We start from the raw sequence: 278,057 nt of genomic DNA, 5'->3' as shown, positions 1-278,057 counted from the left end.
GTTTCAAACTTCTAACTGGGTACTATAAATAATATAGAATAAGAAACCAAAAATTTAAACTCTTAAATTATGAGTACCCTGTGTTCTTTCAAAGCAGACTAGTAGAGTCACAGTCTGCTGTCATTTACTCCAGAAACTCTACTGGAGTCAGTTGGGTAAGTGAGGTCAGAATTTGGCTTGTAGCGTGTAGCAAGCTAAATGATATACTCATTTCTTTTCTGTAGGTACAGTTTATCTTTCAGCTTGGAGCAGAACAATATAACTCACTGTCCTTAGAGACTTCTCTTGAATAAGTATTGCTTGTGCCATATGCACTAAACTTGAGCTTTCCTGCCCCTGCCCTGTATTTGTCTTGTATACAGAATACTAATTCACAGTGATTCCAGTTGAAATAAAGGTCCAGTATAAGACAGATGAGATTGGAAGTGGCTAGGATCTGCTCTCAGAGGAAGTTACCAGACAGAGATCTTCTTATCTTGCCAAGGTCCAGAGCTGAGACCTAAAAACAAGGGACAAAAGATTAATCCATCTAAACAACTAAATGTGATCTCTATTTTTTTTCTAAAGCCACACATGGACTCATTAAAAAATCTCAGCACCTTACTTTTATGGTAAAGATCTCCATTTTGGCTTGCTATCTATTTAGTATATTTTTATTGCCAAATATTGATAAAATAATAATATTTTATGCATGATCGTTTATAAACACTTTATAAGTGTCTATGTGGACCCATCACAAAGAGCTGTATATTAATCCTGTATTGCTTTCCTCTCTGTTTTGAAAAGTAGTGTAGCTGGTACAATACATACTTTATCGCACAGCACCATCTACTGTGGGAACTGAGAAGTGCAACAGTGTTTTATCACGAAAGCTTATGCTCAAATAAATTGGTTAGTCTCTAAGGTGCCACAAGTACTCCTTTTCTTTTTACGAATACAGACTAACATGGCTGTTACTCTGAAACTTATCAAAGACTGAATCACACTGTTGTGCTTAGATATACTCATCTGTTCGGTAGGGGTGTATGTGGGGTGTATTGTTAATCACAGTAACTTAATTTGCAATGTCTAAGTTTCTCCTTGTCTGGTATAACCTTTATGTTCCTTTTCAAAGTTAATTTCGTTCATGTACACTTTATACAAGTTTTTTTCTCGACTCAATTTTGAGAATAGTGTAGTTTTGAGGCTCACCTCTCTGGGAAATATTCTTCACAAGCAGGTAACTTGTTGAATCAGTTGTTGTGAATGTAGAAGAGGACTGAGAAATCATTCCCTGGATCTGTTATAGTGATCTGAGAATCAACTGTTGTCTTTTTGCTAGCGGATTAATTTTTTAACATGTTCAGTTTTCCTTACAAATACCTATCACTTGTTATGGACTCACACAGGCTTGACACACCATACAATCCATTGTCTACAGCCAAGCTCTACGATACAACCACATTTGCTCCAACCCCTCAGACAGAGACAAACACCTACAAGATCTCTATCAAGCATTCTTACAACTACAATACCCACCTGCTGAAGTGAAGAAACAGATTGACAGAGCCAGAAGAGTAACCAGAAGTTACCTACTACAGGACAGGCCCAACAAAGAAAATAACAGAACGCCCCTAGCCATCACCTTCAGCCCCCAACTAAAAACTCCGCAACGCATCATCAAGGATCTACAACCTATCCTGAAGGAAGACCCATCACTTTCACAGATCTTGGGAGACAGGCCAGTCCTTGCTTACAGACAGCCCCTCAACCTGAAGCAAATACTCACCAGCAACCACACACCACACAACAAAGCCACTAACCCAGGAACCTATCCTTGCAACAAAGCCCGTTGCCAACTGTGTCCACATATCTATTCAGGGGACACCATCATAGGACCTAATCACATCAGCCACACTATCAGAGGCTCATTCACCTGCACATCCACCAATGTGATATATGCCATCATGTGCCAGCAGTGCCCCTCTGCCATGTACATTGGCCAAACTGGACAGTCTCCATGTAAAAGAATAAACGGACACAAATCACATGTCAAGAATTATAACATTCAAAAACCAGTCGGAGAACACTTTAATCTCTTTGGTCACTCGATAACAGACCAAAAAGTGGCAATTCTTCAACAAAAAAACTTCAAAAACAGATTCCAACGAGAGACTGCTGAATTGGAATTAGTTTGCAAACTGGATACAATCAACTTAGGCTTGAATAAAGACTGGGAGTGGATGTGTCATTTACACAAAGTAAAACTCGTTCCCCATGTTTATTTTCCCCCACTACTGTTCCTCACACGTTCTTGTCAACTGCAAAAGGTTTCCACCACCACTACCACCACCCTACTCTCCTGCTGGTAATAGCTCACCTTACCTGATCACTCTTGTTACAGTGTGTATGGTAACACTCATTGTTTCATGTTCTCTGTGTATATAAATCTCCCCACTGTATTTTCCACTGCATGCATCCGATGAAGTGAGCTGTAGCTCACGAAAGCTTATGCTCAAATAAATTGGTTAGTCTCTAAGGTGCCACAAGTACTCCTTTTCTTATTGTAAAGAAAGTGTTTTAGAAAAGACCTGGATATGTAGAAGAATGTGAGGATGTTCCCTTTTTCAGTGCATTCCTCTTTGGAATGTACTGAATGTTATCTACCAAGCCATAAAGTGAAACTTCACCCAACCCACTGCTCACCCCATAAAGAAAAGGCTCTAGAAAAACACAGAATCAGAAATGTAGGATTGGAAAGTACCTCAATAGCACAGAAGTAGGACTAAGTATTATCTAGATCATCCCTGACAGGTGTTTGTGTAACCTGTTCTTAAAAACCTCCAATTACAGAGATTCCATAACCTCCCTAGGTAATTTGTTCCAGTGCTTAACTACCCTTACAGTTAGGAAGTTTTTCCTAAATTTTTACCCTAAATCTCCCTTGCTTGAATTTAAGCCCATTACTTCTTGTCCTGTCTGATAAGTAGGACAATGTATAACCTTCCTCTTCATAACAGTTTGTATGTACTTGAAGACTGTTATTATGTCCCCCGCTCCATCTTCTCTTCTCCACGATTCTGTGTCATGATGTGTAGTTGGAAGTATAGGAAACCTTTTTTTTATTTCTTAAATGTTGAAACGGCAAACCCCTTTGTGAAATGCATACTGGCAAATCTTTAGCTAAATGAAAAATATTCAGTGTAATTTTCTAATAACGTTGCTATGTAAAATGCTAAATGCTTTATGTACCAATCTGAAATCTCATGACTAATTACTAAATTACTGTTGGATAAGAATCCATTTAAACATGGAATGTTTAGATTAATGGGGAATTAAATATATAAGCAACTCCCTCATCCAACTCAGAAAAACGAGAATCTTCTCTCCAAAAATTGTTATGAAGAATCAACAACTTCTTGAACAACAATTTAAACTAGAGACTCTCTGAAAATCATTTAATTTTACAAAAAGACTTGAGAGCTAAAATCTTGTATATAAAGAACACAAAGGTTTGGATTTTCTGAAAATAGAATGGTTTCAGAGTAGCAGCCGTGTTAGTCTGTATTCACAAAAAGAAAAGGAGTACTTGTGGCACCTTAGAGATTAACCAATTTATTTGAGCATAAGCTTTCATGAGCTACAGCTGAAGTGGTTAGTCTCTAAGGTGCCACAAGTACTCCTTTTTTTTTTTTTTTTTTTAAAATAGAATTTCATTTTCTCTTGAATGCTAATCAGATTGAAGGGTTTCAGAGTAGCAGCCATGTTAGTCCGTATCCACAGAAAGAAAAAGGAGGACTTGTGGCACCTTAGAGACTAAATAACTTTAAAATTATCTGAGGCTGTCCCACCACAAGAGAACAAAAGTGTGTTGCATATTCATTACGTAGACTTCATATTCAGGAGTGTGTCACCAAAATAAACCCCTGAAGGCACAAAGCCAATGAAAGAATGACAGCAGCCAACTTTTGAATCTGAACAGGCTAAAATCTGTTTTCCCTATAAATTCATGAAAATAAGAAGATGATATAAAGCTCTGAAGTGAGCACTCCTCTCTCTCTCTCTCTCTCTCTCCCTTCTCTTTCTGTGCTACACTGCTCCAACACAGCATTCATCAACATGTCCTGTCCGACAACATAAGCAACCTGCCACAGACAGCTGAGAAGCCAATCCAAAAACAACTTTCACAAGCCTTTCATCACTGAAATCCAGCTAAGATAGAGGCAATGCTCACGGAGAGAACAATTCCAATAATTTTTTGCAAATACAGACTAACACGGCTGCTACTCTGAAACAATTCCAATAATGTGTTAGGTGATTCCTTTTGCCTGTTATTAAATGGCTGTGTTTAACTGGTGTCAAGAAAGTTTGCAATCTGGGTGTCAAATCTCTGCTCAGAAATCTCAGGTGACATCAGTGGTCAGATACATCTTCTTGCCTCTGTGCTTAAACTTTCCATGTTTAAAGTTCAGCAGACTAGAAATGCAGGATCAGGCCCGAGGTTTCACTTTTATAGCTGAAGCAGGCTGTCAAGTGTTTGAGCACAGCATGTGACTGAGGATTCTTCTTTGTTAAGCACACACTGACCCACCACTTTGAAGGTAACATTCAATTTCCTATGCCTGCACAGGTAATCTAGTTACACTATAAGGCAACAATTGGTCATTCATTATAACAGGGTTAGATAAACTGAAGATAATATTATTAGTTTCCTGCAGTATCTCACATCTTGATCTTAAGGTTAACTGAACACAGTTGCATACATAATTAAAGCAATTAAGACATGGAAAGGACTTAGCATCTAAAAGCTAATTTGGTTATATTGGTAAACTTCTAACAGGTTATAGGTACACAGACAAACACATTTAGCGTCTGTCTTTGATTTCTATTACTACAAATTAATGGGTTAGTGATTGCTGGTCTAGTACATCTCTTTGATAGTCACATACAAGTGAATTGTCCTAATACAATTGAAATGCCTCTTGTAAAGTTAAGGAGTACTTGTGGCACCTTAGAGGCTGTCATAAATATAAAGGGAAGAGTAAACCCCTTTAAAATCCCTCCTGGCCAGAGGAAAAAACTCCTCTCACCTGTAAAGGGTTAAGAAGCTAAAAGTAACCTCGCTGGCACCTGACCAAAATGACCAATGAGGAGACAAGATACTTTCAAAAGCTGGGAGGAGGGAGGAAAAACAAAGGGTCTCAGTGTGTCTATATGCTGTTTCTGCTGGGGATATACCAGGAATGGAGCCTTAGAACTTTTAGTAAGTAATCTAGCTAGGTACGTGTTAGATTATGATTTCTTTAAATGGCTGTGTCATAAATATAAAGGGAAGGGTAAACCCCTTTGAAATCCCTCCTGGCCAGGGGAAAGCTCCTCTCACCTGTAAAGGGTTAAGAAGCTAAAGGTAACCTCGCTGGCACCTGACCAAAATGACCAATGAGGAGACAAGATACTTTCAAAAGCTGGGAGGAGGGAGAGAAACAAAGGGTCTGTGTCTGTCTGTATGCTGGTCTTTGCCAGGGATAGACCAGGAATGGAGTCTTAGAACTTTTAGTAAGTAATCTAGCTAGGTATGTGTTAGATCATGATTTCTTTAAATGGCTGAGAAAAGAATTGTGCTGAATAGAATAACTATTTCTGTCTGTGTATCTTTTTTGTAACTTAAGGTTTTGCCTAGAGTGGTTCTCTATGTTTTTTAATCTAATTACCCTGTAAGATATCTACCATCCTGATTTTACAGGGGGGATTTCTTTATTTCTATTTACTTCTATTTTCTATTAAAAGTCTTCTTGTAAAAAACTGAATGCTTTTTCATTGTTCTCAGATCCAAGGGTTTGGGTCTGTGGTCACCTATGCAAATTGGTGAGGCTTTTTATCCAACATTTCCCAGGAAAGGGGGGGTGCAAGTGTTGGGAGGATTGTTCATTGTCTTAAGATCCAAGGGTCTGGGTCTGTAGTCACCTAGGCAAATTGGTGAGGCTTTTTACCAAACCTTGTCCGGGAAGTGGGGTGCAGGGTTTTGGGAAGTATTTTGGGGGGAAAGACGCGTCCAAACAGCTCTTCCCCAGTAACCAGTATTAGTTTGGTGGTGGTAGCGGCCAGTCCAAGGACGACGGGGGGGAATATTTTGTACCTTGGGGAAGTTTTTGACCTAAGCTGGTAAAGAGAAGCTTAGGAGGTTTTTCATGCAGGTCCCCACATCTGTACCCTAGCGTTCAGAGTGGTGAAGGAACCTTGACAGAGGCTAACATATTTATTTGAGCATAAGCTTTTGTGAGCTACAGCTCACTTCATCGGATGTATTCAGTGAGCTGTAGCTCACGAAAGCTTATGCTCAAATAAATGTGTTAGTCTTTAAGGTGCCACAAGTACTCCTTTTCTTTTTGTGAATATAGACTAACACGGCTGCTACTCTGAATCTTGTAAAGTTGTTAGAGGTCATACACAGGTTAGCAGGTTTGCCAGTATCACAGCTGCTGCTAAACAACTAGGTAACCACATTCTGCCCTAGCTGACCCTTCTAAGCAGTAGTCAAGGGTTGACCCATGCACAGCTTCTAAGACAAGTGTTATTTTCCTTGTAATATTTAATGCAATGTAGCTAATTCATATATTTGCAAATAATTTGCACTTAACCATAAACATCCATTTTAAAGCCATTGTGTGGCTTTGTTGCTGACTAAACTGATTCAATAAACACAAAACTTCTCTTGCAGGGAACCGCTGACCAGTAGGATCAGGGATAAGCAAGAACCTAATTCCTTGCCTTCCTTTTAGAAGGGTTGGGGAAGCACTTGAGGGAAGCTAGAGATAACTAGAAGGTTTTGAGAGGGTACCATTGCTGGGTTAAGGGAAACATGGGGCATTGATACAGGGTGGCACTAGCCCCATATCCTGTTCCCCCAATCCACTCCTAAATTATCCCTTGCTCCTCCCAGCAACACCTGCCCTTCCCTTAGCCTCTTGCCCTGGCTCCCCCAACCCATTGAACTCTATACCCTTTCTCAAGTAATAGTTGTCCCTGGTCTCTCCTATCTTCCCTCAGTATCTCACAATCTCCCATACCTATGGGTTCCTGAGGCTACCAACACCATCCCTTCCCTTTCTGTTGCTCCACATGACTGACAGTAATAGGTGAAATAGAGAGCAACCAGAGAGGGCGATAGAGACGCTGACTGCTTGGAAAATGCCCCAGCAGCTTCTAATGGCAACTATTCTAAACTGCATCCCAAACCCTTCTGCTTGCTCACAGCGCAGCTGAGAGACGTGACATTCAGTCTGGTCTGGGGGGAAGCGTGAGGGGCAGCTTGCATGTGTGAATGAATGCATGAGAGGAGAGACCTTTGGGAGGTCCCATGCTGCATGCATTTCAATAATTTATGGCATAGATTATGGTGATAAGATCTGCAGGAGGAAAAAATGGTCAGCCATTAGCTACAAACAGATGTCAGATGCATCATCTTACCACTGATGTCACCTGAGACTCCTGAGCTATCAGAGATTTGACCGCCATACTGCAAACCGCCTTGACACTGGTTAAGCATAGCTTTTCAATAACAAGCCAAGGTACCACTTACCGCCATCTTGAAATCATAATCCCTATCACCTTTGCCTCCGTTTTGCCTGGATTGCGCCTTAACTAGCCTGGCCCATTCACATCCAAGTCCCAGTTGTCCACTATGCAATTGGAAATCAAAAGGATCAATTTGGTTTGACAACAATGAAGCATACAGTTATGTGTAGCTGCCTACTGGTGGCATCATAGTCCAAAATATCTCACAATTTCCCTTAGTGAAATTATGCAGCATAAAAATTCTTGCTACCTGTGATAATCAGCCATGTGGGTACTCACTATATCTTTCAAACTCTGACTTTTGAGCATTCATCAGTATAACCCTGAATACTACTGTAGATTTTAGCATTGTAATGTATATATTATGGTTCACTTTAAGTTTTTTCTTCATTCAACAAAGTCTTTTTAAACCCTTTTGAGATATAACCCTTTATTTATTTATATATGAGGAAAGATTAAAAAGATTGGAACTGTTCATCCTAGAAAAGAGATGACTAAGGAGATATGATAGAGGTCTATAAAATCATGAATGGAGTGGAGAAATTGAATAGGGAAGTGTTATTTACCCTTTCACATAATATAAGAACCAGATGTCACCCAATTAAATGAATAAGTGTCAGGTTTAAAACAAACATAAGACAGTTAGTTCTTCACACAACACACAGTCAACCAGTGGAATTCATTGCCAAGGGATGTTATGGTGGCCAAAAGTATAAGGGGGTTCAAAAAAGAAGATAAGTTCATGGAGAATAGATCCATCTATGGCTATTAGCCAGGATTGTCAACAACGCAACTCCATGCTCTGGATTTCCCTAAACCTGACTGCCAGAAGCTGGGACTGTATGACAGGAGATGGATCACTTGATAATTGCCCTGTACTTTTCATTCCCTCTGAAGCGTCTGGCACTGGCCACAGTCAGAATTGTCTTTGTTCTAAAAAGTTAGGAAGACCTACACAGGATTCAATTTCCTGTGTTCGTCTGAGGTACAGGAGCCATGTTAATTCTCTGTTTCTTGAGTGTGGGCTCGAGCTCTGTTGGTGGATAATATGAAAATTTTGGTAAACCCAAATTCCTTTGTTTAGGACAGATGTGTCTTCTTAAACATGTTTTAGTAACATTATACAGAGGGAACTCATAACTTCATGCATAAGATTAACACATGCATTTTACAATGATATTAATGCCCAGTGTGCTATTAGTTTTCAAATGACAACTTACAAGCCATATTTTACACACATCATTGCAGTAGTGTGATTGCAGCAGGAGTGTGAATATAGGGATACTTAGGGTCACCCAGGGGCTAGTGCCTCTTTGGACTCCATAGCTCTCTCTCATCACCTAACTCCCACACAGCAAGCAGAGATTAGAGGGGTACTTCAGACTCACCAACAGGTGTTTTCCACCTAGATCAACCTTCCTCCTTTTTCTGTACACTGGGTGGAGCTGGGACCCTAGGCTCTGATTAAAAATTCACCCTTCAGGGTTAACAGGAAAACAGCCCAGACCCCGCAGAGAGAAATTGCTGACATGCTGGTGTTAGGGGTGATCCATGGTCAAATAGTCCACATGCATCTCCCATTGCACTGGTTCCTAAGGGGGATGGGTTAATCAGATTTTGTGTGGATTACAGAAAGCTCAACACCTGCACAACATGACACACTCCCATGCCTCAAACAGAAAATTTGGGGAAAGGTCCAATTCCTGACAATAACTGACCTTTCTAAAGGTTATTGGCAGTGTCTTTGGACCCAGATGCCAGGCTCAAATTGACATTTACCACCCCCAAAGGGCACTTTAAGTTTCTTTTCCTATCTTTTGGCCTCAAGACAGTCCTGGCATAAATAGATAGATAGCCTTCCAGAGGCTGGTAATTAGCTGGGATAGGGGAGTTTGCCCTGGCATATATAGATGATATCTGTATCTTCAGCCAGGCTTGGGAAGACACATGACTCAGGTAAGGAGGGTGCTTCACAGCATTCTAACAATAGGCATAAATGTAAAAGTGGAAAAATGAAAGAGTCAACCACATGTACTGGACACTGCAGGGATATGGCAGTGAAGTTCAGATGGACTTTTTAACTTGACATCACTTAACCTATATCCTTTTGTTAATTTGCTTGTTTTATTTTTAATCTAAACCAGACCAGTGCTGTGTTTCAATGGAAGTGATTAACTTCTGTTGATGTGGCAAGCTGCTGGTTATTGTCTCTCTAAAGGAGAAAACAAACCAGATTATTTCTTTGAGAGGTCCAGGAGAGAGCTGGACACTTCAGGGCAGATGGTTTGGAGAAAATTTGAGACTGGGAGTGGGTTGGGGTCACGTGGCTAGCAGCAAGCAAGGCTGGTGGAGACCAGAATGTGGTTGTGGTGTAACAAGCAGGCTGCTGAAGTCAGAGTTGCTGAACCAGGGCTGCTTAAGGCATGGGCACAGTGCATGCTTGTATGCTGACTAGAAAGGTCCAGATAGGAGCCTACAGCAGCAAAGCATTTTGAGACTCATAGGGTTACAGGATGAGCAGGGACACAACTCCTTAACTGGTCTGGATTGCACCGCAAAACATGCCACCTTATTTCTTCTAGAAAATTTCTGCTAGACACCAGATCTTCCCACCCCCGTCAGCCTCCCAGTGACGACACATAGCTAGGGCCAGAGTCTCTCAGTCATAAATGGTTTCATCATGTTCACGTATATTTGGTGTTGAGGTGAGCAATTAGATATCTCAACCATATAGTTTACCTTATTGAGCTGTTTTATTATTTTAAATGGCCCTTCCCAAGGATCCTGGAGTTTATTCCACCATACAAGAATGAGCATCATATCTTGGTCCCCTGTATCATATAACAGTGCGCACACAGTGCAATCATACCAGACTTTCTGTCTCTCCTGAGCTTTAGGTAGATTCTACCAGGAGGAACTCATGGCCTCTCCCTTAGGAGAGGCTGTACCTTCCCATTCCACCTTCATTTGGGCAGGGACCCCCTACCATCCTCCACAGAGTGCTTCTAAAGAGAAGAGTCCTGTGGATTCCTGGGGAATTTCCTGATAGGCAAGCAGCAGGTGAGGTAGACATTTATCTCGGTCAGCAGGGTGTTAGTCCACAAAAGTTTTCAACATCATTTTAAGGGTTCCATGAAGACTCTCAACCAGCCACTATTCTGGGGGTGATAGGGAGATAACCAAAGATGTTGAAGCACACATTTTCCCCATAGTCCTTCACATAGGGCAAATTTTCCCCCAATCAGTCAAAATCTCATGGAAAAACCTTAGACATCTGAATATGTCTAGTAAACCTTCAGCCACCTTTTCTGCCTCTATAGAGGACAAGACTACTGCTTCTTGGTCATGGGTAGTGTAATCTACTACTACCAGAATATACTTTTTCCCCCATCTGGGCAATTTTGCTAAGGGACTGATGTGATGTTTTGCAGTTTACCTATGTTACTAAGGGGTTCAGTCAATGTTTGCCTTAACCCTGGGTGTCTTGTGGCTGTTCAGCTTTGGTTCGGAGCTGTGAACCCAACATCTGCCACCAGCACACAAGCCCCACCCTGGCTTTGCCAGACTTGGGTACTCCTTGCAGGCTGACCTTCATATCCTTCCAGTCCTGAGCTTATCCCCCCAGATTGTCCTATTTGAAGAACCAGTCCCTCTCACTGGACCCTCACAAAAAAGTGTTTGGTTCTCTGTCTCTGGAAAAAAAGTAAAAACATTCCAGCCTGACATGTTACTAGAAGCACACACTTTATTGAACTTATCCAGCACTGATGATTTATAGTGAAAGCAAAACAAGTTTAACAAAAGAACATGGCTTGAGTGCCACCAAGCAAAAGAAATGAAGGTAAAGGTGGTTACAAGCGAATAAGTTTTAGATGTGTGTTTCACTTTTAATTTAGCAAGATACAAGATGGTTGTTCAAGATGGTTTCTCTCTTGTGAATAGTTCTCTGAAAACATCCACTCAATGTACTGTGGCAGTCAAAAAGGCAAACAGATTGCTGGGAATAATTAAGAACGGGACAGTTAACAGGACAAAAATATCATGTTGCCTCTATATAAATCCATGGTACGCCTACATCTTGAATACTGTGTGCAAATGTGGTCACCCCATCTCAAAAAAGAGATATTGGGATTGGAAAAGGTTCAGAAAAGAGCAACAAAAATTATTAGGGGTATGGAACAGCTTCTGTATGAGGAGAGACTTAATAAGACTGGGACTTTTCATCTTGGAAAAGAGACAGCTAAGGCAAGATATGATTGAGGTTTATAAAATCATGACTGGTGTACAGAAAGTAGATAAGGAAGTGTTGTTTACTACTTCTCATAACACAAGAATTAGGAGTCACCAAATGAAATGAATAGGCAGCAGGTTTAAAATAAATAAAAGGAAGTATTTATTCACAAAACGCACAGTCAACCTGTGGAACTCCTTGCCAGAGGCTATTGTGAAGGCCAAGACAATAACAGGGTTCAAAAAAGAACTTGTTAAATTCATGGAGGATAGATCCATCAATGGCTATTAGCCAGGGTGGCTAGGAATGGTGTCCCTAGCCTCTGTTTGCCAGAAACTGGGAATGAGCAACGGGATGGATCACTTGCTGATTACCTGTTCTGTTCATTCCCTCTGGGGCACCTGGCATTGGCCACTGTCAGAAGACAGGATACTGGGCTAGATGGACCTTTGGTCTGACCCAGTAGGGCCATTCTTATGTTCTCCCACAAGTTCCTTTCCAGCTTTTCACTGGCCAGCCTGGCCAGGACCCATCCCAGAGAGAAAATTGCTCTGTTTCTTTGTTTCCTTAAGGTGAAGGATTATTTAGGGATTTTCTCTCCCTCTCTTTATAGTTCAGTGAACCTCTGAAATGTATTCTTCTGATAAAATGTCTTAGTTCATGCTGAGTAAAGAAGCCATGAGGTCTGGCAGCTAAGTTTCCATGCTGCTTCCTCCCCCCGCTGCTATGCAAATTATCTCTGCCTGCTACAACAGCAGATACAAATAAATAGCCCATTGAATTTGGTCACACCTGTCTTGAGGTGTTGGCCTCTTTTTTGTGTCTAGAGAAAACCTGTTTATCAATTCCCCCTGATATGCCTGGTTAAACATCCTTTAGTCACAGACTTTAAAGCATAATATTAGTGAGTATTCATAATTTTACATACAGCATTGTTACACATATTTTACAACGATATTGTGAAAGTAAACAGAGGCATAAAGGGGATTTGGATGCAGACATCTTAGTTTTCTTAGGAATAGAGTAAGAGTCAGGCTAACTCTAACTCTAATAACTCGAGACTTTAAGGCAGGGCCTGGGCGAGTGGGAAGCGAGTGGAAAACTGTAAGAGATGGTGTTTTGACCTTGTGTTAAATAAGAATGGAAGGCAGACTGTAGCAGGAACTGCTGAGAAAAAGTAAGATATCAGGAAGGAATATGTACAAACAAGATGCAGCATTTGATCACTATTGTGCATAACAAAAGGTATAAATGCTTGCCCTAACTGTTTGTTGTGCGGAGAGCTACCTAGGAAGGGGGAATCCCTATCCGTGCGCACTATCCCCCTTGCAATGGCTTAAGAATAAACCTGTCTCTAACTTGTTGCAAACAACCTAAGAATGAAGATTGCATTTTTCTTCCACAATATTATTGACCTGTGTATTATTAGTTTTCAAGTGATATCTCACAAGGCATATATTGTTCAAAAAAAATCATCGGTGCTCAGTAAGTTCAGTAAAATGTGTGAATACAGGGATGCCTCTGGTCACAGACCCACCATGTCCATAGTGACCCTCTGAAAGGGTTCCTCTACAATGGGAAGGGGATCAAGGCAGTCTTATCCTTGCCGTAGCCCTTCCACATTTTTTGGCATGGGTCACAGTACTTACAGTGTTTTTGCACTGCATCAAAACCCCTAGGCCAATAGAAATTCTGAAGTCAGCACTGTTTGTGTTGTATTGCCATGAGCCCCAAGAAGGATATACCATGGGCTAAGCTAAATAGCCTAAGTCAGTACTTTTGTGTTACCACCAACTGTGGGCATATTCTCCATGGCGCAATAGTCGTAGATGACATCCAGTCTCTCTACAGTAGCCCCGGATCCCAGAGAAACTTTTCCAGCTGTCCTTCTGTCAGGGATCTGTCTGGGGCTGGTTTTGTTCAACATCTTTATCAATGATCTGGATGATGGGATAGATTGCACCCTCAACTAATGCGCAGATGACACCAAGTTGTGGGGAGAGGTAGATCTGATGGAGGGTAGGGATAGGGTCCAGATAATTGGGCCAAAAGAAATCTGATGAGTTTCAACAAGGACAAGTGCAGAGTTCTGCACTTAGGAAGGAAGAATCCCATGCACTGCTACAGGCTGGGGACCGACTGGCTAAGCAGAAGTTCTGCAGAAAAGAACCTGGGGATTACAGTGGATGAGAAACTGGATATGTGTTGCCAAGAAGGCCAATGGTATATTAGGCTGTATTAATAGGAGCATTATGAGCAGATTGGTGGAAGTGATTATTCCCCTTTATTCGGCACTGGTGAGGCCACACCTGGAGTATTGCGTCCAGTTTTGGTCCCCACACCACAGAAGGGGTGTGGACAAATTGGAGACAAGTCCAGCAGAGGGCAACAAAAATGATTAGGGGACTGGGGCACATAACTTACGAGGAGCGGCTGAGGGAACTGGGGTTATTTAGTCTGCAGAAGAGAAGAGTGAGGGGGGGATTTGATAGCAGCCTTCAATTACCTGAAGTGGGGTTCCAAAGAGGATGGAGCTAGGCTGTTTTCAGTGGTGGCAGATGACAGAACAAGAAGCAATGGTCTCAAGTTGCAGTGGGGGAGGTCTAGTTTGGATATTAGGAAACACTATTTCACTAGGAGGGTGGTGAAATACTGGAATAGGTTACCTAGGGAGGTGGTAGAATCTCTATCTGTAGAGGTTTTTAAGGCCCGGCTTGACAAAGCTTTGGCTGGGATGATTTAGTTGGTGTTGGTCCTGCTTTGAGCAGGGGATTGGACTAGATGACCTCCTGATACCCCTTCCAACCCTGATAGTCTATGATTCTATTCCTATGAGCTTCAGGGATCAGTTTAAACTTCTGCAACAATACTTGTATGACTCCAGGAGCCCCTCAATGCCAACTAGCAGAGGGTTCCCCCCATACTGTAACTGGCAGGGGGCCCCCATATTGTGACACAGTCTTTGCCCCCAACACACTGTTTTCATAATATAGATCCCAAAGGTATCATGTAAGGGATCATATGTAAACTGGTGACACATTGGTCCCACAAATCCATTGCTTGACGTATATGCAGGTTGTGAACAAAAAGTTATACATGTGTGCTGGAGATATGTTCTTAAAATGTGTTTGGGAGGCAGAGCATAAAACCAGCCTGCTCCAGACAAAGGAATGTGTATTTATCAGTCTGCCTGGCTTGGCTACAGGCAGCGAACAATGAAAATACAATATACGATTTTTAAAAAGCCATCAAACTAAATGAACGTGGAAAAGACCATTCAACAATTACACCAGGGGACAGAATCAGCTCCCCCCAGCCATTGCCCTGGGACCCTTTCTGGCTCTTGAGGTAAAGACAATGGCCTCTGAGCAATATAAGGGGAGCAAACAAGACATTTGCATTATCCATCACTTAGGGGACAGCACCCTTTGAGCCTATGAAAGCTGGTTCCTCTTCTCCTGAAAGGCAAGAGCTGCTGCAAACTTGATGTAAGTGAGAACCTGCCAAAGATTGTAACTTGCCAAAATTAAGTTTTAGTCACTAGAAAGTGTGTTTTGTTTATTTGTAACCCTACCTGTCTCATTGATTCTTGCTTAGTATCACTTAAATATCTGTTTTTTATTAATAAACTCATTCGTGTTTTATTACAAAACCATCTCAGTGCTGGGTATTGAGGTTGAGTCCTCAGTTAACCTAACAGGTTGGTGCGTGCGCTCTGTCTCTTCATTGTCAGTGAACTTAATCATTTCTGAGTATCCAGTGAGCGGGACTGGACGCAGCAGGGAGACATCCCCAGGGAATTGGGGTTCACTGATTGTTACCAGCAAGGCAAGGCTTGGACTAACAGAGTCCTGAAGAGTTAACTGGCAAGGCAGACAGGCTGGTGTGTCAAGAAGCTGACAGTTTAGCAGCAGCAAAGCTCACTCTTGCTGAGTCAGAGGAGTAACACGGTGGCTCACAGTTCTGTGTTTCCTGAGCAACGTTGCAGCTTGTTCTCATTGCTCATAATCTGTTTAATCTGCTCAGTCATCTGGGTGAAAATGTCTAAAGCCTTTGTCCCTGACAGTAATGGAACCAGATACTGTACCACGTCCTTCTGTTCTGTCCACCTCTATTCATATACCATTTCAAAAGATTTTAGAAACACATCCATCTCCTCCCCATCACTAAAGTGAGGAAATAATTTGGAGCCTCTGCTGCCCATCAGGACACTTACATGGTGTCTGGTTGCACCTACTGGTTTAGGATTTTGCTGGAGCAGTCTGTCCATCTTGAGCTGATGCTGACAATCTTTGTCCTTCTCTCTCCTTGTGCTAGTATTCCTTCTGTTAGTCTGCGCGCGCGCTCTCTCTCTCTCTCTCTCCAGGTCTACAAGGAGCTGGGCTTCTAGATGCAGCCTGTCCTTCTTGAGATGCAGCTTTTGTTGATGGATCTAGCCAGGGCCTGATTATGACATTCTGAGGCTCTAAGATATGGCAAGTGTAAGAAGCCATAAAAAAAATGTAGTATTTTCACAGAAAGAACATTGAATATAGAAACACGAAAGCAACTGAAGTTTAGTTAGCTTATGCCTAATCCAGCTCTGATCTAGCCCATAAGTGCCTATTCACTTTGAAAGAGGTTTAGATTGTCAAAACCCCTGCTTAGTTGCCACCTAATCCTGTAGGCACCTACATTTCTGTTGGTGGGCATGTGTAAAGCCATCTAAGTGCTGGCAGGATTCTTAAACTAGGGCTTTCCCATGTATCTTGCTTGCAGGACTTGCTCTGGTAGGCACTCTCAGACACCACCAAGGAGCATGCCTATTAAGTCCCACACAAAACACCGTCAAATAGGTGGTACCCTCCTTATGCTCCACCGGCATTTGGTTTACACAGCCTCAAGTCCCCCCTCTGCCTGGTTTGGAACACGGGCTTGAGCCCAGGTCTCCTAGCTAATAGGTGAGTGCCCTAAACCCTGGGCTATAGGATTTCTGGGGTGGACTGCTCTCAATCATTCCCATTAAAGATATACCACTTTGTATGAACTACTTAAATTGTCATTGGAGCAGGAATTGGAACCCCGGAGAGTGAACTAACCACTACGCTAGTGGCTAACCTAGACTATTTTGAATATCTGAATTTTTAGACACCTAAATACCTTAAAAAATTGGTCATAAGTACTGTTAAAAGTGGGACACAGGAGCCTAAGTCATACAATCATAGGGCTGGAAGGGACCTGCAGAGATTATCTAGTCCAGTGTTTCTCAACCTTTTTTATACCAGGGACTAGCTTGCTGCCTTTCTAGACTGTGTCAGGGAGATCTCAGGGTCCAGTGCCAGTCCTCGGACCAGTCATTGAGAAACACTCATCTAGTCCATCCCGCAGTGCTGAGGCAGGATCAAGTGTAGCTAAACAATCCCTGACAGGTGTTTGTGTAACCTGTTCTTAAAAACCTCCAGTGATAAGTGTGACAGATGCGAGACCTGGGGAGTGTAAAAAGTTCAAACAACTATATTGAATGTGCCCGATAGACATGGATCTGGGGATAATATTAAGGTAGTTTTCTGGGGAATCCCTGGGGTGCGGTTAATCTAAATTCAACAACTACAGTTATGCAAAAACCTAGCATTTTGAAGCTATGGCTTGAGGAGAAGGTTATTGACTAGTGATTACTTGTACCAGATGACTGGAAGGTCCAAGCAGTATAAAGAAACAGCTGAACAGGGACTCAGCCTTCTAAGTCACTGGCGCCCAGATTTTCAAAGGTATTGAGGTTCCTAGCTCCCAAATCAACAAGAATTAAGCACCTATCTACCTTTGAGGACCTGGGCACTAGGCCTTGCAATGCAGAGATGAGCAAGACCTCCATACCATTAAAAATCGGAGGCTTAAACAAAAATTGGTATAGGTGGCAACTACTAGTGTGTTCCGCATTTAGGAATAATGTGTAAGGTTAACAAAGATACAGGCACTGTACTTAGCCAAAAATCTGAATCTGTCTCCATCCTCCTTGGCCCTTTATTGTTTGCAAGGAAAACTCAACTTCTGTTTAAATATTTTTGAGTTTATTTCACCAACATTTGAGAGAAAACTAAAGTTTCTGTGAATAATCCTTGAAACTAGCTGATATACTTTTCCTAGCCACAGAGTGGCGGTGTTACTATACCTTATGATATTTTGTTTGGAAAATGATTGTAGATTCACTTTTATTTCCTGAAGGAAATGCCATGTCACTCACTGCAGATCACTTGAAAAATAAAATGTAATCTCATGTTTATCTTGTGAAATGGATAAAATGGCATATCCAGCTATATTGTCTGGTATTTCCAGTAGCTGTTTGAACAGAACGATAGTTAATGTTATGAAAAGAAAAGGAGGACTTGTGGCACCTTAGAGACTAACCAATTTATTTGAGCATAAGCTTTCGTGAGCTACAGCTCACTTCATCGGATGCATCCGATGTAGCTCACGAAAGCTCATGCTCAAATAAATTGGTTAGTCTCTAAGGTGCCACAAGTCCTCCTTTTCTTTTTGCGAATACAGACTAACACGGCTGCTACTCTGAAACCAGCTAATGTTATAGTAATTTTAACCTAAAAATTCAGAAGACTGAACTAAAATGGAATCAATTACTCCATGTGCATATACAGTTCGGGGTATTTTTGTAATAAGCTTGAGAACCAAAGTTCCTGTAGTGACATGCTGAGCTGCTCGTCTACAAGATACTGACCAATCTCTGAAGTACATGGCAGGTTGAGGTGCCCATAACATTTAGGAATGGATACTAGATGCTAGAGGAACTGGATGGCTCAGGGGATTGGTAAGGGAACCCAGAACTTCTCTCATTTCCATAACTGATTTTAAATTCAGCTTGCTTCAGTAAATACTAGAAGGTGTGTCCATCTGACACTGTTTGGCTCCCTGAGTGAAACAAGGGGGTGATTTCTGCCTGGGGCCTAGTAGACAGACGCCCATGTTACGAAAGCTACTAACACTGGCACTCTTCTTGGTGGCTGATCAGAGAGGCCAGGGAAGGAATGAGCATGGAGACTGAAGCACCCTTCCAAACTACTCACAAACCTGTTGGCACATCAGTTGGACAGCATGGGTGAAGCTGTGGATTCCTTTTGCCAGTAGTCAAGAGGGTGCCATTCAGTACTACATTCCCTTAAAAGTATTTTTAAAAAGGGAGACAACTGAATGCCTTTGAGCAGCAGTACCAATGTCTAGTCAATGTTGTTGTTGTTGAACTGCTCAACATAATATTCATTTAACCTTTTGAAACATCTCCTCTGTTTGGAAGTGAGCTTTCTACATTTGAGAGTAGAGGCCTTTTTTCCTCTGACCTGCTCTTGTGTTTTATTGGACTGTGTTGCCTTTGGCTTTTTATATGATTCTGCATGGTTTGTTTAGTTACTTTCCGCCACCAAGCAATCATTAGGTCAATGAGGTACCTTGGAAATGTATTATTTATCATCCATATTATAGTATTTCATATATATGTGCAGTGGTTCTCCACCAGGGGTATGTGTACCCCTGTGGGTACACAGAGGTCTCCCTGGGGGTACATCAACTCATCTAGATATTTGCCTAGTTTTACAAGAGGCTACATAAAAAACTCTAGCAAAGTCAGTACAAACTAAAATTCCATAAAGACAATAACTTGTTTATACTCATACAATATTTATATTCCAATTGATTAATTATATGGTCAAAATGAGAAAGTAAGCAATTTTTCAGTACAGTATGCTGTGACACTTTTGTATTTTTGTCTCATTTTGTAAGCAAGTAGTTTTTAAGTGTAACTTGGGGTTACATAAGACAAATCAGACTCCTGAAAGGGTACAGTAATCTGGAAAGGTTGAGAGCCACTGTTATATAGCACTTTTTATCCGTAGATCTCAAAATGTAGTGTTATCAAATGTGTTATTAGTTTTACCATAACTTGACTGGAGGGAAAGAAAAAATATTTTCTAGGCACAAACATACTGAACTGATAAAATCAGATGATCTTTCTTTCTCTAAATCAGTGATTTTATACCCAATATCACCACCTGGAAGACAGTATCATTCTTGTGCATTTATTACCCCAATGCACATATAAAGGCACTAGACCTGTTGAAATCTGTTAAAAACCACAAACTTTTAACCACATTTGATTGCATGGAAGTGTCAAATTTAAATTTTAAATTTTTAAACTGTGAATTGCATGCACATACATGAAGGAAGAATTTGGACCTCAGTGGTTTCTTGAGGCAGCCTGGTGATCTGGGAACATTACTGAAATGTCTGCAGTCATGTGAGAGAACCACATTTAAAAGCCAACTCAGATAAATTCCTCTTCTATGGGCTGTGAAGGCTAGAGAGTATATCTGGCAGCTAATTTCTGGGATAGCACTGGCTACCTCAGAAGTTACCTGCTTTGACACAGCTTCAGATAGTAGCATGTAAACGTCTGACTAGTTCCAATGGCTAAAGGTGGGTTCTTCTAACTCCAAGGATCTGCCAATATGGGGGCATCCTTTGTAAAGAGGATCCCTTACATAAAAAAACCTAACTATCCCACCCTCTTTGGTATTTGTCTGGGATCAGGCTTAAGACCATTTATATGAGACAATAGTACTTAGCACTTACACTGTGCTTTTCATCTTCAAAGTACTTTACAACCATTAAGTAATTAATCCTTACAGCCACCATGTGAGGTAAGTATGATTTTCTTACAGAAGAGAAACTATGAGAGAGGTTTCTTTTGTCAGGGAGGGGTGTCTTTGATTTTGAAGGAATGAAGAACACTCCTGATAAAAAGTCTTCTAGAGGGACCAGGAGGAAATGAATTAACCATCTCAGCAGCAGCTACTCAAGATTCCTCAAGCTTCTACAATCAACACAGAAAAATGCAGGCTAACTCTGAGGATTGCAGATGGTTTTCTGGCTAGTAAGTGAGGACATAGGACAATTGTAGTGAATAGTACATACTCAAATATGAAAACACTGCACTCCCCTTATTGTATGTTCCTCCTGTGGGAGTCAAATGTCATTAGAGCTGTGCAAAATGATTGCAACAAAACCTGACACCCAGAACTACGTGAGATTGTTACAAATTCAGAACTCACAGCAGCTTTATCTAGACTCCCTAAATTTCCTGAGCCTGTCCAAGCACCCCGGGACAGTTTATGGTTGTATGTTGAAATTATGCCTAACTCCCAGTTTTGACATGACATCAAATGAAACTCTGTTGTTTCAATGGTAAGCTCTATTCAAAAGAAAAATTAAGGCCCACATTCTCACCCAGTGTAGATCAGCCTCACTCTATTTCCTTCAATAGAGCTATGCTGATTTACAGCAACTAAATATCTGATCCTGTGAGAGTAAAGCCATGTGAATCGAAACAAAGAAAATGCTCAAACGAACAAGGCCATCTGTGCAGTATGGACAGACTATATAGATGCAGACTGGCACCTTGTTAATCCTCCCCATTAACATGGTCCCTATGCTTCATTTAGGGGAGTTTGAAGCCAGTCCAAATCTCATGGGTAATTCCAGTCCTTAAACAAGCAGAAGTACAGAGGCTAAGAGCTAGGAGAGAAGGGTAAGGAAAAGGGAGTGAGAGTAGAATCATGGCATCACAGAGGAGCTGGACAGAGAGCACACTGGGGAGTGGTGACTAATAGGCAGGAATGGTGTCCCAACCTCTGTTTGCCAGAAGCTGGGAATAGGTGACTGGGGATTCATAGATACTAAGGTCAGAGGGACCATTATGATCATCTAGTCCAACCTCCTGCACAATGCAGGCCACAGAATCTCACCCACCCACTTGATAATTACCTGTTCTGTTCAATCCCTCTGGGGCACCTGGCATTGGTCAGCAGACAGGATACTGGGCTAGATGGACCATTGGTCTGACCCAGTATGGCTGCTTTTATGTTCTTATGTGCTGATTTAATGGGATGGGAGAGGCCAGAAAGCATAGCAAGAGAAGGAAAAGAATGATCAAGAGACAGCGTGGAAGGCAGCACAAGCAAGGATGGGAGTTAGTGAAAATGAAAAATGATAATGGAGGACAAAGAAAGTGCATGGTAGAGATGGAGCTGAGGGTGGTAATAGCAGTGAGGGCTAGAAGGGACTGATTAGATGAGGGAAGGGGAAAATATAAAAGAAACTGGGGATGAGGGAATAGAGGGAAGGGAGGGCTAATATGGAAAATAAGCAGTAAGGAGAGACTAAAGAGGAAAGTGATTTAAAGATTATGGATAGAGAACACATGACAGAAAAAGAAGCAGTGAAAGAAAGGAGTGATATGGAAGGAAAAACTATTACTCATTAGAGGCAGAGCTGCAAATGTCACTGATTGTTTAGGTTGCCCAACCCACTTCCCATTATAAGACCCTGTTTTCAGCTGTTTGTAACTTTGCCAAACTTTATCTGTTTTGGCTAAAATTTTCCATGCTGGTGTCTGCCTCAGGCTATTTTTTTTTTTTTTTTTTTTTTTTTTAAGTTTCAGCCAAATCAGGTCAGCTGTTTCTGAGAATGAGATCAGGGAAAATGTTGTTTTGCACATGTTAAAAAAATCCTTACAAGTCTTTTGTTGAAAATCTCTAGTGCATCCATGCTTTGGAACAGGAACTTCAAATTTGGCAAAGGAGTCATCCTTGTAAGAGGGATGTGCTCTTTGCTGATGCTGGGAAAAAACACCCAGTTTTGCATTTGGAAATATGTTTGCTCACTGGAGACCTGTTAGGGTTTGGAGGCTCAAGTATCCAAAGATTCTGTCTGCATGAGCAATGCTCTATCCCAGGCATGCAGAGATTGAGCAGGACTTTCCTTGCAGTTACTGCTCAGATCAGAGTGGGCTGGGCACTGAACTGAGAGCAAGGAGATTGTCTTCCCTGGGCTCTCACGGAATCTTCTGCTGGTGCCTGGGTAGAAAATATGTGATGAAAGCCACCTTACTGAAGTACAGCGGAGACAAGAGCTGCTGTGAGTTCTGGTATCAAACAGCTGTAAAACCCACTGATACTATGTGTCTCATCCCCCAATAGTGGATGGCCCATACAGATTTTGATTTGACGTTATTGGATTTACTCCACATAAACACCAATATAAATTTGGCCCCTTTATTTCCTACTCCTTCTGTGCAGTTATTCTGTGTAAAGAAATTCTGCTTGAATTGCTTTTCAGTCTGACTTTCCTTAGTTTATTGTTATATTTGACAGTAGCTGAGAGAGCTTTGTAACATCTATATCATCCTCCAGCCTTTGCCGAATGTAGGATTTTTGGTGAAGTCCCATCCTAATCTCATGCTATAAAGGTAGCATTTGGACCCCATAGTAAGCTACATAAGGATTTTCCTCCTTTCAGATAGTGGAATTCATCAGAGTCCATAGTCTTTATCCAAGAACAATGAATAAAGGTCATCCTAGGAAGTTTTAATAGGCTTGTGGATGGCATGTACCGGATTTATTGCTGAACTGTAAATTCTCACGAGCATTTGATATGCATTGTCTTTAATCAGCAGCAATGAAACAGTTCACAGTGCAGTATAAATACAGCGCGGTCCTTTTGTCTGTGATAGTGGGCAGGAGGGGAAGCGTCCGGAAGGGCTTGTGAGAAACATGAATGAGCAGATTTTGCTGACTCTTCTAGCCACAGGGCTTGACAAAGTGCCTATAAGCACATTTCCCATGCATTTAGCAGGAGTGCGCTAACTTTGTTGTATAAGTGAGTATTTTGGAGCTTGTCAAACTCAGACAAGTGGGAGGAAGGAGTAATTAACACTGAAGAATTAAAACTATGATTAATCAAGACCTTTTTTTTATCTCACAATTAATTGCGATTAATCATTTGTCAGCCCTATTTATAATGTTTAATATTAATGTCATAGACCTAGATCAAGGAAGAGAACTGGTAGTGACTATGGATATTAAACTACCTTCACACTGTTTTGAAGCAATAAAATAAGGCAAACTAAGTCCCAGGACATGTCTATTGAGATATAGAGTATAAACTTCAAGAAATTTTTCTGGCCCTGATGAGGCCTCATTTAGAAGAATGTGAAACTCTTCAAATAAGACAACACATGGTTTGCAAAGGTTCAATGGTTTATCAGAGGCAACTCAGAAGTGACTCATGAGCAATGAATCTTGAGAAAAGATTGGTTAGATTTGCCTTTTAGTGATGCTTAGAAGGGAAAAAGGAGACTCACTCATTCCCACAATTTGATCCTTCACTATTAGGCACAACTCTGATGACAGAAAGAACTTGCTCTATCACTTTCAAAAACAACCTTCCAGCAGCTTTCCCTGAGCTATTCTTTTTATCTTAGATTTTTACACAGAGAGAGAGTAATATAAACTTTAAGGTGGATCATGCACATTCACAGATCCAAGTCAAAAAAATACTTAGCAATGTAACTATATTTTGATTTGTGTATACATTCTGGGCTCGGTCCAAAATGGGATTTAGGTGCCCAACTGCTCTTTAGCTGCATAAGCCCAAAATTTATAGCCTCAAAGCCTCCAGTTATCTGCTACCTAACCTTGTAGATGCCTAAGGTTTGGTCTACACTAGGAACTTATGTTGGATTTTCCATGCCCCTGAGTGACATAGTTATATTGACCTAACTCCCGGTGTAAACAGCGCTATATAGATGGGGGGGCTTCTCCTGTTGACATAGCTACCACCTCTTGGGGAGGTGGAGTACCTATACCAATGGGAGAAGCTCTCTGTTGGCATACGCAGTGGCTTCACTAAGCGTAGTAAATGTAGGCCAGATCTTAGTTTCCATCAAAAAGGTCCCCTAAAAATCTACTAGTTAGCATGCCTCAGTCTAGGCACCCAAACCTAATGGTTATTTAATTATTTATACAAAGTGTAACAGCTTCAACAGGAGAGATTGGGCACCCCACCTGAAAATATCCTGTAGCCTTGTGGTGAGGGCAGTCTCTAGAGCAGCAGGAGATGTGAATTCAAGTTCCAAATCTGGCTGAGGGAGGATTTGAACATGAGTTTCTTATAGGCTAGGTGAGTGCTCTAACCCCTGGGCTAAAGGTTATGGGAGGGGACAGGGAGAGAGGTTGTGGGGCTTTCTCCTTGACGCTTTTAGAGAAAGGCATTAGGTGCCTAACTCCAGGAGAAGGTTCATGGCCATGAATCCCAAACTGAGGGAGGCACTTCCCCCTGACCTGGCCTTGGATGCCTAAGTCTTTTTGAGGGGTGGTGCTTAGGCTACACCACTCTCCCCAGCATTTCCCAACTCAGCTTACTGGCTTTTGTGAATCCAATTCATAGGTGCTTAACCTTCTCCACAGAAGTTCCATTCGGCCAGTGGTTCTCAACACTTTTTTAACCTGGGACCCTTAAAGCTCCAATAGACAAACTTGCAGACCCCCAGCCAGAGGTGATGCAGGGGGGCTTGCAGGGTCACATGCCCCGCTCCCCAGATTTCTGCCTTCCATTTGGCCCTGCTCCCTGAAGTGATGATGTATCAGGACCGAGCAGTGGTGTGACTTTGAGGCCACCCTGTCTGATACCATGATACCATGCAGTGATGCTGCAATTTTTGGCTGTGCCCCCTCGCCAACTCAGACAGGCTGGGTGGCCCACTGAGGTGAGTTGGGAGGGAGGTGGTGCTCCCTCCCCAAGTCCTGCCACCTGGGGCTGAAGCCCAGTCCCTGGCATACTCCCTGAAACTGGGGAGTTGCAGACACCCAGTTGAGAATCCATGCATTAGGCAGCAGGTCACCTAAAGTTAGGCATTGCAACACTAAGCCTAAGTGCATCTAGCCCTGTGTATCTTAAACTAAGGTTTGTCTATTAATTACATGCAATAGCTATAAATGATCAGCTTCAGGTTAAGCTACGGCATGAGGTAAGACGCCATTCAAATGTAAGTTTTTTTTGCTTCTGGTATGGTTTTATGTTCTACTTAGATTGGTACTGTCTCATTTGAGGAACCAGACTGCAGGGGGAACTAAATATGTGTTTTGACTTTTAATTTTGAACTGATCTGCTTGAAAGTGTCAAGGTCCACAAATGTTTCAATCCCAATAGTTAAAGGTATTAAATTACTTTTTATTGGTACAATTTATAGCCACAGAATACATAATGGTATCCACATTTAAAGTTGTGATGTGGAATGCACATGGGATAAATTAGCCAGTAAAGGCATGTGTATCCTGCTAGTCCTTAACAGAACAAGGGCACAAGTAGTTCTCCTACAAGAGATAAATTTATTTTTTTCACTTGCTATCAAGCTCATAAAATCAGGGCTTGTACTCAGCTTCCTTCTGTTCTTTATGTAATTCCTGTAGAATCAGCTAAATCCTTCCCTTCAAAGTAGCCAAAAATTTACTGTTACCCAAATGGTCGTTTATATAATTCCCCTGGACCAGCTGCACTAAAGTCAATGGAGTTAAGCCAGCAGCAAATTTTAAATATTTGTTCTTAGATGGAAGAGCAGCATAATCTAGTCTTCATATGCCCCTGCTTACAGTTTTACAAGAAATTAGAAACATGTCCCTAATACACAGGAAATAAAGGCAATTGTGTTGCTAACTTGGATTTCTCCAAGGCATTTGACTTAGTACCATATGACGTTTTGATTTAAAATCTTGCATTATATGGAGCTAGCAGGGCACATGTCACATGGATTAAAAAAAACTGGTTTACAGATAGCTCTCAAAATGTAGTTGTTAATGGGTAAATATCAATGAGCAGGGCCTTTTCAGTTCAGGGGTCCTCCAGCAACAGGTTCTTGGGCCAACACTAGTAAATACCTTTATCAACAATCTAGATGATACAAATATTGGTGATAAAGTTTGTAGATTACTACCCATCAATATTTGTATTAACAGTGAGGACAGGTTACTGTTAGTGATCTGAAATGCCTGGTTAAATGGCCAGTGGGACAAATATGGCAATATCCTGGACAAATGTTATTGAATTAAGTTTACGTATTTTAGGAATTCTTTGTATTAAAATACAAGCGTTTATATATTATTGTGGAATTGTATGCAGCTTCTCTAGGGACCAGACTAATATAAACTCTGGAAAGTTTTATGAGCTTCAAAAGGACTATTTGAAACATTGTGCACTTTTAAATTTAAGTGGCTTTCCCAGGCAGTTGGAGGGGGTGTGGGGAGGTATGTGTGCAAATGTGAACTCCTCTAGGTATGCCAAAACTCAATCTTTGAAGCTTCATTGTGAGGAGGGGACTTTTGCCTCCTGATCACCTATTGCATGAGAACAGATAAAAAAACCAAGACTGTATAAAGAAGTGACTAGGTAGATAAACTTCTATTGGTGAGTGAGACAGGCTGTCAAGCTTACATAGAGTTCTTCTGCAAGTCTGTGAAATATACTCAGTGTCACAGCTAAAAGAAAGCAGAACAGATTGTTTAGCATATGTAGTTAACATATATTTCAAGGGACCAGTTAAGGTGAAGTGGCGTGTTAACACCCCTCCAGTCATAGGGGAGAAATGAAAGGGGGGGTATAAGGCAGCTGGGGGGCGTGTTGTTAGTGGGTTATAGATTGTTGTGTTTAGCTGTGACACTCTGAGGACAGACCTGAAGCAGAATTCTGTGTAAACTCAAAAGCTTGTCTCTCTCACCAACAGAAGTTGGTCCAATAAAACATATTACCTCACCCACCCTGTCTCTCTCCTATCCTGGGGCCAACACCTGTACAACAACACTTCATAAAGATTTGACTCACTGATTCATCTAGGCATATCTCACCTACTCTGTTCCCTACTATGTCAGGGGCCACAGGGACTGATGGCACCTCAGTGTCTCCTGTTCTCTGCCTGTGACACCTAACAGTTTTGTCTCCTGTGGACTAAAATGCTTTAGTGTAACCCAAGCTATTTGGTTCATTATAGGGATAACAAAGAAATTTAATGGCCTGTGATATACATGAGGTCAGACTAGCTGATCTAATAGTCCTTTCTTGCCTTAAATGCTGTGAAACTATTAAGTCATTTCCACTTCACAGGAAGTTAGGCTCCTTGATTACTCTGTGGCTTTTTATTTAATAACAACTGGAGAGGTGATTTCAACTATATAAAATTAGATACAAATCCTTGAGTATGCCATTCACTTGAAAAGAAGATGTGGAAACACCAGAAAGTTCAACTCAGCATCTGAATTTGTTTGCAACATGGAGACAAAACCAGCCCCCACATTCTTATTACTCAGCAGTGCATGATTCCTTTTCCAGGGCAAATTTTATTTTCTTTCTTTTCCAAAGTTCTTGAAACTGAATCTCTCCAGAACATACTGTGTGCCGATCATTCTCCTTTATACATACGAACCTAAATAAACTGGGATTTTCATTTTTCCAACTAGGAGGGTGAGCTACACTGTCCAAGAGGCCAAAATCAGTAGCAGCACTGCTAATGGGAGGAGTTAGAAAGGCTACCATTACTAAACATTAGGTGGTGGATGCAGTATGGCAGTGGTTCTTAACCTTTATTGCAGCCTGCACCCCCTTTGGTTCTCAAAATATGTTCTTGCACCCCTTATCAAAAATCATTGAAGTAGGTCAGTTCTTTAAACCTAGATATATTTTTTGTTTGTATATTACAGTAATCGTTAAAAAATGTATAATGTTGTACTTATGTGCCTGTGCTTAATTTGTGTTTTCGATGACTTACCTTCTAAAAAAATCTGGCATATCTCACACCCCCAGAAAGGACATCTCACACTCCCAGGGGGTGCATTCACCCCAGGTTAGGAACCACTGCACTATGGCATAGCAATAGTTTCTGGAAGATCCAGCTACATCCGTGTATATCAGTGGTAATATTCCTAGAATTAGATGATAGAACGGTTGCATGTATCCAGCGCTAGAAGCAATGGTGAAAGGAAGGAATAGGTTTTCCAACTGTTTGCTGAGTGCCATTTGACTCCCTCTTCTGATTTCATGAAGAAGAAACCAAAAGCCAGCACTAAAATAGACAGCAAGCTACTAAATAGAATAGAAATGCACATGCGTATCTTTCTCATTGGATGATATGATCCTGAAATGAATGCAACCTGACTACGGGACAGACAGAAAAAAACTTTAAAATTGACTAAATTCCATACCCTCGAAGAACTGAAACTATAGGGAAAGGTGACACTTCCACTTGAATCACTCCCATAAGGTTCAAGTTCAAATGATCAGTTTAAGGGCCCTATTTTGTAACAAGCAAACTCACTTCACAGCTGTAAGTCTCTGGCCAGATGTGCCATGGTCAGGGGTGGAATTCCTTTTCTGCTTTTAGCACTTGGAGCTGGAAAGGGTTTGGGTTTACCTTAACTAACTTACTCTAAAAACACAGTACACACCCTATATAAAGCCCATACTCACCTCTTTCCTAGACTTTAGATTTAATAGCCAAGCAATCAATGAAGTAAATGGTTACCTCAAACTGCAGAATGGTGATTCTGGAATGTCTTACCTTCATTAAAGAGCTTGAGGATGTTTTCTACACATTTGGTGAAAAGCAGTTATCTGATCTGGGCTAGTTCAGCTGGCAATGCAGGAGCAATATCAGAAAAGGAAATTAACTGTGAAGCGCCACCACGTTTCCTGGAGGAGTTCCACTTGGTTTTTCTCAATGAGAACTTATCAGTATTTGGAGAGTTGTAGCACATTACTTGTAATGTGAATCCTAGTCCCTAGTCCTTGACTGTAGTCAAGACCAGCAGAGATATTTTGAGACTACAATGGATAAGGATTCTCAATACTTTAGTTTCTAAAGAAAGAGTGCCGGCTACTTTTCAATAAGCAGTGGCAAACCAACTATTCAGCAAACCACCTTGACACAAACAGGCTCACCAATTACAATCCCATTCTCTAACTTACTTTTTTGGGGGAAGATTACGGAGAAAATGGAGTTCAAACAGCTACAGTCACCATTGGTCCCATAGATGTCTTTGCCCCTTTGCTGTTTGGTTTCAGTCAGAGAGAATGCTGTTGTTTGGGGCTGATAACCTAGACACCAGGGACATACTCTTGCTGGACGTGTGAGATCTATGAGAAGCCCTCAATACTAGTGACCATGGGCTAGATTCACAAAGAGACTTACGCATTGTGACTATAGGTATTTAAGAATGGATCCACAAAAACCAGCATACTAGTCAAGGAGCTGCCTAAGATAGCCAATGGGAGATGGTAATGAGAGAAGCCCTGCCCTTCTCAAGAAGTTTGGTGTCTATTTCTGAATGGGAGTATGAGATATGAACCCTCTCCTAGAGTCAGCAGCAGCAGCACCTTCCATATAAACTTCAGCCCAATTGTTAGGGTCCTCACCTGGGATGCAGGAACTACATGTTCAAGTCTCTCCTCACTCTGATGCAAAGGTATTTGAACAGGGGCCTCTCCTCTCTCAGCAAGTGCCCTAACCACGAATGATGCTGATGGGGCTGGAGGCAGTCTCAATCTCTTGGGTTGAAGCTGTTCCACTTTGGATAAATAATGAAAGAGTCATTAGACCAGAGAACAATAGCACATGAGAATGATGCTATAGCATCAGGTGGGTCAGACACTCACACAGCACTTGGAAGGCTCAGGAACCATTCCCCCTTCTCTGAGAACACCTACTACACTGGAGCTGCAGGCAAGTCTGTGAATTTCACTAGGATGTAGGTAGGAGACAGGTGTCTGGAAGCCTAGAGTAAGACAGCAGAGGGCAGGAAACATAAGTGTGTAGGGAGCTTTTACTACAATCAATTAGGCTCCAAATGAGGGTGTGACAGCAGCAAAGTGGGGTTTTTATTAATACTGGTGATGCTTAAATTTGGGACTTGGTTGCCTAACTGTCATTTTAGACAACTATGTCCCTTTGTGAGTTTTTTTGACTTGCAAGTGGGGGATGATTGAAAGACCCTTTTAACTGGGCTAGTTCCATTCTTCTGGAATGTTTTAGAAGCTTTTGACATCCTCCTATAGGAAATTCAAGTCTCAGGTTTCAACTCACAACCAAATATGTATGCTTTTCTGTTGCAGGCATGTCATTTCAGAAACATGTAAACACTCAAATTTCATGTGTGATGTTAGTACATGCATTTTGACAAAATTGCAAACGAAACCTTTGCAGGTGCAAAGTCATTTAATGCAGAGAGAAAAAACATGAGAAATGCTGCCAAATAAAAATTGTATATGCTGCACAACCCTAATCTTTCTAGACAGGCAGCAGTTAGAAATATTAGTCGATCTGAGTGATTTTTGAATAAACAGCCTACTCTAGCTGTGACCCCGATATCTAGACGAGTGAATTACAGTAAATTAGTTTAATTTAGCTAGAACTAGTAATAATTTTCTGTATTATATGTTGCAGTTCCCTTTGCATCAGGTCACCCTACTTATCGAATTACTCAGTTAACCAGAGAACCAAACCATCTGCACTCAATTAACACATCATTCTTATTAAAGAGTGAGCATACACTGTTTGCAAAGTTATTCATAAGGTTCTTGTTACTTAGATTATAAGGAAACCTCATGGAGACATAAACAACCTTCCATGCATAAAATCCAGTCATGGGAAAGAGTTCAAATTCACTTCAGATACTGTCGGTTCCTGTTGCAGTGTCAAGAGAGGTCAGGGCCAGGCAATGAATAGTCTGTAAGTAGAGGTAAGGTACTAAGTTGCAATCAGGAGACAAACAGCAGAGTCAGGATTGAGCTGGGTCTGGGTGTCAGAAAGTCAGGGTCAGGCACCAGTAGCAGAATGAGGGACAAACCAGGATCAGGAGCCAGCATCTGGGGTTCACAGCAAGGCACGGGCTGGAGCAGAAGCAAGCAGACAGTCTGTATCATTCCTCAGACAGCTCTCTGTGATGGCTTCCTGGTCTATATATTGGCACGAGTCAATCAGTAGGCTATGGGAGGCTGCCACTCAGGGCACATTGGGTGGTACTCCTGCAGTGTCTAGCTTCACAGGGTCCCCCAGCAGAAACCTAACCTGAGTTTCTGGTGGTGATATTGAAGTATCTCTGTTCTGCAAGGGAAACTGACCCTCAATGTATTTATTTTAATTTGAACAGAAAATATCTTCCTATTCCAGGCTCTAATTCTTACCCTTGGTTAAATCCCTAAACAATTAAATCATTGCAAAACAAAATGGCAGCAAATACCTACTTATATACAACCACAAGTCAGAAAAAAAATCACAGAAAAATCTCCCTGCCCTTCGAATTCACAAAGGAAACAACACATCATAGCTCCCCCAATACATATTCAAAAGGTAAGCTTTATAGCATGCTTGGAAAGACTGAGGATTTGAAAACCAATCAGGTAGCAAGCTTCAAAGTCAAGGGGCACTCATGGGGAACATCCTACCAACAGCTTCCTCTGTCATATAGGTTCATAGATTCCAAAGCCAGAAGGAATTATAGTGATCATCTAGTCTGACCTCCTGCATAGCACAGGCCATAGCACTTCCCCCCAAATAATTCCTAAGTCATATCCTTTACAAAAATTTCCAATCTTGACTTTAAAATTGTCAGTCACGGAGAATCCACCATCACCCTGGGTAAACTGTCCCAATGGTTAATTACCCCCACGTTTAAAAATGTACACTTTATTTCCAGTCTGAATTCATCTAGCTTCAACTTCCAGCCATTGGATTGGGTTATTCCTGTCCTAGATTGAAGAGCTCATTATTAAATATTTGTTCTCTATGTAGATACTAATTGACTGTAATCAAGTCACCCCTTCACCTTTTCTTTGTTAAACTAAATAGGTTAATCTCCTTGAGTCTATCACTATAAGGCAAGTTTAGTCGCTCTTATGCCTCTTCTCTAAACCTCCTCTAATTTATCAACATCCTTTTTGAATTGTAGCCCCCAGAACTGGACACAGTATTCCAGTAGCAGTCACACCAGTGCCAAATACAAAGGTAAAATAACTTCTCTACTTCTACTCAAGATGTCCCTGTTTATGGATCTTGGGGTTGCATTAGCTCTTTTGGCCACACTCAGAGATGTTCAGCTGATTATCTATCAAGACCCCTAAATCTCTTTCAGAGTCTTTGCTTCCCAGAATAGAGCCCCCTGCCCATATGCTTTGTTTCTAGATGTATACATTTACATTTAGCAATATTAAAACACATGTTGTTTGCTTGTTCCCAGGTTACCAAAGGACCCAGATTGCTCTATATCACTGACCTATCCCCTCATTATTTACTAGTTTCCCAATTTTTGTGTTGTCTGCAAAGTTTAGCAGTAACAATTTTGACAAAAAAAGTTAAATAATATAGGGCCAAGAACCAATCTTTGAGGGGCCCCACTAAAAACACATCCATCCGTTAATTTACAATTTACATTTTGAGACCTATCAGTTAGCCAGCTTTTAATCCATTTGTGTTATGTTAATTTTATATTGTTCTAGTTTTTTTTAATGAAAACGTTGTGGAGTACCAACTGAAACACCTTACAGAAGTCTAAGTATATTCCATCAACATTATTATCTTTATCACCAAACTTGTAATCTCATTACAGAAATCTAATTAGTTTGACAGGATATACTTTCCATAAACTCATGTTAATTTGCATTAATTATATTATCCTTCTTTAATTCTTTATTGAGTCCCATATCAGTTGCTCCATTACGTTGCTTGAGTTCAGTGTCAGACTGACAGGCCTATAATTACTAGGGAATCCTGTTTACCCTTTTAAAATATTGTCACAATATTAGCATTCTTCCAGAACTTCCCCAGTGTTCTAAGACTTACTGAAAATCAATATTAATGGTCCACCAAGCTCCTCCGCCAGCTCTTTTAAAACAGGTAGTGTAAGCTGCCATCCACAACTGTTACATCTCTCCATTCCCTTGGACTAGCTGGATTCCTGGCTCCTGTTAACGTGTGAGCCTTCTCCACTCCCCTTCTCCCCAGTGATGCAGGAAGCAAAACCACTGAGAGAAGCTCCCTGATGGTGGATCTCTCATATACCCAGTGCTAGGTAATAACATGAAAGGACTCCATGTTTCTAACACTAAACTAAATAGAGAACTATTTACAAAGGTGCTGCACCTGCAGCTAGGATTCTGGTTCATTGTCTCTGAAGAAGTGAAACGTGCCCCTGTCATCAGTCCACTTGGGGACACACACACCACCCACATTGCACAACAGAAACCTGCTTAAGAGAAAAATAAACAAAAAAAATATTTTTAGAAAAATCACAGATTCAAAGATAACAAAGTAAGAAAATGCAAATACATACAAGTTGCATAGAAAATAGCTATAAAGACACAATCTCAGGCTTTACACTTCTATACCAGTTAAATTCCCTTCTCTAGTGCCAGTTACCTTTTGCCTCTTAACAGTTTCTCAGTGTGCCCTCTGTCACAGAGGGTATGACACACTCCTGGGGACACCCAGAGCTGTCAGCCAATGGGTTACCTCCATGCACAGCAAGCATAAATTATTCTGTTGATTAGACTCTGTGTCAAGTCCCTACCCCACCAGTCTATCTTCTTCACCAGTAAACTCCCCAAGGCTTTCCCAGCCCAAACCTTGCCTAGCAGGTAACAATCAGTGAACTTCAGCCCCCAAGCTTGTCAGAGATGTTTCTCTCTGCAATGCACAGCACCTAACCCTGTACATTAACAGCTGATATTAAGTTTGCTGCTCTGTTAAAGAGTCAGTATATTACAGCTCTGGTCTTAAACGTGTTTTAGTAACAGCATACAGAGGGAATTCATAACTTCACATATAACGGTAACACATGAAATTGGCAATGATATTAATAACCAATGTGCTATTAGCATCAATCTGATACCTCACGTATTTTGTAGAAAAATTATTTCAGTAGAGTGTGAATATAGAGGTCCCTTGGGTAGGGCGAATCGAGGCAACTGCTCTGGGCCCCGCGCTTCAACATCACGGTGTCAGATGCAACACTTCGCATGCACCAATCAGAGCGTGTAGTGCGTTGCTCGGGGGGCTCAGGGATTCCAGGGGCCAATCGGGGCTGGGGGATCCCGGGGCACCGGTGGCAATCCGTGGGGGGAGCCTAGTGGTGGTTCTTGGGTTCACCCCGCAGCAATGGAGGCTGTGGTGATTGTCCCTGTGCGGGCCCCATGGTCGGGTTACCCTGGAGACGGGGGGCTGTGGTGGCAGCGGGATAAGAGGCAGGAGGCAATGCTAGGGAGACAGGGGGTGAGTGTGGGGCCGGGGCGGGGGGAACGCAGCTGAGTGGGGGCATCCCATGGGCCAGGATCTCCCAGTCCCATCTCACGGGGGTCTGTGCTGCCCTCCCGGGGTCTCCGGCCCAACCCAACCCGCCAGCAGCAGGATCATGGGAAGGCCCCAGCTCCAGGAGCCTGAGAGGCCCCTTCACAGCTAGTTATTTCTGTGCAGGGCAGGGGCCTGGTCCAGCCCACCAGGACTGGCCCATGAGCTCACTATGGAGGTGCGGAGCGGCTCGGACACTGGCCGCCAGCTAGAGGGTCCAGGCACAGCTCAGTCCTGGGGTGGGGATGCCTAATGGTGAGGGTTTTTTTAATTATATGAACTTCATTATAATTATACATCAGAACTATAATATAATATAACTACATTATAATTATACAGCTGGGTGCTATCAATATTTAACCTGCAGCCTGCAGCTGCTCTTGAAGTTCACTGTAACCAGGTTCACCTGTATAAAAAATGTTAAGGGGGGGACCCATACAGGCTGATTTGTCCCAGGCCCCACACCCCCTTAGGGAGAGCCCTGACTGGGGGGGAATCCAGCGTTTCATCCCTGATTAGATGCTGGCCCTCCATTTCTTGATAGCCTTCATTTCCACCTCTTCCCTTTAAACAGAGGTTTGCTCGTTTTTTTCCCTTTCTTTCAGACAATAGTAATTCATGATTACATAGAGAGGGGAAAACTCTCTCCTCTTCCTCAGTTTTCCAGTACTGGGATTTACTTTACCGTTTCAATGTCTTGCCATTTACTTTAATGGTCTACCATTGTTTTTCCCTGTGTTGTAAGTACAATGCTAGGTGCTTGGAGTTAGTTTTGTGAAAAGGTGTCCCGCCCTGCCTGCCTGCTTCCCCACTCTGCTGTGAGGTGATGCTGTAGTTGCATTCTGGTTACATGAACATTGTTCTACACATGGATACATGCATCCATTCATAACGTGCATACATATCTCCTAATGGCTAATTTCAGAATTCATAAAAGATCTTACTAGACAAAAATTGATACCCAATAACATTGTATATAATAAGTTGAGTCAACTGCTTATTCTTTGAGGTTCAGACCGCCTGTTCTCCCCTTAGGGTATCTGCTCCCTTCTTGTTACATTTTTGTTCAGTTTTGGAACAAAAATGATTTCAAAAGATGGAAATGCTTTACATAACTGATATTCCATTTTTCATCCAGCTCTTGATTTAGTACTGGTAGGTTTTTCTCTGCTTCCAGACCACATTCAGAGCTCCAAGGACTGTTTCTGCTATTAGCCTCCTCCCTGCTCTAAAGATATTGGGCCCTTTCCCCACTAACCTTCTCCCTGATCCTATATACGCTGTCCATGGAAACAAGCCAGCTCCTTTTTCCTAAGAACTGTTGTCAAAAGCAGTTCCCCAAAGGCGCTTAACATAGGCCCTGTCTACGGCTAGAGAAACTATCACTATTGTCCCATGTAGGTAGTCAAGTCCTGTACTGCAGCATCATACTGAGGCACTGCTATTCAGTACCTCACAAGATAGTCAGTTCATAGATTTTTAAGGTGACAAGGGACCATTATGATCATTTTGTCTAACCTCCCACATAATACAGGCCATAGACGTTCACCCAGTTATTTCTGTACTGAGCCCAGTGCAGGGTCATATAATTTTGGGGACCTCTCTCTGTTACTATTGACATTTATGTCCCTTTTCTTTGAGCCCATACATTTGCATAATATTTTTGAGGTCTGGGGGGTTTCCAAAATAGCACTTACATGTAATTCTATAAAAATTACTTTGCATTTTCCAAGTATGTGTGATTTAGTGGCGTGAAGTCAACCAGTTACTGAACTGATAAAAACAAGACACGTGTCTGCATCAACACAGCTATATAATCTGAATTATGGAATTCTCTCTACAAAACAAAATGGAAATATTTGAGTAAAGTAAGTCCTGCCCAAACCTTCCTTTGTAAACAAAGGCTGTTTTGTCTTTCACTGTCACAGGTTTGTAATATTTCTATGTCATCTGTTATGGACAGCTAGATTTAAATATATGCTGTGCAAGAGGGATAAATCACTTGCGGATTAATTAGTTATTTCTCACTGCCTGGTGATTTTATGTGCTTAAAAAGTCAAATCATGCTGACACATATAAGATGATAATGTTCCTATAATCATCCATCAGGGAGCACCTGACTGTCAATCAGAGCACACTGTACAGCCACAAGGAAAATTTGGGGTTAAAGGACTGCAATGCAGCAACTTCCACGCAGAGTTATTAGTATCACTTCCTCGCCCACCAGGAGAAGAATATAGTGGGGGAAAGAGAGAGAAACACTATTGTTTTCTGTATTTGATAAATTATTGAATGTCTCCAGGCAAGCTTCCCTTTGCCTATGTTATCACTCTGAGCTAAGAATGTCTCTGTAGTTCTAATATTACTCTGACTGGGACCTCAGATTAGCTTATTTCTTAGTGAAGGAAAGCTAGCTATAATTTCCTAAGAAAGACATACCTTTCTTTGAAAAAGAGTTACAGTTCTTGATGAAAAAAATCAGTTTTTAATATTAGATGGTGTTGAATCTCCTAGGAGAAGATGTTTTTGCCAGAAATCTTAATTGGTTATTTTGGAAGTAAAGAAAAATCAATTGTCTTCTTTTCCAGTAATATTTGTTGGTGACAAGGGAGGTGGGATACATTACTGATTAATTCTGGGTGATGATCGAGGAGCAATTTTAGGAACTGGTCATACTAAATAACATCTCTTGGAAGGCTATGCATACCCATTCTTGAGCAGTTTTCTTTCTTTCTTTCTGAGCTTGTGCTCCAAATGGACCATGGGGTTTTAAATAGCACTTTTCATGCCCAGCGTGTCCCAAGACATTTTACAATGAGATAGATAACTGTAGTTAGGTGGCTATGAAACAGATTGTCCTTCTTCCATAGAGATGCTCTCATAAAAGGGTCTTGTGGGTAAGGAGGGGAATCACTTATCCTCAGACAGCTTTCCCCAGACCATTCTGTGTGAGGAGCAGGGGAAGGGTTCGCCACACAACTCCCATGGAAGAGGCAGGTGGATAGTTCCTCAGGATATGATTATTTCAGTAAACCAACTAAAGATTTTTAACTAGGAAAAAGAAATGAGAGAGTTATTTACAGGTTAAAGCAGGCAACATATAAACACAAACAAGTTACAATCTTAGGTTCCTAAAGGTGACAGAGATTTAGTAGTAATCTGTCCACTGAATGTCTCTTAGGACTAACCCAGGTTGATTCTAGGGATCTCTACTTTTTTTTCTTAGCTCCAGCCCTTGTGAGAGTCCAAACAGCAAAGAGAGAACCATTTTTTCTTGTGACAGTGTTTATATTGCCTTCCCCCAGAGTTCAAACTGATGGTTTAAGGGCTCCTGCATGTAACTTCTTCCTAGGTGGACGGGGCAATCAACAAAGTTTTTGTCCTACAATGCCCCATTTAGTCTTGATCATCCTTCTTGATGGCCAGGAAAATCATTCTTCCTACCTAGGTTTACAAGTTCAAAGCAGGCATTTTTACAATTATAAATGGGGATGTCAAGCGATTAAAAAAATGAATTGTGATTAATCGTGCTGTTAAACAATAATAGAATACCATTTATTTAAATATTTTTGGATGTTTTCTACATTTTCAAATATATTGATTTCAATTACAACACAGAATACAAAGTGTACAGTATTCACTTTATATTTATTTTTATTAAAAATATTTGCACAGTAAAAAGCAAAAGAAATAAAATTTTTCAATTCACCTAATACAAGTATTGTAGTGCAATCTTTCTGTCATGGAAGTTGCTCTTACAAATGTAGAATTATGTACAAAAAACCCAGGCATTCAAAAATTAAACAACGTAAAACTTTAGAGCCTACAAATCCACTCAGTGCTACTTCAGCCAATCGCTCAGATAAACACGTTTGGTTACAATTTGCAGGAGATAATGCTACCCATTTCTTCTTTACAATGTCACCTGAAAGTGAGAACAGGCATTCGCATGGCACTGTTGTAGCCAGAGTCATAAGATATTTATGTGCCAGATGCAATAAAGATTCTTATGTCCCTTCATGCTTCAACCACCATTCCAGAGGACATGCGTCCATGCTGATGGTGGGTTCTGATTGATAAAGATCCAAAGCAGAGTGGACCAACGCATGTTCATTTTCATCATCTAAGTCAGATGCCTCCAGAGAAAGGTTGATTTTGTTTTTTGGTGGTTCAGGTTCTGTAGTATCCGCATCTGAGCGTTGCTCTTTTAAGACTTCTGAAAGCATGCTCCACATCTCGTCCCTCTCAGATTTTGGACTATGCTTCAGATTCTTAAACCTTGGGTCAAATGCTGTAGCTATTTTTAGAAATCTCACATAGTACCTTCTTTGCGTTTTGCCAAAACTGCTGTGAAAGCGTTCTTAAAACAAACATGTGCAGGGTCATCATCCAAGACTGCTATATTTGGCAGAATGCAGGTAAAACAGAACAGGAGACATTGAACTCCTTGGGGGAGAATTGTGTCACAAATTTAATTAATGCATTATTTTTTGAACATGCATCATCAGCATGGAAGCATGTCCTCTGGAATCGTGGCCGAAGCATGAAGGGGCATACAAATATTTAGCGTATCTGGCATGTAAATATCTTGCAACGCCAGCTACAGCTACAAAAGTGCCATGCAAATACCAGTTCTCACTTTCAGGTGACATGGTAAATAAGAAGCAAGCAGTAGTATCTCCCATAAATGTAAACAAACTTTTTGTTCAGCCAATTGCTAAGACAAACAAGTAGGACTGAGTGGATCTGTAGGCGCTAAAGTTTTACATTGTTTTGTTTTTGAGTGCAGTTGTGTAATAAAAAAAATCTACATTTGTAAATTACACTTTCACAATAAAGAGATTGCACTATAGTACTTGTATGAGGTGAATTAAAAAATGCTATTTCTTTTGTTTATCATTTTTACAGTGCAAATATTTCTAATAAAAAATAATAATATAAAGTGAGCACTGTACACTTTATATTCTGTGTTGTAATAGAAATCAATATATTTGAAAATGTAGAAAAACATGCAAAAATATTTAATAAATTTTAATTCGTATTCTATTGTTTAACAATGCAATTAATAGCAATTAATTTTTTGAGTTAATTGCGTGAGTTAACTGTGATTAATTGACAACCCTAATTATAAAGCAAAACTTACATACTTCCTTATAGCATGGGATACATACATTACAAGTAAGATTAATGCATGCCACAACTTACATGCATTTTATAAAGTCTAAGCACTAAACACATCTTTACAAGTCTAACACTTATCTTGAACAATATTAACATAAAGATGAGCTGGTCTGGTTTCCAGCTATGAATTTGTCAGTGCTCAGCTGGAGCCTACAGCCTTGGCAAGAGCTGGCGTCTGTTTTCCCAGTGTCACATATACAAATACACAAGAATAGAAAGACCAATATACCCTCCTTCTACATATATTGTTAGGGTGGATACATTAAAATATTAAATAGGGTGTCTTGACCTTGCCAATCTTTGTGCAGTGAGCAGCAGAATGCATGGTTGTTGCGCTCCAGTGCAAGTGTGAGTAAAAACTGTGTGGGCATCAGGAAGATGAAGAAGTGGGTGACTGAAGAGGCAGGGTATAGGGAAGTGGACTAGGACACAGAATTAGACTGGTAAAAAATAAAACCATTGAAAATGAAATCATTTTCATCAAAACGTCTCTAGACTTTTTTGTGTGTTCCCTTTCAAAAACAAAAAAGCTGAGCAGCTTCAAAAATGTTTTGGTTTTCAGCAACTGAAAACTAAAAAGTGTTGGCCAATTGGGCAAAAATGTTGGCTGCTTTTTTGCGGAAAACAGAAATGTTTGTTTTGATTTAAAAAAAAAAGAAGCTATTTTCCCCCTCAGTTTCAAACAAAAGAAATATCAACTAGTCTTACTCAGGAAAGCTGGGTTCTAGACTTGCCTCTTCCACTAATGGCCTGTGTGACTCTCAAAACTTTGTTCTCCCCTCTTACCATTTCCCTCTCTTGTCTATTTAGACTGTAAGCTCTTTGGGGCAGATACTGTCTCTCACTATGTGTTTGTACAGCATCTAACACAATGAGACCCCGATCTCACTTGGGGCTTCTAGGTGCTACCGTCATACAAATAAATAAAAATAATAACAATAATCCCCATAAATACCTATTCCCTTACTCATAGTCTGCAGGTTGAAAAATGGGATGGGAGTGGGAGGTACTGTGGCTTATGGACATGTCTGAGAGACATGCACAAGGCACTTGACTACTGGTTCCCCTCTTCAGCTTATCCCTGCTTCTAGGAAGGAATAGTTTGGAGACCACACAAAACCATTCTCATTAATGCTGACCAGATTCCCTTGGACTCCCTGTCTTTCTCAGTACTTTATCTGGTGCTTATACACACAACCCTACGTAACTTTGCTAGTAAAGATCAAGGCTAATAATCCTGCATTCCTTTCTCTAGCAAATCTTCATTTGGCATTTTGCCCTGTAAGTAAAGAACATTCAGGCCTGTGACCCTTCTTTAGAGCCTATTACTTTACATACCTCATCTCAAGCATCTTTGTAATTCAATGCCCCAACTCTTTGGCTCCATTAATTTGTTTTAAAACCACATCTAGACACAATACTGCCCTAACAAAGTTTCTAGAGCCACTGCCTTCTGCTTGATCTCAGATTGCTAGCCTGTGAAAAAGCTTTCTGTAACTAAATATAATTTGGATACATTTTTTTTTATGAAATTGAGTTGTGCCTAGGGAAAGCTTTGGATTTGTTTATTTCAATTCTTGCCATCTCTTAATTCATTGGTCACCTTGTATCCTAGCGTATAACCAGAAGCACTATTCAAATCCCTTTAAAATGTGTTTACAAATATTCGGTCAAGTTAAATATGGAAAAATCGAGGGTATTTGTTTATGACTTTGGCAGACATTGTTGCTGGTTCACCTTAGGCCCTTATGCCAACATTTTCAAATATGACTAGTGATTTTGCTACGGCTGGCCAGAAAATAATTCCATTTTGCCAGAAAAAGTTTGAGGTTTCAACCTGCATTAAGATGAAATCAAGACCTTTCTAAATTCTTCACACACAAAAAAGAGGGAGATGCCCCAACACCAGAACAGACAATATCCCAGTGTTTAGGCCACTCCCCCAGATAGTGAGAGACACACGTTTAAGTCCCTGCTTTGCCAGCTTTGAAGCTCCCAACTTAGGGTCCAAACCACTGGGCTACTGGTTATTTAGGAGTTTCTCCCTCACTCCAAAAGTCCATCCTGGACCTGAGAAATCTTCCCAACAAAAGTTTAATTGAAACCAATATATTTCTGCAAAAAAATTCCATTTAGTTGAATCCACATTTTCAAAAAAAAAAAAAAAAAAAAGGTGTTGTTGAAAATTTCCCAACCAACTCTAGATTTTGTGCACCTCCATATTTGCATACCCACTTGAAACACCTTAAAGTGATCTGTTTTTCAGAGGATGGGTCCTCAACACTTTCTGAAAATCAGGCCAATTTAATGTGTCTTAAATTGTGCACCCAAAAACTGGAGCACCCAAAATCACATAATTTTTGAAAATGTTGGCCTTAGTGTTTCTATACATCATCAATTCTCACCAATGAAAATAAAATGTTAACTTATATCTTTTCATATTTACTACGATTTAAAAAAGGCTTCCTTACCATACATACTGGGAGATGAGACCTACAGAGAATTCCCTGCTTAGAGAGTCTGTGGGCTCAGAAACACTGAGGCCTACTCAAGATGATCTCTGTTGTAGATGGATTTTGGAAAACATAGCAGCTTGCTATAGGTTTAACTAACTGTAATTGAATCAATTGTTTGGCATGGCATTTCGCTTTGGATTGAAACTGTTTTATAACAGCTTGTAGAGATAACCCCCCTGCCTGCATTATCAAGGCAACCTGGCCCCTTGGATAAACAATTTCATGAGTCCTACATCACAGAAGAAATGGTACACTCAGACTGAAGTGCACAGAACAATAGCACTTAGTAGAAATCCATTCTTGGAACAGTGGGAGACTGTATTTTATATAGTCATGTTGAAAATTTAAAAATATTGCTGAAATGTTTTGTCATGAAGTTGAGAATGCCTCTGAGTAATAGCTGGACTATTCAAAAGTTTCCAGTGAAATAGTTGTGAAGGCCTCAGACTGCATGCAGAAAGTGAGCTTTCTGGAACATGTCTAGAATGTGTGATTTCTATTTTATATGAATGAATCCCTGATCTGTGAAGCCTGGCTCTGAGAAATGAGATAAAATAACATTTGTATATCGAAGAAACTTTGATCTACAGAAGTGTTTCTTAAACGAGGGGTCCCCGAGGGTACTCCAGGGGGTCTGCTGACCCTGCAGATCAACTCTTCCCACTCCCTCTATCTCCTGGAGGGGTGTCAAGGTTCCTCCCCCACTCTGAACTCTAGGGTACAGATGTGGGGACCTGCATGAAAAACCTCCTAAGCTTATCTTTACCAGCTTAGGTCAAAACTTCCCCAAGGTACAAAATATTCCACCCGTTGCCCTTGAACTGGCCGCTACCACCACCAAACTAATACTGGTTACTGGGGAAGAGCTGTTTGGACGCGTCTTTCCCCCCAAAATACTTCCCAAAACCCTGCACCCCACTTCCTGGACAAGGTTTGGTAAAAAGCCTCACCAATTTGCCTAGGTGACTACAGACCCAGACCCTTGGATCTTAAGAACAAAGAACAATCCTCCCAACACTTGCACCCCCCCTTTCCTGGGAAATGTTGGATAAAAAGCCTCACCAATTTGCATAGGTGACCACAGACCCAAACCCTTGGATCTGAGAACAATGAAAAAGCATTCAGTTTTTTACAAGAAGACTTTTAATAAAAAATAGAAGTAAATAGAAATAAAGAAATCCCCCCTGTAAAATCAGGATGGTAGATATCTTACAGGGTAATTAGATTCAAAAACATAGAGACCCCCTCTAGGCAAAACCTTAAGTTACAAAAAAGATACACAGACAGAAATAGTTATTCTATTCAGCACAATTCTTTTCTCAGCCATTTAAAGAAATCATAATCTAACACATACCTAGCTAGATTACTTACTAAAAGTTCTAAGACTCCATTCCTGGTCTATCCCCGGCCAAGACCCAGCATACAGACAGACACACAGACCCTTTGTTTCTCTCCCTCCTCCCAGCTTTTGAAAGTATCTTGTCTCCTCATTGGTCATTTTGGTCAGGTGCCAGCGAGGTTACCTTTAGCTTCTTAACCCTTTACAGGTGAGAGGAGCTTTCCCCTGGCCAGGAAGGATTTCAAAGGGGTTTACCCTTCCCTTTATATTTATGACACGCCCCCCAAATCTCAGCTAGGGTGAAACACTGGCTGGGATTTCTTCCTGGAGCTCTAGGAAAAACAGAGTTAATAAGACACATGCATCTCTAAATATACTACCAAGTACATAAAGACTAACAATATTTTCCACATCTCAAGGACGATTTTAACCAGTTGATTCTGGGAAACTTTCATGGGAGAGTGCATCAGCCACTTTGTTAGAAGCTCCTGAGATATGTTGGATGTCGAAATCAAAATCTTGGAGAGCTAAACTCCACCGAAGAAGTTTTTTGTTAGTTCCCTTGACGGTGTGAAGCCACTTCAGTGCAGCATGGTAGGTTTGCAGGTGGAAACGCCGTCCCCAAACATATGGGCGTAGCTTTTCCAGAGCATAGACAATGGCGTAACATTCTTTTTCAGTGACTGACCAGTTGCTTTCCCTCTCAGACAGTTTTTTGCTGAGAAACACTACAGGGTGGAATTCTTGATCAGGTCCTTTCTGCATTAAAACTGCTCCCACACCACGCTCAGATGCATCTGTGGTTACTAGGAACGGTTTGTCAAAGTCTGGGGCCCTTAGTACAGGGTCAGACATGAGTGTCGCTTTAAGCTTGTTAAAGGCCTTCTGACACTTTTTGGTCCACTGAAAGGCATTTGGCTGTTTCTTTTTGGTTAGGTCTGTCAGTGGGGCAGCGATTTGGCTGTAGTGCGGTACAAATCGTCTGTAATAACCGGCCAAGCCTAAAAAGGATTGAACCTGTTTCTTTGACTTTGGGACAGGCCACTTTTGGATAGCATCCACTTTGGCCTGTAGGGGGCTGCTAGTTCCTTGACCCACCTGGTGTCCGAGGTAAGTCACTCTGTTTAGGCCTATTTGACACTTCTTAGCCTTAACAGTTAGTCCCGCCTCCCTTATGCGCTCAAGGAATTTTTGTAGATGTTCCAGGTAGTCTGCCCAGGAATCCGAAAATATGGCCACATCGTCAAGGTAGGCAACGGCATATTCTCCTAATCCCGCTAGGAGACCATCTACAAGTCTTTGGAAAGTGGCGGGTGCATTTCGCAGCCCGAAAGGGAGTACATTAAATTCATACAGCCCGAGATGTGTGGTGAAGGCTGACCTTTCCTTGGCAGATTCATCTAGCGGTACCTGCCAGTACCCCTTGGTTAAGTCCAAGGTAGAGATGAACTGGGCCCGTCCCAGTTTCTCTAATAGTTCATCTGTGCGTGGCATTGGATAGTTGTCTGGGCGAGTTACAGCATTTAGCTTACGGTAGTCCATGCAAAAACATATTTCCCCATCTGGTTTGGGAACTAGAACCACTGGAGATGCCCATGCACTTTCAGAGGGGCGGATTACACCCATCTGTAACATATCCTGGATCTCCCGTTCTATAGCAGTTTTAGCTTGAGGAGACACCCGGTAAGGTTGGACCCTAATTGGGTGAGCATTACCTGTGTCAATGGAGTGGTATGCCCGTTCAGTCAGTCCTGGGGTGGCTGAGAACGTTGGCGCGCAGCTAGTGCACAGCTCCTGGATCTGCTGTCGCTGCATACGCCCAAGGGTCATGGAGAGGTTCACCTCTTCCACACCACCAGCACATTTCCCTTCGTAGTAGACACCTTCAGGCCACTCAGCGTCGTCTCCTCCCTGGGCTGTAAACTGACAAACCTTTAATTCTCTGGAATAAAAGGGCTTTAGAGAATTAATATGATACACCTTAGGCTTTCGGTTGGAGGTGGGGAATGCTATGAGATAATTAACAGCTCCCAGGCGCTCCTGGACCGTGAATGGCCCTTCCCACGATGCTTCCATTTTATGGGCCTGGAGCACCCTTAAGACCATGACCTGGTCTCCTACTTTGAAGGAATGCTCTCTGGCATGTTTATCATACCAGGTTTTTTGCTCTTTTTGAGCATCCTGTAAGTTTTCTCTAGCAAGGGCTAAAGAGGTTCGGAGGGTGTTTTGTAGATTGGTTACAAAGTCCAGAATGTTAGTTCCTGGAGAAGGTGTAAATCCCTCCCATTGCTGCTTCACCAACTGCAATGGCCCCTTAACCTCACGGCCATATACAAGTTCAAAAGGGGAAAACCCTAAACTGGGGATGTGGTACAGCTCTGTAGGCAAAGAGCAACTGCTGCAACACTAGGTCCCAATCATTGGAGTGCTCATTTACGAATTTACGTATCATAGCCCCCAAAGTTCCATTAAACTTCTCTACCATGCCATTTGTTTGATGGTGGTAAGGAGTGGCAACCAAGTGATTTACCCCATGAGCTTCCCAAAGGTTTTTCATAGTTCCTGCCAGGAAATTAGTCCCTGCATCGGTGAGGATGTCGGAGGGCCAACCTACCCTGGCAAAAATGTCTGCTAGTGCCTGGCACACACTTTTAGCCCTGGTGTTGCTTAGAGCTACTGCTTCCGGCCATCGGGTGGCAAAATCCATGAAAGTCAGTATGTACTGCTTTCCTCTGGCTGTCTTTTTTGGAAAAGGACCCAGAATATCCACAGCTACTCGCTGAAATGGAACTTCAATGATGGGGAGTGGCTGGAGAGGGGCTTTGACCTGGTCTTGGGGTTTTCCCACTCTTTGGCACACCTCACAAGACTGGACATAGGTAGAAACATCCTTGCCCATTCCCTCCCAGTGGAATGACCCCCCAAACGGTCTTTGGTCCTGTTCACCCCAGCATGGCCACTAGGGTGATCGTGTGCTAAGCTCAAGAGCTTGGCCCGGTATTTAGTTGGAACTACCAACTGTCTCTGAGGATGCCAGTCTTCCTGGTGTCCCCCAGAAAGAGTTTCCTTGTATAAAAGTCCTCTTTCTACAACAAACCTGGATCGATTAGAAGAGCTGAGAGGCGGTGGGTTGCTCCGTGCCGCCGTCCAAGCTCTCTGGAGGCTTTCATCTGCTTCCTGTTCGGTCTGGAACTGTTCCCTTGATGCTGGAGACATCAGTCCCTCATGGGATTGTGGACCTAGGCTTGGTCCCTCTGGAAGCGATATAGGGGATGGAGCTGTTTCTGTTGACTGTGAACCGCTCTCCGCTGGTGCACTATGTTGGGATTCAGGCTCCGGCTGAGCCTCTTGTGTCGGGTTATCGGCTGCTGCCAGTTCAGGGTCGGTGGGGCCCTCTGGTGTTGAGGTTGCAAGTACTGGATTCAGTGCTGACACTGGGTCTGGTGTTGGTTGTTCGGCTGGTTCCGCTTCTGGGACTGGTTCCATCTGGGTCTCTGGGACTGGATCCACTACGGCTGTTGCAGACATTGGCCGGGGGTCCGGGTCCATCACCTCTGACTGGGTCCTGATAGAAGTTTCCGGAACAGAGCTAGGCCTCACGGCTTGTTTAGCCTGGCTGCGGGTGACCGTTCCCACCCTCTTGGCCTGCTTCACATGATTGGCCAAGTCTTCCCCCAACAGCATGGGGATGGGATAATCATCATAGACTGCAAAAGTCCATGTTCCTGACCAGCCCTTGTACTGGACAGGCAACTTGGCTGTAGGCAAATTGAAAGAGTTGGACTTGAAGGGTTGAATCGTCACTTGGATCTCTGGGTTGATTAAATTGGGGTCCACTAAGGAAGCATGGATAGCTGACACTTGTGCTCCGGTGTCCCTCCACGCGGTGACCTTCTTCCTGCCCACACTCACAGTTTCCCTCCGCTCCAAGGGTATCTGGGAGGTATCTGGGCCTGTGGACCTCTGGTGTGATTCCGGTGCAATGAACTGTAATCTGTTGGGGTTCTTGGGGCAGTTGGCCTTTACATGCCCCAGCTCGTTACATTTAAAACATCGTCCAGCTGACGGGTCACTGGGGCGAGGAGGGTTGCTGGAGAACGGGGTGGCAGGACGATAAGGGGTCTGGAGGGTTCTTTGGGAGGTAGGTGGGGCCTTGGGCGGCCCCCGCTAATAGGGTGTGGTCTGGGGTGGTCCCTTCTGGTCTCCGCTCCAACTGCGACCAGTTTTCTTCTTCTCTGCCACCTCCACCCATCTGGCTCCAATCTCTCCTGCCTCGATTACAGTTTTGGGTTTCCCATCTAGGATGTATCTTTCTATTTCCTCAGGAACACCCTCTAAGAATTGTTCCATTTGCATTAGAAGGGCAAATTTACTGGAGATTCAACACTTGCTCCTGATATCCAGGCATCCCAATGTTTCACAATGTGGTAGGCATGTTGGGTAAATGACATGTCTGGTTTCCACCTTAGGGCTCTGAACCTCCGACGAGACTGCTCGGGTGTTATCCCCATTCTGACTCTCGCCTTGGATTTAAACAGTTCATACTTGTTCATGTGTTCTTTAGGCATTTCAGCTGCCACCTCAGCTAAGGGTCCACTGAGCTGCGGCCTCAGCTCTACCATGTATTGGTCAGTAGAGATGTTGTACCCAAGGCAGGCCCTTTCGAAGTTTTCTAAGAAGGCGTCAGTATCATCACCTGCCTTGTAGGTGGGGAACTTTCTGGGATGGGAAGTGGTACCTGGAGAAGGATTGCTAGGGTTTGTTGGTATATTCTGCTGGGCCTTTATCCTCTCCACCTCCTCCACATGCTTCCTCTCTTTTTCCTTCTCCTCCTCCACATGCTTCCTTGCCTCCATTTCCCTCTTTTGGGCAGCCTCCTGTACCTCCTTCTCCAGCCACATGAGTTCTATCTGTCTTTCATGTTCCCTTTGTTTTTCCTCAGCCTGAAATTTGGCTAATTCCAGCTGTAGTCGAGCTGTGGATTTGGTCATTCCAACCTCTCTGTTTTTAACTAACTTTACACTCGAGGTTTAGAAATAAACAAACAAAACTTGGCTGTAAAATTTTGCTGTGCTGGAATAGAATATCTATTCTCTGATAGTGATTGTCAGCCTACAGAAAAAGACAATTCCCTTGTCTCTGCTCTGGGCCCAAATTAAAGCAAAAAACCTCCAACTACTTGGAAACCTGCTTACCCAGCCCAAAGAAAAAGCAAATGGGTAGAACACACACCCCCTATTTACTTTTAGGAAGAAAAGAAAAAAAAAATACTCTGGGTTGGAAGACTGTGAATTTCCCTGCAGGAGTTAAGTACCCTGCCTCCAGGCAAAGAAAACCTGCAATTCACAAAGATAATCCCCTTTTGTCTCTGCTTGGCCACAAAGCAGAGAAAAAACAAGCTGCTTTCAGTTTCAGCTGCTTTCTGGACTTCCTTTCCAAAGGAAAAAAAAAATTCCTTTTTAAAATCTGTATTTCTAGTTCAAAAAATCTCAACTGGATCTCAAAGTGATTTCAGGTTAATCCCACCACTATGCCACCATGTCAAGGTTCCTCCCCCACTCTGAACTCTAGGGTACAGATGTGGGGACCTGCATGAAAAACCTCCTAAGCTTATCTTTACCAGCTTAGGTCAAAACTTCCCCAAGGTACAAAATATTCCACCCGTTGCCCTTGAACTGGCCGCTACCACCACCAAACTAATACTGGTTACTGGGGAAGAGCTGTTTGGACGCGTCTTTCCCCCCAAAATACTTCCCAAAACCCTGCACCCCACTTCCTGGACAAGGTTTGGTAAAAAGCCTCACCAATTTGCCTAGGTGACTACAGACCCAGACCCTTGGATCTTAAGAACAAAGAACAATCCTCCCAACACTTGCACCCCCCCTTTCCTGGGAAATGTTGGATAAAAAGCCTCACCAATTTGCATAGGTGACCACAGACCCAAACCCTTGGATCTGAGAACAATGAAAAAGCATTCAGTTTTTTACAAGAAGACTTTTAGTAAAAAATAGAAGTAAATAGAAATAAAGAAATCCCCCCTGTAAAATCAGGATGGTAGATATCTTACAGGGTAATTAGATTCAAAAACATAGAGACCCCCTCTAGGCAAAACCTTAAGTTACAAAAAAGATACACAGACAGAAATAGTTATTCTATTCAGCACAATTCTTTTCTCAGATTATGATTTCTTTAAATGGCTAACACATACCTAGCTAGATTACTTACTAAAAGTTCTAAGACTCCATTCCTGGTCTATCCCTAGCCAAGACCCAGCATACAGACAGACACACAGACTCTTTGTTTCTCTCCCTCCTCCCAGCTTTTGAAAGTATCTTGTCTCCTCATTGGTCATTTTGGTCAGGTGCCAGCGAGGTTACCTTTAGCTTCTTAACCCTTTACAGGTGAGAGGAGCTTTCCCCTGGCCAGGAGGGATTTCAAAGGGGTTTACCCTTCCCTTTATATTTATGACAAGGGGAGTCTCCATGCGCCACCACTGCCCCCAGAGCAGACTCTGCAGCTCCCACTGGCTGGGAACTTTGGCCAAAGGGAGATGCGGGGCAGTGCCTGCGGGCAGGGGCAGCATGCAGAGACCCTCTGGCCCCAAGAGATGTGCCAGTTGCTTTCGGGAGCAACCCAAGATAAGCACCACCCAGCCGGTGCCCACACCCCTCCTGAACCCCAACCCTCTGCCCCAGCCCAGAGACAGCACCCAAACTCCTTCCCAGAGCCTGAACCCCTCACCCCCTCCTGCACCCAAACGTCCTCCCAGAGCCTGCACCCCACACCCTCTCCTGCACCAGCCTTAAATCAAAATGGGAGGTCTTCGGGCTGCTAAAGTTTGAGAACTGCTGATCTATAGCGAGGAAAGCTCTAAAGCAGACATTGGACAATGAGGTTATATGCTACACAAATGTAATGTCAGCAAAATTTGTACATATTATATATACCAGATACTACCCATGTACAGTGCATTAGGCAATATGAAAAGAACATGAGTTGTGAATGATAAGATGGACTATGACTGCATAGGTTAGTAAGAGTACTTGCAGTATATGTTTTAATTTCCTAATCATGAGCTTATCCAGACTCCAGATTTTGCCTGGTTTTGATTAGTGGAGTAGTAAGCATGTGTCTAATATGATCTTATCTACTGCACAGTAGATAAAATAGTAAGAAAAGACAGCCACTTCCCATAATTAACAGTGGCTTCCACCAGTGAGAATGACTATGATCAAGAATAAGACTCTTCATTTGTAAAACAAACAAACCTGATTTTTTCCCTAGCTAAATTAAATACTAGACTTCACTAAGGCCAATAAAGTACAATAACCTGTACTTCAAAATCTACAGGATTTCAAAAGGTTTTTTAAATTATACATCATTATATATATTTAAACAACACATCCTGTATAGCAACTCTGATTTTTCAGTTCAGCCATTTAATTCCTCCATCTGTTATGCTCCAAACTGTAATGGGTGTTGTAGGAATGTCTAGAGCACATTAGATCAACAAACAACAGGGAGCTCTTCAGCTAGCTATTCAGGCAGAGACCGCCCCTTATCTTTGTAATACCCTGTACATTTTGGAACAGCGCGACAAGCCAGTTAAAGGGCTAGTCTACACTGGCCATGCTAAAGCGCTACTCTGGCCACGCTTTAATGTGGCTTGTGGGGTCGCGGCTCAGCGCTGGGAGAGAGCTGTCCCAGCACTAAAAAAACCCACCTCAACGAGAGGCTGGTGCACTGTTTACACTGGCGCTTTACAGCGCTGTAACTTGCTGCGCTCGGGGGTCGGGGGGGAGGTCACACCCCTGAGCAAGAAAGTTGCAGCGTGTGAATTGCCAGTGTAGACAACTTCACGTAGTGCGAGGAAGAGTGGATGGCCTGAGGAAGAGAGGAACAGGACTGGCTCTAGGCACCAGCAAAGCAAGCACGTGCTTGCGGCGGCACAATTCCAGGGCACCTCTGGCCACCTTTTTTTTTTTTTTTTTTTTTTTTTTCCCGCTTGGGCAGTTGCGCTTTCGGAGCGTGGGGTGGCAGATTTTTTGCTTGGGGCAGCAAAAACCTAGAGCTGGTTCTGGAGAGGAAAATCTGAGGGTAAAGTGCTTGGCTTTCCCACTGATAAACTGGGAATTACTTAAAAACAACGAGAAGTCTTTGGTGGCACTTTAAAGACTAATAGATTTATTTGGGCATAAGCTTTCATAGTTAAAAAAGCCCACTTCTTCAGATGCATTTATGGACAAAAATCAGATATCAGGAATGGTAACATACAAAAGCCAGTAGGAGAACACTTCAATCTCCTTGGACATTCTATAACTGATTTAAAAGGAGCCATACTTCAACAACAAAAAACTTCAAAAACAGAGTTCAAAGAGAAACTGCAGAGCTACAATTTATTTGCAAATTTAACACCATCAATTCAGGCTTGAATAGGGACTGGGAGTGGCTGGCTCACTACAAAAACAATTTTCCCTCTCTTGGTATTGGTATCAATTATTGGGAGTGGCCCACATCCACTCTGATTGAATTGGCCCTGTCAGCATTGGTTCTTCACTTGTAAGGTAACTCCCTTCTTTTCATGTGTCTGTATATTTATGCCTACATCTGTAATTTTCACTCCATGCATCTGAAGAAGTAGGTTTTTTTACCCACAAAAGCTTATGCCCAAATAAATCTGTTAGTCTTTAAGGTGCCACCGGACTCCTTGTTGTTTCTGTGGATACAGACTAACACGGCTACCCCTCTGATACTGGGAATTACATGTATAACTTCTGCTTGCATAAATGAGATGGACAGTTCTGCTGCCTTTAAGTTTCACCTGCCCCACATTATTGTTATTTATTAATATTTGCACTGCAGTAACACCCAGATGCTCAAGTCAGGACCAAAGATTCTTTGTACTAGACTGTACAAACACATAGGGTATGTCTACACTGCAGTCGACCTCTCTACGTCAGACAGCTAAGGACAGGTATCAGTGTTATATATGAAACCCAACAGCAGCCAGCACTCTTGTGTTGCTTCAAACTCAATTGTCAACCTGACTCATTTTCAGTAGGCTCAAATATAATCCAGGATAGAAGCAATTTGCACAGAAAGCTAAGAGGTCAATTCAGTAGCACTTTGTGTTTGTTGGTTTACTTATGTGTATTCACTGTAGTTACAACAAAAGCAAGGACATTTTACTGAATGCATTTAAAATCCTCCCCACCCACACCATAAACTATGTGAAATGAGATCATCACCCTCAAACGAGGAGACTGTCTCTTGGAAAGTTTATTCAAACCAATTCACAGTCCCCCAGAGTTTATGTGAACCCATCAATTTACAAAAGACTAAGACCCCAAATAACCAAAACCCCTATTTCTCCCTATGACCCAGAAGTTAGAGGAGCATAATGGTCATATCCCACTTCATTATTACACAATAAAAATAATGATGTGGTAATCCTTGTCCACTTTGCAGACAGCCAATGTTGTCCAGGAATTAAGTCACTCTTAACCACAGCATTTTGGTTCTTTTTGTTTGGGATGATGAAGTTAATGGTTCAGAATAACTACAAGGGAACTGTAAACAAAAGATCTCTCTTATTTTTCAAGTGAACTCCAACTTTAGCCCACAGGAAGGCATTGAACTGCTGTTATCACAAATACTTCTTTGTAATCTGTCATGGTACATTTTGAAAAATAGAAACCTCATTTGACACAGTGAAAATTTCTGTACAGATAAAAATGAAAATTATCACTGTGAAAACAAGGCTAGAAAAGTAAAACAAGGGAAGAAAACTAACTACCATCCTGCCTTAACATGGGGGGGATGGACTCCTGAGGGCCCTTCCAGCCATGTATTTTTATGAATCCAGCTTTATTAATGAAGCTATCAGGGTCAGGGGAGAGGTCTCCTGCCTTCCAAAGGGCTGTTACATGGCATAGTCAAAAATCCCTCTTTAAGAATAGGTCTCCCTTGTACCTAAAAATAAAGAAGATAAAAATTATGCTATTGAGCAGAGTGCACTATACCTGGCACACCATCACTTGTGCTATTTCTTCCAGCTCTCCCCACCTTCAAGTTGAGCCCCAGTAAGCAGCAGTAAAAACCATGCCAGTCCCTTTGATGAACCAATCTCTATGAACTCTGGGATACTTTATCCTTCTTTGAGGAAAAAAGTGTAGAGCTAGCTCTAAGTTCAATTTGATGGCCTAGGCTAGGTAAGAGTGAGTGAGCGAGTGTGTGTGTGTGTGTGTGTGTGTGTAAGCAAAGGGAGGGGTTATGTTGAAAAGACTGCAGGTTACTGTTGAGGTGGAGGTAAAGTGATAAAAAAAAAACCCATCCTTAAGGAAATCTGTACTCCCAAAAAATAAAAAGGAGGTGGGAACCAACTGAAAGTCTAGAAGATATATGTTCATGGTCTCCAATCTTGTGTGGAAGGACTAGATACAAGAAAAATCCTTCCACAGCACCTAAGGATAACAGGGCTTAATCCTGTGGTCATTGAGATTAATGGTGAAACATCTATTGACTTCAGTGGGACAGGATCAAACACTATAATGAAGACTCTGCTTGCAGAAGTGCTATCTAACATCAGTAAGGAGAAATTCTGTGCAGAAGTAATCATTATCTGATGTCAGTGCCAGAGAGAAATTGAACGCTTGCTTAAGAACATGATGAAGTCCTTTATGGCAGAACTTTGTTTATTGTTTCTCTATGATGGATACAGTATTCTTTTTGCATGGAAAGGCTGTGAGGTCCTACCAGAGCTTCGGGCCTATTGTGTCTCTCTGTATGTATGTGGAAGCAACACCCACAGTGCTGGAGGTATGACACAAGAAGGAAAAAGATGATAGATTTTTCTTTGGGGAGAACAAGCAGAAAATCTGCATTCTATGTGCTCCTAACACCGACAAGGAGCAGTACTAAATATTCACTCAGGAAATGCAGCCAGCTAGCACATTTTAAAATACTGTGTTCCATAACCTGGAGTTGAAGTGCTTTCTTATTTATTATCTTTCCACCTTGTCTTCTCTAACCCTATGCGTACCCTAAAAAATTATGGGTCCAGTCCTACAACTGGTCCCCATATAAGTAAGTGATCTTTCCTCACATGAGTAATCCCATCAAAATCAATAGGAAAACACTCTGCAGGATCAAGCTCCAAATTCCTGGTTCTTTGTGTTTTATTCTATTCCTGTTAATTGTTTTTACAATTTTTTAAAAATAGATAGATACAATAAATGCTTCAAAAATATTATTAAAGGGAGGAGGGAAGAGCATGAGAGAGACCAGGGCTCATACTTTTAGACTGATGTCTGGTCTACACTATGAGGTTAGGTCAAATTTAGCCGTGTTAGGCCGATTTTATGATGAATGCGTCTACACAACCAACCCTGTTCCACCGACCTAAAGGGCTCTTAAAATCGACTGCTGTACTCCTCCCCGACGAGGGGAGTAGCACTAAAATCGACCTTCCTCGGTCGAATTTGGGGTAGTGTAGATGCATTGCTGTGCAATTCAATGGTATTGGCCTCCAGGAGCTATCGCAAAGTGCTCCAATGTGACAGGTCTGGACAACACTTTCAACTCCTATGCACTTGACAGGTACACAGGAAAAGCACCGGGAACTTTTGAATTTCATTTCCTGTTTGGTCAGCGTGGTGAGCTCAGCAGAACAGGTGACCATGCAGTCCCAGAATCGCAAACAAGCTCCAGCATGGACTGAACGGGAGACACTGGATCTGATTGCTGTATGGGGAGAAGAATCTATGTAGGCAGAACTCTGATCCAGCAGAAGAAATGCTGATATATATGCCAAAATCACACAGGGCATAGTGGACAGAGGCTACACCAAAGAGACACAGCAGTGCTGCGTGAAAATTAAGAAGCTCAGGCAAGCCTATCAAAAGACAAAGGAGGCAAACAGTTGCTCCGGGTCAGAGCCTCCTACATGCCACTTCTATGATCAGCTGCATGTCATTCTAGGGGGGAACCCTACCAGTACTCCACCACTCTCCATGGACACCTGCATGGTGGCAACCTCACACAACATGGATGAGGATTTTGTGGATGAGAAAGAGGAGGAGAATGCGCAGCAGACAACCGGAGGATCCATTCTCCCTAGCAGCCAGGACCTTTTCCTCATCCTGGAGCCAATACCCTCCCAGGATGTATTGTTCCCGGACTCTGAAGGCAGAGAAGGGACCTCTGGTGAGTGCACCTTTGTAATGACACTACAGGGGTTAAAATAAATTGTTTTTAATGTTTGATTTTCCCTGAACATTTGGGAGGCATTCGTGGCCCTTACAGCTACTGGAAAAGTCTGTTAAAGTGTCTGGCAATGGAGTGGGAATGCTCCAGGGACATCTCCATGAAGCTCTCCTGGAGGTAAACTGATATCCTTTGCAGAAGGTTTCTGGGGAGGGCTGCCTTATTTCGTCCTCCACGGTAGGACACTTTACCACACCAAGCCAGTAGTCTGGAATCATTGCAGCACAAAGCATGGCCACAAATGGTCCTGGGTTTTGGTCGCATTCATGCAACATTCAGTCTTTATCTTTATGTGTCAGCCTCAGGAAAGTGATATCATTCACGGTCACCTGGTTGAAATAGGGGCATTTTTGTAAGGGACCAGTAATCCCCTCTGTTTGGTGATCCCTGACACATTAGACCCCGGTCATGCTGGGCTGTTTGCGCTCAAATAAAAGGGATCATCCCAGAGAATAGCCACACAGGGGAAGGGAGGGGTGTGCTGCACATCCACCCCAAAATTGCCATCCCTCCTTTTAAACAGCAACCACAGACCCTCCTTTTAAATGGCAAACCCAACTGGCATTGGTTGCTATGGGAAGGAGGGTGCTGAAGTTTGAAACTATTCCCACATGTTATGAATGTGGAAGACACCAACCCCACGTACTCTTTGGCTTACCATGGCTGCCTGGAAACAGAATTCTGTTGTCCAGCCATGTGTGATGTGTCACCATACCGGCAGGTGCTCAATATAAAAGGCAAAATGCGACCTTGTACCTAAAAACACATGTGCTGTCTGCTGTGAATTGCTTGATTCCCTGTGAAAGAGTATCCCTTTTGTTCTCAGAAATGTATCTTCTTAAAATCTACTCTCCCTTTTTTTTCCCCGGCAGCTGCAAATGTTTCTATGTTCCCCACATCAACTCCGGTTATCACAGATTAGAAGGTGAAAAAAAAAGCACTCGCAATGACATGCTTTCTGAGTTCATGCAGTCCTCCTGCACTGATAGGGCACAGCTGAATGCATGGAGACATTTGGTGGCAGAGGCCAGGAAAGCATACAGTGAGCGTGATTGGAACATGCAGGAGGAGACGCTGAGGCTAATGGGGGAGCAAATGGACATGATGAGGCATTTGGCAGAGCTGCAGGAAAGGCAACTACAGTACAGATCCCCACTGCATCCATTGTGCAATCACCTGCCCTCCTCGCCAAGTTCCATATCCTCCTCACCCAGAGGCCAAAAAAGGTGGGGGAGGCTCTGGGCACCCTGCCACTCAACTCCAGGGGATGGCCCAAGCAATAGAAGGCTGTCATTCAAGCAGCTTTGATTTGTAATGTGGCCTTATCCTTCCCTTGTCTCTCACTCCACCCTGTTATCAAACCCTTTGTACATCCAGGGTACCTTTTACGAGTCAGCATGTTAAGTGATCTCAAGTTTTTTTTAATAAATAAAGAATGATTGGATTCAGAAAAATAGGGACTTTATTTCCTGTGCCAGCTGTGGTCGAAGAGTGGGAGGGGGATTGGATTACAGGGAAGTACATTCACCAAAGGGGTGGGTGGATTGCATCAAGGACAAATACACACAACTGTCAAACCGTAGCCTGGTCTGTCATGAAACTGTTTTTCAAAGCCTCTCTGATGCGCAGCGCACCTCAGTATGCTCTTCTAATTGCCCTGATGTCTGGCTGTTCAAAATTGGCCGCCAATTGCCTCAACCTCCCACCCCACCATAAACATCTCCCCCTTACTCTCACAGATATTGTGGAGCACGCAGCAAGCAGCAATAACAATGGGAATATTGGTTTCACTGAGGTCTAACCTAGTCAGTAAACTGCACCAGCGAGCTTTTAAACATTCAAATGCACATTGTACCACCATTCTGCACTTGCTCAGCCTATAGTTGAACTGCTCCTTACTACTGTCCAGGATGCCTGTGTATGGCTTCTTGAGTCATGGCATTAAGGGGTAGGCTGGGTCCCCAAGGATAACTATAGGCATTTCAACATCCCCAATGGTAATTTTCTGGTCTGGGAAGAAAATTCCTTCCTTCAGCTCTTCAAACAGACCAGAATTCCTGAAGATGCGAGTGTCATGCACCTTTCCCAGCCATCCCATGTTGATGTCAGTGAAATGTCCCTTGTGATCCACCAGTGCTTTCAGCAACACTGAAAAGTACCCCTTGCTGTTTACGTACTGGCTGCCAAGGTGGTCTGGTCCCAAGATAGGAATATGCGTTCTGTCTATTGCCCCACCACAGTTAGGGAACCCCATTGCAGCAAAGCCATCCACTATGACCTGCACATTTCCCAGAGTCACTACCCTTGATAGCAGCAGCTCAGTGATTGCATTGGCTACTTGGATCATAGCAGCCCGCACAGTAGATTTACCCACTTCAAATCGATTCCCGACTGACCGGTAGCTGTCTGGTGTTGCAAGCTTCAGGCTATCGCCACTCACTTGTGAACTGTGAGGGTTGCTCTCATCTTGGTATTCTTGAGCTTCAGGGCAGGGGAAAGCAAGTCACAAAGTTGTATGAAAGTGCCCTTACACATGAGAAAGTTTTGCAGCCACTGCGAATCATCCCAGACCTGCAACACTATGCGGTCTCACCAGTCTGTACTTGTTTCCCGGGCCCAGAATTGGCATTCCACGGCAGGAACCTGCCCCATTACTACCATGATCAAATTGCCAGGGCCCATGCTTTCAGAGAAGTCTGTGTCCATGTCCTCATCACTATCGTGATCGCGCTGTCGTCGCCTCCTTGCCTGATTTTGCAGGTTCTGCACATACTGCAGGATAATGCGCAAGGTGTTTACAATGCTCACAACAGCAGTGGTGAGCTGAGCAGGCACCATGCTTGCCGTGGTATGGCATCTGCAGGAGAGCAGAGTTGCAGCGGAAGTGGTGGATGATGACGGACACCACGAGAATAGATATTTATACAGAACAATGAGAGGACCTGCGAGGTGGATTCATGGCACCAGGAGAGCAGAGTTGCAGCGGAAGTGGTGGATGATGACAACATGGAGAAATTTGCTATTGTGACTAAGCTCATTTACAAGAGGAGAGCAGAGCTGCAGCAGATGACGATGGTTAGCAGTCCTACTGCACTGTCTGCTGACCGCAGCACCCAGGACACAACAGCAGTGGTGACCGTGAGCTGAGCTAAGTGGGCTCCACACTTGCCGTTGTATGGTGTCTGCATGGAAAAAAGGCGCAAAACAATTGTCTGCCATTGCTTTCATGGAGGGAGGGGCGACTGACGACATGTACCCAAAACCACCCGCGACAATGTTTTTGCCCCATCAGGCATTGGGAGCTTAACCCAGAATTCCAATGGGCAGCAGAGACTGCGGGAACTGTGGGATAGCTACCCACAGTGCAACGCTCCGTAAGTCGATGCTAGCTACGGTAGTGAGGACGCACTTCACTAACTTAATGTGCTTAGTGGGGACATACGCAATCGACTGTATAAAATCGTTTTCTAAAAATCGACCTCTATAAAATTGACCTAATTTCGTAGTGTAGACATAACCTTAGAAAAAAGAGCCATAGAATTTTTAATGTCCATGGAGAGCAGATGGAATCACCATTTAAATGCCTCACTAGCCAATCCAAACAAATGAAAACACAATTTTCAAATAGCCTAATCATTATTCATTAGGTGTAACCAAAAGCTTCTAGCTAGCTACCGATATCTATGCACTGTGCTGGTCATCCTGGTACTTGAGAGCTTTACAACTTTAAAAACATTTTAGATTTTTAATTGTAAAGTTAAAAAAAAAAAATCTGAGCAACCACAAAAAATGCAGCTTTGCAAGGGAAGAACCAACACAAGGCAATATATTCAGTAAAATGTTAAGCCTAAATTCATGTAAACATCCCTTTTACTTTTCACCCGGTAGGTTCATCTCCCACAGAGAGACTACGACACCTTTGGTGTCAACTGGCTCCTGTCTGGGCCTGGCAGAAGCAGTGGGTTAATTCTTAGCTCTTTCTCTTAAGGGTTCTGATCCTGCATCACAGAAGTCAATGGTGCTTTGCATACTGACTTCAGCGAAAGCAGGATCACACCCCAGAGCAGGCACTGGCAGAGGTTAGTATTTGAAACTGTATGAAACATTTATATGAACTGGGGACAAGAAAGGGAGAAGGACAAAGAAACAACAGCACTTTATTAAACCATTCCATTGGGCAACAAGTAGGATTCTGTATCTGGAAAGCCAAGGGTAAAGATAGAACAGTGTGTTTTGGACCCATCATATAGGCCTTGCCCATATTTGTCTCACTTTATTAACAAACAAGTGTGCAACTTCCAAAGCAAGTTGGCAAACTTATCAGCAGTTAGCAGAGACACCCTGAAGAGAAACTAGGTCAGATCCTCAGCTGGTGTATATCAGTGTAGCTGCACTGATTTCAATGAAACCAAGTGATTTACACCAGCTGAGGTTCTACCCCTAAATTATCCTCTCACAAGGTGAGGCATATTTGGGGCAATGTGGGGAAACTTGTATTGCTACTGCCTCTAATGAATCTTTTCTGTTAGTAGAGGACTTCAGTAACCAGTGTTAACCCTGGCACCATTCAAAAGCATTTACTCAGCAAACATTTTGGCAGCAAATATATTGGATCAGAGTTGTAAGGTATTATCCACAGCAATCCTTCACTGATCCATTTTAAAAAAGTGTTTGCTTGCCAAGCAGTTTCTGCAAACATTCTCCTCTGCAGATCAGCTGGAACACATGTCCTTGTCATTAGGGCTGATGTCTAATTGCCCTAATCCATACAGCCAAGACCATTTTAATGAAAGGAACTTCTAAACTATTATCACAGTTATGGGACTGAGCCTGATCCCCCTTATATTGCTTTTCACCAGTAACTCCAATGAGTTTAGTGAAGTTACATCTGCTTTCCAACAGTGTGAGAATCAGGCTTTATGCATTTAACTTATAGCTGGACACAACTCCATAATGATTTTGCTATTTGCCCTTCATCAAGGAGTTTTACATTGTAAGAGAAAATGCAGCTCTAAATGAACATTTAGCCCAATTGTAGTTTTAAGACCCCTGTCACCTTGATATCTAAGCAATGACACAGGGTGACAATGAAAATGAAAAAGCTGCACAGCAGACATTATGTGCTAAATTTAAAATCACAATCCCCATATTTGAATCCAAGGTGTCAAACCCTAGATCAGAGAGGTAGACTGAAGTAGACCAGATGGCCTAGCTTCTGGAAATAAGCAGATATGATTGTTCCCTTGCTAACACTAAAATCTTGCATTATCAGCCAATCTCTGGTGTCAGTTGTTTAATTTTACCATTTTTCACTCTATGTTGCACATAATGTCTCTTTAGAAGCTTTTAAATAAGTTTCCCTTCTCCATTCTGCCCTTTGTTAATGTGCAACAACTGATAAATCCACATTCCCCCAAAGTTTTAACGGAAAGGTAATTAAACTTTTTTTTTTTTCCATTTTCATAGTGACTGCTTCCTTGTTGATTAACTATTAATGGTATTTGAGTGTTGATTTATAACACACAACAAAAACACATCATTGCACAAATACTGAAATTAGGAGCATCTAGAAATGTCTGGTCTGTATTGATCTGAAGTCAAACTGATTCCTGCTTTATCCTTATGCCAACCCTCGGAGCCTCTGCCAGAATTGAAAGGGCTGATATAACAGATAAGTCTTAGGGTATGTCTTACTACAAGCTCTACAGCAGCACAGCTACAATACTGCAGCTATGCCTTTGTAGCGTAGATACTTGCTGCACCAATGGAAGGGAGTTTTCCGTTGCTATAGTAAATCCATCCCATCAAGAGGCAGTAGCTAGGTCAATGAAAGAATCCTTGCTGACCCAGCTACTTGTACAGTGGGGGTTAGGGTCAACCTAACTATGTCAAACAGGGCGTCAAGGTTCCTCCCCCACTCTGAACTCTAGGGTACAGATGTGGGGACCTGCATGAAAACCTCCTAAGCTTACTTTTACCAGCTTAGGTTAAAACTTCCCCAAGGTACAAATTAATTTTATCCTTTGTCCTTGGAATAACCACTGCCACCACCAAACTCTAACTGGGTTTACTGGGAAACGTAGTTTGGACACTTCTTTCCCCCCCAAATCCTCCCAACCCTTGCACCCCACTTCCTCGGAAAGGTTTGGTAAAAATCCTCACCAATTTGCATAGGTGACCACAGACCCAAACCCTTGGATCTGAGAACAATGAAAAAGCATTCAGTTTTCTTACAAGAAGACTTTTAATAGAAATAGAAGTAAATAGGAGTAAAGGAATCACCCCTGTAAAATCAGGATGGTAGGTACCTTACAGGGTAATTAGATTCAAAATATAGAGAATCCATCTAGGCAAAACCTTAAGTTACAAAAAAGACACACAGACAGAAATAGTCATTCTATTCAGCACAATTCTTTTCTCAGTCATTTAAAGAAATCATAATCTAACACATACCTAGCTAGATTACTTACTAAAAGTTCTAAGACTCCATTCCTGGTCTATCCCTGGCAAAGCAGCATACCAACAGACACAGACCCTTTGTTTCTCGCCCTCCTCCCAGCTTTTGAAAGTATCTTGTCTCCTCACTGGTCATTTTGGTCAGGTGCCAGCGAGGTTACCTTTAGCTTCTTAACCCTTTACAGGTGAGAGGATTTTTCCTCTGGCCAGGAGGGATTTTAAAGGGGTTTACCCTTCCCTTTATATTTATGACACAGGGCACAATATTTTTCATTGCCCTGAGCAATGTAGCTAGGTCAACCTAAGTTTTAGCTTTAGACCAAGTCTTACAGGGTGTCTTAACTTGTGTTCTTCAGCTAACTAGCTGCCTTTCCCAAATGTCCAACACTGCAAGACCTACGTAAAAAGTGTATGTTTAAAACTACAAAATCAGACTGAAACATAGAGGTTTGTGGGCCAGATCCTTAGCTATGCTAAATCATTGCTCCATTGAGACAATTGAAATAAAACTTATTTTGAAACCCTGCACAGACCTCGTCATCTTAGGTTTAACCACTCAAAAATGTAATCTGGTACTGGTAGAGGCAAATGATTTTTCCGGCTACTCCTTTGTTGGTGAAGTTTAAGCACCACCACTTAAGAACATAAGGTCAACCATATCAGGTCAGACCAATGGTCCACCTAGCCCAATATCCTGTCTTCCAACAGTGGCCAATGCCAGGTGCTTCAGAGGGAATGAACAGAACAGGCAATCATCAAGTGATCCATCCCCTGTTGTCCACTCCCAGCTTCTGGCAAACAGAAGCTCAGGACACCCACAGCATGGGGATGCATTCCTGACCATCCGGGCTAATAGCCATTGATAGACCTATCCTCCATGAACTTATCTAATTCTTTTTTGTACCCGGTTACAGTTTTGGCCTTCACAACATCCCTTGGCAATGAGTTCCACAGATTGACTATGCATGTGAAGGGCTGTGCCTAAAGGCATAATCTAGCGCTAAGTGGTGGGTCTCCAGAGATTTTTATTTCTCTGGTTTGTAAGAAGAGTTTTGCCAGCATGGAATTTTAAAATTAGCTGTTACATAAACTGCTATTTTGTGGATGGGTATCAAGGGACCGGATTCTCCTCCTGCAGGAGATGGGGATTTCCCGTGACTTCAGAGGGAGACCCCTCACCTCACATCCTGAAGGGGTGAGAACTATGTCTGCTGTTGGTGGGATTTAGATGCGCAACTCCAGTTAACATTACTGGAAGTACTATATAGTATGTTAGCTCACTTAAAGCCCCCGTGTACATGTTGAGAAAGCAGGCACTTTGCATTCTGAATTTGAAAAGAGTTTAAAAGGGTACAATAAAAACTGTAAAATCCAGGAACCAAAATCATCACTGTGTCAGGAATGAGGACCTGCAGCTGCCCACTCCCCCGGCGGACCAATAGCACAGTTGAGCTACAGCAGAGCCACTTGATTGATTGAGGAAGTCAGCAAGCCTGACGTTTAGCTCCACAGTGATAACGGATCTCTGGCTGCTCAATTCACATGTCCACCATTGTGATCTCTTGTGCCTGCCCTGTTCCTGGCTGCTGACTCCAGCTCCAACCAGTTCTGACCACTAGGCAAGTTCCTGGTTTGTGACACAGTGATATCAGTACATCTAATTCAGTGGAGTTACCCCAGGGATGATTACTGGCTTTGCATAATATTAAATAAAATAATAATAATTAATAATACTTAGCTTTTATATAGTGTTTTGAAATAACAACTTTGAAATATATTTATATTCAGAACTTGACTTCACTATTTATATTGACTGCTTCCTTTTTGCATTTCTCTCACCTTGGGCAATATAAGCAATAAATCAGTTTCAGCTCTCCCCTCCTTCCGCCCGCCACCCCCTCCATAGTCTGTTTCACTTGCAGGACCCCAGAGCTGCAGTGCTTGCATTAAAAACACTATAAGGGAGTCTTTATTTGTTTTAAAACATCTGCTTCCATTTCATTTAAAGAAAAAAAAATCATTGAAACAAAATGTGTTTGTTTTAGATTCTGTAAAAACTTGCTTTTTAGGAAATCTAAATGTTGTGACAAATTTAAGTTGACAGTATGCCCACACAGGGGGTGACTTTGGAAAAGAGAATAATATAAAAACACATTTCAAAACCATTTTTGGTGTTCAGACTGCTGATTGTACAGCTATTTATGCTTTTTCTTCTCTTTCCTAATACAACTTATCTGTGACCCTGCAGAGAAGTACTTGTTAGCTGACAATCGTGATAATAGTGCAGTCCTGATAGCAGTGCACAACAAATGATTGTGGTGTTATTAATTGAGGACAACATTGCAAAATGAGGGAGATAAAAAGAGAATATTTAGCAGGGACACCTGTTAAGAATGCGTAGGTTATTGTGACATGTCAAAAGTGGGACTTGATCGCACATATAAAAACTAATTCTAAAAAATATAGAGGAGTTTTTGCTGATTCAGCCTAACATGGCTACCACTCTGAAATCTAAAAAAAAATGTGATTCTAGAGAAAGTTACCTTGCCCATGGCATAATAAGCAATCGGAGCCTAATCCAAAGTCCACTGAAGTCAATGGAAGGACTTCCATTGACTCTAATGGTAGTACTGGATTGAGTTCTAATAGTCTAGCACTACTTGAAATCCAGCCATTTGAGGTCATAAATCAATCCACCAAGTTAATGCAAATCAATGCAAAATTATTTTTCCAAGAATGTACCTATACTGCACAACCTTCCACCTCTGCTAGTCCAGGAGGAGGAGGAGCTATGTCTAATAATATAATATAAATTTGCTAACATGGAATGTTTCATAAAAATTAGAGATGGAAAAGACCATCTAGTGCTGCCTACAGTATAGTCAGTAAAAACAAACTGAGAGAAAACACGTCTTTGATAGCTAAAATAGTAAGAGAGATTAATTCAAATACCAGAAATAAAACTGGGTATATGTTCTGTAAGTCTGATGTGTTGGAAAGTTTCCCTCAGTGTGCAAGTTACCCTTTGGCTTAGAATATTTACATGGACAATTAAAACTTCCACACTTTTAGCTCTGGGCCAAGCAAGGCTTTGCTGGATTCTGTCAGCTGCCAGATGAGCAGAGGCCCAGAACCTTCACAAATTTTACTTGCATCCTTTTGCATGAAGAGGCTGCCAAAATTCACTGTCAGACAGTTGTAGTAAATCTCACAGCTGGAAAGGTATTTCCCATTGTTTAATAAGAAAAAGAATATCCAACTGGAGTGTGTGTAGATAGGGAGAGGGGGAGAGAAAAAACAAACTGTTTCGAAGACTAGCCTTTTTCAGCACTGAACATTTTGAGCCTCTGCACCAAAACACATTTGCAATTAATTAATATGTGAAGGGGAGCAAGCAATTCAGCAGCCATGACAGAGTGAATTACAGTTTACAGTCTGAGACATTCCATGACACAGCCAGTTTTATATATCGAGGGAGCAAATCCATTGCATTAATTTCTCCTGGTCTGGATATGAATATATTTTATCATTAGTTTATAGATTCTTCTGTGTGGTTTTATGCTTTTTTCAATATCTAAATAAAATTCCTTTAGGAGCTTTTTTGGCTGACAGGACATCTCTTCCTTTGCACAGAGCACTTCCAAATTGGATTGTTAATGATATTTTCTTATTGCAACATCAAGTGCTAGCTAAAATTAGTCAGAAACACCTGTGATTTTTGCCTTCTTTCAGCATATTGGTATTTACGGTGCAGAAACGGATATATACACTGCAGAAGCAGTAATCCTGTTAGTCCTGTAGAAAAATAAAATGCAACTTTAAACCATGATTTGAGGACTTCAATAGCTCAGACATAGGTTAGAGGTTTGTTACAGGAATGGGTGGGTGAGATTCTGTAGCCTGCGTTTTGCAGGAGGTCAGATTAGACGATCATAATGGTCCCTTCTGACCTTAAAGTCTATGATTCTACAAATTGCAGAAAAGTCCCTTTTTTGGTCAAGCTAAGAACGTAATTGAAATGGGCAAACTCCTGAGAATAATGCATTCTCCAGTGAGCCAAAAGGAACAGAAAAAGATATTGTCTTTGTCTATACTTTCTTTTTTCAGCCCCAATCAATGGATGGGATTTCCACTGCTCCTTCAGCTCAGCAGTCAGTGAGGTTCTTCTTCTTGCCCTTATTTGGCAGAGCAATTCCCCAGGCAAGGCTCTATTTTCTCTCTAAACCTTGATCCAAGTTTCATTTAACATGCCTGTTAATGGTCCAGATTAGAGAAAGGCCATGTAATATGAAATTGAGTTCTAGCCTTGGTAATGGATAGCATGAGTGTGCTACCATGGGTTAGTAAAGTCAGATTCTACCTTCATCTGAGCTGCTGAGTGACCGTGGGCAAGCCATTTCACTTCTCAGTACATCAGTTTCTCCTCCCATGCTTTGTCTGTTGACTCAGTGTGTAAGCTCTTTGAGCTAGGGACTGCCCCACACTATGTTTGTGTACAGTGCCTAGCACAATAGGTCAGGCCCTCTGGACATGATTTAATATAAATATAATAAGTAGAACCCATCATCCCACTTCAAATACAGAGAAATTCCAAAATGGCCTGTGTCACAGCTACTGAGCTAACTGCACCTCTGACCTCTCCAGGTCTCAAGCCATCACCTCTGTCATAAATATAAAGGGAAGGGTAACCACCTTTCTGTTTACAGAACTATAAAATCCCTCCTGGCCAGAGGCAAGACCCCTTCACCTCTAAAGGGTTAAGAAGCTAGGATTACCTCGCTGGCGCCTGACCAAAATGACCAACGAGGAGACAAGATACTTTCAAAGCTTGGAGTGGGATGGAAACAAAGGGTCTGACTGTGTGATGCTTTTGCCAGGACCAGGTCAGGAATGTTCTTCAGAACTTCTGTTAAGTTAGTAAGTAATCTAGCTAGAAATGCATTAGATTTCCTTTTGTTAACGGTTGTGCTGAATGGAATGTAGATTCCTGTTTTTGTGTCTTTTTGTAACTTAAGGTTTTGTCCAGAGGGATTCTCTATGTTTTGAATCTGATTACCCTGTAAGGTATTTACCATCCTGATTTTACAGAGGTGATTCTTTTACTTTTTCTTCTATTAAAATTCTTCTAAGATCCTGATTGCTTTTTCGTTGTTCTTAAGATTCAAGGGTTTGGGTCTGTGTTCACCTATGCAAATTGGTGAGGATTTTTATCAAGCCTTCCCCAGGAAAGCGGGTGTTTGGGGGGGGAAGATGTCTCCAAGTGGGCTCTTTCCATGTTCTTTAACACGCTTGGGGGTGGCAGCATAGGGTTCAAGGACAAGGCAAAGTTTGTACCTTGAGGAGCTTTTTAACCTAAGCTGGTAAGAATAAGCTTGGGGGTCTTTCATGCAGGTCCCCACATCTGTATCCTAGAGTTCAGAGTAGGGAAGGAACCTTGACAACCTCTCAGGGTGGAATCATGCAATTCTACCACTCTCAGACTGGGCCTTGGGTTGTAATTCCCTGGTGCTAACTATGAATTCCTCTGCAGGCCTGACTTAGGTTCAGTACAAGCAGTGACCATTAGCATCCAGTGACCAAACAGTTTTCTTAAGGCAAATGTAAGAAAGATAAGGTTTGTTTTCTGCCCTAAGTAAAAAACTGCCTAGCTGTTTACCACTTTTCTTACATTCTTTTAATTTTGGTTCCTTAACTAAAAAAAAAACTAAATAAATAGTTGAGAGTTGAATTTAGTTTTATAGTGTTTTATTAAATACCTTTAACAGCAACTAATAATACGGGGTATAAGATGACAAAAATACTATCAGACTATGATTTGGCTAATATAAACTAGGAAATTGGTTAATATAACCACTGATGTGTCAACAGAAGAGGTTTTAGAAAAAATTGATAAACTAAACTGTAATAAGTCACCAGGACCAGATGGTGTTTATCCAAGAGTTCTGAAGGAACTGTTACCTACAACTGAAATCAGCTTCTGTACCAGGAAGGTAACTAATATAACACAGATTTTTAAAAAGAGCTGCAGAGGAGATCCTGGCAATTACAGGACACCGAGTCTAACATTAGTACCAGGCAAATTGGTTGAAACTTTAGTGAAGAATAGAATGTAAAACGGATAGATTTCCCCAACAAATCATGTTAGAGTCAACATAGCTTTTGTAAAGGGAAATCATGCATCACCACTCTATTGGAAATCTTTGAGGGAATCAACAAGCATGTGGATAAGGGTGATGCAGTCAATGTAGTGTATATGGATTTTCAGAAAGCCTTTGACAAGGCTCCCCATCCAAGGCGCTCCAGGAAACTAAGTAGCTAGGATATAAGAGGAAACGTCTTCTCATGGATCAGTAACTGGCTGAAAGATAGAAAACAAAGAGTAGGAATGGTCAATTTTCACAATGGAACAATGGTATCCACCAAGGATCCGTACTGGGACGTGTGCTGTTCAACGTATTAATTAATGATCTAGAAATGAGGGTGAATAATAAAGTAGCAAAGTTTGCAGATGATATAAAATTACTCGAGATAGTTAAGTCAAGAGCAGAATGCTACAGAGGGAGTCAAAAACTGGGTGACTGGGCAACAAAATGGCAGATGAAATTCAGTGTTGAAAAGTACAAAGTAATGCACATTGGAAAAAATAATCCCAACTGTACATATACAATGATGGGTGCTAAATTAGCTGTTACCACCCAAGAAAGATCTTGGAATCACTTGGAGTCTGCTCAATGTACTGCAGCGGTCAAAAAGACTAATAGTATGTTAGGGACTGTTAGGAAAGGGATAGATAATAAGACAGATGTTAGGGGCTTATTCCTTCACCCGCTCACTTCCCTGGTTCTTCTCGCATGAACAGAGAGCAACAATACCCGAAGTCCAAAGATGCAAACAATTTGATGCTTATTGGGGTGAACTTCCAGCAAGAAATTATTCCAATTTCCTTCCTTAGTGTCCCCCTCCCCAGCTCTGACACCACAGAACCTTGGCTGTGTCCCTGTTCCCATTCCCCCACTTAGCAAAACATGATTCCAATTTCCCCACCCCCGTTCCCATTCCCCCCCACAACACACACACACTTCCTGACTGACTGCAGACTATATAGTAAAACTTGAGTTCTGCTTAGCTATACCTTAACCAGTCATTTTCCTGAAATTTAACTAACCAATCCTAACATATTGTAACATGATTAGCCAACCAATTATATCCCACCACCTTAATTAGTTTACACCCAGCAAAATTAATTATACAGCAGACAGGAACAATCACAGAAACAGACAGAGATTGTACAGACAAACAATAGGGAAATGGGACTACAGTGATAGAACAACAAAGAAATGAGGATTTCACATCCCAGCTATTGATAAGTGAGCTCTTGCCAGACAGGATGCTATCAAACTAAGTTTCCTTTTACATTTTCTAGGCACTTCTCTTTCTCTGGAGGGGATAGGCATTATCAGGACAGGATTGTATTCCTAACAGCCCAATAGCACCTTATTTCAATGTGACCAGTTTGGAATGTAAGGATGTGGCCATATGCTTCCCAGCTTATGGCTCCCTCTGCTGTTTAGCCAAAGGCCTTAGCCTAAGAGCAAGGCCTTGGACTGTCACAGAAAGAGAAGGCCCTTACACCAGCAGACCGTGATTTTGATTCTCTTTTATACCTCTATAACTAGCTAAATGATAAACATATACCTAAATTCTTAAAGTATAGGCCTTTGCAGACAGCCTGAATATCTATATCCTAACAGAAAATATCATAATGCCACTATATGAATGCATGGTGCACCCATGCCTTGAATACTGTGGTCACCCCATCTCAAAAAGGATACAATAAAACTGGAACAGGTTCAGGGAAGGGCAAGAAAGATGATCAAGGGTACAGAATGGCTTCCATATAAAGAGAGACTAAAAAAATGGGCTGGTTATCTTAGAAAAGAGACCACTCAGAGGTCTATACATTCATGAATGGTTTGGAAAAAGTGAACAGAGAAGTGTTATTTACTCTTTTCCTCAATACTGAAACCAGTGGTCACCTCATAAAGTTAATAGGCAACAGGTTTCATATAAAGAGGAGGAAATATTTTTCACAGAACATACAACTAACCTGTGGAATTCATTGCCCTGGGATGCTGTGATGGTCAAAAAGTATAACTGGGGTCAAAAAAGAACTGGATAAGTTCACGGACAATAGGTCCATCAATGGCTATTAACCAAGATGGTCAGCAACAGAACCTCAGGCTCAGCATGACTCTAAACCTGACTACCAGAAGCCAGAAGTAGAAGATGGGGTGGATCATTCCATAATTGCCCTGTTCTCTACATTCCCGTCGAAGCTCTGGTACGGGCCACTTCCGAGACAGGATACTGTGTAAGGTGGACCATGGTCTGACCCAGAATGGAAGCTCTTATGTTCTTATTCAGGTTTTTAGAATCAAATCATGCAACCACAATAGAAAACAACACATACTATCTTGGGAAGGTGACATTCTTTAGATTTTTGACTAAGAGTCCAGCATAGGCTCTCACTTGTGGCTATTGGTTATCAACTCCACTGTTGCTCACACAGAGGAAAAACATTCTAAAAATAGATTACAAGACAATTTGGTCAATTACTTATATGCCAATTCACCAAGATCTCCTTCCCAATGGATCTATGGTGGTCAACCCTTCTTACCTATTTCCCAATTAATTACGCTAATCCCAGGATCTAATACTCCTAACTATCTGACAAAATCCTACATTTACAACTGTATAGACTGAGTGCACTTCAGGGAATTTTTCCACTTGCTCTGTTTCTGTCTGTATACACCTAGAACTTGGAAAAATTAAGTATGTATGATGCTCTGTTCAGGGCACCCAGAACTAAGAAATTGTGCTATGCTTCTGCCTCAGCAAGTAAGTTATATGTCAGCTCTCTGCCACACCAAACTGTCCACTTCACTAGCAAATTCCCTGAGACTCTGCCAGTCCAAACCTTGCCTTGCAGGTAACATACAGTGAACCCCATTTCCCAAGTTTCCCAGAGATGTATTTCTGTAGAGTCCAGCCTCTCTTACTGGTCACTCATAGAAATTATTAAGTTTGCTGCCTCCAAAGAGACAGTGCCCACACTAGCCTGTTAGTTTACTTGTTTCAGAGTAGCAGCCGTGTTAGTCTGTATCCGCAAAAAGAAAAGGAGTACTTGTGGCACCTTAGAGACTAACAAATTTATTTGAGCTTAAATAATGCTCAAATAAATTTGTTAGTCTCTAAGGTGCCACAGGTACTCCTTTTCTTTTCGTTTCCTTGAGGATTCGCACTTTACTTCAATATAACAGCCTTGGATAATTTATAGTAAGAATAATGTTATTAATAAAGAACAAAGATTTAAGTGATGCTTAAGCAAGAGAAAGAGAGACAGGTATGGTTACAAACAAAACAAAAACATGCTTTCTAGTGACAACAACTTAATTTTAGTACCTTACAATCATTGCATCAGCAGTTTTCACCAGTTTATATAGGATGCTTTACATGACACCTTTTAGATATTATTTTACATATTATGACAACAGTGGGTCAGGCTTAATATGAGTTACAATATGGTAGGCCCCCTGCCAGTTGGCACTGAGGAACTCTTAAGATCACAGTATGGCAGATGAATGCAGAGAGTGTTTTATAAACTTAGTTAACAAACTGTTCAGTTTCAAATTTATTGTCAGCAGACCAGGTCATAGGTGGTCAGGAGTAGTGGTCAGAGCAGGAGTCAGACCTGTTGGTCAGAGTCTAAATGCCAGAGCCAATGGTCAAGACAGAGTCAGAGTCAGGAATCAGAGCCGAGGGTCAGGACCAAATGCCAGAGTCAGTATTGCCAACTTAAAGAGCTCAAAAATCATGAGTCAGATCACAAAAAATCATAAGATTTTAAAAATAGATAATATTGTATCTTTTAGCTTGATTTTTGAACTTCCCCTGCCTATTCCCAGGGTGTGTGCATGTGACAATTAGTGTTGCCCATTCTCCCACATGTACTGGATAAGGTGATTTTGGCTCCTGCTGCAGGAGCTCTCACTCCCAGTAGTTAATCCTGTCCACTAGTCCCCCACATCAGTTCTGTCCCCACACAATCCCCCTGAATTCCGCTCTCCTTATTCAGTCACCCAGCCCCATCACCATCATCCCATCAATTCAGACTCCCTACCCCACTGACCTCCACGACCCTCAGTTCACTCTCCCAGTACTCACCCCACCTGCTCAGAACCCACCAATAAAGACCCCCCCACACACCTTCCTCACTTCAGCCCCCTGGGCCATAGTTCAGCCCTCCCAGACTCACCTCTGCTCCTCTTAGGGTTCTTCAACTTTCCCAGGCCTGGGCTGGGGGCTGCAGTTGGGTCCCCTCTCCCATTTCCCAGGCTGGCAGGGGAACCCCAGTCCCCTTGGGCTGACAGCGATTTCTAAGTAAAATTAAGCTTGACACATGATCTGGGTATAGAACTCAAATCCAGACATTTGAAAGTTCCATCCCCAGATCATGAGTCAGGCTTAATTTTACTACAAAAAAATCAAATCTCTCGTGATTAATTTGCGAGAATTGGCATGTCTGCAAAGTGAAGAGTTGAGGCAGAGTCACAGTCAGGAGTCAGAGCTGAGGGTCAAAACCAGATTACCAGGAGTCAGGGAAGGCAGGAGATGGGCTGGTTCTGAGGCAGGAGCCAGGGTAGATCAGGATGGGAACAAGACTGGGTGCAGGGCAGGATCTGGGGTGGAGGAGCAAAGCCGGAGAAGGGCTTGTAGAGATAAGTACAGGGAGGCAAAGTTCATGGTGTGCATGTTGAGCAGTGAGCAAGCTACTACTGCTGCTAGGTTTAATTTAAAACAAAACAAAAACAAACAAACCACCACCAACAAAAAAAACCCACCCACAAAGGCCTGCTGGTTTCCTTGGCCAATCAGGCAGGGCTGTCCATCAGGGAGCTTAGCTTGTTCATTAGAGCATCAGAAGTACTGAGGGCCTTCCTTCCGATAGCTACTTTACAGCAATCTTAATTGGAACCTGTTACAAAACAAAGACACACACTGTAACTTTGTGACAATCTTAAAAGCACATGCACAAGCATATAGGACTTCCTTACTACTTAGGTACCCAGTTTCAAGGTCAAGTCAATTGACTGATTTGGGTCATCACCCAAGAGAAAAAGTGTGTATGTTTTCTTTAACAACTTTGCGCAGTAGTCAGGTTTCAGCTCAGTTACTGTTCACAGCAGGAGTTGACAATGAATGCAGATGGGGTGAAGGATGGACAGGTCTATATTCCTTTCCCAGTGCACTAGCAGGCACCCAAATTGCAGGTAAATAGAAAGCAACCATTAGCAGTGCCTATCCAAGATAGATACTGGATATCTCCAGGAGGACTCCCAGGTGGCCAGCCTAGGACCTTAGTCTTCTCCCTTCCAGGTGTCTTCAGTTTTCAGGAAGTGATGTGCTGAAGGAAATGGGCCCTTTTGTCCCATTTCTGCTGGGTGGCCCAACGTTCTTCTTGGGAAGTGCTGGCTTGGATCAACTGGATGGTGACCCATACTTCTTCTGAAGATTCAAAATGTCAAGCCATAATCTTTGATGGTCTTTAAAACTGTTTTAACAGTCCATTGTACAAAGCAAATTTACGTCTAAAACTGTTGTTCTCTAGCAGGCTGGAGAATTTCTGTTCTCCTTGTTTTAACAACAGTGGGACCTTAGTATATATGGCTGTGCATTATTAACCTTTCCCAGAGCTAAACAAGAGCTCTGGGTAGCTTGAAATCTTGTACCTTTCACCAACAGAAGTTGATCATATAAAAGATATCACCTCATCCACCTTCTCTCTCATTATTAACCAAACAGGTACATTTCTGATTATTCCACTTTGTGGTCAACACATTATTTGGTTTTCATTCCTTTTATTGACTGCCTCTTTCAGCAGAGGTGTATGTCATTAATTTGACAGCACAGGCATGCTTGATTCTCTAGGCATGCTTGATTGCCAACATTAGCCTTACTTCTTCACTTGATCACTTAAACTAAAAGAAAATCAGTATGAATGCAACCCCTTTCTTTCCTAACTGGATTGTCCATGAGGTAAACCCTGTTATTTGAATTTACAATATGTTGCCCAAAGTTGTATCACTTTAGTCAACTTCTCTTTACACCTATAGCTTAATTGACTCAACAATTGTTGAGTCAATCTGGTTCCTTATTTTTCTCACTACTGAATCTGGCAACACAAATATTAAAATACTATATTTGATTTTGAGTTAGGACAGAGTGCTGAGAGAATAAAAGCTCAAATTCTATCTTTTCTAAAAAGCCTGGATGCACTCAGCATTTGGGGACCTAAACAAAGTATTGTTTATTTAGAAACAAAGCATTTCAAGATTTTAAAACAACAAACATATTATATGCACGTCTAGCTTAGCAGATGTCAAATCATCTTCCACGTGGTGATCCTGTCAGGGTCTGGGTGTCACTCACACACTACAGGTTTCAGAGTGGTAGCCATGTTAGTCTGTATCAGCAAAAAGAACGATGAGTACTTGTGGCACCTTAGAGACTAACTGAAAAAATGGGGGTTGCATTGTATGGCAACCCCCATTTTTTTCATGTTTTCTGTGTATATATCTTCCTACTGTATTTTCCACTGCATGCATCTGATGAAGTGGGTTTTAGCCCACGAAAGCTTATGCCCAAATAAATTTTTTAGTCTCTAACGTGCCACAAGTACTCCTCACAAACTACAGTTCACTCTCTTTGAGCATTTAAAGACACACTACTTGAAGCAGTCTTGTGATTAGCCCCCAACCCCCACCATACAAAAGGACTAAGTTGGAGACAGGATGTAGGATCTTCAAAGCCAATTGCTTTCCTATTTTCTTTTCAGCATGTACTAGGATATTCTCATCTTGAAGCTATTGTCTTCTTCCTGGTGATAACCGCTATTGAATTAATGTGATATAGGCATACAGTAAATATTCCACTAACTTAGTCTCTCTCAATAAGTAGGTTTCATACAGCATTAAATTATTACATAACAGCTCTACCTCCACCAGTATCTATTAGCTGCTTTTTTCTTTTTCCTCCCTCCAATGGTTACATTTATTGATTGATTTGTGGAGCCTTTTTTGACATAGTTTTGTAATCATAGTACTTATTACCATGGCATATAATTAACTCATGAATTCTAAGCAATATACCTAGTTAAGATAACATGGTGCTTCATTCTTCCACACTTTTTATTTTCCCCCTTGATAGTAAAATATTCTTCCTCTCAGTTCTTATGAACAATTTCCAAGTTATCAATCTTATTATGTAGCACATTTAAATTACAGAAAGTGTGCGCTCATGCAATCCTTTGTAAAAAAACAACAGCATTTCGTGTAAATTCACATAAGGCCATATATTACTCTGGATCTTCATTTGCAGCTGCCATTGCTCTTAGTGGGAACTGCAAATGTGGATTCAATATATTTCCTTTTGGGACTAATGTTAATACTTTTATTTAACAACCCCTCTGAGTCATCTTATTTCCTTCAAATCCTGTCCATTTCCTTCAAATCCCGTCACCCTGATCTAAACACAATAAGCCTGCTCTTCCTTTTTTGCTGCACATAATTTCAGCAGATTTTTTCTCTGCTCTGTATGCATGAATTTTACTGTTTCCAGAGCATGGATTTTACTAATCTTGATGTACTTCGTGATGTGTGAAATTCCCTTTTGTTTTACCTGCTCCAGAAAGTGACTGTAGCAGTAGTTAAGATGTAATTGAGGTTAAGAGCTTAGCAGGATTCCAAAAAGGATTGGACATTTATATGAATAATAAAAACATCCAGAGTATGGATTTTTAACAATTACACAGAAGTTTTGTAAGGGATATAAATCCTCTTGCTTCCGGGCATAAACCAACCTCTAACTACTGGAGGCTAGGAAGGAGCTGTCATAAATATAAAGGGAAGGGTAAACACCCTTAAAATCCCTCCTGGACAAAGGAAAAACCCATTCACCTGCAAAGGGTTAAGAAGCTAGGATAACCTCACTGGCACCTGACCAAAATGACTAATGAGGAGACAAGTTACTTTCAAAGCTGGTGGGGGGGAGGGAAACAAAGGGTCTGTCTGTCTGTGTGATGCTTTTGCCGGGAACAGAAAAGGAATGGAGTCTTAGAACTTAGTAAGTAATCTAGCTAGATATGCGTTAGATTCTGTTTTGTTTAAATGGCTGATAAAATAGCTGTGCTGAATGGAATGGATATTCTTGGTTTTGTGTCTTTTTGTAACTTAAGGTTTTGCCCAGAGGGATTCTCTATGTTTTGAATCTGATTACCCTGTAAGGTATTTACCATCCTGATTTTACAGAGGTGATTCTTTTACTTTTTCTTCTATTAAAATTCTTCTAAGATCCTGATTGCTTTTTCGTTGTTCTTAAGATTCAAGGGTTTGGGTCTGTGTTCACCTATGCAAATTGGTGAGGATTTCTATCAAGCCTTCCCCAGGAAAGGGGGTGTAGGTTTTGGGGGGAAAGATGTTTCCAAGCGGGCTCTTTCCTGGTTATATATCTGTTAAACACTTGGTGGTGGCAGCAATAAAGTCCAAGGGAAAAAGGGAAAATAGTTGTACCTTGGGGAAGTTTTAACCTGAGCTGGTAAAAATAAGCTTAGGGGGTTTTCATGCAGGTCCCCATATCTGTACCCTAGAGTTCAGAGTGGGGAAAGAACTTTGACAGGAGCTTTGCTTGGGGGCAAGGTATTCCACAACTGCCTGCTGCAGTGTTTCTTGTACCTTCCTCTCAAACAGCTGGTAACAACCGCTGCTGGTGATAGGATACTGAACCAAATGAACCACTGATCTGATCCAGATAGTGATTCCTACATTCCTGTCACTTCCATTCTTATTAATGGCTCAGCGCAAACACAGCAAACATTGTCTACAAATATTCACATTTTTAAACATGTTTGCTTTGACTGTGTTCACCCTCTTTTGTGTTCTCTTTCCATAAATCTTCATGCAATTGAATTCTAGAATGGATCCTCAGGAAAATACTTGTGGAAAACAAGTTCATAAGCAATGATGCCAGAAACATGATAATAAGAATTACACTCAGCCAACCAGGGAACACAAACAATTCTGTGTAAGCCATGTAACCAAACACAATTAACCAACAAAATCTGAATTTTAGATTTCTCAATTTGAATAGCAAGTAAAAGAGTGAATGAGGTTTGCAAAAGAAAGTGTTGAATCATTTTTAATATCACCAACATTTATCAGGATATCAGACATCATGGGCCCGATGGAGAGCCCCTTACTAACGATTACTGACAATGAACTCAATCAAATCACTTACCATAAGGTAAGGCTCACCCTGAGCAAGGGTATCATAATCTCATCCTCTTTGATGAGAGCAAGAGGGGGAATTTATCTAGTACACAATGGATAGTTTATTATTTGCTCAGCTCTGCTTCTCAAGAGTGTAGAATGGTTCCTTTTGACAAGAGCTGTGCACTAGGTTTTGTTTCCAATTTCTGTTGCAATTGTTTTGTGTCTCCTCGGAGTGGAATAGTGAGGTCTGTAGCCCTATTTTCTAATGCCCCTTCTGCCCCTCTCTATCTGTTAATTCAGGCTTTAATTTCCTTATATTTTGTTTATGTGCCCAGATTTTTTTCTGAATAAGAACTTTATTGGACCAATTCCAGTCACTAATGGGGTCTCTCAGGAATCTTTCATACTTTGTTCTTACACCATCTACTGAATACAAAACTTAATCCTGATTGTAAAGTGTATGAAAACTTAGGCTTTTGAATGAAAAAAAAATTCATATTGTTACCTCTATGAGAACAAAGGAAGAGGTGGAAATCTTAGCTTTAGTTATTAAGAAACCCAAAGGAAAATAAGACTTCAAATCCATTCAGCGTAAATACTCAAATTTGTATGTTCATTCAAAACTTATTGAGAATCCACCAAAGTCCAAAACAATCAAAATTTCCAGTAAGGCTGGAATCCCACTGGATATTTTTCCTCAGAGAGGTCTTACGGCAAAGTAGATTGAACACATGCAAACGATTAACAACAGCGACCTGCCAAGAGTATCCACAGAGCCCTGTTCCAAAAAGGAGAGCAGAGAGGATAGAAAAGCTAGAAAACAGGCTGTGAAAGAAGAGTGAAAGGAAGGCAGAGTGGAGAAGAGAGCCAACAAATTAACTGTCAAGTTGGAGAAACAAAGGTGGAGAAAGAGCAGCTCAGTAGGAGACAAAAACATTCAAAGCTGGCTAAACCTGTCATAATAGAACAGCTAAAAGAAAAGAAGAATCTTTTCCTATAATGGACACTTCCCCACATTGTGTTATTCTGGGATCTTGGGAAAAGAAAACAGGCTTTTTAAAAAAAAATTCTTTCTTTCTTTCTTTCTTTATTTGCTGTGTTATGAACAGGAGTTCATTAGAACACAGGATACCCAGACATTGTTAGCTCTGTTAAAGTTAAAGGAGCTCTGTCAGCTTGTGTCAGCTGAAAATCTGGCCCATGGTGTTTGAATTGTTCTATAACCAGATCCAGTAACAGACTCTGTTTTTCTAATGGTAAAAATGAGCTGAATTGAAATCACTGTGATTACACATTAAAATTTACATAATTTGTGTCCCCTCCACCCCCCAAACCTAAACAGTTGCCAGGGTGCAGTGGTTACTGTGCTGCATCAGGTAAGTTTGGTTCTATTCCCACCACTGACCTAATGGGCCTCAATTCATCTCCCTGTGCCTCGTTTCTCTATCTTTAGAAAATTGTGCATAATGACACTTACTAAAATGCTTTACAAAAGAAAATATCTATGGATGAAAAGCATATCAGAGCTAAGTATTATTATTCTTATAAATAGAGATAAAACAAAATGCTGCATCTTTTCCTTGAAAATGTTTGAACTAAATTTTTTGTTTGTTTCATTCATAGTTATTCACAGACTTTTTCCCCTCTCACTGATCAGGTATTTTTTTTAAGCGTATAAAAATTAACAGAGGGTTGTTTTTGTTGACAAAATAGAAAATTTTGACCAAAACAAATATTCATATTGAAAAGTCATTTTTCATTAAAAAACGGTTTCCGTGAACTCTCTTGATCAGCTCTATTTATTAATCAGGACCATAGTACTTACTGGACTACTTGCTAACTCTCCAGCTTCTTTGCATCCATTCCATCTCTCCACATGGACTGAGAAAAGGATATTTGGAACCCCAATGAGATTTATTCTATGTCCCTGCAAAACATCCCTGCTTGTACTGTAGCTTAGACTAGTGTGCTTCATATCCAAATGTATATACTATGCCATTGCAGTGCTCTGAGAACCTACCTCAAAGTGACCAGCAAAAGGCCTTGGAAAAATGTGAATGTTGTCACCTACTGTAGTCTACAGAGATATAAAGGGAGGATTGTGTTAATTTAACTTGAGTGAGTTGGCTTAACCGAAAGAGGGGGGAAAAATGCACCTTCCCTTCCCCCACACCCTAAGTAGACAATCTTAGAAAAAACATTATGATCTAGATCCTCAGTTGGTGTAAACTGATGTAACTCCACTGAAGACAATGGATCTATGTCAATTTTATACCACCTGAGCATCTGGTCCTATATATTCATATGACTAAAATAAAATTGTTCCAACATAAAACTCCTTTGGGTCTCCCAGTACATCTTTCTTCTATGGCTCTGTAGTGTACAGGATTCTGGTAATATCCCTTTAAATAGTTTGAGTGACTAAGGCTAGATCCTCAAGGGGACTTAGACACTTAACTGTCACTTTAGGTACCTAAATCTAAAATTTAGAGAATCAAAACCCTGCTCAGTTGCTGCCTAACTTTTCAGGTGCCTAAATTTTCACTGGTAAAGTTCCTTAACACCTAAAAATCTACCAGTGACCATGTGCACTGCCTCGGCACCCAGGCATCTAAACCCCACCAGAATCTTCAAACTAGACATTGCCCTTACTATTTCTCCTGTGGGGCCTTCTCAGTAACCACTTACCAGGTTGGGCCAGAGGAGGAGGTGATGATTTTCCCTTATAACTTTTTAGCCCAGTAGTAACAGAACTCATCCAGGATGCGAGAGACTCTGTTTCAGTTCCCCCCTCAGCCTGGTGGCACGACTGGATTTGAACATGGGTCTCTCCCCTCCCAAAAGGGTGTTGGAGAGGGAGTGAGAATGACTAAATAGTCCAGTGCATATTTATTTATATCAGGTAGAACAACTTCAGGAGGAAAGATATATCATGACCAGGCTTAGGTGGTCAGGGCTGGTGTCCAAGTTCAAGTGCTGAAACCAGGGGTCAAGACCAGAGTCTGAGTCCAAGCACCACACAATAGGTCAAAAAACAGGGTTGGAGTCCAAGTACTGAAACCAGGGGGTCAGGATCAGAGTTGGGGTTCAAAGGCAGAAGCTGGGGGTCTAAGTAAGGGTTGAAGTCTGGGATCAAGCAGAGAGTCCGGCTGGGGAGGTCACCTAGTTGCATGGATACTTCTTGGAACGTCTCTTGGGCTTAAATAGGGTGCCTGGGCCAATCGGGGCCATGAGGGAAGTTTCAATTCTAGCCTTATGAGGTAGTACCTCTTATGGTGATTTTCTATACAGGTCCTATGTGATAACACATATGGCCCTGTCACAGCTGCTGGGTAGCAGCGTGGAGGCATTGGCCACTCTTCAGGCCCAGAGTTCTGTTCTCCACAGAACCTCACAAAGTTGAGAGCAACCTACCCCAGAATATCACATAACTTAATGGTTAGGACATGCTCCTGGGACAGGGGGACAACCAAATACCAGAAGTGTCAGGCCCATCTTGGGCCTATCATGATCATTGTTCCAGCATTTTGTTTTGGTTTCCTTAGCACCCTCAGTATCATGGGGTTTGGAGGTGGAGTCAGTACTGCTGACATCTCTCTTGCCTGTGGAACTGAGGTCTTGGTGACTAGTGGTCTAGCCAGCCCCATCTTCCATCTGTCCAGCAAGGGTGACTCCAGTACTAGGCCTACAGCTAAATCATTTGGTACCATATATGCTGTAGGTGTCAACAGGGATGACACCAAGGAAATTGGTGCTGAGGGGTTGGGCCTGGATGAAGGCATTCCACAGGTTTAGTGGGTACCCAAGAACATGTTTCACAGTCAGTAATTCCAGGATGTCAGAGAGACCTTTGTCAAACCATTGGCTGTCCTTTGACTTCTGAGCCCAAGATGAGTCAAACACATTCTGACTCGTTTTGTAACTTGGTAGGCACTAAAGACGTTGACCTGTCTCATCTCATCTCTGGTGCTGTGTTCTTGCTACCCCTCTCTAAGATCATAGATGCCAGAACAGAGACAAGTGATTGAAGCCTCTTGGTCAGTGTAGCACAGGAGCTGAGGGTGGAATCTTGGCTCACTGGGGTGCTGATGAAGAGGGACTGACCAGAGGACAAAGGTCTAGCTATGTCCTTCCTTTCAGGGTCCACAGAGGATTGCATAGAGTGCTCCATGAGGAAGAATTTTAGGTGGGCCTCACTATCTATTTGTTTAGCTCACCCTGATGACAGAGTCTTGGCAGCAGAAGGTACCTTGAAAATGTGGGGCTATTGCCAAATATGGAGGATTGTCCACTCTTGTAGCATTTTTTCCCCATACTGACTATCAACTTCAACCTACTTGCACACGGGGTGTTTATACCACATAACTAGCTACCTAAGTCAGAAACAGAAACAAGCACCATGAATCATTTTGAGAAGGGAAGGGACAATTTCTTTTCTTTTTTAACTCAAAGAGTGCAACTACCAGCTGAAGTTTGCATGCTGCAATACTTATTAACTTGACGTATTGTGCCGGCTTGAGAGAAACAAACTCAGGGCTCGTGTACACTTAAAATGTAACTGCACCACTGTAGCATTTCAGTGTAGACACACCTATGCCGAGAGAAGGGGTTCTCCCATCGGCACTGGTAATCCAACTCCCCAAGATGTGGTAGCTAGGTTGACAGAAGAATTCTTCTGTTGACCTAGCGCTGTCTATATCGGGGTTAAATTAGATTAACTACATTACTCAGGGGTGTGGAGTTTTCACACAGCTGAATGACATAGCTGGATTGCCCTAGTGTTTTAGTCTAGGCCAGGCCTCAGTAACAGTAAAAACCTGGAGGGTTTATAAGGGACAAGCCACTCTTCTCTGTTTAACATCCATCTAATTAATTTGAAGACAGACATAATGTGCAGAGTTAACTTTTATAAATATAGAAGCCCTCAAGATATTGGGTCAAATTTCAACCCTGGTGTAAATAAGTGCAATCACATGGTCTTGCACCCACAAGTGCTCACACAGTTATTGATTATTCCAACAAATGACAAAATCTCAGATGCATTTGTTAGCAGAGAAAACAGATTACAGATCTGGATTAAGTTCAGACTAGAATTCAGAGTTCAGATTTGAAGCATTAAGGGAGCTGGGATTTGGTTTGGTTGCAGATCCTACAGTATGAAAATCCTGTGAACGCTTTGCATGAGATTTTAAGCAGAAATCTCATGCAATCTCCTGAGAATGACTGTTATGAGATTGTGACTGCATCTCAACAGCAAATGGAAAACAGGCCTTTTTGGTTTGGTATCTGACTGGAAATCAAAAGGCAGCGGGTGAGTTTGAATCAAAGGAATTTGAATCTAACTCTCCCCTCTTAAAGGATCAAATGGAAATGGATTGGAGCTTCTTGTTTTCACCCACCTCTTCTCTCAAAAAGTGATCTCCCTGACTTTTGGATCCCAAATTCATTTAAGTGAGAACCAACACTCAGAATATTAGACATTACATACATTCTATCATATCATTAATCATCACTTCTCTCCTCCCCACTTACATACTTATTCATCATATGTTCCTGACTTTATAGAGACAGCTGTTCTCTCATAGATTAACTTTAGATCATTTGGCTGCTAATGCCAGCTGGCAATCCAGTACAGCTGTAACCCTGGCCTGATAACTCTCTAATAAAGCCATGCCACAGTGGTTACTAAAAGGAAAACAAATAGTCTTTGTCCAGCCACTGAATCTGGCAGGGGAGCAGATTCACTTCTGGTTCAATAGCAGTTTCTTTGACTGTAGCCCTCCCTCAGTCACTCCTTTGATTTTTTTCACACTTAGTCAACGTGCCTAAATAGCTAAGGGCAGTAAGTGACCTACAGTCCTGCACACTACAGCTGCACCTTATCTGAAACAAAGGAAAGATTAACAATGAGTGCATAAACTCTGCTAAAAGAATTCTTAGACTACATCCTTAATTTGATTCACTGATTCCTTTTATATGCACATACACATTCAATTTAAAAGCCTGGTACTGCAAGGAATGCCTGGCATTTCTGCCATCAGTGCTCATGTATATTACATGAGTTTATGGCATTTTTAGAAGTCCACCACATCTGAATACAGACGAGTTCTCACCTAACATCACTACCCTAACTGCTCACATAGTCAGGGACATGGGGACTTATCTGATCAAGCACAAGCTCTTGCTGAGTGCCTAGCTAACTTTCTTCATGGCAATGTTCAAGACACGGGGTTCTTGCTGACACAAAGAGAACCATATATTCTAATCAAGGGACAAAATACATTTTATAAGCTCAATTACACAGAAGAAAGTAGTGCCACCCTCTCCACAAACACGGAGGGCTGTGCTGGCTGGGGAACTGATGCAGTTCTGCTGCACAGGAAGAGGGTTCAGGGGGCTGGAAGACACACACACACAGGTTTGGCCGTCACCTGCACGTGGAGTGCATCATGACTATTGTGGGTGGGGCAAGGTGGGCCAAGCGGAGGGGTAAGTAGAGCAGCTCTGTTGTCATTCACCTGGACAATATCCCCTACTGAAGGGGTGTGCAGCAAATACCTATGGCGAACTTGCATTTCAGCTAACTTGCAGTCTCTCACTGTGTCAGGGGCTAGGACCCTGCATAGAAATGAAGCATTATTTCTCCTGACTCAGCCTAGCAGTCAGGCCAAATAGGGTTTGCGTGTATCTCTAAGGCAGAAGAAAAAACCCCACACAGGGTCAAGGAGACAGGAGCCCAGCAAAGAAACCCTAGAGAAGAAAAGCTATGCTTAGGATAATGCTTCCACTGAAGTTTATGGTTTGTTGTTATTCAGCTCAACTAAAAGGCAAGCCCCAGGAAGGGGTATGTTTGGACCAAATCCTATGTGTGTGGGGAGCAGGGGAGGCGGGAGAAGTGGGAAGACCAGTTGCTTACAATACCCACCTTTTAAAGGCAAGCAAAATGTTTAACAGAAGATCCCAGCCAGGTCCAATTTGCAGAAGAAGTTCTACAACTAGATCAGCAACAAACTGTCACAGCCTCTTTGGGCTCCAGGGGCAATTCAAAAGTGATGAGGGGTTCAGAGGCCTGAATTTTGGGGCTTCCATCTAGAGGCACATTAAAAGGGCCTGTTGATCAGTAAGTGTTGAGCACTTGCCCTCTGGTAATCATTGACATTATTTCAAATTAGTCACCCAATTATTAAAATAATTGACATTATTTCAAATTAGTCACCCAAAAATTCAGACATCCAAAATGACTGGTCACGTCTGAAATCTTCGCGTCTAAATTTAGGTATATTGAAAAAAATCAATGGGACTTGTGTCCTTAAGTCACTTAGGCCTTTGGAAAATCCCATCCTAAATTCATACTTGAGCACCAACATAAAAATGGTCTTTTTATCAAAGGGGCTGCACACACATAGCTGCTTTGGAAATAAATGCGTAGCTGGGGTGCTTAATATCTTTGAAAATGAAAATCTGTTTAATAAAGCGCTTAGTTTTATGGTACCTAATTTAGACAAAGTTTTAAAGTTTTGGCCCGTAACTATTTGCTGAGTGATACTGAAGGTTTGAACAAAGAATGTTGTGTCTATAACATAGCTTTGATCTAATGACTAATAGCAATAGGGTTTCCATCCCTACCCCTCCCAACACATAAATGAAGTGTCTTTTGTATTAATCTTGAATAAGCTTGTCTGCCTGGTAGGTCTAAGAGGGCACTGCATTAAACAAGAATGCAGAGAAAAAAAAATTAAAAGTTCATTAGCCTAAGGGGAATCTCTACTCTCAGATCCACAGATAAAAAACCATAAAAGACTGAACTCAGTCTTCAAAGTGTCTTTAAGAAGCCAGAGAGAAAGAAAATGAACATTTCTCTGGCTCTGTATCACTTGTTGAATTTTGTGAACTGCTTACAATTTGGAATGCATTTTTTCCTTAACAGAAAAGATACACTCTTAAACAATACAGATAACATGGTGTTATGCTACTGGAATTGTGAAAGCTCCTATAGCAGCCTGCACAAACACTGTGCTACAGCCTGTTGCAAGTCTTTCTAGTCCCTATGGTAACCGCCAGACCAACAAGTTGTTCTCAGACAAGCGGAAAAAATGTTAAGAAAAACAGTCCATTCCTAACTACAGCACAGAAAAGGCCTGATTTCTGCAGCTTACTTGCAGTAAAGTACACAGTGATTATCAGTCTAAGTATGCAAAGAGAGATCCAAGTGTCAAAGGGGATGAAAATAAAGAGTTGGCTATAGCGGTAACTGATTTTCTAGAGGGGCAAAATGTATGGAGGTCATTTTCAGGCTATAATTGATTTTCTCAAGCTGCTGCCAAGCCCTCTGGAGTGTCTAATCGCCCTTCCTCTGGGTGCCTCAGGGTTCCCCATCGGATATCCCACAAAATCACTCTTGGCGTCTCTGACTAACACAGTGGTGGCTATTAAAGTTAGCACATAGTGGCACTTCCCTGAACCTCCCAGAGCTCTCTAGGTGACTATACTGCTCTGCCCATTTCCCACACACTCTGAGGCCCTCACTCCTATCCTCTACCACCTCCCCAACTTATCTCAAGGCTCATCTTCTGAGCAGCATCTCAACATCCAGAGCACTCCCAGGCTTCTGTCTGATTTCCCCACCCCAGCACTTCTGGGGCTTCTGAGGAACAGCTGTATGAATAGTACCGACAGTGGTAGTGTAACTTATCCAACATCTGACAAGCCCAAGATAGTACTCAGTAACTAGGACCCTAGAATCTGTTCTGTCATGGCAGGATCTTTGGGACCATTCATAGACTATGAATTTTACTGCAAAATAACAACTTTTAAAAAAAAACATCACAAGGTCAACAGATTTGGCTGTTAAAACCCCTCCAAATCCCTGCCCCACATTTACATTTGCTCAATGTCATAATGAAATAAAATTCTTGTGTTGTTTCAGCTACATATAGGGCTGCAGAGAGAGTCCAGTCAGCAGGAAGGAAGCTTTTAAGAGAAGCCTCAGGAAGTGGAGTTAGATGCGAGGCACAAATTATAAGGAGACAATTTCAGGAACTGACTAGAGATAATGAGCAGCTGGAATTGCAGTTCATAAAATAGAGGAATGTTTTCAGCAACTTACTGACATCACAGCAAAAAGCACATACAATAGCATTAACATAAAACAACAAGTTAATGTTATATTTAAGTTGAACGTTTACATTGACCAAGGTCAGGAAAGTCAAAGCTATGATGCTCACAGCAACTTTAAAATGTGCACATTTAAGGCATCACATACACCATTGCAAAATACCACATTGGATGACTCCTGCAGTCCATGGTCATGTACATTTCCCATTGACATTAATCCTTATCTAAAAGAAGACTAAAAGACGCATCTTGAGCCCCATCCTTGAACTGCTCCAACCTACCTTCAAAATAATCCTCTCCAGCAAACAGATGCGCCTTGCATCACTCACTAGAGGTCAAACTCAGTATCTGCCACGCTACCAGATGAAGGATTTCCATAATTCATAGATATTAAGGTCAGAAGGGACCATTATGATCATCTAGTCTGACCTTCTGCACAACACAGGCCACAGAATCTCACCCACCCACTCCTGCGAAAAACCTCACCTATGTCTGAGCTTCTGAAGTCCTCAAATCGTGGTTTAAAGACTTCAAGGAGCAGAGAATCCTCCAGCAAGTGCCCCATGATATACAGGAAGGCGAAAAACCTCCAGGGCCCCTTCCAATCTGCCCTGGAGGAAAATTCCTTCCCGACCCCAAATAGGGCGATCAGCTAAACCCTGAGCATATGGGCAAGATTCACTAGCCAGATACCCAGGAAAGAATTTTCTGTAGTAACTCAGATCTCACCCCATCTAACATCCCATCACTGGCCATTAGGCCTATTTACCATGAATATTTAAAGATCAATTAATTACCAAAATCATGTTATCCTATCATACCATCTCCTTCATAAACTTATCAAGTTTAATTTTAAAGCCAGATAGATCTTTTGCCCCACTGCTTCCATTGGAAGGCTATTCCAAAACTTCACTCCTCTGATGGTTAGAAACCTTCATCTAATTTCAAGTCTAAACTCCTGGTGGCCAGTTTATATCCATTTGACCCTTCACTGTAAGCTGCCTGCTTCCAAACTAGGACCCACAGGCCCACAGCAGAAAACTGAACAGGTTGAGCTTTTCTTCTTTAATGATCCCCATTACCATCAGCAGCTTCTGCCGCACTAGACTGGGTTGCTCTCTCGGTATTTGAAAAAAAGACTAACATTAATACATTTACTGTTTTTAAATCATGAAATCTAGTATCACTTCTCTTTAAAAGGCCTGCACAATGATGGCAACTATCTTCTTTAGGTCTGGCTGCACAGGCAGTGTCGGATTAAGGGCCTCACAATGTGAGGGGCCTCTAAACAAAAGAAAAAACTGACTCCATTTCAAATTTTATCAAAATTGGTTGATAAATAAAGGAGATATGGGAAAAAGAAGATTCTCTAAATATAACAAAATACGAGTACTGTGGCACCTTAGAGACTAACAAATTTATTTAGAAATTTTCGTTCAAATATGACAAAAATATACACATCAAGCTACACAAATACCCTTCCACCTGTCAAAAAACATTTAGTGAAGGGTAAGGCCAGCGTGGAGAAAAAAATAATAATTGCAATTGTAAAATTAGTATTTCTACAAGTTAATCTGCTATCAGTCTCCAAAGGCTGCTACTGGTAAAATGCTGACCATGCCTTCAAAACTCATACATATATACTCTCACTGCCAATAAAATCAGGAAAAGGAAGGGGTGGCTAAGGAATGACAATAACTGGGGGGAGGAGATGGGGAAGAAGAATGAGGATTAAGTGAGAGCTCAGAATTAGAAGAGATGAAAGAGGCAATTAATTTTCTAGAAAGGTCCATCAATGGCTATTAGCCAGGATGGGCAGTAATGGTGTCCCTAGCCTCTGTTTGCCAGATGCTGGGAATGAGCAACAGGGGATGGATCACTTGATGATTATCCGTTCTGTTCATTTCCTCTGGGGCACCTGGCATTGGCCGCTGTCGGAAGAAAGGATACTGGGCTAGATGGACCTTTGGTCTGACCCAGTATGGCCGTTCTTATGTTCTTAAAGAGATTATCTAGGGTTGGTGGGGGGAACACCCCTAAATTCCACTAGTGAAAATAATGAGGAAAGAATCATGAGTTACAAATAAGAAAAAGAAAACACTGAAGGTATAAAATAGAAATAGATAATGGTTCAAAATATTTTTTTTTAAAGTAGGAAACAGGAATGGGTTAAAAAACAAGAGACAATCAAAATTGCAGCAGTTTGGCATGAAGTCCGGGGTAGTTAACACACAGGTCAACATTTAAAAACAAACAATAAAAAAAAGACATGACTGTATTGCTAAGTTAAGTCATACCCTTACATTTATAATCTTTGTTCTTCACCCCCTCCTTTTTCTGTTTTCTCTTTACTTTTGTCATCTGAGTAACTTTAGTTAAAGTCTTATTTACTTAACTGGGACTTACAGCCCTGTTGAAAAAAGTGTGATTAGGCATTTTTAAAAACAATTTTTATACTATCGCTTACATTGCTTTATCATGATACCCCGCTAGTGCGTAGGGTCAAGACAGACGTATTAAAATATTTATTATTAATAATTATAAGTATTACATATTTAATAACTATCACTCTCTCATAGCTTAAAAATTACTGAAAAGACTGTCCCTATACCTTTGAAATACATTTGCTTCTAGACAGAGAAAAAGACTGAAAAATGTCATCCCAAAGATGATGGTTAGAACATCTGAAAACAGGGTTAAGCCTAATGAAGTGTCTTTGAATCTTTAACAGTGAGAAGCCACAACATGATCTGTTGTCAATTAAAAAAAATTGTTCTTGTTTAAATCTTGATCAAATCCTATACAAACTCCATCTTAAAACCTTTTAAAAAATCTCCCATGATGTTAGCTATGTTACAGCTAGAGACAAACTAAAATATCCACCATGAAGTCATTATGATTTTCCAGCATCTCCTTGCAAACATGAGGTGTGTCAAAGGGATTTTTCCTGGTGAAATAATTCATAGATACAATAAAGGGAGTTAATTCTGGAACACAGGATCTGCTTTGAATTATTGAGAGCTCTCCCTCTCCTCATGTGCCTTTTAATGACACTTTGGATCAGTGGATACTATCACTCATGTCACCAGAGGAAAATAGAACTTGGGTCAGGTAAGCTATTACTCCATTCAGAATCATTGGTCTTGGGGATGCCAGGCCCCACCTCTTTAACTTCCCTGCCAATAAAGCAATAGGGAACCCTACCAACCACAATACTTTCCACCCCCATCATACCCACAGTGGAGAACTTCTATACAGCTAGCCTGTTCCCGCCAGTTAGGAAAGATCAGAATATGTTCCAAGCTGCTTTGCATTCATAGTGCATATTAAATACATTCATAATTATGAGACTGCTTGAAATCTTTCCAGCTTTTATACAACATGTTTGTTTTAAGGCTCTGGTGACGTCTGCAATGTGTGGGTCTACTGAGATTTGAAACAGATGCATTATTTTCCTCAGCCACCTGGAGGAGAGTAAAATACTGAGAAAAAGCTGGCCTATAAGAACTCCCTGGTGTTCAAAAGCCAGGCTGGCTAATAGAAGAGAAAATAGTTCTGATTATTTAGACTGCAAAACAAATGACTAAGTATATTTAATTGCTGCTTTCCTTTAAAAAATACTGTCAAGGGTCTACAGACCTTAAAATTAATGCACAGTAGCTTGCCAGTTGTCCTGCTCTTTTAGGCCTTAAGGATTCTGGGAATGTGTTTATTTTTCCAACCTGACCTTGCTGTGGTGCTAAATCTAAAACCAACCAGATAAAGCCCAGGCTTACTATAGAACTCAATGTAAACTAATGAGACCCTGAATGTTATGACACAAGCAGAAGATGCCATGTGCTCCCTGGTTTGGGTAGGCACAGTTACTCAAGGTTTTGGGCTTGATAATAATTTTTAAAATAAACTTTGCTTGTGGGGTGAAGGTCAGTTTTAAATATAAATCCAATCTTGGCATCTTCAGAATAGATTTTTCTATCCAGGAGAAAGTTGTGTCCACCTGGGTAGCACAAGCACTGGAAATTCTGTTGATCTAGTCAAAGGAAAGGCTGACCTGCAGCAAACTGCCTCTGAATAAAATACAACAAACAGCTCCACAGTCATATTCCAGGTTCTCTGCACCACACACACACACCAATGACAATGGCCAGAACCCCATCCTCAAGTCACATTCACTACTATTGACTTCAGTGCCAACAATCTGTACTATACCCCATGCCTCCTCTCCTTGTGTTGAAAGCTTTGCTTCAACTCTACCTCATTCTTCTTGTGGTATATTGAGGAATGTGTTAGAACAGCAACCTATCACTTTGTGGAGGGAGGAGTAGGGGGGCGGGAGAATTCCTGGACCTGTGCACAGGCTAGTATCTATTACAAAGTGTGTCAGCAGGGAGAGTTATGGAAAGAGCCAGCTTAAAACAAGATGGGCTCAGTTGTACCTTAGGGAGCAGCCTGTTCTATGTTTTGGGGCTTTTGTGCATTACCATTCTGAATTCTAAGAAATAAAATAGTATGATATTGCAGCCTTCTAGCCAGACTATTTTAAGTATTTCTCTAATATCTCTGTATATGTTGTTAACATAACCCTTCTGGCCAATGGAAGGGATGTCAATGACCAGGAGCTTTACAGATGTGTGAGAGAGCGTACCTTGCAACAGACTGTGTGGCTAACAGGCAGCAGATGGCCAGTCCATGGTTATAGCAGAAATGCATCTTAGAGGGAGGAAAAGTAGTTGAGCCCTCCCCCCATCCCCACCCCTCAGTTCTGAGATTCATGGGGCTTGATCCTCCACTCTGCTCAGATGAAGTGAAAATGCAGGGCCCTAAGGAGCCAGTTGTGGCTCCCTGATCCAGAATTGCCTAGTACGAACCCAAGGTAGAGCCTCTCCTGCGTCGGTTTTTCCTTGCATAAGAGGGACGGTGGGGCTATATCAATACTCCACTGGTGTAGTGTCCTGATGTGACATCTTAGCTGCAACACTTGGGATTGAACTAAGGAACCTCAAGAGCTAAAGTTTGTGCCTGGACTCTTTAACAGGGGGTGGCAACACCTCATATCCTTGGGAGGTTACACATGCTCCTGCAATACAAACATTTTCATTCATTTTAAAACAATGAATTCCTAAGATACTTAAAAACTCAATTCAGTAAGGTGTAACTTAGTTGAACGATGTTTGTCCAGTTTATTTGCAGGAAATTACCATATCTGTCACAGACACTGTTAGTCTTTGTCAATTAGAGAGATTTCTGCCAGCCATTTCCTTTTTAACTTCTCATCAAGAGACCAGCAGCTAGCAAAAATGGCTCTCCCAAACCTGGTTTCTGACTTGTCATTCTGAGGACAGCAAAGCAGTAGAGTGATTGTGCAAATTCTGATGATGGGGGGGGGGGAGGTGGAGGTCATATGACACTAGCCAATAATGGATGCATCTCCCACAATCCAACTCTGTAAGAGTTGGAAGGTTTGTTTGGTTTATAAACAATAGTAACTCTGGAATGTTTTACATGTGGAAGATGCATTGTTGTACAGTTTTCCCCTTCACCCATACTTGGGTTGGAGATTTATTCCAAGACAGAGCCAGCAAATTCCATTTACCCCCCAACAAGGAACTGAAACAAAGCCAGGTTATGGACCAGATGCTACTATCCGCTGAGGCTATCTTGGGCTACATAACTCCTGTGCCACTAGAGACCAAGGCCACTCTTTGGCTTTGCTGAGAAATTCACAAGGTAAGCAGGAAACTGTGCAGCCTGGAAATACCCAGGCCAGGAGGGAGTGAGACGTGTGTCTCTGCCCAAGAGAAGTGATGGCTCTGGAGCCAGAAGCCTGAGAGTGGATGCCCTTGGTGGACCCTAGAGGGAGAATACAGATGTAGTTGCCCTGAACTGTGACGGTGGCCATGGAAAAGCCCAATAATTTTGGTTCAGGGCCCTTTAAAAGGGCTTCTTTGGCTGACTAGAACTCACCCACATTAGAATAGCTGAGGCATTGCCTGAATTTATGTGGCTGAGTCACCTGAAACTTCATCACCCTGTAAGGAAAATGAGGCAAAGATCATTTGAGATACTGTTGAGAATGTGGAATGGCACAGACTAATGAAGTAAAATCTGTACTCTACTTTGACCAATGAAGACATGTAGCTAGCTTCACGGAATGTGGAACGTAGATGGCTCACCAAATTTCTTCAGCTGCTGGCCCACAGAAGATGATATTTTTGGATGGATTAAACTCTTTAAAAAGGCATCTCTGAATGCAGATTAGTTTAAATCTTAACAACATTGACAGTGCCCCCTTTTAATGCTACATCTCACATCTAAAGCAAATGTGTTGCTATTTTCAAAGAAGGGGAGAGTTTTTACCAGACATCTTCCATTACAATTCAATCCCTTGCACCTCATTGAAAACCATGGTTTATTAGTTATTTAACTTTCAGAGAAAACCATCAGCATCTGAAAACAAAAGTGAGCTACATTTTACCGTTGTTCTTGGTCTCTCTTCATTAAAAAGGTTCAGCTGATTAGACCTTAATTATGTAACCAATCATATGCACCATATACAAAACTCTTATGTCTTCCTCATACAGTGATGATTACAAATTCAACATTTTACCATAGTTACCATTTCTCTGTACTTGGAAATAGCTAGAGATATTAGTGGGTAAATACTGACATATAAATGGCAAGTACTGTATGTTAGTAACAATGATGGAGAAGTAGTTGGTACTTGTTCAAAATGTTAAAGCTGTTCAATACTGGATGTTTAATTTATGCCTTAAACTGATTTAGAATATAAAGTGTTAAAAGATGTTGACCTTTAATACTGATCAAATATTAAATACTTTCCTATGCAAAATAATGTCTAAATTTTCCATATCTAACATTGTATCACTAGTTACATCTGTAGAGCTATATAGTTCTATTGGAAAATCAATGGTTCCAGTGAAATTTTTAACAGATGTATTGCTGCTTTTACACAAAGAGGAATAATGGTTTGGTCAATTCTTCAGCACACGAACCACAAGAAATACATCAAGTGATATATTCAACATCTGCCGATGATATCATGCCACAGTTTGTTTTTCAGCAACCTAAATGAACCTAGGGACTTGCTTTTGCTATGATGCTCAGCAGAGACTTGGACCACAGTTCATTTCCAATTGCTTGTTTGGAATTTCCCATGAAATATTCTTTAATTGAAATATTATATTTCTGAAGTCTATCATTTCATGAGCCATTTGCCATTCTTGTAACAGGGAAATAATCCAGGTATCAAGTTTACAGGAAATGTCTGACTCAATTAGAATAAAAAGAATGATATATTGGGTCTTGTTGACATGTTTGATTCTTCCAGTTAAACTCAATTTGGAGCCCAGGGGAATGGAGATGGGGTGGGGGGAGGCTGGGATAAAGAGAAGAAGGGGGTGAGTGGATTAAGAGGAGGAGATGGGAAGGAGGGAAGTGGAATGGGACTTGCAGTCAAGGGGAAGGGGAAAGGAGAAGGGACTGGAGCAGAGGATACATGTATGGACGTGGGTGAGGGAGATTAGAGTGAGACTGAGATAAGGCACCAGGGAGGACAGAGAACGAAAGCAGGACTGTAACCTCCAGAGAACATTCCCGTCAGAACCTGGAACAGAACCCAGGTTTCTCAGTTTTAACATTCATTGCTGTCAGCAAAAAGCTATGAAACCAACTGGCATCATGTGTGCCTCATCTCACTCGAGAGGCTGATTCACACAGAGGATGACAACTCACTACTACTACAAGTTACTCTGTTAGCTCACCTGGGAGAGCTATGTGCAGTGGACACAAAGGTCCGAACCCCACTGATGAACAGTGTGGGAGTCAATATGGTTTCACATGATGGAATTTTATGTTTTTAAAGCCCAAAAACTACATTAAAGGAATTTTAAGGTTGCAAAGTCAAGCACTCAAAAGCTAAGAAATGCCAGAATTAAGAGTATCTGTCCAACTTTAATTCAGCCCCTTTGCGTATGTGCATTATGCTTAGGCTGGATAGAATTTATCAATGTTTATTTTTAAGCATTTTTTAAAATTTAACCTGTTCAGATTGTCACAGTTCAGAGAAATTATGCGGGCTGTGAATTATCAGAAAATTATTTAATGACAGAAAGTTTAACATTTTTTGAATCCCAATGGTTAAAAACCATTAAAAAACAAAATTGTCAATAACATGTCAAAGTATAAAAACAAAATATCTACACATCAAATTCTAATATGCTCTCAGGCAGCATTTTCCTTGCTTTGCTTATCCTAAATTTTCACTACTATTGATGGAAATACCTGTGTGTGTGGTGAAATTGATGTTTACCAACATTTACTGAAACTTCCAAAACTGTTATGATACAGTCTTTAATTACATGATTGTGACAGATATCGCAATTTCCTGTAATGTCCCTGAGAAACCTTACTGAATTAAGTTAAGGTAGCTTTGGAGTCCAATGTCTTAAAAATGCAAAGTTTCTGTATTACTGTGGAATTGTATGCAACTTCTACAGCAGGGGAGATATGACCAGTGTAAAATCTGAAAAGTGTTATGAACTTCAAAGCACTATTTGAAACAATGTGCCAGACCAGAATGAATTTCTGGGACAAACAAAATTACATGGATTTCCCAGGAAATCTCTAGGGGAAAGTGAATGCAAATGTACCACCTCTGCTTATGCAAAAATTCAGGCTTTTGAAGCGATTCCCTGAGGAGGGTCCTTTGTATGCAGATCTCCATTACAAAAGGAGAAGATCAAAGGTCCAAGCTGTATAAAGAAAAGAATGAACTGTTCCTAGGGGTGGTCTTTTGAACTAAAGCAGTTATGAACTTGTAACCATAGAAAAACCCACATGGAGTCTGCCGGACTGATCACTTACCAGAGCTGTTAGAGTTTCAATTATCTTGAGTAAGTTTATTAGCATGCGTGTAGGTTCTTTTATTGTTTTTCTATGTTTTCTCTGTAATGCTTTCACCTTATCAATAAATGTGGTTGCTTAGAAAGAGCTGTATGGTAATTTATAACTGGGGGGCAAGTACACTGTTCATAGCCTCAGGAGGGAAAGCAAAATGCAGATGCTGGCTGTTCAAGCCATTTGGCTTGCTGGGAATAATGCAGTTTAGGGAGGGGATTGTACAGCCTGGAAAAACCCCAGTCAGGAGAGAAAGAGAGACAGGGATCTCTGCCCAAGATGATAGTTAGGAAGTCTGAAGCCTAAAAGTGTGTGTTCTTGCTGGACAATGGAGGGGGAATACAGGTGCATTTGCCCTGAACCCTGACAATGATCATATGCTATTTTCCCACCAGACCCTACCTCATTTGGTACACAGAGTGGATCTGCTCTGGGGATGAATCAGAGTTGTGTGGTGAAAGAATGTAGGACTCATGCCTCGTATGTTAGTTAAGTTGAAAGGTGTGTCATGAATGATGCAGTAGTTTGCAGAAGGAGAAAGGATGGTCTTGTAGTTTAGACAGTTGAAGAAGGCCAATTGCATTTTGGGATGTATGTGTAGGGGCACTGCCAGCAGATCGAGGGACGTGATTGTTCCCCTCTGTTCGACATTGGTGAGGCCTCATCTGGAGTACTGTGTCCAGTTTTGGGCCCCACACTACAAGCAGGATGTGCAAAAATTGGAAAGAGTCCAGCGGAGGGCAACAAAACTGATTAGGGGACTGGAACACATGACTTATGAGGAGAGGCTGAGGGAACTGGGATTGTTTAGTCTGCGGAAGAGAAGAACGAGGGGGGATTTGATAGCTGCTTTCAACAACTGAAAGGGGGTTCCAACGAGGATGGATCTAGACTGTTCTCAGTGGTAGCTGATGACAGAACAAGGAGTAATGGTCTCAAGTTGCAGTGAGGAAGGTTTAGGTTGGATATTAGGAAAAACTTTTTCAGTAGGAGGGTGGTGAAACACTGAAATGCGTTACCTAGGGAGGTGGTGGAATCTCTTTCCTTAGATATTTTTAAGGTCAGGCTTGACAAAGCCCTGGCTGGGATGATTTAGTCGGGGATCGGTCCTGCTTTGAGCAGGGGGTTGGACTAGATGACCTCCTGAGGTCCCTTCCAACCCTGATATTCTATGAATGCTGTATTAGAGAACGGTGTTCTAACCTTGCTGCTGCGACAAAATTCCTGTGTGATGCTGGACAAAAAATCACTTAACCCAAACATTTCACAGATGGTCACTATTTCTGGATGCCCGGCTTGAGACCCAAGGGCCTCATTTACAGAAATGCTGAGCAATTACCACTGCAAATGACATCAGCAGGAGCTATGCTTTGAACAATTAAGTGCTATAAAATTTTAAGTACTCTGAAAAATCAGGCATTTCAAATTGGGCACCCAAAATTAATGGACACTTTTGATCTTAATCTGTTTATGCCTCAATTCCCCATCTGTAAACTGGGGATTAGAAACATGTTTAATTATTTTGGGTCATTCTCTAACAGCAGTTGATCATGATGTGGCTTTAGGTGCTCTAGATAATACCATTATGACAATACCCCCACATCCCTACTGTCTTAGCGCTTGGCTAGACTTACATTTTATAGCGCTCTAACTTGCTGGCTCAGGGGGGATGAAAAATCACCACCCTGAGCGCAGCAAGTCAGAGCGCTTTAAAGCTAGTGTAAACAGGCTCCCGGCGCTTGGAGCTAATCCCCTCGTGGACGTGGATTACCAGGAGCGCGACCACACTCGCACTTCAAAGTGCTGCCGTGGGAGCACTCCCGCGACAGCACTTTGAAGTTTCCAGTGTAGCCATGCCCTTAGAAGAAGAATGACATATGCTTCATTGTCAGCTGAACAGACCAAATTTTACAAAACCATTGATAAGTCTGTGGCTTTACACCTGGTGAAATCTTAAACTTGGGTTGACCCTGCCTGTGGCCTTGTGCCAGAGGAAAAGAAAGGCTGAAAATATGCTGTTTACATCAGTTTATTGTTGTTTTGTCTGGTATTTTGTACTATGGTAGCGATGAAAGTGACATACCGCTACTTATTACCTCTGGCCAAATGAAAAATCCTAAAGCCAGAGTGCCTATTATATCATGGGCATTGACAACTGGGGCCTTGGAGGGGTCAGGCCCTTCCCCAAATTGAGGGATTGCATTCATAAATAAAGGAACACTGTATTTGGAATAGAAGCTCATTTGTCTCACTTTATTAAAATTGGACATATATAGTCATAGTACAAAATTGCTCATTAAAACAATACTCAGCAATTTGTTTTATTATTTTTAAACTCTAGCCCCCCTTTCCCCTCCCCATAAAAAAAAAAAGTTGTGTATCCTATATGTGACATATCTGGAAAGCCACATAGATCAGTAGTCAAACTAATTGTTTGAGATAACAGCATAAAAAGGGAGCATAATGGGGGTCACACTCACCTCTTGCAAGCATCCCCGGCTGAGTGCATGTGCTTGCACTCTCTCTCTGTTTGTGGTGGGTTTTCAGTGAGTCAGCCCTCCAGCCAAGCCATACCCAGTCTGTCTGTGAGATACAGGCAATGCAAACCCCTTTCATACAAGTCCAACAGGGGGCTCTCTCAGTGCCCTCTGTGATGTCTCTCTCAGTTTGTCCCTGCTCTAGAATAGAGCAGTGCCCCAGGCTCCTTCCCTGGAGGCAGTGTCTTTGCCCTCTCAGGGCCTTTCTGGCCCCACATCTCTTCAGCTGGGGCCACTATGGTTCAGTTCCCCTTCTGGGGTGCCTCAAAGTCCAGGCCACTTTCCCAGCAACTCACAATGTCCCTTTAAATAAACTGCTGCTATACTTCCCTGGGCTACTTCCCGCACATTCTTCACCCTTACCTCAGGGCGTTCTCCTCATGGAGTCCCAGTGGGCAGCTTGGAGCACCATCCACTCTCCTCCAACTTTAGCAAGAAACTCTTCTTATACTGGCCTGCTGGGTCCTGATTGGCTGCTTCCCACACAGCCACTGGAGGCAGCTTGGAGGACCTCTCTACTGCCCCTTTCTGGGGCAGGGTGTGGCAGGACCACAAGGTCTCCAGCAGGGGGCCTCAGGTCCTAGTCCAACCCGCCAATGAAGCCTAATGTAGTTAATCTTTAGAAGAAGGCACAACATTTTTTAGTGACTTAGACTCAGTGTACTTTCAGCTGATAGTAAATTATATGGCATTACAAAGATTACACTGCATTTTCTAGGTTTTTTATGTTGCCTTGAACAGTATACACTAGAAAAAGAGTTATCCTGAAACGTTAAACCAAAGCAAAGATTGAATTTTGTCACTACCATATCACTACATCGAATACCAAGTCAGTACATTCCCAGGGTGTGTACAATGATTATGGTCAGAGCTGAGTACTATTATTACGTTGACTACACCTTAACTGTCACTCTACACCTTGCTTGAAACAAGGATTCTTTAAAATTTTGTATTAAAAAAAAACTACATTAAAAGAATGTTACAGTTTCAATGTCAAGCACTCAGAAGTCAGGAAATGCCAAAATTGAGAGTCCCTGTGCAACTTTACTTCAGCTCCTTTTTGTGTGTTCATTATGATACAGTCATTAATTACATGATCGCATTAATTTTCTGTAGGACCTTATGCCTCATTCAATGCACAGGATGAATGGCACTCGCTGAATAAGTTGTTTTCTCTTTATTGTTCTATATGTGGCCCCAGACCTCATTTATTGCACAGTATTCAGTCCTTGCTCTTAAAACAGAATTATTAATTTCCTCAATGACTTTGCTATCGTGCTTATCGTTATGGTATCTGTGTGCTTTCACGAACATCAATAAATTTATTGGCACAACACCCCTGTGAGATGAGTATTAACTAGCAGGCTACAGAATAAATGAGCCAGCAAGCATGAGTATGATGCTGTAGCCTAGTGACTAAAGCACTCAGCTAAGAGGTGGGAGACCAAAGATCCAGTCTGGCTACTTCAGTGACTTTTAAAATTTATTTTTCCATTGTGGAACAGTTTCAACAGGAGAGACTAAGGGAGTCCCTAAATCACAATAACACAAAGCCTAGTGCACTCCTGTGAGAGGTGGCAGATCCCATTTCAAATCTCTTCTTCCCCTAAGGTGGAGAGGGGAGTTGAACCTGGAGCCTCCCATATCCCAGGTGAGTGCTCTTAGCACTGGGCTAAAATTTACAAGCAACAGCCTCCCCCCTGGGGCTTTGTTTTAGAGAGGCTTTGCAACTGAGAATCCCAGGCAGATTCCCAAGCACCTCCCCTGCAGCCTGATCCAAGGCCCTATCTCGGAGAGAGGGGCAGGGCTTATCTCCCCTTGGCAAGGTTAGGTGAGGAGCCGCCTGGTGTGCTGACTTTTGTGAATCCCATTCTCAGGCACATGTCTCTCCCCATTCTTTTTGTAGGGAGCTGAGGCACCAAACTCAGGCTCTGTGAATCCTAGTTATTTTCTAGGTATCTGTGAGAGAGAAAAAGGAGTAAGAGAATGAGGCAGCTTTCTGCAGGAGACCTGAGGCCTGAAACAGGCTTGCTAAATGAGCTAACCAGACACAACTGGCACAGGCAGGGAACAGCAAGCAGCTGGTTCCTTATAAGAGAGGTGAAGCAGTTGTTTGGGAGAACTGACTCTGGGAAGTGAGCACTGAGCAGGACAGCTGCAAGCTAAGCCCAGGCTGTGAGGTAACAGCCATGCTTTGGAACAGATTTTTGGGACTCTGAGTTTTGTTTTGAATGGTTTGAATAAACACAGACCCCTCTAAAGGAGGTGATTAGACAAGCAAGTGTGTGGAGTCTCTGTAAAGAAAAGGGCCTGGAAGCAGGAGAATAGATTGCAGAGCAGAGGCACCCCAGACACAAGGGGGTGCAAAGGGTCAGCCAACCCCTCTTCAGTGCCTGACCTTCTTTGTGAACCTAGCCCCTAGTGATGATTTGCGGAAATGGGTGCCCTGTCTTAACAGTGAAGGCTAGCAAACTATACCTTGTCTCACTGACTACTTCTTCATAGAACCACTGTATTCTTGTGAGAGGATCTCCTGACACTGCACTGAGACCAGAGCAGCTAATGAAATGGAGGCTACTTACCTGTAACTGGAAGTTCTTTGAGATGCATGGTTCCTATTTGTATTACACATGTAGGTAGACAAATGCACCATCCACCCAAGTCTGGAGTTTCTTCCTCAACTGATGGTCCCTGTGTGTATTCAATATGGTGGAGATTAAGAAGCAGCGGTCAAAGAGGACACAGACGTGATGGCTGACTCTAATACTGCTGTCCCTACAGCTGTGTCTGCAGTAGAAGATTGAACCAAAGCATAATGTTTTATGAAGGTGTAAAAGCAGCTTCAAGTATTTGCCCTATACATCTCCAGTAGAGGTACATCTCTCAGAGATGCGCTGAGATTGCTTGCACTTTGGTGGAATGAGCACTCACCCCCACCCAGGGCTAATTGGTAGCAAAGGATAATACAACCAGAAATCTATTTTGAAAGTCTCTGTGCAGATATAGTTTGACTCCTTGATCTCTGTGTTATGGAAACAAATAGTTTAGGTGTTTTTCTAATGACTTTTATAGATAAAAAGGCCAGCACTCTTCAGACATGCAGAGAATACAGCATCCTCTTTATCTGAGGCATGTGGTTTAGGGGGGAAAAAAATACCATTTAGTGGATAGTTTGACTCATATGAAACTTGAGCCTAGTAAATTTATATTCATTTTGGACTGCTGAAGGGTTCAGATGCCTTGCACGGTATGATTGCCCCAACGAGCTTTTCAGCCTAAGAGGGAGGCATCAGTAATGACCGTTGCCTCAGGAGTCGATGTGAGGAAAGGGATCCCCACTTGCACCTTTACCGGCTTTGTCCATCAGACAAAATAGTCCAAAACCTTGGACCGAATTTTCATCTTGTCATAATGTTGCTCCTCTCTGAGTACAGGGACAGGAGCCAGGCTTTCAGACAAGGAAGATAGAGCCTGGCAAATAGTTTAATGTGTGTGTGAGGCCATGTGGCCGAGGAAGGAAAGGCAAGTTCTGACTGAAGTCTAGGGTCTGAATATACCATAAGTTAAACTCCTGCTATATATGAGTCCAATGTGACCCCTGTGATATTTATGGACTTCCTGGGGACCAATATGGATTCTTTGTGTTTGACACAAACATCTAGAGAAGACAGTAGAATGAGCAGGGTGCCCGCTGGATTTCTTCATATGATCTGCCCATCAGAAGCCAATTGTTGAAGTATGGGAAGACATGAGACCCTTTCTTCTCATCCAAGCTCCACCACTGAAAAAACTCTTGTAATGATCCTGGGTACCTACCTAGTCCAAAGGGGAGGACTACTTGATAATGGTCCTGACTGAAGAGGAACCTGAGGAACCTCCTGTGGGATGAGTGAATGTCTGTGAAAGTATGCAGTAGCTGCAAACCATGTGCCTTCTTCTAGAGATGTAATTATTGATGCCAAAGAGATCATGCAGAATTTTAGCTTTTGGATGAATATGTTCAGTTTGAGAATTGTCTTCCATCTCCCACTCTTTTTGGGGAGCAAGAAGTAAGGGGAGTAGAATCCCTTCTGTTGATGATGAAGTGGAACTCTTTCTATGGCTCGGAGTGGTCCCTGAAAAGGAACCAGGAAAGGGGTTAGTGGGTAGGAATTGTGAGAAACTTGACTAGATAGCCTCTGTGAATAATTTCCAGTATCCATTTGTTAGTAGTTAGGGCCTCCAGTTTCAGACTAATTGGATAAAGTGGCTTCCAAAACCCTGAGGAGGGAAATGTAGTACCAATAAAGGAATGTGGGTCTCGACAGTCCCATGAAAAGAAACTCTTTGGCTTCGAGTTACAGTGAGATGTGGTGGTGGATGTTGCAGGGGCTGCATTCCTGGTCCTATAAACCCTCTGTCTTTTACATGCTAGTTCCTGAGGATGTTAATGATACGAGGACTGAGGAGATGGACTCGCTGTATAGCCCTGTCTATGATGATTTTTCCTGGGGGCAGGAATATAAAGAGCAAACAGTTGTCCTTGAGGGAATGAAGACCTGCATCTGTCATTTTGTGGAACAGATTGGTGATATCAAAGGACCAATCTAACTCCTTGGTGGGGGTACTCGACACATCTCTAGGGAAGCCTGGGGATCATATCCACAAGTCCCTTTCATAACAATAACTGTAGACATTCCTCTGTAAGCAGTGTCCAGAGCATCCTCTGTGGCCTGAAGGGAAGTTCTGATCACCATTTTGCCCTTGTTAATTAAGGCTTGGAAGTGGGATCTCCTACTGGGAACTTGTCCTTAAACTCTAGAAACTTGGCATAAAATAATATTTAGCCAGGAGGTCCTGATAGTTTGAGATCCTAAACTGAAGGGAGGTGAGAGAAAAGACTTCTTCCCAGGAGGTTGAGGTGCTTGGGTGCCTTGTCAGAGGGAGTAACTTTTGGGTGTTATTTCCTGGATCACTCTGTAACTCCTTGTACGACCAAGGAGTTAGGTGGTGGGTGTGAGGATAACGCCCCACCCCCCCACCATTTGAACAGAACAAAGTAACACTCCTTGGTTCTCTTTGGGGAGGCAGCAAAAGGAGGAATGTGCCACACCACGTTTGCTAGGTCCATGATGGCCTTGTTGATTGGAAGGACCATCCGACTGGGACCAGAAGGCTGAAAAATGTCCAGAAATCTCTGTTGAGGCTCCTGAACTTACTCAAGCTGAATCTCTAGCTCGGACACCACCCTGTGCATGAGCTCCTGATATTGTCTGAAGTAATCAGGCGGAGACTGAGAAGATCGTGTAAGTACTTTGGTGAAATTGTCCCCAGAACCATTGGCACCATCTTGCTTCCTTCCTGTGATGGGGTGTTCACCGCACACCAGAAAGGAAGGGGATAAAAGCAGCCTAGGGACTAGCCAGTCAAATTAAAATAAAGGCTACATGCCTGGCACCCTGTCTTCTATATACCATTTCAACTCAGGTCCCTCTGCTGCCTGCCACTGTGGCAGTACATCTCACAGATACTACCTGTATCTTATATAGGTAGATGTGAGACTATTTGTTAGAGATGTTGTCTACTACAGTGCACACATTATATAGTATTGTGTTTTACCTCAGTTTGGGATAAAATGCTAATATTACTTTTTTTAAAAAATAACAAAAAGGTACCTTATAAATATTGCAATGATCTGATACAACAGTCTATTATTTTAGTAAGTTAGAAAAAATAAAGCATTCAGTGTGGTTCAGGATTTCCTGTGAGTTTTTGTTGGTTTACTCAGGTTCACGTTTTAGATAATATAATACTCCCTCGCTCTGACATAGTGCTTTTCAGCAGTAGATTTCAGAGCGCTTTACAAAAGAGATCAGTATCACTGTCCCTATTTTACAGATACAGAAAGTGAGGCATAGAGAGGCAAAGTAACTTGCCCAGGTCACCCAACAGACTAATATCAGAGCTGAGAATAGAACCCAGGTGTCCTGAATCACAGGCCAGTGCTCTATCCATGCTGCCTCCCACTGCGCAGTTTAGGAGTTAACCAAAGCCAGTTGAGGTGGGGATGTCACTTGGTTTCCTGTTTCAGGCTTGGTCAGAATATCTGTAGGATCAGAACAATAATGATCCTGGTGGGATCCCAGGACTGAAGAGACAATGGGGAAAGCCGCAGCCATACTTGTGTAGCTCACTCATTCCAGTCCAACTGATCTGCTGTCCAGATGGCTCTTTCAGCAAGCTCCAGATAAACAATGTCCAGAAAGGTGAGGAAACCAAATCCCGTTAAAATTATTCATTCAAAACACATGCTGGGGTTTTTAACTACTAACATTTCCTCTCATTTCTAGAATCTTTCAGCTTGTTATGAGCCTAATCCATGACATTAAAAGAAGCTTTGAAGACCCCTTTGTGTATTTCTTTTAACTGAAACAATCCAGTTTGTAACATGATTTCTATTTCTAGCTTTTGCTTACTTTTGTAGACAACTTTATATAACTGGCTAGGTTGGACAACTTAAAATACAGGTCTCTGCACAACAATAGTACAAGTTACACTTCTTAGTATTACGTAAATCTGTGTTGGTAGAAACTCAAAGGAGTATATTACTACTAGGTGAAAGCCTGTGCTGTCGTACTGGTGTAATTCATAAAGTGTGAAATAGCTGAGAACTTGAAAATTGGATGTTAACTGACTGTCAACCCAGTAATGATTGACCCTGGTGATATTCTAAACAAAAACAGCTCTGAACCATGCTTGTAGCTGTTTCTATTGTTTCATACTGACTCAAACAGCTATCTAGACTGCAGAGTGACACACAGACAGAGTGACAATTCTGGAATCTTACTACATAGATTGTATTGAAGAGAGTAGCCACAGACACTCACTTTATTCAATTAATACTGTGATTAATTGATTAAAATCTTGATATAGGATATTTCAGTTTACTTGGTAATTGACTGGTTTGGAATGAAGCCCTGTTTTCAGGATAGGATTATTTGCTACCTTATCTTTATTAAAAAAGGAATACACAACATAGTAAGACAATAATAAAGGTTTTAACACATTAACAAAATGATACCTAATAAATATTGCAAGTATCTGTTCCAACACAGTCTACTGAGAAAGAATAAAGATCCTTTTAAAATCATGCTAGTGGATCTTTGTAGATATTGACTGGACCTTTGTAGATACTGACCAAGAAATTAGGTGCCATAAAAATAAAAGTAGAATTGATGCATTTAGTTTTATTACAATTCAAGAATAAACTACTTATTAGTTTTTGTATATGCTTCATGGTCTGTACCAACACACTGTGTGTAACATTTTTATAATTAAGCTAACCAGAAAGATCCATAAGGAAGCAAAATACACAAAGCAACACTAAAATAAGTAAAGCAAAATAATCTGGAACCCTAGTATGTGGATACTATTACTCTCCACTGTATAAAGAGTGCTAAGATATGAGGGTTCTATCACAGCCTTGTATTAGTGGAAGAAGAGTATATTTCCCAATGATTTAAATCCCCCAAGAGAGTAAGTTTTCACCACTTCAAAGACTATTCCTGAATCTTAAGAATTTGATAATACTATATTCCCAAAAATTTCATTCCGTTAACCCTGTTTATACCTCCTTGGACAACCCCCACAAAGTTTGGGTTTTTTCCTTGTGCATTTCAAGTATTTCCATTAAAGTAATTATGGAGGCAATCTTATTTGTTCATTCCTTGGTGGTGGTTTGACTAAGGCATACATGCTAAACTTTCTTAAGTTCCCTCGTAAATCAGTCAGTCCAGCCCTCTAATGATTTTTGCTTCTCTCTGAAATCCATTCAATTTGTTAAAAACTTTCTGGTACAGAATTACCTTGGACTGAATGCATTTTCTAGCTGCAGTTTCATCAGAAACAGAAAGGGGCTTGCTGACTGAAGGACTCATTGTATAGAGATACCAAACTTTATAGCTAAGGTCCTACCAAGTTCACAGTCCATTTTGGTAAATTTCATGGTCAGAGGATTTTAAAATTGTAAATTTCATGATTTCAGTTATTTAAATCTGAAATTTCACGGTGTTGTAACTGCAGGGGTTCTGACCCAAAAAAGGAGTTGTGCGGGGTCGCATGGTTATTGTAAGGAGCAAGGTGCAATACTTTACTTCTGCACTGTTGGTGGTGGTGCTGCCTTCAGAGCTGGCAATACCATGGCAATACCATGACCCCAACCCCCAATAACCTCATGACCCCTCCCCCCACAACTCATTTTTGGCTCAGGACCCCCATTTGAGAAATGCTGATCTTCCTGTGAAATCTGTATAGTAGAGGGTAAAAGTACACAAAAGTCCAGATTTCACGGGGAGACCAGATTTCCCAGTCCGTGATGCGTTTTTCATGGCGTGAATTTGGTAGGGCCTTAATTGTATCCTTCACACGAGTACATACAGGGAGCCAGATTCTCAGAAGCATTTACTTTTGAGGATCTGGACCACTGTCTCCATTCCAGACTGGGAGCAATCCTGCCTGGCAAAACACTATAAGAATACTCTGTATATTGAAGAAAGTATGTGCAATAAAGTCCTAGATCCCATGGAATTTTTTTCTTCCTGTCTTACAGTTTGAAATTAATATATTCCATGGAGATAGCTAATTGGCGCTAAAATTTAATTGATGGAAGGGAGTAGTTTTTCAGCGACACAGCAGGAATTTCTTTTCAAGACCCCAAAGAAGAACGTATTAATGAACACATCTCTATAAGCCCTGTTCTCTGTGCTTGTCTCCTTGCTCTACTGTGCAATGACTGATGTAACAATAGAAACCTTGAGAAGCTTATTCGTCTCTGAAGACCAAAACCTGCTAATTGAAATCCTAAATAGCAGCCACATTTCTCATAATTTGGCAAACTGCCTAGGGTAATTTGATGTTTGCTGGCAGGGGGCGAGGCAGTGGGAGCACCTGTTCCAATAGGAGGAATGCTTGACAGTCATGAAGTCTGGCCAGAAAGGTATTTTTTTATACCCGCATTTCTCTTGTAACCAGTCAATACTAGAGCATGGCCCACATGGCTGCTTTTTTTTTTTTTTTCTTTGCCCTTTAGGAGATTTCAGCAAAATGAATGAGAAATTGATGACAAGTGGTGACAACTCCTGTACAGAATATATTTTCTTTTCACAGGATTTCTGTCTTGGAAATACATCCTGGGCTGCCATCACCTAAAACTGTGTGGGAATGCAGTGATGAACCTGCAGGTAGCAGAAGGAATTCCTTCAAGGAAACTCTGCTATTAATTTATAGTGACATGCTGTTGCTTGTCTGTCTAATGAAGTGCATTCTGGTTCAGGCCCTTGAGTGCCTGCAAGTGGCCAGGACTGTGTAACGGGCAATTGTCTCATGGGCTGCCTTCCATCTCTGAGAGTTGCCATGGGAATTGTTTTGTACACACACAAACATCCATAGTACTGGTCATATGCCAAAGGCGGCAGCAGGACAAGGACTATATAAGCTGTAGTCACTATTTATTTTGGTGGGGCTTTTATAAGATACTGTTCAGTGTTCAGAAACTAACCATTTGAACTGTTCCTATCCAAACGTCTTTCCTCTTGTATCACTATGACCCAGTAGAAACAAAAAGCTTGTCTGTATTCTCTCAAAGGGAATCCCAGGTCTCTCCTCTCTCCATGCAAACCCCATAACCTCAGGAATATTTTTAGGAGAGCTTGAGATCTACAGTGAATTCCTGGCCACAATGAAGACAAGAGCAATACTCACACTGACTTCAATGGGGCCAAGATTTAACTTTTGATCTTTATTTCCTGCTGAAATATCTTCACAGGACTTTGGTTCAATGTCCTACTTGAACAGTGCCATGTTACTGTAGTGTGGCATCCCCCAGCACTGCTATGAAGATGAAAGAGAAAAACAATGGGAATTATAGGTAAGGATTATCTAGATTTATCCCTACGTTATTCTATTGAATCCTAAAGTCAACAAGGGTTTGATGAAGTGAATTAAGCTAAACTAAATTAAAGCCACTTTAATTTTGAATGAGTGTGTCCAAACAGGGGTTTAATGCAGTTTACCTAAGGCCTGGTCTAAATCTAAAACTTAGGTCAACATACCTACATTACTCAGGGCTGTGAAAAATGTCATACCCTGCGCAATGTAATTAAGTTGAACTAACCCCCACTGTACATTGTCATGTTCAACTTCTAATGTAAAAAAGTTGAACTGAAGCACTTCAACCTTATCAAAACAAAATGAATTGATAATTTTTCATAGAAAAATTTAACAAAATCAATACGTTCTGCAGAGTATTTCAATTTTGTGGAATAAGCATTTTCTAATGAAAACTGGACCATTGGAAAGCCTCCCTACCCCCACATTATGGAGGATATCAAACCCACCCCAATCATGTGATGAACTACACAAACGCCATCTAGCCCAGTGACTTCTGATAGTGGCTAGTGCCAGATACTTTAGAGGGAATTAACAGAACAAGGCAATTTTGAACGATCCATCCCCTGTCATCCAGTCCCAACATCTGGCAGTCAGAGGGTTAGGAACACTCAGAGTAGGGGGCTGCATCCCTGACCAATAGCCTTTGATGGACCTATCTTCCAAGAACTAATCTAATTCTTTTTTGAACCCAGTTATATTTTTGGCCTTCACAACATCCCCTAGCAAAGAGTTCCACAGATTGACTGTGCATTGTGTGAAGAAGTGTTTCCTTTTGTTTGTTTTTAAACCTACCTATTAATTTCACTGGGTGACCCTTGATTCTTGTGTTATGCGAAGGGGTAAATAACACTTTCTTATTCACTTTCTCTACTTCATGATTTTATAGACCTCTATCAAATCCTCCCCTTAGTTGTGTCTTTTCAAAGCTGAACAGTCTTTTTTAATCTTTCCTCATGGGGAAGCTGTTCCAGACCCCTAATCATTTTTGTTGCCCTTCTCCATACTTTTTCTAGTTCTAATAAATCTTTTTTGAAATGCGGTGACTAGAACCACACAATATTCAAGGTGTGGACTTACCATGGCTTCATACATTGTGACAGACCCAGACCAGTGGGGTACAGGAGTCTGGTAGAAGGCAAATATACTGGCCACTGGATAAACGGTTTTCTGTTCCCTGAGTGACCAGAGCAGGGGCTGCACTAGAGCAATCAGGAACCTGCTAGAACCAATTAAGATGGGCAGGCTAATCAAGACACCTGGAGCCAATTAAGAACTTTCTAGAATCAATTATGGCAGGCAGGCTAATCTGGACACCTGGTTTAAAAAGGACCTCCCATCAGTTAGTAGGGGAGTGCACAAGGAGCAGGGAATGAGAAGGTATACTGCTGGAGAACTGAAGAGTTCAAGTATGATCAGGCTTCAGGACGAAGATCCCGCAGTGAGGATAAAGAAGGGGCTGGGGGAAGGCCATGGGGAAGTAGTCCAGGGAGTTGTAGTTGTCACACAGCTGATACAGGGAACATCGTAGACAGCTGCTATCCACAGGGCCCTGGTCTGGATCCCAGTGTAGAGGGGGGGCCTGGGTTCCCCGCATCCTCTCCCAACTCCTGATCGGACACAGGAGGAATTGACCCGGTCTGTGAGAAACACCAGAAGGGAAGGACTAAATTGGAAAGGGATCTGGCCTGTCCCGGACTCACTAGGTGGGACATAGAGATTGCGGGGTTTGTTTTCTGTTTCCCCCATGCTGGCCAGTGATGAGGTTAGCTGAGTGGACGGCAGGTTTGAGCCACTAGCAAAAGTGGCCAAACTGAGGGCTGCTGTGAATCTCTGAGGCAAGCAAATCCGCCAATAAGCGCAGTACCCACCAAGGCAGAGGAGGAACTTTGTCACAATATGTTGGCTGATTTCTTGTAAGCATAGCAACAGAAGAGGGTCTTGAGAAGGAATTTGAAGGAAAACAGGATACTACCTTACAGATCAGGACCAGGAAAGTGATGGTCACAAAGGGCTAGATGGACCTTTGGTCTGACCCAACATGACTCCTCTTATGATCTGATGCAACATAGGATGAGCAAAGGTGCAGTTGGGAAAGTCTACTTTTTTTTAATTTGTGATAAATAAACAATGAAATAAAATAAACAATAGCAAATATTGTAATGTCTGTGGGGAAAAAAAGAGGGTTTCTCTATTCCTCCCATTAATTCTTAAGGTGAAAACATTACAGAGAAAACATACAAAAACAATAAAAGTTCCCACACACTTACTAAAAGCTTATCAGAGGTCACCCTCAGCCCCAACATCGGGCTCTACTAGGTATCAGTCTTTCAGCAAGGTTTGGAGACCCCATTGGACCTATAGTCCTGGCATTTTGTTGCCTTCTTTCCGATGCAACAAAATGCCACTAAATCGGTTTCAGCTCAACCTTTTTATGCCAAAAACCTCTTCTTTGTCTGTTGGCCATTGGAAAACCAAGTCTGGATCAATATACGCAAGCCTTCCCATGGGGGAGTATCTCTCTGGAAGTCTTTACAACCTGAGTGATTCATCATCATCACCCCCCCCCCACTGTTCTTAGTTCCAGGCCAAGCTGTGGCAAACCCTCTCCTCCAAACCTATAACTGTTGCATGCAATCCCTGCCCCACAGCGATAAACCATATTGCATGTAGTTGCAATATCTGTCACTAAAACTGCCAAACATGTATCAAGAGATATTCTTTCCAGCCTCCCCACAGCTCTGGGCAGGTATATGTCTTACACAGCATATGCTCCTTAATATATTTGTGTATGTTGGCAGATGCACAGGGGGTGGGGGAAATATCCTCTTCTATCTATAATATGGCTGGTGCATATTCATATATGAAGTGCATAAATTAATCAGTTTCCATATTCTAAAAGGCCCCATAGGATAAACAGTGGAGAAAAACTGCACAATACTTGCTAGAATATTTTCACCCCCCCATAAAAAACACTTTCTTTCCATCCCCCAAGACAACCCCAATTCTTCTTCTGTGGGTATATTTTTATGCTAATCCCTATGAATAAAGACAAGCCAAATTAAGGAAAACTCACTGCAGTGCTCCCAGAAATGGCTGCAATCCTGATAACAGCAGACTAGAGCCCCCTTAAAGATATGAGTAAGTGATTTAGTTTGATTTTCAAAATATAGCAAAAAAATTTAAATGCATGTGATTTGTAGGGTTGTAAAGTTATATTACCGAGAAGAAGCCTTAAAGCATTCACTAGACACAGATATCCTAAATGTACGTAACCATTATGTTTCTTGCTTTTTTACACAAGTTTCTTATCTGCTTTGCTGCAGGATCTAAACAAGGAGGTTCAATGTATAGCTCCTGAGCTACACACAGCTCTCTGGTTACTCTTGTAGATTATGCATATCTGATTGATGCTGTGCTCTGTCTGCTACCAGGCTGAATACCAGAGCTCCAATCACAGGAGCACTCCCATCCCTGCCTGGGATAAAGCATAGATTATTAAGAAAATGAACTGGGGTGTGGGAGCTGAAGAGATTTCCTTTCCACCATACACAGGCCAGGAGAGGAGGGAAGGAAGAGTAGAGATGTTGCATGAAATTGAGCAACAGAAGCCACAAAATAACAACAGAGAAACAGGCCGATATTAGTAGGAATGTCTGCCTCAGGATATTGTGTCAATAGGTGAAATCATTACAACTCCATGACTCAGCATATTCACATATTGATGTGCATCATGATGCAAACATTGTGCCCTGATCACTTGGTTACTCTGTATGATTCCATTTGGTAATGAAATTTTCCTCCAGCCCAGCTTAAGTAGGACTTATCTAGTAATTTATTTTGCTCTCATTAATTTCAATAAGGATAACATTCTTCTTCTCCATAGTGGATTTTGACACAGACTTTTGTGCTCAGTAATCCTTTAAACATTTGAGGTTGCCACTTATCAATGTTCATATGGGTATTTAATGATGACACATTCAATCTAACAAGCTTTTTGTCACATATCACATTCCTTCTCATGGGTGATAAAATGAATGTAATGAAATCTGCAATGTACTAATTGTTATAGACTACATGTTGAGCTCTGCCCAGGTACAAAATTTGTATCTGCATTCGAGCCGCGATTTGCAAAAATAATCCACGGATATCTGCGCCCACAGATATAAAGCGGATATCAGCAGATTTGCAGGACTTTAGATATAAAATTTGGATCCACATTCATCCGCCAGCTGCAAAAATGGTCCACTGATATTCGCAGATATGCAGGGCTCTGTGCGCGCGCAAGACCTTCAGAAGGCTACAAGCTGATTCTCTCTCTGCTGGATAGTCTATGATGCCATAGTCCCGAATATGCCACGTTACAATCAGTTTCTAGGAAATTAGTGTCAGAACTGTCCAGAAAGGTTGATAAAGAAACTAGTTCCACCATCTTTTTGATACTTTGCTCTAATCACTATAATAAAACTATGGAATATTCCCAACATTTTAGAAAGTCTCACTAAAAATATACTAATTCAGTATAAAGCAAGACTTTTGTGTTTTTCTGTACACCACTGAGCGTATGGCCATTTAAGGAGTGAGTAGGCAATGGTTAAAGCAGGGGACTGGAAGTCAGGACTCCAGCTGGGGGCAGATTGAGTTTAATGGTGCTATGACAATTTGCACCAGCTGAGGATATGCTCCCTGAGCTCTATACTCAGCTAAACCGCCGATTTGCTCTGTAACCTTGGGCAAGTCACTTAATGCCTTCTAGGCCTCAAATTACTCATCCGTAAAATGAGTATAACTTGCAAGGGTGATTGAAGACAATTTATGTAAAATGTTTTTAGATCTTATAATGACAGAGCACTATAGCAGCATATCATTTTACAATGCAAGGCTTTTTTTTTTTTTTTTTTTAAAGCTGTTGTGTGTGTGGAGTGGGTAGTCATTCCATAAAAGGCAACTCTGGTGATCGTGGCAGCCAGCCGATAAAAGGCAGCCAGCCAATCCTTGCATGAAGTTAAACAACAGGAATAAATCAATTAGCCCAGAGTACTTCAAATCTAATTTAATCCTTCCCAAACTATTCTATTAGTAGCAGCCAGAAAGTTTTGTCCTAAATGATTGAAGCTTTTGAAACCCCTGTTATTAAAGATGGCAATTAACTCTGTGGAACCCTGGCAGTACTCCAGCTTAGCCAAACACAAAGACATTTATGGAAGCAAAAGCTTCTAAGCAAGGCTCCCTCTATTTTACAATCATGACAAGTTACCAAAAGAGCGAGACTCAGTGATGAATACTAAAGCACAGTAATAGAATTACATATTAAACAAACAATTTGTCCCCTAGATTTGAAACTTTATTTTGGTGAATATATTACTGTAGTGAAGGCACGAAGTTCGTTAATGTATTTATGAACTCTGCTATTATTAAAGGTTTTCTTGGAGGTAGTAGGTTCTCCCCTTCTATGTATTTATTTATTAACTTGCCTTCTACTGAAGTTCAAACACTTGGTCCCTATTTGATTATGAAGAGAAATTGAGTGTATCTGCGAAGAAAACCACAAGTCAAACATATAATTAACTAGATCAGGGTATACCAAAACTTTGCCACACCAATTCTCTCCTAAGGTGAAGACAAAAAATACTGTTCAGGTCTCCTTAAATGGATGCATTTTAAAGAAGGATGGTTGAATATTCTCTGTCAAGATTTGGGGGGTGGGGTGGGGGGGGGGAAGGCATATTTCAGTGACACATTAGTTTGGCTTCTTTGCATCTTCATTTCAATTTGACACTCAAAGTCTACACTGTATATAAGAAGGGATAGCCAACTAGCCTAATGGATTCAAAATTGCTCATCCCTCCCCATAAACCACCTTCTCCAAATGTCTGGGAACAAAGATGGGCCTTGCAGTATGACCTGAAGGATAACAAATCCAGGCGGTGCTGGACCAAAGGGGAATTGAATTCCAGAGCTGAGGGAGTTTCATATAAAACACTCTGCAAACAGCTCCCTCCCACTTTTCATTCATGAAATATATTATTTAATACACATACATTTTATATGTGTGTGTGTGTGTGTACACACATACATATATTTATAGGGAGCCTCAGTTCATCTCAGCTGTGACAGTATTGCCCAATAAGATCGTGTGAGGCTCACATTTGCCTTTGACAGTATGGTACCCTATATCTAATCCAAAAGATATGAAAAAAGCCAAGTTAGAAACAGAACTAGCAAAGCCTTATATAGATACTACCTGCTGCTTTCATTACTTCAAGTAGCTTCACTAAACTATGGCTAATATGCAAGAGGGAGGGGTTACTCACCTCGTGCAGTAACTAGAGTTCTTTGTCAGATGTGTCCCTATGGGTGCTCTACTTCAAGTACATGTGAGCTTCCTTTGTCTTTGATCAGAGATTTTTGGTAGTGGTGCTTGTTTGGTCCATGCATGCACCCCATATATGCCCTGTGGCAAGGATATATAGGGCTCCATGGATGACCACCAGCCAGTTCCTTCTCTACCATGAAGCCCCACAGCAGAAAATCTGAAGTAGAGAGAAAGGAGGGTCCCATAGGGACACACTTCTCAAAGAACTCCAGTTACTGCAAAAGCTGAATAACCTCTCCTTCCTCTTCAAGTAGTATCCCTATGGGTGCTCCATTTCAGGTGATTCCCAAGCAGTATCCCCACAAAGAAGACGGAGCTTCAGAACAGAATCTAATATAGAGAACAGAACTGCATTGCCAGCCACAGCATCTACTTTAGAGGCATGTAGCAAGGCATATTACTTGGAAAAAGTATGAATGGAAGTCCAGGTTGCCAACTTGCAAAACTCAAATGGAACATTCTTGAGTAATGCCATGGAAGTAGACTGCAGCCTTGTAAAATAGTCTAGCAGTCTAGAAGAAGGTTGAGTTTTCATAGATTCCTGGAGTGCAAGTCCAGAAGGGACCATTGTCATCCTCTAGTCTGTGATGGAGAATTCACCAAGACCCTTTGGTAAATTGTTCCAATGATTAATTACTCTCACCATTATAAATTTACACCTTATTTCCAGTCTGATTTTGTCTAGATTCAACTTCCAGCCACTGGATTGTGTCATATCTTTCTCTGCTAGATTGAAGAGCCCATTATTAAATATGTGTTCCCCATTTAGGTACTTATAGACTTAATCTTCTCTTTGTGAAGCTAAATAAACTGAGCTCCTTGAGTCTGTCACCATAAGGCATGTTTTCTAATCCTGACAGAATCATAACATAAAATGATACAACCAGAGATCAACCTTGAAAATCTCTGGGAGGATTGTGGATCCATCTGCAATTGAAACAAACAGCCTGGGAGACTTTCTGAATAGTTTGGTTCTTTCCAAATAGAAGTCTAGTACCCTCCTGACATCCAGCATATGGAAGGCAGCTTCCTGCCTAGTCTGATGCTGTTGGGGGGGGGGGGGAATGGGAGATGAATGGTCTGGTTAATATGAAATTCAGAGGATATATTAGGTAAAAACTTAGGATGTGGTCATAAAGAGACCTTTTCCCTGAAGAATACTGTAAATGGGGGTGGGATCTGCCATTAAAACTCCCAGTTCCCCAACCCTTCTTTTCTGAATATCTAGGCCTCTTGGCCAGTGGGTTTGGTGGCCTCTGGAAGTAGATTAATGTTCTGGGTGAGATCTCTGAGAAGTGCTAAACTTTCTTTTATTTGCAGCCATATAGATCCCAAGGGTCAGTGTGTGGCCCTCAAGTCGTTCAAGGTGTAAAGGAAGTCATCTGTAGACTCTAAACAAAATTGTGACCTTCAAAAAGGAAAGTCCTCAGCAGTGCTCTGCACTTCCCTAAGGAGTCCCGACAGCTGTAGCCAAAATGCACCTCACAACACCATAACAGTGGAAACAGACTGAGCTGCAGTATCTGCTGTACCTGAGGCCTGCAATGACGTTCTTGAATTGCTCACAGTGCTCCACTTGTAAATGTCCAATAAAGTGTTAAATTTGTTATAATTCAGATAGTCATATGTTGACAAGAGAACTTGATGATTCAGTACCCTTAATTGTAATCTCTCAGGGGAGTAGCTCTTGTGACCGAAAAGATCAAGACACTTCTGGTCCTTATTATATGGGGTACCATGGGTGGTGTACAGCCACCCATGTTCGTTCACTGAATCCACAACCAAAGAATTCAGTGCTGGGTGTATAAATAAAAAATTGGAATCCTTGGATTGGACATAGTACTTCTTAATGAAAAACTTGCATGGAGGTGGCTGTCGTAGTGGGAGTTTGCCAGATTGTCTTGGCTGGCTGCAGAAAAGCCCTATTAATTGGGAGTGCCACACATGCCAAAGCTGAGATGTGTAAAATGCCCAGGAGTTTATGATGGGAGTCCTGGTCTTCCTCAGGGTGAATCTGAAGCATATCTGTGATTAACTTAATCAACTCCTGGAATTGCCTGAAGTCATCTGATATGGAAGGTGGTAGAGGCATTATAAACTCATTCAGCAATGACAATGAAATATTCATATGAAGTATGACCATCAGCCCTTATCAGCCCTTGCCTCTTGTTCTTCAAAGGTCTCCTCTATTGGTTCTGGCTGGTGAGGAGGGAAGGAAGGTATGGGAGAGCAAGAATCTCTGTGCTCCCTGCAGGGGGAACTCTGGGCCCAATAAGGCCACTGTGGTGGACCATAAGGCATAAGAGGAGATAGCCACTGTCAGTTATCCCAAAAGGCTGGAGGAGAGTAATGTGCCACTGAATAAACATGATCTCCCTGCACTGAGAGTTGCGAGTCACAAGCAGAATCTCTCCATGGGAGGTGATAAGTGCTCTCCTGGGATGGTAGAAGTTGGTGAATTGGGGGGTCTTGACGAGAGAGGTGCTGTCGGTGACCAAGAGGATCTCAGTACCGAGAGATGCCGTAGAACCTGACAGTATAGGAGACTCTGGTTCACTGGCTAAAAATAGATCGCTTGAGTACTGGAAATCCTGTGGTCCTGGAAGAACAATGGAGGTCGATATCAATACCAAGGGTGAATAACTGACTACTACATATGGTCAGATGAGCCTGTGCAAACGTAGACTCAGATGGAGCAGCCAGGGGCGCTGAAAAATATATCAAGGATACCAAATAGCAAGATGGTGCTGATCTTTGTCATAGAATGTCTGCTAACAAGGCTGTGACCAGGTGTAGCAGAGAAGGTATTCGGTACTGGTTCTTTTTTCATAGACGCATGTCTCTTAGAAGCCTTAGATACCGTCACAGTACTGGACACAACTGACGCCTCAGTAACTCTGCTCTTGGGGGTCTCAGGTCTCCAGTGACTGAGACCTCTTTAAAGGAGATCTAATAGTTGTGCTCTTTTTGATGGTTGGTAATGCAGGTGCAGATGTAGACCTCTCATCCCTCAAAGCTCTCAGTAATCAGGACCTCGAGGAAAATGGGGTAATGGTCGTCTGAACCCTTATTGCTCTCGATGACTGGGACCCAGCAAAGGATGGGATAGCAACAGTCTTACCCATAAAAGTTCTTGGTAACCAGGATCCAGAAGTAGATGGGACACTACATACGGGAGGGTTCTTGGTGCTTTGGTCATAAACTGGTTTCAGGGCTTGCTCTATTATGCAGAGTTTGAATTTTAGCTCCCTATTATTATGGGATCTGTTTTTAAACGAAGAACAGATTTTACCTATGTACTCTCAAGCTGTATCCTGCAAGTGCTTAAGACACCTAGAGTTTCCATTGCTAATTGAGAAGGATTTCTGGAAGGAAGAGCAATGTTTAAAGCCTGGGAATCCTGTCATATCCCATACTAAGTGTCCAAAAATTATGCCAGAAATGGGGAAAAACACAAACAAGAGAAATCTCAAAATAGCTAACTACTATCTAATGAACACAGCAGAGTGGGCATGCTCGATGCTTTGTCTCAGGCCAAAGCCAATTGAGAAGGAACTGAGGTGGTTTACCCACACAGACCTATATAGCCTCACTACCGGGCATGAAGATGTGTAGGGCGCATGAGTTGGCTGAATGGGCATTGTTACCAAACATCTCTGACCAAAGGCACAGGGAGGTGAATGCATGCCTGAAGGAGAGCACCCAGAGGAATACTACTTGGGTCCCGCGTTTCCTGGTGGATTTCACAAGCCTCAGAGACTCACTGTGACCCTCCAAGCAACCCTTCTCCCACTTTTCTATAGCCATCTGGCCTTGTCCCGTCACAATACCTAGCGGCAAAGAGTCCTGTGGTACCTTATAGACTAACAGATGTATTGGAGCAATAAGCTTTCGTGGGTGACTACCCACTTCGTCGCATGCACATGCATGGGTCATGACTCTTGTCTGCATTAAGTCCTAATCCTGCTCTACCCCAACTGCCCTTCTCAGTGACAAACATGTTCTACCACAGCCCAAAAAGTAACAAAAGGAAAATGGCATGCACTTGTAGCAGAGGCCAGAAGCAGGACTTCCTGGCGTGGCATCCACAGAAGCTCAGTGGTGTAGCAGCAGCCAGCTGCTAACAAGCAGTATGAGCTTGACTACCCCTTTGTGGAATGGGAGGAAACCTCTTCTAATTGTAGAAGAGGGGGATAGAAAAGTGACAGTGCACTCATTTTGAAGGTGGTAGAGAGACTGAAGGAATTGGGCTGGAATGAGACATGGGTAAGTGATATGTGGCCTCCAAGTGTCCTTAGAGTCTCTGTGCAATTTACTTAGGGTGAAAAAAGGTTAATATCAAAAAAGCTTTCAATTTTTTTTTCCTGAGAAAGGACTAGACTGGGAAGCTGTAAAGTGCCCAGCTGCTAATAACTAATTCCTTTTCTGATTCTGTTTTTACCCTCTGTCCTCCCTCCCTGCAAGGAGTAAATAGTAAATATATACTTTCACCACCTAAATACAAAGCTATAACTTTATTAAAGTGACATTTATTTATCCCACTAATTGATCATTCTAGTGTCAGATATGGAGGGTTAATACTAAGCTCCTTTGAGGAAATCATTGGACTGGCCATTCGATAAAAAACATACACAATGTAGCTTCAAGAAATTAACAGGTAGAATATTAGGAAATGTAGCCCATTTATTTCAACTGAGAAGCATTCATTACACAGTGCAAACAGTTCTTTGGTAAATTTACTGATTACAATAAAAATAACAAAGACTGCTGTTGGTAACCGTTTTAAAAAGTAAATAAATATGAACAATTTGCAACATATTACAACAATATTCTCACAGTGGATACTGAGGAAATGATCATCCAGCCATTGGTTACTGTTTTAGAAATGTTAATATGGGTGCTGAATCTGTAGACACTGTAATAAAAGTAAATTTATACAATTCTTGATAGCTTATTACATTTAAAATTGTTGGTGAAGATCTGCTTTTTCTTTGTTTTATGTTTATAGAAAATAACTCAGGATGACAGTGGTATAAGCATTTCAAGAGTTATTCCAGAATCTTTTTATATACTGTATGAGTAAACACTGAACAAAGAACAACAGATATTCACTTTATTCTGTGGCAGGGAGCGGAGTAATGAGATACATGATACTGTTATATAGTGTATAAATGGAAAAGCTCTTCTGCTACAATCTGAAATTCTAAGGATATTTAATTCATATAAACTTGGGGCGAAGTATGAAATTAATAATCCATTGGAAACACCTTTTTTACTGGTCTACATAACCATATACATACTTAAATTATGATATTTGATTTGTTTCTGCAAGCCTTTCTCTTGAGGAATTCTTATTGTAGATCAATGGGAGTTCTATGTGCATAGGGCTTCAGGGGTGACTGTGTGATTTGGACTCTCAAGAAAACAGAACACAGTACTAGAGTATCGAAAAAGGGGAAGGAATGTGAAGCCCTAGATAACATAGGATACTCAAACATGCTTTCCACACAGTTTCTAAAAAACATTAAAACAAGTTATATAAGTCAAAACGTTATATATAAAAATCAATTGAAATATTCTTCAAAATATAAATGGTAGTACCTCATGTACCTCTAACATACATCTTTGCTTAACACACCACTCACATGTACATATTACTCTTACTACACTGTCAAACAAGTCATTGTAGTAAGTTTGTAATATATACCAAAGTTTGAAAGCAGTGTCATAGTATGTAGTTTATCAAATTATAGAACATTAAAGCTACTAACCAGGGAAATTATGTGCCAAAATATTATAGTGGAAATGGCACTGTTGCTATAGATTAGCTATTACACACAAATGTGATTTACTATGCAAATTAAGTCTTTACATAATTTGAAAAGACTTACAAGTTTACATGTTGCTGGTCTCTCTCACCAACAGAAGTTGGTCCAGTAAAAAGATATTACCTCACCCACTTTGTCTCTCTAATTTTTACATTTGTGCAGATTTCATTAATCCTAAATCCCTGATTCCTAAATCCTAACAATTAACTCAGAATCCAGAGAATTCAATAACTTCAGTAGGAGTTCTGCATTAGGACTGCAGGACTGAGCCCTGAACTGTAGGAAATTAGGGATTTTTTCAGAAGATGCACTAGAAATGAAAAACAAAACTGTAAAATGAGGTATGATAGTTGTCTTTCACTGAACGTAATATATGGCTGTTAAAAAGGTGAAAAATTGGTGTGCTAACACATACACTGCACTGACATAGACATATATTCTATAGTGCTAAAAAATGAATTATGTGAGCAGTAAAGTTCATTGGAGGATCATTTTAACATGAGTCATACAAAGGGACTCAGCTATAAGTATGCATGTACTAGCTGAAAAATGGAGAAAACCTATAAACTGAAATACCTTGTCAGAAAAAAACAGAAAGGAGTAGTCAATCCACAATTAATGGTAAATGCTTCATTTTGATTGTTCTTTCATAAACAATCAGTGCCATAATATACTCAGGAACATATGTCTACTGACAATATGTACAATGGATCAGTAGCTATCTTTGTATGCAAAATGGCATGTGACGTTTTCACATTTTCAAAACAGGGCCTTAGTAACTATACATGTGAGCACGTCTGAGATGGAGAGAAGCATGCTTGCAAACTGGACTTTGGATGGTCACTTTACACTGATTTAAAATAAATGAATCTAAAAAGTAGCCAAGCAATTACATATGTTTTGACAAAAATTATTGTATTAATTTTAATATCAAAGGCTACTTATGAGTCATGTACTGCTTCCTAAAGTGAGGAATAACATTCAAGGAACACTGTCAAACACTTTCTGTAATACACATTGTTTTACTACCTTCCTAGAAATTTGATGTTTGTTTCTCTTTCCCTAGTAATTTTATGCTCTTCAATTTGTCAAACACTGATTAATTTTCCTCTTCTATTAAAGAGAGGTTGAAATGCAACCAATTTGATTTTTTTTTTTTTAACTTCATTGTCTCTATACCGGCATAATTGACTGAGCAATCCAAATGCACAGATGGCTTGCAGAAATTGGCCTTGTATTAGCACGGCTCTGAACATAGTTTTTATGAAGCTTTTAGTTTAGCTTTTCCTCTTCTGACTTTATTAGTAGAGCACTGAACATCAAGTCATACTGATACTGAAAAAGTAAATATTTTAAAAGAAAAAGTAAATATTTATATTGTGCTTATTTCTCATAAATGGGAGATGTTCTGATTTTATAATGTAAACATTTTAAGGTAAATCAGTTTGGGTGCCTAAAACTACTTGACAGTGTCCTTTTGAAGTAGCACCAGATTCAGTTTGTCTAACCTGAGAATCTTAACACAAGATTATCTTCACCTGTTTATTTCCCTTTCAACATTTTTGCATTGTTGTTTTCTTTTTATGGGCAAATAATAAAATATGTCATCTTATACTGTTACAGCACCATTAGAATGTTGTCATGTAAAATCTTGATTTCTTGCTGTTGTTTTAAGCTTCTGGTTACCTGTATTTGCCATCAGCAGGCATCGTTATGATTTGAAGAGGACACATCTGAAATTCTTAGAGGAGATTTATGGCTTCTTTTCATTGCTAATAGTTTGTTTTAAGCAGACTGGACAGCAAACTCCTTTGACCTTCACTGGTGTAGAGCAATCGGTTGGCGGACATGATTCTACAAAACAGGTAATCTGACCAACCTGTATTAGCACAAATATAACAACAGTTTAACACGTTATTTAGCTTTCGCTACAGAATAAAATATATGGTATTTACATTATTCAGGAATGCATTCCCAGACATTCTTTCTAAGGTTTTGGGTACTGGGACAAATTCTGAATGTATCATCGTTTGTTTTGAGAGGTTTTTTAAAATTTGCATCTAGAAAAAAGCACCTTGTATGGCAACTTTTTTAATGGCAGTTTGCTCTAACACTCTTTCTTCCCCTCTCTCACAGTCTCATCTCTTAAGTTTCAGTCCATACCTGTCCCTCCTATCCTCTTCTCCCCTACCTTGCTCCTCTCACTTACACTTCCTTTCAATGTCCTCTCTCCTTTCACTTTTTTTTTCCATGTAGCTTATCACTTCTTAACCAAACCCGTCTAAAAAACCCATGGAACTAACATGAAAATAGGTTTAAATTCAATAAGGACAAATGCAAAGTATTCCACTTAGAAAGGAACAATCAGTTGCACACACACAAAATGGGAAATGACTGCCTAGGAAGGAGTGCTGTGGAAAGGGATCTGAGGGTCATAGCGGATCACAAGCTAAATATGAGTCAATAGTATAACACTGTTGTAAAAAAAGCGAACATTATTCTGGGGTGTATTAGCAGGAGTGTTGTAAGCAAGACACAAGAAGTAATTCTTCCACTGTACTTCGTGCTGATTAGGCCTCAACTGGAGTATTGTGTCCAGTTCTGGGTGCCACATTTTGGGAAGGATGTGGACTAACTGGAGAAAGTCCAGAGAAGAGCAACAAAAATTATTAAAGGTCTAAAAAAAAAATGACCTACAAGGGAAGATTGAAAAAATTAGGTTTGTTTATTCTGGAGAAGAGAAGACTGAGGGAACTTGATAACAGTTTTCAAGTACATAAAAGATTGTTATAAGGAGGAGGGAGAAAAATTATTCTCCTTAACCTCTGAGGATAGGACAAGAAGCAATAGGCTTCAATTGCACCAAGGGCAGTTTAGGTTGAACATTAGGAAAAACTTTGTAACTGTCATGGTGGTTAAGCACTGGGATAAATTGCCTAGGGAGGTTGTGGAATCTCCATCATTGGAGATTTTTAAGAGCAGGATACACAAATGCCTGCCAAGGATGGTCTAGATAATATTTAGCTCTATCATGAGTGCCAGGGATTGGACTAGATGACCTCTCAAGGTCCCTTCCAGGCCTACGATTCTATGACCTTGTGCTGCATATTATTAACAACTCTGCTTGTGTGTTATACTCCTTTATCCCACCATGTGTCTGTCTTGCCTGTTTAGACCAGGGGTGGGAAAACTACGGCCCGTGGGCCACATCTGGCCCACTGGCCATTTTAATCTGGCCCTCGATCTCCCACTGGGGAGCGGGGCTTGACCCACTCTGGCCCTCCAGCCAGGGAGCAGGGTCGGGGGCCGCGCCATGCGTCTCCCGGAAGCAGAGGCATGGCCTTCTCTTCAGCTCCTACACATAGGGGCAGCCAGGGACCTCTGCTCTGCACACTGCCCCCGACCCAAGCGCCACCCCTGCAGCTCCCATTGGCAGGGAACCGTAGTCAATGGGAGCTGCAGGAGTGGTGCCTGTGGACGGGGCAGCGTGCAGAGCCACCGGGCTATGCCTCGCTTAGGAACCAGAGAAAGGACATGCCTCTGCTTCCGGGAGATGCTTGAGGTAAGCGCTGCCCGGAGCCTGCACCTCGGAACTTCTCCCCGTGCCCCCAGCCCTAATCCCCCTCCTGGCCTCAGAACACCTCGATCCCAGCCCAGAACACCCTCCTGCACTCCAAACCCCTCATCCCTAACCCCACCCCAGAGCCTGCACCCCCAGCAGGAGCCCTCACCCCATTCCCCCGCCCCAGCCCAGACCCCCCACACACACTCTGAACCCCTCATTTCTGGCCCCACCCTGGAGCCCTCACCCCCTCCCATACCCCAACCCCAATTTTGTGAGCATTCATGCCATTCATACAATTTCTATTCCCAGATGTGGCCCTCGGGCCAAAACGTTTGCCCACCCCTGATTTAGACTGTAAGTTCTTATCTTCTATTCTGTGTTTGTATAGCACTTAGCACAATGGGGCTATATTCTTGCTTGGTCCTTAGGCATTACCAAACTAAACATAATTAATAATACAATTTAAAGGTTATATATTGATTTATTATCTAAAGTTCACTCATAAAGTTCAGGGATCCCACAAAGCCAAAGTTTTTTTCTTCCTACATTACATTATTTTATTTCTTTCACTAAAGGTAAAAAAAACAAGGGAAGTATTAACATTTTGGTATATGAGCTTTTACCAATTTTTACGTTTTTTAAGAGGCTGCTTTTGGAAAGGCTTCTTCTGGGCCTCCCCCTTTTTACCCACAATTTTGCAAGTACAATTTAGCACCAGCCAAATGATGGAAATTAGGTTATGTAGATGTCTAATTATTAGTTTTGTAAGTACTGTTAGATTGATGGATGTCTGAATGGTGTCAATTTCCCCAGCAACTAACTGCAGATACATATTGAATCAACAATGACAAGAACCTACAAAATTGTGGGTACAACATCGTCAGAGGCTGCATCTCAAAAACAAATCACAATATGTCTTAAACACTGAAAATGAAGTCCAGCATACTCACTTTGCATTCACACATAGTACAAGGGTCCCTTTTCCAGGTTTCATTGTTGGAGTGTGATTTACCCTTTTCATCAGTGCAATCAGTTCTACTGAGACGTGATTCCAGTTTCTTTATCTGAAGACGGAAAATACGTAAGTTATTAACTGAACCAAAGTAAAGCTTTTCCTGCTTAAGGTACGTACTCTCTCCTTAACCTTATATACAATCCCCTAACAACATTCATGTGATTCATCTGGCTGATTACTCAGTTTTAGATCTGGTCAGATATAATGGAGACTTGGCGTGGTGAAATGTTTCACTTCATCTATTACAGATTTAGCAAAACTTTTGCTGAAACACAGCAGAGCACAGGCCGCTCTGACTCTCCCCAGTTCCAGGAGATAGAGAGGCAAAACCCTCAGGAGTTCTGCCTCTCCACCCCGCAGATCCAGGGGATGGAGAAGCCCAGAGCCAGGACACTCTGCTTCCCCCCCACATTCCCAACTCCAGGTGATGGAGAGGCACAGAGCCTGGGTTTCCAGCCATCCACTTTCCCCCCAGGGGACTGGAGAGGCACAGCGCCTCCTGAAGCTCCGGGGTTGGCAGGGAGGCAACGCGACTGGGTTTTCTGCCTCTCTGGTCACCAGACTAGAAGGCTCATGTCTATTTCACAAGCAGAAACAACAAGAACATTCCCTGAGAGCAGCTGGGAAGGCAAAATATTCCATTTTGGTTCTTTCTAAATGGACTTTTCTTGAAATCCCTTTCCATTAAAATTTGTATAGTTTTGACGTTTTGTCCCACTTTGGGGACAAAACTTTTCCTCAAAAATGCAGAAAGGGATTCCCCTTTTCTGGTCAGCTCTACTCAGTTAGTATAACTGCTGAAAAACTAAAAGGCTGGAGGCAAGCAACACATATAGAAAGAGTCTCCGCAAGAGAAGTCTAACCACAAAGATATTTTCTTTCTTACCCCTGATATATACACCTACAACCACATGAGCGTCATACAAAAAAAGATGACAAATGTAGAGAGAGAATACTAAACTCATAAGACTGCCATAAGGAAAAGGAAGATTAGATTATTCAACTGAAGAATACTGAATAAATGGCTACTTTGAAAGCATTTGTAACTTCTCCACTCTTATTGATTTCTGTGACCATTCTAATGATGCAGAGGAGCCATAAAACTAGTTTACCTGTCTACCTAAGGCAGGGGAGTGTACCTGGAAAGCCCATGCACTGCAGCAATACTCAGCTGTTAGAATGATCCTTTGGAACCATAGATAGAAGGGCACAACTTAGAGCCCATCCAGGTATCTTTTAGGCCTTATCCACACTGGCAGCGGCATGTAGGATACCAGCATTATACGTGTAGCTATATGCTGCAGTGAAAAACATGCTGCGTCCACATGCAATGTTTAGGTACACTTGTCAATGAAAAGCTCTGGTGATGGGGAAAGGCTCTGGTGATGGGGAAAGGCTCCAGCAGTGTAGAACAGCAATGTAGACGGCAGAGGCACTGCTTGGGGGTGTTTAGAAATAACTAACATACCCAATACATTTAACGTGGAGTACTTTTGAAGGAACTTCTATCCTTATGACCAACTTAAGGAGTTCTCTGATATGTAAAAGATGTTGTGCATAAATATTAACTTTTTTAAGTGGCTACTATTATGGCTAGTTTAGTTAGTCTGATTATTAAGAGATTTAATTTATGTCACTGTAAAAGTCTTTTAAAAAAAGATCTGAATCCTGGGTATAATTATTTACAATTGCAATTTGGCACATACCACATTATTTCATAACAATTGTAGAGTTTATCACAGATATGGCTCAATCAACACATTTTACTCAGATGCACACCATAAACCCAGATTCAATAAATTCCAGTTCTTAAACACTATAAAAGCATGAAGGAAAAAGCTAATTCCATAAACAGTTTCTTACATACATGGAATGCATTGCTTACACAAGCTTTTGGTGACAGAAATCAACAAAGACAAACTGTATAATCTTTGTTTTAAATAAGATTAACAAAATATGCAAAAATAAACAATAATATGTACACTATGCTCTGTGTTCCATTTTGTCAAAAGATTACAAAATAAATTTTGGATTGAGGAATGCAAGGGAAGGATCAATATTCTTTGTAAATATGCTGTTTAAAGTTTAAAATGATTTTAATTAAATTTAAGATTAGAAAATATTCATTACATCTTCTTACCTGATTTCTGAGACCTGTAATGGTCTTTTGCATTTCTAAAACAAATTCTCTGAACTCATTCACCACAGGTAATTTTATATGTTCATCAGATGCTGAAGTGGCATTATTAAAATGTTTACCCTGTTTTGTAGAACTGCAACAAGAGGAAAATAGATCAGGATATTCACCCAACACATTTTCAATAGACAGGCTATTTGCATAGGGGCTATCTAAAATGTAAAGTTTGAATAAATTAAGTGTAGGCAGCTGCTTGTATGAGTTTTATGAAGCACAACAGAACACTAGTGCCATTGTAGCAGGATATGGGCTCAGGATCAGGTAGATTAATGTATTACTCCTTATACCATCAGGGACAGGAAGTTTGAGGACAGAATGCATCAGTCTTAAAAGTGTTATGTCTACTATGTTAGGGGACAGAAAAAGTTGTTAGTCAATACCATTTTCATGGCAGTGCCTACTATTCACAGAGAAAAGAACCAGTGAAGCAGTTAAGCTAAACATCCAACAATAATCCAGAGTGAAAGAATACTACTGATTTATTGGTTAGTCTGTATTCGCAAAAAGAAAAGAAGTACTTGTGGCACCTTAGAGACTAACCAATTATTTGAGCATAAGCTTTTGTGAGCTGCAGCTCACAAGTGCTGTAGCTCACGAAAGCTTATGCTCAAATAAACTGGTTAGTCTCTAAGGTGCCACAAGTACTCCTTTTCTTTTTGCTGATTTTATTGTAATCAGCATTGTGTTTGGACTCACTTTAAAGTTTCTTCCCATGAATAGACATCAGAAAAAGCATCTATGCTTAAAACCCCAGTCTTTGAAAATGGAAAAAGTTGGTTTACTTGCCTGTTTCCAATTTAATAAGCATTTGAAGTCAATAGTGCTTTCACAGTACAGAATAATTTAGAGCCACTTGCCTATTGCAATTGACATCTGGCAGACTTACATTCCAAAATCTTTTTAATCAGTTCAATCTTCAATGAAAATATTGTGTAAAGTCATCAGAGAAAATGGACATATTCAGTATTAATCATATCATCTAAATAGATTTCATATAACATTGAGTAAAAATAGAGATAGTATTAATTATTAAACCATTTTTTACATCAAGTATGAATACAGCCCTTGCATCCTACCTGTATATGTAATTTCTACATCTCTCACTTACCAATCTGGGAAATTCCTTCCTATTGATATTTCTGTTCTAACTGTAAAAGTTCAAAAGATTCTCTTTGTTACCAGGGTAGGAGAAACTGATGTTTTCTTTTCACTTTAATTTTTATGGGACTTAACTTCTTTATAACTTTATAAATATGTGACAAAGAACTTTTGCCTGTATATTATTGTTTATGCTACAGAAATTTGGAAAAGTTGGTAAAAGTTCACTTGGGAAGGAGAACCATAATCTACAATACACTGCTACTTCAGAACAACTTGTAACAGTCAAAATGAAAGTTACAGTGTTTGTTGAGCATTTTTGATTCCTACTCCTTTGATTTTTTAGTGTTGTTAAATATATATATATATATATATAAGTTGTTAAAATGGCTGAAATGTTGTGCAACAAATTCACTCCTGGTGTAGCTTCATTACTCTCAGTGGAGTTATTCCACACATGAATTTTGTTCACTGTTGTTTATAATTCATCAGACAGATAGAAGCAGCAATAAAATGTTTTGTTTGCCGTAAGAACACATGATTTTTTGTGCATAGTCTTGCATTTTACTAATGCAAAATTTGCCAGCAGAGGCTCAAATTTGTCTGATTGAGTCACCATTGAAGCCTTCCAGTTCACTCATTTCATAATACTCACACGAAGTAAGCCAAGTAAACATCCTCTGAATTGTTACCTTATATGAGCTTCCAAGCATATCCTGACTTCTCTTTGCCTTCTAGATTATAAATTCTTTGGAGGCAGGGACTATCTTCATCTTGAGTCTATATAGCACTCGAGGTTCTTGTCAGTGCGTAACACTATTATTAGGACACTGGAGTATGCTGGACTCATTAAGTCAAGATGCAACTTTTACTTCAAGGATATCTTTTTCTTTGTATCTTATTATAACATAGCAAGAGGTCTCTATACCAAACAATTGCTGGATTAAATTAAACATTTTTAACCCTTTCTCCTCAAGTCATATTTACACAATTATGGTCAGTAAAAGGACCTGAGCTAGAGCCATACTGATATAAAATAAAAGGTGATGGTGGGACACATTCTTCTTAAGGGTTCTATACTTTTGGAATCTGATCCCCAGAACATCCCTAATTTATTATCCTCAAGAAGCCTATGCAAGCCCACCTTTTCTCCCTGGCTCAGGAATGGGGGGAATTTATTGGGCTAGAAAATGGAAAAGAACACTAGTGGATATTCTGTTGGAGCAATTACATTTTTGTTAGTTATTTGCTGGGGCCACAATTTTATGTTCTGGCAGCAATTGAGGAAAGATAGTTTATTTAATGTGTATGTTATATATATTTAAAGAGATTGTCAAGGGAACTGAGAACTAGGGATAGGCACTTTTTCGTGGTTATAAAAATCAAATAAATAAATACACTGCAAATTCCTGTCTATACTTTGTTCATGTTATATAAGAGTTGATCAAGTTGACATACAACTATACACTATATATCCAAAGTGTGGTCACACTACACATTTTGTCCTACCCAGTATTTTCGTTTCATAAGAAGAGCTTCCAACTGACCCTGAGGGAGAAGGGTGGTCCTGGAGAAGGCTGGGATCACTCTCTTGGCTCACTCACTTTCAGGCTTGCGAATGAAATGAATCGAAGGGCCCAGAACAGTGGCTTGATCAGAATTTAACTTTTAAAATGAGCTCTTCATAGCAGAATGTTGTATTAGCTAAAGTGCAAGGCCCTTCATACATACTAGCCTACCTTGTAAACATGTAACTGGATATTTCAGATTCATAAACCAGTTCTGTGAAAGCTACAGTCTGGTAGTCCTTACGTTTGTGGTGATGAAAAAAACAAAAGGAGTGTACGGAGTCTTAAGCATTGTTTGGAGAGAGCATTAATGTGTAACAGAATCGGTTATACTCTGGTATAGATTTTGGTAGTCAGAATAATTTTGTCCCAACTGTTTTGGGGCTCTGGTTGAGAAAGACACAATGTCTTAGGTTTATACATATACACACAAATAGTCTGTGACAAAATGTATGTAAAAGCTTGTTTCTTTCAGACTCTTTCAGAATCTGAGAGCATCCCAACACCTCTGTGGGAGTGAGCAGATGAAGTCCTCTATTGCTGCACTAGTTATAATAATTTTTCATCCTCAAAAGGTGCCTATGAGGGTGAGATTCTTGAGACACTGTCTGGGCTGTTATAGCATTTCAGAGAGAGTTATGCCTGAAGAATATAGTATTCTTAATTCTCAGCTTAATATCTAAATCACAGAGTACCTGGGACACAAGGAACACAGTTTCTAGACAAAAAGAAGACAAGATGGAATCTTATTATGCAAGGGCCTGAAGACCCTCCTTTCTTGTAGATCTGGAGATATGAACCCACTAGGACAGATTCTCCCTTTCCAAGTTCCAGATGCTGGACTAGAATCTGTCTGTTACTGCTGGTTTGAGAATTCCTCTGGAAGGGGACACTTGATATCATAAAACAGGCGACACTGCTTCCTACACCAACTGGAGTAAGGTGTGTGTCAGGGCAGGGAAAGGGCACATCTGGATGGAGAAGAGCCCATCTCTACTCCGCCAGTTCACAGCTAGCATAGGGTCCCCTACAGTACCCATTTTTCATAAACCAGAGCAGACCCTACGCTGATGTAACTTATACTAGCACAATCAAGAAGCCATAACCATAACTCTTCTCTCCCCGATTCCCGCACTGAATGGATCTTGGCATGAGAGAATCTAGCCCATTATTACTGATTTCAATGCTACTGCCCCAATATTTGCCCTGCTCTGGCTTCTAAGCAAGTTCCTAGACATTGAGGTGGGGCAAATATTATCTGTAGTCCCTGCTTGTATCACTTTGGGGACAGCGGAGTGTGGGCATTTTCCAGGCAAACAGATGCCGTTATTGATGGATGCAGTAAGAACCCAAATTTTCTGCTGCTTTTCCTTAACATTTCATGTTTCTTCTGAGGAAAACAGACAAGACTGGGGGTTTAAGTGTTATTGTTTCACATGTTGAAGGTCTTAGAAAAATTAGAGCTGGAAGATAAACCAAAGCAGAAACAGGACCTGAAGTTGGCAACAAACTGTAGCATTCAATTTTGCTTTTCACATTTAGAAGCATCAGAGTGAAAGGCATCAATCCCAGACTGGACTGGAGACTGCAAGAACCTAATGTGCATTCGCAGAAAATATTCCATTTTCCTCCACCTTACACAAAAACAAAACAAAACAAAACACCCTTTTTCATATCTTAGTACAAAATCCTTACCTCACTGTTTTGGGCATTTTCATTTTCTTTAAGGGCTTGTCCTCCTGAAAGCTATAATCAAGAGAACGTCTTCCCCGGAAGTGATATGAAAATGCATTAAACTGCCCTCTAGTTCTACAGTCTGAAATAAGACAACAAATTATATGTTGGAAATTAAACTATAAATTGATAGTTTTATGACAATAATAATTGTAAATAATTATATATGTATTTTTTTAAAAAAACTACAAAATTAAATCCTCTTTTGTCCAATATGGCTTCTTATGGAAGTTTTTCTTTTCTTTTCTTTTAATTAAATCTTGTGATTTTTAAAAAAAAATATTTTTCCTTTAACTATGTTCACCTCTTCCATAAATTATCAGATCTTCACACCTCCTTGTACAATTCAGATCTATATCTGCTTCATGAAGTCTACAATTTTGTTTATAGTGTAGTTATACTCTGAAAAGGTGCTAAACAAAAATGGCATTCATCAGATCTTCTTGTATCTATTCAATGACAAGTTTTTAAACTACTTTTTGCTTCTATTGGCTTATCACAGTTAACAGAAATATGAAAAAGCAAGATAGATCCTACAGAATCTCTCTTTATTAAAAAGATTCTCAAATCAGAATTCTGGTTACTAATAATGCAAAAGAAGAACTTTCAAAGCGCAGGTTTGAGTTGCAGCATTGGAAGCTAGAAAATGGAAAAAAATGGTGATTTCCCTTCTCAAAATGACCTCTCTCCAAGTCTGAAATATCTGCAAATACTGGAGGCCGTTCAGATTTGTCCATAAAGCTCCAGAACATAGCATGCCCTTTCTTTTCTGTCTCTAGATAAGACCATGCAAAGTTAAAAGTAAATACTCAATTCCAAACATACATTTCTTAACACTAATCTCTTATTCCACTATGTGAACCGTAGACGGGCCCACCAAAAGAGGCCATTGTAGAAGCACCTAAAGGAACGAAGTAATCAGATAACTAATTTTACACTGTAGGTCATAACCTCTCTCTCAGTGCGAGATATCTGGGAAGCAATGAGCATCAAAGAAAAAAATAGGAGTGAGAGCTATGTAAGAGAAGAAGAAGAAGATTCCCCTCCTTTCCTTAAAATTAACACAGGTTACTCAGGGACCTACATGTGGTACACCTTCCTGCAGAAGTATGCTTCTGCAAAGGAATGGTGGTCAGTCTCAGAGAGCTTTGTAAAACTGTTGATAGAGAATCAGGTGGCAACTTTATAAATTTCATCTGGACTGGCTAAAGCCCTTTCTGCCCAGGATGCTACTCTGAAATGAATGCAGTGTATTTTGATCCCAACAGATCAATTTGTCTGTGCCTGAATATGCTCCACATTTGAGCTGACTATGTACAGATGATTTGAATATTCACAGACCCAGAGATTTAGGGTGGAAGGAAATAAATAAAGATGATGTTTTCCTGAACTAATCAGTTATATAAAGGTATATTTACACTGCACTTCTCATAACTATCATGTGTCTTTTTCATTGGGTGTTGAGGCTTAGGGGAAAACAAGGAAAGAATATATTTCCAGCTTCAACCCATTCAAAGCACTGCTGCAAGGATCATCTTCCTGGCTCATCGATCCAAACACATCACTTTCTTCTTTGCATCTGGCTCTAAGTTCCCTCTAAGCTGCGCGGCCGCGCAGCTGCCTATCAAGCACCGTGCAGGCGCTCAGGGCTGCAGGGGGGAGAGATGCCCCTCCCCTCCAGTCCCCAGCCCAGCCCCGAACGTGCCGTGGCCAGGGGACAGGTGTCCCAGCCCAACCCAGCTTTGAACGTGCCAGAGCTGGGGGACAGGCGCCCCTTTCCCTGCCCCAATCCATCCCGACCCAGACCTGCTGTGGGCGGGGGACAGGCATCTCTCCCCTCTCACACAGCCCAGGTGCTACTGTGGGGAGAGGGGGCCGGGGAAGGAGAGTGAGAGTGCTCTCTCCCCATCATAGCCCCAGGGAGCCCCACTGCACCTCACACCCCTCATCCCCAGTGGGAGCCCTCACCCCCCCTGCACCCCAACCCTCTTCCCCAGCCCTGAGCCCCTTATCTCTGGTCCCACCCCAGAGCCTGTCCCCCACAGCCAGAACCCTCACCCCCCAGCACCGAGCCCCCTCCCACACTCCAAACCTCTCAGCCCCACCCCCGCCACATGAATTTTGTTATGTGCACCAACATGGATGTGATGTGTCACACATCCATAACATAACAAAATGCACATAACAAAATTCATTCCGCACATGGGTGGGAAAAATTAGAGGGAACACTGATCTGGCTTCCAATTTTTTAATACATCAGACTCAAGATCCTCGTCTTTGCCTTTTTAGGCCCTTTACCATTTAGCCCACCCCATCTATTGGATCTGTTAGCTCCTTGATTGTCACTCCCCACATTCACTCAGACAACAGAGCCAATATCAATTGCCCACTTGTCCATTTCTCCCTTAAGCATCTTTCTACTTTCATCCATGTTGTCTGCGACACGAGAAAAATTTCCTGCCAAAACTGGCCACACCAGCCATGCCTACAAATCATTCCCACGCACAGGGAAGGAAAAGGACTTTAGTGGCTGCATTTTGTGCGAACTGAGGGGGGACGTGTGTATGGGAGGCCACAGAGGAAGATGTTACAGTATTTGAGGAGAGAGATGAGGTCCCGAATGAGAGATTGAGCACTAGGGATAGCAAGAAAAGGACAGATCTTGGAGATGTCAAGGTGGAAGAAATGGAATGACCTGAATAAGATGTGGATGATGGTGGTGGCATTAACAGGAGGGAAGATAAGGAGTTCTGTGTCAGTTCTGAACTACGTTCAGTTCAAGACAACACCATGTACAGAGAGATGTCGAGAGATAAACTCAGATGTAGAATTGGATGAAAGGAGACAGGGTAGTGGTGGAGATTAGTAGTGACCTCTGCTATTGATCGCTGAAAATGGAATGTAGGGGATGGAAATTCTGTCCTAGTTTTGGAAGGGAGATATTTGTCCTTGGCTTTATCTTCTCCTCTTTCTCTGGCTGGACTTCAGTGGTGACGATCATTTTTTTCCCAAGACATTCAAAATCTCTAGAGGAAAGAACCTCTCATGCTTCTCCGTCTCTGGGTTATAATCAGAAAGAGAGGTATTCATCTTTGGAGAGGAACAAAATGACAATGGAAGAATATAATAATCTGGAGTGCTTTATGGCTCTCCCTACAACCCCCATGTTATTTGGCCTTTTCAGGTTTTATTTTGACTTATGGGAGCCAAAGAGGATTTTTGGACTTATCCCTGAAGTGTCTTTGATAAGTGAAGACAATCTGGTTTGACAAGTCCCATCTCCTGCAGAGGCACCTCTTGAGGAGTTTTAACTAGCAGCAGAGATGTTGCAATGCAGGGATGCTGAGGCCCCCAATAAGCCACCCAGACTTCCCCTTGTACAGCAGGGATTGGGAGCTGGGAGAAATTATGGCCGCACTTTATTTATGAGATTCCTAAGAGGGTCTTTTCATAGGGAGAGCATTTCTTGCATTCAGTTTGCTCCATTTGGCCTTCTTCCCCATGATGGGGATGGGAAGACATCCCATGTAGGACACAAAACTGGAAATAAAAGCCTCCCTTGGAGGGAGAGGAGAGAACGTGGAAAAGTAATTTTGCTTCACTGCTACCACAAATCAGTTTTAAAAGCTAGGATTGCAATGGAGTAAGCTGGAGCACTAACCCAACACTCTGTTTGCAACACTGGAGACAGAGAATCTAGTAACAGAATGAAAGGGTTATAGTCAAGCCCAGGAGCCAAGTCTGAACTGCTTATGGTTTTTGCAGGATGAGTCACAACCTAAACACCCCTGACTGGGGCAGAGGTCAAAATCTCAAGAACAGCTTTTAATTAGAAAACTGAGCAAATCAGCTATGCAAATCATTGAAACGCAATACAATTTTACAAAGTGACTTTTCAGAATTTAGCAGCACTTAAATCTAATACCCAAAGTATAACAGGCACTTATTGCATAGGTTTTGAAGTCGAAGAGCAAGAGCCTCTTGGCTCTTGTTGAATTAAGTATGCTAATGTTGTGCCAATACTCAAAAGGGCAACTAGGATGATCCAAGTCATTATAGGCCAGTTAGCCTTATAACAATCCTGGGCAAAATAATGGAAAAAATGATATGGTATTCCATCAATAAAAAACTGAAGGATGGAAATACAATTAATGACAGTCAAAATGGTTTTATGGAAAACAAGTCTTGTCAAACAAACCTAATTTCATTTCTTGATATGATTACAAGTTTCATTGATACTATATATTTAAAACTTTAAATATTTAAAACTTTTGTATTACATTTGACTTGTTATTGCACAACATTCTCATTAAAATTAGCACTTTTTAATATCAATAAAGCAAATGTTAAATGGATTAAGAACTGGTTGAATGACACATCTGAAAATGTAGTTGTCTATGGGGAATCATCACCAAATAAAGGTGTTTCTAGTGAAGTTCCACAAGCTTCAAAACTAGGCCAGCATTTTTATCAATGACCTGGAAGTAAACATGAAATCACTGCTGATATAATTTGCAAATGACACATCAATTGTAGAAGTGGTAAATAATAACGAGGCAAGAGCAGTCATACAGAGTGATCTGGATTGCTTAAGAAAGTGGGCCCATTCAACCAAAATCCTTTTAATACAGCCAAATGGAAGGTCAAACATCGAAGAACAAAGAATGATCACTCTGCCTACAGAACGGGGGACTATTTCCTGGGAAGTAGTGACTCTGAAAAAAGATTTAGGGTGCATAGTTGACGAGCAACTCAGCATGAGCTCCCAGAGCAATGCTATGGCAAATGGGATTGCTAATGGAATCCTTGGATGTCTATAGAAGAGGAGTTCCAAAGTAGGAATAAGGAGATCATTTTACCTCCGTGTACAGCATTTGTGAGACAGATACTAGAATACTGCACACAGTTTTGATGTTCACATTTTAAAAGGATGCTGAAAAATTGGAGGAGGTGAAGAGAAAAGTTAAAATCTGACTTGAGGGCTGAAGAAAATGCCTTACAGTGAGTCACTTAAAGAAAACAATCTGTTTAAGCTTATCCAAAAAGGTGATTAAGATGTGACGATTACAGTATATAAGTACCTTCTTGGGGAGAAAATACCAGGTACCAAAGGTCACTTAAATCTAGCAGAGAAAGGCATAACAAGAACAAATAGCTAGAAGTTAAAGCCAAATAAATTCAGATTAGAAATAAAGCACACATTTTAACAGTGAGAGTGACAGCCACTGGAACTAACTACCAAGGGAAGTGGTGGAATCTCCATGTCTTGTTTCTGGAAGATATGCTTGATTCAAACACGTTATTGGGCACAATACAGGGGTAACTCGATGAAATTTTATAAACTGGAGGACAGACTAGATAATCTAATGGCCCCTTCTGGCCTAAAAACCTATCATCTACATGCTTAAAATAAAGCATGTACTTTAATTCCATTGATTTTAATGGGATTTAAGCACGTTTTATTGTTTACCTGAATAAGGATGCCTTCCTGAATCAGTCTTAGAAAGGATAAAAATGTACAAGAGAGAAATCTCTTATGCTTCTGGGCACATGCCAATCACTAACTGGTAAGAATTAGGAAGACATGTCTCCTCTGGACAAGTTATTCTAATATGGGGTTTCTTGAACCTTTCTATGAAAGAACAGGTATTGAGCCACTGTAGAGATAGGATACCACATCAGATACCCCTATTTTCTGATTTAGATAAGATTTCGGAAGAAATTTAGAAACTTAGAAAATTATACTGATCAATGCTACATACCCTAGGCAACTGCGGTGAAATCCTGGCTCCAAAGAAGTAAATAGTCATTTTGCCATTGACCTCAATTTGTCATGTTTTCATGCCTAATGTTCTGTCATCTTCTTATACAGTATCTGAGGGTATGTCAAAACAGCAATGCAACCTAGGGACCCTATTCATGGGTTTAAGAATCTACACTGAATTTTAACCCTAGGTTAAGGATTTTCTGACCTGTGCTCGAACCAAGGGCTCTGGAGTCCACACTGCAGTGCACAGACCCGAGTCAAAGTAACCCCATCTCAATGTCTAACATCCCTGCCTGCCAATGTCAACACTCTAGCCCTACGAATGTGTTGCACCGTGGGAAAACTCTATTGCCCATCTTGTTTCCTAACTGTGACGATGCTATCGATGGGTCTCAGGTGCCCATAAGGAGCACATGAGTACATAAACTGAATAATTAGTTCCTTTGGGTGGCTGTCTCAGTAGAATCACTGCAGTTTGAAGCGGCTTTGCACTGAACTAAGTGAAAACTGGGCTTTCCCCCTCTAGGCTGAGTCACACTGGCAAGAAAATGCACATGTGCACCTGTTCTGAGGATAATTGGGACATCAGTCTCCAAGGCTACCAAACTATTTAAATGAAACTTTTCTGTTCTTAATTTTTAAAATGGTGTGGTTCAAGATATTTTTGCTTGGTTGTTTTTTTATTTATTTGTCTATTTTGAAGTTTGACATAAAAATGTCAGTTTTGGGGAAAAACACACACACGCCCCAGCCTGGCTGCTGCCAGTTGTGGAGCAGTGAAATGCATCCCCAGGGTTTGGGGTGCAGTATGCTCCAGCACAGCCCAGGGCTATTCCTTGACTTTAGCAAAGCTTTTGACACAGTCTCCCACAGTATTCTTGCCAGCAAGTTAAAGAAGTATGGGCTCGATGAATGGACTATAAGGGTGGGTAGAAAGCTGGCTAGATTGTCGAGCTCAACGGGTAGTGATCAATGGTTCCATGTCTAGTTGGCAGCCGGTATCAAGTGGAGTGCCCCAAGGGTTGGTCCCGGGTCCGGTTTTGTTCAAAATCTTTATTAATGATCTGGAGGATGGTGTGGATTGCACCCTCAGCAAGTTTGCAGATGACACTAAAGTGGGAGGAGTGGTAGATATGCTGGAGGGTAGGGATAGGATACAGAGGGACCTAGACAAATTAGAGGATTGGGCTAAATGAAATCTGATGAGGGTCAACAAGGACAAGTGCAGAGTCCTACACTTAGGAAGGACGGATCCCATGCACTGCTACAGACTAGGGACCAAGTGGCTAGCCAGCATTTCTACAAAAAAGGACCTAAGGGTTACAGTGGACGAGAAGCTGGATATGAGTCAAGAGTGTGCCCTTGTTGCCAAGAAAGCTAACGGCATTTTGGGCTGTATAAGTAGGAGCATTGCCAGCAGATCGAGGGACGTGATCATTCCCCTCTATTCGGCATTGGTGTGGCCTCATCTGGAGTACTGTTTCCAGTTTGGGGCCCCACACTGCAAGAAGGATGTGGAAAAATTGGAAAGAGTCCAGCGGAGGGCAACAAAAATGATTAGGGGGCTGGAACACATGACTTATGAGGAGAGGCTGAGGGAACTGGGATTGTTTAGTCTGCGGAAGAGAAGAATGAGGGGGGATTTGATAGCTGCTTTCAACGACCTGAAAGGGGGTTCCAAAGAGGATAGATCTAGACTGTTCTAGTGGTACCAGATGATAGAACAAGGAGTAATGGTCTCAAGTTGCAGTGGGGGAGGTTTAGGTTGGATATTAGGAAAAACTTTTTTCATTAGGAGGGTGGTGAAGCACTGGAATGGGTTACCTAGGGAGGTGGTGGAATCTCCTTCCTTAGAGGTTTTTAAGGTCAGGCTTGACAAAGCCCTGACTGGGATGATTTAGTTGGGGATTAGGTCCTGCTTTGAGCAGCAGGTTGGACTAGATGACCTCCTGAGGTCCCTTCCAACCCTGATATTCTATGATTCTATGATCTCTTATCCCTGCCCCCTGGGAGGCAGGGATAAAGGACACCCGGGGGCTGTGGGTAAGTTTTGGGGCTGGATCCCACTCACGGCCCTCATAGTGCACACTGTCCAGGCGGCCCTGCACGCACGCACACACAACACACACCCAGGAAGGGCGGGGCGGGGGGGGGGAGCAAGGGACAAAGTGTGGAGCAGGACCAAGAGGAGCCCTGCAAGGATGGCGAGCAGCAGAGCTCCCAGGTCAGCACGGCCGGGGAAGGGATGATCCCCAACATCCTGGCATCCAGGAGCTGCCTCCCACCTGTCAGCTGCTCTGGGCAAGCTCTGTACAGCAGCTAGGAAGAGCTGGAGTCACTACCACAGGAGGCTGTGGGGAGGTTTGGAGCTGGCTCCCACTCGCCCCCTTGATAGTACATGCTTCCCGGGTGCCCTTGCACATGCAGCCCCAGGGGTTGGGGGTGGGGGTTAGAGAGCAGAGCAGGGACCGGGGAATTGCCCTGGAGGAGGCATGGCTGGGGAGCTGGGAGTCATCCTCCCCAAGCCGTGCTGAGCCGGGAGCTTTGCTTCTTTCTCTACTCACAGGGCATCTGCTTAGTCCCTGATCTGCTCTCTGCCCCTGCTCTCACCTGGATAGCATACACCAAAATCTGGCTATGCTCTTGTAACCAGAAATCAGCTCTCTTTGCAAAAAGCTTCTTCTGAATGGTCTCCATGGAAAACCCTGCAGGCTTCCTGACAGCAATGCTCACAGACCAGTGTTCAGAAGACAATGGCTTAATGCTGACCTGAGCTGCTGCCTTTGCAAAGGGAAGTGTGGCTTCTGTTTGCAATAGAGTGCAACAGACTGCACCACAGATTGTCAGCATAGAGAAGACTAAGAACATTGTCCCAAGGAACTCTGGGATACATCTGGATGACTTCCAGGCCTCGAGTCAACAAGCTGGGGCCACGTGCACACAGGAAAGCAATAGGGCTCAGACCCTAGGTCCCAGTTTAACACAGGCTCAGACCTTCCAGCCCTGTAGGGTTCTGGAACCCTAGGTTTGAGTCGTAGGTTAACACAATTGGCATGTGGACACAAGGCGTGAGTCCAGGCTCGAGTCTGGCCTTACACTGCTGTGTAGACATACCCTAAGCATTCTACCAGGATTAATACTTTTATCTTTACAATACTCTTTTGAGGTAAGAAAGGATCATCATCACCATTTTACAGGTGCAGAGCTGAGGTACAGAAAGAATAAGCTATTTTCCCAATGTCACACAGGAAGGATGTGGCAGAGCCATGAATTGATACCATTTCTCCTTAGTCTTAGTCGACTACTTGAAACATAGGGTAATTGTTCCTCTGTTAAGATACCGAAAAAAGCCTCAGGGGTAGCTTTCTTGGAAAATATGAAGTTGAACTTGGGGAGCTCATTGCTCAAACAGTTCACCCTGCAGAAAAGTTAGGTCCTGGGGCCTGTGATAATCTCAAGCAGCAGGTTAGAATGTCAAGGAAGTAGAAAGAAAATACTGGGTGTTTCATTTAAACTCTAATTATTTTATAATGATAAATCAGTAATTCTGCTGTATGATTAGTTAAATAAGCTTTAGAGGTAATCTGGTTTTGTTATTATAGAACAGTTTTGCATTAAAAAAAAAAATAAATCCGGGTTTGTTCAAGCAATCTAAGAGGTAACAGGTTTTGGTAACTAAGTGTCTGCTCCTCTGCCCTCCATGTGGAAAAGCATTTTGCACTGAACAAAACAGGAAGGATAACAAAAACAGATGCTTCCTACTTACACAGCTATAACAATTAAATACATGGATGACTTAGTACCTATAAATTTAAGTACAGTGAGCAAAACATTGATTCTTACAGTCTAAATTTTAATCAAACAATGGAATTTACTAGAATTTTTAAGGTCATTTAGGAAAAATAGTAAGCTTTCAATGTTTTTTATAAGTAAACTGCTAATACAACAGAACCAAAGCCTTAACTATACAGTAGCTACATCAATCTCCTGACCAGATTCCTTCACCGCCTATTACTTCTATGGGAAGTGGAATATTACTTCTGCACACTCCAAGTATAGTTTTGTAAGCACATTATCCATCTTCCTAGTTCAGATTGAGTTAGAGTTGAATAGTAACTAAAAATCTCGTAAAATTTCTTCAAAGCAGGCCATTAAAAAAACATAACCAGAAACATAGGATGCACTCCCAATACTCTCCCTGGATACAGACCTTCACAGCAATCTTGCCACATCCTGAGATCCAGTTTAGGAATTTCTTCACAGCTACCATAACCATGTGGGAACTCGGCCACCTTAAAGACATCACGTTGCACTCTGGTTATATTGTCAGCGTTGTCGCACAAAATTCTGGCAAGAGATGTTTGCTTGATCTGAGTCAGCTGAGGTGGACTAAATACACCAGGATTCTCATACCATAACCTGTAGTCTCACAGAAAGAAAAGTTAAGTTCTTAGACAGTTAAGACAATGGTAAATAAAATAAAATAAAATAAAATAAAATAGACAGACATACAGATAGTTTGTACTTTACTAGAGATCTTGGGATATTATAATCAACACAAAATAGTATTCTTTGAAAAACAGATCGTAGGAAAAATACAGTTCCTGAAAGCAGATGACTTTATACTCTGTCTTCATGTTCCTTTCTAATTAGCCATGAGGCCTCTGTTCACAAATCTTCCTAGGTGAACAAATTTTTTTGGTAGAAGAGACAAAGCAGCCAGAGCATACTTGCAAATTAACATGGATTTACAGTTGCTTTGCACAAAGACACCAAAGCTTACATGCCAATTTCCCTTTCCCTCCTGTTATGCGCATGCTCAAATTCGTACCCTCTCGAGGCATCCAAACATTCCTGTGCACACACATTCCAATTTCCTCCTCCCTCCTGTTTCCCATTTTCTCCTGCACATACATACCCCTAGAACAGAGGTGGGCAAACTACGGCCCACGGGCCACATCCGGCTGTGGGACCCTCCTGCCCGGCCCCTGAGATCCTGGCCTGGGAGGCTAGTCCCCGCTCCCCGACAGCCTCAGCGCCGAAATGCTCTGGGCGGCCAGGCAGCGCAGTTGCAGAGCCGCGGCGTGACCTGGTCCTCTGGGCGGCGCGGCTGTAGCCACTGCCAGCCACTGGTGCTCCAGGCAGCATGGTGAGGGGGCCGGGGGGGTTGGATAGAGGGCAGGGGCGGGGTATGGATGGGGTTGGGGCGGTCAGAGGGTGGGGAACAGGGGAGTTGGATGGGGCATGGATCCCGGGGGGCAAGTCAGGAATGAGAGGGGGGGTTGGATGGGTGGCAGGGGGCAGTCAGGGGTGAGCAGTTCAGGGGTGGTCAGGGGACAGGGAGCAGGGGGTGGTGGATGGGGTAGGAATCCCGCGGGGGGGGGGGGGGCATCAGGGGATGGGGGGGCAGGAGTCCCGGAGGAGCCATGAGGGAGTGAGAAGTGGGAGGTGCGGGGGGGGGGGGGGGAGAGGACAGATAGGGGCAGGGGCTGGGCCATGCCTGGTTGTTTGGGGAGACACAGCCTCCCCTTACCAGCCCTCCATACAATTTTGGAAACCCGATGTGGCCCTCAGGCCAAAAAGTTTGCCTGCCCCTGCCCTAGAATATCTGTCTTTCCTGCAGTCTATGGAGTAGAACTGGTGCACCAGTAGTTTGTGAAAAGAAATAGAATCTTAGAATATCAGGGTTGGAAGGGACCTCAGGAGGTCATCTAGTCCAACCCCCTGCTCAAAGCAGGACAAATCCCCAATTTTTGCCCCAGATCCCTAAATGGCCCCCTCAAGGATTTAACTCACAACCCTGGGTTTAGCAGGCCAATGCTCAAACCACTCAGCTATCCCTTTGTTCTTTGAGATGTGTTGCTCATGTCCATTCCATATTAGGTATGTGTGCTCACCACATGTACTGGTGCCGGGCATTTTTCCTTCAGTGGTATCTGTAGGAGACTGGCTCTGCCACCCTCTGGATCGGTATATAAGGGGTGGGGGGTGCCACCGGCTCCCCACACTGTCAGTTCCTTCTTGCCGGAAACTCCGACAGTGGGGAAGGAGGGCAGGTTCTGGAATGGACCTGAGCAACACATCTCAAAGAACACCAGTTACAGAAAAGGTCACTGTCTTCTCTTCGAGTACTTGCTCATGTCCATTCCATATTAGGTGACTCCCAAGCAGTGCCAGCAGAGGTGGGTAGAAGTTCACAGATGTGTAGATTGCAACACAGCTCTGCCAAACCCAGAGTTGTCTCTGGCATGCTGAGTGATGGTATAATGTGCTGTGAATGTGTGAAGATCACGTTGCGGCTCTGCAAATGTCCTGGATGGGAACGTGTGCCAGGAAGGCCGCCGAGGACGCCTGAGCTCTAGTGGAGTGGGCCCTCACAATCGGTGGCAGCCAGACCTGTGACAGCTTGTAATAGGTCCAGATGCAGGAAGTGTTCCAGTTGGAAATCCTCTGCGATGACACCGGAAGGCCCTTCATCCTGTCCGCTGTCGCGATGAAGAGCTGGGTCAACCTGCAGAAGGGCTTGGTACGCTCCAGGTGAAATGCCAGGGCACATCTGACGTCCAGGGTGTGCAGCCTCATTTCCTCCACAGTAGTGTATGGCTTGGGACAAAGCACTGGGAGGAAGATGTCCTGGTTGACATGGAAGGAAGACACCACCTTCAGCAGAAAGGCTGGATAGGGTCGCAGTTGAACTTTGTCCCTGTAGAACACCGTATACAGTGGCTCCGATGTCAGGGCTCTAGGCTCCGACACCCATCTTGTGGATGTTATCGCCACAAGGAATGCGACCTTCCATGACAGGTGGGAGAGGGAGCAGGAGCCCATAGGCTCAAAGGGTGGGCCCATGAGCCTAGAAAGAACCAAGTTAAGGTCCCACTGTGGAACAGGAGGCCGGGCCGGCGGGAAGAGTCTCTCGAAGCCTCTCAGGAAACAGACCGACATGTCCTGTGAAAACACTGCCTGACCTTAGATTGGCGGGTGAAAAGCAGAGATAGCCACAAGGTGTACTCTGATAGAAGAGAGGGATTCTTAAGATGGAGCAGATAATCTAAGATAGATTGTAAGGAGGAGTGGGTTGGAGAGATGTTGTGCTCAGACGCCCAGTGGGAGAACCTCGTCCATTTGGCCAGGTAGATTGCTCTAATGGAAGGCTTTCTGCTTTCTAAGGATGTGCTGGACCTCGTTAGAGCAGGCCCGCTCCTCCAAATTAAGCCACGCAGTATCCACTCCATGAGGTGGAGGGGGGCAAGATTGGGATTAGAAGATGCCCATGATCTTGCAAGAGCAGATCTGGTAGGTTGGGAAGGGGCCAGGGAGCGGCCACCGCTAGGTCCATCAGCATGCCGAAACAATGTTGGCGCAGCCATGCCAGGGTGACCATGATGACTTGACCTTTGACAGGTCTCTCTTGACCTTTGACAGGACTCTGCTGACGAGTGGGATCGGTGGAAAGGCGTAAATCAGAGCCCCTGACCACAAAAGGAGGAAGGTGTTGGAGAAGGAGTCTTTGCCCAGGCTTTGTAGGGAACAGAAGCGAAGACATTTCCTGTTGTGTCTGGTGGCAAACAGGTCCACTTGGGAAGTTCCCCACCTCTGAAAGAGGGACTGGGCTACCTCTGGATGGAGCGACCACTCATGGTGAGAGGAAAAGGATCTGCTGAGGCCATCTGCCAGTGTGTTCCTGATGCCGGGGAGGTGACAGGTCTCCAGTTGGGTCGCGTGGTCGATGCAGAAATCCCACAGTCGGAGTGCCTCTTGGCAGAAGGCCAATGAGCGTGCTCCCCCTTGACTGTTGATGTAAAACATCGAAGCCATATTATCTGTGAACACTCTCACCACCTTGTCTGCCAGGTGTGGTAGAAAGACTCTGCAGGCCAAGCGTACTGCTCTGAGCTCCTTGACATTTATGTGCAATGTCATCTCCTCTGGGGACCACATGCCCTGGGTCTGGAGGCCACTGAGATGAGCTCCCCAGACGAGGTCTGAGGTGTCCGATATCAACTCGATCGAGTGACAAGAGCTGTCGAATGGAATTTGTTCCAGGACTGCCCTGGGGTTGGTCCACCAGTGTAGCAAGGTAAGTATTGTAGGTGGGATGATAACTACCTTTTCCAAGTGATCTCTGGACTGTAATAGACCGTCAGCAGCCACTGCTGTAAGGGCCGCATCATAAGCCTAGCATGGTGGACGACATACGTACATGCTGCCATGTGTCCCAGCAGGCACAAGCAAACCCCTGGGCATGGTCAGGGGGAACACGGAAACTCACACGATGAGGTCCACTATCGTCTGAAACCTCCCCTGCAGTAGAAACACTCTGGCACAGGTGGAGTCGAGCACTGCTCCGATGAACTCTATCCTCTGCACCGGAACTAATGTTGACTTTTTGTTGTTTACCAGCAGGCCCTGGGATTTGGTATGTGGCCTGCAGAATCACAACATGCCTCTGAACTTGGGACCTGGAGCAGCCTTTGACGAGCCAGTTGTCAAGGTACAGGTAGATCTGGATACCTTGACATTTGAGGTAAGTGGTTACTACCGACATGCATTTGGTGAACACCCTCAGTGCTGTCACAACTGTAGGACTGCAGACTGATAGTGGTCAGTTCACACTGTGAAACGTAGGAAGCATCTGTGACCTTGAAAGATCACTATGTGGAAATATGCATCCTTCAAATCGAGGGCGGCATACCAGTCTCCCGGATTCAGGGAGGGGATGATGGAGGCCAGGAAGACCATGCGGAACTTCAGCTTCTTCAGGTATTTGTTGAGGTCTCACAGGTCCAGGATGGGCTGTAGACCACCCTGGGCCTTTGGGATTAAAAAGTACCAGGAATAGAACCCCTTGTTCCTGTACTCGCGGGAACCTTTTCCACCGCACGCAGCTGCAGCAACCTTTCTACCTCCTGTGCATGAAGACTCTCGTGAGAAGGGTCCCTGAAGAGGGACATGAAGGGGTGTAGAAAGAAACTGGAGGGCATAATCCTGTGCCACAGTATTGAGGACCCAGAGGTCTGAAGTTATAGTGGTCCATGTGGGGAGGAAAAATGAAAGGTGGTTGGAAAACAGCGCGAAAGACGGATCCGGGGTATAGTCTGGGGTAGGTCACCCTCGAGTGCACTCTCAAAACACTCGCTTGCCCCCCTGCTTGTTGTGGGTCGAGCCTCATTGGGCAGAGGGTGGATGGCTCGGACGGCGCTTGTAGCCCCTATTCTTCTTATGGGGTGGCTCCGGATGGGGTTGGCTCCCTTGATCCTGAGATGGCTGAGGTCTGAACCACATATGGGCTGGACCAGGGATGTACAGCCCTAGAGTTTTCAGGGTAGTGTGGGAGTCTTTCAGTCCGTGCAGTTTACTATCCGTCTGGCTCTGCAAACAGGGCCTGGCCATCGAAGGGGAGGTCCTGCATCCACTGCTGAGCCTCAGTCGACAGACTCGAGAGGAGAAGCCAGGATGCCCTCCGAATGGAAATGGCCAATGCCATGGTGAGAGCCATGGAGTCTTCCACGTCCAAAGCTGCTTGGAGGGCCGCTCTGGCCACAGCCGTGCCCTCTTCGAGGATTGCCCGGAACTCCTTCCTGGACCCATGGGGCAGCAAGACCTCAAATTTGGCCATGGTCTGCCACATGTTATAGTCGTAGAGGTCAAGGAGGGCTTGGTGGTTGGCCACTCTCAACTGAAGGCTGGAGGACGAATATTTTTTTTGCCCAAACAGATCCAGTCTCTTCGAGTCTTTATTCTTGGGTGTAGCCCTGGTTGACCCTGCCTTTCTCTCTGGTTAACAGCCTCTTCTACAAGGGAGTTTAGGGCCGGATGAGTAGAGAGATACTCATAGCCTTTAGCTGGCACAAAGTATTTGAGCTTAGCCCTTTTTGAAATAGTTAGCAGGGAGGAGGGGGTTTGCCACAGGGCATTAATTATTTTCAATACCCCCCTCATGTAGGGGTAAAGCCATCCTGGCGGGCACTGTGGAACAAAGGATGTTGAACAGTGAGTCCGACGGCTCCTCGAGTTCCTCTGCTTGGAACACCAGGTTAGAGGCTACCTGTCCGATCAAGACGGGTCCCTCACACGGGCCCTCGGGGATTTTCGGCATTCGGTGGATTTGCGTCGGTAGACTGGTAATCTACACCTCACGCTGCTCAACTGGTACCAGGACCTAGAGCGGGACTGGGAGCCAGAGTGGGCTGGCCATCAGGAGGATCTCCCTGACCGTTGGGATTTGCGTCTCGGCGACAGGTGCTGGCAGGCGGGTGACCGGTGGCTCCATTCAACCAATCAGTCACGTGATCAGTGCCGAGGCATTGGAGACACAAGGGGTCGGTCTTGATGTTCATGCAGTCCGCAGGTCTGCATCAGGTTACCAGTGAGCCGCACCTCGAATCCGGCTGTCTGTGTCCAGGGTCCGGAGACCGAAGAGGGATTCTCTTAGGCTGCCTCCTTACGTCCGAGGCATGACGGCTCCATGTGGGTGAGCACTGGCTGGACGTCCCCTGTGATGGGGAGCGGTGCTGCTGAGTCAGGGACACATGGAATGGTCCCAAGGTGGGTTTATCCCTGGACTTGGGTACCGCCAGGGCCGGTGTGGGAGGCACCGATAGTGTCAGGATCTCCTGCGCTGCCTCCAGGGCCTTGGGAGTCGACAGGACTTCTAGCTGATGGAGGCCCTCGTCTCTGTCTGGTGTGGTGGGCATAGTATGGGAGGGGCTAGACCGTTCTACTTCAGCTGGGGCCTGACTCCCTGACAGAGGTGTTGAGCCATCCAGCACAGGTCTTGGCTCTTCTCCGGCCCTCTCCTTTCCCTTACCGAAGTGGGAGATCTTCCCCTTGCGGCCCTCTTGGGCTTCTTGGCCAGGGCCGGGAAGGGGGACTGGTGCCGGCTCATAGATGGCGCAGGTGGGGTGCTCTGCATAGAAGCTGTGGTGCTTGCGGCTGAATCGGGCCTCTACTCCGGTGCCGGTGTCAGGGCCAACACTATCAAGAATGCCCTGAGATGGATGTCTCTCTCCCTTTTTGTTCAGGGTTTGAATGCTTTACAAATGTGACACTTATCGCTTATGTGTCCTTCGCCTAGATACCTTAAACAACTAACGTGAGGGTCACTGATGGGCCTACACTGCTTACAACGATCGCATGGCTTACAGCCTGGGGACAGGGGCATGCCCCGTCCCTTGGCTGAGTCCCGTCCGGGACCAACTAACTAGAACTAACACTGAGGGTAACTCTAACTACATACAACTATTTGGCATGGAAAAAAAAAGTTTGTGAGACACACTGAATGAAGTGAAAAGCTAGCTGAAGCAGCAGACGTTCCAACACCGTCAATGGCGGTAGGAAGGAGCTGAGGGTGGGGGGAGCTGGAGGCACCCCTTATACCGCGGTATGTGTGTGTCGCTCCAGAGGGCACCAGAGCCCGTCCCCTATGGATACCACCTAATATGGAATGGAATGAGCAAGCACTCCTATGTTCCTACCTAACATAGCGACAATGGAACATCTCCTGACTTAACTGACAGAATGGACAGAAATGTTGTTGGCCCACACAGTGTGTCAAGGCTATGGATGAAGTAAAGAAGCTCATAACATCTGAAAAAGTGCTTACATACGGCAATACATCTTTACCTATAAACTTGGCTTGTGATTATTTCCCATATAGAACAGGAGCAGTAATTTCACACGTATTGGAAGATCATACTGAAAGGCCTATTGTCTTTGCTTCTGGATCTCTGACCTCAGTAGAACATAATTATGCCCAAATTGATAGAAAAATAATGAATCATAGAATCACAGAATATCAGGGTTGGAAGGGACCTCAGGAGGTCATCTAGTCCAACCCCCTGCTCAAAAGCAGGACCCATACCCAATTAAATCATCCCAGCCAGGGCTTTGTCAAGCCTGACCTTAAAAACTTCTAAGGAAGGAGATTCCACCACCTCCCTAGGCAACACATTCCAGTGTTTCACCACCCTCCTAGTGAAAAAGTTTTTCCTAATATCCAACCTGAACCTCCCCCACTGCAACTTGAGACCATTACTCCTTGTCCTGTCCTCTTCCACTACTGAGAATAGTCTAGAACCATCCTCTCTGGAACTACCTCTCAGGTAGTTGAAAGCAGCTATCAAATCCCCCCTCATTCTTCTCTTCTGCAGACTAAACAATCCCAGTTCCCTCAGCCTCTCCTCATAACTCATGTGTTCCAGACCCCTAATCATTTTTGTTGCCCTTCGCTGGACTCTCTCCAATTTATCCACATCCTTCTTGTAGTGTGGGGCCCAAAACTGGACACAGTATTCCAGATGAGGCCTCACCAATGTCGAATAGAGGGGGACGATCACGTCCCTCGATCTGCTCGCTATGCCCCTGCTTATACATCCCAAAATGCCATTGGCCTTCTTGGCAACAAGGGCACACTGCTGGCTCATATCCAGCTTCTCGTCCACTGTCACCCCTAGGTCCTTTTCCGCAGAACTGCTGCCTAGCCATTCGGTCCCTAGTCTGTAGCTGTGCATTGGGTTCTTCCGTCCTAAGTGCAGGACTCTGCACTTATCCTTATTGAACCTCATCAGATTTCTTTTGGCCCAATCGTCCAATTTGTCTAGGTCCCTCTGTATCCTATCCCTGCCCTCCAGCATATCTACCACTCCTCCCAGTTTAGTATCATCCGCAAATTTGCTGAGAGTGCAATCCACACCATCCCCCAGATCATTTATGAAGATATTGAACAAAACCGGCCCCAGGACCGACCCCTGGGGCACTCCACTTGACACCGGCTGCCAACTAGACATGGAGCCATTGATCACTACCTGTTGACCCCGACAATCTAGCCAACTTTCTACCCACCTTATGGTGCATTCATCCAGCCCATACTTCCTTAACTTGCTGACAAGAATACCGTGGGAGACCGTGTCAAAAGCTTTGCTAAAGTCAAGATACAATACATCCACTGCTTTCCCTTCATCCACAGAACCAGTAATCTCATCATAGAAGGCAATTAGATTAGTCAGGCATGACCTTCCCTTGGTGAATCCATGCTGACTGTTCCTGATCACTTTCCTCTCATGTAAGTGCTTCAGGATTGATTCTTTGAGGACCTGCTCCATGATTTTTCCGGGGACTGAAGTGAGGCTGACTGGCCTGTAGTTCCCAGGATCCTCCTTCTTCCCTTTTTTAAAGATTGGCACTACATTAGCCTTTTTCCAGGCATCCGGGATTTCCCCCGTTCGCCACGAGTTTTCAAAGATAATGGCCAATGGCTCTGCAATCACAGCCGCCAGTTCCTTTAGCACTCTCGGATGCAACTCATCCGGCCCCATGGACTTGTGCACGTCCAGTTTTTCTAAATAGTCCCTAACCACCTCTTTCTCCACAGAGGGCTGGCCATCTATTCCCCATGTTGTGATGCCCAGCACAGCAGTCTGGGAGCTGACCTTGTTCGTGAAGACAGAGGCAAAAAAAGCATTGAGTACATTAGCTTTTTCCACATCCTCCGTCACTAGGTTGCCTCCCTCATTCATTAAGGGGCCCACACTTTCCTTGGCTTTCTTCTTGTTGCCAACATACCTGAAGAAACCCTTCTTGTTACTCTTAACATCTCTCGCTAGCTGCAGCTCCAGGTGCGATTTGGCCCTCCTAATTTCATTCCTACATGCCCGAGCAATATTTTTATACTCTTCCCTGGTCATATGTCCAACCTTCCACTTCTTGTAAGCTTCTTTTTTATGCTTAAGATCCGCTAGGATTTCACCGTTAAGCCAAGCTGGTCGCCTGCCATATTGAGTTTAGTCTGGGGAGTTAAAAAGTGTCACCAATATCTTTATGGGAAGCAATATACTTTGGTTACAGAGCAGCAGCCACTAGTTTCAATTTTTAACCCAAAGAAAGGTGTACCGGCAATGGCTGCAGCACAGTTACAGATATGGGCAATATCCTGGGGCACTCACTGTTCTGCTGTTGCTCAATAGTACCAACCAATACAGAAGTCTTGAAGAGACCTTGAGAGGTCATATAGTCCATTCCCTCCCCCTGCACAGGGGAGTATACCTAGCATATCAAGTATACCTAGACTTTCCCTGACAAATTGTTTAACCTGGTCTTAAAAACTTCCAATGTCACAAATGGGGATTCCACAGCCTCCCTTGGTAACTTATTCCACTACGCGTAACTGTTTTTATAGTTAGAAAGCTTTTTCCTAATATCTAACCTAAATCATATTTGCTGCAGCTTCAGCCCTTAACTTCTTGTCCTACCTTCAGTGGACATGGAGAACAATTGATCACTGTCCTCTTTATAACAGTCCTTAACATATACCAGCTCCCCCCATCTTCTTTTCTCAAGACTAAATATACTCAATTTTTTTTAACCTTTCCTCATAGGTCAGGTTTTCTCAACCTATGATCACTTTTGTTGCTCTCCTCTGGACTCTCCAATGTATCCACATTTTTCTTAAAGTGCACCTTCGACAATTGGACATAGTTCTCCAACTAAGGCCTCACCAGAACCTAATATAGTAGAATAATTACCTCTCATGCCTTAGATATAACACAGTCACTAATACATCCCAGAATATCTGCCTTTTTTGCAACTGCATCACATTGTTGGCTCATTCAATTTGTGATCCACTATAACCCCACCCCCCGATCCTTTTCTGCAGTACTACTCCATAGCCAACTATTCCCCATTTTATAGTGATGCCTCTTTCGTGATGCAGTTCTTTCCTAAATGCAGTACTCTGAACTTGTCTTTACTAAATTTTATCTTGTTGATTTCAGACAAATTCTCCAATTTATCAAGGTCATTTTGAAATCTAATCCTGTCCCCCAAAGTGCTTCCAACTCCTCCCAGCTTGGTGACATCCACAAATTGGATAATGGAGTTGTAACTATGCTTATACAAGTCATTAATGAAGATACCGAATAGCACTAAACCCAGGACTGACCTCTGAGGGACTCCATTAGATATGTCCTCCCAGTTTGACAGAGAGCCACTGATAATTACTGTCTGAGTATGTGTTTTCAACCAGTTGTGCACCCACTGTATAGCAATTTCATTTAGACCACATTTCCCTAATTTGACTGTAAGAATGTCACGTGACACAATGTCAAAAGCTTTAATAAAATCAAGATAAATCACATCTACTGCCTCCCCCTCTAGCCACTAGGCCAGTAACCCTGTCAAAGAAGGAAATTGGGTTGCTCCGGCAGGATTCGTTCTTGCACTATTTTGCACTATTATCCTCCAGCTGGTTACAAATTGATTGTTTAATAATTTGTTTCCAGATCTTTCCGGGTATTGAAATTATGCTGACTGACCAATTTGCAGTGTCCTCTTTGTTCCCCTTTCTAAAAATAGGTACTACGATTGCCCTTCTCCTATCCTTGGGGACCTCACCCATCCTTCATGAGTTCTTGAAGATGATTGCTAACGATTCCAAGATTTCTTCACTTAGTTCCTTAAGTACCTTAGGATTAATTTTGTCAGGCCCTGCTGACTTGAATGCATCTAACTTATCTAAATATTCTTTAGCCTGCTCTTTCTCTATTCTGGCTTGTTTTCCTTCCCCTCTATTGTTAATATTAACAACATGCATGTGAAGATTGATTATCATGCTGGTCGCTGGCAGTAGCGGGTGAGGATCATGAAGTAGAACCAGAGACAGTCAATATATTCTATATTGGCACAAATGGAACCTTTGCCAGTGACAAACACCATAATACAAACACAAAACTAAGAATGATCCAGGGCTGGCTAAGCGTATAACAAGGTTTCCTAATGTTTGGCACCAAAGTGAAGATCTGGTCCTACATACTCCAAGAATTACATGAAGGCCATTTGGAAATGAAAGTCCTGGCTAGGAGTTTTGTGTGGTGGCCAGTGATAAATAGAGAAAATGACAAAGCAGTGTCAAGGCTGTCAGCAAATGCAACACATGCCTAAACATGGTCCACTGCAATCTTAGGAGTCGCTAACTATTCCATATATCTATTCAAGGGACACCATCGTAGGACCTAATCACATCAGTCACACCATCAAGGGCTTGTTCACTTGCACATTTACCAATGTGAATTATGCCATCATATGCCAGCAATGCCCCTCTGCCACGTACATTGGCCAAACTGGCCAAAAGTCTCTACGTAAAAGAATAAATGGACACAAATCAGACGTCAAGAATTACAACATTCAAAAACCAGTCGGAGAACACTTCAACTCCCTGGTCACTCAATTACAGACCTAAAAGTCACAATTATTCAACAAAAAAACGTCAAAAACAGACTCCAATGAAAAACTGCAGAACTGGAATTAATTTGCAAACTGGACACCATTAAATTAGGCTTGAATAAAGACTGGGAGTGGATGAGTCATCACACAAACTAAAAACTATTTCCCCATGCTAATTTTTCCCCTACGGTTACTCACATCTTCTTGTCAACTGTTTGAAATGGGCCATCCTGATTATCACTACAAAAGTTTTTTTTTTTCTCCTGCTGATAATAGCCCACCTTAATTGATTAGTCTCATTAGAGTTGGTATGGCAATCCCCATTTTTTCATGTTCTCTGTATATATATATCTTCCTACTGTATTTTCCACTCCATGCATCTGATGAAGTGGGTTTTAGCCCACAAAAGCTTATGCCCAAATAAATTTGTTAGTCTCCTCATTCTTTTTGCTGATACAGACTAATACGGCTACCACTCTGTAAGCTAACTATTCCGTGGCCTAGAATTGACATGTAATCTGCTGGACCATTTATGTGACATATGTTTATAAATGGCATTAAATTTTCTGTATGAATTCAAACAGTTCAGCACAGACAATAGAAGTGTTAAAACTCTTGTTTTCGAGGTCAGATGTTCCTGAACAGATTCTAAGCAACAAAGGAACTCAAACCACATCTGAAGAGTTCCAGTTGTTTATTAAAAGAAATGGTATCAAACACTTCACATTGACTCATTACCATCCTGCCACCAATGGATTAGTGGAAAGTTTTATTCAGACATTCAAGAAAGCAATATGTGTTACAACCCCGGGAAAAGGTAGCATACAACCCATGATTACAGATTTTCTATTGTTACTACAAATCAGACACCAGTAATATTGTTTATGGGATGTAATTTAAGGTCTTGTCTGGACTTGTTGAAGCCTAATATACAGAAAGAAAGAGTTTTCACATGGGAGAAACTTGGTAAGAGACTACTGAGCTAACTTGTGGAAACCTGGAGTGATTACATCATTGACTGGTCCTCTGTCACATTAGGCAGAAGTAGCACCAAACTTGTCATGGAGAACTAGCTTTTGAGCACAAGTTCAGCAGGATGTTTTACACCAGTGATGCCTATTGAAATATTGAGCCTACAATATAGCCATAGACCGTGATTTGTCATAGTACCAGTGAACCTTTCCCTATTTCTACTACAAGGGACCCTAATACTGTAGCGCAGGAATATATTGATACAGCTACACCAGACGATATAGATATTTGTGATCCCTATGAAATATTATCCTGAAAGAAGTCATAAACCACCTCTCAGACATAATTTACACCATCTTATGTATCACTGATAATGATATGTTTGCAATTTTTGTTTGCCCTTTCATTCTAAAGGGGGAGGAGTATGTAATGTATAGAAATTGGGTAATAGCCCTTTAAATAGTTTGGGAACCCAAATGGGCCTCCCTGTCTTCTATTGCACCAGAACCCTGCCACAGTAGCAGTGTACTTAGGTAGCATGGCCTTCTATATTTGTATATAATTTATAAACCTAGTTATTTGTAACCCCACCGTGCCAGTGTGATTTCCCCATATTCTTTATGTTGTGTAGAGAGCAAACATACAATATCTATCAAGAGAAGATCCTTTAAAGTTATGATGCTGCAGAACCACACTATGAGTTGTGTAAAATGAGTTACATTTATCAAGAAGTCAGAAGAATATGTACTAAAGTTGCTACACTTCTACCTGCACAATTTTTCTAACAGACAGAGGAGCCAACAGAAACATTGGGATAGGAAACCAGGTTTGAGGTCTTGAACTATGTATTTATGTTCTCAAAATGAGCAATGCTTAATTCAGCTGTACCCAACTCATTTTCCCCTAACCAGACACATCTGTTTTGCAAGGTACTGACAGCTTTCATCCTCTGTCCGTAATAAAGGCTCCTCAAAGACTTGTGTGGCACTTCAAAGCAGCTGCATACTTTGGACAGCAGACTGAAGTGTTTTAACACTTCAATATAGCTCCCAAATAGTATTTTGGAAAACAATGTCTTTCTGCTGATAACATGCAAATGAACACTAGAGTGGGCAACATGATTAACCTGTTGTGACATATGTGGGTATATGCTGTTACCAGAAGTTTGGAGACCTTATTTCTGAGTCAGAATTTCTCCCTTTCATTCATGTACATACAAACATCTGATTTACATAGTTCTGGATTCCATTTCTAAAATTAAGTAGGTTTTATGCAAAGGAAAAAAAAGACAGAAAAGTGTACTGAGAGGGCTGTAACACTCACCTGCGGGTATTCAAATACTTTATTTATGATCTAACAGTTTAAAGTACCAGCCTACAATTTTATAAGATAAGCTCTGATCCACCCTCCCTAATGATATTTTAGCAATATTTGCCTGAGGCATTGTTTTAAATTACATTTCATTTCATGATTCATGCTCTCTCTCTATTTTCCCTCTCTTAAGGCACCTTTTAATTATGAAAAAATAAACTTAATTGGATAGTGGTAACTACTAAAATGTGGCTAATCATTGCCAGGCATCTACAATAAAAAGAAACCTGTCTTTCTTCCCTCAAGAGAAGCAAAACCAGGCAAGACATCACAGACTACAAGTTACATCAAAAGGAGGGAAGTGTGGATTTTCAGACATCAGAATGAGAAGGGAGAGTGGTCAAATACCAAAAAGAATGCCAGGTAATGTAACAATAATAATTAATATTTTATCCCCTTTATATTTTCACCTAAGGGCATGAAGGATGCAGTGCGCTCAAGTGTCCCTCAGTTCCTTTGTCCAGTTCAGAATCCAAGTGGTGTAGAACTCCCTAGTAGAGGGGAAAGAGAGCAAGTCACGGAATTCATGTGGATAACACATCTTGAAAAAACACAGTTACTGTAAGGTAAGTAACTGTTCTTTCTACCTCAAGTGATTTTCCACATGTATTCCACTTCTGATGACTAGTGAAAAGTGACCTCATAATTAGGAGAAGGTTGCTAGAAGCCCTATTTAAATCAAGACTGCAGGAAAAGCTCTGTCAAAGAGGACATCAAATCTTGAGGCCTCAACTAAAAAATAGCTGGGTGAAAGTGTGGACTCATCCCCATTGTAGCTGCCCTACAAATTTCTGAAATTGGTATGATTCCCACAGAAGACACAAAAGATCCTGAGCCCTGGTAGAGTAGGCTCTAATCTAAATAAGTCATAGAATTATCTAAGGCCGTGACACTATGTCTACATTAGGTCTGGTCTACACTAGGAAATTAGGCTGGTATAACTGTGTCGCTCAGGGGTGTGAAAAATCCCCTGAGCAATGCAGTTAAACTGAACTAACCTCCAGTGTAATCAGCACTAGGTCGATGGGAAAATTCTTCTTTCGACCTAGCTACTGCCTCTTGGGGAGGTGGATTACCTATGCCGATGGGACAACCCCTCCTCTCAGCATAGGTAGTGTCTTCACTGAAGCACTACAAAGCTGCAGAGGTACTGCTGTAGTGGTTTATATGTACACATGCCCTAATACAATTAGATACCAATTTAGACGGTCTTTGAGTGGATGCTGCCTGACCTTTCACCCAATCTTCAAATGCTACAAACAGCCTAAGGGAACTCCTGAAGGTTCTTGTTCTTTCAAGGTATTATGAAAGAGTCCTAACCACATCAAGGGTGTGCAATTTGACCTCCCCCTGGTTGAAGGGGGGCTAAGGAAAGAAAAATGGCAGGTGAATAGTCTAATTGAAATGAAAATCTAAGACAATCTTGGAAAACATTTATGATGAACCCTAAGGATCACTTTGTCTTTACGGAACACAGTCTAAAGTGGACCAGCCGTGAGGACCTGCAGCTCCTTTACCTTTCAAGCTGATGTTATAGTCACTAAAAAGGTCATTTTCATAGAAAGATGATATGGTAAGCAAGTGCTAACAGCTCATAAGGGGGTCCCCATTAACCCACCTAACACTATATTGAGGTCCCAAAAAGAAGGGAGCTCACAGAAAGTGGGAAACACATGAAATAACACCCCTAAGGAATATAGCAACTATAGGGTGAGAAAATACAGTTTCCCCTTGGATGGGAGGATGATATTGGTGCTTGATGTACCCTTATGGAGCTGATGGATAGCCCTGAATGCTTTCAGCATATCAGATAGACCAGAATAGTAGGAATTGGGACTTCTAAGGGAGACAAATGGCATAGTGTTGCCCAAATAAAGAACCTCTTCCATTTAGGTGCACAGGTCAATCTGGTAGAGTCCTTCCTGCTATTCGCAAAAATATTCTGGACTTCAACTAAACAGCTTCTTTTACTGACAGAGAGAGACAAGGTGGATGAGGTAACATCTTTTATTGGACCAACTTCCATTGGTGAGACAAACTTATGAGCTTACTCTGCTTTAGTTTGGGAAAATAACTCAAAGTGTCACTGCTCTTCGTAAGCTTGAAAGTTAGTCTCTCTCACCAACAGAAGTTGGTCCAATAAAAGATATTACCTCACCTACATAATCCGTGGATAGGTACACTTTATTCTCAGAGTCCATGAGATAAGGAAAACATCTGACAAGAAGACTGAATTCAGCCTTTCCCCAAATCTCCCACTGTCGAACAGAATGTTTGGCATTTCTTGTTCTGATCTGAAGCAACACTGTTGATTATCCCCACCTGCAGAAGATGGTTTGCAGGCTCAAATCTTTAGCGGGCAATTTGCAGATGAGAGGGCCGGTCCAGCAGGACATTCTGAAAGTCTGATAGAAGCAGAATTACTGGTACAATCTGTTGATGAATGCACCAATTCCAGAGATGAACTTGCTTAGCAAAGGAGGGATAATTGTATTCCTTCCTGTCTGTTGACATAAAATATTGCTGTTGTGTTGTCTGTCATTTCCTCAACTGTTAGTCCATAACACAGGAAGAAATGCTTTGCAAGCTAGACAAATAGCTCTGCGTTTCAGAACATTTATGTGAATCTCTTTGGCAGTCAAGAGGCCTTGTGCCTTGTGATGCTGTATGGAATAAGTGTGACCATTTATAATGTTATTGATACCAATATTACAAAATAGAAATGAATCTTACAAGATATGCCATGGAAGATGTCAAGGTTCCTTCCCTACTCTGAACTCTAGGGTACAGATGTGGGGACCTGCATGAAAGACCCCCTAAGCTTATTTTTATCAGCTTAGGTTAAAAACTTCCTCAAGGTACAAACTTTGCCTTGTTCTTGAACCCTGTGCTGCCACCACCAAGCATATTAAACAAAGAACAGGGAAAGAGCCCACTTGGAGACGTCTTCCCCCCAAAATATCGCCCCAAGCCCTACACCCCCTTTCCTGGGGAAGGTTTGATAAAAATCCTCACCAATTTGCATAGGTGAACACAGACCCAAACCCTTGGATCTTAAGAACAATGAAAAAACAATCAGGTTCTTAAAAGAAGAATTTTAATTAAAGAAAAAGTAAAAGAATCGCCTCTGTAAAATCAGGATGGTAAATACCTTACAGGGTAATCAGATTCAAAACATAGAGAATCCCTCTAGGCAAAACCTTAAGTTACAGAAAGACACAAAAACAGGAATATACATTCCATTCAGCACAGCTATTTTACCAGCCATTTAAACAAAACAGAAATCTAATGCATATCTAGCCAGATTACTTACTAAGTTCTAAGACTCCATTCCTTTTCTGTTCCAGGCAAAAGCAACACACAGAGAGACAGACCCTTTGTTTCCCTTACCGCCCCACCCCCACCAGCTTTGAAAGTAACTTGTCTCCTCATTGGTCATTTTGGTCAGGTGCCGGCGAGGTTATCCTAGCTTCTTAACCCTTTACAGGTGAAAGGGTTTTGCCTCTGGCCAGGATTTTATAGTTCTGTAAACAGAAAGGTGGTTACCCTTCCCTTTATATTTATGACAGAAGGTATCAGTGGAAAAGTTATGATTTGCTAAGTATGATAATCTTGTTTATACGTATGTATCATCTTTGTTTCATGAGTTATAAATATGTGTGATATATCTGTACCTCAAACTTGTGCTGTCTTTCTGAGTGACACCGATGAAGTGAGCTGTAGCTCGAAAGCTTATGCTCAAATAAATTTGTTAGTCTCTAAGATGCCACAAGTACTCCTTTTCTCCATACAGATTGGCATCAGCACTATCCAGCCTGTTTAATGGTCCATCAAGGGCAATCAGCTGTACAGTGAACCAACAGAGAGAAGCCAGGGGCTACTCCTATGAGTCAGCAGGACATATAGGGACATGCCTGTGGACAGGGGACTCCAAGAGCTTTCCCATGCCCATGTGCTGTGAGCATCTGTTTGGGACAAAGCCACATGGCAAAGGATATTGTCAAGGTTCCTTCCCCACTCTGAACTCTAGGGTACAGATGTGATGACATGCATGAAAACCTCCTAAGTTTACTTTTACCAGCTTAGGCTAAAACTTCCCAAGGTACAAATTAATTTTACCCTTTGCCCTTGGATTTCCACTGCCACCACCAAACTTTATCTGGGTTTACTGGGAAACGCAGTTTGGACACGTCTTTCCCCCCAAAATCCACCCAACCGTTGCACCCCACTTCCTGGGAAAGGTTTGGTAAAAATCCTCACCAATTTGCATAGATGACCACAGACCCAAACCCTTGGATCTGAGAACAATGAAAAAGCATTCCGTTTTCTTACAAGAAGACTTTTAATAGAAGTAAAGGAATCACCTCTGTAAAATCAGGATGGTAGATACCTTACAGAGTAATTAGATTCAAAACATAGAGAATCCCTCTAGGCAAAACCTTAAGTTACAAAAAAGACACACAGACAGGAATAGTCATTCTGTTCAGCACAGCTCTTTTCTCAGCCATTTAAAGAAATCGTAATCTAACACATACCTAGCTAGATTACTTACTAAAAGTTCTAAGACTCCATTCCTGTTCTGTCCCCGGCAAAGCAGCATACCAACAGACACAGACCCTTTGTTTCTCTCCCTCCTCCCAGCTTTTGAAAGTATCTTGTCTCCTCATTGGTCATTTTGGTCAGGTGCCAGCGAGGTTACCTTTAGCTTCTTAACCCTTTACAGGTGAGAGGATTTTTCTTCTGGCCAGGAGGGATTTTAAAGGGGTTTACCCTTCCCTTTATATTTATGACAGATATAAAAAGGCAGCTACATCTTCTCCATTTTGTCTTCAATCTTGCTTCTCACCTCTGAAGTAACTTCTCTACAAACTGAAGCTTTGAACAAAGGACTGATAGGTTCACCCAAGCTTTGGAGATGTTCCACAGGGTCTTTACAAGCCAGCAAACTCACCAGTGCTGCTAAGAACCTGATATATGGTCTCTGAAGTCATATGTATGTGTCTGATTGCTTTGACCATTTAATATCTCTCTTCCCTTTATTTTCTTTTCATTTGTAATAAAACCTTTAGTTTTAGATACTAAGGGATTGCCTGGCAGCATGATATTTTGGGTAAGATCCAAACTAATATTGATCTGGTACTGTGGCTGGCCCTTTGGTGATCAGAAGAACATTTTGTATAGTGAATACAGTTTTAAATAACTTCTCACTTCACTGGACCTATTTGCTTGATAACTTGTGTGGGGGACCAGGAGCACAGTTTCTGACTGGCTGGTGAATCTAACTACAGCGTTAAGCACCAGCTTTGGGAGAATCTGCTCTCCTCCTTCTTGCAGCCTGCCCTGACCTTGGCATTTTCAGTGTGGGCTACTCTAGGCAACTTGGGTCACAGACCTGTGGGTGGTCTAGGTGGGCTCCCCACCCGAGTGTGGAAACATCTGTCACTAATGTTTTGATAGGTAGGTACAGATGGAGAAATCAGTACTCCTTTGCACACATGGAGAGGGTTCTTCCACCAATTTAATAATGAGAAGACTTCTCAGGGCATCTGTGTCCTCATGTCCATGTGATGTATCTTGGGCAGCTACACTATTTTCAACCACACTTCTATGAAGTAGAGGTGAAATCTGGCATGCTATGTGGCATAAGTGAGAGACATGCTCTCGCTCATGTGTTTGGGTGAGCCTGCAGCTGGTTTATGAGGTCTAACTTGGGTCTTGAATCTGTCCTGTGGCAGATGAGCCCTTGCTGACAGGGAATCTAGCACTACCCTCATGAACTCTTGTCATAAATATAAAGGAAAGGGTAAACCCCTTTAAAATCCCTCCTGGACAGAAGAAAAATCCTCTCACCTGTAAAGGGTTAAGAAGCTAAAGGTAACCTCCCTGGCACCTGACCAAAATGACCAATGAGGAGACAAGATACTTTCAAAAGCTGGGACAAGGGAGAGAAACAAAGGGTCTGTGTCTGTCTGTATGCTGCTTTTGCCGGGGATAGAACAGGAATGGAGTCTTAGAACTTTTAGTAAGTAATCTAGCTAGGTATGTGTTAGATTATGAGTTCTTTAAATGGCTGAGAAAGGAACTGTGCTGAATAGAATGACTATTCCTGTCTATGTGTCTTTTTTGTAACTTAAGGTTTTGCCTAGAGGGATTCTCTGTTTTGAATCTAATTACTCTGTAAGGTATCTACCATCCTGATTTTACAGAGGGGATTTCTTTACTTCTGTTAAAAGTCTTCTTGTAAGAAAACTGAATGCTTTTTCACTGTCCTCAGATCCAAGGGTTTGAGTCTGTGGTCACCTATGCAAATTGGTGAGGATTTTTACCAAACCTTTCCCAGGAAGTGGGGTGCAACAGTTGGGAGGATTTTGGGGGGAAAGACGTGTCCAAACTACGTTTCCCAGTAAACCCAGTTAGAGTTTGGTGGTGGCAGTGGAGATCCAGGGACAAAGGATAAAATTAATTTGTACCTTGGGGAAGTTTTAATCTAAGCTGGTGAAAGTAAGCTTCGGAGGTTTTCATGCAGGTCCCCACATCTGTACCCTAGAGTTCAGAGTGGGGGAGGAACCTTGACAACTCTAGTCTCTGGTTTGCAACACTGATTGACTTTCCTTTGTAGATTCTGAGATCTGGTGTGGTGAAAAGATGTAGGACTAAGTGAATAGAATCGTTCACTTGTCATGGTGATCTTCCTCGAATGAGCCAGTCATTGAAGTACTGGCATACCTAGATCCCTTGCTTCCTAAGATGAGCTTGCCAATCACTTGCTGAATACTCTTGGTTTTGTTGACCAAAGGGAAGGACTTTGTACTGGTAGTGGAAAGTTCCCACTTGGACTCTTAGTTATTTTCTGTGTGCCAGGTGAATTGATATGTGAAAGTATGTGTCTTGTAAATTGAGAGCTGTGAATGATTTTTGAGAATCTAAGGATAAGAGTATAGAGGCTAGAGTTACCATACTGAATTTGAAACGGCAGATGAAGCTGTTTGAGTTGTCTCAAATCTAGTACTGGATGCTTGCCCCCCTTCATTTTAGGGATTATAAAATAATGGGAGCAAAACCCATTCCTCTTTTAAGTCCAGAGGCTCTTTTTCCACTACTTAGAGATTTAGAAGGGAGTTCACTTCTTACTTTAACATTTTTTTGTAAGAGGAGTCCTTGAAGAGGGTTAGGAAGGGACTGCAAATGAATAATACCTCACATTGTTAATCTCTAAAACCCAGTGGTTTGAGTTAATTCAATTCCAAGCCTCTCAAAAATAAAAAAAGTGGTTGCCAGAAGTGGGGTGGCAAGAAGGGTATAGATCCTCCAACCGCTCTATATGGCTCTCAGTGATGGTGTCAAACTTGCTGCCATGAGGCAGATCTAGAGGTGCAGCATCAGAGGAAGAGAGCCTCTGTGTTGGAAACTTTGCTTCTTCCTTGGTGGCTCAGGTGATCTTTGTGGGTTATAATCACCTTTGTCACCTTTGTCCAGCTTGTCCTCATCCATCTCTCCACGAACACAAGTCGACGCCACACCATCCCGTTTTGTTGCGAGCACGTTCTTCCATTTCTGGCCAGAGAGTTTTGTCATGGGATCAGCCCAGCGTGTTTTCATTCTGTCCAGCGGTTGCTTGTGGTCTCTGGGGATCCAATCACTGATGCAGGTTGTCCACCTGTTGTCTACCCTATGGATTATATGATCCACCCATCTCCGCTTTGCATCGTACATCGCCTGCACTACATCGGTCACCTCTGGACACCTTCTAATCTTCTCATTTGGTATGTTGTCACAGAGCAATATCTTACACATTCGCCTTTTCATTGCTTTCTGGGTGACAGTGAATTTTTGTTCCTCCACTTTCCTTGTTGACCAGCTTTCCGCTCCATATATCATTGCTGGCAGAACAGTGGAGTTAAACAGTTCTTTCTTCATGGGCAGTTCATCCTCCGTTAGAGATATCTTTATTTTGTTGAAACTTGCCCACCCTGCCTTTCTCCTCCTACTACTTTCCACTTCAAATGAGTTGTCTCTGTTCACCTGCTGACCCAGGTAAATATATTTGTCGACCTTCTTGATTACTTTCCCGTTTACAGTGATGATTCCTGCTAAACAATGCTCCGCATCCACTTTGTCTTCAAAGTGTTCACTTCCAACCTGATATCATGCAAAAGTGTTTGCAGTTGCTGCAATTTGTTCTCCAGTTCTGCTGTTTCCTTTGCCAATATTACCCAACTGTCGGTGAAGAAAATATGCATTAACTGTTCTCTGTCATTTCTGATTCCTTCTTCTCCATACAATTTAACTGCAATTCCAGTACTGCTGAAAACAGCTTCAGTCAGCTTCAGTGACTGTCTGATTCCTCTATGAATAATAATAATGCACAGGACATTGAATAAACTTATCTCTGTCGAACAATTGCAGTTTATTTCTTCCAACAGGTCAATGTACCTCTGGTTGATTCAGATATTGTTGAGTGCGTTGAGTACAGTGTTAATCTCCACCAAGTCGAATGCCTTTTTGTAGTTGACAAATTCAAGACACAATTGAACTTTGTATTCCTTGCATTTTTTAATGGGCTGCCAAATTGAGTGGATGTGATCAATTGTTGAATACCCTGAGCAGAAATCAGCTTGTTCTCTGCTTTCGTGCATTTCAAGATCCTTCTTAATCCAACTGAGTGTGTCATGGGTGAAGATCTTGTGAGAGGAATGCAATTGGATGGTAGTTCTCAGTTCTTCTGGATTGCCTTTCTTCATCAATAGTATTGTTTTTGATTTCTTCCATGCATCTGGAACATGCTTGCTACTGATGTAGACAGTATCTTCAATAATAATACATTAAAAAACTTTATCTAGAGTGGCTTGTGACCAGGCCTGCTCTCTCTTAGGGGCTGTCGTGTAGCCTCCAAGAAATGGACAATAGCTCTTTAATCTTTTGCAACGCATAGGACTTTATCAGTTTTTGAGTCATAACCTTCAAATGGGAGGACCTCAGTAGTTGTCTGGACCTCCTTTAGTACTCTCAAAGGGTGCAACCAGGAAGCCCTGTGCATGGCAGTGGAGTGTGTCATTGATTGTGCTGCCATGTCCAATGCGTCTAATGCTACCTGCAGGGATGTATGAGTTACCAGTTGTCCCTCAGCTACAAAAGACTTTAGTTCCTCTTTAAATTCTTGAATTTATGTGTCTGCCATGTGATGCAGAAGTTCCTGAAATGTTTTTAAATAGTCAGACTGAATGGACATGGAGTGCACAACTGCTTCATCTGGTGAGGAAGAGGAGATCACTGCTGAGATCAAGTGCTTCTCCATTTGCAGGTGTTCTTCCTCACTTTCCCATTCTTACTGGGGTATAATGTGAGTCAGTGCCAGATGTCCTTCTCAAGGAACCACAGGTTTCACAGGGAAGGGAGATCTATATCTAGTGGTGGTAGCAGAGCTAGGTTTTCTTGCCAGATCACTCAGTACCAAGAATAACTTTGCTGCCAAGAAAGTCAGTGCCAGGAGCATCTGTGCTGCAAGATTCATCACCAGAGTCACTGGCACTGTGTGCATCAATACTACTGCTGAGAGGCTGGTACCAGCAAAATGTGGACCGCTGCCTGAGACAGCGCCCTATGGGCTTGGGGACCAGGTTTTGCCAGGTTGTCAGAGGCACCAAATTTGTGCTCTGAAGTACCCTTTGGCCGAGCAGTGAGAGATCTATGCGTCCTTTTATTAGGTTCCAGGGAGGGTAACCAAGGCCTGTACTTACTGTGGGAACTATGCCCCTTCCAACTCCTTTCAGATAACTAAGTGAAGGACATGACTTAGCTGCTCTGCTGGCCTCAGTGGATTAAGTTTTCTTTGAAGAGTGAGCCTAAGAGCGGAGTTGGGCAGCAGGTCAAAGGAGCACTGACTGAGGAATCCTGCTGAGGCCTAATTGGCCTTTTTTTCCCTTCAGTTCTGAGGAAGCTCACATTGAGTGCTCCTGGCGAAAACGTTTAAGATGGGCCTCTCTTGCTTTCTACATCCTTTTGGAGAAGAAGCAACAGATCTAGCATCTATCAAGCAAACGATCCTCTCCAAAACAAAAGAGGCACCTTGAGTGTCTGTCATTAAATGAAATAGTTGCTTCATAGGAAGGGCAAGTTTTGAAGCCCAGAGGCTTAATTTCAGCCATAGCAGCTCATCCCCATTAGGGTGGGAAAAATCCCAAACACTAATAGAGAGATTGTTGTTGTTGTTTTTACATATAGCTAAGAGGTGTAAAAAACAAAAATCACTACAATAACTATGCTAGTATTACTAGCTAACTAGCCACACACACACACACACTACTAGGAAAGTTACACAGTATGCAGAGAACTGGACATTGCAAGGTTTCCATCTCGCAGGCATAGGCAGTAAGAGTGCAGGAAAGGCCCCAGTGGACACTGCTGGCCAACAGAATCCAATCTCATGCATGTGGATGCATGTGTGCATCAGAAGTGGAATACACATGGACAATCACTGAAGAAAGATTATTTTCTTCAATTTACAGTGAAGTAGTTTTAACAGTAATTTGCACAAGGGCAGTCAAACAATGTCAGAAATAGGAAAGTCAGGAGTTCCTGGGTCCCAGTCCCCTGCTCAGTCAGCTACTCTGTACTGTCTGTTGGAGCTTTATATGCTATTTTCACCATAAAAGATAACAGGCCTTAAAAATAACTAAGCATAGCTGTTATTTCAGCTGCTTTGACAAACTATAAAATCAGCTTTTTTATCTCTTTCATTTCTATATTCAGATCATAAAAAAAAAAAGAAAACAGAGTTTGCATTTGAAAAAAAGTCATTCAACAATTTAAAAAAATAAATAACTCTATTCTAAAATCACTTAAGTTTTCCACGGACATTTTGGCTTTACCTGTCTCCATCTCGAAGACGTTTAAACTGTGTATTCAATAGACACATCAAACTTGGCCCCAATCGGCTACCAGGAACTAAATCTTCTACCATAAGAGCAGGAAATAAATCTATGTTCAGAGGTGAACCATAGAGCCTATAACAAGAGAAACACAAACAGTTATGTTAAAATTATACATTTATAAAAGCATTCAGTATTATGACAAAAATAAGGGTAATGGATATGAACTATTCACAGCAAAAATGACTGTGGTATTAAATCACCTTGAGCATTCTCTTCCTGGTGGAGTGGAGAAATCAGATCTCTATAAGTCTCACTGGGGAAAAGACATTCTGTAGCTTATGCAGGTATTGGGGAACCCTGAGCCCCCTATATATATCTCCTGATGTTGGCAGGAAGTCTTTTGGAGATTCCTTTATCCCTTTCCTAACAAATACTTCCTTCTAGGTTAGACATTTAAATAACTATTATTTTCACATGCACATTTAGATATAAAAGCATATTTGAATTTTTAACAGTTCACCTTCACCTCAAGCTCACCTGCTAAGTTTCTCCCTGATTTCAGGATTCCTCATTTCGTTTTTCAGATCTTCAAAAGTATGAGCTGAAGAAAGATTACAGTAAACTCTAAAATCATGGTAGGGAGGAATTCCATGATCTCTGCCTCTCTGAATATTCATAGCTGCCAGATCTAAAGCCACGGTACGTGCCATGGAGAATAGTCTCTCTGTTAATTCTGTATTGAGTAACTGTGATGGTACTCGCATCTTACCAGCAACACCAAACAATCCCCTTAAAAGTGGATCAATGCCTCCTTCATTTACAATCCGAAAGGGAGAGAAGAATGCCTTATGAAGAGGTATATGGCCTTGTAGAATAGGTTCAAAGTTTTCATCCAGCCGATAGAGTAAGGGATTGATAAGTGTGTGACCAAACCTAAAAGCGGCAGTTGCAAACTCATTAGTTATGCCAGAATTAACATTGGGATCATAACCTTTATATTCGCCAAGCATCTTCATGCCTACCTCTCCAAAGATCTTAGGTAGCCAATGGTTGTATGTTATATGTTGCACTTCTGCACCAACAATTTTGCGTGTTTCATGATATATTGTGTCCCCATCCCAGTGTGGGTTGAGTTTCAGTAACTCTGTAGCAATTCTGTTGTGTTCCCTAAACCACAATGTATGCATACTGGTGAGACCCAGTTGCTCATTAGCACGATGATCCCCAGCTAAGAAGCAAGGAATTGGGCTCTCATTTTCATCTCTCATGCATTCTGTTGGTGGGCCAGTAGCAAATGGAAGAAGTGGCTTGCCAGATCTCTGTACAATGCCCTGTCTCAGAAGACCCCTTTGACTTGCCAAGTCTCTGATTTCTTGTGACTCATGGTCTGAACTGCCATACACATTGGATGCATCAATATACGAAGTCAGCTGGTTAATCTGTTCTCGTGGGTAAACAGAATTCATCAGAAGAGATGTCATGCCACTTCCACAAACAGGACTGGAGCGTACAAAAAACATGCACCGTGCACCATTTCTAACTCGGGGGTCATTTGGTGGTACCATGATTGAGAAACATGGAGGATCGTTGGTACAAACTGAACTGCAGTGCTGACCATCAGAAAACCTGGCTTCACTAAGAGCAGCAACTGTAGAGTCAAGGTCATGATCAAGGAACTGACCCCATTGCATTAGCATGTGAGTAAACTGATCATCAGGGGTTATTGTTTCAGTTCCTATTAGAGATGTTGAAACCAAGCGAGGCATGGGGAGCGTGTATCCATTATAGTGTCTATTAGGTCCAATGCCCCTAGGCAAATTAAATCCATTTTCATAGACTGATTTTAACAAACGTTCAAAGGCTGTCAAAGAGGCTCCCCACATCGGATGCTGCAGGTTATTGCAAGTTCCATCATGTGTCCTGTATTTCTGGTGAAAGCACATATCTGAGCAGTTATTCACTCGCCTATGGGCTGTGCAGCCTGACAGATTAGCTATCAGGTTCAAGTATTGTGGAGATACAAGATCGTTATAGTGATAGCCTGAAACAGAACAGAAGCATAGGGAAAATTAAGGACTTATCAGATTTTGGATGCAAAATTACAAATATACTAGACATAATTTTATCATCTTTTGATTTTAAAAAATCCCACACACCCTTGGACAAATTCAAAGGAAAAATAATTTTCATGACAACAATGATACAAAGCTTTTCAAAAGATCTCATCTCCCACTTAGCCACCTAAATGAAACAGGCAGATTCTGGAAAGTACTCAACACAAAACATCTGCCATTGAGAATAATTTGAAAATCTGCCCACTTCATTTAGGTGCCTAAATGGGAGATGAGCTCTTCTGAAAATCTGGTCATAACTAGATACTGAGAACATTTGAAAATGTGGCCCAAAACTAATATCAGTTGAAGCTTTTCTACTCTCAGAACTCTGTTATCTTATACAAGCTTTTGATCACTTCAAAATATATTTCTTACTATTATGTATTGTTTTATAGGTTATATAAATATTATAGCAATATAAAAAAGACACACACACTCTCCACCCTACTCAGAATACAAGTGCCCCATTGTGCTAGGAACCATAAAACACATTGGTAGTTGTGGTCCTTAATCTCATCAAAAGACAAGTGAGTGTAACAAACAATAGGTAGGAAGACGGGAGGAAGGATGAGGTTAACTGTAATAAAATAAAATGTTTACATAGGCTAATAGCATGCACAAGTAAATGGTAATCATTCAAGAATAATGTTACATATGATCTGAATGAAAAATTCAAAGAGTAGGTGTCAACTAGCTGCCCTACAAATAATATTTTCAGGACTACTCTGGTCTCTGAAACACTGCACACCATGGTGCAGAATCATTACTGGCTACTAAAGAACAGAACACAGTACACTGTTTTGAGGATTTTTAACACTTTAAGATGAGGATGTTGTGGCTCTGCTGCTCCAATGCCTGTCCTTGTAATCAAGTCTCCCTTTCAGTAACACACCTTTCTAAGTTATCTTCATTTATTATAGTCTTCTGAATCTCTCTTTCCTTTTGCTCTTTACTTGTGTGCAGTTGAGATAAATGATTGTATGCTGTGGTAATCCTGGTTTCCATCAAAATTTCTGGAACAAGGGTGTGAGCAGAACCAAACTTCCACGTTTTTGGACAAGCTGGCCTGAAAAAATAATTTTTGCCACATACTCCAAATGTAACACATTCCTGTCCATTACCACACAACTATATATAAGCCTGGTTTAAGATTTTTTTCTGAAGTGATAGCAAGAGAATTCTTTGGGATACAGCTGAAATTTAATAGTTTCATTTAGTCAAAAGTTCATAGATTGGCAATTGTTAGGTTCCCCCAATTTTTATGCTACAAAAGTGGGACCCATCCACTTGTTCTTTTCAACTTTAGTAGCAGCTTACATTTGTTAGCTTTGAAAACACAAACCAAGCAAGTGCAAGGACTAGGGTTAGAAATTTAGGGGGAGGGTGTTTAAATGAAAACAGATTCTCTTTACATTTCTAGTTTTGTGAAATCCTGGGGCCATGGCTGTGGATTTTGCAGGGACCAAAAGCCAGCTCTGGTTGTGAATAGTTTTCAACACTATAAAATGTTGTCTGAGATAATTAGCTTGACTTTTTAAATGAATTCACTTTGGACATGCTCATGATCCTATTGTATTCACTTTCAGCGAACATTAGAATGATTGTTTTTACTAGCATTAAAGTTGATAAAAATTAAATTTCAGTGTTTCATACATGAGTATTCATGAAAAAAGAATGTTAGATTTGGATGCACTAGTATTTATACTACAAATACTTGCATCCAACCATAGAACAAACAAAATAACCCTGTGATTATCCTAATAAACTGCAATTTCTCAAATGTTAAGATTTAAATACTTGCAATTTGTAGTTAAAAATATTGAAGAAAATGTCAAACGATTCTGAATGATTAGCAGCAAACTCAATGAAATTATGATCTGTTTGTGGATGTTCTGTAGTCAAATAAGAAGTCAAATTTGTGAGACAAATTATTCCTTGCAAATTGTTTGCTCAGCATTATAAGTAACTGTCCATTTTTACTAACAAATCTTATAGTGGTTTAATTCTACTAAGCTTACAGTCTTTGGCCTTGTACATATTTGCCTAATTCAGGGTCACAGTTAAAGTTTTAGGAAGTTACAGTGAAATTCTCAATTATAAACATCAAAAGTAGTATTTATAAGTTAAAATATTTCCTCAGATTCCATTCTAGCTGTAACATTTGGCTACTGCCACACCTCAGCATCTCTCCTAAAACTCCATCATTATTTCCAAAGGCTTTAGTCATAAGTCTCACACACTGACACATTACATTTCAACTGCCAAAAGCAAGAACTTATAGGCACGGCAGAACAATTAGCTTACAGTTCTCTTTGCAAGTGTGATTAGCTCTAAATTTTCAGGCTGGGCATTAGAATTCTAACTTCTGAGTTCAGCAGTTAATGAGCAGAAATATTAAACTTTACTTTTTTCTTACTATTTATAAAAAACAACAAAAAACATATTTCTTAATAGCAAATTAAATTTGAGAACAGACTCCCAGGAAACTGTTGTAGCTTAGTTTGATACTATACTCTGCTTTAAGAACAAGTAACAATTACTGCAGGAAAACTGGTACAGAAAATGCAGAAATACTGTTCTGTAAAGTGATCAAAAACAGTGCACAAATCTTTGCTGTTTGATTATATCCTCTCTGTGATAAGACAAACAGGGATTCCCATGTTTTCTTTTGATGCAATAACCAATATGAATACTGTCTTAATAGTACATACGGAAAAATTCTAATTCTTCTAAGAAACTATTAGCCAAATTCACCCCTTTGTTAACACCTATGCAACTCCATGTACTTCATTCAGTTGCATTACTTTTAACTGAGGGAAGAATTTGACTGCAGCATTTTTTTCCTTAGTATGTCAAATAGTGAAGAATTAAAATAATGTACCAGCACATCTCAGACAGACAAGTTACATCAAAATATAGCAATGTGTGAATCAAGGACCTAATCTTTATTCACGTTGGTGAGCTCTTGCACACTCAAGGAGCCACAATGACTTCAACAAGAGTAATAGCTGCACAGTGGGGCACAGAGCTTTTAAAATTAATACTCCTTGAAGCATAATGAATTGAAATGACTTATACACTACAAAACACAGAAAGTAAGGAAAAAGGTACTGACTTGTTCCATTTAGGTCAACCATTAAACCATCTTGTACATGATCTTGAATTAACTGCAATGTCCTTTCAAATATTTCTCCAGCTCTTGCTTGCTCAACAGTGTAAGGATCTCTTGGGTATCGAAATAAGGCGAGCAAATCATTTGGAGAACGAGGACGACTAACAGATAATTGAAAAATAGTAAGTGTATACACAAGTGCTATAAGACTACAAATGGTTTAAAAAGTTTCTGCAACTTAAGATATCACTAGATGTGATTGACTATACCTTTGTTACTCATCCCAAAATGGAAGGCAAAAATAAATAAAAATAAATATCTACATTTAATACAAGATGACTGAAAAACATATTTAAACATGCAAATAGATTAAATTTGTATTAAAATGCATTAGATCCAACATTAAAATACCAGTAGGCTTTTGAATAAAACCAAGCTTTTTAAACATGTTGTTTCCCCCCAAATAGTTGAAATAACTATTCAAGTCCTATTAGCTAAATTTGTTTGTCAGTGGCACTTAGTGCAGTTTTCATTTAAAAACATAGGTTTCTTGCTAAATTGCTAGCACTCCAGAAACTAATCAACCAGATGCTGAAGTTTGTTATTTAAAACCATTATATTGTCTCATCTTTCAGATGTGTAATAGTACTGTAGTCAAATAGGTTTACTGATTGTAGCATTTCTTTCAGTATATCCAAAATTAATTTTGACTTCCCCATAAAAAAACCCCAAAGTACATGATACCTGTCAAACAAATGTGTACGTGTTGAATTTATAGCTCTGTCAACAGTTGCAATTGCTTCAACGATTGATGTTGCTACAAATGGATCTCCATTTCGACTGACATTAGGAACTAGAAAAACATGAAGTTGCATATTACTACAAACATTACTGCACACAAAAAAGTTACTCATATAAAGCAATGTCTAGACACTACATCATTTCAGTTTCACAAAGAAAACCACATTTCCTTAAGTTTTACTTACTCCAAATTTAAAATGACTAATCATTTGGGAACTCTAATGAAACACATTTACATCCCTGCAGAATTAAGTTTTGTTTTGTTTTTAAATGCCGGTTACAAATAAGTGTTCAATTAAAATGAAACTACTGTAAAAATAAGACAGTGTGTGAAAAATAAATAAAACTATTTAAGTAACTGTTAAGTAGTCTTACAATTGTTATACAACCATGACCAAAGCAAAAAAGTGAACTCAATATTCTAGCTCAGCTTCTGCTTGTGGTGCAGCATATAAGCAGCTTAAAAGTTGCAACCAAAAGCCTAACCAGCATCCACTAAAGTCTATGGAAACATTCCCATTTATTTCAATGGATATTGGATTGGGCCCCAAGTATATGGGTTTAAGTGGATAACATGAAACACGACAGTCAAAAGCCCCACATTTATAGGCTTCATTTTTAATTTTAGAACATGTATAGCTGTATTACATAAGTTCAAAGAGGCTTTTCCTAAAAAGCTGTTAGAGATTCCCAAGTAGCTATGAGGACTTGTTCATGGTTATAATCTTGGGATCTCTCTAGGAAGCAAGAGAGACCACTTTGGGGGCCTTAAATCTTTGTTTTATTTTCAGCATTATCTAGCCTCCGAAAAGTAGGACAAAGATCACAAGTTCATAGACCACAAATCTTCATAATACTAGCAATGCAAGATCTCATGGGTCCATGAAACTACCTTTTTACGAAATGTTTGGTCAGCCACTGCTGCTGTTGAAGTGCAGCTGGGTTCATACAATCTACCCCTTAGTGCCTCTCTCCTACCCTGTGTCGGGGGCCACCAGATCCAGTAGCAATACCGAAAGATTCCCCAGAGTGGTTGGTAAAGTGATATTGACGGAACGGGGGTAAGGGTGGGGGGGAAAGAGCAGGTTTGCAGTGGGTACATAATCTCTTTGATCATTACCTACCTCACATGGTTGCTATGAGGCTTAATGTTTGTAAAGAGCTTTGAGATCTTCAAATGAAGATGCTATACAAGTGAAAAGTATTTTATTAATAAAGTAACAGCACTGTAACTTTGAGACCACAGCCAATACGCCAGAATGGGATGGGTGAATATACAAAACCAGCTTTAACTCTGAACATCCTTGCTCTTGTTAGTTTGACATGAAAGTTTTACTTTACAGTAATATTTTTGTCCAATGTGCTTTTTAAAACACCCAGTGCACTCTTCAGAGCAAGGTTTCACTACTTTTGCATAACTGGAAGCTCAGCGACCGGTTCTATTACAGCTCCAGTAGAGTGGTCTTTCTGAGTAGTGATAAACACGCTTGGAAAAATAATTTTTGGGATCTGTGATGGGGTGTGTAGCTCCTCCCACCAGCCCTGCAGGAGCTGAATTAGACCAGGTGGGCCCAATCAGCTAATTAGGCTGCAAACAGTGGAGCTTTAATCTGAAGGCAGTTAATTAGAGAGAAGCTCACTTGCAAGGGACAGGCGGGTTTCTACAAAAGACAGGAAATTGGAAGCAAAAGGGCTGGCAGGGAGAAGGTTGCAGTTACTCCCTCGGAGAAAGGAGTTGTGTTTAAGAGGCTGCAGAGACAAGTTGCCTAAAGTTACTACCTGGGAGCAGGGAGAACATAAGAACAGCCATACTAGGTCAAACCAAAGGTCCATCTAGCCCTGTATCCTGTCTTCCGGCAGTGGCCAATGCCAGGTGCCCCAGAGAGAATGAAGAGACCAGGTAATCATCAAGTGATCCATCCCCCGTCACCCATTCCTACCTTCTGGCAAACACAAGCCAGGGAGCGAAGAGACTGGCAAACCCAGAGAAGTGGGGAGGGCCAGGAGGTATGGAAGCGGCTCAGGGAAAGACAGCAACATGCAGGGAATGGACCTTGGCTGCTGTGTAGAGGGTCCCTTAGCTGGACCCCAGAGTAGCAGGTGGGCCCGGGATTCCCCTGCCAGCTAGTGGGAAAGGCACTCTGAGGCAGTGAAGTGAAAGACTGCCTGAGATTACTGGAGAGCAGGAACTTTGATACACATCTTGTCTCTTTCCCCCTCACCCCCGGAAGGCTGGAGGGCTGACTCACAAAGAGAAGGTTATGGTTGATGGAGTGAGAGAACAGCTGCAAAGGTGAAACTGATGGGGTGTAACTGCTGGAAGGGGCGTCGGCCTGACCAAGCTAATCTCCAGAACCGCCAGGAGGCGGCACCATCCAGCGGTGAGTAGAGCAACCCATGACAGGATCTAAACAATGGAAGCAATGGTCGGATATCTAAAGACATTTTTGCATTACTTTATTTTTGTTTTAAATATTCGCTACCAATCGCTCACTTGTTAGACTGATATGGTAAGCAAGTTTACCATTCAAAGACCGAGAGTCTCAATGTTTTCAAAAGGTGGGGGAAGACTTATGGGGGTCCTACAAAAGTAGCCCAAGCAACGAGGTTTCCTTTGGTGTTTTAATCTTTAAAGAGCAGGTTCAAATTTTTCAAATATAGTTTTTTAAATTAATAAACTCTATCCCCATTGTATCCTGCCTTAAATTTAAGCCAAAGTTTTTAGAAAGTTGCAATCTGGGGTAGGACACAATGGAGAAAGATCTCCCAGAAATGATACCAGATTGCTCTGTGAGCTTTGTTTATGAGGGGAAGTTTGTAAGAAAGTTTGATTTGCATCATGCTTTGAAAATAGTCAGAGACCGCAGTCTGAGTCTGTGCGACATTGAGGTGAAGAGAATTTTGTTGGCTATGGTTTTGTGGATGTTGTGACATAGGAAGGGCCACACAGGGGCCTCAGGCAGAATCTGAAACAGAGGCCCCCCATCCTTTTAAAATAAAATAAAATTAAAAAAAATTACCACTAACGGGAGGCCCCAGAAAGAGGTTCGGGGTTGGATAGTGAGCCAGCTCTGCACTCACCCTGTAGTAGCAGCTCCTGTCCTGCAATACTGGGCCCAATTCCTTGCTCTGGGCATTGCAACCTAGAGCACAGAGTCACAGCTCCACTCATGTTCGGTCCAGTCACTCCTCCGTCCATCACGACAGAGGGGCAGCCAGGCCAAATTTGAGTGAGTGGTGCTGTGACCCCCAGTGCCAGGTCACAACACCACTCAGTTTGGGGGCCATCTTAAACAGGGGCCCAGGGCAAATTGCCTCTTTTGCACTCACCTCTGGGTGGCCCTGGACACAAAAGAAGAACTGAGATGAAGTATCAGTTAAATATTGTATAGTTCATATAGCATAATATTCTTCACTTCTAGTCCTAAATTATTGTGCAGTGCCACGTGGCCACATTTCACTGGATTCTCAGGTAATACAAGTGGCTTAAACCTTGTTTGTTCAGATGATTAGGTAGACATCCTTCCTTGTTCATGGGGGAAAATTGCCAGACTTAACCGTGGCTTTATCACCTCAAGGTTGAACTACTTCAGTGGGTTTCGTCTGATGATGATATTATTCAGTTACACTGAAGAACATTGTGGCTACTGCTTATCGGAGCTGGTTAGAATTAGTACATTACATCTGCACTATGTGAATGGCACTGGCTTCTGATTTGTTATGGGGCAATTCAAGGTTACATTTAAGACCTGACTAACTTAAGGAACTTTCTCTCTATGCATCACCATGGTGGCTGAGATCAGCTGATACCTTTGTAGACTGTCACTAGATTTGCATTCCTCATTAACTGGAAATAAAGATTTTTTCAGTGAAGGTCTCCCAACTCTGCCATTTGTGTCCTCTGGTGTTCTGACAGAGCTCAAGTTCATGACATTTGGAGCTCGGAGCACACCACTTATTTTTGGTGAAAAATGTGTTTGACTACGGATCACTGATGAAGCAGTACATGGGGTGGGGGGGTGGAGGAAGGTTGAATTGTCTATTACATGTAATATAATTTTATGCATTGCATGTTTTTTTGTGTTATGTTATGTGCCAGAGGCCAGGGCAATCAGCACAGTAAAACATTTATATAAAAGTTAGCAAGAGCGAAACAGAACTCAGGCCAAGAAACAATAACCAAATATTTTAAAAAAATATGTGGTAGTGTGTTTCCATTTTATATTACACAGATATTGTGCCATTCTTACCTAGATTTAAATTAGTTACTTAAAAGAAAAAAAGTGTACACTATATTGTGTAAAATTTTCAATGTACAATCAGTAAGAAGAGCTTTGGGATTAGTCTCTATAAGAGCATGGAAGTATTACAAATGATTTTGGTAGTCTCTCAGCCAGCCTATTATTTTTATTTATATTTTTACCAAGTAATTTGTTCTTATACTGGCTTCTTATAAACAATTAAGACTTTTAGGAATTCTTTGTGGCAGCAAACTATTTTCCAATTAGTCATTGTAGATCTACCTTTAAAAATGCCAGAGGATTTACTGTCTAGTCATCACAAAAGTCAGTTTGCGCATGGGACTAGCAAGTTCAGATAGAGCCAAAAAATGTCTCAAGAGGAAACTTGTGTGGCCCCCTGCAGCCTAAAGCATTCTTTCGGACTTCAATCATGAATATGCTCCAAGCATGCTAGGCTATGAAGTCACACAGATGCTTCAATATTAGAGATTTTGGATGACTTATTCCCCAAGGGCCAGATTTTGAACCTCTTACTCCCATTGGTTAGCTGTCATTCACCTGAGTAGTTTCACTGAAATCAACACAATCACTTAGGTGAGGAAGGAGTTCACAAGCTGGCCTTTGGTGTTGAAGCTGCATGTTTATGCCTTTAATGTTAAAGAGTATAAATAGTATGACCTAACTCATATCTTGCTACCCATGATAATTTAGAAACCTTACCATTAACACTTAGCACCATGCTAACTGAGGAGTATCCAATAGTATTCCGGGCAACACATTCATATCGACCTTCATCAGCTGTTCCAACATCACGAATGGTAAGAAATCCCTCCGGACTAACATGAAATTTTCCGCTTTCTGTTACCTGAACTCCGTCCTGCAGCAAAGCACAATGCTCCGTTATTCTAAATGTATCGTCTCTGGCAATTTTATTAGCATTTTAAATTTGTTTTTAGATTTTGAATATTTTTTTTTCTTCTGGCAGTGTGAACTTGTTCTGAGAACAGTAATAGATTATCTTTATTTCATACCAATTTTATATGCCAAGTCAATCATTTAAATTAACCCAACAGAAATCCATTAATAAATCTCATACAAAATTTTTTTACAGTTTAGAGAACAAAATTTAGCAAGAAAAAGCAGCATAACTCACAGTACTGTACAGTTCTACTGAGACAGGACAGTTTGCATGCAGAATAGTATACGGAATATATTTATTATGTCTACAAACTTAAAAAAGCAGCACAAAATATCCTCTCAGTTGTGTGCCCTTTCCATATAAAATACAGGCCCAACAAATAATAAAACAAGACTCTGCGGGGCCATATACTGTAAGGAATGGATTGAATTCACTTGAATACAAATTCACATTCATATTCACTTGAATACAACCTCTTGTAACTGAATGCTTTGGCAAATGCTAATTATCCTCAGAGGAGGGAGAACAGAAACACTGCCACTCAGACGCCTTCCCCCCCCTCTAATACTGGGAAAAGAGAAAAGCCTAGTCCCCTCTCATGGCAGTGGTACCCAGTAGCCCCTCTGCTGGCACTCAGCCCTGCAGCCTGATCTGAGTACCCCACCCATTCCACAGGGAAGGAGGGGAATACTGCCAACAATTCAGCAGGAATGAGGAGTTCAGTACCCTCTCCGCTGGGCCCTGTGCCATAGCTCTGAACACATTTCCCTGTGTTCTGTGCCTTCCAAGTACGTTGTTGTTGCCTCTCAGCTGAGCAGTGGTTGACCATGCTGCAGGTCAGTTTCCATTATTGGAGAGAAACTGATGTCAAGTGCACTATCATTTGTTTGTTTCCACTATGTACAGTTCTCATCTGAAGTGTGTAGGTGAGTTCTGTTATTTTTCAGCCACAAGAGACTCCAAAGATGCCTACGCAGATTTGAACTCCAGCTTAGTCATGCTGAATAACCACCAGAAACAGCTTCCTTCATCTCTGTCCCACCAGGTTGCCCATCATCCTCCCAAAAGCCAAGGGACCATCTGGCTGCAAACTCAGTTGAGCCGAAACTCAGCCTCCTTCACCTGGGCAGCTCTGCGCTTGCAGAAAGAAGGGGGAGAGAGCGGGCAGTGGCATGGAACCCCATGTGCCCTACATGCCTCACTTCTGTTTGGAGGGGAGAAATCCCCCACCAAAAAAAGCGCCCATGGTCGCCCCACCCACCCCGTGCGGCTTCCCTTTGCTTCCCTGCCATTTTCCACAGGAAATCTGCGGGGGGGAGGGCAGCATTTTCTGTGGATGTGCAGTCCTGCAGAATCCCCCCAAGAGTATACTGTATACTTTATAGTATGCATTAAATTTCAGAAATCTCAGTGGTCATTGGACCGTGTGCTGTGGCCGGCAGTTGGAAGCTGTGAGCTTCTAAACAAGGTTTGACATCTAGAAGCCTCTGTTCATTGCTGAGCCTTAGTCAGGGGTCGGGGCTATCAAGAAGGCCAGGGCTTTATAAAGCAGTGAGCAAGCGACCAGGGAACTCTGAGAACAGGGACCGCTAACAGGGAGTTTTGAGAGGGAGTTGGGGAGTGGGAGAGGGGCGAGGTACACTATAATCAAAACTTCTTGATTTAAACAAAAACCCTATCATTAACCTAGGTAGCTGTAGGAGAAATGCAGGCAGAAGACCAGCAGCAGAGTGGGTGATATCCTGTTTATTGTACTCAGTGTAGCACGTATGGTTACCTGCCCTGTGGGCGGGTGGCATATGTATGCATTCGGTGCAAGGAGCTCCTGGCCCTCAGAGACCGTGTACGGGCTTTGGAAGCCAGGATGGCAGAACTGGAGAAGCTAAGGGAGGCAGAGAGGTATGTTGATGAGGCTTTCCAGGACACTGTAGATTTGTCCCACCTCTAGTCAGACAGCCCCTGCGCTGTTATGGAGGATGAAAGGCCCAGAGAAGGAGAGCAGTCAACGGGAACAGAGGGAAATCTTCCCATATTTGGGACCCTCCTTCCAGATGATGTTGGGGTATCCTCTCGCACTGAGGTTACCTCTCCTGGGGAGGGAACTCCAGTCATTAGGAAAAGGCAGGTGTTAGTAATGGGACATTCAATCATTAGAAACATAGATAGCTGGGTTTGTGATGACCGGGAGAACCGTATGGTAACTTGCCTGCCTGGTGCAAAGGTTGTGGATCTCGAGGCATCTAGATAGACTTATGTGTAGTGCTGGGGAGGAGCCGGTGGTCGTGGTACAGGTAGGTACCAATGAGGTAGGGAAGGGTAGGAGAGATATCCTGGAGGCCAAATTTAGGCTGCTAGGAAAGAGACTGAAATCCAGGACCTCTATGGTGGCATTCTCAGAAATGTTTCCAGTTCCATGCGCAGGGCCAGGTAGGCAGGCAGAGCTTCAGAGTCTCAATGCGTGGATGAGACGAGGGTATAGAGGGAAGGGGTTTAGATTTATTAGGAAGTGGGGAAACTTTTGGGATGGGGGAGCCTATACAGAAAGGATGGGCTCCACCTAAACCAAAGTGGATCCAGACGGCTGGCACTTAACATTAAAAAGGTTGCAGAGCAGTTTTTAAACTAAGAACTGGGGGAAAGCCGATTGCTGGAGAGGCGCACGTGGATCAGACAGAGACTTCTCCTAGAGGAGAGTCTATTTATAGAGATTCTCTAGGTTTTAGTCAGGAGGAGGGGATGAAAGAGGACTAAGTATGGGCCAGATCAGACGAGAAACATTCACAAATGATCTGACACATCAGAAAAGGGCAGACAAATAAACAGTGACAAGTTTTTAACATGCTTGTACACAAATGCTAGAAGTCTAAATAATAAGATGGGTGAACTAGAGTGCCTCGTGTTAAGGAGGATATTGATATAATAGACATCACAGAAACCTGTTGGAGTGAGGACAATCAATGGGACACAATCATTCCGGGGTACAAAATATATCCGAAGGACAGAACAGGTCGCGCAGGAGGGTGGGCGAGGTGGCACTATATGTGAAAGAAAATGTAGAATCAAATGAAATACAAATCTTAAATGAATCCACATGTTCCACAGAATCTCAATGGACAGTAATTCCATGCTGTAAGAAGAATATAACAGTAGGGATCTATTATCGACCACCTGACCAGGACAGTGATAGCGATGCTGAAATGCTAAGGGAGTTTAGAGAGGCTATCAAAATAAAAAAAACTCAATAATAGTGGGGGATTTCAATTATCCCCATATTGACTGGGTACATATCACCTCAGGACGAAATGCAGAGACAAAATTTCTCTTTACTTTAAATGACTGCTTCTTGGAGCAGCTGGTACAGGAATTCAGAAGGAGACAGGCAACTCTCTTTCTAGTCCTGAGTGGAGCACAGGATCTGGTCCAAGAGGTCACTATAACAGGACCACTTGGAAATAGTGACCATAATATAATAACATTTAACATTCCTGTGGTGGGAAGAACACCTCAACAGCCCAACACTGTGGCATTTAATTTCAGAAAGGGGAACTATGCAAAAATGAAGAGGTTAGTTAAACAGAAATTAAAAGGTACAGTGACTAGAGTGAAATCCCTGCAAGCTGCATGGACACTTGTCAAAGACACCATAATAGAGGCTCAACTTAAATGTATACCCCAAATTAAAAAACACAGTAAAAACTAAAAAAGAGCCACGGTGGCTTAACAACCATTAAAAGAAGCAGTGAGAGATAAAAAGGCATCTTTTAAAAAGGGGAAGTCAAATCCTAGTGAGGTAAATAGAAAGGAGCATAAACACTGCCAAATTAAATGTAAAAATATAATAAGAAAAGCCAAAGTTTGAAGAACAGCTAGCCAAAAACTCAAAAGGTAACAACAAAATGTTTAAGTACATCAGAAGCAGGAAGCCTGATAAACAACCAGCCCCTGGATGATCGAGATACAAAAGGAGCACTTAAAGACGATAAAGTCATTGCAGAGAAACTAAATGTATTATTTGCTTCAGTCTTCACGGCTGAGAATATTAGGGAGATTCCCAAACCTGAGCCATCTTTTGTAGGTGACAAATCTCAGGAATTGTCACAGACTGAAGTGTCACTAGAGGAGGTTTTGCAATGAATTGAGAAACTTAACAGTAACAAGTCACCGGGACCAGATGGCATTCACCCAAGAGTTCTGAAAGAACTCAAATGTGAAATTGCGGAACCATTAACTATGGTTTGTAACCTGTCCTTTAAATCAGCTACTGTACCCAATGACTGGATGATAGCTAATGTAACGCCAATATTTAAGAAGGGCTCTAGAGGTGATCCTGGCAATTACAGACCGGTAAGTCTAACGTCAGTACCGGGCAAATTAGTTGAAACAATAGTAAAGAATAAAATTGTCAGACACATAGAAGAACACAAATTGTTGCACAAAAGTCAACATGGTTTCTGTAAAGGGAGACCAAGTCTTACTAATCTATTAGAGTTCTTTGAGGTGGGTCAAACAAACATGTGGACAAGGGGGATCCAGTGGACACAGTGTACTTAGATTTCCATAAAGCCTTTGACAAGGTCCCTCACCAAAGGCTCTTACATAAATTAAGTTGCCATGGAATAAGAGAGAAGATCCTTTCATTGATTGAGAACTGGTTAAAAGACAGGGAACAAAAGGTAGGAATAAATGGTCAAATTTTAAGAACGGAGAGGGGTAACTAGTGGTGTTCCCCAAGGGTCGGTCCTAGGACCAATCCTATTCAACGTACGCATAAATGATCTGGAGAAAGGGGTAAACAGTGAGGTGGCAAAGTTTACAGACAATACTAAACTGCTCAAGATAGTTAAGACCAAAGCAGACTGTGAAGTACTTCAAAAAGATCTCACAAAACTAAATGATTGGACAACAAAATGGCAAATGAAATTTAATGTGGATAACTGTAAAGTAATCCATATTGGAAAAAAAACCTCCAACTATACATACAATATGATGGGGGCTAATTTAGCTACAACTCATCAGGAGAAAGATCTTGGAGTCATTGTGGATAGTTCTCTGTAGACGTCCATGCAGTGTGCAGCGGCAGTCAAAAAAGCAAACGGGATGTTAGGAATCATTTAAAAAGGGATAGAGAATAAGACGGAGAAGATCTTATTGCCCTTATATAAATCCATGGTACGCCCACATCTTGAATATTGCGTACAGACATGGTCCCCTCATCTCAAAAAAGATATACTGGCATTAGAAAAGGTTCAGAAAAGGGCAACTAAAATGATTAGGGGTTTGGAAAGGGTCCAGTATGAAGAGAGATTAAAGAGGCTAGGACTTTTCAGCTTGGAAAAGAGGAGACTAAGGGGGGATATGATAGAGGTATATAAAGTCATGAGTGGTGTGGAGAAAGAGAATAAGGAAAAGTTATTTACTTGTTCTCATAATACAAGAACTAGGAGCCACCAAATGAAATTAATGGGTAGCAGGTTTAAAACAAATAAAAGGAAGTTCTTCTTCACTCAGCGCACAGTCAACCTGTGGGACTCCTTGCCTGAGGGGGTTGTGAAGGCTAGGACTATAACAGGGTTTAAAAGAGAACTGGATAAATTCATGGAGGTTAAGTCCATTAATGGCTATTAGCCAGGGTGGGTACCGAATGGTGTCCCTAGCCTCTGTTTGTCAGAGGGTGGAGATGGATGGAAGGAGAGAGATCACTTGATTACCACCTGTTAGGTTCACTCCTTCTGGGGCACCTGACATTGGCCACTGTCAGTAGACAGGATACTGGGCTGAATGGACCATTGGTCTGATCCAGTATGACCATTCTTATGTTCTTATTGTAGATTACTAATTGTAGATTAGTTTTCAGATGTGCAATGCAGTGTACTCTGGAACATAAAAATCACGGAAGATTCAGATTGCAGTCGAGTGTGAATACAGCAACAATGGCAGGATTCAGCAGAGGTTTTATTTTTTAATAAAGTAAAGGCTACTGGGCTTCTCAACCACCAGAAAGGGGTAGGGAGCAAGGCATAGTGGTAATGAGGGCTCCCTGGCTCTTGCCAAAATGAGATGGGAAAGCAGACACTGTTCCCTGCAGGATATACAATGAACATTAAGCTAAAATAGTCAATCAAATTTTGAATAATTTATTTTTATTTAAAAATGTATGGAAGTGCTTGCTGCAAGAGATCAAGAAAAAAATACAATGCAAAATAATTAAAAAATTAGAAGCCAACCAACCCAGATACACAATCATCATATGAAACATAGGTGGCAAAAGGCCAACCCATTAAGCATCAGGAAAGTCAACTACCAAAAGAAATCAATTAATCATTGATAGAAAGAATGGGAAACAAAACAAGGTTAGCACATGCAACTAAAGAACAAAAACCAAAACCACACAAACCCAAGGAAGAAAAGGAGGCCAAAGAACTGTCAAGAATAAGGCAATCAAAATGCAGTGAGTCCTAATTGAAAGTGATATTCATCTCATCCATGTGTTATGTATCTGCAGTCATTTACAAAAAACATGTTTTTGAAAGTTGTGGCGTGTGGGGAGACTTGTTATGAAACAATTAAAGAGTATTATAGTGGTATGAGAATCAAGGAAATTCAAGATTCATGTTGGCGCTTTATTCTTAATGCGTGTCATTGGACACTAGGGCAGTGTAGCATGCTACATAGGATCACCCGCGGTTGTCAGATTCCTGCAATGGTTAAGACCACAGTGGAAATCGAAGACTGAGTGGGAGGCCTGCCTGATCTTTCTTGCTTGCGTTAGTTTTCATTTGTTTAGCATAACATTTCTGTGTGAGATTTTTTCCATTAAGATACTCTCATATACAGAAAATATTTTAAAAAATATTTGTCAAACAAGCACAGACAGAAAGGTACAATTCAACAACTTCACCATGAGTCACCAACCACTCTCATGGTTGAAGCTACAGTACTGTCTTGGGCCTCTGCAATGCCAGCAAAAATGTCTGCAAGGAGTCCTTATCCTATTCTTGACATAGACTTGTAATTTTCAGAGCTGCACAAAACTGAAATAGAAAAGCCTTTGCAATAACTTTGAACATCCTTTTTCAAACCTGGAATGCGAATTTTAGGCACAGTTCCTGTATTAGAGGTGCTCCATAGGCCTGCTCTATTCCCAAAACTTAGATCAACCTAGGTACATCACTCAGGGAATGTGAAAAATTTCACACCCTGTGCAATGTCCTTAGGTCACCCTACCCACCATTGTAGATGCAGCTAGGTTGATGGAATTCTTCCATCAAACCAGCTATCGCCTCTTGGAGAGGCTGATTGCCTACATCAACGGAAAAACCCCTTCTGCAATGGTAAGAAGCATCTACACTACGGTACTTCGGTGGCACAGCCCCTGGGCAAAAGCTGTGTCACTGTCACGTAGAATTCTCAGGTTAAGTACCTACACTCTGAACACCCTCGGCAGCTGCTGATGTCATTTGAGGTTAGACACAGAACAAGCAACAATCAGCCACAGCGCACCTAATAAAGCCTGATTTAACGGTGGTGAAATCTGAAAAAGCCACTGCACTCTAAAGCAATCTGACAAAGATTTATTACCTTATTCCATGTTATTACTGGCTCAGGCTCTCCTTGAGAACTGCATGGAATCTGAACGTTTATGCCAACTTCTACTGTCATATCACTCGGAACGTTAGCAAACACAGGGGTAACTAAAATGATGTTACATGGACACAATGAAAAAATGTGAAAGTATTTTATGTTTGTACAATAAAGAAAATTACAAAGGCATAGTTCAAAATCACATACTACAACAACTTAGCTGAATGAATGCAATAAGAGCTGCAGATACAACTGAGTCTTTATTATGGCACTAAAAACAGGAAAACTTTTTCAAATAAACTACTCATCCTATTATTTGCACACAAAAAATTCAGAACAAGAATTATAGATGGGGCTCATACCGCTACCTATTTCCCCAACACTTCCCATTATAAGAACTTCTTTTCAGTTGCTTGTTACTTTGCCAAACTTTAACCACTGGGCTGAAATTTTCTATTTTCCTCCGGCTAAATTTTCTTTAAAGAAAATTTTAGGCAGAATAGTGCAGCCACTTCCAAGCACGACGCTATGGAAAAATATGTTGTTTTGCCTATGTTAAAATGCTTTATTGTCCCTGGAGATCTTTTTTGAATAGTTCTAGTGCCATGCTTTGGAGCAGGCACTTGAAATCTGACAGGGATATGTATGGCCTTTCTGTGAGGGATGTGCTTTTTTTCTGGCCAATCTGACCAAATTTTTTAAAGTTGGAAGACTTTTCTTTTAAATTTGTGGTTCACAAATGTTCTGTTAAGACAACTTAGATTTTAGCAGCTAAATTCCCTCAAAGATTCAATGCACATTGGGCATGTTCCACCCAAGACATGAGCAGGACTTACCATGTGATTGCATCTATGGGCTGCTGCAGGTCATGCTGGGTCCAGGCACAGGAACTGAGAATTGGGAGACTCTCCCCTGTGCTTTCAATAGGCCCCCTGCTAGGCCTAGGAAGTATGAAGGAAAAAACTGAGTGATTTGAATACAGAGGGGACAAGAGCTGGACCTGTGCGGGCAATGGGGGAGCAGACTGGGATAAAGAGCCAGGTGGTGAGAGACTGACTGAAGATTTGCAGAGGCATGAGGGGGAAATTGGACTGATGGGGAAAACTTAGTCAAGCTAGGCAAAGAGACTTGATCCGGGAGTCAGGGAGGTGGGGGGAACTGAGACTAGCTGGACAAGAAGACTAGAAGCCAAGCCAAGAGGGAAGGGGCTGGAACTTAGATGGATGGAAGACTGACACCAGATGAGGAGCTGCAGTGGGGACTGAGAAAAAGTTCTGGCTGAGCAAGGACCAGTGGGATGGGGGAAAGAAGGGAAGGGTAGACAGAGCCGATGAGAAGCAAGGTGGAAGGAGAAGTGGGACTGGCAAGAAGGAGAAGTGGGACTGGTTGGACAAAGAGACTGGGACAAGGAGCTGGCGGGATTGATGGGGAGACACTGAGATTGGACAAGGAGCACAGGAAGGGAGGTTGGGACAGGAAGCTAGTGGGGACGAGGACGATGGATGTGGGTTGGGGAGAGAAAAGACATAAGATGAGGAGACAAGGGTGGGAGGGACTGCGACTGGCTGGGACACGCAGCTGGGCCACTGCGGGAGAGACTGGGACTGAGAACAGTGAGGTAGTCCAAAGGGGTGAGACTAGGACTTGCTGGGCTATAAGATTGGGCCTGGGATGAGAAGCCTGAAGAGTGGAGACTGGGACTGGCTACGTGAGGAGAATGGGACTGGGGTGAGAAATGAGGAGAGAGACAGGATTGGGACAGGTGGGAGGGGACAGGGCACAAAGGGTCATGGTTGGGGGAATGGGCAGAGGAGTCTGTGCCCTCCCATCCAGACACTGAAATGTCAGAAGTGCTGAGAACTGGAGACAATGGGAGCTGGGCTTTCGACATATAAAGTGGTATGTAATGCTAAGTACTCTGAAAAAAAAAATCAGGTCCCAGGTGTCTCAAACTGGTACCCAAAACTAATGGATACTTTTGACCTACATCTGTGTGTGCCCCTGTTCCCCATGAGCAAAATGGGGACAATAGTACTTCCTCATCTCACAGAGGTGTTGCGAAAACAAATTCATTAATATTTGTGAAGCAGATACTATAGTGACGAGCACCATAGAACAGCTCAGGCAAAAAGGAATCGTTCTGTCCTCAGAGTAGGGTCTAAATAGCCTACTGCAATTAAGGCATGGGGCAACATATTGAACAATAAGGCGAAAACAAAATTTTGAGTAACTTCTCATTAAGTGAGCACCACCTATTCTGTGGCACAGGCAACTTCTTGTGGCATTTTCTAACTTCTGTGTGATTGACTTTGCAACATAAATAACATTCTTTTAACATAGTTTCTTGAATGTAATAATTTGTATAAATTCAGCAACATTTAGATTTAACTTTAATTAATGAGTTTACTCAGTGAACATAATTTTCTAGTCCCGCAGCTTCTGTCCTTGTCCACTCTAGATTCCTCACTGAGGTCAGTGTTGTTATTTTTAGCTGAAGTCAATGGGTATTTTCCCTGAGCAAGGACTGAACTCAGTGAGATTAAACATGTAATTCAAAACATTTTCAGTTAGTAATATTACTTGAAACACTGATATGTCAACACAGAGAATCAAGTACAAAACACAAACTAAAATGTTCCTACTTAATCCTTAGAGGCAAATTATGTAGAGTTGTATGAAAAAAGAAAAAAAATGGGAAATGGGCAACATTTTTCATGTTGTTTGATTTTCTGTTTCAGGAATGACACTGAATACTATGGGAAGGCCATCTTTCCTTTGCTCTGGGAACAGAAAGTTTTGGGGTTCTGGCCACCAACACATAATGAAAAAAAACAGTCTAACTAGTTACACATGTACAGCAGTCTTATGGGAAACAGACCCAGAAGAAAGGCAAAATTTTCACAACACAAAAATACCTCACAAAATCTGAGAAAACAGTCATCCAAAGGGTAAACTTCCCTCCACCAAAAAAAAAAAAAAAAAAAAAATCAGAAAAATGTCTCATAAGACAGCAGCATTTTCTTCAAACAAAAGTACTCTGACATAAATACTGGTCAGCTTCTGACCTTTTCATTTATTAAGCAAACAGTAAGGAAAACTGGAAGCTAAAAATACATGTAGTCAGAATTTATGAACTAGGAATCCGCAATGAGCAGCAAAGTTTCCAACTGACAAAAAAAAAAAATCCTATTCTGTTAGGCTCTGATCCAACAAAGCACATATACACATGCATAACTATAAGCATGAGAGCATTCCTGTTTACTTCAGTCAAGATCACAGTCCTACTGAGCTAGATGTTGAACAAACGGAGACAACTGTGTTCCTTATCTTTGCTACCCATTGAATTATGGGGCTACTCATGTCCAAAGTATGTATTTAAGAGATTATTTGCTGGACTATGTTCTAAGCTGTACCCCTGGCTCTGGCACTGCCTCTGTGTTGCCCCGAACATGACATTTTACTTCTGTATCTCAGTTTATTCATCCATAATGAGGGTATATAAATAGATTCTTACCTCACAGTGTATGGTGAGGTTTAATTAACATTTTTAAATTGCACTGAGATCCTGGGATAGAAGTTACTATGAAACTGCAAATCAGGAATAGTCTTCAAGGGTGAAATTAACTCCTTTGCAGAAGTCGAGCACAACCAGTTAAATTCCTCTTAAGCTCTATTTTAAAAACGTAAATCGTGTATAGAGCTTGTGCAGGCCCTACAGACAGAGGTGAATTGCACCTGGTGTATGCATCTATATTAACAGTCCATTTTTTTTCCTCTAAACTAAGTCCACACTTAGGTTAAATTATTATTATTACTATTATTAGTAGTAGTATTATGGAAGCACCCAGAGGCTCCAAGCAGGATCGGGGTGCTAAGTGCTGAAGAAGATAAGCTCTCCAGGAGAGGAGCCTATCTTTGCTAACTAAATATTTGAATTCTATCACGATGAAGTAAAAGAAGCAAAGTTAAAAGGTGCCTTTTAAAACAAAATTGTTTGACTCAAACCTCATAAATATTAACTCCAAGTTTCAAGCATGGTTTCCAAGAGGAAAAGAATAAGTCAAGCATTCCAATGAATATTTTAACATAAGTCTAAGACTCATATTTATAAAGGTATTTAATTGCCTAACTTCACTTGATACTTCCGCAATAGCTGGCCCTAAATGTACTTTTTCTAAACAGATGCAAATATGGATATAGTGACTATACCTCTAGGTTGTACTGTTAACTGTACAGCTGTTCTTTGGGATCCTACAATGTTGACGGCTTGACATTCATATTGGCCTTGGTCATGTAGAGCAACTCTGGAAATCCTCAGTGTTCCAGATGATAGTACTAGATGTCTTCTATCTACAGAGAGTTGGCTCCCTGAAACACAGCATTTGTTATTTACCAATTACAGCCATGTAAAATAAAATACTATCTATATTTCAGACACAACTCAGAGCCATTTAGTATTTGATAAAACCTATACAATTTTTTAAATAAAAAAGTAAGGTTTCACAAAACAAATTATTTAGAAAAAATGTTTTGAAACTACTATCTACTCTCCAGAACACACACTGTGGCATGGTCTACACTAGGAAATCAGGTCGGTATAACTACATCGCTCAGGGGTGCAAAAAATCCACAACCCTGAACAATGCAGTAACGTTGACCCAACCCCTGGTATAGACAGTGCTAGGTCAATGGAAGAATTCTTCCATCAACCTAACTACTGCCTCTCAGGGAGGTGGAGTAACTAAGCTGATGGGAGAGGTTCTCCCATCAGCATAGGGAGCATCTTTACTGAAGTGCTACAGCGGCACAGCTGCAGCGATGCCACTATACTGATTTCTGTGGAGACCAGCCCTCATGTTCCTGACCTCTTCCACGTCTACTTTTTCAGCAGAAAACAAAGGAAAGCATGATATTCACACCCACAAAGCATCAAGTCAACAAATCACTATAGGAAGGATGCAAATGAAGAGCATTGTTACTTTCGTGTCATCACGTAGGAAGAATATTCACCATTCATCTTTTCTCTCCATCTCGCCCACCTAACTATCAGAAAAAAAGTGTACGGCTCTGCAGAACCGGATATACCAGCATAAAAGGAATGAAACAAAACGCACCAAAATAAGGCTGAGTGCCAGTCTTGTCCACCCACCCCTGCTACCTTTCCACCACACTCTATTTGTTTTCATCTGTGGCCACTGTACATAACATTTGTTTGGAGCCACCTCAGGAAGCAGAGGAGAGGGAAAATCCATAGACGCTGTCAGTGCCTCAATGATCAAGTTCTTACTGGAACTCTGCTGTATCTGTCACCACTTACAACCCCCTGTGAGTTGCTTTTCCTGCTATAACCTCACCCTTCCACATGTTGGTACACGTAGTAGATCTACTGACTGATCTTATGTACACTATCATTTCTATCACCCCTGAATTTGGCCTAGCATCTTCACAGTACCATTCCTGAAATGTAGTCGACTAGAGTGGACCCCTATGCCCATGCCAAAGTCTTTCATCTGCTCCACATGAATGGAAAGAATATTTCTTGTACAAACATTTTACAGATGGCAGTTAAAGATTATCACATTATATGTTTAATCTACTTAGATTTATAACTACTAAGTGTTCTACATTAACTAACCAAATTGACATCTTCCATCAGAGACTAAGAAGCTTTTAAGGCAATTGTATAGCACACACATATACATTTTGTGCTATTTCATAAGTGATTCCTAAAGGGATGTAATATTTTAAAGGTTTAAAAGTAAAACCTCGAATCAACTTCTTACCTCCTTTGGTCCAGGCAATAACGGGCTGTGGATAGCCTTGCGCTTCACAAGGGAAATCTACAGTGTGGCCCTCAATCACTACTCTGTCTTGAGGAGTGACAGTAAATTGAGGTACAGCTACAGGAGGGAGAAAAGAACTTGTTAAACAACAATTGAAAGATGTTCCATTGGTTGATATTACTTATTTTCTATGTGACTTGCACAGTTCTGTGGGGAAAGGGATCCTGCTAGCTCTTTTAGATTGTAAGCTCTTTGGGGCATGAATTCTCTCTTACATATATGAACAGAGCCTAGCACAATGGGGCCCTGATCTCAGTTGGGATCTCTAGGCATTACTGTAATACAAATAAATAATAAATCATAATCATAATCATAATAATAGATCCAAAATATGATGTACCTTAAGACTGGTATAATCAAGTAGAGAATGTTCTCTGGATTCAAAATATCTTGCTTTCTTTCTTTCTTTAAAAAAATCCTCAACTAAATTATGAAGAAAACACAATGTGATCACAACCAGCCTGAGCTGCTCTTTTCTTGTAACACACACACAGTGCCTTTATACAAAAGAAAACCAATGAACAACGGTATAGGCCAGCTTCTGCAGTAACATTGTGGCATTACCAATGAGAGCGGGCATTTGTTCAGTTCTCAAAATACATCCACCCATTAGTTGATGGAAAAGTGGAACTAAACACATAAGGGCAATTTGTTTTCTATAATTTGAAAAATAAGTATGTATTGGGTGACATGGTTCTTGCTCTAAGGAGTTTACAATCTAAAAGAAAAAAAAGTGGGAAAATACCAAAACTGATGAGGAAAGAACAAATTTAAATTTTTAAAAGATATTAGAAACCTAAGGAAAAATCACTTCCAGCTTTAAAGACTAAAGAGTAATAGCCTACGTATAAAAGAAATTTATTGCATATAGTGTTCCTGAAAATATTTTATATTCTAGGCTTTTGGCAAATTATGCTGAAAATAAAGTTACTCTGATTACAATAATTTGTACTACTATAATTGCCAGTTTACAGAAGAGCTGTACAAATGATACGGGGGCTGGAGGGATTGCTAGCGTCCATGCAGCAAATCAGTCAAAAGAAAAATGATTAGGAAAGATGGGAGACACAGAACCACACTCAGAACTCCACGTCCAGTAGTACATGTGTACATATTAATCTTTAGACATGCCAGCTGCAGAAAATATTTGAGTCCCACACAAACTTGGCACTGGCAGTATGTATACATGTGATTATATAAACAGACCAGCAGACAAAATCTTGAGCAGCAGACATTTCAAAATATGAATGGGATATAAACATTTGTGTATAATTCTTACGAAGTTTTATTTCTAAATTAAGGGCCTGAGATTCTGCTCTCGCTGAGGTCAATGGCAAAATCCCATTGACTATATTAGGAGAGGGAACAGGGTACACAATTAAAATAATGCACTTATGGTCTAATTCATTTCCAGCAATTTAGAAAACAGAATGGAAATGCGTTTCCTTTTAATTAATTTTTGAAAAATATAATGTCTTTCCTTGTTTAATATTACTTACCTTGCACTATGATGTAAGCAGTTGCATGGATATTATCTATACTGTTGGTTGCAAAACAGGTATACTCGCCACTATCTTCCTGGTTCACATTTTGTATATAAAGGCCTCCTGAAGGAGTTATTGTGATGCGAGGATCATTTGGTAAAGGGGTTCTGTCGCCTTTTGTCCATGTGATCCGCGGTTGCGGGTGGCCAGTTGCACTGCATTCCAAAGTAACACTTTCTCCAACTAATACTTCTGTATTTTGTGGGTGGATCACAAAACTTGGCCTGGCTATCAGAAGAGAACCATGCTTAAATGTGGCTTTCATCCATTTCCAGACCCTTATAAACATCAATAGGCTAGAAGAAAAACCCTTATAAAATTGTGTTTAAGGAATTTATGAAAAAATATCAGAGCACAAAGCACACTTTTGATAACCTGTTGCTGTTTAAAAGGTTCTTTTCACCAAGAAAGAAACTGATACAAAGAAAACAAACTGACTATAGACAAAGTGCTGTTTAATGCACAAAGAGAGGGTGGGGGGGGAGATAAAAATGGTTTTAAATAACTTTTCAATTATAGCAATCATAAGTGTAATTTGTGACTAAAGTAGATACAACATTTTCAGGAATGTAATTTTTAAGTTGCTGGTGTCCAACCAGGGGTCTCAAAGTCCCGGCCCGTGGGCCATCCGCAGCCCGAGAACCTCAGGAGAGACGCTGCATGCAATGTCTGCTACAGGCGCCGCCCCCCACAGCACCCATTGGCTGGGGGAGAGGGACAGAGATACTATCACTAGTCGCTGGGCAGAGTCAAACATGGAGGCAGCATCATTAGTTGCCAGGCAGAGTCACCTATGGAGGTAGCATCACTTTTTTCCACAATGAATAAAAACAAGTCAAAATACCGAACACAACTATCTGATGCCCACCTTGCTGCAATCCTGAAGGTTTCAACTGCTCAGTCACTGAGGCCAAACATCAACAAACCGACAGAACTGAAGCATTGCCAGGTGTCTGGCAAACACTAAAAACTCTCCGGCAGGCAAAGAATTGTATGACAGTTTTATTATTTCTAAGAAATTTTTTAAAAAAATACAACATAAATGTTTTCTTTTCTGAACACCATCTTCAGTGACATTACTGGCCCACTGGGAGGTCTGAGGACTGGCCCTAGCCCTAAAGTAAATTGAGTTTGAGACCCCTGCTTTAAACATATATAATACATCTCCATAAAACAATTCTGCGGGTGAAGTTAGTGCTCATATATGAAACACAGGCAAGACTCTGACATAGTGCCAGAAGGGGTTGTACAAAAGTATTGTTTAGTCCTCTGCAATGCATCTCCAATGCATCTCATGATTGACCTGTACCACTTTTGCTATTCTCCATTCTTGGCCTTTCTTGAGCAGAAACCAGAAACTGTTTGATTTTGTAATGTGCCAAAACAGCTCGTTAAGCAGGACTTGCAAGTGAATGAGGACAGACACAAGGATGGATTTAAAATATTAGGCCAAAACTTTATTAAAGTTAATATGGAGGAAGGGTACTATGTGTCCCATCTCCCTGTACCACCCATTGAAGTAGGTCCAGTGCAGGGTTTACAGGTTTCCTACCACCTACCATCACTCAGGACCATACCCACCCCTAAAATGGGCAGCTGAAATGGGGCAAGAGCCTTGAGAAGCCCTGGGCAATGTTTTCAATGAATGATTATGGGAAGCAAGGAGCCAATTAGCTCCCATCTCCCTCTGTCTGGACAATGGATGGCGGAGTGTCCAGGAGAAGAAGAGTCCTACGCCTGCATAGAGTCCACAGTTGCCAACTTTCACGCACCCTGATTTTCACAATAAAACAAAAATCAAGCTAATCCCATTTCAAAACAAGCCAATCCCTAAGAACCCCAATACTCTATGTGACTAGATTCCCCCCCCCCACCCCAGCATGCTGTTTGGGACTGTGATGGGCCTGCTCTGCATCCCTGACTCTCTCCCTCCCTTGCCCTTGCTTGCTGGGAGCCGATCAAAAAAAAAAAAAAAAAAAAGTAGTAACAAGCTACAACAAGAAACAAGCTACAAACCAAACAAGCAACAAGCCAAAAATTAGCCAACAAGCAACTCACAAGCCAATTAAGCCAAAAACAAACCCTATTTCTGCATTTTTTTTTCCCGGGTTTGGCATGTCTGATAGACTCCCCTTTTCATTCTAAAGCTGTCTGGCACATTACAGGTCCATTCAAGTCTTCCACCCATTAAACTGGGTGAGTGGCATTGTTATTTTTGTTTTGAGCATCTTAAGTCAGGTCTCTAAAGATCAGACACTAGAACAACAGCAGCATTTAATTCTCTTCTTCCTTCCCTCATATACTACTAAAGATAACCTACATTATTACTCTGATTAAATGGTATAATACAATCAATGGTATAATACAATCAATATAATGGGTTGATAATTTCTAGGACTGCAATAACTAGATGGTGATGCAAATAAAGTTGCAAAGATGCACAGGAAATACAAACCTGCAGTTAATGCATAAAAGCAAATGTACTTCATTATGAAAGTGGTCTTCTGATTAATAAAAAAACAAACAATTCTGTATCTAAAATCTATTTACCTGGTGACCCAAAGTATCTAAGAGTAACTTCTTGAGTTTTCACTTCTCCTGCCACATTTTTTGCCATACACTGGTAAATACCCTGGTCTGTCTCTTGAGTATTCTGAATCATCAGAGTGCCATCATCTAGCAAGTTGAGACGGGAATCTGTTTTCATACTGAGCTCATTACTGTAAAGACAGAAATCTGCTGAACTAAAACTTTTAAATCAAAAGCACAGAAAAGACATATCAAAGAAAAAAGTCTAATTGTACTAACAAATGTAACCTACAAGAATAAATCTTTAGCGTCTTAAGTCCACTAGGAAGTGTAATAATAGAACTTTTAGTCTTAAATTAAAAGCAGCAGAGATGAATACCAACAGTGTGACATTTTAAAAAATGTAAACATTCTGACTTCAGAACTGAAAAGCTTGACTAATCTTATAAGTATAAATGTTTTATACAGTTTGGAGGAAAAAACAAAGAGTGAGTTACACACATCCATTTCCATTTTTTATTCAGGATATCAATTGTTCTCATTGCCAAACATCTCTAAATGTCTCAAGCCAGTGTCAATAAACCCACACTCGAATCTCTCTTATTTCTACTTAAAACTCTTTCATATGTGGATTTTGAACACATGCTTTTGTTGATTATAAAACGGTGATGTTTTCAGTGTTGAGATTTTAAAGTTTTTTTTTTTAAATCTATAAAATATTTTACCATCTCATGTTTAAAAGTAGCTCTCTAGGTTTCTCTTTGATTTGTTAAAGTGATATTAATTCAGGATGGAAATTGATCTTCTAGCTACAGCATAGGGTCTGCAGACAGATATCACATAGTAGGTAATAAAACAATGGGTGCACTTGGACAAAATGCACCAACACCTGCTGCACCTGCAAACTACATATTACATGCATTTATAGAATTACCTGATTTTTATATACAAAAGCCTATTAGTATAGTTACTGTAGAGTTTTGCAGGTCTCTGAAATTTTGTGGGTGCAAGTGCAGTTGAAAAAATTGCCCATGGTATCATGATATCATATATCAAGTTCCTTATTAGAAAAAGGTTCTTTATTATATGATTGTTATACTTTGAATTGCAAAGAAACCAGATCTAGTTATAATTGCCAATATATTAACTTTTTATAATACTAATATGATGTTCTTAAGTTCATGTTTGTGTACATGAATGGTGAATTTCATACACCAACTGTAAAGCAAACATATACAAACAATTTCTCTCTCTCTCTCCTTTTTTTCCTTAACTTACTTGTTTCGAAGCCAGATAATTTCTGGTTTGGGATTGCCTTCAGCTCTGCAAGTGAAGTACACTGTATTCCCTGAGGTAACGTCCACATCCTGAGGTTCCGACGTAATTCTTGGCCTCTCTGTATCAACAATAAACAGTATCAAGGAAAACTTGCTTGTTTTAAAACGATTAAAGTAAATAATTAAATATTTATTTTCCCCCCACACTGTATGTAGATGAACATTTTTCACAAATGTTTCAAGTAAAAATACTTCATAGAGTCAATCAAGATTAAACACATTTTTCTCTACACAAAATTATCATTGGTTTTCTGACCTCTCTCAACATTTACTACTGTCAATTTAGAAAACTGAAAAATGGCTTGTGTCAAGGTTCCTTCCCCACTCTGAACTCTAAGGTACAGATGTGGGGACCTGCATGAAAAGCCCCTAAGCTTACTTTTACCAGCTTAGGTTAAAACTTCCTCAAGGTACAAACTATTTTACCCTTGGACTTCCACTGCCACCACCAAACTTTCCTCAGAAAACGTAGTTTGGACACGTCTTTCCCCCCAAAATCCTCCCAACCCTTGCACCCCACTTCCTGGGGAAGGTTTGGTAAAAATCCTCACCAATTTGCATAGGTGACCACAGACCCAAACCTTTGAATCTTAGAACAATGAAAAAGCATTCAGTTTCCTTACAAGAAGACTTTTAATAGAAGTAAAAAAGAATCATCTCTGTAAAATCAGAATGGTAAATACCTTACAGGGTAATTAGATTCAAAACATAGAGAATCCCTCTAGGCTAAACCTTAAGTTACAAAAAAGACACACAGACAGGAATAGTCATTCTATTCAGCACAGCTATTTTCTCAGCCATTTAAAGAAATCATAATCTAACACATACCTAGCTAGATTACTTACTAAGTTCTAAGACTCCATTCCCGTTCTGTCCCCGGCAAAAGCATCATACAGACAGATACAGACCCTTTGTTTTTCTCCCTCCTCCCAGCTTTTGAAAGTATCTTGTCTCCTCATTGGTCATTTTGGTCAGGTGCCAGGGAGGTTACCTTTAGCTTCTTAACCCTTTACAGGTGAGAGGATTTTTCCTCTGGACAGGAGGAATTTTAAAGGCGTTTACCCTTCCCTTTATATTTATGACACTTGTGTAAATTTATATCAGATTCTGAAGCAAAGAATTTGTATATATTTAGTTTTACAGAGATTTGATTTGCATTACAAAAGCGAGGTTCTAGCCAACACAGTGCCATTTAAAACTATACTGGCTAGTGGAATATTTTTGGGCTATAGCATGGCAAAGTATTGCAACATAAGTAACAGTAACTTTACAGTAACAAAACTCTTCAGTATATGTGTAGACTAACCTTCTCAAACTTGATTGAGTGATAGAAATCCAATGACCTAATCTTACTCCCACTGACGTCTATGAGAGATTTAACACTGACTTCAGAGGAATCAGGAACAATTCCTTAATGATCCCGTTTCCTTCCCTCTTTGCATTGTCTGAGGAGCAATGTAGTATAAAAAATATTAAACTTCAAAACTGACCACTAAAGACTCCAGCTTGCATTCTTTTTATGTTCAGGTATCCTTCTGGAGTCAACAGGGGTTTTGAATGCAAAGAAGGCAAGCTCAGAAGCCAGCTTTGTGTATTCCATTGCTTATCATACAAATGTACAAAGTAATCTCTCCAGTATACTTTCTGGTTTTATCTTCACTAAGTGTTCAGTTATTTCATGTCTGCACATCCCTTATACAGACGTATTTATTGTTGAATTTTTGGCATCTTGACTACTTAAGGTTATCATCCTGTGTTTACTGTGGTCCATTATCCACAAAGGAACATAGGATGCTAGATCCCAGATTTAGGTGCCACTGTGACCCACAAAACCCTTGCTTGGCTGCCATCTAACCCTGTAGGTGCCTAAACTTACTCAGTGCCTAAATTTCCACGGAAAAAGTTCCCTAGGTGCCTAAGTTTCTGCCTCTGAGAATGGACACAACACCCTAGATGCCTGTCTCACACCTAAGCCTGAGAGGGATCCTCAAACCACGTGAAAACAGATGCTCCTCTGCCTATCTTGCCTGATCCAGTAGGCATGCTATGAGTATGCCTACCAGACCAAGGAGGAAGAGGTGGTGTTGGTTCCAGTGCTGTCTCTCTTAACTTTTAGTCCAGTGGTTAGAGTACTCATCAGGATGTGAGACCCCCACAGCTTCAATTCCTCCCTCTGCCTGATGGGGCCAAAGGATTTGAACAAAGGTCTCTCAGCAGAGTAACCTAACTGCCGGGCTATGAGATATTCTGATATGGATCTCTCTCAATTTCTACAGTTGAAGCAGACAAATACAGAAAGCTGTTAAGGAAAAAAAAAATCTTTTCAGGATGATCATGCTCAGTTATTCCCCCTCATGGGGCTTGTCTACGCTGAGAAATGGAATTGTGCCATTGCACTATCAACTAATGTGATGTTAAAAAGAGGCGGGAGACAGAAGGAGAGGTGAAGAGACTATATTAAAAAGTGAGCAAGTGGAGATATAGGAGGAAAAGCAGAACAGTATGGTCAAAGAAGCCGAGAGCAGAGACTGAGTGGAGTGAGTGATCATCTGTATCAAAAAGCAGCAGACAGACTATGGGGAAGGGATACAGAGAAGATATACTTGGAGATGGCCAGAAAGTAGCTATTGGCATCACTGGCCAAAACAATGGGGAAAAAATCCCATGAAAAACATAGGTGGTTCTGGAAATATTTAATTTTTTTTCTTGAACATTAAGTGGAAAACTCACCACAGTTAAGTTCTTCTGGTGTTATTGTGGCCACTGATCGTCCCTGGATCCTCCTTGGATACTCACAAGTAGCTGCTGCTTGAGCATTACCAGATTCTGCATATGTCTTCAACAAATCTGCCAGCCATAGGATTTCACAGTCACAATGCAGAGCATTTGAATCTAAACGCCTGTGTAAAATGAGTATCATCCATTAGTCTTCCTAATCAGCTGGAACAATTGATTAGATTTTATATGACCTGGCAATATTCCCCGTCTATTTATTCTTACATACAAAATCCTACATTAAAAGAAAGCCATCTAGGTCTCCTTGTGCATATGCATTATGATACAGTCTTTAATTACATCATCAAATACTATTCCCCCCCCCCCCCCCCCCCCGTAGACCAATACTCAATCACTGTACAGGACAGACAGCGCTCTCTGTCTCAGACTATTCAATACTTTTTATCCTCATCATTCAATAACAGTTCCCCCACCTATCCTACCTACAGACCCCGATTTGGTCACTGTTTTTGAGGACACCTAACTCTACACAAAATGGCTGAAAGGAGAACTCCCTTTTTAACCTTTAGACCAGTGTTTAGGAAACTCCCCCAGGATGCGGGAAATCCTGGTTCAACTCCCTTGTCTGCAATGAGAAGAGATTTGAACATGAGTTTCTCACCTCTCAGGTTAGTGCCTAACTATTGGACTATGGAGTCACTCTCACTCATTCTCTGGCCCAATGCATAATTAATTATTTATATACATAATGGAACAGCTTCAACAGGTGAGGCTGAGAGAGACCCACAGGAGAATATCCCATAGTCCAATAGCTAAGGGCACTCATCTGAGAGGTGGGCCATCCATGTTCAAATACCTTCCCCTTGTCAGGCAGAGGGAGGAATTGAACTGGGGGTCTCCCACATTCCAGATGAGTGCCTTAAACACTGGACTAATGGTCATAAGGGAGGCTACTGCCTTCTTCTCTGGGCCATTTTGAATAGAGTTAGGCATGTGCCACCTCCATTCTCGAGGAGAATGGATCTTAGGTGCCTAATGCTCTGAGAGAGTCAGGGCTTAGGACACAATGATCTCCATGGCATCTGCTATTGGCTAACTTACGTGACTTCCCACTGAGCATGCTCGTTTTTGTGGAGCCCATTATTAGGCTTCTATCTTTCCTCATTCATTGTATAGGCAGCCTAGGCAACTAACTCAGGGTTTGAGGATTCCACTGGGTAGCTAGCACCTGAAAGTTAAGTGTTGCAATGACTACGTCCCTTTGTGAACTTGGGCCAAAGTGCCTACGTCACTTTAGATCATTTTACGCCTAGTCTCTACAGTTTAGGAAAGATCTAGAAAAAGCAACCTCGAGAAAATACAATGGGCAACAAATCTTATAAAAGAAGATCAAAGGAATTTAAAACAGTAGGAGGAAAGATTGTAGAAGCTGAGTTTATTTAGTCTACAAAACAGAAGACTCATTGCAGACAAGGCCACAGTCTATACATAAATTCAAGATAATAAAGCAAGGAAGGAGTTTAGTCACAGTCACAAAAGACTGGAGAATATAGACCATGGAAGGAAAAGTTTAGACTAGGTTCTTTAATGGTAAGAACAACTAGGCAGTGGAACAGACTGCCAAAGGACGTGAACACTTTAAGATAAGACATAAGTATAATTAGACTATTTCAATTCTTTCTGTATGTACATTTAATTTACTTACAGTCTCTTCATAGATTCCAGATGACTAAATGTCCCAGGAACCAAATGAGCTATTCTGTTATTATGCAAAAATCTGTTAAAAACACAGAGGAGTTCATGTATAAGTTCAGATTTTGAAATGTTTTCATTCCATATACATTCTTCTGGAATTCCTTAAAGAGATACGAATTTTACAACATGCAAATAAGCATTTTTTAAATCAACTTTCTTCTGCTACCTTTTTTTTTTTTAAAGGCTTCCCTTTCCTCATCTCCTCCTCCATCCAAGAAAGAAACATTTTTAGTCAACACTGGAGACAAAACTACATAAAACATGACAGACAAGTGGGGGGAAGTAATCAAATAAGCCATTTATACAAAAATTTAATCGTCCTATGTCATGTTTCGTACAATCTATTTTATGATAGACAAATGTCAATCAGAATGGTTTTGAACTCATTTTGAGATTGCAAATTGTACACAAAACTGTGTTATTAAACCATTTCCCCAATCTAGGGCCTGACCAGAAGTCACTGGGAGATAAAGGTGCTCCACACTTGCCAGAAGGTGCTCAGCACTTCGCTCCTCAGTCTCTTACACCATGAAAGTTTCAGTACAAAATAAAAGCTGCATTAAAGATAAGAAAGTTTTTTCTCACTTTCCACACTATTGATCTGGGTCAGACAAAGAAGCTATTTGACTACTGCAGTTTACCAACATTTCCAAACAAAAATAAAACTTACAGTCTTTCAAGTTTTGGAAGATGCGTAAAGGATTCAGGTTCCAATGTTTCTATGTGATTAAAGTGCAGATACCTGTAAATGTTTTAAACAAAACATCACTGAAATAATGTATTTAATGAAAGTAGTACTGTGCAGCTAGAAACTTGGTATGTAAAGGACTTCTCATGCTGCCGAACACATCTGTGAATGACTACAGGTTAATAATGTAAAAGCATAATTGTCTTTTGGATTATACACTTTTCCATGAAAGAAAGAGGCCTTACATAATAGGAAGGTTTTAAAAGTTGCTATTATATTGGTAAAAATAACAATATATTAATATCAACTCATCATACTTCAAACAATCTTCTGTCAAAACTAAATATTTACAAAAATCTTATGGGACAATCAGTAAGCCCACGTGTATCATAGGACTGATAAGAAAAGACAGATTATAGTATTCGCAAAAAACATAAGCTCACAGATCCAAAAAACTATTTTTTTCATAAAAAGCCAGATAGGTATTATCAACTAATATTAGAAATGCAAAACCAGTATCTTTTCTACAAGTTTTGGATCAACCAGTTAATATGTAATAAAACTTGTTTTATTTACAGTAGGATCAGGGCTTTTAGAGAAATATTGGCTTTACATTTTCTGACCCTCTCTCCTTCAACTATCATATCTTCCTAGTGAATCCTACCTCCCAGACCACCATATGAAGTCACTTGATTTATTTTATGAAGTTGAATAAATGAATACGAAACAATTTTCTGTAGGAAAAAGTTATAGTTTTATTGGTAAAGATTTGCAACCTTCAATGGACATGCCAACAGTTTTTGGTATCCAGCCTTTTGAATGTCATGAGAATGACTGAAACCTTTCCAAAGATGCTGTCCCAAGAGAGGTCTTTTGCCTGTAATACACTGCCCTATCAGTAAGTTGTGGCAATTCTAACCTCCTCTTTTCCCCTCTCAAAAAAAAAAAAAAATTAAACACTTCTCTCCTCTAACCAGAAGCATACTATTCTCAGACAAATTCATAAACACAAAATCAGTGCAGGTGGGCTGTATCACCAACTGGACAGATCTCCCCTGCAAAAGTTTACCCAATAGTTATTACTGTCTGATGTATGAATAGACATCTAACTGCAACATTAAAAAGAAAAAGATACCCTCTATTTGGTGTATATATTGGCTATTAAAAGTTCCTTCTGGAGTACAAAAGCCTTGGATATTAAAAAAATACTTGGCACTTATGGAAGGTCTGAATCTGCAATCCTTACTCACATGAATAGTTCCACTAATGGTAACAGGCTATTCATGATCAAGGGCTGCAAGGTTAGGTTCATACTGGTTTATAAATTTTAGTGAGTATTAACAGTTCTGTCAGAAATGTGTTAACCAAACTTTACAGATGAGTAAACAGGAAGCAGAGCTGCGGGAGCAGCTTGGGAAAGGATTTGTGAATATGCTTGTAATCAGATGCTGATTACATCCTGCCCCACTTTTCTCCCCCCACATGAATGTTTCGGGAGGAGCTTAATGAAAATATGGAAAAAACAGTAATTAAAAACAAACTAAAAAAAAACAACACCAAAAAAACAACTCCTCAGCATGAGAAGATGGAAGACATTTAAAGAGCAGAAACTCTTTCTTGGAAACACTCTGACCATGTTTCAGCTCCAGACCAAAGAGCAAGGTCCACATGGCCAGATATTGGAAATCAGTGGGCAGAGGGATGGGGAAAAAAAAACAGTGGGGATAAATAATCTCAGAAACCACTGCCCTGTAAAACTACTCCTTTCACAGTACAGGGCCACATACATGGTTTAGCAACCAGACAAGTGTCCAATGATCCAATGTTGATGGGCTGCTGACAGGAAAGAGGCACATCAGCCTCAGCACTATCATCAAGGAGAAAGTGTACGCCAATAAGTGGTCCCAGCAGGGGGACCAGAGAAACAGTCAAAGCAATAAGACTAGGTTAATGTGACAAGTGAAATTTTAATGTCAAATCTATTAGACAGCCAATAAATCTGGCTTGTGACCTTCTCTCTGCTAAATCATGGAAGAACTCAGAATTTTTTTACACCTGGAGCCAGTGTACCTAGCCAACATACATTCAGATGCATAAAGGTTCACACTGTCAAAATACATAGCTATTTCTTGTGCAGAAGATAGGTCAGACCTTCAGTATCAATAAATCCTTTCCCCTTTTTGTCTCCTCTGATTCTCTCCCTAAAGTGCTCTCCATCCTTTTCCTGAGAGATTTAACATCTCAGTTTCTTCAGGCACTCACGTGGTTTATAGACGTTAGGTCACAGAATCAGAAACCAGGCCAAACAGCTAAACTACAGAAATACTCTACTTGATAATGAATAATTCATAACTAGCCATAAACTCAAATATATCTGTGAAGTTATTTGAACTAATTTTGAATAAAAACAAAATATAAATCCTGATCTATTTCTCAGGCAATCCATGGCTAGAGAAGGGGCCAAATCTAAAGAAGAAGAAATTATTTGCAACTAAGAGTTTGACTAGCTCCAGTAAAGGCTAAGGTCACAAATTCAATTCCAAAACTAGGACTACGACTAGCACTCTAGAGTTCCTCGTTCTATGTACGGTGCTCTGTTATTTATGACTCTTATTCACTTTTGTTTGTACCAACAACCCATGTAAACCTCCTTGTTTAAGTATTTTGAAATTCACCAATCACAAGTTTTGCATACATCTAATAAAACAGACCAGCCTACCTTGTTTAATGAAAAACAGGCTCACACAAAGATCCATCTTGGCACCATTGTTCTTTAATATTTATATCCATTGACCTAGTCACTGAAATTTGGATACACAGATGATCTCACACTCTCAATTCAAATGAGTACTTTCACCCAAGCGCAAGCACCCTAGCATAAGATCTGATCAAGCTGTAGGAGTCTTACAGGTTATGGCAACTATGACCTAATCCTCAAAAACAGCTGTCTCCATGTTCCATCTGATCAACCAACATGCAAAGAAGCACCTGAATGTCACCTTCTGTGACACCAAACTCAGGCACAAGGATTTCCTGAAATATCTTGGAGTAGTTCTGGATCATAGCCTCACATCCTGCCAACATCTGATGAAGACCACTGCCAACATAAAGGCTAGCAACAATATAATCCGCAAACTAACTGCGATCAATTGGGCAGCAGATTTCATATCTTGAAGACAACCACCAGTTGTTGCATCCCCGCATGCCATTAGTCTTTGACTTCAGCAGCTGAGAGAGTGAGATTGCCTCTGTGCAATAGTCTTCTCACTTAAAAAACGTAGTGCACAGGCATTCACGCATCATAGACATGAGAACACATCATGCCATGGTATCATCATCAGCTACAATGGACAGCTATATGGTGCAAGCACTCTAGAATACGGACTGGGTTTAAGTTTATAGTCTGTAGTATAGTTTGAAATCTGTCAATTGTTCTTGTCTAATAATACCTCCAGATCTTTTTTTTTTTTTTTTTTTGGCCGGGGGGGGGATAGAGGGAGTGTTTAAACCCATAGTTAATAACAATTATGTACTGAATGTTTAAGTATGTCAGCAATAATATTACACTGAGTGTTTAAAAAGGCCATTGTGAACAGTTTTATTCAAAACTGATCAAAAGAACTTCTGCATTTGTTTTGCAAAATGCTCCCCTTTTACTATTACTATTTATTGTAGGTATTGTGCTAGTGCATATTATGTATTATTATTATTACTATTATTATTTATTTATATTACCATAGCATCTAGGTACCCAAGTCATAGAGGCCCCAATCAAGGATCAAGTTCCCATTATGCTAGATGCTGTACAAACACATAATAAAAAGGCAGTCTTTGTTCCAAAGAAGTTGTCATCTTTTTATACCAACATTTCAAAACCACAGAAAACTTAATAGAAAAAATCACGATAAATATTGGTTTCAGAAACTGTAGTATAGTATGTAAGATTTCACTCTATTACGACTCAGTTAACAAAGAACATGTACATCTGTATGCAGGCTGAATGCATAGCTCTTATATTAGAACAGGTGAAGTTATAACAAGCAGAAGTATGTTAATATGAAAATCATATACATAATTAACATTCTACTAAAATTAAATAGCTAAAACTTCAATAATTCAATTAGCATTATGGAAAGGAAGGCTTCTCTTGTTAGAAGGATTTCACAGAAAAGGTTTTATTCTCCTTGTGCGAAAAGTACTATAGTATTGCTCTTTAGAATATGTTAGTTACTGGGGAGGAAAGATGTGGGGAAGAGACCACGGGATATAATACATACAAGTACAGAATTTCATTTTATTAAGGAATCAACTTCTGTGACCAGGGCTAAAAAAATATCTGTCATCCATCACATTAGGTATCTGTGGCACTTCCAATTTGCCATGACTGACTTAATATTCAGGTATCTAAATAAATTTGACTTGATTTTTCAGTGGTGTTGAGGATGCACGACCCTGCTGACTTTACTGTATTTACGCTGGTACAAAAAAGATCAGAATCTGGTCCAGAGATGCTACTCCAGTTGCTGAATTCGGAGGGTGGATGGGAGGTTTCTAATGAGTCATTAGGTGAGGATGATGCCAAAGAGCTTATGGGAAAAGTGGAATCCTGCCTGCGGACAATGATAGGGAGCTAACTATACTTGGTTTTTTCTCTCTCAACATCATAACTTAAGGGAACACAGGTAAGAAACAAACAAAACTTTCTGTTACTCTATTAAATTAAAATGTATACATATATAAATTTTAACTGAATAGAGTAACGATAAAATATACACACACAAAAACTTCCAGTTTCATTCTGTGTGAATGCCAAACAAATATTATGAACTAAATTTTTCCTTTCCATATGTACATGCAATTCTCAGGACTTCAGAAGGAGTTTCACTGTGTACTGGAGTCCAAAATTTGGCTTAGTCAGTAAACCTAGGAAGGAAATTTGTTAATAATTAAAGAAAATAAGAAGCCTGTATTGATCTGAATATAGTGAAGTAGCACAGTGTTGTGGATAAGGCGCTAGACTATCAGACGACTTTGATTTTATTTCCAAGCTCTGCCACTGACCTACTGTGTAACCTTTGGCAAAACATTTCATATATGTGCCTCAGTTTCCACATCTGTAAATTGACGATAATAATACTTCCCCTTCCTTTTAATATACACAAATAAAAAGTACTATATAAGATGTAATATTAGCATATACATTTAACAGAATTATATTGTTTCCATAATGGGGAGACTGTTCAAAAGAGCAACTAAGTTATATTCACTGCTTGGGGTAACAAACATAATCCAAGTGAAGCAGGACTTCAGATGTCGCTCCACACTTTTACAACTAAAACGGAAACTGTCAAAATCTAAGTTCTAAGACTCTTCAATCCCATATGGAAATGAAGTTGATAAGTAATGACTTGAGACCATCAGTCTTAAATTAAATACTACATGACAATTCTCAAACCAGAGAGTCTGTGCACAATTGAGATCTAAACCAGAGGAACATAAAGTATGCGATATTTACCCCCACGGAGAGTTAGATCTCCCAGTCATAATGCAGACAGATCACTAGTAAGGCAGTGCATGGGAAAACCTGTCTTTTGCTACCTATAGCATCTCACACCTGTGAATAAGCTGAAAGCTTACTATTTTACAGAAGTTAGTACTTTAACAGGCGCACCTAAATAATTAATGTACTATGAAGAAAATAAGATTTGCTATTAGCATGTAAGCAAGCACTACCAGTTGCTGTCAGTATTCTGCAGTAACCAGTGCTAGAGAGGGAGGAAGAGAAAGGCATTAAGGAGACAAATGACAGTTATCATATGTGTTTCACACTTAGTAACTAAATAGAACCTGTTCCCCTAAAATGCACCCAAGTGCCCTCTAAAATATGCGTATATGGATTGTATAAATGGTGTGTGTGTGTAGTTTTCTTGCATATAAAACTTCATATGACGAATAAAAATGCAGAGACAGGTATGTATAGTACAAATACAGACATATGAATATAGTCTGGAAACTCAAAATTCCTATTGCCCTACAGGAAAGGAGATTCTCTTTTATAGGAACTCAATGACAGACAATGAAATTCACCCTGCAAAGCAAAAATCCACTGCAAAATTAATGGAAATTTAAGACTTCAGGACTTTGCAAACAGATCTGCAATATTATCTATTTAGTTATCGCTGCTTCTACCAGTCCAAGTACTTCTTGAATTACTGTGTAATGGTGAACTGTTTTCTGATTAAGTAAACTGTGAATAACCAAACACATAGCCAAAACAATACATTCCTTTTTAATTGTACTAGTACAGGCTATTTTCCATTCATTTTCAAATTAAATTCTTCTTCACTTGAAACTCAGTAAAAGAACAATAGCTTACACAATGTTGCTAGCAGAAAACTGAAACGTTTTCCACATTACAGACAATGAGGATACCACTCCCACTCCCACCCTCTGCCTCCCCCAATATATGGCAATGATCAGCCACATGTGTATCAATAATATTCATATTTTAATTTAAAAGGGTTTTTAAATGAAAGAGAAAAGCGCTGAAATAAATTTCAGGGCTCGATCAAACTTTCATTTACACCAGTGTAAAACAAGAGCAACTCCAGTGCAGTCATAGGAGTTGGAGCATTGTAAAACCTATGTAGATGAAAGCAGAATCAGACCCTGAATCTCTAATTAATGCACATTGTTTTCAATATTTGTCTGTGATCATGCTTCTTCTCCAAGTCTACTACACAGTACACTAGGACACTTGGAATGTAAATCACAAATAAAAGACAAACATAGAAATGAAGAATTTGACACTGATCAATTTTGTTTTTTCACATGCAAACGATTATAACAATGTTTGACTAATATCCCATTCCAGTGCAGACATGCAAGGCATGCAGGCAGAAAATACTGATCAAGACGTGCACTTTTCCTCTGAAAGGCAACCACGTAGATGACAGCACAGAAGAGAAAAGGCACTTACAGTTGTTCTAGAGAGGCAAGTCCTTTAAATGCTTGCCTGTCAATTGACTGGATTTCATTCTTGTACAAATAGCTGAAACAAGAAACAATCAGTAATATTAGTACACAAACAAGAGCTACATTAAGGTGGAAAAGAAGAATTAAGTCGACACATGAAGACAGTTTTTCTACTACATATTAGAAAAACAAAACAAAAACATGTACACACTAACAACGCTTCCTGCTTGAGAATCCATTCCCCAGGCCCACCAGAAAAGGCACAGAAAACTGGGGGGCCCTCTATGCCCTGACACAAGTAGTTGGAGGGCCTTTGGCCTTCTGGTTGTTACCATGCCCTTGTAGAGCTTCCTTTGCCCGCATTTTCCTGACCCAACCCCAATTTCATGAGCATTCATGGCCTGCCATACAATTTCCATACCCAGATGTGGCTCTCGGGCCAAAAAGTTTGCCCATCCCTGTATTAGTGACATGTGGATATACTTTACTAGAACAGAGAGTTTGGGGGAACAAAATTCTACAATTATTATTTGTTTGCAGTAGCAACTACAGTAAGGTGCGCACTTTCCAAATACTTAGGAAAAGATAATCCCTGCCCCATCGAGTTCATGGTGTAGGGATGGATGGCAGACAGACAGCGGTCAGAGAAAGGGAATAACAAAAAGGGGTTTGTTATATGTCAATAAGATTCACTGTAGGCAGCCTAGCATAAATGGATTTTTATGTGAGACTTAAAAGAGGATGGGATATGGCCCTTGCAAACAAGTTCATAACCTTCTATACGTTACTTGAATGCTGAGTGAAGAGAGTCATGGAAGAGATTGTTTGAGAGACTGACAGACGTGTGGAATGTTCATGGAGGGTGACACAAAACTTGACGAGCGAGTATAAGTATGGAAGAGCAGATGGGGAGCCACTGGAGAGATTCAAAGAGGGGAGTGACATGATCAGCTCATCACACAAGGAAGATAATAGCAGCAGCTACATTTTGTATTAACTGGTGAGGGACAGTGTGTGTATATTAGGGAATCTAGAGAGGAGGATCCTGAAGAAGTCTCCCAAGACTGTAGCCTTGGTATTACATTTTACTTCTCTCTCCATTGCCCCATATCCAATCTTTCACTAAATCTTGCCACTTGTTCCATCTTAATAGTTCCAAAATCTGTTCCTTCCTCATTGCTAAAACTATTCTCCATGTCCTGGTCATTATCTCCTTGATTATTGTAACTTTGATGTCTGGCCTTGGACCTCTCACTTCTCCCTCAGCCAGCATGCCCCAAATTCTCTGCAAAAATAACCATCTCCCAGAATGATGAGCACCTCATCCCCTGCTTTGACCTCCCTGAATGGCTTCCTGTCTACCAGTTCATATTCAAACTCCTTGTCCTCATCTGTAAGGTTTTGGGTTTTTTTGTAATCTTATCATAGCTGCATTTCTACTCACATTTTCCCCACACACTTCCCTATCTTTTTATCTTGCACCTCCTTTTTTCCAGTGCTGTACATTGTGCCTGAATAGTTTCCCTGTCTGCATCTGACAAGCACCTTCTCTCCTGAAAGTAAACTGTTTCTGCTGAGGGTACGGAAGGAATTTTCCCCACCAGAGCATTGCACAAGTCCTTGCATATATTACAGGGTTTAGGGGGTTTTTTTCCCCCATCTTTCTGCGCCACTGCTACTGTCAGGTCAACCCAATCATTTAACAGACATGAACAAAGCAGATACATATATAATGAGTAACAAAGCACAGAAAGAATAAAACATACACTGTATCATTTATTTAGTTAATAAATGAAGACAATATTCTAGTCTTCGTTTTTAACTGCTGTGTTTACATTGTACATTGCAGAGGGAGAGCATGTAACCAAAGTAATATAGAGTTACTGCAGGGCAGAACAAACATGTGAATTAGCTATGATATGGATAAGGCCTAGGTTACCTGTAATGAGATGTTTTTGGGGAGGTCTGGGGTTGCACATTGGCTAAAGAATCGTTACCAAAAATTAAGAATCTGAAATTGAAATAAAAGGCTTCAAAGCAAAACAAAGCCAGTTGTCTAACAGAAATCAAATTCATTTTGTCCTACTTTTACCATCAGAATTTGAAGTTATATTATTACCTCAGACAATATAGCATCACTGGGTTAGGAGATAGTGGCAATGTAGCTGTCATTGATTTAAAAAATAAAATAACTAACCCCAGCTACACACCTACCAAATAAAGTGTACTTCTTCTTATGAAACAGGAAGGCTAGAACATATAGAAAGATTCTATGGGGGAGGTTTAGGTCGGATATTAGGAAAAGCTTTTTCACTAGGAGAGTAGTGAAACACTGGAATGCGTTACCTAGGGAGGTGGTGGAATCTCCTTCCTTAGACATTTTTAAGGTCAGGCTTGACAAAGCCCTGGCTGGGATGATTTAGTTGGGGACTGGTCCTGCTTTGAGCAGGGGGTTGGACTAGATGACCTCCTGAGGTCCCTTCCAACCCTGATATTCTATGATTCTACTTTCTAAATACTTAATTTTCTTTGGTATACAGAAAAAAACAGAGTGCCTACCTGTACTGTAATTGTTGCTCTTCAAGGTGAGAGTGCAGAAATGTATTCCACGAGACGTGTACACACCCAGCACACCAAAGCTGCAGAACTTTGCCTAGCACTATTTATAAGGGTGGTGCAGACGCCTTCTGGCCCCATAATTCTTCCAATGGGAATTTAAGGGCAGTCCCACTCCGATTCCCCGCAGAGAGGATGGAGGGTCGGCTGTGGAATACGCATTTGCACCACAGTTGCCAACTTTCACGTGGTAAATAAGCACCCTGACTGTCACAGTAAGCCAAAAATCAGCTAATTCCATTTCAAAACAAGGCCAAAACAAGCTGATCCCTAAGAACCCCAACACTCTGTGTGACTAGATCCCCCTGGCGTGCAGTCAGGGACTGTGGTGGACCCACTGTGCGACCCTGACTCTCTCCCCTCTTGCCCCACCTTGACACCCGCCCCTGTTTGCCTCTCCTTGCCAAGAGCCGATCAAAAAAGAGAAGCAACAAGCTACAAGCAAAACAAGCAACAAGCCAAAAATTAGCCAACAAGCAGCTCACAAGCTAATTAAGTCAAAAACAAGCCCAATTTCTGTGTTTTTTTTTTCTACGCATTTGTCATGTATGATCTCCACCCACATCTCAAAGAGCAACAGTTACCGTACAGGTAGGTATCGGTTTTTTCTTCGAGTTCTTGCAGACATGTATTCCATTCAGGTGACTCGCAAGCTTAACTAATGGAGTTCAGGCTTGGAGCCTACTTCAAGAAGGACTGCAGAACTGACTTTCCAAAGTTTGCATCTGATCTAACTGCAGTCATAATAGCATAATGTTTGGTAAAAGTATATAGGGAAGACCAAGGAGCAGCCCTGCAAATATCCCATATCAGAACATCATAGAGGAATACGATCAACTCTGCCTCCAGAGAGGTTATGAGCTTATTTGAAAAGGCCCCAAGCAAAGTCCAAGCTATCCCATACACCATAATAATGCAGAATGATATCCACCTTGAAACGGTTTGCACAGAGACTACTTGGTCCTTCATGCAATCTGCGTCAGAAATAAAAAATCAAGGTGATGAATGAATAGGCTTAGCTCTTTCCAAATAAAATGCCAAGCTTCATCTCACAACCGAAGAACTAAGATGCTGTTCATCTGTGGTCAAGTGAGCCTTGGGGAAAAAATACAGATAAGTATATTGCTGGACTGGAGATGAAATTGTGACATCCCTTTACATAAAAATTTAGGATGTAGCCCCAAGACCATCTTGTCTTAAAAAAAAAATTAGTATAGGGAAGCCATTAGGGCCTGCAACTCTCAAACTCTCCTCGCAGCAGCAATTATGACAAGAAACACTGTCTTTTGGCATTTGAGAGACTGAGAACAAGTTGCCCAGGGCTCATATGGAGGACCCATGAGGACAGCCAGCCCACTACTAAGGCCCCACAAAGGAATCACTCTCTTCACCAGTGGGAAGGAGACAAATTATCCCTCTCAGAAATCTCACTACTATGGAGTTCAATAAAACTGATTTCTCTTGGACCAGATGATGAAACACCAGAATTGCCGCCCAATGCACCCTCGGTGAACTGAGAGATAAACCAGAGGACTGAAGGTGTAACAGATGCTCCAAAGTGTCCTGAATGCAGACATGCATCAGTTGAATTCCCCGAGCTAGGGACCAAATTGAAAAACATTTCCACTTAGCGAAATAAGTAGCCCTAGTAAGGGCTTTCTACTATTACCTGTCAAATAGTTTTGGAACAGCACTCCTCTTCCTTAACTAACGACACAGCATCCATGCTGTGAAATACAGACTGATCAACACTGGATGTGAAATCTGACCATAACATTGAGTCCGTAGGTCAGGGTGAAAAGGAAAAGGAATAGGAATGGGAATGGGAAGACAAACCAAAAGATAGAGGAGGTTGAAGAACCAACATTGTCTTGGCCAAGCTGGTGCAATGAGAATCAGTCTGGCATGATCCAGCATCAGCTTGAGGAAGACCAGAGGAATGAATAGGATTGGGGGAAGCATACATCAGTGTCGACCACCAAATCAGATGATATGCATCGGTTAAGGAGCCTTGACTGAGACCTGCTTGCAAACAAAGTTGATGGCACTTCTTGTTGTCCTTTGTTGCAAATGGGTCAATAGCAGGAATGTGTCATTCCCTGAAGATGGATCACAGAACACTGCTTTTCAGTCACCACTCATGATTCTGGGAGAAATTCCTGGTGAGATGATCAGCAAAGTAATTCTGGGCTCCTCGTAAATGAGCGGCTGAGGGAATGGTGCTCTCCTTGACACAGAGCTGCCAGAACTTTATTGTGTCCTGGCAAAGCTAGTTGGAGCTGGCTCCTCCCTAACTTCTTCACATAATATATTACAGTGGTGTTGTGGGTAAGTATGTTAACCGCTGTGTTCTTGATCTGTGCCCAAAATGCTCTGCACGCATTATAAATAGCTTGATATGAAGATAAGCGTCATGCTCTGTCCACAAACCTTGAAACTTCAATGCCCTCAGATGGCCTCCTCACCCTATTGGGGAAGCATTGATATCTAAGGTCCTGGTCTTAAGAGGATGAGCAAAAGAAACCCCTTTGCAGACATTGACCTGATCCCTTCAGCACATTAAGGACTCCAGGATGGGCAATGGTATTCACACTAAACTGTTCAATGACTGACTAATTTGGGGATATACCAATCTCAACCAGCTCTGAAGAGGACGAAGGCGCAAATTTGCAGGCTTGGCCTCATAAGTGAATGTGGTCATATGAGCTAACAGCTTCAGGTAAACCTGGACCGTGGTTGAAGGGTCAAAGTGGAGAGAGACCGACACAGGTGACAAATCATCTCAAAACATTCATTTGGCAGAAACACCAAATCTTAGAATCTACCGGCACCCCAAATGAACTTGATTTTTGAGTTGGTATTAATGTTGACATTTCCTTGTTTAAAGTCAGACTCAGACAATCAAAGAGACTTTGTGCGTACTGGATGTGCACGAGGACTTGTTCTCTGGACTTACCCCTCACTAAAGAATCATTCAGGTATGGAAAGACATCAATTCCTCTTTTCTGAGGTATACTGCTACTACAGACATGCACTTGGTCAAAATGCATGAAGCCGAAGACATGCCAAAGGGAAGCATGATGTATCAGTAGTGTAAAGCCACCATGACAAATCTCAGGAATCTCCTGTAGCTTGGAAAAAAAAAATCACAATATGGAAGTAAGCACCCTGCAGATCCTGGGCAGCAAAGCAGGAAGAATAGTAGCTGGGGTAGCCATGTGGAATCTCATGTATTTGATATACTTGTTGAGACAGCAGAGATCGACACTAGGTCTCACTCGTACCTTAGACTTGGGGAACAGGAAGTACTGTAAGTAGAAACCCTTTCCCTGATGCTGCAGGAGGACCTCTTCTATAGCTCCCAAAGCACACAGGGTCTGGACCTGCTGAAAGAGCAGTGGCTTATGAGAGGGGTGCCTGAAAAGGGACCACGTAGGTGGGTGGGGAAAAAAGTATGCACCGGAATTGTATGGAATAAGCTGACCTCACTGTGCTTAGGGCCCATTTGTCTGTGGTGACTCTATCCAAATCACTGTAAAAGCAAGACAGCAGGTCCATGAACTGAGGAGATACAGTCAGGGAGGTCACAACTGGAATGCTGCAAGTCAAAATGGCTGATTGCTCAATGCTGGGGAAGGATGACTGCCGGAAAAATTGCTGCAATAATATTGCTGCTGTTGCTACTGACCGCTATAATAATGCCTCTTTGTGGCTGGGGTAAAAACCCTCAATGAACGTAACATAGCATGGGAGTCTTTAAAAAAATGTAAGGTCTCGTCACTCTTCTGAGGAAATAAAATCCGACCATTGAAAAGCAAGTCCTCTATGCTCTCCTGAATGTCAGGAGCTACACCGGAATTCGGTAACCACGAGGCCCTTCTCATAGTCACAGCTGATCCCACAATACTGGAAGAAGCATTTGCCACATCCAGAGCCTCTGGTAATGATACTTTGGCCTACCAGATGGCCCTCCAAAATAAATTATCTTAAACTCTTCCCTGGAGGATTCTGGCAACTTCTCTGTGAATTTAGACATACGGTCCCAATTGACAAAGTTATATTTAGGTAACAGCGCCCTGATGATTTTCACTGTGCATTTTCAGTGTAATAGTGAAGTCAAATACATTTTTTTCCCCATCAAGGGCAGCCTCTTAGACACTTTGTCCTTAGGCTTGGACTTGTATCTCTCCTGCCTAGATCTGTTATTTACTGCTGTTACAACAAGAGAGTTAGGGGGTGGATGGGAATAGAACCACTCGAACCTATGCATAGGAATAAAATACCATTTCTCAGTACACTTTGCTCTAGGTGGTAATGAAGCTGGGGTATTCCACATGGACTTTTCATGATCGAAAAGAGTTTCATTCATCAGGCGAGCCACTCTCTGGGGAACTGAGGACTTGAGAATATCCAGCTACTTATGCATATTCTACTGCCCAAGCTTGGCTTGAATGTCCAAGGCAGAAGCCATATGCCTCAGGAGGTCCTGATATGACTTAAAATCCTCATTCACAGGGGAAGAAGAATCTGGTATCATGGAATCAGCCAGTGAAGAGGAAAAGGAAGGAAGCAGGGCAAATGGAGGCTCCTGCAGGACTACTTGTCCCTGTAAGAGAGGTTCAGGCTGAACCGGTTCAGGAATGACCTCAGTCTGTGTCTGCAACATATGTAGTTCAAGTAGAGAAACTGCAGACAGGTCTGACCTGGGCCAAAGAACGAGACCTTGCAGACTGAGGGAAGCCACTGGGGGATAAGTATATGGCATTGGTGGCCACTAGGTGTTGGGCCGAGAGCTCCTGTCCCTACCGCAGGAACAGTGCCAATCTCAGTATTGATGGTGATCCCAGGGTGGTATTGAGGATCTCTGAGAGTATTGCCTTGAAGGTCAGGGAATGGAGGAAGACATCCACAAACTCTATCTCAACGAGCTCTGGAAACTGTCCAGTGGTAGCAGATGAGCTGGCTCCAATGGAGCAAACAAATGACCAGCCTCATCCGAAAGACAATATGGCAATGGTATCAGTACAGAGGCGCAATCAACACCCTAAGCACTGAAAGGGGCATTGCACTTCCAGTTGGCACCGAAGCCAGGCTGGTACCAATCCTCAAGTCTGCACTGAAGGTATCATCAATGCCAAAGATAATATCTGTGTCAATGGACTCCTCAATACCAAAAGGGAGGCTGACCTGCACTCCAAACCTTAGGCAATGTGAGAGATGATGCTGGTAACAAAGAGCTCTGAGATCAGACCAGGCACAGCCGAAGGTACAGTAGAAGCCACAGCTGCTGAAGCGTCTTGAATTAATGGAGAGTCAGAAAGGGAAAAACAGACCAGGTGTGATGTCACCTGGTACACTAAGGTATTGAGGCAGTCTGTGCGGATGCCAATGTCAACAGTACCAGACTCAACTGATGTCTCATGGCTAGTACCGGAATTGACAGTACAGTGTCCAACTGATCTCTATGCAGCATCTGGGAGTGGCTAGAGGGCCCAGCTCCATCCCACATGACCAGCACCATGAGTCTTTGGGTAACGCAGTTAGAAGATGAAGAGAAATCTCTCTGAGCCTTGGAATGTCCTTGTTCTGCCATATGAGGCCTCTTCCTCAGAGGACCCAAGGAAGGAGAATGATCTCTCATCCTCCTAGCAGAAATATCCAACCTTGGGTCTGCAACAATATCCCATGTCAGCTGCAAAGGTCTCTGTGGGACCAGACAATCTGCAGAGGTCCCTGGTACTGAAATGGGTCTCATGGCCTGCTCCAAAAGGTGCTGCTTGAGGTGCAAATCCCTCATCACCTGCATTCTCTTTTTAAATGACTTACAGATGGAGTACCTTTTCTTAATGGGCCCTTCTCCCAAGCACAATAAGCACCGAGTGTGGGGGTCACTATTAGGGATAACCACCCCATGACAGGTAGCGTTTAAAACCTGGCAAGGGCATCACAGCAGTCTAAAATGTATTGCTTACCACTAACAAACACCTAAGGTTACTACTAAACTGACTATGCTAATGAACAAACTAAGTAGCTATATACAACAATTCCAGAAACACTGGACAGAAAAAAGTGTGACTCAAGCCTTAGGCAGTGAGAAGAAACTCAGGGGGTTCAAGATGGTGCAGCCCTTAAACACTCCTGGGAGGGACTATTGGATCAGAGGGTGCAACTGCCACCCCTGTGAGTACTACTAGGAAAAGTTCTCCAGCTTCAGTGCACTTGGCAAGTGCACACCTGAGTGGAACATGCATCTGCAGGCACTCAAAGGAGAATGTAAAATTGTGTCCATGTCATCAACATTTAAGAACATAAGAACGGCCCTACTGGGTCAGACCAAAGGTCCATCTAGCCCAGTATCCTGTCTTCCGATAGTGGCCAATGCCAGGTGCCCCAGAGGGAATGAACAGAACAGGTCATCATCAAGTGATCCATCCCCTGTTGCCCATTCCCAGCTTCTCGCAAACAGAGACTAGGGACACCATCCCTGCCCATCCTGGCTAATACCATTGATGGACTTATCCTCCATGAAATTATCTAGTTCTTTTTTGAATCCTGTTTATCATTTGTCCTTTATAAAGAGACAATTTTGAAAGCCTATGGATCTGAAGTAACCTTTGGAACTCTCCTTCAGTCCATTTTAACCTTTCTTCCAGTGGAACAGTAAAGTTGGAAAGAGCAGGCTCACTTTCAGAAAGGAAGTATGTAGTACAAGTATTGGAAATTTGACAGTTCTGTGAGAATTTGCTGGAAAGAAGAATTTACTTTTCTCAGATAAAGACACTGACTTTATTTCTTCAAATACCATCTAGAACTGCTAATATTTTCCTAAACAAATTTCTAAAGTTCCTTAAGGAAAGGATAGGTTTTCTAGAAAGAGTGGGTAAACCATATCAGTTACAACTCTGGTTCCCAATCCTGAAAAAAAAAAAAAAAAGCCATACAAGTGTGACCCAAAGAGCCCCTCAATGCCCATTGGCAAAGGGCACACCATACTGTAACTCATATCAGGCCTGTCAAACTCAGTACCCCCAAAATACTGTTGTCATAATATGTATCTCAGAGGTGTCATGTAAGTTATCAAATGTAAACTGGTGACATCATAGTCTCAAAAATCATTGTGTGATATAGGTACAGCTTGTGTATAAAGAATTATATCTATGTGCTGGAAATATGTTCTTAAAATGTGTTTTGGAGGCAGTGCATAAACCCAGCCTGCCCTAGACAAAGGAATGTGGATTTACCTGTCTGACCATCTTGCTTACAGGCAGAGGATAATGAAAGTACATTTACATATAAAGTAAACAAAGCTACCAAGCTAATCAGCACACCAGGGGTCTGAATTTACACCCTCTTGGCTCCTAAGACAAAGACAATGGACTTTGGAAAATATAAAGGGGAACAAAAAGACATTATAGTTACCCATCACTTGGGGAACAAAGAGGACAGCACCCTTTGATTCTGTGAAAGTTGGATCCCCTGGCCTGGAGGGCTGGAGATGCTGGTAACGATGTAAGTGAGAAAACTTCTTAAACAATGATTGTAACTTGGTAACATTAATTTTTAGTCACTAGAAAATGTGATGTTTTGTTTGTAACTGTGATGGGATCTGCTTACCCCACACTAGCCCAAACAGGATTAAATCCATATTATTGACAGTGGAAGTCCTGCCTCCCCGGTGGGACTGGGTATGCTCCAGATGCTCTAGCAGTATAAAGGGAGGAAGCCCAGCTCATTCTGGGCTGGAGGCCGCAGAGGAAGGACCTGTCTCGGAAGCTCCAGCGGCAGGCCAGCCACAGCACCTGACTGCACCGGAAATCAGAGCCTCCCTGGGCCCACTTGAACTCCGGCGACTGGAGGAGCCACAGGAGGCGACCGGCCCAGCTGACCATGGAGAACCCGAAGTCTCATGGGATACCTCAATGCAGACACTGGTAGGAAGTGACCCAGAGAGGATGATGGCGTGGTACCTCCCAACTGGAAAACCTCAGTGTGTTTCGGCAGGACCCCCCTGTTGAGTCAGTGGCAAGTTGATATGCCGCAGTTAGAACCCTGGGTCAGGGCCCGGTGGAGTCGGGAGGGCCGGGGCCCCCCTACCGGGGCTGCCACAGCCCGTAGTGGACATCCCACCCCTATAGACTCTGGCCACTAGGCCATGCTGCCCTGACCCGAGGGGCGTAAACCATCACAGTAACCACAGCGGTCTCTTGCTTAGTGCTACTTAAATCTCTGTTCTTTATTAATAAACTTATTCTTAGTTTTACTATAAACTATCTCAGTTATACTGCTATACTGAAGTTAAGTGTGAGTCCACAAGCAAACTAACAGGCTGGTGTGTGCTCTGGCTCTTTGGAGGCAGCAAACTCAATTTCTGTAAGGACCCAGTGAGAGGGACTGGACAGTAACTTTGGAATGGGTTACTAAGGGAGGTGGTGGAATCTCCTTCCTTAAAGGTTTTTAAGGCCAGGCTTGACAAAGCCCTGGCTGGGATGACTTAGTTGGGGATTGATCCCGCTTTGAGCAGCGGATTGAACTAGATGACCTCCTGAGGTCCTTTCCAACCCTGATATTGTATGGTTCTATGATTACAGAGATGTTGCTGGGAAACTCGGGAATTGGGGCTTGCTGATAGTTGCCTACAAGGCAAGATTCAAACTGGCAGAGTTTTGAGGAGTTTGCTGGTGAAGCAGACAGATGGTGTGGCAGGGAACTGACAAAGTCTACTCTTCAACAAAACTCACTGAGGCAGAGGGGTAATAGTGATTTAGAGTTCTGGGCTGCCCTGAGGAGAGTCACAATAAGTAATTTCACACACAGATAATGTCATTGAATTTAATGGGACTACTCAAGTGCATAAAGTTATTTATGTTTGTAAGTGTTAGCAGGATCAGGGCCCTTCTGAATAATACCTAAAGATTTTAGAATAATTTGGATTATTTGGTAATGTTTCTGTGAAAAAATTTATGGCTCTTAATGAAAGAACCTAAATTTTAGTTGATCCCTTCTGAGTTAAGGGGCCAGCTTTGCTTCCTTGCTCTTGCCTCGGCTGCAGGCATTAGCTAAGAACTGACAAAACGCATAGCTGGGGACCAGACCAGTTCACCTTTATGTTAGTTTAGCTCAAAACAGGTTTTAGTCTTATAAGAATGTATTTAGTGTTTGGACGCTAGGAAATGCTTGTAAATTGCTGCATGCATTCATCTTACTTGTTATGTCTGTATTCTACACTCTAAGAAAATATGTACGTTTTGCTTTATAACTTTGAAAATGAACTTGTGAACCAAGGCGTGGGAATTATTGTCACCCCCCATCTATGCAGAAAAACTATCAAAATAAGATTGTGCATCAAGGAACATCACAATACAAAGGATAGGTTAATGGCCCTATCACATCTGGGAAATACTACAGGCAAGGAACCTCATCCTGTAGGCTTGGAAGCTGAATGAAGGATATAAAACCAAGCCACAAGAAAATGTTCTGTCTTCTTGGCTGTTTGAACTCTGACAGGGCCAGAGACTCTAAACTGAGGCTGAGTTCCCCTGGGTCCACCCTGAAAGACACTTTGAATTATTACAACTACTCTACAACTCTGTCACTCTTAGGATTTAGATGACTTGTTTTAACATGTAAACAACTCTCTAATTTCTTTAGTCTAATTAATAAACCTTGAGAAAGTTTATTATAGGATTGGCTACAGGCATTGTCTTTGGTGTAAGATCTAGGGTACCAATTGACCTGGGGTAAGCGACTGGTCTCTTGGGACTAGAAACAACCAGAGTGTGGTGTGATTTTTGGTGTAAGTGACCATTTATCAGTAAGTCCAGTTTGTCTGGGTGGCAAGATAGGAGAGTCTAAGGGGACTATCTGTGATTCCATGTTAAGACTGTTACAGTGATGCAGGAGTTCACATTTGTTACTGGCTTGGTGAAATTTAATTATAGAACAACACCAGCTTGGGGTCTCTGCCCTGTTTTTGACAGTCTGCCCCGAGGTAGGCACTCATGGTCATGACCCACTCCTGTTGTGACAACTTAGTTAACTAAAACTTGCAGGCCAGTCTCACTACATTTTTACTATGTAAGCAAACTGTTCCATTCTGACATATTAACACCAGATTAGCATCAGTACTGCTGACAAATCTTCTGGCTGCACTATAGCAGTGTCTGTTTATACTGCATTCAGCAGTCAACTAAAAACAGAACTAAAAAGAGACTTATTAAAGGCTATGTTAAACAATGGAGGAAGGATTTTAAAAAAGAATTCTGCTGACAAAGCCCTGTTATTGATCAGGAGTCCTCTGCCAAGTTTCATCCTATTCAACTTCCATGTCACATCCATAGCTTTCAGAGACGCAGAGGAAAAGGAAAGAACCTTCGTCTGGATATTAGAGACTCAGGATCTGAACAACAAATATATTGGGGACACTCAGAAGGGAATAATTTAAAAGTGTTTGTTTTCAAACTTTCACTGAAATTGTTGTGTTCAACATTATCTCAATTACTGTATACCTTTATGATAGAAACATACACCAGAAAATAAGTTAAAAAGTATATTTGTATAACAGATCGTGCTGCAACTGACTTCATCATTTCACTTCATTGGGTCCTCCTCTTCTTCTTCCAGTTTTATAATTAGTAAACAATGTTTTTATTGATTTACATAAACAAACATGGAATTAAATCAGTTTTAACACACAGGTGGCATATGTGGTGTGACAAGCTTTGTCTGTGTCTCCGTGGGTCCCACGTTTCCTGGCGGATTTCGCTAGCCTCAGAGACTCACTGTGAACCTCCACGCAACCCTTCTCTCTCTAGAGACAAGGGTCACAGTCTACTGAGCCATTTTAATCATAAGCCAGTGAGGAAGATGAGGAGAAGCTATCCTCCCTTGCACAGTCTCTGTGGTCTCCCAGTCTCAGTGATTAATCAGGAAGAGGGCAAAGGGGGGGGAGTCCAGGCCCGCCCTCTACTCCAGGCTCCACCCCAGGGACCCTAATAGTATCCGCTATGGTAGCTGACCTTTTAGAAATAGGACACATGCAATTCCCTGGGCTACTTCCCCATAGCAGCCCCCAATTCCTCAGGCTCCACTTCACCCCTACCTCAGAGCCTCCTTCCTTGTGCCTTATATGGTGTGTACTGCTCAGTCTCTCTAACTACACAACTTCCTCCCACAGCTCCTGACCAACTGGGAGGCTTTTAACTAGTTTCAGCCAGTCCCTGATTGGCTTCAGGTGACCCAATCAACCTAGCATTCTCCCTGCCTTCTGGAAAGTTATTAATTGGCCTCAGGTGTCTTAACTGACCTGTAGCAGCTGCCATTTAACTTATCCTGGTACCAGGGATTTGTTTAGCCTGGAGCTAATATATCTATCTCCCACTATTTTTCTGTAGCCATCTGGCCTTGCCCCGTCACAGTGGATAGATATATCTAAGTAGAATATGTGGGGACAATATATAGCTATTTCAGTATACCACAAAATTTGAATTCGTATATTGTAATTATACAAATTTGAATTATTTCAGGGGATTTCTTTTAATTCACAAAGTAATTTTGAAAAGGGTGCAATATCAGAGTGCTTCAGAGAGAAGACCATTACTTCTATACAGTGTATATAGATAGGTAGATTATATTCAATATCCCAAAGGCTGCAAAAGTAAAGCTTTCCCATATTATACAAATCAATATTGGAAGGACCAACTCCAGAGGGAGTATTCATGGGAGAATACTCATCTCGTTATCCATACCAGTTTTTAGTTGCAGGTTCTGATTACACAAATGGGCCAATATTTTATTGACTGTATTTTGCTATTTTCCTTAAATTAGGAGAAATTGGGGCATACATAACCTAAATAACTAAAAAATGTTAAACTCGCATGGCACAACTGTTAAAATTGCTAAAAAGCTTTGATCAGCAGCAATGAAAGCATATCCACACGTAAGATTTTAAATGACCTTGTTAAATTTTTTATTTTGTATAAAACACAATGTAGGAACAAAAACAAGCAGAATGCAAAATAGAAAGAAAACATCTTTTAGAAAACTGCACAAATCTGGAAGAGGTGTATGTGAAGTATAGGAAACAGTACAGTAGATTTTCAAAGGATCATATGGATTTGGACTCTGAACTTCTTTAAAAATCCCATCCTTAACAGATGTTTTGCAAATCCCGACACAGATTTCTATTGTAACTAGCAAGTATTTTCAGTTAGTAACAACTGTGCCTGGATTCGAACCAGCAATATAGCTGTGAAAGGCTCAGTATTACTTTAGCAAATGCCAAACCATCTATTTATACTCCACCCACATTTAAGAAATCACATTTAAGATTTTCAAAAGAGTCTGACACCTGAGAATGTGAATAAAAATAAATTATGTTTGGTTTTTCCCCATTTCTGAAGTCATGTTTAATTCACTTTTGATATAAAAAAGTCACATTCACTTACAGATATTTTAGATTTTCAAGGTCTTCAAATGCCCCACTAGGTATTCTTTTAATCTGATTGTTGTTTAGAAGCCTAAAAAAGAAATGAAAACGGTATGTTTCTTAATTCATAAATTGTTAAAACAATTTGCAACTGAAAAGAACCCAGAATGCCAGGCTGTCTGACCAAAAGTTTATACAAGCCAAGCATCAAAAACTAGATTAAACAAAAATAAACTAATGACATATTAGCAATTGTTACCAGAAATAAACTGATGAATTTGTGCCTTCTCTGTTTTAAATCCAAATGTGATTAAATATGTCCTTACAAAATCATGTGCTTAAGTGCTCTGCTGCATTGAGGTGAAAATGAAATCCTTAACAAACTGAGAGAGAAATTAAAGAAAAATACATAAAACCTAAATAATCTGGCTTCATGCAGGTACCAAGAATGGTGAGAAGGGGGGAAAAAAATCTCTTCCCCAAATGCTAGTCCAGATTATGGGCTGGAAGAGGAGATGCTGCCCTCTGAGATGCCCACATTGAGCTTTCCCAGCCAATTACTAGAGTATTCCACACAGTTTTAAAAACACAGCAGTGGAGAAGCATTTGAACAACTTGGCTATGACTGGCTGGTCTACAGAATCCGATGTTACACGTTTGTAGAGTTTAAAAACACAACACAATTATGAACAACTGTTAATATGCAGTTATATATTTTTCATATCTTTCATAATAAGTGTAGGGATTAAAACAGCCCTGGGAGAGGGCTGTCTGGGGGAGCCAACAGTAAAAGCAGCCCTGGAGAGGGCTGTGGCTGGGAAAGACTAGGCTGATTGGGGAAGCAGCCAAAGCTGTGGCCAGCTCAATCAGGGCCCAGCTGGCCCATATAAGAGGGCTGGGGACCAGGAGCTGGAAGAGTCTCACTCTAGCCCTGGGGTGGGAAGGGCTAGTTGCCTGGGAGTGAGGTACCCAGGCTAGAGCAGTGCTGGGGAATACGGCAAGGGAGCTGGGGAGCTCCAGCCTGGTAAACCCCCCGGCTGCAGGCCTTGATGAAGGCCTATGAAAAGGTACTGGAGCTGCAGAGGGGCAGCCTGTGGATAGGCGAAGGCAGCAGGTCCTAACCCCTTGCCAGTGATGAGTGGCCATTACAGATTGCAGTCTGCCCCAGTGAGTGGGAGCTAGATGATGACTGGCAGTAGCTACTGAGGCAAGGTGGGGATAGAGGGTTGGGGGTTCCCCTGGGAGTTGAGACCCAGAGTGTGGGGGCACTGCCAGGGGACAGGACCCCAAGGTAAAGGGGCACCAGGATGTGGGAGGGACATGGGGTCAGTGCTAGGCGAGACACTGGCCAGCAGAGGGTGCTTTGAGCCTGGAAAGAGCTAATTCCCAGACAACCAGCAGGAGGCGCAGTGCTGGTGAGTCGTCGCTCCGCTACAGGCTGTCCATGTGTTTTCTGAGGCCTCTAAAGTTTTAACAAAGTGTCCAACATATTTGAAAACAAAAAACAAAGACACATGTATATTCGTTCACAATTCGGCCAAATCTTGCTAGCCATACCCAGGTGAATAGTCACATTGACTTTTTAAGTAAGATTGGCAGAATTTGGCACATAATCTAAGAAAACTCATTTGACTGAAGGGGGGGAAGTGTTTTCGGGGAGCAAGGGAAATAACTTACAGTGTGTTCAGGTTTTTAAGTCGTCTAAATGCTCCAGGCTGAATTTCTTTAATTCTATTAAACCGTAGATCTCTGTGGGGGGAAAAAAAACAAAAACACATCAGTATGAAAAACATTACTGTGGGTCACCATTTTGGCAAAGGGTCCTCGCCTTTGTGCATGATTCATACCTCATGACCAAATGGGGGGAGGGTGGGTGAAACTCATTTAAAATGAGAGCTGAACAAAAATGGGTACAGTCAGACCATGTGGTCTGTGAAGGGCAGTATTCGAGCTTGGTTGTTAAGCCTTTGAATAGCAGCCATTAATCATGAAGGGTCTTCACTTCCTCGGTGGAGCATCTCCTAGCAGGTGGAAACTCTACTGTCTTTCTTTGGGTATGTCTACACTTCGAGCTGGAAGATGTAAATTCCAGCTCCAATTGTGATTGAGCTAGCATAGATAGTCTCCTAGAACTGGAATTTAAACATTCCAAAATGAAGTGTAGATATCTCTTGTCTTCAGAAACTGTTTGGGGAAAAATGAGGAAAGAATGGGGGAGGGAATATATTAAGGAAGGACAATAAGGAGGACAAAAGAAGAGTTGGTATAAGGACAGCCAGAGAGTCTGCCAGTCTGGCCAGCAAGGGGATTGCTTTCAAGAGACATAAGCTATTAACATTTTCTTTTTCCCCCCAACAACAAAGATGAAAATGACTTATCTAGTGTAGCTTATGAAAAGTATAAATCTAACTAAATTAAACAAGCTGTTTTTGTTTTAATTCCATTTTCTCTGTTTTTAACAAATGTTTTATTCAGATTACTGCGGTATGGGCAATACAAAGAGAATATCACCACGCTAGTTTTAAATGCTTACAGTAAAGCGTTTCTGGAGCCTACATCTTGCCATTCAGTCTCAGGGCATGGCTACACTTGCAGATGTAGAACGCTTTGAGTTAAACCAGCCTTCGTAGAGCGCAGTAGGGAAAGCGCTGCAGTCCATCCACACTGACAGCTTCAAGTGCACTGGCGTGGTCGTATTTGCAGCACTTTCAGCAGCATTGGGAGTGGTGCATTATGGGCAGCTATCCCAGCATGCAAGTGGCTGCAACGTGCTTTTCAAATGGGGTGGGTGGGGTGGAGTGTGACAGGGAATGTGCTGTGTGTATGTGGGGGGAGAGAGTGGGTTTTTGGGGTGCTCAGAGCATGACAACATGCTGTCTTGTACGTTCAGACAGCAGCAGACCCCCCCTCCCCCCCACCTCTGTCTCTCACACACAGCATTCCACAGTAATGGTTGCTTTGTCTCGGAGGAGATAAGCAGCTGGCTGTCAGAAACAGAGCTTTCAACGGGCATTTCCGAATTCCTACAGCCGATTCCAAACAATGACAAGAGTGGTCACTTGACTTAAGGGGATTATCGGATGTTTCCGGAGGCTGATCAGTGTGCAGTAAAGCAACATGTCGCTCACACTGGTGCCGCGGCACTCCAGCGGGGGCGCAGCAAACGTTATTCCACCAAGGTGGAGTACCAAGGTGGAGTACCAGCAGTGCTGTAGCCGCGGAGTCAGAGCACTCTACGTGCCTTGCCACTGTGGACAGGTAGTGAGCTAATGCGCCTGGGGCTCTTTTTTTGCGCTGTAACTCGCAAGTGTAGCCAAGCCCTCAGACAAGAGCATGGACAGAAGAGTCTGCTCCCAGTAAGCTGCGTTGCCATCAAGCTTCAGCATGCCAACACAAAGGGAAAGACTAAGAAGGAGATGAGAATTTGTTGTGGTGTAGGTCACACTATTGTTTTACTGTTTTTACAATTAATAGATTCAATCCACCTATTAAAAGATATCATATAAATGCCTACATCGCAATCATCTCACTCCTTTGAATCAAAACAATCACCTCAGTTGAAAAATACATATAACATTTTAATTATTTTAGATACCAAACCCTAGAGCTAGGTCTTAAACTAATCAGGGAGACATCACAGAATAACAGAAAATCCACATTCAGCTGTTTGCTACACCCATTCTATTCCGTTGACTGAGATTTTATAGAACTGAAGGCATAACTTAGCCCAAAGTCTTTTGCAAAAGGTATGCTTAAACCAGGGGTGGGCAAACGACGGCACGCGGGCCGGATCCGGCCCACCAACCATTTTAATCTGGCCCTCGAGTTGGGTCTGGGCTTGCCCCATTCCGGCACTCCAGCTGGGGAGCAGGGTCGGGGGCCACTCCACATGGCTCCCAGAAGCAGCGGCATGCCCCCTCTCTGGCTCCAATGTGTAGGGGCAGCCAGGGGGCTCCACTCTGCACACTGCCCCCACCCCAAGCGCTGCCCCCACATCTTCCATTGGCCGGGAATCACAACCAATGGGAGCTGCAGGGGCAGTGCCTGTGGACAGGGCAGCGAGTATAGCTGCCTGACCGCACCTCCACATAGGAGATGGAGAAGGGACATGCCACTGCTTCTGGGAGCCGCTTGAGGGAAGCAGCATCCGGACCCTGCACCACCTCATCATCCCACACTCCAAACTCCTGCCCCAGCCCTGATCCCCCTCCCACACTCTGAACCCCTCAATCCCAGCCCAGAGCACCCTCCTGCAGCCCAACTCCTTCATCCCCAGCTCCAGCCCCGAGTCCGTACCCACAGCTGGAGTCCTCACTGCCCCCCCGCCTCCTGAACTCCTCATTTCTGGCCCCACCCCAGATCCCACACCCCGAACCAGAGCCCTCACCCACTCCTGCACCCCAACCCCAATTTTGTGAGTATTCATGGCCCGCCATACAATTTCTATTCCCAGATGTGGCCCTCGGGCCAAAAGGTTTGCCCACCCCTGGCTTAAACTCTTATTTTTCATGAACCAAATCCTTAAAAGCTTACTCAGTTTCTACTCAGCCAAGCAGAGTCAGTCTGCGGACAGGTTTCAGAGTAACAGCCGTGTTAGTCTGTATTCGCAAAAAGAAAGGGAGTACTTGTGGCACCTTAGAGACTAACCAATTTATTTGAGCATGAGCTTTCGTGAGCTACAGCTCACAGCCCATAGTAAGGTAGGATGAGTTGTGCCTCTCTGTTTTGGGTTGCTGTGTGTTATGGTTCTGGTTTCCAAGAAATAAAGTAGTGTCACACTGCAAACTTCCAGCAAGAATATTTTATGTTTTTATCTAATTTATCTGTTTGTATCTGTTTATATGCCAGGAACATAACATAAAATGTTATCTTTACCTCAAAACATTCCACACAGACACTCTGTAGTTAAATTGCATGTGCGTCTAACAGCTGCCAGGAATTGAACTAGGGATTTCTAGAGCTAAAGGCACAAGCTGCTACAGCTTGAGCTAAAGTTCTCTGATAGGAGCTGAAGCACTGACATCTTTTGTGGATCAGGCAGACATATAACACACACTGACTGACCACTGGATCATATTTCCTCTGACCAAAGTAAGCACATCCTGAGTGTCTGAGACCCACAGCTCCTGAATCCCAGAACAAATACCCACTAACATCAGACACTCCGAGGATTTAACCAGGGACCTCCAAAGGTAAAAAGCATGAGCTGCTACAGCTTGTGCTAAACAGCCAAGATTCCTTAGCTACAGCTTTAACAGATTCATATCCTCCATGGACTGGCACAGAAAGGAGTGTTTCACAATAATTCCATTTTTTTTCCCCAAAATATATCGTTTCATTGCAATTTAGGTAAAAATTACACCATACTTTCAATGCTTTTAATTTTGAGTTAAAATTTAAGAAGTGCCTAAGTCCCACTACCAGTCAATGGGATTTGGGCTCCTGGGCTTCTGTGTCACTTTATCCCTTTAAAATAACCACCTGTGACCAAAGTCAACATTTACCCAAAATAAGCACAATGATCATGATCTATATTTAGAATGGGGAAATTAGAACTCGGCATCCTAGCCCTCATCCAGCAAACAAGTATGTATTTAATTTAAACATGTTAGGTAAGCATTTAACCCTCTGAATCAATACCAGAGTGCTCAACACAGTGCAGAAACAAGCCCTTAATGCAGTAACTCAAATACCACTGTGATAACTATGGATAGATAATCTTGATCACCGTAAATTCACATTATTTGATGGTTAAGGTTGCGTACCCAAGCTACTGCTATAGTTTCTATCTGCATATTAATTTCTGCAAGACTGAATAACAAGTCAAGCTGAAAGGCATGGCAACTTATTTCATTCTGTTCAGTAGTTTTCAGAAAGTGCCTGACAAACAAACTACAGTGCACACATTTTCCTTAAAGTCAGATTCTTCTGGCATCTTCACGGAATTATGTTTCATGAAAAATTATGACCACACACATTTTAGTCTGTGTTTACTTTACATATCTAAGGAAAAAATTTCTCTCTCTCTCTATGTATATAGTTTAAAAACTAGTAAAATCAGACATGATATTAGAACAAAATAACCAATCTGTTTATCAATCTGCTCATAATAATGGAAGTCAAGAGTTTGGTACCATTCCTTCAAAAGGGATACTGCAAGCCGATCTGGTAAACAGAGATGGCAACATATTCCCATCAAGCTTTATGGTTTGGCAGTAAGTTTTTCTGAATTTTAGTAATGTTTTTTTTCTCTCTCCCCTGGTTATATAAAAGACCCTCCACTCCAAAATAGAGGGGGAAGAAATTGAGAAAGTAAACATACTTAAAATGCTGTTAAAAATAAAGAATAAGCAATCTGAAATAACAGATTTCTTTTTTTCTCTGATCCATTTTAGTTATAGCAGTCTTAGGTGTGACTTGTAACAATAGGTAAGAAATTGTTAGACAGAAGTATGATTTTTAATTTGACAGTATCCCTTTAAGTTTTGCAAAAGTCTCAAAGAAATTAATGGGGATATTTTAAGTGACTAGAGGGAGACCACTATACAAAATTGAGAGAAGCCACCTTGCTAAATTAAGATCATCACGCTCATTTCACTTGTGATCTGTACTAGCTCTGAACTAAGATCTCCATAAATATTGCAATAGAATATTAGTTCATTGTGCCAACCATGTCCCCAATGAAATCTTTGAAATACAGATAATGTGGAGGGGGGGAAAAAGGGGAAGGGGATGTCACACACATGTATAAAAAATGTTATGTATGCCTAATTTATTTGGGACGTGCTTAGAAAGCACCATAGAAAATCTTAAAATACACACATAGGTAAGAAATTTAGTAAATGTATTGCTCAGGTGACTTTTAAAAAAACATAACACATATAAAGCAAACTAAAAAACTATAAACAAATAAATGTTATAGTTAGAGAGTCAAGCACCCCAAATTTAGGAAATGTCAGTTAAGATTGCCTGTGCAACTTTAATTTCATCCCTTTATGCATATGTAATATGATTCTGTCTTAAATTACATGCTCACATACTATTTCCCCACACATAAAGGACCCCTGCTTCACTCAGTACATAGGATGAATGGTGCTTGCTAAATACAAAACTATTCGGTCTACCTTTTCTTACTTATTCAGTGTGTGGCCTCATGCCTTATTTACTCCACATCATATAAACCCTACACTAACTAAAGAATTATTAATTTCCTCATAGGCTTTTCTCATAATGAACCCTCATCACCACAGTATTCAGGTGCTTCACAAATGAGAATGAATTTCTCTCCAAACCCCCCCCCCACCCCGTAAGGTAAAATAGCACCATCCCCATTTTTACAGATAAGGTGCAGATGGATTAAGGTCAAAATTGTCCACTAATTTTTGGTGCCCAGCTTGAGAAATCCAGGGTCTCATTATTCAAAGTACTTAACATTTTTATAGCACTTTATATGTTCAAAGCACAACTCCTAATGCTTCAGTTGCCGATGTGAGCATTCAGCAGTTCTGAGTATCTGACCCCAGATGTCTCAGTTTGGCACCCATAAAACCATCAACACAATCTGTGGCCAATGTTTTACTTAAAGTGACCTGCTCACCAGCACATAGGAATTTTTTGGGAAAAGCAGGGTAGAACCCAGTTCTTCAGCATGTTATCTTATCCACAAGACCACCCTTTCTCTTCTTACAGCACCTTTTGCAACCAACCATCGAGGGATTTTACAGACAACAATTTAATTTGCTCCACAACCCTGATTTATTCCATGACCATCATCCCTCCCAAGGACTAAAGAACGTAAGGGTCTGGCGGAAAAAATATTTGATCATGCAATTAAAGACTTTCATAGTGCATATGCACAAGGGGGCAGATTTAAGAATGAATGGACAACCTTAATTCTGGGACTTCCTAATTTTCCAGAGCTTGGCTCTGCAACCTTAATGTTCCTTTAATGTAGGGTTTTGCTAAGAATGTCATTTCCTAGTTCACAAAAAAAAACCCAAGCCAGAATAACCCCACATTCTTTCATGTGGAACAATAATGTGACCACACATGGATCAACATCAGGATTGGAACCAAGATCCATGCCACTGACATTTACTGTTTGAGTATATAGTTATATAGAGTAACTAATAGCAATACTCTCCAGGTCCACCAATGACTAAAAAGGGAAGAGCTCTGTGTAAGCTTGAAAGCTTGTCGCTCTCTCCAAAAGAAGTTGGTCCAATAGAAGATATTACCTCACCCCCATGTCACTCTAGGATGGGAAGAGACACTTTGCCAGTGGGTTTCACAGCTATTTGCCAGACAACAAAAGAATACCGAGATTCAGGAATCTTGGGTTTTATCCCAGGTTCAGGAAGGGAATGTGCTCTCGTGGTTTGGGGCCCATCTTCTCCATTCACCCTGTGTGCCCCACATGTACCCTTTGCAGCCTGCCTTTGCCTTTGTGTGTCCCCCGCCTCCCTTTGCCCATGTCCACCACTGCAATCTATCTCTGTCCACCCCATGCCCCCACAGGTGGATTTCCATAGGGACAACAAAAGACACCTCTCTGACCCCAGAGCAACTCCTTGCCAACTTTCAAGTCCCTGATCCACAGCATGAAAACGTTAAGAGATTCTCAGCAAAACAGTCATAAGAAATTTTTAACATGGGCAAAACAATGCATTTTCCCCTAACCTAATTCTGAGAAATAGCTGAACCATTTTGTCACAATTCCCCAGGTAACTGCTCTTCTAATCATTTTGTGGTCTCCTTGAGGGCACCCCATTTAGATCTCAGACCTCTAGCTGTCACCTTTCTCAGGGCAGGAACCCACATTGCTCTCCCTTCCAACTGGGGATTTAGGCTTCAATTCCTCCCGCAAATCATTGTGATCAGCTTAGCAAAACTGAGTTTAGTTCAGTACTTGATGTCCTGTTCTCTCCAGGGACAATGACAGGGTTACCACTGACCAGCCAGCCCTCTAACGCAAAGTTTTGGGGGGGAGAAGGGTTGTTTCATTTTTAAGAACAAAAGCATCACAGAGAAAACATATAATAAAACAATAAATAGCTTACACAAATGCTTACCAGGTAATACTTATCTACCACATATGTCACAGTGTCATATCGGTTCTTGGATGGAGTGAGAATGATCCCTCATCAATATCAGCAGGCTGGTCACTTTATACAATTTTCAGTTGTTGTTTGCAGGGCCTCTTGAACCCAGTCAAAACTGGTATGTGAAATTTTCCCAGGGAGTGGTACTTCTCCACACATGTTTACCAGTCCAGGTATGTATAATCCCCCCAGTGATTTTAGTTCATTCATGGTAGGTGACTCCCCCCAGCCAAGTCACTGCATTTCTTGCCTTATTCAAGATAGAACCTAACTCATTCACACCCAGTGGTTATCCACATAAAGGGAGAGGGAAAACTGAGTTTGCATTTTTTTAATACAAATAAATCAGAAGTTTCTCAGTTATCCATACATTTTTGGTGAAACATACCCCAAAAAAAGACAAAAAAAATCAGTCTGAGACAGACACTTGGCATGGAAAATTTCAGCCCAAATAGTTGAGGTCTGACCAAGATATAAGCAACTGAAAACAGGGTCTTACAATGGAAGATATCAGGCAACCTTAACATAGGCATCACTGTCAGATCTATATAAAGGTATCATAAAGTTGTTTTCCCAATACTGAGAAGTTGCATCCATTTAAGTAATGCTTCACTTCCAAGTGGCTCTAAAATTCTACCACAGTCTTCCATCAACAATATTTAGCCTGTAAATGCAAAATCTTTACTTGCAGAATCTTCTCTAAAAGTAGTTGTATCAAGTATTGTAGCCATTACAAAAACCCCCATTGAAAGCATGTAAGCATAGAGGCGATAACCATTGCCAAGTACAGAGGCCACTCACGACAACCTAAACCCTAGGCAAAACTTCAGTGTGCCGCTCCCAACCCCATTCTCATAGGCCTATGGTGGCAGATTTGGCCCAGGTGCCCCGTCATGTGAGAGAGGTGACCAGGCCAAATTTGAGTGTGTGGCATTGCAACCGGACGCCCTGGGTCACAATACCACTCATGTGACAGAGGGGTGGCGAGGCCAAATCTGCCACTTTAGGTAGCTGCCTAGATCCCTTTAGCTAGAGTGACCATTCTCCAAAGATAATCTCCTGCTAGGAGGCCCTTTGGCTTTTCCAATTGTGTTTGCCCACCGAACAACAACAAAACACACTAGAAGTGGACACCTCTGTTCATGTCTTTGACTGAGACAGCAAGGGAGCGGGTGTAGATTTCAGAAACTACCTTTCAGCACCTTTCCTGAGAAGTTAGTTTTCTTTTCTTTGAGAGTAGTCTGCATGAAGTTATCCAACAGGAATCTTAACACAAGAATTATTAAAAACAGAGAGAAAATGTAATTAACAGACAGGAAACAGTTTACTCAACTTTTCTAGACTTACACTTCTCATAAGCAAAAGTAGATAAGCCATCCTCAGCTCAGTTACAGAGTGAAGAAAAGTGAAGAGCTTACCTCCCTTGAAAGCTACCGCTGATTCTTTGGCCAAAACGGTCATCAGCATTGCCGGCTACTTAGATAGCAGCTCTTTCTATATTCAAAGATCTCTCTTAACAACACCTTGCAGCTGGGTCAGTTTGAATCTCCTAACATGCCCCTCATGATGTAAGGCAGCATGACTTAATATACCCCTGTATTCACACCCTACATACTACTGTAATCATCTTTGTACAAAATATGCTTTGTGAGGAATCATTTGAAAGCTAATAACTCACTGGTCAATAATAGTGAAATGTATGTAGCAACATTATGTGTAAAGTTATGAAATTTCCCACGTATGATGTTAAAGGCACGTGTTCAAACTCACATACCTCCCAGTTAGGTAGAACTGATCAAGAAGGCCTGTCTTAAAGAAGGGGATATATGTTTAACTCAGTTTGCATATAAACCCTGTATGTAGTAATCAAGGCTGCCAGAAACCAGAGTGTGGCCCATAGATTTTAAGGGCAGAAGGAAACATCATGATCATCTAGTCTGACCTCCTGCACATTGCAGGCCATAGAACCTCACCCACCCTTTCCAGTAATAGACCCCTAACCTCTGACTGCGTTACAGAAGCCTTCAAATCATGATTTAAAGACTTCAAGTTACAGAAAATCCACCATTTACACCTGTATAAACCTACAAGTGACCCATGCCCCATGCTGCAGAGGGGTCTCTGCCAATCTGACCTAGGGGAAAATTCCTTCCCGACCCCAAATATGGAGCTCAGTTAGACCCTGAGCATGTGGGCAAGACCCAACAGGCAGAAGAATTCTCCATACTAACTCAGAGTCCTCCCCATCTGGTGTTCCATCTCCAGATATTGGAGATACTTGCTGCCAGCAGTCATAGATCAGCTACATGCCATTGTTGGCAGTCTCATCATACCATCCCCTCCATAAATTTATCAAGCTCAGTCTTGAAGCCGTTCAGGTTCCACCCCCCATCCCCAGAAGGCTGTTCCAGAACTTTACTCCTCCGATGGTTAGAAAATCTTCACTTAATTCCAAACCTAAACTTGTTGATGGCCAGTTTATAGCCATTTGTTCTTGTGTCCACAATGGTGCTTAACTTAAATAACTCCTCTCGCTATCTGGTATGTATCCCTCCGATATACTGTATTTATAGAGAGCAATCCTATCTCCCCTCAGCTTCTTTTGATTAGGCTAAGCAAGCCAAGCTCGTTGAGTCTCCTCCGTAGGTTTTCCATTCCTCGGATCATTAGGAGCCCTTCTCTGCACCTGTTCCAGTTTGGATTCATCTTTCTTAAACATGGAAGACAAGAATTGCACACAGTATTCCAGTTGAAGTCTCACCAGTGCCATGTATTTTAGTATAAATCTATATCTGAGTGATAAAAGTTCCCAAATAAAAGGAAACCCATCAATTCGAGTGGGAAAAAAGTAAATAAATATTATGCATCTTATATTTTTAAATCAATGACTGAAATTCTACTTCCATTTTCATCTTTTTATGATATTTTAAAATATTAACATTTAAAAAAAAAACAAAAAAAACCCAGCAGCATGTATTGGACAGCAAAATAGCAAAGCTGTGCTCTAGTTACTTTTGACACTGGTGACAGGAAAATTTGTTCTTGTAAATTTCTTTTCTTGGAAAAAGGAAGCCCATCAGTCACTGTTTAGGCTTGAGTCTTTTCTAAGGGCAACACTGTGGAAATGCAATTTTAAAATATAAAAACTTCTAATAATATTTTTCCTGGCCGAATTAAGTGCAAATCTCTAAGTGTATATTAGAGAGCATTGTGCAGATATTACCAACAAATGTGATCTAATACTCCAGTGGTTGCTGTTCAGCCCTTGAAGTTCTAGAATGTACAATGTATCCCAATGCTCAAGCTATCACTGACTACGTAAAATTATGCAACTACAAGTTAAGAGGGAACCCTACCGTGATGGGGCAAACTACAGTCCATAAAATTATTAGCATGCTTCCAGGGAAAGGAAGGCTTCCTACTGATATTTATCATTTTAAGAAGAAAATGCGTGCCTATTGTGAAGCCTCCAAGAGCATTTACAATTTATATACAGCATCAGCTACTGTAGCAATATGTTGACTCTAATAATCAGCAGTTTCTATACCTAATGATTAGCACAGTAGTTCTCAACCAGGGGTATGCGTACTCCTGGGGTACGCAGAGGTCTTCCAGGGTTACATCAACCCAGCTAGATATTTGCCTAGTTTTACAACACGCTACATAAAAACCACTAGCGAAGTCAGTACAAACTAACATTTCAGACAGACAATGACTTGTTTATACTCCTCTCTATATCATACACTGAAATGTAAGTACAATATTTATATTCCAATTTATTTATTTTATAATTATATGGTAAAAAATGAGAAGGTACGCAATTTTTCAGTAATAATGGGCTGTGACACTTTTGTATTTTTATGTCTGATTTTGTAAGAAAGTAGTTTGTAAATGAGGTGAAACTTGGGGACACACAAGACAAATCAGACTCCTGAAAAGGGTACAGCAGTCTGGAAAGGTTCAGAGCCACTGGATTAGCAGACAAGCGTATCTAAACAAAACCATAAGAACTAATCACCTGGAGGCAAAAGCTATGTAAAGAGATATACATTGCCTCCTGATCAACAGACTTGGATTCTATCACAAGGGAGAGTGAATTCAGGACCTGAGAACATGCCATACAACCACTCTCCCTCTGCCCTGAAGTTCAAAATCTCCTGTCAGCAGAAATGCTTCTACAGATCTCCTATTCCAGAATAGCAAGGCAGCATTGCCTGGCTATACCGAAAGAAGGACAGGAGACACTTGATATGGATTTAATCAGGCTGCAACTTTATTATTAGATGTCTTGGACTACCTGGCAGATAAAAGTGTACAGTGCAGACAAATGCATGTTCATTCAAATAACTACTCTGGGTTTCCACCACTCCCATTTCATTTTCCATCCAGGTCCCCCAGTCAGCCCATGGCTTGGATCTTACCATCCACCTCCCCCTCGTAGGAAGATTAAGGTGGACCATAAGAAAGGGGGAGTTGGCTCTCTGCCATACCAATCAGAGAAGCCCCAAACCCCCAGCCCTGTTTCATTAACCAGCATCTTCTTTTAAGTCCCTTACCAGGCCACTTATCTGGTCACTGGATGCCTTCCCTATGGAGTATCTGCACTGGACATCTGTCCCACACTTGCAAAATAAATGGCAACAAGTAGCCTAACCACTTTTCTCCTCCCATAATAGGCCCTCCCTGACACCCACTGTGGAGAAGGCAAAAAAAAAACCCACTCTACCAAAGCCACTATGGTGGTGAGAGAAAAATTCCTTCCCAGCCCTCCTACAAAGGAGCAACTAGTGCAATGCCCACAGCAGGACCTAACCCAACCTGATATTTGCACCTCAAGTGCAAATTCCCAGGGTGTGTGTCAGCCCCTGTCCTGTCTCCTGCCCCCCCCCACCCCCCCTCCCCGGCCATCCCTTCCACCTCAGGTGCAGTGCGGTGATTATTCGGAGTCACCAGATGACATTGCTAGTTCCATTTATTTGAATGCAAAGGAGATGGCACTTGGAGAGAAACAACAAACCCAAGGCCGCATACACATACAGATTCCAGTCATAGAAGGCATGGAGCCTGGGACCTCCTATTTGGAGCCAGGGTTCTACTATTTGAGCAAAAGAATTCTTTTATATGTAAGAAAGTAGCAGATTATATAATCTCATTCCATAAGGGAGGGAAACATAGAGGCTCAGGACTTTACTGAAAGATTGAATTAAAAACTAAAAGATTAAATAAAGAAATAAAGCCTTGTTTAAGGCACAGAAATTACATCACATTGGTGATATATTCCCCACCCACAACCCCACAATATTGTGCTATACAGTACATTCCCCAGGTACCAAATGACTGAATTTAAAAACCAAACAACTGTTAAGAAGGCTCATGTTAAAGATATTTTGTTTCATCTTTCACTTCAATAGCAGTAATCTCTATTAGTGAAGAGACTTTTCTAGTCAGAACAAAACATGCTCCTTGTACTCAAGCAGTGATATTATTCAATTTAACTAAAATAATTTAATTTTGTAATCAGGAAATTGCTTTTAAAAATATTTACATTTAACATTCTTTTGATGTAAGGGGTTTTTGTTTGTATGTTTTTTGTGATTTTTGAAAACCAGGTCTGCTTTCCAGTAATTGGAAAACACATCGTCTAGCAGATGTGTATACAAGGGAGGAAATTAAGGCTTGGAACTTCATTATTTAAGTACAATAGAGTGCACTTGGTTTATTTTAATAATTGTGTTTTACTTTAACTAGAGTAATCCAAATATTCTTTTGCAGGGTATTGCATGTGCTTGGTTTTTAAATACTCTCTTGATTAACCAAACTAAGATAAAAGAATAAATAATGTTAATATGATTACTAGAAGGTAGTGCTCATAGTGAAATGTAGAAGCTGGTTCAATGGGAACCTTGAATTGGCATTCTTTCTGTGATGAACTGTGGTCACAGACATTCAGGCACAATGGATACCAGTACAGGTCAAGCTCTGAAACTAAAGCACCAAAATCCCACCTCCCAATCACTTGAGATAAATTCTGTTAGCCATCAGTAAGTAGAATACATTTACTAATTTGAGGCTAATCCAAAATATGGAGTCTGAGGTAAAGTAAAGGTACAGCTCCTTGGCAAGAATCCCAACATCCTCACCTTTACATCAGCTGAGGGTGAGAAGGAGCAGAACAGGGCTTCTCATCAGGGTGTTGCCCTTGGACATCATTGGTTTGACGCATACTTTTCAGCCTCTGGCTAATAGATGTCTTCACTAGCATTCTTCAAGCCCTGATATTACTCCTGAAATTCTTTTAAGGCGCATTTTCATAACATAAGATATGTACGAAGAGAGGGTGAGGCCATGGTACTTTAAGTGAAGCAGGTAATCCAGAATGCACTGTAGAGATGACTGGGTCGGGAGACACCCAGCCCCACTGCCCAGCAGGAGAAATGCTTCCACTTTGCCAGGTAAGTTACTCTGGTGGAGGGCTTCCTGCTCTCCAAGAGAGCCTACTGTATCTGACTAGAGCAGGCTTGTTCCTCTGGATTCAACCATGCAGCATCCAAGCTGTGAGGGGGAGTGGGGTGAGGTACGGGTGCAGCAGCCAACTGTGATCCTGTCAGAGCAGGTCCGGGCAGCTGGGAAGTACCCACAGGGCTGTTACGGACAGGTCCATGAGAATGCCGAACCAATGCTGGTGAGGCCATGCTGGGGCAATCATGATGACCCATGCCTTGTTCCTCTTTTAAGAGGACTTTGCTGATGAGTGGGATTGACAAGAAGGTGTACATCAGGTCTCCTGACCATGGCAGGAGAAAGGCATCAGAAAGTGAGCCTCTCACGAGGCCTCGCAGGCGGACCGCATGTCGGATGCCCGAGTTCCACAAATGAAGGGCTTCCTGGCACAAAGCCGATGAACGAGCTCCCCCGCCCCCCGCCTGTTGACATAGACTATGGAGGCCATGTTGTCTGTCAACACCTGCCCTACCCGACTGGATAGGTGGGGAAGGAACACTGTACAAGCTAGATGGATGGCTCTGAGCTCCCTGACGTTTATAGGAAGCATGAGCTCCTCTCTCGACCATAGTCCCTGCATTTGCAGTATACCAAGATGTGGTCCCCATCCGAGGTCGGATGCATCCGGTATCAGGGAGACTGTGGGTTGCGGGCTCGAAATGGCACTCCTTCCAACACCAGCGCTGGGTCAGACCACCATTGCAGGGAAATAAGTACCCGTGGTGGGATCATGAAGAGCTTGTCTAGGTGATGCCTGGCCGGGGAGAAGACCGACAGCCACAGCTGGAGGGGGCACAGTCTGAGTCTTGCATGCTGAAAAACGTACATTCCTGTGGCCATGTGCCCCAATAGTCTGAGGCATACCCGGGATGTGGTGAGTGGATGGGCAGTGATGCTGGCAATCAGATCTGACATTGCCCTGAACCTAACCTCCGGAAGAAAGGCTCTGGCTTGGTAGAGTCAAGGACCGCTCCAATAAACTCTATCCTTTGAACAGGAACCAATGTTAATTTTTGTTCATTTATCAACAGCCCAGAGCTTGACAGGTAGCTTGCAAAGTCTCGATGCTGCACTGGATCTGGATTCTGGAGCGGCCCTTTATGAGCCAGTTGTCGAGGTATGGGTAAATCTGAATACCACAATGTCTAAGGTGGGCTGCCACTACTGGCATGCACTTTGTAAACATCCTTGGTGCCGTTGCTAGGCCAAAGGGGAGCACTGCGAATTGACAGTGTGCAGTCCTGACCAGGAATCCCAGGAACCTTCTGTGTCTAGGGAATATTGATACATGAAAGTAAGTGCCCTTGAAATCAAGGGCAGAGTACCTGTCTCCTGGATCCAGGGAAGGAATGATGGAGGCCAGGGAGACCATGCAGAATTTGAACTTCTTGAGATATTTGTTCAGGTTCCACAGGTTGAGGATGGGACCAAGTGACCTTCTCCATGGCTCCCACCTTCAGTTGGCTTTGTACCTCCTCAACGAGCAGACGCTTGTGAGAAGGGTCCCTGAAGAGGAACGGGGAGGAAGGGAGGTATAGAAATAAACTGGACGGTATATCCCCTTGCTACTGTGTTGAGGACCCACTGGTCCAATGTTATAGAGGCTCAGGCAGGGAGGAAGGGGGACAAATGGCTGGAAAATAACAGGGGTGCTGGATCCAGGACACAGGCTGGAAGGTCGCCTTCGAGCACACCCTCAGAATGCCTGCTCATTACCCAGGTGGTTGTGAGTAGCGTTCGAGTGAGCTGAGGGAGCCGGCTGATGGCCCTGCCACTGCTTATAGCCCTTGGCCTTTTTGCAAAAGGGCTCTGATCGAGGTTGGCTCCCGAATCTGTGGGACTATTGTGGCTTAAACTGCTTCCTCACAGGCCCCGGCATGTAAAGTCCCAGGTTGTAAGAAGGAACTGAGGGGGGAAGAGCCAGCAGTGCCCCTATACCGGTGCATACGCATGCCACTCCAGAGGATGCTAGAGATGGTCCCCTACAGATACCACTGAGGGAGAAACTTCCAGCACCAGTGTACCTGGCAAGCACACACACCTACAACGGAATGGTCATGAGCAAGCACTCAAAGAAGAACCTGATTGTTATGGTAAGTCTGATGCAAATCGCTGAAGTAATCAAAAAGAAAAGGAAAATCAGAGCATAGTATCATAGAATCATAGGGTTAGAAGGGGCTGCACGGGTCATCTAGTGCAGTGGCTCTCAACCTTTCCAGACTACTGTACTCTTTCAGGAGTTTGATTTGTCTTGAGTATCCCCAAGTCCCACCTCACTTAAAAACTACTTGCTTACAAAATTAGACATAAACATACAAAAGTATCACAGCGCACTATTACTGAAAAATGTCTTACTTTCTCATTTTTACCATATAATGATAAAATAAATTGAAACATAAATATTGTACTTACATTTCATTATATAGTACGGGGTGGCCAACCTGGGGCTCCGGAGCTACAGGCGGCTCTTCAGAAGTTAACAGGCGGCTCCTTGTCTAGGCACCGACTCCGGAGCTGGAGCTACAGGCGCCAACTTCCCAACGTGCCGGGGAGTGCTCACGGCTCAACCCCTGGCTCTGCCACAGGCCTTGCCCCCACTTCACCCCTTTCTGCCCCCTCCCCTGAGCCTGCCGTGCCCTCGCTCCTCCCCTGCCCCTCCCCCACCCCACCCCGAGCCTCCTGCATGCCATGAAACAGCTGATCGGGAGGTGTGGGGAGAGATGAAGAGGCGCTGATCAGCAGAGCTGCCAGTGGGTGGGGGGCGCTGGGAGCAGGGTGGGCACAGACTGATGGGGAGCTGCTGACGTATTACTGTGGCTCTTTGGCAATGTACATTGGTAAATTCTGGCTCCTTCTCAGGCTCAGGTTGGCCACCCCGATATAGTATATAGAACAGTATAAACCAGTCATTGTCTGACATTTTAATTGGTACACGGTAGTGTTTTTTACGCAGCCTGTTGTAAAACTAGGCAAATATCTAGATGACTTTATGTAGCCCCTGGAAGACCTGAGCGTACCCCCAGGGGTGCATGTACCCCAGGTTGAGAACCACTGATTTAGTCTTACCTCCTGCCAAGATGCAGGATTTGTATTAAATGTGTATTGAATATTGCTTGGCGCATATTCATTATATATTCCACTGGCCAAATCCTGGCCCCACAAAATATCCCAAGTAAACCACCTACACAGGGGAGTTCTATGGGTCCTGGGCTGTGGACGACAGACCAAATCTTTCCCACGCAGGCAACAGAGCCACATTGGACATGTTTGCGTTTAGCTGGCAGATCCACATAGTTGTGGATCCTGGTTACCTAATTTTCCACTAGACAGATCCACAATTCCCTTATCTGATACAGTAGAAAGAGCTCCTCCTCCCCACATCACATAGTCCCCCAGCATCATGGCTTCACTGTACCAGTTCTTTTGTCTATTAGGTAGGCCCTGCTTGCCTCCTGAATGTTCAGATTGGTGAATGGTGGGAGGGAAGCTGTATACAGCCAAGCAAGGAAAATCCTCTGAAAGGAGTTCTCAGATCAACAAAAACAACAACAAAATACTTCAGTCTCAGAAATTTGGATACTCTAACTCACACGAATAAAGGATGCCTTACGCCATGCTGATTTATTGACAGATAATGAAATATTTTTACTATGACATGTGTCTTATATATGGGGACATTTTTTGCAAGGAATCAGTACATCACCAAAAATCTTTATGGTGATAAACATATGATATTTATCATGAAACAAGTTCTGTATGTTCCTATGCAAAAGTAATGTACAGTATCAGGAAAGATGTTATTATACATAGTGTTCATCAGTTAATGAATGCACTTTAAACTGCGTGCAGTTGTTCTTCAAATGAATTCTTTCAAACAAAACATAGAAAAGGGGAAGGCCAGCTGAAAGCTACTCCGAACTATTGAAATCAAAAGCCTCAGCTTCCTGGCTAATGATGGAAACAACAGCTTTAAACATCCTTGCGATAACTAACACCAACCACACAGTGAAAGAATGAAAACCAAAACAAACATATTATAACCAGTGGAGTCATTTGCTAGGTACAATATTTAGTAAAGAGCTTTATAACACAGAACATGGGGAAACAGTTTCTGGCAATAACAGCTGGAATGCACTAACATACTTTCCATATAATGATATCTTCAGAATCTTGAAACTGAGTAAATCAGGGAGCTTATGTTTACATTGGACATCCTCTTTGTTCTTGCAGTAAAAACTGCCTAAGGGTGAACTTATCTTAATGCATATGCCAAGATTTAGACATAATGTGTAATCTCTCTTTTGTTTGTGCTTTAGTCCTTCTCCTGGAGGGTCAACACAAAATTGTTTGTTATAAATTCTAGCCTCCTTTCAGCTGACAAAGCAAATTTTATAATAATGCATTCAGCTACTTTATTGTTTCAGAGCATATTGAGGAGACAGGAAGTTGAGAGTTTTCCAAAAAAGGATTTCACTTAAATAGAAATCCTGTGTTTTGTGACGTGAAAGACCCTCAATTCCACATCACCAAAACTTCACAGGCTACCTATGATTGCTCAACAGTCCCCTACATCACAACAGTTCTTCCAGCCAGACTGGAAATACATTGCTCATTTGCTTTATAATACTGGAATGCAATCAGTAAAACGCATTGAACATCTGACAAATGCAAACTTTATAAACACTTATAGAAGTTATTCTGAAGCAATAATTGCACGAATTCTTTCAGTGTACTGTCTAAAATGTGGCAGACTACAAATTACAATAAAAAAGATGTGTCATGACAACACTACATACATACAAATTAATAAAAGCAAGGAAATTACTAAATTCCACAGGAAAGGGGAGTTAGGCAGCATTGCCAGATTGTCTCAATATAAAATCGGTCATCTACAGAGGATGCAGTGAGGTTGCCTGCATCAGAGGTAATATTGGCAAAATGACATTAACTCACTTAGGGTTAGCAGTACAGAAGTTATATTATCCCATTGAAAACAGCCAACTACAGTACATTCAAAGTGAGATGCTGCTCTTTTCCTTCCAAAAAAAATATTTATATATCTTTTACTGAAGAAAAAAATGTTAATTTGGATGCACAAACACCGGACTTGTACAATGTACCAGTGTTTCTAACATGACGTTTTGACACCAGTAGTGACTTTTCATTGTGAAATTTCATCAAAATGAGGGAAAATCTGCAACATTTATCAGTGAAAAAGAATGAAGGCTAAGATTTTTAAAGGCGCCTGTAGGAGTTAGGCACCTGATCATTTAAATCTTTTCAGCTCCTTTGAGAGAAAGGATGGACCAGTGTTTCAGGTGCTATCTTTAGATACAGGAGACCTAGGTTCAATTACCCATTCCACCACGTCACTTGTGACCTTGGGCAAGTCATTTAGTTGCCCCAAGTGCAAATAAATATATTAGTACTTGGTACCTTGGAGGGGTGTAGTTACCATAAATACATTAAACATTGTAAGGCAATCAGATACTACATATAGTAATGGAGACCAAGATCTCAGATAAATAGTTTTGAAAGTGCCAGCCAAAATCTTTACTTAAACGCCTGTTTAAAGATGAAATCTTTCCTCCATACTTAGATATAAATATTATAATATGGTAAAACAATCTTCATTGCTTTAATCTGGCAAGTTGAATGGAGAAAACATGGTCTTTGATTCTATTTGAATAGGTAGGGATAATGATATTCCTCAAAACTGTTTTCACAGGATGGATTTTAATCAAATTAGAAGTGGGCCTTTCACTCATCATTGCACTTTCTTGCACCAAAACTTGTATGACAGCAGAGGTCTGAAAAAAAGTTGGACGTGAAATGTAATGAATGTATCCTCCCATCAGCATGTAATGGCACTTATGAAATTCCAGTTAGCAATAATTGGTGATGCCTCCAACTCATCAAATGTAGTTGGTCCTAACTGGTTATATTCCTTTGTCAAAAAAAAAAATATTTTAAAAATCTCTAGAAAACTTTTTTTTTCCCTTTAAAGAGAGAAGGGTGTAAGTTAATGGCCTATATTTACAGAAATTCTACAGATAAAGATCAGTGATTAAACAATTTTTTTCTTGATTAAATATTTCGGTAATTCATTCCAGTTTCCTAGGAGTACTTCAGAACAATGGCCATTACTCTCAAAATTCTCACAAATAGATCACTCTGCCATTGGTACAGCATTTTTTCTGGTTTTTTTGTTTTTTTTTTTAAGGAAAGAGTAAATATTTTTCTAACAGCTAAAGACCAATTATCAGCAACAGAAAATCCTCTAACATAAATGCCAAGCCATTATGTTTCTCAATGCAGAACAAAAGATCTGCAAATGCCAACAAGACTACATTGCTTATGTCTACTTTATTCTTATTTATTCAGGGTCATTGCAGCAGGAAATGAAAAACAACCATCAGCACAGCAAAAACATTCAAACAGAACAAAGCATGAAAATTGCACAAAAGAGGTTATATAATCAAGTCAATGCAGTAACTGGAAGATGTCAATGGCACATTAATGCTGTTTTAATGACTGCCCTGTTTAAAAAAAAAAGTGACACTTTTATGTGACACATTGAAAAAACAAGATAAGTTTGTCACTCTTTTAAAATGAATTCTCAACAATATTAGCTACTTATAATATCCCTCTGTGTGATTTATATACCTAGAGAACATGAAACAATGGGTGTTATCATACACACTATAAGGAGAAAAGGAGTACTTGTGGCACCTTAGAGACTAACCAATTTATTTGAGCATGAGCTTTCGTGAGCTACAGCTCACTTCATCGGATGCATACCGTGGAAACTGCAGCAGACTAATAAATTGGTTAGCCTCTAAGGTGCCACAAGTACTCCTTTTCTTTTTGCGAATACAGACTAACACGGCTGTTACTCTGAAAACTGTAAGGAGAGCGATCACTTAAGGTGAGCTATTACCAGCCAGAGAGAGGGGGGAACAGGACCTATTGTAGTGATAATCAAGGTGGGCCATTGCCAGCAGTTGACAAGAACATCTGAGGAACAGTGGGGGAGGAGAGAGGGGGGAGAATAAACATGGGGAAATAGTTTTAGTTTGTGTAATGACACATCCACTCCCAGTCTTTATTCAAGCCTAAGTTAATTATATCCAGTTTGCAAACTAATTCCAATTCAGCAGTCTCTCGTTGGAGTCTGTTTTTGAAGTTTTTTTGTTGAAGAATTGCCACTTTTAGGTCTGTAATCGAGTGACCAGAGAGATTGAAGTGTTCTCCAACTGGTTTTTGAATGTTATAATTCTTGACATCTGATTTGTGTCCATTTATTCTTTTACATAGAGACAGTCCAGTTTGGCCAATGTACATGGCAGAGGGGCATTGCTGGCACATGATGGCATATATCACATCGGTGGATGTGCAGGTGAACGAGCCTCTCATAGTGTGGCAGATGTGATTAGGCCCTGTGATGGTGTCCCCTGAATAGATATGTGGACACAGTTGGCAACGGGCTTTGTTGCAAGGATCGGTTCCTGAGTTAGTGGTTTTGTTGTGGTGTGTGGTTGCTGGTGAGTATTTGCTTCAGGTTTGGGGGCTGTCTGTAAGCAAAGGACTGGCCTGTCTCCCAAGATCTGTAAGAGTGATGGGTCATCCTTCAGGATAGGTTGTAGATCTTTGATGATGCGATGGAGAGGTTTTAGTTGTGGGCTGAAGGTGATGGCTAGTGGCGTTCTGTTACTTTCTTTGTTGGGCCTACCCTGTAGTAGGTAACTTCTGGGTACTGTTCTGGCTCTGTCAATCTGTTTCTTCACTTCAGCAGGTGGGTACTGTAGTTGTAAGAACGCTTGATAGAGATCTTGTAGGTGTTTGTCTCTGTCTGAGGGGTTGGAGCAAATGCGGTTGTATCGTAGAGCTTGGCTGTAGACAATGGATCGTGTGGAGTGGTCTGGGTGAAAGCTGGAGGCATGTAGGTAAGCACAATGGTCAGTAGGTTTCCGGAATAGGGTGGTGTTTATGTGACCATCGCTTATTAGAACCGTAGTGTCCAGGAAGTGGATCTCTTGTGTGGACTGGACCAGGCTGAGGTTGATGGTGGGATGGAACTTGCTGAAATCAGGGTGGAATTCCCCAAGGGCTTCTTTGCCATGGGTCCAGATGATGAAGATGTCATCAATGTAGCACAAGTGGAGTAGGGATATTAGGGGACGAGACCTGAGGAAGCATTGTTCTAAGTCAGCCATAAAAATGTTGGCATACTGAGGAAATCCACCCTGATTTCACAATTTCCATCCCACCATCAATCTCAGCCTGGACCAGTCCACACAAGAGATCTCCCTCTCCCCCCCGCCACTGTTCCTCAGACATTCTTGTCAACTGCTGGAAGTGGCCCACCTTGATTATCACTACAAAAGGTCCCGTACCCCCTGGCCTCTCCAGCTGGTAATAGCTCACCTTACCTGATCGCTCTTGTTACAGTGTGTATGGTAACACCCATTGTTTCATGTTCTCTGTGTGTATAAATCTCCCTACTGTATTTTCCAGTGCATGCATCCGATGAATTGAGCTGTATTTCATGAAAGCTTATGCTCAAATAAATTTGTTAGTCTCTAAGGTGCCACAAGTACTCCTTTTCTTCTTCCACAAATGAATCTATTACCACGGGATGCAAACTCATTTTGTAGCAGTGATCCTTTTTCACAAAATAGCTTATAAAAATTACCAACAGCACAGCCTTACTCATTTGTACATTTCCCTGCTCAAATAGTCTATAATTTGCACAAATACGTGCTGGTTTCTCCACACTCCTTTTATCAGTACCTTTTGCATTTACTGACTGTAAAAATCCACTTAAAATATGTTTTTCCTGTTGAATGTGGAGAGACCGAAGTCATTAATTTCTGCAAAAGTTGATTTTAATAATAAATAAAAAAATAATAGTTTGCTGTATTCATGAGAAGATAATATTCCAAATGTGAATCAAATGAAAATTGATGCTGTCATCTAATTAGCTTCAGTGCTTCTGGTGCTACTGTCTTGCAAGCTTTTCCAATCAGCTGTGCAAGTGAAATTAACAAAGCACAGGTCAATTTCATTGATTGATAATAAAATAGAAAAGTTAGTTAACTGCTGTTATATCCATTTACAGATGCCCAAAACTCTGGGCTAGTCTACCCTGCAACAGTAAAGCTCTGCCGCGGCAGCACTTTAACATGGCTTGTGTGGTCGCGGTGCCGCGCTGGGGAAGAAGAGCCCTCCCAGAGCTTTAAAAAACCCACCTCCACGGGGGGGCGTAGCTCCCAGCGCTGGTGCACTGTCTACACTGGCGCTTTACAGCGCTGAAACTTGGCACCCTCGGGGGGTGTCTCTTCACACCCCTGGGCAAGAAAGTTGCAGTGCTGTAAATTGCCAGTGTAGTTAGACAAGCTCTCTGGCATGTACATTTACTTCATTAGATTTAAAAATGGAAGCACTACCATTACACAGATATAGCCATAACTTCTTGTATTTTGCATAGTCAGAAACTGAAGTCCACCCCTTGAGCAAAACTGTACTTCAAAATCTAAGATTTCAAGTTTTGGGGTTTTTTCTTCGTTTTTTTGTTTCTAATTCTCATAACTGGTTGTAAAAAAAAAAAAAGCTAAAAATTGTGAAGAGAGTTTTAAAAGAGGCACTTCTGTCGGCATGCATCCTGAAGAAATAACACTACACAAGGTGTGAACTATCCCTATTCATCTCAACAATCAATACCTCTGAAACCAAATGATGATAATCTTTTGGTGACACCCACCTTGTCTCTCTAACACTCAACTAACTCCCTGCAGATTATTCTGGATAACAGAATTATCCAGCTAATTTTCCTACAGTCCCCCACGGGTTCCAAAAGCCCAAACATCCCCTATCCACCTGTCAAAATATCCAGCTTCCTGTGTTTCTCTTCATAATAAAAGGGAGAGAGAGAAGTATCAGCATACTGATGACATTGTAGGCGGTAATACTTAATCTCCACCAGCAACATTCCAGACATATTTCACAAAAAGGGTGACCAGGACTGAAGTCTGTAGGATTCAACAGCCAAGAGTCCTAGGGAGAAGCAATCACCCAACTCTCTCCCCTTCTAGGAACACTTTGAAAGGAATTTGTGAAACCATTTTAAGGTGATTTTGTCCATCCCAGCCACGGGTCCACAGTCACATAAAGAAGAGCCCCATGATCAATGGTACTGAAAGGGCAAGCACTACCAGCAAGGAAGCTTGACAACAGTCCACTGCCCCAAGCACTTGACACCATTTGCAGAGAAATGGAGGATATCAAATGTTGCTGGAGTTGGCCCTCCACCACAATTTCAATAATTTCCCCCAGAAATAGGAGGTTATCAACTGGTGACAGCCGACAAGACAGTGTCCCATGTTGATTTCCTGAGAATGATTCATTTGGCGGATTGCCTGTAACAGACATTAAAGATCCCTTCCACTATACAATGAACTTATCACCAAAAAAAATGACTAGACTACACTTATAGAAATACATGTTTATAATTCACTAACCTTATTCATTTTATCCATGTATTCAGGATCTTGCATTATGTGTCAATTAGTTGGGGTCTACTATACATTACTTCAGGGTACATTTACAAAAAATAAGCACCATAAAAACAACAACATTTTATATGTCCATATAATCAGAGGAAGTGTGGTTTCTAGTGTCTTGGGTCCAGCAAACAATCAAGACTCTTGGATTTTATTCCTGAATTAGTCACTGACACATTCTGTATCTTAAAGGGATACAGATAATTTGAAATCTAGAAATGGGGGTGCGGAGGGAGGTTAAGGGTGATAAGTAGCTCCAAGTACAACATCTGTCCCTCTGCACTCGTGCCAATTTTTATGGTTTTATAACAACTTTTTCAGCTAAAAAACCAAACAAACAAACCTCTCTCTCCCCACTGTGGTGCATGAAAGACCACAAAAACAAAGGGGAAAATTGACTGACTTACTATACAGGGGGAAATGTTGAAATGTAGAAATGTATTACACAAAAAATTGTGGTTTTACCCCAAATATCTGTGGTTACAAGTAATATAGCTAAGATTACTGTAACAACAGCAAGCTAAATAATTCAGAAGTATAATTTTTGAGTTTATGGTCACCATTTATTCTTTCTTACTCCTGTTTACCTGTCTATATTATGATGATTAATAGTAATTTCTTACACTTGTCTCTCTCAGAGGGATGTTATGATGCTTAATTCATGTTTGTATGGAATACTAAAATCATTAGATGAAAGACTCAGATTTTAAGGTCAGAAAGGACTATTATGATCATTAGCAAAGGCTATAGAACCTCACTCAGTGATTGCTGCATCAAATCCATAACTTCTAGCTGAGCTAGTGCACATATTTCAGAAAGATGTCCAATCTACATTTAAAGACTTCAAGTGATGGAGAATTTAGCCATCCTTAGGAAAGTTGTTCCAATGGTTAACTATATTCCATTTTAAAAATTTGCATCCTATTTCTAGTTTGAATTTGTCTAACTTCAGGATCCAGCCATTGGATATTGTAAGAGGCTATGTAAGTGAAAAATATTATTAAATATATCGGCCTTGGATACTGTAGCTCCAATTTCTACAACATAATAGAAATAGAAGTTAAACATTTAAAGTTCCCATGTGCGTAAGCTCAAAAACTAAATCAACAAAATTAAGATGAAATATCCCCCAAAATTAAAATACAAAACCAAAAAACAACCTGTTCAGAAAGATGCAAGTAAAAGGTTATTCCTCAGCAAAGGGGATTTTTGTGATTTCTGTTCACTAGAAAATTAGAGAGGCATGGTGGGTGAGGCAGTATCTTTTACTGGACCAGCTTCTGTTGGTGAGAGAGACGAACCTTTGATCCACACAAAGCTTTTCTTCCGGTCTAGGAAACTTACTCGGAGTGTCACAGCTAAACACAAAATGGAACAGACTGTTTAGCAAAAAGATATAATCACACCCACCTGGTCTCTCTAATATCCTGGGACCAACACAGCTACAAAACACTGCATACTACACTGGAAAATTAGTTATTTTTTCCTGTTATGAAAACAAGATGCAGCTGCATATGTACAATTTTTTTAATGTAAAAACACACACATTGATATAGAAGAATAACTTCTGTCAATATTCTGATTGCCCTTACAAGTTGCATATGTGCCAGAAACCAGAGTTTAGGTCCTATCTTGAGCCACCACCTCATTGCTCTGACTTTTTGGGTCCTTTCCGAGCAATTCAGCTAGAGAGTTGATTTTTTTGGCCAGCTCCTAGGGTAGGCAGGGCTGATTCCCTCCCCACTAATCAGTGCTCTCCTGCTCCTCAAATCCTTCCTCCTCCTTCATTGGGGGAACAACAGTGCAGCAGAAGTTGCTGCTACTTAGAAGAACCAAGACTGTGTGAGAGAAACAGGAGTGAACTGAAGAACATGATAGGCAGATGAATAGATCTGTTTCAGAGTAGCAGCCATGTTAGTCTGTATTCACAAAAAGAAAAGGAGGACTTACGGACTTGTAGTCAAAAGAAAAAGGACACTAAACTACTAGTGTCACAAGGGGCCTGTCAAGGTTCCTCCCCCACTCTGAACTCTAGGGTACAGATGTGGGGACCTGCATGAAAAACCTCCTAAGCTTATCTTTACCAGCTTAGGTCAAAACTTCCCCAAGGTACAAAATATTCCACCCGTTGTCCTTGGACTGGCCGCTACCACCACCAAACTAATACTGGTTACTGGGGAAGAGCTGTTTGGACGCGTCTTTTCCCCCAAAATACTTCCCAAAACCCTGCACCCCACTTCCTGGACAAGGTTTGGTAAAAAGCCTCACCAATTTGCCTAGGTGACTACAGACCCAGACCCTTGGATCTTAAGAACAATGCACAATCCTCCCAACACTTGCACCCCCCCTTTCCTGGGAAATGTTGGATAAAAAGCCTCACCAATTTGCATAGGTGACCACAAACCCAAACCCTTGGATCTGAGAACAATGAAAAAGCATTCAGTTTTTTACAAGAAGACTTTTAATAAAAAATAGAAGTAAATAGAAATAAAGAAATCCCCCCTGTAAAATCAGGATGGTAGATATCTTACAGGGTAATTAGATTCAAAAACATAGAGACCCCCTCTAGGCAAAACCTTAAGTTACAAAAAAGATACACAGACAGAAATAGTTATTCTATTCAGCACAATTCTTTTCTCAGCCATTTAAAGAAATCATAATCTAACACATACCTAGCTAGATTACTTACTAAAAGTTCTAAGACTCCATTCCTGGTCTATCCCCGGCAAAGACCAGCATATAGACAGACACAGACCCTTTGTTTCTCTCCCTCCTCCCAGCTTTTGAAAGTATCTTGTCTCCTCATTGGTCATTTTGGTCAGGTGCCAGCGAGGTTACCTTTAGCTTCTTAACCCTTTACAGGTGAGAGGAGCTTTCCCCTGGCCAGGAGGGATTTCAAAGGGGTTTACCCTTCCCTTTATATTTATGACAGGGCCACAACAGTGGTTCCCTTAACCCACCCAGCAATATTGTTAATCTATCCAACTATACTCTTAGCCCAGCAGAAGTCCATTGAATGCCTTCGATGAAGTGAGCTGTAGCTCACGAAAGCTTATGCTCAAATAAATTTGTTAGTCTCTAAGGTGCCACAAATAGATCTGTGTCATTCATCACTATTTTTTTAGGACCTTTTGTTCCACCAGCATAGGCAAGTCTGGATGCAGCCACACAGGTTCAGTGTGTGTGTGGACTTAGCTGACCAACGAGCAATGCCCAGAATTGAACAACAGTAGTCTAAGTGGAGAGCATCCATTTTGTCTCCTTTAATGGAATGTGAAGTTTTACAAGGCAAGAGAAAGAGCAGGCTTAAGGTCTGGGACAGGGGAAATCAAAGGGAACAGAATTATACCAAAAAAAAAAAAAAAAATGAAATGCCCACAAACTGGTCAGGAAGCCTTTATTCATGGCAGATCCACCAAATACCCCTGAACCCATTCTGCATCCTTACCTACTGGCAATACATGGCGGCTTTTCAGAAAAGCATATTTTCAGGATTATGGTAGCTTTCAAATGCTTCTGATTTAAAGACTAACTGTATTATTCAAATGGACTCAAAAGCATTTCTGTAGTTTAATTTAACACTTAATGCTTGGAAAAGTCAGGACAAGCATTCCATGAACTTTAGGTTTTTTAATTTCTTTTAAAGTTGCCTTCAATTTTAGAAATTATATTTTGGGTATTTTACTATATTCCCTTTTGCCGCCTTGTTGGAGGCAGACAACAGCCTGCCCCCTGCCTGATATAGGATGGAAAGCCCTACACCCTTTGTTGGGGCAAGCTGCAGCACATGGAATGATATATTCTGCCTCGTGATGCCTTTGAACAACAAAGTGGGTCATGGATAGAAGTACATGAGTTAGTAATTGTCGTGCTCCAGTCTCTTCCAAGATCCTTTCACTTCCCAGCATAATAGATCCAACAAAGAAGCCAAAATTGAATCCCCATCTTCCCACTCGCATCAAGGCAGGTAGGCTCAATACAGTCACTTATGCTAAGAATCCCATCCACACCAATCCTACAATCTCATCTTCCGTTATTACTGACATCCCCTTTTATGGGGCAGAAGAGGCTACCCCAGAATAACACCTCCTCCTGCAGGGGCAATAGTAGTTATTCTCAGGAGATAAACTACCTTACAGGATCCAGTGGAGCTCCTCTAGGATTCTCCCATGTGATGAGTTCCTCGGAGCAGAGGTCATACCCTTTTTTCTATTTGGCAATTGTGGGTATTGCCAAAAATAAATAATAATGATGAAATAAGGAGACGCCTCTGTCCCAGAACCCACAAGGAGAAGCAGCCATTCACAGGTTCTACCTCAGTCAAAATCTCCATGCCTGCCTGGCTTTAGAAGGTACCAGTGTACCACAGCTTGGTCACCGATGGAGGAATTAAGCAGATGTGAAAGACTCATCAACACGAGAAGGGAAAAGACTGTGGCTGGCATATACTAGAGCTCCTCTGATTTGCACAGGAGGCTAAGAGAACAGCTCCTTTGCTCAGGAATCTCTAGGACAGGAGGTTTTCTTCCACACATACACACACCCCAACATCATTCTGGTTAGCAACTCCTTCTACCTGTGCAAGGTGACATGTTTCCATAGCACAACTACTCTCCACAGAAAGAGTGCCCTGGAAATGGCTCTTTCTGTCCCCACAAGGCAGGGGAGGAAAAGATTCAGTGATGATGTTATCTAAGGGTGTCGGGAAAGCAGACTGCATTGTATGGCGACGCCCACTTATTCACATGCTTAGTACCATCTTTATGCTAACACTGCCTATCTCAATGGGGGAAAGAGGGTATAGATATGTTGTGGCTTACACCCCCAGACTTGATTTCTAGCAATGGGGACAGGAGAAAATGACATGTTTGCCCACTAAATCCCATCCTGGGCTACATTTGTGGTTAAGAAGCAACATGAGGCAAAGTTCTCCATGTTCCTGCTGCTGCTCCAGAAAGGAGAACTCACTCCCACAAACAGCAGTGCTGTCTGCCTGAAAACAGAAATGAGCGATCAATAAAATACCCTAGCAGGGTGCTTTTTGAAAGGAAAAAATATATGTGGTAATAAAAAGAGACCAATAGAAAGACCATTTATGCTTGCCTTGTCTGTCCTAACAATAAAAGTTTACGAACAAAAAACAATTGTACTATAACAACTTTAAAGCTACAGTTCTCTCATCATGTTACAATTTACCTTACATTCTACATTCATATTTACATTTAGGAAATAAAATGTTGATATATTATTGTTTTTTATCATATTGTACAGTGCTTTGCACATTGGAAAGATATTATTGACACCCAATGCATTTCATTCCATGTTATGAAAAGTAGGACTAAACTATATCATACATTTGAAACTTTTCCCCTTCACACATCTCTTCTCAACCTTTGCCCCCCAAAAGTAAGTCTAAATTGCTTAGCAAAAAATCATAAGGACAAGTGGAAAACCTGACCATTACAGATTCCACAGATGTGTCTGTCATTTCAAAGAAGACTTTGCTAGTCTTGTATATGTTGTTAATCGTTTTACATACTGACAGCCTCAGGCTACCAAATTCTTTTAGTCTAAGTTGTCTACCTTCTTCCTGCTAGCAAACAAAGCCATGATAGTATCATCAGTGTTCAGCCAACAACTGGTTATACATACAAAATGTGGGTAAAGAAGAAGTAGTCATGCAAGTCTTCTGAATCCAAGCCAAACAGAAATAGGAGACTACATGTTTTAAAGTAAATTATAATCTCCTGCAATTCTTTTATTACAGTAAACAAAGAAGGGAAACATAAAATAGCAGGAAGAAGCAGTTGTACACATACAAATGCTTTCGTCTGTTTTTTTTTTAAATGACACCAAAGTGGTATAAGACAATACACAAAGTTCATTCTTCCATATAAATGAAGATATACTGTGATAAAAGAGAATGGGGGATGGGGGGAGGAGCTCCCTTTTATGAACACCCAACCAGCCAGCAGCTGTAAAATCCCTCTTAGTAGCTGTTCTCTAATTGATCTAAGAGTCTCATTGATATGCATTGGTAAAAGGAAGTGAGTGAGCACCTGGCTAAAAGAGCCAATGGGAAGGCTAGAACTTTTTAAAATTGAAAAAAGTCTCCCCTTTTGTCTGTCTGTTGTTCTTCTCCTGGGGAGAGGCAGACAGGAAAGCAGCTATGCAGTAACAAGCTTGGGCTAGGTATGAAAAAATCATCGGTGTCATGCCTAGAAACTACTCATTTAAAACCCCATATATGTAAGTAGATAAGGAAATGTCTAGGAAGAAGCTATTAGGTTTATCCCTTTTATTTCATTGGGGCTTGTGGATTCCTCTGTGCTAACCCCAGGTGCTTTTGTTTTGCTTGTAACCTTTAAGCTGGTCCTCAAGAAAGCTATTCTTGGTGCTTAATCCTTGTAGTTGCTCTTTTAAAATCTAGCAATAGCCTGAGTTCCCAGATGTATTTTCCTTCTTTTTTTTTATTAATAAAATTTACCTTTTTTGAGAAAAGAATTGGATTTTTGTGTCTTAACAGGTTTGTGCACATGTTGTTTAATTAGCTGGTGGCAACAGCTGATTTCCTTTTCCCCCCTCCCCTTTCTCAGCTCTTCTGGGGGGGAGGGGGTGAAGGGGTTTGAGGGTACCCCACAGGAAGGAATTCCCAAGTGCACCTTCCTGGGCTCTCAATGGGGTTCTGCACTTGCATAGTGGCAGCATCTACCAATCCAAGGTCAGAGAAAAGCTGTAACCTTGGGAGTTTAATACAAGCTTGGAGTGGCCAATATGAATTTTTAGAATCCTTGCGGACCCTCACCTTCTGCACTCTAAGTGCCAGAGTGGGGAATTAACCTTGCTATATACCCTGTCAAATACCTTTTTATACTTTGTTTCACTCTCCATCAGTTAACATCAGCTTAAAAACTATCATTTATTTTGATTATTGACTTAGTTCTTTCCATTTGGCACCCAAATCTTGAAATTAACAGTTAACTTCCTCCTGCCCCAGCATCATCTGTTATCATCAATGAGGTCAAACCAGCTTGCTCCAAGACAATGAAAACACAACTTGGGGCACTGAGAGCAGTTTTCTGCACATCCTACAAAAACAACATATTTAACTTGGGTACTTATTACTCTACTGCCAGTGTTCCTAATGAAAAAAAATGCCCCCAGCACACCACACGCGTATACAATTAAATCTTGTGCAGGTTAATATTTGATTAATCCCTCATAAAAATGGAATAAGCAGAGAAAAATAGAAAATGCCACTAAGAACATCTTTAGAACAAGATACCCTAGCATAAACACAGATGTATTTAAGAAAAGCAAGTGTGTGAAAATACACATGCACACCCAAAAATCTAATATTACAGATTGAGTAGTGCAAACACAGCCTTACTTTAGGTGTGTCTGGGTTCTTTAACTGTGAGGTTGGTGCAATCTCTGTTTTGTAATTGAAATGTTGCATTTGTGCCTAAAGCAAGGGATAGGTGTATTTTAAATAAATCAAATGGGCACACCGTAGCTTTACTATACTAAATATACTATGCTGAAATAGTAAGATTTCTCATGAAGTTGCCAAGAAACAGAACGTAGTAAGTAGATGACCTTCTTAAAGTGTCATAGTTGTGAACATCATGCGTAGCCAAGTATCTAAAACTCAAAATATTAATAAGGAAAAGTATTCCCTCCTAATTAAAAACAAACGAGGAGTCCTTATGGCACCTTAGAGACTAACAAATTTATTGGGTGCCACAAGGATTCCTGGTTGTTATGCCCAAATAAATTTGTTAGTCTCTAAGGCGTCACAAAGACTTCTTGGTTTTTTTTACTGACACAGACTAACACAGCTACCCTTCTGAAACCCTCCTAATTAGTTTCTCAGTTATGAAATATGGATTTTTTTTTAAAACTACATTTTAATCCAAAATGCATTCTCACCTACTGAAAAACCTGTATTGGAGAATAAACTGAGAATTTCTTTCCAGTATGAATATTAAATACTATAGTACACACAGCTCAAAATCCATTCACGCACACTTCCATTTGCAAGCAAACAGTATACACTGACAGGAAAGAAATAATGGGAGTTTGTTAATTTGACCCCAAGACTCGTAGTTTCTGTAGTTTCTAGTATGCATCCCATAATGCACCATGAAAAAAATAGAGCATGGAGCATAGTGACAGAACTGTGCATTATGAGATATCTGTCCAGAATGCTGAGTGATTAGTTTGTACTGACACAGAACTGTGAGAACGTAATGATTAACCATGAAAGTACCATAGGGGAAATCAGGCAAAGGCATTTAAGATGATGCTACAGCTAGTTTGTCCCACCACAAGGATACTGAGCTGCCAGAGGTGGCCAGAGAGTTGCATCCAAAGTGTCTTCCCTTTAAGTTCCAAAGATAACCTTCCAGATGTGAAATGAACATTAAACTGATTCACTGCTGTCTTCTAAAGTCTGCAGGGAGACAGCTCTGTTGCCTCTGCTGCTGCTCACAGCTTTCCCAGGTAGTAGAGTGACAATTGACCAGATACTTACCTTTTATTGGTGCTGACGAGCTACAGACATTGGATCAATACAAGTTTTTACCTCACCGACCTTGTCTCTTTCATATACTGGGAACAAACAGGGCTACAACACTGCAAAAAGATACTTAGCAGTATTCATTCACCTGGTCTCTTTCAGCTACTGGGAACCTTCTCAGAAACTGACATGCATTAAGTCAGTTTCTTACAGCATTTTCTGGGAAAGCTGCAAGCAGCTGCAAATTCATAGGTACTGGAGCTATTCACAGAGGAGGAGGAGGACTCAAAATGGAGACTTGGTAGGCAGGAGAATGGTGGAAACACCACTATTCCAGCAGCCAGTGACAAAACTACAGTTTTCAAAGGAAAAATTGTGCATGAAAAATTTCAGCCAGGCCCACTTCCTGCTCATGATAATGCAATATTCCTGCAACAGCTATATTAATTGCTTATATGGAAAAGAAGCAGTTGGAAAGTATTTATCTATTTTTAACTGCGCATTAGTCACAGGGTTTTTTCCCCTTTAAAAAAATGTTAATGAGTGTCTCTTTTAGCTCCAAGTTAAATTTCAACAGATGCTATGAATGCCACAAAGTTCAGGTTGCTATAGAAAAATCATTTACCAGATGCAATAGGTTTCTACTTATTTTCAGATCTTGATCCAGATATACAGTAAGTAGACACAAAGATTTTTTTTAAAAGACACACTATGCCCACACATTTGTTTTACCTAGTACCTCTTAAATTAAAGCATCTGGAAGAACCAGAATTTTGAAACATAGTCCTCAAAGTTATCAAGATACTTTTCAAAGAAGAATCCATTTCAACTGCCAATAAATATATCAAAGATATTTTGTCTTTACATAATCTTATGAACGTACATTCTCATTTCTATGACAGATGAACATTTAGGATTAGTGTTCAGATACATACTCAATAATACTTCTAAGGAAGAGTATGGTGGGATAGAAGAGAAATAAGCAGGATATAAACCATGTGAGCAATAATTATATACAGGCAAGTTAAGTTAGATAGAGATCATATGTTAATAGTATTAGAAATCCCATTCCAAATGGAATCCAGAGAAAAAGGTGAAGGAAACTTCATGGAAAACTGTTTTGTGAAATACCCGAATTGTCTGGAGTCTCCAGATTGTAAATATTACTGGAATGTGAAAGCAAGTTTCTTTTCTTCACATAGCTCAGGGGTCTCAAACTCAATTTACCTTAGGGCCAGTGCCAGTCCTCAAATCCTCCCAGCGGGCCACTAATGTCACTGAAGATGGTGTTCAGAAAAGAAAACGTTTATATTGTATTTTTCTTTCGAATTTCTCAGAAATAATAAAACTGTCATACAACTTTATACAATTCTTTGCCTGCCAGAGAGTTTTTAGTGTTTGCCAGACACCTGGCAACACTTCAGTTCTGTCGGTTTGTTGATGCTTGGCCTCAGTGACTGAGCAGTTGAAACCTTCAGGATTGTAGCGAGGTGGGCATCAGATAGTTGTGTTCGGTATTTTGACTTGTTTATATTCATTGTGGAAAAAAGTGACGCTGCCTCCATGGCTGATTCTGCCCAGCAACTAATGATGCTGCCTCCATGGCTGACTCTGCCCGGCAACTAGTGATGATATCTCTATCCCTCTTCCCCAGCCAATAGGAGCTGTGGGGGGCAGCACCTGCAGCAGACATTGCCAGCAGCATGGCTGCATGAGTCTCTCCTCCGCGGGCCGCAGTGCGGAGGTTCTCGGGCCAGAGATGGCCCATGGGCCGGGACTTTGAGACCCCTGACATAGATACTAGGGCACCCACAAGAGGCCATATACCTCTGAAATCATTACTGACAATAACTAAGCTGCCTTGCAAGTAAAAACAGCTACATAATTATATTATCTGTATTCCAGTAACACTTAGGAGGCAGAACTCCATAGTGCTAGGCGCTGTACAAGCACAAAACAAAAATGCAGTCCTCACCCGAAAAGACCTAGAGTTGGAAAGGCTGCTTTATTATAAAGTTTATTGACTAGAAGTGAGAAGGACAATTAGCTAATAAGTAATACACCAGTTAATGTATGAAACAATAGCTACATGTTTATACCACGCATCCTGGAATCATTACATTATCTTGAATGATTTCTATTGGGTAAAATTTTGAAAAGTGTCTCGATGACTTAGTCATTTAGGAGCCTAAGTCCCATTGAAAGTAAATGGAACTTAGGCTCCTAAATGATTTAAACATTTTTCAAAAATATACCAATAATCAAGAAACAACTAGAAAAGGAGTACTTGTGGCACCTTAGAGACTAACCAATTTATTTGAGCATGAGCTTTCGTGAGCTACAGCTCACTTCATCAGATGCATACCGTGGAAACTGCAGCAGACTTTATATATACACAGAGAATATGAAACAATACCTCCTCCCACCCCACTGTCCTGCTGGTAATAGCTTATCTAAAGTAATCTTCAGGTTAGGCCATTTCCAGCACAAATCCAGGTTTTCTCACCCTCCACCCCCCCGACACAAATTCACTCTCCTGCTGGTGATAGCCCATCCAAAGTGACAACTCTTTACACAATGTGCATGATAATCAAGTTAGGCCATTTCCTGCACAAATCCAGGTTCTCTCACTCCCTCACCCCCCTCCAAAAACCCACCCCCATACACACACAAACTCACTCTCCTGCTGGTAATAGCTCATCCAAACTGACCACTCTCCAAGTTTAAATCCAAGTTAAACCAGAACATCTGGGGGGGGTGAGGGGGGTAGGAAAAAACAAGAGGAAATAGGCTACCTTGCATAATGACTTACCCACTCCCAGTCTCTATTTAAGCCTAAATTAATAGTATCCAATTTGCAAATGAATTCCAATTCAGCAGTTTCTCGCTGGAGTCTGGATTTGAAGTTTTTTTGTTTTAAGATAGCGACCTTCATGTCTGTGATTGCGTGACCAGAGAGATTGAAGTGTTCTCCGACTGGTTTATGAATGTTATAATTCTTGACATCTGATTTCTGTTATTTTGATTCAGACTAATTTTGATATTCGGAACTGAATTAGTCCAAAAATATTACCAATTAAAGAAGAAAAAAATATTTTTTGTCTTGACAGAAAATAGGTTGTCAGCAGTTAAACATGAATTCAAATAAGTGAGCAGCATGTTCTGATTGACATGGGAAGAAGCTAAGACTTCAGCAGGAGACTGGCAAAGATGGAAGATGGTGAAGGCCTTGTGTTCTGCATGGAACAGAGAGGCACAGAAAAAGAGAGATGCTCTGATCAGTTCCTGATTACACATGGTCAGTAAATATGTTAGCTATACAGGATATAGAATGTAAAGCAGTGGTTCTCAGCTGGGGGTTCTTAGAGGTCTTCCAGGGGTACACCAACTCAGCTAGATATTAGCCTAGTTTTACAACAGGCTACATAAAAAGTACTAGCGAAGTCAGTACAAACTAACATTTTATTCAATGATTTTATGCTGCTCTATATACAATATACTGAAATTTAAGTACAATATTTATATTCCAATTTCTATATTTTATAATTATATGGTAAAAATGAGAATGTATGCGATTTTTCAGTAAGTGTGTGCTGTGACACTTTTGTATTTTTATACATTATACTACTGTAAACAAGTAGTTTTTAAGTGATGTTTAACTTGGTGGACTCCTACAAGGGGTTCAGTAGTCTGGAAAGCTTGAGAACCACTGATGTAAAGCATACACAAAAGGTATGCAATGATTAAAATGTGAATACTTTCTGAGGGGAGGGTTTTTTGTTTTGTTTTTTTAAAGAAGAGGAATGGGTCATGGCATGTATTAAAAGGGCATTTTTAATTTCAATTGTTTTGACTATGTTTAAAAAAAAAAACAATTTACTGACAGAGCACCCTTTGTATGGAATGCCGGGAGAGGGACTTTTGGGGGGTTTTTTGGTTTTGTTTTAACAAGGGGTGAGGGGAAGGAAGTTTCTGTTCCCCTTATTAAAATGGATTTTTTTGGGTGGGCAGTAAAACCAAACATGCTCACAACTACCATACTCCTGTCTGTTGTCTTTTCAGTCTCAGGCCTTATCTACACGTAAAATTGAACTAGCTAAAATTATTTTTTAAACTTAAATGGGTGAAAACCCCAGTGTACTCTTAAATTGGTTTAAACTTGGTTTACATCAATTTAGTTTAATTCAGTAAATTATTGATGAGATTCCAATCTAGAGGAAATAAGTGCCCCGATCATTACTTAATCAAATTCCAACTGGTCACACTAACAATGGATCTTGATGCTCTGTGAGAACTTTGCATAACAACCTCCAGATGGAACTTTGTCCTTGCTGGCTGTTGAACACAATTGTCTGGGTCCTTTACTATGGAGACAAAATGCCCCCAAGTCAGGATAAGCAACCAGCAACTCATATTGTAGTTTGACCCTTTCTAAAATATCCAATGATCTTGCCTACTCTCCAGTGTGTAATCAAGGAAAGTTGCTGTCAGAATGTAACCTGCCCTAAGTTGTTTTTCCACAATCATGATTCCAATGATCAGATCTCAGAAACAAGAGTTACAATATTGCTCAAAGGCAGTTTGTTGCGGTAAGCAACCTCTCAGCAATAAACCAATAAAAATATGGGTTTGCTGGTTTCTCACCCAAATGTACACTGCACCATCTGCTTGTTATGCCCTTCCTTCTTCACATTTGTAAACTATTTGTATTTAAACAGATTTTTGAATGAGCTATTCAGAGTTGACTGAATGCTAGGACCATGCAACTCTGTACACTTAGAATAATATTTTCAAAAAATAACAAAGGGCAAAAAGTTCTCTAGAAGACCACCAAATAAAACATGTTAGAACCTCAGTTAAGACAAAGTTTAAAGGTTATGGTACTTTGGACACATTTATTCAAATGATCATTAAATGTATGCCACTAAGGGTCAAAGATATGTTTTACAGCCAAATAGCAGAATAAAATGTGTTGGAAAACAGTATCAAAATCATTTAAAGATACTCTATATGCTTTCTAAGCCCTGGTCTATACTAGGAATTTAGGTCGAATTTAGCAGCGTTAAATCGATGTAAACCTGCACCCGTCCACACGATGAAGCCCTTTATTTCGACTTAAAGGGCTCTTAAAATCGATTTCCTTACTCCACTCCTGACAAGTGGATTAGCGCTTAAATCGGCCTTGCCGGCTCGAATTTGGGGTACTGTGGACACAATTCGACGGTATTGGCCTCCAGGAGCTATCCCAGAGTGCTCCATTGTGACCGCTCTGGACAGCACTCTCAACTCAGATGCACTGGCCAGGTAGACAGGAAAAGAACCGCGAACTTTTAAATCTCATTTCCTGTTTGGCCAGCGTGGCAAGCTGCAGGTGACCTTGCAGAGCTCATCAGCACAGGTGACCATGATGGAGTCCCAGAATCGCAAAAGAGCTCCAGCATGGACCAAACGGGAGGTACAGGATCTGATCGCTGTATGGGGAGAGGAATCCGTGCTATCAGAACTCCGTTCCAGTTTTCGAAATGCCAAAACCTTTGTCAAAATCTCCCAGGGCATGAAGGACAGAGGCCACAACAGGGACCCGAAGCAGTGCCGCGTGAAACTTAAGGAGCTGAGGCAAGCCTACCAGAAAACCAGAGGCGAACGGCCACTCCGGGTCAGAGCCCCAAACATGCCGCTTCTATGATGAGCTGCATGCCATTTGAGGGGGTTCAGCCACCACTACCCCAGCCGTGTTGTTTGACTCCTTCAATGGAGATGGAGGCAACACAGAAGCAGGTTTTGGGGACGAAGAAGATGATGATGATGAGGAGGTTCTAGATAGCTCACAGCAAGCAAGCGGAGAAACCGGTTTTCCCGACAGCCAGGAACTGTTTCTCACCCTGGACCTGGAGCCAATACCCCCTGAACCCACCCAAGGCTGCTTCCTGGACCCGGCAGGCGGAGGAGGGACCTCCGGTGAGTGTGCCTTTTAAAATACTATACATGGTTTAAAAGCAAGCATGTGAAAGGATTACTTTGCCCTGGCATTCGCGGCTCTCCTGGATGTACTCCCAAAGCCTTTGGAAAAGGTTTCTGGGGAGGGCAGCCTTATTGCGTCTTTCATGATAGGACACTTTACCACTCCAGACCAGTAACACGTACTCAGGAATCATTGTACAACAAAGTATTGCAGTGTATGTTTGCTGGCGTTCAAACAACATCCGTTCTTTATCTCTCTGTGTTATCCTCAGGAGAGTGAGATATAATTCATGGTCACCTGGTTGAAATAGAGTGCTTTTCTTCAGGGGACACTCAGAGGACCCCGTTCCTGCTGGGCTGTTTGCCTGTGGCTAAACAGAAATGTTCCCTGCTGTTAGCCACAGGGAGGAGGGAAGGTTGAAGGGGTAGCCACGCGGTGGGGGGAGGCTAAATGCGACCTTGTAAGGAAAGCACATGTGCTATGTATGTAATGTTAACAGCAAGGTTAAACAGTAAAGTTTACCCTGAAAGAGTGTAGCCACTGTTTTATAAAATGAATCTTTTTAAATACCGCTGTCCCTTTTTTTTTCTCCACCAGCTGCATGTGTTTCAATGATCACAGGATCTTCTCCTTCCCAGAGGCTAGTGAAGATTAGAAAGAAAAAAACGCACTCGAGATGAAATGTTCTCCGAGCTCATGCTGTCCTCCCACACTGACAGAGCACAGACGAATGCGTGGAGGCAAATAATGTCAGAGTGCAGGAAAGCACAAAATGACCGGGAGGAGAGGTGGCGGGCTGAAGAAAGTAAGTGGCGGGCTGAAGACAGGGCTGAAGCTCAAATGTGGCGGCAGCGTGATGAGAGGAGGCAGGATTCAATGCTGAGGCTGCTGCAGGACCAAACCAGTATGCTCCAGTGTATGGTTGAGCTGCAGCAAAGGCAGCTGGAGCACAAACTGCCACTACAGCCCCTGTGTAACCAACCGCCCTCCTCCCCAAGTTCCATAGCCTCCACACCCAGACACCCAAGAATGCGGTGGGAGGGGGCCACCGGCCAACCAGCCACTCCGCCACAGAGGATTGCCAAAAAAAAGAAGGCTGGCATTCAATAAATTTTAAAGTTGTAAACTTTTAAAGTGCTGTGTGGCATTTTCCTTCCCTCCTCCAGCACCCCTCCTGGGCTACCTTGGTAGTCATCCCCCTATTTGTGTGATGAATGAATAAAGAATGCATAAATGTGAAGCAACAATGACTTCATTGCCTCTGCAAGCGGTGATCGAAGGGAGGAGAGGAGGGTGCTTAGCTTACAGGGAAGTAGAGTGAACCAAGGGGCGGGGGTTTCATCAAGGAGAAACAAACAGAACTTTCACACCGTAGCCTGGCCAGTCATGAAACTGGTTTTCAAAGCTTCTCTGATGCGTACCGCGCCCTCCTGTGCTCTTTTAACCGCCCTGGTGTCTGGCTGCGCATAACCAGCAGCCAGGCGATTTGCCTCAACCTCCCACCCTGCCATAAACGTCTCCCTCTTACTCTCACAGATATTGTGGAGCACACAGCAAGCAGTAATAACAGTGGGAATATTGGTTTCGCTGAGGTCTAAGCGAGTCAGTGAACTGCGCCAGCGCGCCTTTAAATGTCCAAATGCACATTCTACCACCATTCTGCACTTGCTCAGCCTGTAGTTGAACAGCTCCTGACTACTGTCCAGGCTGCCTGTGTACAGCTTCATGAGCCATGGCATTAAGGGGTAGGCTGGGTCCCCAAGGATAACTATAGGCATTTCAACATCCCCAACGGTTATTTTCTGGTCTGGGAATAAAGTCCCTTCCTGCAGCTTTTGAAACAGACCAGAGTTCCTGAAGATGCGAGCGTCATGTACCTTTCCCAGCCATCCCACGTTGATGTTGGTGAAACATCCCTTGTGATCCACCAGAGCTTGCAGCACTATCGAAAAGTACCCCTTGTGGTTTATGTACTCGCCGGCTTGGTGCTCCGGTGCCAAGATAGGGATATGGGTTCCGTCTATGGCCCCACCACAGTTAGGGAATCCCATTGCAACAAAGCCACCCACTATGACCTGCACATTTCCCAGGGTCACTACCCTTGATATCAGCAGATCTTTGATTGCGTGGGCTACTTGCATCACAGCAGCCCCAACAGTAGATTTGCCCACTCCAAATTGATTCCCAACTGACCGGTAGCTGTCTGGCATTGCAAGCTTCCACAGGGCTATCGCCACTCGCTTCTCAACTGTGAGGGCTGCTCTCATCTTGGTATTCATGCGCCTCAGGGCAGGGGAAAGCAAGTCACAAAGTTCCATGAAGTGCCCTTATGCATGCGAAAGTTTCGCAGCCACTGGGAATCGTCCCAGACCTGCAACACTATGCGGTCCCACCAGTCTGTGCTTGTTTCCCGAGCCCAGAATCGGCGTTCCACAGCATGAACCTGCCCCATTAGCACCATGATGCATGCATTGGCAGGGTCCATGCTTTCAGAGAAATCTGTGTCCATGTCCTGATCACTCACGTGACCGCGCTGACGTCGCCTCCTCACCCGGTATCGCTTTGCCAGGTTCTGGTGCTGCATATACTGCTGGATAATGCGTGTGGTGTTTAATGTGCTCCTAATTGCCAAAGTGAGCTGAGCAGCCTCCATGCTTGCCTTGGTATGGCGTCCACACAGAAAAAAGGCGCAGAACTATTGTCTGCCGTTGCTCTGACGGAGGGAGGGGCGACTGACGACACGGCTTACAGCGTTGGCATCAGGGAGCTAAAATCAACAAAGGGGGTGGCTTTACATCAAGGAGTATTTCAGGCAGGACTTCACGGAGGGTTCCAATAAGAAATGGTGCACCTAAGTTATTGTTCTTATTGGAACAAGGAGGTTAGTCTGGCCTCTGATTGATACATGGCTAGATTTACCTCGCTGCACCTTCTCTGTGAGTGACTGCAGTGTGACCTAGAGGAATGAGTCCCCTAGACGGGGGAGGAGGCAAATGAGTACAAAACAAATCTGGTCTATTTGTTGTTTTGATCCACTCCATCTATCTTTTACATCTTTGGCTGGCAGCAGATGGTGCAGTAGGACTGCTAGCCATCCTCATCTCTTGCCTGCCTGGCAGAAGATGATGCAATAGGACTGCTAGCAATCCGTATCGCCTGCCTGCTCACCATAAGACGGTTCAATAGGACTGACTGCAGGACTAAAGAGAATGACCTGGTCAAGTCACTCCAAATTTAGTCCCTGCGCCCATGTCTGCCCAGGCGCTCCTGCCCGACGTGGCCAGGAGCACCTCGGACATGACGATGACGGCTACCAGTCGTACTGTACCGTCTGCTGCCACAAGGCAAGGGGTTGCTGCTACTGTGTAGCAATGCCGTACCGCGTCTGCCAGCACCCAGGAGACATACGGTGATGGTTACCTGAGCGGGCTCCATGCTTGCCGTGGTATGGCGTCTGCACAGGTAACTCAAGAAAAAAGGCGCAAAACGATTGTCTGCCCTTGCTTTCACGGAGGGAGGGAGGGAACGGGGGCCTGACGATATGTACCCAGAACCACCCGCGACAATGTTTTAGCCCCATCAGGCATTGGGATCTCAACCCAGAATTCCAATGGGCAGCGGAGACTGCGGGAACTGTGGGATAGCTACCCACAGTGCAACGCTCCGGAAGTCGACTCTAGCCTCGGTACTGTGGAAGCATTCCGCCGAGTTAATGCACTTAATGCACTTAGAGCATTTTCTGTGGGGACACACACACTCGAATATATAAAACCGATTTCTAAAAAACCGACTTCTATAAATTCGACCTTATTCCGTAGTGTAGACATACCCTAAGAATGAAGGAGGCAAACAGCTAATGCTAAATAAATACTGAGCATGGTCCCCATTAAAAGTGGCCAATACTATAAATGTAACACTGCATATATTGAGTGATATTATTTTCCCCTCTTCTGGTAGACAGGCAGCAAGTAGAATGTTATGCTTGGTATCCTTTTTAAGAAGGAAGGAAGGAATGTTGGAGTCAGAACATTCCATAAGGTTTGGGGGAGTGGTAACTGGAAAGAGAAAAGGGAAAAACTAAAGAAAGTACATTAACAGCAGCAGCAGGACCCCACAGAGAAGGAGGGTAATGGCAAAGTGTCATTAAGGTAAAATCAGAGTAAAAGGTAGCAGAGTATATCTCAATGTTTTTCAATAGAGTTCCCTTTTGTAACTCAGGGGAACAGAGAGAGGACACAACTTTTGTTCTGAACTCTTTTACTTCTTCATAATTTTGTGTAGTGCTTATTAATAGTCTAAAGTTGTATTACAGTAGCACCCACAGACCTTAACAAGGATCGGGGGCCCATGCTGGGCACTTTACAAACTCATAAATCCCAGCCCCAAAGAAGTACCATATAAACACAGATTAGACAAACAAAGACAAGAGGCTGAGAGCACACACTGCCAATGGTAGTTCATGAAGATCTCCATGAGAGACCACAGGGAAGCCTGCACCATCAAAAACACAGTTTGAGAATCCTTGTTTTATTTGCTGTAATTTAGATGTTCATTCAGTTTTATTTGTAATGGAATCAGTTGGCTCTTGTTAACAGTAATAGTTCCATAGCAAAAAGAAACAAAACCCAGCAGCAGGATAAGAGAATGAACAAAAAAAACCAACCTCAGCACATTTGAGTTCATCCAATGCTCATTGTACCACCTCTCTGGATTGTTTTGAATTTCTGCCCATGTTTACAGTAGTATATATAAAACATTTTTTTAATCAGATTCTGAGTGGAACCAAATGGTTAAGGCAAATGGGACCAGCCATTTCATTTTTTTTTTTTAAAAGGGAGGAAAAATTTGTCAGAAACCCTATTATTTTATACAGCAACCCTGCCAAACATATAAATCATTATAAATTTCTCACCTGAGCAATGTATATTATAAAAAGTAGTTTTACAACTGTAGTTTTCCAGTAAGTAAAGTTTTAGCCCCAAATCCTGTAAACACTTATTGTTTCTCACTATTAATAGTCCTATCACAAGTGTGCATCTTTACAGGTTCAGAACCCTACGGACTATTCACAGTGAGGAAAGTTAAGCATAAGCATAAATGTTTCCAGGATCAGACCTATAGTATTCAAAATATACAGCTACTAAAATATGGACTGATGTATAGAGGTTTTCTGACTATGGGGCAATCCTTACCTTCCATCTTTACCAAGAATATCAATATATAAACCCAAAATGAAATATCTGTAAAAATTACAATTTTGACAGAGAAATCCCCTGAGAAAAAAATTATCAAAAGTTTGTTTTTAAAAAAGAATGTTTAAAATTTCTATACTATTTCATGCAATCAGGGCTTGGAAAATGTACCCAGCATCTTTTCAAACAAGGTGAAAAATACCTCTGCAAGCAAATGAAGAATAAAATGTATTTTTTGTGTAATTGCTACAGATTGTTAGTTAAGATTATATTTAATATCTTTATTTTAAATGTAATTTACTACTTCTCTTTTCATTTAGTTCTGTCTTATTTCTCTTCTTAACTTCATTCCACCATGTTTTCCTCTTTTGTTTCACATACTACATCGCAGTGTATCTTCTCCAGCAGTGGTTTTACTGTCTGTTTTCTCTTTCCTTCTGCCTCCCTCAGGCTATATCTACGCTGCCACTTATGTTGATATAACTTACATCACTCAGGTGTGTTAGCCACCCATGAGCAACGTAAGTTACACCGACCTAGCGTTGTCCCCACCAGCCCTTATAACACCAGGAGAGCTTTTTCCATCAACATAGCTACAGCCGCATATGCTCTCTAGTGTATCCATAGCCTCAGTCTCTTCTCATTTTCTCCCTACATCTACCTCCTCCCCTGTACTTTCTGTTTCCTCTACTCCCAAACTCACCCTCTCAGTACCAATTCTCTTTTCAAACTAACAACTACTTTCCCTTCAGACCAATCAACTCACACAAAGAGAGAGCTTGAAAATTTTACCAAACATTAATAGCCAGAGGACTAAACTTGCCTGCTAAATATCAGTTAAAAAGATACAGGGCCCACTAATGAGTAGCAACTCCCAGGTAAGAAGACAACATGAGCTACTGGGAAAGGGGAGGATGCTGGGATACTTATCAGTGTGCCTTCTTTGCATTATGTTTACCTTTCATATCAGCCTTTGTTTAACAGGTGTTTAAAAAAAAGTTTAGACCCACTGCCCCAAACACCTTTGTCCCCCTAATCTTCAAAGCCACAGCCTCCTGACTGCTGCAAGCATTAGGGATCTCACTACTCTACCCTCACCCCTGGCTCCTGTGATTGGGACAGGGAGGGTAGCTGTGCCTCTGCTCCTGTGTCCCTTCCCAAGCATCCATTTTTGAATCTTTTTACCCAGTGAATAGGTCCAGTGCCTGCCTTTGTTGCTCCCAATTTTCAAAAGCAGCAGATTGAAACTGATCTGACTCTAGTGAATCTCACTGCTTCCTTTGGACTTCCCAGTAGAGGCAATGAAAATTGACATGACTAGTCACTTTTCATTCTACAGCCAAAAAACTGAGCTGTAGCAGAGGCATTGAAGACATCTGTCAGCAGACTTAGGAAGACAGTACCACATCAGAGTGGTAGCCATGTTAGTCTGTATCAGCAAAAACAACGAGGAGTCCTTGTGGTACCTTAGAGACTAACACATTTATTTGGGCATAAGCTTTCATGCACTAACACCCAAGATGAAGTGGGTTTTAGCCCACGAAAGCTTATGCCCCAAATAAATGTGTTAGTCTCTAAGGTGCCACAAGGACTCCTCATTGTTACACTCCATTTACACTCAGTTGTTTACACTCAATTTACAATTGGATGCTTATTTTTGCAACCATCTGCTGAAGCTAATGGCACTCATCAATAAAAGCTTCCTACTGAACCCGGTGACTGGGTAAGCCAATTTTTCAAGCCCCAATTATAAACTATGGCTCAAATATCAAATTTGATAGCAAAGATGAAGAGGCAGCCTCTTTAATCATATGGCTAATATCATATCCTACTTCAATAAGTCCTATAATCTGTGACTTGTCAACTAATAGGTACTAACAACAGTTACAGACCTTCAGAATTTTTAAAGCAGCAACCACACGCAAAAACAGTTGCAACCTTGTTGATACCTAAAATGCATACCACTTTATGGACTCACTCGATTGATCCCTCTAATATACTGGTAAATTGGACATCTATAAAGCACACATTCTGTGCTCTAGTATTTCTTACATCAAGAGACAAGACAGTGTAATGGCTGTACTAAATGCACAGAGCCCAATGTAAGATTTACAAATCTTTCAAATATTGTCATAAAAATATAGTTCTACTAAGAAAGTGACTTTGTATAAATGGCAGCTTTATTTTTAATAGATCTGCACTCTATGTGCATTACAAGCCATATCCACTTGTGCGAGAAATTTTTACTACTTTTTAGTCCTGTTCACACTGCATAGCCAACAAAGCTATGATAGAGCGCGCTGGATTCTGTTCTTATTCACCCTCAGAATTCCAGCTACAGTGAACTCAATTAAACCTGTACAACCCCAGTTTCTTAACTGGGACTACCTGGGTGTAGCCAAGGAAAAAAACTATGAGGATCAGAATAGGCCTGCACAGGTGTAATTGAGAGCAGAATCTGGCCTGTGGAATCTTTTTTACTGGAGATGATCAGGAGTAAATTAAGGCAAGATACATTATTATTTGTATTACAGCAGCATTCAAAGACCCCAAATCATGAGCACAAAACACAGAATGACACCCTTGATGCAAAGAACTTATTATTAAATTTATAATAAAATGCACCTAGGGAAAGGGAGGACAAGAGTAACAGTAGTAAGAACACACATTTACTTAGGTGCCATATGCACAACCTGATGGTTCTGAATCATTTAAATTTTTAAAATATAAATAAATATCAGCAATTCCCACCAGCACTCTACTTAGTCATTTATTTGGAGATTTTCTGTAGGCATCAGGAAGAAGTGGGTCTTGAAGATGCCACTAGAAGGATGAGAGGGTATTAACTTTACAAGCTATTTTGGAGACGGTATTCCCTGAACCAGGGATGGAGCGAAAGTAGATTCAAGGAGCTGCAGACATTGAACTGGGACACAGCCCAGGGACACACAGAAGACCTGATCCTGCACTTTGATCCACTCAGGTGAAATGTGTTTATGCAGAGCTCCATAGACTTCAGTAGGACTGCACTAGTGTAAGAGTCTGCCTGTGTGAATCAAGCCAGAATATGGATCTCCAATTATGGAATACAGAAATGGCAATATCAGAAAATGGGGAAGCAGGAGGGTAAGAAACTGGGACTGTAACAAGCACTTTTGCAGAAGGAAGACATTTGATTTGTGAAAGGAACATTTGTCTGGATTGTATCCAGGTCCATTTTGTTTTAAACCACCACTGGAAGTGATGTGTGAGCCAGAAAGAGTACAGCTCAGCTCTCAGCTCCCATGGTGAGGCAGTTATAAACTGAAAAAAATGAGCTCTGGAAATCAGTGAGACACAATATACAAGGAAATCCCATTACGCCATTTTTACAGAGTCACTTTTCAGAGTAGAGCCATACATTAAGAGGGAAAAAAAAGATAAGGCAAGAATGGCAAATAAAGTGCTGCCAGTGAAAACATGCTAAGACAAATGTACAATAGCTCTCCAGTAGTGTTGTTTGCAGGATTTGTATATGTTCCTGTTCTAGCAAGAATGAATGTATTTAAATTAAATCAGTTAATTAATACTTTGAAACAATCCAACTATCATTGCCATGCAGGACAAATTATTTGTATTGCCTTACAGTAAATATGACACTAACATAAAATTATAGCTAAATAGAATAGAAAATGAAGGTAAACATAGATACTGACAGATGCTTTATAGATTTGGCTGGAACATTTCTACAGATTTCTATTGTCCTTACCTCTGTGAAATGCGTTAGCTGGCTCAGTCTAGTTCATAGCGGACAAGGGTCCACACCAAATTGTTTACAACCTTGCCAATCTTATCGTCTTTAATGCACTTAAAAATACTTATCCCAAAAGAAAGAGATATAATCTGATGATTCACAAACTGAAAGTGATTTAAATGTATTTTATTTTTGATGCTAAAAAAATAAGCCATTGCTGAAAGTGGAGGTTCATAACATTCCTCCTACCTGGGTGATGACGTGTCTCCATAAAAGCATAAAATTTCTGTGAGAGTTTATAGTACATACTATTAATGAACTAAGTAGCACTAAGGTAAAGTATAATTATGTAAACCATTTGGTGCCTAGATACTACCGCAATAAGTACCTCAGAAATGTATGTAATAATTAATTATAAGTATTCATAGTGTATATCTTTGAGCTACAGGTAAAAATATTACTTTTGACATATTCATATCCAGTGGAGATCTTCAAGGTACTGCTTATTAGATCAATTTTATCAGTGTCTGTGCCAAGGGATTCTTAAACTTTTCCATACTGTAAGAGTATCTTGTGGTCCACCTCCTTCCCATTCACCATCACATAACATAACTGTAGCAGCTACAGAAATTGCTTATACGGAAAAGTATTATTAGGAAAGTACTTGATATATTTCTAATTGCCTTTTAATGGTGATATAGTAGGTGGAAACAAGGAGGACAGTCATCACCATGTGAATAGTAAGAGCTCAACAGACCACCAGCAGACTATAGGCCACACTTTGAGTACAGGTTTCAGAGTAACAGCCGTGTAAGTCTGTATTCGCAAAAAGAAAAGGAGTACTTGTGGCACCTTAGCAACTAACCAATTTATTTGAGCATAAGCTTTTGTGAGCTACAGCTCACTTCATCGGATGCATCTCTAAAGTGCCACAAGTACTCCTTTTCTTTTTACTTTGAGAACAGTTGCCGTAAGCCAAATTGAGCATATTTAAATGTTAACCTTTTTTTAAAAAATGTCCTTTACTACATCATAGGCTAGAACAGTTACTCAGATTTGAGAGACTAGAGAGTTTGATATTGGAGAGGTTAGACAAATATAATGTTTGTACTGTTCATATATTTTCCTCTTACTTACTCACAAATTATAAATATCCCTGGTAATGAGAGCTCTGCCTTGTCCAGTTTTAATCTAATATATTTTGCTGTTGTACGCATCAATATATTTGCCATGTGTCCGAACCTTTTAGACTCACATCCCTATTGTTAAGATTTAAAAAAACAAAACAAAATCAAGATGATTCACAACACGAGACTCCAGAAAACTGTGTAAAGCTCAATGACCAATATAAAATGTGCTCTGTATTTGTACTTAGTTCCAAATGCAAGAAACATTAACCACCCACTTCCTGTGTTGTTCACTAAAACTTTTACAGCTTCTTCAGGACTGCTCCAGTACTGCCAGAAGGGTTCACATTGTGCCAAAGAGGGAATCAGAAATGTGAAATAATTGTACATTAAGATATTTAGAGTCTGAAATGCAGCATGGCTTTCTGAAAATAACTGGAAGTCAAAAGTCCATATGTTACAGTAGGTCATGCAGAAAATATCCAAGGCCAATCTCTGCTCTCCTAGGTTTTCCATGGTTGCATTTGTGTAAGGGAGGGCAGGAATTAGTTCCAGGAGTGTTTCTGTAGCCCAAGAAACATACAAACAGGTTAATGGAGCCAATCCTTTTCTCATAATGAACTCTAAATCAAAGTGTGTGTGGTTTGTATGGATTCTCTTTTTTATTAAAAGGGTGTGGGCAGAAAGGTTAAAACTGGTTTCTTTAAAAAAAAAATCAATGTCAAAAATATTTAGACCAAATTCTTTAACGGCTTTCACCCCATGAGATTCCACTGAAATCAACTGAATCGTAATGTTGCAAAGACTTATGCATGTATTTAACTCTACGAGCAGAAAAGATTTAATCCCATTGACATAAACGTGACCATTCACACTTCATCAAATTAAGCATTTGCACAAATCTTTGCGAGATTGGGGCCTTGGCCTGTATTGGGTATAATTCCGTATAGAATTTGGCCCCTGGTGTATTATTATATGTCCACGCTGCTGCTTAAAATTCAGCCAAAAGTATGACATTCCCAAATGATCCATTGCCACCAATGAAATATACTGTACCAAACTACTAGAAAGAGTCACCCTGAAAACATTTTAGGAATCATAAACACTTTAAAAACCAACGGCTGTTATTAGATACAAAATACCATGTTTCACGATTACTTTTATTTAAGAACATATACAAATCCACAAGGATTGACCAAAATCCAGTAGCTCTACAATTCAACAGCCTGATTTATGAAAGCAACCAAAAAGTGTGTTCAATTGAAAACATCTAGGGCTGGGTGGAGTGCGACGAAACCTTTCACATAAAAAAGCGAATCAAAGCCAAGTCTCCAATGGTGAAGCAACAGCTTCTTAAACAGCTCTCTGCAGCTCGGCTCCCTCCGAAAGATGTTGCTGAGAATAATTAATGAAATGATCCAAGAAAGGAAAACTGGAGCCCGCTGAGTGACTTCACCACCACTCGCCCTGCTGGCTCCAGGCCTCGAGGGGGGAAGCCACACAGCCGCCGGCCAAGCTCAGCCGTGCAGCACCTCGGTGCCTTCAAGAGCAGATAATCAGACAGAGGGAGAGAGAGGGGGACACCAAAAAAGCGAGAGAGGAATGCACCAGGCAGAAACAACCGGTGAGCAAGTCACTGACCACAGCCATAGCTACCAGAACTGGGGGTGGGGGGAGCTGCTTCACCCCCTGCTCTCTACAAATCAGTCTCCACTGGAGCTAACAAAAGACTCCAGCGGGAGAGGGCAGCCCAGTGATCGGGGCTTCCAACCCGAGAGGCTAGAGACAAAGGGCTGTAGCGGCTGCTGCACGGTGCCCTCCACCCCAGGTGCCCCGGCCGAGACCCTCCTGCTGCCCCCTCCAGGCCTCTCCCTACATTCAGGGCGGGAAGCTCCCGGCCTCCCTCCTTCTCGGGCTGCTGAAGCCCCCGCCCGGGGGGTACTCACAGGATGGTGGTTTGGGGCGACACGGCGGGGACGCTTTCCAGCATCAGATGCATGCAGCGCACCGTGGTGCGGAAGCACAAGCAGCGGCTGGGGCACCACACGCTGCCCCGCGGCGGCTGGGGTTGCGGGGAGGCGGCGAGGAAAAGCGCCCCGCTCCACAGCAGGAGCACGAAGCCGAGCCCGGCCGCTGATGTGCAGCGGGCCATGGTGCGAGGGGCAGCGGGAGGAGGGCGAGGGGCGGCAGCAGGTCTCCACCGTGCCTGCTCCGCTCCCAGCTGCGGCTGCTCTCGCTCCTGGACCTGGAGGCGACTCCCTGCCCGGCGCAGGCTGGAGAGAGGAGGGGAGGGACGGCAGTGGGACCGCCCCAGCCGGCGCGCTCGGAGAGCTGGGCAGGCAGCCCCGCCACTGGCTCCCCGGCCCGACCAGGGGCGCAAGAGGGCCCCGGCCCCGAGCAGAGCGTTCCCCTGCGAGGCACCGCCCGGAGAGGGGGAAGCGGCTTCCTCCGCCAGAGGGAGCATGGAGGGGGCGGCCCGAGGAAGCGCATGGCCGAATCCCCTCACCCCCACCAGGGGCACAGAGCGACAGCCCGCTGCACGTGTCCAACCCTCCATCCCCATCCCCACCAGGGCCACAGAGCAACAGGTTACCCCACTGAGGGGACCACACACATCTGAACACTACCGCACCCAGGGCTCAGATAGCAACAGGTCCCAAATTACCCCGCTGAGGGGTCTTCGCACATAGCCAAACCCTCCTCCCTTCCCTAGGGGGCAGAGAGAGACCCCAACACGGCCCACAAATGACACCAAGGAGAACGCCCATTGCCAAGTCTCCTCCCTTCCCTAGAGAGACAGAGGAAGCATTCATCCCAAAGAGCATACACTAAATAAACAAGACAGAGGAGAACTGGACAGGTTCTAAATAAACAAGACAGGTGGGAGGAGAACTGGACACAGAGATGAAGTGGCCTAGTGGAATTGTCAAAAGTGCCTAGGAGCCTAACTCCCATTCATTTGTTCTTTTACAAATCCCACTAGGCACCTATCTGCATCTTTA

The 278,057-nt window shown here is 41.8% G+C and overlaps 1 protein-coding gene across 1 annotated transcript; it reads right to left on the bottom strand.

Moving 5' to 3' along the window:
• Positions 1-122,518: 122,518 nt before the first annotated feature.
• PXDN (peroxidasin) lies at positions 122,519-277,207 on the bottom strand. Its single transcript, XM_077811568.1, has 23 exons — positions 277,002-277,207; positions 226,034-226,105; positions 224,376-224,447; positions 209,321-209,392; positions 202,324-202,395; positions 201,604-201,675; positions 199,893-200,062; positions 197,104-197,221; positions 195,847-196,016; positions 193,252-193,524; positions 191,693-191,809; positions 190,119-190,277; positions 185,907-186,019; positions 178,130-178,286; positions 173,112-173,220; positions 172,371-172,528; positions 167,679-169,182; positions 167,139-167,273; positions 141,920-142,128; positions 131,904-132,024; positions 127,486-127,618; positions 125,281-125,394; positions 122,519-122,644 (listed from the first exon to the last, which is right to left on the bottom strand). The coding sequence occupies exons 1-23, from the start codon at positions 277,205-277,207 to the stop codon at positions 122,519-122,521; spliced, it is 4,452 nt and encodes a 1,483-aa protein (XP_077667694.1).
• Between the last annotated feature and the right edge of the window lie 850 nt (positions 277,208-278,057).

This window comes from Eretmochelys imbricata, chromosome 3 (genome assembly GCF_965152235.1).
Source record: "Eretmochelys imbricata isolate rEreImb1 chromosome 3, rEreImb1.hap1, whole genome shotgun sequence".
NCBI classification, from domain to species: Eukaryota; Metazoa; Chordata; order Testudines; family Cheloniidae; genus Eretmochelys; species Eretmochelys imbricata.
The sequence above is the reverse complement of the archived record's forward strand: the minus strand, read 5'-3'. Positions and strand labels throughout refer to the sequence as shown.

What these genes read in the sequence shown, in the direction of transcription:
- PXDN (XM_077811568.1), bottom strand. Translation starts at nt 277,207, where the DNA reads ATGGCCCGCTGCACATCAGCGGCCGGGCTCGGCTTCGTGCTCCTGCTG. An exon ending in TAGATACTTTGGGTCACCAG is followed by an intron (nt 193,525 to 195,846) that starts GTAAATAGATTT and finishes CTCTTCTGATAG; the next exon opens with CCAGGCCAAGTTTTGTGATC. An exon ending in CAGTAATAACATGGAATAAG is followed by an intron (nt 178,287 to 185,906) that starts GTAATAAATCTT and finishes GCTTTGCTGCAG; the next exon opens with GACGGAGTTCAGGTAACAGA.